The following is a 218946-nucleotide window of genomic DNA, read 5'->3' on the forward strand; positions in this document are numbered from 1 at the left end:
TTGAAATCTGTACCCTGAGCACTGTTCTCAGCGCAAACCAGCACCGAGGTAAGTCACCCAAGAGTTTGACCTCCTGCCCTTATTGGTCATAAGAAATGGACAGAAAATGTTTAAACATTAAAACTCTGACCTATCGATTAGGTGGCAAACTATTCAATCAACCACATAAAGAACCTCATTTGGGTTCTGTATAGTTTTAATAAAGAACTATATTCAATACTTTGTAATGGCCTATAATGAAAAAATATGAAAAGGAAATATATGTATAAATGAATCACCATGCTGTACACTAGAAATTAAGACAACATCATAAATCAACTATACTTCAATTTTAAAAAAATAATAAAAATAAAAAAGAACCTAATTTGAGAGGGCAGCAAGACGTGCAACCTTACACCTGCTCTGGAAGAAAAGCACTGTTACTGATCCTCCTAGTTTTTATCCCCAAAGTGATACAATGACACTTTCGACATAATTTTGTTTTGTTTAGTTTTGCAGGTGAGAGATGTTTCTGTTGTGTCAGGTGACAAATTTCAATAAACCCATTAATGTCGCGTAGGATGGCTAATGTTGTTTCCCAGTATGTTTTCCCTAAAGTTAGTAAAGGTAAAATTGAACTCCTTTGCACCAAATTGCCTCTGAGATTTACAGCACAGTTTGACGAAATTTTAGACCACGTATTAGTTAGATTTGGGGGGTTGTGAGGCTGCAAGTGTCTCCCTCAGGCTGTTTCAGGAGTGGACTTCATTTGTAAGGTGGCACGTGGCAGAAGGAAGCAAAAACACCCTCTGGGAACCCAGTACAGCCCCTCGGTCCGTTTCATGGAGCTGGAACGTTGTCAGCTATTGGGAGGACCCTGTCGTCTCCTGCCCTCGCCCCACAACCCCCCTCAGCCACGGGGATCCACGAGGAACCGCTTACAAGAATAGATAAAACCCTTTATGATTAGCATGTTGCACTCAATTACTTCAATTCAACAAGTACCATTTGAAGATCTAAACTCATTCACTTATACATAATGGGTTACATAATGTGAAATGTGTCTATTCTTTGGAGTAATTTAGATCATCCTCTTCTGATTTTATTTATGTGATTTTATTTATTTACCAAAAGAAAGGGTATCAGTGAAACACTTCATTGTAAAATACCTTCCTGGTGGAGCGTGGCTGGTTTGCTCAGTTAGAACATGGTGCTAATTAAATACCTGTCCAGGTAGAGCGAATATATCCTGCATCTTGATGTTTGGGTTTGTTTTTTTTGTTTTTTTTTTTTCCTGTTTCAAAGAGCATCAAAGGTTTGTTTCCCTCCACATTAAATTTCATGATCTGCCCATAAGCTTAAAGGGTCTTCTACTTAAGCCTTATTTCGACCTGTGGTCTGGTCAAGCTAAAGTTTCCTCATTGTCTCTACCCATTATTCCTTCTTTCTTCTTTTAAATAAAGGTTCCCTTTTCTGAGGATTATATTGACTTTATATTGGCCAGATTCATGCCTCCTTAGTCTTTTCCTCCTTCTATAACCAGTTCCAAATCTACCTTTTCCCAGAAACTTTCTCTGATGATGTGGTGACACAGGGTTGGCACACACCAAGTCTAACTTAACTTATGGCAGAATGAGTCTCTTCAAAATCAGATGGTAAACAAGATGCTTCTATAGCATCTTTCTCAGAATAAGCCAACTCATCTATCTTGAAAGCACATGATTCACGAGAAATAAACCAGAAAATCTTTTTTTGCTTCCGTGGTAAAAAAGCCTCTGTATTTCGCATTTGAAGGAAGTGCTTCTCAATCAACATGAAATGGGAGTGAAGACCTTGACTTCTGAGAAGTCAAGCTTGAGAGCTGAGTAAAGAAAAGACTTTTTCTTGGAGTTGTTTAAAATGTGTTAATGGCTTATCCAGTTTTAAACTGCTGGTCTCCTGTGGGAGATCATGTTTGCAACTCTCCAAAGATAAATTAGTTAAATAAAGTTTGCATTTTTTTTTTAGATTTTTAAAACATTTTTTATTGATTTATAATTATTTTACAATGTTGTGTCAAATTCCAGTGTAGAGCACAATTTTTCAGTTTACATGAACATATATATATATTCATTGTCACATTTTTTTCTCTGTGAGCATTTTAACATATATCAGAATTTATTTAATCAAAGGACTTCAAAGTGATTACCTCAGGAGGCATCAAAGATGCACTGTTGCTTAAAACATTATTAGAATGCCCTTCTCAGACTGCCTTCAGGAATGTCTCAGGGAAAAAAAAAAGAATGTCTCAGGAAAATCAAAGGGGTTGTATGACTAGGATGGTCAAACTGTCAGATCAGAGAGGTGAGTTCAGTAGTGACTCTGGTACTGAACTCATCCACCACTCAAAGAACTCCCAAGTGTGCTTTGATAATACCATTGGCTGTCTTTCTGGATTTTTACAAAGACAGTGGAACTATTAAAACTTGAATCATATTTAGGATGTGGTTAAATCAAGTCTGGGTTTGGGAAAGAATCCTCCAGGCAGACTTTTTTTTTTAATGTGAAAATTAAGAGGATTTTATTGACTTTTGTATGTTCTTGGAGAAACCCATTCACATCTAAATGTTTGACATTTGCTGTGAGATTTATTCACACTGTATTTTACACGGAATTCTTTCATTGGGGGTCAGACATAATTTTTCATTTCAACAGGAATTTCACATGATTATAGTCACAAGTTCTTGAGTCACAAATTCTGTATCATCATAAGGTTCAAGAAAAACTAAACTGGTAGGAATTTCAACTGCATCTATTATTATCCACTAACTGTTAATGAAATATATGCTTAAAGCAGATACAGAGGAAGCTATCCATTTAAAAAGATGTAAAACACAGATAAAGAAAATATACAAGTTATAATATTGCAAATGTATTTCAATTTATGGAACTGACTTTTTTTTTTTAACTCAGTAGCATGTTCTTTATATGGTATAGATGCACCAAAGGATCACACTGTGCTTTGAAAATTCCTTTTTCATGTGAAATTTACCTCTTATTCTTCTGTTTTTTAAGAGTTTAAGGATTTGCATATATTGGTGGGGGAAGGCAGGTGGGCTTTTTAAAATATATGCTACAAAGGGAGTGTTTTGTTGTAGTTTCCCCTGTACTTTATTTGTATGTAGAAGAAATTGTATAGACTTTGTCTGCAACTCATTTTTAAATTCCTCAACATCTGATTCAGTGGCGTCATACCCAGGGCAATTCGTTTCTGGAAAAACTGAGCTTTTCCATTTCTGTTTTGAATATAGAACTGATTCAGATTAAAAGAATTTCCGTGGTTCTGTTCCTATTAGAGGTTTGTTTTAAAAGCAAATGAAAATCTGCAGGAAAGAAATGAGAAGATACCAACAGCAGGAAAAGATCTTAGAACACAAAGACCTTTGGGATGACTGGTCCTTTGGGCTAGTAATAATTTATTTTTAAATAGAACTTACATGTTAGCATTTTACAATTTACAAATGGTTTTCACATCCACTGTCAATTTCATGTCATCTATTGGATGGATTAGGCAATTTATTTTATATATATATATATATATATGCAATTTTTTTTTCTATTTTTACTAAGATCCTAAGAATTTCATCTAAAACTGCACTGGGGCCACTATCATTCCACCGTTTTTTACAATATAATCTTAACTATGTCTATAAAATAAAAGACACATACCCCAAAAGAATCCTTATTTATGGGCAGAGATGTCACTGACAGATTTCCAGAAAAAGACTACGTTTGGGGGTTTTAGATACAGCTGTCATTGCCATGTTCTGCTGTTGATAACTCATCTTTCTGAACACCAAAACAACTGGTAGAAGGGGCTATTTAGGGAATAAGAAAAATCAGTCAATTTTATGGAAAGTGTCAACTCTGGTAGTCATAGATGCTATTTGCCAAATGTTTTCAAACCCTCCTGCCTTCTAGGCACATGGCAGGATTGCACTTTCTGTCCCTTTTGAGGTTGGGTGGGACCATGACACTAATTCTGGCCAATAATTTGGAGCAGAAATGATGTCACTTCCAAAGTCGGTTCCAGGCAGAAGCAATTAATTGTTGGTGCAAGCCTCTCAGGAGCTTTTTCCCTCCACCGTGGTGGCACGCAGTGCTTCAAGTGGTGGTTACCCAGCCATCTAGGTTCCATGCTGAATACGCTGTGTAAGCAAGAAGCAGAACTTTCCAGATTTGAGGTGGTTACCTCAGCTAGACCCGCCCAGCCCGACTGACATGGCCACTCAACTGTTTGGTACCCTGAAATAAAACAAGGAAGTAGCCATCTGAACGTTTAACCTTACCACTTGTTGCTCCTCAAAGGCACCCTTTGATTAAAGAACCACCCTGTTCCTGACTGATGGATGCCAGACTGCTCCGCCTGCACTGTGGCTCCGCAGTTGATCACATAATTATACTTCACTGAGTTAGCTGCCATCATAAAAGCAGGCAAAGGGTGAGCTGGTAACAGAGTCACTCTGTCTGGGAGACTAAGGGCAAGAAAGACTTCACAGCGGGGGTCAAAGCTTGAGCTCGGTCTTGTATGGGAGGCAGGAATTCATGGGGCAAGAGATGTTGGGAATGATACTCAGAACGGCCACTAACAGGGAGTCTTTGTCTAAGTTACAAAAACATGTCTCCTCTGGGCGGGTGAATTAGAAAATGTGCCGGCACCCCCACCCCCACCCCCACCCCGGGGATGCAGCATCACGCTGAGGGCTCGGGGCTTGGAAGTGGAGCAAGGCTGAATGCCAGCCCCACTCACCGTCTCAGCCTGGCGTCCTGGTGCAGTGCAACAACAACAACTACGCAGCTGACTGCAATGCCCCAGATTCGCAAGGCTGAAAACGTGCCCGTGTGAAGGCGTGGCTGCTGGGGAAACCAAGGCGCACTGAAGAAACGCAAGGCACGCATTATTGTCAGAGCATCAACGCACGGAAAGAGGAGACGAGGCCGGAGAGCTGGGATTCACACAGGGCCTACATCCCGAAAGGACTCTGGACGGGGGTGTGAAGGGCACGGAAGCAGCGGCGGGTCACCCGCGCTGCGCCAAGCCGCACTGGGCGCCGAGGCGGCGCCACGGTGTGGACCCCTGTTCATGCTCATCACACAGCCTCCCGTGCTTTGAACCCAATGGAAAAAGTTAACAAAAGCTCTCCCGTCAAAAAAAAAAAAAAAAAAAAAAAAAAAATCTACAGCCCTTCCTTGCGCAATCTGTTTACACGCCTCTGTCAACAGTATAAACCCACGGGAGGGACTTGACAGCCACACCAGCCCGGGAACCGCAGCCTGATTGAAACCAAGTGTCCCTCTTGCGAAACCACGCAGGCTCGTAAGACAAACCGCAACAGCCTGTTTTGATAAAATTTCAATGTGTTGTTTATCATGGACTTTTTACACTAATTTTGATTTTTTTTAATATTGTAATTTATCTTGACGGAGGGTTTTGGCCCTTCCTTGAATTTTGTGCCCAATGTGAGAGCCTCCCGCTCCTCACCCTGGCACCCCACCTCCGACTCCCTCAGATCAGATTTGCCTTGTGCGGAAGGGTGGAACAGGGGATGGGGAGGGGATGCTGGCTGCATGTTAGAATCAGTTGGGAAGTTTTTAAAGCCCTCCATAGCCTGACCTCACCACAGACCAATTAAATCAGAATTTCTGGGAGTGGCGCCCAGGCAGGGGTATGTTTTAAAATCTTTCCAGATGATTCTGTTTTGCAGCCAGGCTTGCAAACCACTGTTTTAAACAGCTATTTAGGCTTAGATGTAAGGAGTGAGGAAATGGAAGAAGTCAGGACCCTGGTCTGGGTAACTCAGAGGATGACACTGATACTTTGTAAAACAGATAAACCCAGATGGGGGGATCAGGAGGAGAAACAGATCTGGAGGTGGAGAGGACAGCAAATGAGTAGTTTTGAACCAGTTGAATTGGAAGTAGAAACACACAGATGAATTTATAAGGCTGTGAAGTTCCAGCAAAGACAGAGAGAGAGATTCGGGAATGAGCTTGGAGGTAGAGGGAGGAGCTGCAGGGGGAGATGTGAGGGTACCAGGGGTATGCGGAGAGGGACCCAAGGCTGCCTGGCGGTGGAGAAGGCTGCTGCATCCCTAAGGGTGTTCTCTCCTGCTGCCTTTGCCTCCATATCTAGTTGCACCTTTAATACTTGGACTTCTCCACCAAGATCCCTCCAGAGCGAGAGGACTGTTTGCAGAACCCTACCGGTAGGTCTGGATGAAAAACCCAAGAGGACAGACTGAGATGCCTCCTATGGACTTGAGCTCAAAGGTTGGGAAGGCAGCTGCTGCGGCTGGCCTGGAAGACAGGTGGATTTGAAAATGAGGAACAAATGTGGCCAATGCCTTTCCCAAACCTGCCCAGTCAGAAGAATCAGCTGGGCTACTTGTTCCAATACAGCTTTTCATACCTGGACCCACATCTACTAAAACAGAACCTCCAGGAGAGGGCCCTGGGACTCTGCATTTTTAACAAGTTCCCATGCAACTCCTAAAATAGTGTGAGTTTGGGAAGTGCTGCTCTGTTGATCAGAGAAGGCTTCCTGTTTGCTCTGGTTAATAGCAAAGACTGTCCAAGGTTTTCCAGTTTGGCCCAGGAAGGCAGAAAGCGATTGGCCTGATACGGCATACATACTCAATGGAAAGATTTAAAGAGTCAGCCCTGTCCCTGAGAGCACCTCAGCTGCCAATCTGCGCCTTCCCGCCCTTTGTCCACTGTAAAGCTCACCCGCCCCTACGCCATGTCTGCTGCACCCCAGTGGGCCCTCGCCAGCTCCCACCCAGTCCCAATCCAGGACACACACACCCAGTGTTCCTAAGAGAAAATGTTGCCACAGAAGCAGCTTGCTGCCTTGAAATTTAGGAAGATAAATCCTTCCCGGGCCTCTCTGCCAGCACTCTCATCTATTTCTAGTTTGGTTTAAACAGTCTGAAAGGTCCTTGCTCATCCATTTGGGTCAAGTCAGTTTAGAAAACTAATGTACTTGGAAAAAAAAAAAAAAAGACTGCCATTGATCTTTGGCAGGGGGTGGGGGTCAATCTAAAATGCTTCTGTGATTTTTGCCTTGGGGGATGCTTTTCTCTTTTTTCATATTTGAAGTTTGTTCTTGTGTAGCTCTCCTAGGAAACTGCGCTTTCCCAAGCTTGACAAAGAAAAGCCTCAGGGAGATGAAACTTGGACGTGATGACAGGCACTCAGCTCGAAAAGCAAAGAATTTCCTTTCTTTCCTCCAAGCCTCAGGCTTGGGAATAGCTTTTATCACGTTGGATTTAAGTGCTCTCATATGGACACACACACACACACACACCACACCACCACCCACCACCACACACACACACACACACACACACACACACACCCACACCACACCCACACACCACCCCCCCCCCCATGGTTGATCAGCTGAAATTCATCACAGTTATTTAAAGATACATGGCACTGAAGACGCCAGAGCCGCCCAGAGGGAATCTGACAGCGGTGCTCCGGTGCTCGAGATACCACAATCCTGATTAGCCTGGGCCAAACAAAACAATTACCTTTCTCCCCAAAAGTGCAACATGCGACAAATTCTCCTCTGTGTGCAGGCACTGTGCTAGGCCCTGGGGATACAGGAGGAAACAGAACAATCTTCTGTGTTCTTAAAATACTCAGAATAGTGGGAGGAAAAACAAATAAAACAAGAAATAAAGGTAATTTCAAGTAACTGCTCTAAAGCAAACAGACTGGTGCTCTGAAGACTAGCAACTAGGGGAAACCAGCATGAAACTGCCTGGTGGTGGGAGGCCTCACTAAGAAAGCATTGGAGGTGAGATGCAAATGCTGGGGGAAAGTTGGGGAGAGTTGGGGGAAGACTCCAGTGAGAGGTGTGTAGGGCTGGGCACCCGGAAGGAAGCCTTGATGGAGAACTCCTCTCAGAAGTGGGTGATTGGAAACATTAAGAACTCTAACTTGAAGGAGCAGAACCAGACAGGAGAGAGGCAGTAAGCGAGATGGATGATGAGGGTGGGGAGATGCTGGTTCCCCGAGCAGGCAGGGTGTGCAAAGACCAGAGCCCCAGACTGGTTATGTCTGACAGAACACAGCAGGGTTCGTTTACCCCCGTGTGCCTTGAGATACCTATATCACTTTCTAAGAATCCCAATAGGTGAAACCATTAGAAGCCCCTGTGTAAGGCTTCAGGGCCAAACCGAACTGTTTTGTGAAAACCTACTTGGGATTAACCTCAACTAGGTATCAGATTATATAGTACAATTTCTTCACTCCATGGAGGAAGGGTTTTCAGACTGGCATGCATTTCTGGTTGATGGGACACCTTGAGAAAAAGCTGACCATGGTCATTTTATTTGATTCTTTCCTCAAGCACTTGCTTTGGGAAAAATAAAGTGTCTGAAACTGACCACACAAGTTTTGACAGTAGAAAGAGGACAGAACCAGATATCCGAGCCCAGCTGTATTAAGTTGTTTAGGCCCGAATTCCCTGTGGACACCAAGGAAGGAAGCTCTGTGACCTTCTCAAACACGGACATTCTAGGCACTGGAGTGTCCCACTCTGAAGGGTCAAGGAAGTGGTAGCCATCAGGAGGGTGCAGAAATCGGGGTCAGGCACTGATCCACCACCCCGCACACTCCTCTACATACCCGGAAACCCTACAGCCAAGGGAGGCAAAGCATAGTCTGCCTCAATGGAAAGGCTTCCAGAAAATGACCAAAGGCGGACCATAGAATTTCCAAAGGCAGCAGGCTACCCACTGGAGGCCAAGTTCCCAGATCTGGGACCTCAGCAATCAACACCCGAGGAAGACTGTTCTGATGCTGCCACCTCCAATTCTGAAATAACCCCACGCTTCAGGTTGGGGTGGGACCGCGTAAAACCTGCAAATCCCGTAGCAACAGGAGGAAGTGGACAAGGAGGGAAAGATCAGCCGGGCGCTGTTCAGTTGTCAGCAGTGATGACAAGTCTAAGAAATGAAGGGAGAAAACCCAGAATGTGTGGGGCTGGGGTAGGGAATTTACTGCTGTATTTCCGGGTCCAGGCTGCAGTCTTTGTTTTGGCAAACATTTCCTGACAAAAAGCCAATGTTCTCAGCACATAAATACTCGTCGACATTAGTAACAACAGCATATGAGACTAATATCTGTAAAGACGCCAGATTGCAGGCAAAGGAGCTGGAAATACCTTAAGAGAGTCTCACAAAAATAAGATGCAAGGCAATGAAACTCCAGCAAAGGAGATGGAGAGTGAATTCTTTAAGGATGGTGGGAGGGAGGACACAAACAGTTCACCCCTTCAAGACTCTTAAGGTGGGACGCGTTTGCCTCAAGCTCGCCGAGTAAGTGCAGTCCTGCCTCCTGGGCTTGGAGGAGAGCAGCCGGAGATGTTTGCTGAGTCCCTGAGGGTCGATGCCTGAGGCTTCACCGCCACCCAGTGGAACCTGGGGGTATGGCAGCTAAAGTAAGAGGCAGAGACCAGACTAGGTCTATTCCTCATCTGACAGTGAAAGATGATGGTTGAGCTTCGTTTCACTATCACCCATTTGGTTCAAGGGGGGTGCCGTTTTGGTTCCCAGCCATCGATCCCAGCTTCACTCAAGGACCAGGTTGCGCTAAGTCTGCACATTCTTTTTCGGTGCAGGTGTAAGAGGGAGACTTACAGGAAGGGCTACAGGAAATCCTTTCTCCAGGAGCACAGTGATTCTCAGATGCCAAAACCTCCAGTCCCTGTTGAGATGTCCCTATTTTAATGAAAGAGTTTAATTACGTGCAGAAGTCAGTGACCTGAAGCCAGGTTAACAGTTGGGAGTGAAGGGGGTGGGGATGACAAGTGCTATTTGAATGGGGAACATCCTTTTAACACCTGGTAAGGAAAAGAACTCAGTGAGGTGCTGGTCAACTTGTACAAACTTTTTTTTTTTTTTTTTGGTAGGGATAGCACCATTTATTAAGGACAATCAAAACAAAGACCACAGGAGAGTCCCTTCTAGGACACAGCGAATTACTTCTTAGAAACCAGCTTCCAGCAATGGGGGTGCCACTTCCAAGTCCGCTCTTGTTTTTGAAGAAGTTGACTTGAGGATGGTTTTCATGGGGTTACAAGACCTGGGACATTCTTTGCTTAATCAGAAAGCAAACCCAGAGAATTCTGTGGCTTTCACTCAGCCCCTTTTGTTTGGTTGACAGGCCGGAGACCGAGAGGGAGAGAGAAGAGGGAAGGAAAAACATATTTCTTGAGCACCCGCGCTGCCTGTGATGGATGATATACAAGAAAGTGTATTGTTTTCTCCTCACAACAAACCTCATTGGGTTATGGCCTCTTTGGAAAGACTTGAATAGTCTAGAAGGATCTGAATCATTATGTTTAATTCCCCTTTTCAGTATAAAACTAGGCTAATGTTAGTGCAAAGCCATGTGGAAAACAATCTACCAAACCTTCGTGGAATGTAAGTGTCCCTGATTCAGCGTGTCATGGACTCACCTCCAACCTCAGCCCACCCCTCCCCACACCGGGTTTTCTTTTTGATGAGAAACAGAGCCCTGAGGCGGTAACTCCCTCACCACCTTGTAAGTGGCATTCAGTCTCCATGGTTTTTTTTTTCTTCTTCTACTTCTTCTTCTTCACCAAAAAAGCAATTTTCTATGGCCCCATCCCACAGAGCTGTTTCTGGGATTAAGTAAATGATAGTTGTTAGGTACCATGTCTTTTCTGAGAGAGATCATGAACCAATTCTGTCAAATTAGGGATCTGGATCTGTCCCCTCCTACAATTAAACCTCGGGTGAAATGTGAAACGGGCTTTAAGGTCTCCTCCCTGCCTGACCTGGGCTGCCAAACCCCATTCCAAGGTGGCCACGCCTCTGTTTTCCTGGAGCAAAACCTCAGGTCTGTGACCCTTCCTGGCTCCCCCCTCAGCCTTACCACTCACCTCAAAAACTGGGGAAGACACATGTCATCGACATAAGGAGGAGGAGAAACCCATGGAGAAAGGTCAGGTTCACACCCAGTGGCACTGAACCTTGAACTTCAGGTCCCACATGAAGACAAGAGCCTGAGGCTCCCCATGAGTCCAGTGCCCACCCCTCGTCCTGCCGCAGCCACAGTAAAAATAAAGTTGCCTTCACACCTTTATTGCATCTCCAGTGAAGAACAGTGAATAACTTATTTTACAAGGAACACACCCCGGTTTGTAGACAATACCCACTTCCAGGAAGCAGGAGATGAACCTGGGTAAATCTATTTACAGAGGCTGAGGATGGGAGAAGGATCAGTGGCGGGAACTTAGAGCAAGACAGGGCACGTGTCCTCCTGGCAGAGAGACACTGGGCGTGTCTGCGCTGGTGAGGTCTGGAGGGAGAATCCTGGGGGAGCAGTTTGGGGGCTGACACAAGTTTGGGGACAGTGCCAGAAGAGAGAGGTGATCTGCGAAGTTGGCACTGGGGACCCTATGTTAGGCTGCACCACAGAGATGAGCAAATTTAGGGTGACTTTTAGCCTCTCCTGTCCAGGCAAGGGAGAGGCCAGTAAGTCGGCTTCCAGTGTAGATGTGGGCAGGGTGGGCTGAGAGACAGGCTTCTGCTGTGTGTGCTCAGATGTGCAGCTCTGCCCTGAGCCAAGCGATCCTCGCAGAACCAGCCTTGAGTTGGACGAGTTGGCTTCTGAGGCTGAACGAGCCAGTGTGTGGTCAGATGACCAGAGCCTTGGTCACACACACAATGACAGGGACGGTAGGATAACCCCGAGTGGCCTGAGACTCCCCCTTGAGAGACGTAGCCTAAGTGTGGGGCGAAGGGAAAGACCCACGTGCTGCTGAGAACTGGAGACAGGCACCCTGCTTCAACTCCAAACAGAAGAATGGCGGCCGGGCCTCCTGTAAGGCTCTGGACAGCTTCCTGAGAAGGCTCGGGACTCAGCCCGCATCCCACAAACCCCCAGCGGGCTCCGCTGACTTGCTGCACTCGTCCGTCCCTTCAGGACGTGTCGTTAACTGACATCTTTCCTTCCTTCGTAGTCACTGTAAGGGCTGGCTCGAGTCTGGGCCCGCGGAATGGAGAAATCCTTCGGGGAGTTTCGATTCTGAAAAGGAAGCATTCAGACTGTGAAACCCGCTCCAATTCCTGGCCATTTCCACCACATTCCAACCTGGGCAGGAGTCGTTTACTTCCCCTTCTCCTAAACCCTCCCCTGCCCTGCACTCCCGTCTCCTGCACTAACCCCCACGAGGCAGATTGCAGGAGAGCAGACACGTAACTCCCAGGGGGCCTCTGGCGGCCATCGGGGTGGCATCGGCATCTGTTCCCAAAGGACAAATGCTTCTGGGGTGCTAACACTGCTGGCGACAAAGGAGAAGCTCATTTACCTGCAGCTGGAAGTGGGTGGAGTAAGGGGCGTAGAGCGTGTCGCCTGTCTCTTCAGTGCCTGAAACAGAGAGGAGCAAATGAGCTTGAGGGCCCCTCCTTCGTGCCCCGACCTGTGCTCACCTCCCGCCGACAAGTGGAGTCATTTATCAAAGTGTGACCCATTATCCATTTCATCCTCTGTCTCCCGAGTAGATGGTCAGTTTCACGCAGGAAGAGACTGTGTCCTCAGGCCCAGCAGCAGGCCCAGAGCAAGCTCCAAACTGGTTGAAAGCATGAATAACTATCCACGTAGCATCACTAGGGAAATGCTTTCCAGAACCTCTCCAGAGGCCTCCCCATCCTAGGACCACTCAAAAGCACGTTTGAAACCAGTCTTTTCAGACATAGATCTGGCCAGAGGAACACCTAGGGTGGGTCTCACTGGGGAGGTACTCACTTCCTTCACTGCCCAACAAGGAGGGGGAAATGTTACTGTTTTCTTTGTGAAGGGACGGAATTTGTTTTCTATGTATTTGGGGGAAATCAGAGGGATTAAAACTCGGGAACAAACAAGTCAACACATACACCCATTGTGAATACAAGTTAAAGCAATCCGTTTATTATTTCCCACCAAATTTACCTGTCCAATTGACTCCATAAATACCTAAAATGTTGTCTGAATGTAAGATATTGTGAAGAACACAAGGATGAGCCAGAATGACTCCTGCGCAGAGGATGCCCTTGGAGCACACGGCAGCTACACTTGAGTGTGCAGTGAGACAGACTCTGATCAAAGAGCATCGCAAAGTTCCACAGAAATGCAGGCGGAGCGCAAGGGAGACGGGAATATCTGACTCTGGACAAGAGCAAGAATGAGGAATGACATGTCAGGCAGAGGATGGACACGCCTTGAACCCAGACACACCGGCAGGGAAATGTGGGGACTTGGTTTGTTTGGACTGAGAACACGGCCGCAGTGGTGGTGGTGGGGTTCCGGCTGTGAAAACACTCACCGGGGATAGAGGATTCGGTAAAGGCAGTAGATACGGGGGAGCCAGTGAGATATGTGAGCAGGAAGGGGTGGTGGCCAGAGAAGTATTTTAGGGAGAGTAAGCTGACAGTGGCCCATAGAAGGATTAAGGGAAGGAGGATGAGTTAGGGAGTCTGGGCGTGAGGTGATGGAGTGAAGCCGTGGACAGGAGAGGTGGGGGTGAAATATCCCCTCCAGCCCCCCCCCCCCCCGCTCAAGTTTCCAAGTGCACAGCAGAGGGACCACGGTGGCAGAGACACCAGGAGGTTTCGCACAGCAGGCTTCAAGAGCAGAGGGACTTGCTAGCTGGAGCCAGGAGCCTGGCCTTGGAGGTCCCTCACTCCTGTCCCAAACCTATTCCCCTCCCCTAATTTGGCCCAGAGACCGATGTAAACCCTAGAGACCGATGAACAGATATGTTTCAGCAAAGGCAGCTTCTGGCTATCGGTTTAGCCCAGTGACCCACAACTCCAGGCAAGAGCAAAATTGCCCCTCCCCGCCCCGTGGGCCAGAGACGTGCAGTAAAATGTAGCTCTTCGGGCTAAATCCAAATCTTCAGTACCTTTACGAAGATTACCACTGATTAACGATAAAACAGACTTCTCCCTGCTCTGAGCTCTGTGGTCACTGCACGGCTGGGCTTTATGCCCTCAGATCTGCAAAGGATCCACACTCCTGGAAGGACTGCCTGGTTGTCTTTTACAGAGAATACCACCTCACCCGCTTGTCTCTAGGAACTTCTCTAACCATTCCTTTTCCTTCCCTTTGCTCCATCTTATTTTGATTCAGAGAAACCTGCATGGTTTTATGTAGAAGGTACTAGATAAAGATTCTCGAGGGCAGCTGCTAGTTCTGCCTGTCGCTGACCAGCTGGATGATCGTAAGAAGACCCGAGCCTCGGGGACGTTATCTGTTCTATGAGGAGTGTGCCCTGGATAATCGTGTGTGCTCCTTACAGTTATAATATCCTAGGATTCTCCCCCATCTTTCCACAGGGGATTCTCCCCCCAGCCAGGCTCTGTACCTTGAGTGATTGCCTCTTGAGAGTAAGCTCTGTTCTCCACACCGTAGCTCTTCTTCATGAACTGAGGTTGACACAAAGCATCCTCCATAGGATAGTCCATGGGGTCCCGTTGCTTTGTGAGCAGCCGGAACTCAGGTAAAATATAAGCCAACAGGAAAACCCAGCCACTGGCAACCAAGGCTGAACTGAGGATGGTGTCATCCCACTGGGGGCCAGGGGTAGGGACCAAGAGCAGGGTGATCCACGCCACCCAGATGGCCATGGAGAGCAGCGTGGTGAGGTAGATGTGGGCCCCGTGCCTCTTCCAGCCACTGAAGGAGCCACTGAAGATGCAAGAGGCCGTGAGGAAGGTCAGCGCCATCAGGAAGAGGACGTAGATGAGCAGCATGACAAAGTCTTCGTTGCGCCGCGGAGCGGGGAGCTCAGCGAAGATGTTGACGTTGGTCCGGTTCATGGTGAGGACCACATACTCGACAGCAATGACGTCCTGCACCAGGCTGAAGCCCACGGCCAGGCCCAGCATCACCAGCAGGGAGAGGGGCTTCCTCCCCCGGACCAGCTGCGTCAGGCTGAAGGCATGAACCAGGAGGCAGGAGAAGCAGAGGGAAAAGAAGACACCGAATAGGAAGAAGCGCGTGGGCCCAGTGCCGCCGTCGAGTCGGATGATGAAGGCGAAGGTGAGGCCGAAGATGCCCAGCACGCCCAGGAGGAAGAGGAGCTGGGTGGGGAGCACCTTGCGCCTGCTGGGGTCCTGCACCTTGCAGATGAGGACCAGGAGGGTGATCACGAAGGCCACCGAGGTCACAGCCCCGACCCCGGCCAGCGCCTCCAGGACGATGCCCCAGGCTGCATTTTTATCACAGAGCCTGTGGTACCTGGACTCCAGGCTCGAACGGCAACCATCAGGGGTTGTGGCCATTCTGGTCCTGCAAGAAAGCAAGGTTGGGGGTGCAGGTGAGTCTCCCAACGCAGGCACAGAGGACCAAGAACGATTCGGAACCAACTCTGTATATTTAGCCAGGGTTTTGCCCCTGAACTTACAACATGAGATCAAGATACGAACTTTTCCTCCAACTGTGATGGTAAATGCTAAAGGCTGATGAAGGAAAGGCGCATCTCAGACCTCCAGACCTCCCTCCCCACAACTGAACTACATTAACATTTACCCTGAAGCTGGAGAGCCTAGGGCTCTGATGAGGTGTTTCAGAGTCTCATCTCAAAAACTAGGTCACAAACAACTTGCCAGGGTTCCTGGTATTTGGGGCTGGTGTCTTCTTAGGAAGTGGTGACAATGGTAATATCTAACCTTGACATTAGCCCTTAAATCATCATTTATCGTCCCAAGTTCTTTCCCACATTTGGCCCTGTCTCAGACATTATTTGTAAGCTTCTCGTTCTTGTGGATGAGAGAAGTTATCTGATCTGTAGATTTCTCTGCAGATGCCAGCCTTCCCTTCTCAGCCACTGCGTCCTCTTCTTCAACTCTGTTGTAACATATTAGAAGGTTTCCCCTCCTTAATTAAGGTTTATAAGGATGGCTCTGCTAATCCCAAAAAGCAGTGGATGGAGTCTTCCCTGGCTTGGCGAGCTCTTAATTAGCTGCTTAGGGGGAGGATGTAGTTCAGCAACAGAGCGCGTGCTTATCATGCAGAAGGTCCTGGGTTCAATCCCCAGTACCTCCACTAAAAAATTAAATTAAATTAAAAATTAATTTAAAAATACGTAAAGAAACCTAATTACCTACCCCCACACACACACACACACAAAAACAAAAGATAAAAAAAGGAGGAGGGAGGATATAGCTCAAGTGGTAAAGTACATGCTTAGTATACACAAGGTCCTGGGTTCAATCCCCAGTACAACCTCTAAAAATAAATAAATAAACCTAATTACCTTCCAAGAAAGAAAAGAAGGAAGGAAGGAAGGAAGGAAGGAAGAAAGAAAGAAAGAACTCCCTATCTAGCTGTCCTTAAGCTCCCAGGTCTGCTGCCTTCTTTCTGCAACCTCCATGTCAATTTTAGACCCAGCTGATTTCCCAAACCCCATGAAATCGAATTCCTAGAGATGCAGGGCACACGTGGGAAGATAAGTTGAGAAACAGGAAGAGAAAGGACTTTGTACATTTCCTCAAAAGAGATGGTTCTCAAATTCCAAAGTCAACGTCAGATAAGATGTCGAAATTCAGGATGGCTGTGGTTTTAACAGCTTCTCAACAAAACCATAATTTTGTTTTCCGAATTTTTTTTTTTACTGTTTATAAGTTTCTATGACACTATTCTTTTTGTTTTATTGTGAGCTATTTGTGCATGGACTTTTTTATTTTTTTATTTTTTGCTTTAGTTTTTCTTTTCCTGATAGGATTGCTCACTCAACAGGGAAAAGTTCTGAATTGACAACAATACGGTGGGGTGGGGGTTAGAAGATGGGAAGTCTCACTGAGACCCCCTCCATAGAGAAGCATCAGTGAAAGCTTTCAGCTGCTTCTAGTGCCAAACTGGGAGGGAATGTGCAGAAAGAAGTCAGCAAGAAGAGCAGCTGGGACTGAGGAGCAGGAAAAAGCACAAAATATCTAGAGTCCTGCCTCTTCCCTTATAGCAGAAAAAACAGCTTCAAGATCAAACCACAAGGCAAGCACAGCACGGGGGGACACAGAATAAACCATCGCCAGCTGACTGTCCAGGGCAAGTGGACGAAATTTAAACACCTGCTTCCCTTAAAGATGCAAAATCATCATTCCAGTTCGATGAGATGGTCACGTCCCAGCAGTTTTATTCAATAGCAATCAGGAAAAAATTATACACACACACACACACACACACACACATATATATATATACACACACACACATATATATACACACAAACACGCACATGCATTATAACACATACATATACATACATGAATTTTTGATAGATGTTAGAATACTATATGTGTGGTGTATTCAGATAAAATAACTTAAATAATATAAGTAACTTAAATCACTGATAGCTTAAATCTATCTTCCTAATGTAATGAGATTTGCTTCTCCAAGCTTGACTCTGTATTACAGAGTCATTCATTCAACCAGTATTTACTGAGCACTTCTGCGTGTCAATCACTATTCTAGACGCTCAACGGTGAAGGAGGAAACAGATGTCAGACGTGTTCCCTGCTGTGGTAGAAGAGACAGACAGACGGACCTCCTCTGCCACCACTGCCACAGCCTTCCCGTGGCCTTCCCTCACCCAAGGGACTGACACCTGCACTCCAGCCCATGCAGGTGACACCCTGGACATCCTTACCGCATGCAGAGCACAGAGAAAAGAATGCTTAAGTCCCATCTCCGCAGGGCAGGACGAGACACAGGAGCAAAAAGAGAGGCAGATGCGACTCAAGTACAGGCAACGCCTGAAATCCAGGGACACAAAGTCTGATGGCCTTGCCCTCAGTAGTGTGGGACAGGGAGGGGGACCCCCTAGTGATGCGGAAGTTGCAGAAAGGCTAGAGCCCAGTCAGCGGAAGGACCAGGCTCCTGCACTCTCTTCACTCCCTACCTCACGCTCTCAGATTAACCACAAGGGCGGTGTCCTGCTGGAAAGGTATTTCTCTCACCGTCCCTGCCCCTCCCTGTGCCTTCCCCACCCCTCAAGTCAGTGCTGTTTATGACAAGTAGTTGTTGTAATTACCTGATTATCATAAAGGAACCTGATGACTCTAAATCTTGAGAGACTGACGAGATTTTCACCTAAAGGATGGTTCTCGCGCTGCCCAGAGGGACGGTAAGGCAGAGACCTCCTGCCCCCAACTGGGACCTCTGGGGCCCTCACTTCCATGCAGCAGTGCAGCCAGCGCTTGTGTCCTGGGGGCTCCTGGGACCTCTGGGCCCCTCACTTCCGTGCAGCAGTGCAGCCAGGGCTTGTGTCCTGGGGACTGCTGGCGCCCACTGACCAGGGTCTCACACTGTGAGCAGGTAAGGTAGGGGTCTCCAGAGAAAGAGAAGCAGGCGTGGCTTTCTTGGCATAAGAGAAGCCATTTTTGGCCTGAGCCATTTTGCTTTTTTGTTGTCTGTGTGTGAGTGCTTTTATTGAAGTGTAGTCGATTTACAATGCTGTGTTAGTTTCTGGTATACAGCATAGTGATCCAGCTATACATATATACATTCTTTTTCATTATAGGTTCTCACAAGCTATTGAATACAGTTCTCAGTGCTGTACAGTAGGACCCTGTTGTTTATCAATTCTACTCATACATGGTAGTTTGTATCTGCTAATCCCAAACTCCTAATTTATCCCTCCCCTCCTCCCAGGGCCTAAACCTTACTTGTCCTTGAACAGGTATCAGTAATTAATGTTCTTAAGGGAACAAAAGAATGCAGGAACAGTCTTGTCTGTTATCAGACAAGAGAAGTAACAATCACGAAGATAATACATCAATTATAAAGATTCCCAGGTCTGCTTCAGTGGGATGGGTTAGCCTGAAGCACTCAACCACCGGTTCAACTGGACCCTAAGGGAGGAAGATGACCTTTCCCAAAGCTCATGACCTCAATCAACTAAAGCCTGGACTCTGTCAACCGCCCAAGCCCCTTCATGAATATGCATGAACCTTCGCTTAAAAGGCCCCCAGTTTTGGGGGGAAGGTATAGCTCAGTGGTAGAGCAGATGCTTAGCATGCAGGAGGTCCTGGGTCCAATCCCCAGCACCCCGGTTAAATAAATGAATAAATAAATCTGTAAAAATAAAAAACAACAACAACAATAAAATAAAAGGAAAAAATAAAAAGGAACAAAAAAAAACTTCCCGTTTTGTCCTATGGGGAGATAATACTTGGGAAAGATGCCTGGTGTTCCCCTTTCTTGCTGCGCGAAATAAATCTTACTCCCGTTCTTTGGCCTGGTTGCGCCTTTTGGCTCGATACCCACCAAGAGGCGAACCCAGTTTTTCAGGTAAAAACACAAGCAACAAGCAGTGAGGATGGAGAGGAGAGAAAGCCCATTTCCCCCAGTTTCACTTCACCTGCCGCCCCTAACCATGCCGGGGAGATGGAGAAACAGCCCCTGAAGTATCTTTAAAACACTTTTTTTTAATGCTCAAGTTTTTATTACAGGAATTTTCAAGTATACTAAAAAATAAAGAGACGAGAATACTGGGGGCCCACGTACTCATCATTTGGTTTCAAAAATAACGTGGCCACTTTTGCTTCATCTATGTCCCCAACCTATTCACTGGACTTTTTTTTTTTTTTTACAGAGGTGCTGGGATTGAACCCAGGACCTTGTGCGTGCCAAGCACATGCTCTGCCACTGAGCTATATACCCTCCCACGACTAGGTATTTTTTAAGCAAATTCCAGACATCATATCATTCTATGCATAAATACTAAAAGATAAAATTTTCTTTTAACTTAATCCCACTTTAAAAATTAACAATAACCCTTTAATAGCAAATATCCAGTTAGGGTTCCTCTTTCTCAAATCTCTCACTAACATCTTTTTTTAAAACTGCTTAGTAAATATTTTTTTACCTGAGTGACTATAATTTTTTGGAATAATCCTTTTAAATTCACCCCTCTTAGCCCTCCCCCACCCCTTCCCCAGCACGACAGGGACTGCGCAACGGGTCTGCAAGGTCTAAAACCTTTGCATTTTGTTGGATGAAAAGATAACTCACCCAACTCCCTAACAAGCAGGTCTGCCCTGAGAAGCTGCGAGGTGACCCACCAGGAAGGTGGCCGGGTCCTGAGCAGCTGAGGACTTCTAGAAAGCAGAGTTGGAAGACGAAAAGGGAAGAAATCAACATTTGGGAATAGAAACTGCCAGGAACTAGAGCGACAGCCTCGGAGAAGAACGGAAGGGCTGGAGCAGGAGAAAACGGCACGAGGCCAGCGGTCACGTGGACGTCATTTGTAGCCAGAATCAAGAGTGGAGAGACCTGGGGCCCAGCCCAGAAGGAACTTGCTCCTACAAAGACTAAGCGGGGAGGAAAGCAACAATGGACGCTCAGACTTGCTCTGAAGGGGCGGGAACGTCTCATAACTCACTCTCACCAGGATCAGGCCTGGTTGTGCACACCTGGCTTGTCTAACCCTCACGACCACCTCAACCTGCAGCTCAGTTTATTACTCTCCCTGTCCTACAATTACAGCAAGGTAGCGGACGCCCCAGGGTCACACTGCTAGTAAGAGGAAGGGCCAGGATTCAAACCCAGATTCTAACTCTATCATAGGTCTTAACACAACACAGTACAACCCCTTTAAAGCTGTGGGGGGGACCTGCCAGTTAGAAATGGGGGTGAATACACAGGCACTTGGGCTGCTTTAGGTGTTGAGCTTGGGTTAAATCCGCTGAGAAGCACAGCCTGCCCTGTGAACTGCTCCCACTCCTCAGAGTTATGCATACCCTCAAATTCCTACCTGGTAAAGAAATGACTGTATTTACAGACTGGCTGTGTGTGCCCTTCTGCCATAGAACGGGCAGGAAAGGAGGGTGTGTGGAGAAGATGAGGAAGTGGGACAGGAGGCATCCCAGGGTCTCCCCGTTTGTGAACCCAAGGCAGTGGCATAAAAGCCAACTTAAGACCTAAGATCTACGGAAAGTGGCCCATCACCCAGGTCTATCAACTCCACATGTGCATTGTCTCCTGAGGACGTCCACTTCTCCCAGCCCTAAGTCAGCCCACCATCATCTCTGCCTGGACCAGTTCAGAAGCTCGAGCACTCCATCCCCAGGTTTGCCCTCTTCGAGTCACTCTATTTGCAGCCAGAGAAAGAGCCATCACCTGCACAAGGCGTAAGGCTCTACACCCCCAGCCCCTGCCTGCCTCTCCAGCATCATGCCTCCCCACGCCCTCCTCCTGGTCCAGTATGCGTGCTTCTTAGTATCCTCCAGACAACCCCACCATCTCACTTCAAACATGCTGTCCCATCTGCATGGACTTTCTCCCCCACGACCCCCAGGATCCATCCCCTTAGAGGTCCCTTCTTCCAGGATGCTTCCCGGGCTGCCCTAGTCTAGTGAGAGACGCATCCCATGAACTCCCTGAGAGCCTCCACGTTTCCTGCCATAGCACTGATCACGCAGCCCTGCAGTGCCTGTTGGTGAGTCTGTTCCCCGCTAGATTCAAAGGCTCAATGAAGGTGGACACTGAGCTGTTAAATGTCTCTCCCCAGCCTCTAGCTCAGCGCCTGATGCAAGAGTGAGCCTGCAGACAGAAGTGGAGTCTAGTCTGGTAGAATAGGGGCTGCTCCCAAGACACGTGGGGTGAGTGGCACCAGGCTTCCTCACGAGCCCCGTCTGCATCCTCAGTTCCAACCCCGTTGCTCCTGTCCTCTTCATGTGGGTCTGATGTAGGAGCTCTGGCCACGTCTGGACTCCTATCTGAGGAACTCCAGGTGTCTCCTGGCAGAGCATGGATCCTGAGGTGTTCCCAGTAAGCAGGGAGACTGCAACCCAGTCATTTGCTCCCACCCAATTCCCGGATGACTAAACCCTGCGCTCTGGAGGAAGATGATGAGGTTTTAGTGTATGTAGCCTCTGGCTTGGGACCTGAGAATGGACTTTGAGTCATAAGGGTGAGAACCCCTTCACTTATTACAGCTGCTGACCCACACACCCTGTCCGGTAATCCACTGACACCCACAACAGAGACCCCGAAATCCCTTGGCGATGTCTTAAACCCTTTTCGGATGAGTCAGGGCCTGACCAAAAGGTTAAAACAACGAAAGAGGGAGGAAAGGGAGAGGGAAGGAAAAAGAAGAGCCAGAAGTGGGGGGAAGAGGGAGAGGAGAGGGAGGCAGGGAGGGAGGGAGGGAGTCACTGGGCTCAGTTCCAAGCCATCTCTGACTCCACGCCTTTAGGAAAGAGGGGTTTCAGCGGCCTCTGTGTGCAGTACTGTCTCCTGGAGTCTCCATCCTCTCCTCTGTAAAAGGGGGCCAGGTGCTGAGCCAGGCAGTCTGAGCCCATTTCCAGCTCCGAGGTTCATCCCACTGGGGAGCTCCTTGTAGACAATTTCCAAATCTCTTTCTCCCTCTCCTTCATCCTCCTTCTCACCCCATCTCCTGTCATTAAAAGACTATGTGCCACAGACTCCTCACCAAACCCCAAACCAGGACTGGAGGTGAGGTGGAAGGGTCTGAGAGGGACACTCACCAGCAGGACAGAGCCGCAGGGGTCCGGGAGCAGGACTGGCCCTAGAGTGACCTTGACCCACTGATTGATGTGCAAGGACACATGCCAGTTTGGGAGGGGTCTCCCAGCTTCTCCTTTCCAGCCTTGGAGACCCCTCTTTTCCCAGAGAGGTGGGGAAGGTGTCGAGTTACCTATGCCCAGGCCTAGAAGGTTGCCCAGCTGGCTGTGTGCAGCCCTCCCTCCCCAGGTGATCTGAGCGTGAATTACCTGCCACCCTGGACCTGGCCCAACGATAACCTTACGTTCCTCCTTGCGAGATTTATCTTCTTCTGTCGTCTGAAAAGAAGAGGGCTTTACTGACCTCTCAGCATGACTGCCAGGGAACGACATCCAGAAACTCAAGTGCTAGTTGAAGCTAAGCCATCCCACCAGCCCAGCCAGGCAAATCTGTGAGTAGCATTTTAATTTTCTCTCTACTCTGGAATTGCCGCATTCAATCAGTAGTAATAACAATAGTCACAATATAAGCGTAACTAAAACTAATGGCGACTGTTACCACATACAGAGCCCTCTTGTGAGCCAGGCTTGATGCCGCATGTTTATGTTTTTATATGTATTCTCTTATTTACTTGTTTTGACATCTATTACCTCATTTAATATTCCTACAACCCATTTTGTAGGTGAGAAGGCTGACTCTCGGAGAGATAAAGTTACACAGCCAATATAACATAGTTAGAAAGCATACCCCTTTAAGAGTAGTCCTAGTTAGAATTTAATCTTTTGTTTCATCTCTAAATCACTCTTACAGGCACTGAAGCTTTTCTCCGACTCCAGCCTCTCTCTATTTAAACTATCTCTAAGAAATCTCCGAAGCAAGCAATCCTGCATGCGTGCAATCTTCCTGTCAATCAACAAACATTTGCCTACTTTGTGCCAGGTACTATATTAAGTGTACAAACCTCGCATACCAAAAGTGTGGCTTCTGCTCCTGGGAGGACCAGCAGAGTCACAGTGACACACAAGTAAGGTTACAGAGTGTGCAGGAGATGCTGACGGCATGCAGAAAACAGTGGCCCACTTTACCTAATGGGTTTTTTTTAAAAGGCTTCAGAAAGGAGACCAGGCAGATGAGGCTAGAAAAATAGGCAGGGAGAGGTGGGAGATTCTTAGGCAGGTAGCAGCAAATGGGGTTTAGAAATCCAGGCTTGTGAGAGATGCCCAGCTTGGCTTCGCTGAATCTAAGATGAATATGGGACATGCTCATGGAGGAACCCAGGATTGACAAGCGCTAAGTCTCCTGGGAGTTTACTCTGGACCACACACAGTATCATTTAATCCTCACAAAAGCCCTCTGGTTATGCCCCCTTTTCACAGTGGCGGAAACGGAGGCACAGACATTAAATAACTTACCAAGACCACATGGCTCTTAAAAGCCAGGTTCCATGACACCCGCTTGTGCTGACTCCTCTGCACGGGGACGTGGACGTGCTGAGCCTCAGGCTCAGAAGGGGTCTGGGCTGTGAGCACAGGCTGGGGGTCATGGGCCCATAGCAGGGACCCCAAGGCTTTGGAGGAGACCAGATCACACGGGCAGCTCATACGGGAGCAAGAAGGCCAAGGACAGAACCCTGGGAACACCGTCTCATCCCAGCAGGAGTCAGAAAAGGATGTTAAAAAGAAATTGCTGGGCTTAATCCAAGAAATAAGCCCAGGGCGGGGGAAGGGCATAGCTCAGTGGTAGGGTATGTGCTTAGCCTGCACGAGGTCCTGGGTTCAATCCCCAGGACCTCCATTAAAAATAAATAAATAAACCTAATCACTCCCCCCTAAAATAAGTAAATAAATAAAATAAAATAAAAACAAAACCAGAAATAAGCTTGGCTGGTTTCCCAGATGCCAAGGAGCAAACTCCTTCCCCCCCCCCAAAAAAAAGAGTGCTCAATAGAGTTAAATGCTATAAGGGGAGCAAAAAGAGAAGCCTGGGAAGGGGTCTTCAAGTTAAAAAGCGTATCAGCTCCTTTCTGTCTATCAAAACAGATTCGATCTCAGTTTGAGTTTCCAGGCTTTTCTCCAAATGGTCCTCCCACCCACCCACTTCTTCCTGCCTTCCTAACTCCCTTCCCCACATCTATGCGAGGCAAACAAATCTGCCAAGAGTATTTTCTATCCGGAAGGATACTGGAGCCTAAGACCAACCCTCACCAAGTCACTCCTGCTCACGCATTATTCTCTTTGCCAGGAAGACCCTCCTGCTCCTAGCCACAACCCATTTATCGTATTTCTTCAGAACCTTGGTCCAAAATTTACCTCTCTCTTGAGGGTTTTTTAAATTATTAGTCCCATCTCATTCTAAATTTGTAGTTCTCCTCATAGCTTTTACAATTAAGTATTCATCCACGCTCAAGTTATTCCATATGTATGTTACATGTTATAGATTGACACCAGTTCTGACTGATAACATCAGCGCCTATCAGATAACAAGTTTTCGAGGAAATAGAGCAAATCTTCTATTTGTTGGTGTCTTTTTCACTATGTGCTCTGCACAGAGGTTGCTGAGCAAACATTTTGGATGAAGACTGACTACTGAATATAACTCAAAACAATGTATTTATTAGCAAGTGTGAGTAATGGGGAGGAAGAATTTTTGGAGATGAATATGAGCTGATGCTAATCCTCATATTTTTATACAGGCCAAGTTAAAGACGAGGGTGGGGTCGCACAGAAGTGTCTCTGAGCTAAGTGAAGGATTAGTTATAGATGGAAAGTGTCTCCAGGGGAATCTCCAGGATCCCCTCTTCTGGGTAAGCCATCTGAATTCTGATGACCTAAACGTGATGCATCAAGGCAACCGCTTATGAATAGCATCTGAATAATATCACTGGGTTGAGTTTCTATCTAGTAACTGGGAGAAAATAAATCGTTCTCCCACCACGGGCAGATCTAAACAAGCATAACCACACTCTTCATCCCAATTTCTTCACTTTTGGGTAGCTCTGCTTTGAGGGATACTAGCATCTTCCTCTATTCTAAACAAAGCAAGTGAACTTTAAATTAATATAAAATAAATTACTGAAATAGAAAAATAAAATACTGGAAATCACTTTTCTTTTTTTAACTTAAAGAGTTTGAACAAAACTTCCAAATCTCTTAGGCCCAGAATTTTAAGAAATGAAATTTCCAGAAAATAGGTGGATAAAGTGAAGTCCTCTCCTGGTATACTATCTCAAAGCCTCAAAGGCACCTTTTAAGTATTTTATTTCAACATATAAAGGTACCATATTGACGTTCCCAGGCTAAACTTGTCATTTCTCCTTACAAGCCTGTATTTCCAAACCCTAAGAATTGTACTACCCTATGCTCAAGTGTACCTAAAAATACAACATAGACTATCTAATGTGGGAGATGATGGAGAGAGGAGACTGCATGGCCAAAAATTATATGACAACAGCAAGCAACTATTCTTACAATAAATGTAATGGAAACTTTTTTATTATGAAAAGACTGAATTTGAACCATACTATACCTATTAGAACCTCACCTAAAACAACAAAAGTCAAAAAGTTGAAAGTAAAACAAAGGAAAAGATGAAAATAAATGCAAAAAAAAAAAAAAAGCCATACTAACAGATGATGTTTATTTAGCAAGTATTAGGTTTCAGGTACAAGTGTAAATACTTGCTCAAGGTGAGAAACTTAAGTAAGAGTTGAAGTATTAAAATCACACAAAGTTTAGTCAAGGCAAAAAGCTATTATAGTGACCAAAAAGCTCTTTTTTAAAATAATAATTAAGAAAAAAAAAGAATACCCTACACTGAAGACATGACCATCATAAACTTCTATGCACTGAACAACATAGCACCAAAATACACAAAATAAAAACTACTAGAGATACAAGGAAAAATCAAAAGAAATATTATGGTTACAGCAGACTTTAATACTTCTTTATCAGTCCTCAACAGATGAAATAGGAAAAATAAATGGTAAATTTTTATAAGTGTTCTATGAATACTTTAATCAAAATATGATCTATTTCATATTTTATTAGATCTCTATTATTAATTATGTAATTCAGATCCTCTATATCAGTGATCAGCAAACATTTTCTGTAAAGGGCCAGATAGTAAATAGTTTAGGCTTTGTAGGCCATTTGTTTATATCTGAAAGCAGCCATAGATAATACATGGCAATAAGCCTGACTGAATTCCAATAAAACTTTATTTATTAAAATAGGCTGTGGGATGTTTCTGGCCGGGAATCTAGCTTACCAATCCTTTCTATATGATTTCTTCCATTGATGTGATCATGGAACATTTACAAAAAGCATATTTTAGACCACACACAAAAAACTCAAAGTCTAAAATAAAAAATGTACAGACTATATATTCTGACCACAAGGCAATCAAAGTAAGAATATAAGTCAAAACAAACACACCAAACTACTAAGAAAATTATAGACTCCTCAAGCAAAAACACTATTCAATTCATTGTTTTTAAAGCCAATACATCATTTCCTCAGCTCAATCTGTGGATTTTTAAATGGCAGTGGACCTGAAGACAAGCCCCCAGAAGGAGAATAAAATCAGTCAAAACTCTTCTTTACACCCTGTCGTCATCAATTCCCAATGAGGAGTGGAATACAAAGACGCAGATTCCAAAGAGGACTCCCAAAGAGACCCACGCAGATGGAGAGGGGCTAGAATCTCAGCCCTGGGAGGGGGCTGGGGGCCTTTCCAAGACCCACTAGGAGGGACTCAAGGCCTAGCTCTGGCCCGCACACAGCTACAGGGCCTGCAGAGCTGATGAGAACTTGGACTTCCTGACTCAAGGCTGAGAGCACTCCCCAAGAATGTTAGCCCTTCTGAGTTCCGCTCATTCCCGTCAGCCCTGGGAGCACCCACCTCTCCACTCCCCAGGTGGCGCCTATCTCCTGGAGATAACCTCTGCTGACCCTCTCCCGCCCTCCCCTCCACTCTGCATTCCTTCCCTCTTCCCTTTCCTAGCACACAGACCTAGGGGGCAGAGTTCTGACCCCCATCCTCGCCCCTCCCCAGGCCCAAGCCCATTGTATCTGAAGTGGCTCAAGTATTCCTTTTCTGGAATGAGCCCACAGCTGAGGCTGATTCAGCCAAACCCTTCAACAGGTGTGGCATTTACACCCTCTGAGGCAAAAATCAGCCTGGAAAGAAGCTGGGCATGGAAAGTCCTTCAAATTCCTTGATTCTGAGCTGTCTTCCCCTTCCTTCCTCCATGGATGTTTAAGGGACCATCTTGGACAGTTCGGGGCCATTCCCTGGGTCCTATCTAGTTGTTGCCTATCTGTTACTGGACATTCAACCCTGGGGTCCAGAGCAACTCAAGGGACATGAGAGGATGACATGCTGTGGAGCTGAGGGCCCACACTCACGTCAAGAGGTGGCTTCTAGAATCTACTTCCCAAAATTCAGAAGGGCACGCTTGTCATGGAAGAACAAAATAAATGGACACTTTGCAGTACCTCAGTGAAGTAGCAGTGGTCGCCACCTCCCTCCTCCTGCCAAGCACCCCACCTCCCGCACCCCACCTCAGTCCCTGCCATTCCTCTAGATCTTTCTCTTTTCTCTTCCCCTCCGCTGACCCCTCAACTCACCTGCCTGGCCAGGATTCCACCTACTCTGAGTTTGTTCAGTGCGTTTGAGCAGAAACTATCCAGATTGTCGTTCTGCTCTCTGCCTCTATCTTAGCTCGGGAAGCCCAGAGCGGGGGAAGTTTGAGTTGGGATAACCTAAAGGAATTCTTTTCTTGGGACTGTTTTTTCTCAGAGCCAGCTGCAGTCCACACCAGGATTTCTCTCCTCTTTATCCCCCCGCCCCTCGGGGGCCCGCTCTCCCCCCCCCCCCTCCCGAGGACTTCAGTGCGGAAGCCGGGCGCGCTCGGGGCTCGGCGCGCCTCACTTACCCTGGTGCCTTCGCTCTGGCGCGTGAACTTGGCGCTGCGTCCCACGCGACGGAGGCAGCGCGGGAGCCCCTCGGTGCTGCGGGAGCCCGCGGGCGGCGATCCCGCCCTCGCGGCGCCGAGCAGTTATAAAGGCTGCTGTCGCCGGAGGGAGGGAGCCTGGGAGCGAGGGGGTGAGCAGAGGGACAAGGGGCGGGAGAGGGTCAGGGGGAGAGGACACGCCTATTCCAGTTCCACGGCACTGCATGCTGTTATGAAAATAAAGTCCCCGTGCCAGGGAATGAGCCAAAAGTCGCCTGACGTCAGCAGCACAGTCACCCTCGGAATAGGTGGTGGTGGCGATGGTGGGAGGAGGGGACCCACCCGGCCTGCCCGGCCCATCAGGCTGCTTGGGAAGTCCCCGGACACCGGGTGAAAAAAGGAATCAGAGGGGACCGCTCAGTGTCCGCCTTGCAAGGTGTCACCTCGGGGAGGGAGCCACATCCGCCCTCCCCGCTGGGCACCCCGGTCGGCCAAGGGCGAGCGCCAGGCCGCTCGAAGCTCCTGTGTCGCTCCCTGGGTCCCAGGGGAAGCCGGGCGCGGGAAAGGAGGAACTGGCCACCGTCTAGGGTCCCCAGTCAAGGCAGAGGCCGAGGAGAACCTCGTCCCGGGGCCCAGGGTCAGCTCCGCTACTCCGCTCCTCGGAACTGTCCCCAGATGAGCGCCATTAGCGCTGCCCCGGGGCGGGGAGATCGTTATCGCTCTGCTTTCCCAACCACCTCTTTTAAAGCCTCGGCAATGCAAGTGGAGGAGAACGCGGACGCCAGATAAAATTATGAAATAAAGGAATTTGCCTTTGGTATCTGGTTCCCCCTCCCTGGGCTGCCCACACCTCTTCCACGATCAAGCCAATCCCCCTGAAACATGCCTTTATTGACTGGTCAAACAATCCGGGGGTGGCTGCCTCAGGCCAGACTCCACCCCGCTGCTTTGGGGGCGGGGCGCTGCGTGTCCTTGAGGTGCTGGTTAGGGCAGCTGGTCAACTAAGCTGGGGTACTCTATATGTAAATGGACCTGGGGGTGGGCAGGCCTAGGGCTCCCCAGCTTTCTCCTCAGGTCCCCTAACACCTGAAGTTTCCAGAGTCTAATAGGCTTTTTAAAGGTGACTTTTGAGAGACAATGCCTTTACCTTTGTTAGGTTTTTATTTCAGTCCCAGGAAACCACAGCCAATGTCTTGAGTCTTGGAACACATCCCTTGAGGCTTGCAGCCCAGGGGTTTAAGTCTGCCTGCTCCCCAGGAGTGTGTATGTGTGTGGGTGTGGGTGTGACTGTTGGGGACTGGAAGTGACAGTGCTTTTCAGTGTGCGCCATCTGCTGAATCGTGTCTCCCCTGTGGACCTCAGTTTCCAATCTGTTAAAGGAGCAAGCTGAACTCTTCAGCCTTGTCCCATAAATATGTCATTCAAGCCACGAAGGAGAGCCACATGTGTAATTTAAATTTTCTAGCAGCCACATTAAAAGACGTAAAAAGAAATGGGATTAATTTTAATAATATATTTTATTGAACCCAAGAGATCCCAGACATTATCCTTTCAACATGTAATCAACATTTCTGAAATATTAAGGAGCTAATTTACATTCTTTTGTTTCAGATTAGGTTCTCAAAAGTCCAGGGTGTGCTTTATACTTAGAGCACTGGCTGATTTGGACCAGCCACAGTTCAAGTGCTCAAAAGTCCTGTGTGACCAGTGGCTGCCACGCGGGAGAGGGCCATCTCTAAGGGCTTCCCAACTCCAGTATTTTAGGAGTCTGGATCACCAAGACTAGGGTGAGGTTTATGACATCAAGAAAAAGATGTCAGATTATACTGTATAGCACAGGGAAATATATACAAGATCTTGTGGTAGCTCACAGTGAAAGAAAATGTGACAATGAATATATGTATGTTCATGTATAACTGAAAAATTGTGCTCTACACTGGAATTTGACACAACATTGTAAAATGACTATAACTCAATAAAAATGTTTTTAAAAAATTCAAACACTACAAAAAAAAAAAAGAAAAAGATGTCAAGTCGGAGGAGGAAGTAAAAACAGAAGGGTCATGACTTTGGGGATTTTTCCCGCACCCCCCCCCATCCTCTCCCCAAGAGGCATCTTGTTTTTTCTGTTCCTTGTTCTGGACTGAGGTCTGTCTGGTGGGTCCAGAGCTGTGTGCAGGAGAGCTTTGTGGGAATGCTTGTTTTGAAGCGTTCTTTGGTCACCATGTCCATTATTCTCCACTTTTCTGTTAACTTGAGACTTCCCACCTTGTCCTCTCAGCACTCTCTCCTCTACCCTCCTCTGAACCTCCTTTTCTCCTCCCATCCCTTTGATACACCAGCCCAGCACCAAGCCAGCCATGCCTGGGGTGAATTACCCAGGGTACAATGTTTAAGGAGGCACAGGGGCATGGCGGACAGAGGAGGATGGGATAGCGGAGTAATTCTGAGATGCCCCTTCCCGTCCAGAAGCCAGGGAGGGACCCAGTAGACAAAATAATTCTTTTGCTGACGGTCCAGAGAACAAGGCTGAGGCCCTTGGAAATCAGTAGGAGAAGGACCACAGATGGAGTCTAGAGACCCAGGTATGACTCACCTCAAGTTCGCCTCCTGAGCGTGACCTGGCTCTGAGGGACAGGCAGCATTGCTGAGGGACACAGAAGGGATGCTCACGTGACTGGAAATGAGAGAAGAGAGTCTCACGGTAAGGGTTCTTTTTCCCCCTAAAGGAGAGGCTGGAGAGGACCTTCATTCAGCTGCAAGGCTGGAAGGGGGGGCCCTTTCCACGAGGACAGGCCTGGGTCTGCCTCAGTCTGGGGGTCCCAGGACCCAGTCCCTGCCGACACCTCCCTCACCACCCCCCACCAACCATAGCCACCAGGACACTCACCCTTGACTACAGGACAGAAGCAGGAATACGGCCGGCTGGGAGCAGGGCCTGGGTTCCGACCCTTTACCAAGGCCACCTCGGCATTCGGGGGCTCCCCCTTTCTCTGCTCGCACTTCTTCACCAGCAAGATGGAAGGTAGCCCCTCCCTGACCTCAGTTAAATCCCATTTAAGAAGCACCTGAGTTGGGGGATAAAAGGGGAGTTTTACTCCTCAGGTCATCACCCTAATGGAACTGCTGGTGTCTGGGAACCACAGCTCCGGCCAGGTTTCTGCTACTTGTGGCTTCTCTATCCAATCGCTAGACCCTATGGAAAGCATTTGAGAGCCAACTACACACCAAGCATTGCAGGGAATATAATACAAGTGCGAGAAAGATGCTGCTCAGTCCCCAGCCCCTGAAGGGAACTTCCACTTTTTTCCCTGCCATTTAGCAGCTGTGGATGATCTGTCTAACCTGCTGGGGACTCATAAGAAAACTGCCAGAGGGAGGGTGTAGCGCAGAAGTACAGCATGTGCCTAGCATGCACAAGGTCCTGGGTTCAATCCCCAGTACCTCCATTTAAAAATAAAAAAACACCCTGCCTCAGAGGAGCTCAGTTTGGAGGAGAGATGGGTGTAATGAAGCAAAAACATGCATTGTATTACACATTATGTCAAAGGAACACACAGGACCATGGCTGGGCACAAAACGCCAGGGTGTTCAGGGTAGCCCACCCTCCCTGAGGAGGAAAGGCTTAAAGGATAACACGTAACAGCTTTTCAGGTGGAGGAGGAGGAGTTACAGGGGTTGTAACAGCCCCGCCCATTAATACAGTGTGAGCACCAAAGTGTGGGCAGTGGCAGAGGACCCTTGACAAGCGGACAGTGGCCAGATGGAGTGTGGGGTCCCAGACTCATCCTGGAAGCAGAAAGGCAGTGAAGCACGAGGCAGGGCGCCAACCTGAGGGGAGGTGTGAGACGCGCAGCCCCACCCGAGGCCCTAAACCCAACAATGTGTCCTTCTAAGAAGAGGACATGGAGAGACACACGGGTCCAGAGGAGGTAGAGACCCAGAGCAGAGGGCCCGGGAAGACACAGGCAGAGGCTGGAGTTATGCTGTCTGTAGTCAAGGAGCACCAAGGATGGACAGCAGCCACCAGAAGCTTCTCCCTCAGAGCTCAGAAGGAACCAGCCCTGGACTTCAGACTTCTAGCCTCCAGAGAGAATAAAATTCTGTGGTTCTGGTCTGTGACACTTGGCTAGCAGCCCCAGGAAACTGACACACTGTGAAACAGAGATGATGTTGCGTGTGCCGCTGAGGTCTGTGAAATGCAAAAAAGAGGCCGCCCGGCACCACCAGAGTCCCAGGCCTTCCTCCTGAAATGGCCTCGGTTTTGTCCTCCCCCCTCCAGCAGGAGGAAGCCGAGAAGCGGAGGGTGCGAAGGGTAAACACGGGTGCACAGGACACACGACACGAGGCCACAGAATGCTACCTGTGGGGAACCAGCACTGGTGGTCCGCACAATGGGCCAACCACCAGCTACGGCTGTCCCCTGCCTGTCCTCTGTATCGTGATGTCAGGCCATGAAAAATGCCAGGGGCACAGCTCACACCTGCCCACCTTTTCTATGACTGACTTTAAGATTGGGCTCATACTCGGTCTTCATTTAAGGAAAGTTGTGAGCGGGAGCCGCCACGCTGAAACCAGAGAGCTGCCACCCGTGACCCCAGGGCTGGGTTAGAGAATCCCATTAAGTGCCCAGACTGGTTCAGTGATGAGAACCCAACGCAGCTGCCAGCCTCCTATTCCAGCTGCCTCTGCACCCGCCCAGTGGATCTGCCGTGACCTCTCTCTCTGTCTCTCTGGGACTATGCTCAGCCCAGCGCAGGGAGTCAGAGAGCAGTGGGGTTCATCTTGGAATGAGCTTGTATGAATTGACCCTTGGGGTGAGGAAGACCTGGCCTGAATCGTATAATCAGTTCCACGGTTTATTTCCTCATCTGAAGGAAGTTCATAACATTTTAGTTCACAGGGCTGTCATGAGCATCAGACAAAACTAGGTCTAGCGCCCGGGAGATACTTGGTAATATACATTCGCTCACTCGTGAATCTCCGGCACCGAAGGCAGGAAGGCAGCGTCCCGAGTCTGTACGTGAAACCCAAGGAAAACGGTGAAGCTGGCCAAGTTGTCCTCCAGCGTCTTACCCTCGTCAGGCCTCTCCCTCACTTCCAGCTCCCCAAATGCCCTTCTACTCTCCAGATGCTGCTCAACACAGAAAACCCATTTGGACTAAAGTGTCAAAGGACTGAAAGGACGGCCTATGGCCTCTCCGGAGAGGATTTTCTATTACAAGAAATGTTGGGGGGAAGGTATAGCTCAAGTGGTAGAGCACATGCTTAGCATGCATGAGGTCCTGGGTTCAATCCCCGCTAACTCCTCTAAGGATAAATAAATACTAAAGAAACCTAACTACCTCCCCCCACCAAAAAATTAATTAATTAATTAATTAAACTTCAAAAAAAAAAAAGAAAGAAATGTCTACCGATTCCACTTAGCAGTAAAAGGGACCTGGTACACACCGCAACATGGGTGAGTCTTAAAAACCTCATGCCCGAGCACACGGATAGAAGAGCGCAGGCTGTGTGCTTCCAGTTACAAAGTTCTAGAACAGGCAGAACTTATCTATGATGAGAGAAGACAGATCAGGGATTGTCCAGGGCCAAGGGCGGGGGCCGAGAGCTTCCTGCAGACTTCGGGGCTGAGGAAAACGTTCCAGACCTCCACTGTGGTGGTGGTTACACGGCTGTATCATTTGTCGAAACTCCACGAACCATACCCTTTAACATGGGTGCACTTCATTATATGTAAACTGGACATCTATGAAGGTGATTTTACAAGAAAAGAAGGAGCCTAGTGAAAAGGTTGATGCGTAACACTAAAAAATGAACCCCTTCAGAGTGGAATTCTAAGGAAACTGAAGGATGACAGAGCTGGGCTGAGGAGAGTATTTCAGGAGAACGTTCTGCTGGGACAGAATTATTTGTTGTCCTCTCCAGACAGAAGCAGCTGTTTCGGAAATGTGGTTTAGACCCTGAATCTGGAGGACTCTGTGATTCCCCACGCTCCTACCTGCTTGTTCCTCACCCCCTGGTTTGAGGCTAGGATACTTAATCGTTCACCAAATACGTGTTGAGTGTCTCTCCATGTCCCTTCCAGAAGGTGGGGACTCCACCGTGAGTAAGACAAAGCTTCTGTCCTCATGGATCTTACGTTTTGGCGAAGGGAGAAAACAACCACCAAGTGAATATATGACCTTCAGCAGAGTTGAGGGGAGGGGTTGGGGGAGCAGGTGCACACACAGGGTGGCCAGGGAAGCGCTCTCGGGGAAGGTGACATCAGTCAGAGAGCCTTGCACATACCTACGGTTTGGGATCATCCCAGTTTCAAGTATTCATGCCACAACTGATCCTGTAAGCCTTTAAAACATCCCAGACGTTTCCATATTTAAGTCTTTATATCTTTGGAGCCGCCTCTTGCGCTTGGTGTGTGGCATCAAAACCGTTTGGTAAGTTCTCGTTGTTTCATTTCTTATTTTGAAAAAAGTCTCATAATAACCTATAATGGGAAAGAATCTGAGAAAAAAACGCATATTATATAAAACTGAATCGCTCTGCCGACACTAATACAACATTGTAAATCAACTATAGTTCAGTTAAAACAAAGAAAGAACCACTTGAGGGACGAAAGAAGTAAGAGCCAAATACTGACTGAAGGCCTACTTTGTGCCAGCTCCCTTTTCAGTGCGAAAGGACTAAGGAGAAATACCCATGTATTCTCTCTGTAAACATGTGCAAAGCACCTACTATGTGCCGTGTATGTGTAGTGTTTCAGATGAAACGGAACCAATGACTAAAAGAGCTTCACCCAGGTCAATAAATCACGTCTGCAGCACAATGTCCTCCTTTCTTGAGTTGGAAAATCAGTGGGTTACCACCTGTGCTGCCTGTCCTTCGGTGGCTAAGTTTATTCAGTGTGTTGGAGTGGGACCCACAAGGAACATGGCCCAAAGGGCTAGTGTCCCACAGCGGGTGGAATGAGAAAGGTCCCCAGTCTGCTTTCCAGCCCCCAGGCCACGTCCAAGTCTGGTTCCAGCCTCATCCCAGAGATGCACCAATGGCCAATTACAAGGAAAACACAGACCCAAACCAGAGTGAAACTCCAGTGGAAAGACTCTGGGCTGGCACTGGGGCAACACCCTGGGGCCCCCACTGGCAGGGCCACGCTGTGGCAGGCGGAGCGAGAACAGGGTGCTGTCGGGCCGCACTTCCCTGCCAGCCATGTCCTCAGTCTCTGGTGCTGCCCCAAAACACGACTGCTTGAAACGCCCATTCAAGACACTGAGGGGTGTGGCTTTGGGAGGGAACAGTGTAAACAGGCACTGACAAAGGTGAGTATTGAGGAGACTATTTTAAGAGAAAGTGGGAGACGATCAAGCTGCCTTCATCTTGGTAAAGACGAAGGCCCCAGGTACTTCCGGGCATGACTGCTCAGCTTCCCAGAACCAAGGCTTGTCCTGGATGCCTTGAGAAAGAACTTCTGAATTGAGACCCATGGAAACGTTATTTTCCCACTGTAAAAAAGGATGGCTCTCTTCCCACAAAATAGTAACAATACTGCGTCTATGTGATACATATATATACATGTGCTTTGCAATGTTAAACTGTTCGTTAATAATATTTGGGGGTGAGGGGAACACTTAGCATAATGTATCTGGCCCATGATGCAGCATCAGTAAACAGCAGCTCCAGGTGGGAATGAGCTTGACCAATAAGAGGAGTGAAGTTCAGAGAGACCAAGGGATGTGTCGGTCCCAAATCTAGTTAGTCAGGGAATCAAACCTCGAACCCAGGCCTTCAGATTCCCGTTTCAGGCTCCCAGCCGTCGTGTCACCCCAATTCCCACTTCCTGACTGGTTTAAGGATAACAACTTAGATAGCAAACTCTTTCACAGCCTAAATTTTTTTTTTAATCTTGCATTTTTACTCCCACCCACCAAAACAATGGAAGAGACTCTTTGACGTCCTCCAGGATCACCAGCGGTCCCTATTTCGGTAGTTTATCTATTTTCTGTGTAGTAATGTGTGTCTGTTAATCCCAGTTTACTTCCTTTTTCACGATAATCACAGCTGGTGTCGTTTTTTAGTTTCCGCAGCACTTGTGTTTTCTGACTCATGTTCTATCTTTCCAGAAACTCTCCAATGCAGACATTATTATCCTTGTTTTACAGATGAGGAAACTGAGGCCCAGAGAGGCAAGCGGCCTGCATGCTGCCCAGCCTTCGAAAGGCGGCGCGGCCACCCACAGCCCTACTCCAGAGTCAGGCCGTCCTGGGGGCGTCCCTCGGCCCTGGGTGGGGCTAGCCGTGCAGGCACAGCAGGGGCTGCGCTCTCTGCCAGCTTTTCCCCAGCGGCCCAGGCGGCCTCCCTGCTGCCCCGCCCGGCTGAGCTCAGCTGCCGAGGGTGCTGCCCTGCGGCTCTAAGCTGCTTTTCAGCCATGTAGGTTTGGCAGGAGCTGCGGCTCCTCCCTTCATTTCTTTTTCCCAAGTGAAAAGAGCTGACAAGTTGACTCCACTGGGGCCAGGCTGGCATCTCTTAGCAAACGTCTCCATTCACCACTTGTCCTCCATGACTCAGACTCGGTGCCACCGCTGCACTCCTGCACATTCTGAGATACGAAACCGAGCTACGGCACAACTGGGTGCTGGTCAGGGACTTCACCTCGTTTCCCCGGCTGCAGCCCTCCTGTAACCTTAAGGGCTTCAGGCAGGCAAGGCCACTTGGTCTGGAGCAAGCTGGGAGGGGGGTGCTCGCAGTCCTGTCTCCGGCCCCCTGCCCACGCCACTCATCCCATAACCTTCCTGCTCTCCTCTGTCTTCTGAACACCTTCACCATCTGATCTGCTCTTCTGTTTTCTGTTTTAAGCTCACATCTGCAGAGAACCCTCTTACTCCAGACACTGCTTTACTAGCTATATATCCATGATCTCAATCCTTTCCCCCTCCCAGGAAGAAGCTGATAAACACATTCATGGCAAGGAACAGAGGACAGATAAGGTTTAATGGGTTAACCGTGGGGCACTTCAGTGGAAACTGAACTTCCGGTAATACTTCTATAAATACAAAAGTATTAGTAAGCCTGTTAAGGCAGGCCATGGGCGGTTTGGTTAATTTGGTAGACTTCCTTTAAGACCTTGAATCATGTTATCATGTTATCGTGATCAGGCTCCTGTCCCTCTTTTGCAAGACTGTTTCTTCGGCAAGTATCCTTCTTCACTTGGTTGATTCAACACAATGGGACATATTAAGCACCTACTGTGTGAGGGGGTTGCACTACTCTTGCGACACCAAGATCTCTACACAAAGGAAGCTCCTGAACGCCCGAGACTGCAGGAAGTGCATGAATGTGTCTTTGCATCTTTCAGGGGAGAAGTTACGTATCTTTCTGAGATTTTCAAGGTCTTTCAACTCACTAGTGGTTAAGAATGACTGCTTAACAGATTTAAGTTATAAGCCCTCTCTGTAAAAAGAATGAACATAGGAACAGAACTACTACATACACGTATACAAACATAAAGTCCCCTCTCCCTGTCACCATCTGTCATGGAGGCGTGCCACGACCTTGTGGAACAGAAGGACCCTCTCCCCACCTTCACTCTCTCTTCGACTCACGCAGCATCCATCTGGACTCAATCAAAAGAGCTGCTGTCCAAGGGACCCCATCTTCCACTGAGTTGGAAGGCTGAGGAACTGACCAGTCTCTTATTTAACCTGGACCATTTGGTGTTCACTTGCTGCTTTTCCATGTATATCTACTGTTTGGTTTGTTTCCTTGACTAGATCTGCCTTGAGTAAAAGCAATCATCAAGATAAGCAATTTTAAGTACACACACACACATACACACATATTCCTATTGTAATTAAAATCAACAGACATCTGGTTAGTCATCTGGTTCATTTATTCATGCGTTTAATCACCATTTACTGTCCTACCTGGAACCAGGCTAACCTGGAGTTAAGGACAAAAATAAATCAAGTTTTGCTTTATAAAATAAAGACCCTCACAATCTAATGAGAAACAGCCATAGAAGCACATGATTACAAAACAGTAATGCAAAGTTAAAGCAAAGAAGTAAATAATCTGGGAATTCAAAAGAAAGAGGGCCATTTCTCTTGGAGGGATAAAGAAGGCAGGAAATGTTTCACAGCAGAAGTTTCTCAAGAGCTGACGAGTAAGTTAAGACCAGACGTGACAACCCAGGACATGCTGTCCCTCCAGAGGGCTGCCTCTTATTCCCTCAAGCATCCACTCGACAAATGTGCGTGCTAAGCTCTCACTGCCCAGCCTTCGGCTCTGTGATGGCAGCATTGCACAGTCAAAGCATCCTTGGGTTCTGCCCCCTGCCCCTTTCTCCAGAGTAAGAAAGACAATTTGCATTGCAAACTTCTTGGCTGGGGTGGCGGGCACTTTATAGCAGGGGTTCATGAGCCCAGGCACTTTATAAGACCAATTAAAGTCTACCCCCATCTCTGGCTAAGTGAAAGGCAGCCTGGGACATGAGCTGTGTCAGCAAGGCCCACATAACCCCTAGACCTCCTGCCGCAAAGATCCCTGCCATCTGCCTGAAGGTGGACCACGAGCATTGGTGAGAGTCTTATTTTGAGATGCATGTACGTCGTGAAACGCTAGTAAACTAATCTGGTCGTTAGGCGGTTACTATTCATACCTTGTGTGTGAATTATAATGCAGTTCTCTCTTCCTTCTTTGGAGCCTGCTTTGCCTGCACCTGTCAAGAGCCAGCAGTCTCTGGGAATTGATGCTCTCCGGGGCCCTGAACCAAGGCCTGGCTGCCCACTGCCAAGTGTAGGTGGGAGCGGGCATCTGAAAGCTCAGGTCGGGTCCAGTCTCCTCACTGCTCTCCACCCCCATGCAGGCTTGGCATGCAGAGCTTCACCCTTATCTGGCTCCTTCCTTTGTCCTGCGCAGCTGTCCCGTGGTGTCCCCCAGGAGCACTTCCTTAGGGACCCTGACTTCAGGTGCAAAGGGAGGAGGAGCTGCACCGGAAGCTGGAGAGGGGAGATGGAAAGGCCTGGAGGATAAATCCCTTCTCTTTACAGTACGGCCTGGGGAGGCCTCTGAGGAGGGGACACAGAGATCCGAGACACTGTGAAAAGCGATGGGCAAAGCGCCCAGGGACCAATTTCACCTGCCTGCCTCAGGCCTTTAAATCGCCAACAACCATGGCTGCCGTTCACGGTGCTCAGTGATGCGAGCCACGCACACATTTTCTCACTTAATCCTCACCAAAACCCCAGGAGGCGGGCATTATCTGTCTCCCCCACTTTACAGGGAGGAAACTGAGGCTTCCTGAGGTTAAATAATCACAAACCTGGCCAGGAGGAGAGACAGGGCCAACCCCAGATCCCCCAGGCCAGAGACGGGGCTTTTTGTCACCACCGTTGAGGTTCGTGGTCACTCTCTGCAAGCGTGTCTGTGGATTGAACCTAGATTTCTAAGCGGGAGGAGAGGCCCAGCCCAGGACAGAAGGCTCCCTGAGCGCCTCAGGGGAGCTGCTTGCGCACCACGGCGCCAGCCTCCTCCCATAGGGCTTTCAAAGGAAACCAGGAAGCAGGAGGTAAGGTTTCCCTTCACACAGGTGTCTGCTGGTACCACTTTGAGGGAAGCAGAGGCTGCTATGAGATCCTACTCTGAAAGCAGGCAGACCAGCCTGGTCTTCACAGGAAGGCAGTGATGACTTGAACTGGGCGGAAGCTTTTAGTGAATAATCACTCACTGAACATCAATGAGGCATCAGGCCCCAGGGTCGCCAAGATTTAAATGAAAACAAAAGCTTAACCTCTGCCCTCAGAAAAGGTAAGAGTCTAATGTGCAGGGGACACAGGTGGTACCCACGTGTTACAAGGTGGGACGTGATGAAATGAGAAGCAGCCAGGAGCGAGACGGCCTGGGTGCTGGTTCTGAGTGGGTCTGGCACATGAGTGCTGTGGGGGTTATCAAAACACTGTCCATTCGTTCCCTCAGCAGTAAAATGCGGATAATAGGACCTACCTCTTAGGGGTGTTGAAAAGATTAAACAGCAAATGTAAGGGCAATGTTTAACTAGGGACCATTCCTGGTTAGCTCCAGAATAAACGCTGGTGTTCACAACCTTGGGCAGGGGACTTAACCCCTTCCTGTTCAGCTTCCCAATCTGCAAATTAGAGCTAACACACCCTCCAGACTTCTGAGTCTGGCCATCCACAGAGGCTGCCTGGAAACTCTAAGAGGTGTTGTGGGGACGAGGCGAGGAGAACCACTGACACCAAAAGGGCTTCCAGTAAAGCTGGGAGACGCTGAGCAGCATCAGCTGGGAGAGGAGCATAGCGCTGAGTCAGTGCTGAGTTACAGGACCCCTGCTCTCCCTCTGCGGGTCTTCAAAGTCTGGGAGGGGGTTAGGTGTGGGGAGGTGACCCAGGGGTTAAATAGTCAGGAGAGACTCCCCCAGATGTGGGACCTGAGCCGTGCCTTGAATGCTCCATATGGAGTCTGGAACAAGCACAGGGTGTTCTTGGACAAGAGATTAGAATGGGTCTTGTTAGGGGTCAATTAGAACATAATCTTAGACTTTCAGGGTCCTCTCATTCAGTGGATGAGACACCGCTGGGCTCATTCTTTGCCTAAGGTCCCAGCAACCACCTTTGCTGCCACTGGGGTCCCCTGTTCCCAGCTATTCCCAGACCTTCTGAGAACTGTGGGCTCCATAACCAACCTGTGTCCACAAACGATGTTTGAGAAACACAGCTTGAAAGGCCGAGGATGCCCCAGCAGAGTAGCTGATCAGAACTTCCTAGTGTTTTACACACCAAATAAACCAGAAAAAGCAAGTAAACACTCCCATTCTGATCCAAAGAAGAACAGAAGAGGTAGTTATAAAAGATAGGGTGTGACTCTTCAGGTACAGCTGGAAAAGAAACTCTCCTTCAAAGAGAATTGATTGCCTTGCTCAGTTCCTCTTCGGAGCAGTAATTCCTGGGGGCACATCTGTTCATTACTAGCAACTGCAGGCATAACTAATGGAAATGGGAGCCATACCTCGCAGCTAAGACATCTCTGCCCAGTTACTTGTAGCTACTTATCTGTCTCCATCAAATTGTACACATTAAACCGGTGCCTAAATAAACAAGTAAAAAAGGTTAATTTCCTGGCAGGAAATTCCTGTGTAATTAGCCAGTAGCGCCAGTCCCTGCTCTGCCACTAACCAGCACTACGACCTTCAGCAGGTCCTCCTCTCCGCATTTTGTTACCATAACCTTAGGCCAGGTCACTATGCCCCCATTCCTGGACCACACCAGCTTCTGACTGATCTCTGTCTCTAGTTTTTCTCTTCCCCCAAGACTTCCCTACTCCAAAGACCTTTAGTATAGAGATCTTCCTAAATCCCAAATCTGATCAAGTCTCCCCTCCTTAAAATGTGAACCATCTCTTCATTTACTCCAGCATAAAATTCAAACACCTTTGCACAACTTACAAAGTCACGCTCTGGCCCCTGCTTACCATTCCAGACCCTTATCTCACCCTTTCCCCTCTGGAGTCCTGTGTTCCAGCCGTATTCCACTACCCATGTTCCCCTGTATAATACGAACAATAACCGATTTATTGAGTCTTTTCTATATACCGGATATTCTAAACAGCTCTGCACGCATTAAATAACTTAATCTTTATAACACTACTAGATAATGCAATGATCATCTCCATTTCACAGATGAGGAAACCGGGATGCAGAAAGGTTAAATAATCATCCAGTCGCCCAGAAAGTAAGTGATAGAACCCGAATGCACCATACTTATCATCCGCTTGCCACTTTCTTATCTCTAAATCTTCATACAGGGGGTTCCTTCCACCTGGGAGGCTTCTCTTCCTACCATTTCCCTTCCCTACCCTTTCATCACCTGGCTACCTCCAAGTCTGCATCTGAGGTTCCCCATGTATACATATATCCCCTCCTCTGAGCTTTCCTCCCCAGGCTGCCCTCTCCCCTCAATGGCAGTGAGTCGCCAAAGATGGCCTCCCATGAACAATGGCTCCTAACACTCACGCCCTGATGTTGTTCCTTCACATGTTGACTCTCAGCGGGCCCTGTGACTCACAACCGAAGACAGCAGATGTGATACTGAGTAACTCCTTGGCCCAGGCCAAACAAAGCCCAGCAGCTTCCACCCAAGTCTCTTGGAACACTCATTCTGGGGCAAATCAGACACTATGCAAGAAGTACCTCACGCTGTGGGGAAGCCAAGGTAGCCACGCAGAAAACCACATGGAGCTAGAGAGATGCCCAGCCAATCCTAGCTGTTCCAGCCATCCAAGCCCGTAAACCGGATATGTGATAGAGAAATATCTTGGATGTCCAGCTCTGTTGAGCCTTCAGAAGACACCAACCTCAGCCACCACCTGTTGTAACTGTGTAAGAGACCCCAAGAGGGACCACGTAGCTAAGCCAGTCAACCCACTGAACTGTGATTTGTTACTTTAAGCCACCAATCTTTAGGGTGGTTTTGTTAAGCAGTAATAGATACCCAGAATGATGGGGATGCAGTGGTGAACAACAGATTGTGTCTTAGTCTAATGGCAAAGTCAAGCAAACAGGCAAGTACAACATGCTGTGATGAGTTGAGCGGTGGGGGAAGGGTGAGGGAATGACTGTCCATTTCTTAAGCACAACCAAGCTGAAAACCAACAAAAGAAAGCAGTATGGTGTGGTTGACAAAAGCATGGGCCGTTTAACTCAAAAGGAGTTCTTTGAATTCCAGCCCTGTACGTGCTTTTTGAGTGATTATGTAACATACATATCAGATGTGACCTATTTATAGAAATATATTATTAATTGCAGAAAAAGAATATGGTCCAATAATAACCCAGGCCTGTCAAAGTTCACCTAAAACTAACACAGTGGAAAATTCCCTCAAGACATGTGACCTTATCTCCAGGTTGTACATTTTATGACTAAATCATTAATTATATTCCATTTACTGGAAAACCCATTTCTTTGGGAGAGAATGAATATGGGGATTATTCCTTAGACTTTGGTGCATGCTGAACGGGAGACTGGATTGGCCACTCTTTGGGGCGGGGGGAGTCAGTCTTGTTCATTCCCGCATCTCCACACGGATAATAGCACCTGGTACATGGTAGCGCACCCAGCAACTACCAGGGACTGGCTAAGAAGTGGGAAAACTAGAGAACTAGCATATTCTGATTCCTAAAACCAGCCTCTATATTTTGGTTGGGGAGATGTCCATGCTTTTCAGAAGTAGCAGGGGGAGAAGGATGTGAGCAATTCTGAGCACTGATACAGCATGGTGAGTGGTTTTTTATATGCAGAGACACTTTTAGCAATGAATGTATCTCCAAAAGCACAGAAAAGGCTAACCAAACCCAGCGAGCATTGACTGCCACTTGGGGCTTTGTTCGTTTCAGCTCGCTGAGATTGCAAGATCACTTACGAGTCGCCTCACTAGGTCCTCCACCTTGAATGCTTCACTTCACCTCTCTGACTCGTTTCTATCTTTAGGCCCCTTCACATTCTAGAGCCTCTGTGGAGTCTTCCTTAATTTATCCTTCAACTCACTCCACAAATATTCACTGAGTGCCTATTAAGTGCTAGGCATGATGCTTAGTGCTGAAAACACAATGATGAGTAAAAACAGATTCAGTCTCACCTCCCACTGTGCTTATAATCTAGTGGGAGGAATAGATACCAATCAAATAACCAAACAGAATACTGTGATATGTGTTACCAAGTCTCTACTTGGAAGCATGCAATGATGGCCTCTAATAGTGTTTTCAGCCAAGGCTTTCCTGAAGAAGGGTTTGCTTGATTGAGCTGGGATCTGAAGGATGAGCAGAAGTCGTACAGGTGAAGATGGAAGAAGAGGAGAGTAGGTAGAGCTAACAGCATGTGCAAAGGCCCTGTGGCAAGCAGGAGCTTAGGGACTAGAAAAAGGCCAGTAGGGGAGGAAGGACAAGTGAAAGAGTTGCCGGGGAGGTTAGTGGGGCCATGCAGAGCCTTGTAGGCCACACTAAGTGGCTTTGTCTTTATACTTTCTCCAAAGAGCAATGGGAAGGCAATGAAGGGTGGATGGGTAGGTGGGTGGGTTAGTTGCTGGTTTGTCTTTTTGAAGGTTGACAACGGTTGCTTCACCTGGTGGAGATCTCTGGAAAAAGACCCAGAATTGTGACAAACATCTCTGACTTTATTACTCTGTGTTGTTTGTGTCCCCCCTTCCCTGTGCAACCTGGAGCAAGCTACTTATCTGAGCTTCCTCTTCTGAAAAGGAAGATACTGATAGTAGCCACCTTTGAGAACTCCTATGCAAATTAAGTTAAATTAAATCATGCCCACAAAGCACTTAGAAGAGCATCCAATACATAGCATGCGCTCGGAAATGTTAGCTGTTGTTATTTTACTATTACATCTTCAGCATTATATTATCCATTGATTTACTCTCTAATTGCTCATGCCATATAATCAGCACTCCATTGCCATTTTCTTGAATCATCCTTCGTGCATTTCTTGATTTTTAACTCTCCAATTAAGACTGAAAGCGCCTCAAGACAAAAACTGTTAGCTCTCTCATCATCTAACATGTTGCTGATCTAAGTATTTGTTGACTGATTAGTTCTTCAGAGCTCGATCTGCATCTACTCCCATTTTTTGTTTTTAATGGAGGTACTGGGGATTGAACCCAGGACCCTGTGCATGCTAAGCACATGCTCTACCACTGAGCTGTACCCTCCCCCAATACTCCCATTTATTTTGAATGATGGAGGCAGCATAGGAAGGTGGAAGAATGATATGGGTGCTTGAAAAGAGGTCAGAGAATGGAATTCAGTTCTGATTATGAGCATTGATCTTCAGGGATGAGTGCAGAGCAGATGCCAGGGTGCACTTAGAAACTGCTCAGGACTCAGAAACAGAAACCATCATCACCATCAGAACCAACATTTGCTGAGTGTCTACTACTAGTACATGAGTTAACTCTTTTAATCTTCACAAGAACTCTGTGACGGTGGTATTATTGTTACCCCCGTTTTACAAGAAGCAAAGGAACAGCAGTGCAGAGAGCTGAAACACCCAGTGTGACATGGCCCGCATGCAGCACAGCCGGGTCACCCAAGTAGCGAGGACTCGTGGTTCCTGCCACCACCCTGGGTCTGTGAGACCTCCCTCAGCCTTCCCTGACCCCTCAGTCTGTCCTGCATCGGGTCTGCTCCCCAGCCAGCCTGTGCTGCCCAGGTCAACTGAGGTTGTGTCTACTCCACCAGACAGGCATTTAAGGCAAATCACCTGAACTCTCCATTTGCTGTTTTCTAATTTGAAAAACAAGAGGTGAAAAGAAGGGACTCCCAGAAGTCCACACTTCCACAGTGCAGAAGTGAGCCACCGCTGATCTCCACGTTAACCTCCTCCCACCCACTGGGATGAAGTCAGACAGGCTTCTGTGCCAGACGTTTCCTGAGTTTTCCTGGTCTCCGTATTCCCACCACACCCCCTGTAGCTGGCGACTTGGTTTAATGCTGCACTTTCTACAGCACTTTGTGCATTTTGGCATCTGATAAAAGTTCATTAGAAAACCTTAATGAGGCATCACTGCATTTATCTTGGCTTCCAACTTGCAGAAAAGATCCTTGTATTATTTTTCCAAAATCATAGGATGAATAGGAAACTGAGCCAAGCCACTCCAAGTTGAATCAACAGAGAGCAGGAGGCAGAGATAAGCGCGTATTGTCAGTACCACTTGGGTAGCCCGTCCAAAGCAAAGCGGGAGGGTCACGCACCACTTAACGTGGCGGCAAGCCCAGGTTCAGGATCAACACCCACCGAACCTTGTCTCTGATTCACAAGCTGTGGTGAAAGAAGATGCCGCCTACAGGACAGATTGAGTTGGAAATAACAGTACGAATTCTTAATTTTTCCTCTTTAAAAAAACATACAAGAAAAGGCAAAACAAAAGGAAAAGAAAGCAAATGGGCCTGAGGAAATAGCAAGGTGAGGGAAGCATCCACAGGGGATGGAGGGAAGGAGAAGGGAGGGACGGGCCATCATGACAAGCTGGAGCCCAGGGAGATGAGAAGGCATCCGCACAGAGGGGTGGCACGGGGTGGTGTGTGTGAGCCACAGCAGGGTGAGGAGGGCATATGGGCGAGGGAGGACCAACATGAGATGCTGGGGGCCAAGCAGGTGAGGAGGATGTCTGTGCCATGGGACAGGCTGGCACGAGGTCTCAGAGTCTAAGCAGGGTGATACGGAGGTCTCCATAGAGAGTAGCCTGAAGTTGGATGCTGGAGCCTGAGCAAGATGAGGAGGGCATCCATACCTGAGGGCAGCCTGGGGTGAGAAGCCACAGGCCAAGCACGGTGCGTACAGTGTCCAAGCAGGGGGGCAACCTGGCACAGTGTGTGAGAGCCCAAGTGAAGTGACGGGGCATCTCTGTAGGAGCGGGGTTAGTAGTGGCTATGGGAGATTGGTGATGTACAGAGGGACTGAGCAAATAAGGAATTAATGTGAAGGATAATAAGAGCCATCACTGTTGGAAAAGGGAGTTAGAAAAATGGAAAGGGAGAAAACTAGAATAAACCCTGTGCTGTTAGACTGGAATTGGAAATACTGGTATGAACTCATGTTTCCCAATACAGAGAGAACAGACAGAGAAATAGAGATAAATGTAAATGTGTGTCTGCATGTATGTGTATATATGCATGTATATTTATATGTACATAAGCACATGCATATATTGCCTAATTCTGTCCCCTGAGAGGGCCTGGGGACAGTGATACTCCAAGAGCAATGACCACACATAGAGCCCAGATGTTGGCTTCTAAATGCCATTATGTACTAAAAGAAACCAGCGTCCCTTGAAAAAAAAAATGGCTAATTCCAAATTGGGGAGGGAAAACACAAGATCTGTCTGGAACATCTTGTGGTCCCAGAAATAAAGAAATGCTCAAAGAATCATGGGGACGTATCAAAAGGACATAGAAGCCAGTTTACAGAGGAGCCCTACTCCAGCCAAATCCGGGGTGATTTGAGCATCAGTGTAAATAATGAAACAGGAAGCTATGAATCCATACTGATATAAAGGATAAACTGAAAGTTTGATGAAGAGGGAGTAATTTATATGCTTACAAACTACCTCTTTGTAAAATAGTTATTAATTATAAACAGGACAAAAGATAACTTTATAGTGAAGAAGCCTCAGAGACATCACCTGAATCAAATGATCAAAGTGAACAGCAGCAGCAGTGAGAAAATCATAACCAGGAGCCACGAGAAACAGGCTGCCATGAGAAAAACACACGTCATCTCTCTGACATCCAGTGAAAATCATGAGAATCCATCAGGTTCCAAACTGAGGGATATTCTACAAAATAACTGGCCTATAATTTTGAATACGGTCTGAGGATTAGATTGTAGTAATATGTCAATGTTCACTTCCTGATTTTGATGGTTGCATTTAGATCATATAGGAGAATGTACTTGCTTCTAAGAAATATAAACTAAAATACTCAGAGATGATAAAGCATTGTACTGACAACGTTCTCTCAAGTGGTTCAGGAGAAAAAAAGTTCCTTGCTATACTTGCCTCTTTTCCATACATTTGAAACTGTTTCAAAATAAAAATTATTTTAAAAAACATGAATAGGGTCATATCAAAAGGACACAAGAGGGGTTTCTCCTTCCAATTAGGTATTAGAGAGTTACAAGAGACTCATTCGCACTCTAACAATGAGAATAAGGAAGTTAATCTATAAAATTATAGTTCTGTTTTATTTTATTTTTAATAGAGGTACTGGGGATTGAACCCAGGTGGTTTGGTGTCTGACATTAACTTTGGGGGAAATATTAATAAAAAACATAGAAAACCTAAAAAGAAACCAAACACAAACTCTAGAACTGAGAAGTTCAGTAACTCAAATGAAAAATTCACTCGAGGAATTCAAAGACAGATTTGATCAGGCAGAAGAATGAATCAGTGAATTTGAAGAGAGGACAATGGAAATTAGCTAGTCTGAGGAACAGAAAGAAAAAAGACTGAAGAAAAGTGAACAGAGCCTAAGGGACCTATGAGACACCACCAAGAAGACCTGCCTCCATGGGAGAAGTCCCAGGAGAAGAAAGAGAAAAGGGAGCAGAGAGAATATTTATAGAAATAATACCTGAACACTTCACAAAGTTGATGAAAGACAAGAGTATAAACATCCAAGAAGTTCAGTGAACTCCAAGTAAGATAAACTCAAAGAGATCCTTACCGAGATAAATTATAATCAAACTTTCAAAAAGCAAAGACAAAGAGAGAATATTGAAAGCAGCAAGAGAGAAGTGAACCATCACACACAATACAACTACCCTCAGTAAAATACGATCACCAGCATAGTTCTCATCAGAAACTTTAAAGGCCAGAAGACAGTGGGCTAATACATTCAAAATGCTAAAAAAAATCCACTATGAATCCTATATATAGCAAAACTGTCCTTCAAAAGCAAGGGAGAAACTAAGACACTCCCAGATAAACAAAAGCTAAGGGACTTTGTGACCACAAGACCAGCCCTGCAAGAAATGCGCAAGAGATTCCCGCAAGGTGAAATGAAAGGACACCAGATAATAGCTAGAAGACATATGGAGACACAAAGATCTCAATAAAGGTAATACATGGCAGCGGGGAGGGTGTAGCTTAGCACACACAAAGTCCTGGGTTCATTCCCCAGTACCTTCTCCAAAACTAAATATGGAAACTTAATTACCCCACCCCCAAAATAAATAAATAAAACAATTTTTAAAAAAGGGTAATACATGGGCAATTACAAAAGCCAGTATTATTGTAAAATGATTTGCACTTTTTGTTTTCCATGTGATTTAAGAGACTAATACATTTAAAGAAAAAAACATTGTATAAAAGCTAGTGTTACTATAACTCTGGTTTGTAACACCAAATCTTGTTTTCAACATAATTTAAGAGCCGAGTGCATTTAAAAGAATTGTTAGCTCATATTTTGGGCTGCACAATGTATAAAGGTCTTATTTTGTGACATCAACAACAGGAAGGACTGGGGACAGAACTATAAAGAAGCAGAGTTTTGTATGTTATTGAAATTAAGCTGACATAAATTCAAATTAAGAATGTTACAACTTTAGGATGTTAAATACAACCCCCATGGTAACCACAAACAGCTAAAAGGAAATGAGAAAGGACAGTGAACAGTTCACTATAAAAAAAGCAATTAAACACACACAAAAAAAGATAGCAATGCAGGAAATGAGAGACAAAAAAAAGCCATTAGGCATATAGAAAACAAATAGCACAATGACAGAAATCCCTCCTTATCACTAATTACTTTAAATGTAAATGGATTAAAACCTCCACTCCAAAAACAGAGACTGGTAGAATGGATAAAAACACATGATCCAACCATATGCTGTCTAAAGAGACATACTTTAGCTCCAAAGACACAAACAGGTTGAAAGTGGAAGGATGGAAAAGATATTCCAACCATATGCTGTCTACAAGAAATCCACCTTAAATATAAAGTCACAGATAGATTAAAGGTGATAACAAAAGGAAACATAAAGCCAACAAAGACCTCAAATCAACAACCTGACTTTACAACTTAAGGAACTAGAAAAAGAACAAACGAAACTCAAAGCTAGCAGAAGGAAGGAAATAATGAAGACTAAAGCAGAGATAAATGAAATATAGAATAGAAAACAATAGAGGAAATCAATGAAACTGAAAATTGTTTCTTCAAAAAGATCAGCAAAACTGACAAACTTTTGGCTAGATAGACCAAGGGAAAAAGAAGACTCAAATTACTAAAATCAGAAAATCATTACTATCGATTCTTCAGAAATAAAAAGGATTATTAAGCGGGCACTTTGTTGGCACTATGTTACATGCCAACAAAGTGGATAACCTCAATGAAATGAACAGATTCCTAGAAACACAAAACCTACCAAGACTAAATCATGAAGAAATAGAAAATCTAAACAGATCTATAACTAGTAAGGAAATTGAATCAGTAATAAAAATCCCCCAACAAAGAAAAGCCCTGGACCTGATGGTTTCACTTGTGAATTCCACTGTTCTTCAAATAGCTTTAAACTTCCTTAAAGAACCAGTATCAATCCTTATCAAAGTTTTCCAAAAATTTGAAAAAGGAATACTTTCTGATTCTACGAGGCCTGGATTACCCTGATACCAAAGCCAAACAAAAAAAGAGAAAATCTACAAGAAAAGAAAATCACAGACTGATACTCTCTATGAACAGTGATGTAAAAATCCTCAACAGAATAGTAGGAAACAGAAATCAGCAACATATTAAAAGGATTACAAATGACCAAGTAGGATTTATTCCTGGAATGCAAGAATGGCTCAACATTAGAAACTGATCAATGTAATATGCCACATCAGGAGAATGAAGGGGAAAAAACACACGATCATATTAATTAATGCAGAAAAATAATTTGACACCCTTTCACAATAAACACATTCAACAAACTAGGAGTAGATGAAACTAGGAGTAGATGAAATTACAACATAATAAAAGCCATATATTAAAAAGCCACAGCAAACCCCATACGCAATGATAAAAGACTAAAAGTTTTTCCTGTAAGATTGGGAACAAGGTAAGAAGGCATGAATTAGGCAAGAAAAAAGAAATAAAAGGTACCCAAATTGGAAAGGAAGATGTAAAATTATCTGGTTGTAAATGATATGATCTTATATGTAGAAAACCCTACAAGATTCCACAAAAAACTATTAAAATTAATAAATGAATTGAGCAAAGTAGCAGGATACAAAGTCACACACAAAACTTATTCGCATTTCTATATACTATCAATCAACAATCTGAAGAAGAAATTACAAAAATAATTCTATTTACAATAGCATCAAAAAGAATGAAAAATAAAATACCCTTGGAATTAACCAAGAAGGTAAAAGACTTGTACAATGAAAACTAGAAAACATCGTTGATAGAAATTAAACAAGACAAATGAAAACAATCCCATATTCATGCACTGAAAGACTTAATATTGTTAAAATGTAATTACTACCCAAAGCAATCTATAGATTCAATATAATCCCTGTGAAAATCCCTATGATATTTTTTGCAGAAATAGGGAAAAAAAATTCTAAAATTCATATGGAATCTCAAGGGAGCCCTCCCCCAAAAATCTTGAAAAAGAACATAATTAGAGGAACGCTTTCTGATTTCAAATCTTAGTACGAAGTACAGTAATCAAAACAATGGAGTATCGACATAAAGACAAACATATAGACCAATGGAACAGAATAAAGAGCCCAGAGATAAATTATCTCACATATGGTCAAATGCTTTTTGATGAGGGTGCTAAACCATTCAATGGGGAAAGAACAGTCTTTTCAACAAATGTTGCTGGGAAAACTGGAGATCCACACGCAAAAGAATGAAGTTGGATCCCCACCCAATACCATACACAAAATCAACTCAAAATAGATCAAGGACCTAAATGTAAATAAGACCTAAAGCAGTCAAACTCTAGAAGACAACAGGACAAAGGCTTCATGACATTAGATTTGGTAATCATTTCTTGGGTATGATACCAAAGGCACAAACAACAAAAGTGGACAAATTGGACTTCATGAAAAAATTTTAAATGTTGTGCATCAAAAGACATTATCAGTAGAGCAAAAGGGCAACTCACAGAATGGGGCACAATATATGCAAACCACGTATCTGATAAAGAATTAATATCCAGAATACATGAAGAACTCCTAAAACCCAAAAATACAATCTGACTCAAAAATGAGCAAAGGACTTGAATAGACTTTTCCCCGAAGAAGATATACAAATGGCCAGCAAGCACATGAAAAGACACTCAACATTACTTAGGGAAATGCAAATTAAAAGATGGCTACTATAAAAAACAAACAAAACCCTGAAAACAACAGGTTTTGGCAAGGATGTAGAGAAACTGAAACACTTGTGCACTGTTTGTGGAAATGTAAAATGGTACAGCTGCTATGGAAAATAGTTTGGTGTTTCCTAAAAAAATTTAAAACAGAATTACCTATGATTTAGCAATTTCACTTCTGGGTATATACTCAAAAGAATTACAAGCAGGGTCTCAAAGAATTATTTGTGCACTCGTGTTGATAGCAGCCTTATTCACAACAGCTAAAACAATCCAAGTGGAAGTGGAAGCAATCCAAGGGTGCACTTAATGGGTGAATGGATAAGCAAAATGTGGTCTATGAATACAATGGAATATTATACTGCCTTAAAAAGGAAATGCTGCCATATGCTATAACATGGATGAAACTTGAGGACATTACACTAAGTGAAATAAGCCAGTCACAAAAAGTCAAACACTGTATGATTTCACTTACATGAGGTACTTAAGAGTAGTCAAAATCATAAGACGGATGGCATAATGGAGGTTGCCAGGGGCTGAGACGAGGGGAGAATAGGTATGGTTTCAGTTCTACAAGATGAAAAGTTATGGATGGATGGTGGTAGTGGCTGCACAACAATGTGAATGTACTTAAAACCACTTAACTGTAATATACTTTAAAATGGTTAAGATGGTAAATTTTATGTTATGTGTATTTTACCACATGAAAAGAGAAGTGGGGGAAAAAAACCACACAGGAATGTTTATAGCAGCTTTATTCATAATTGCCGAAACTTGGAAGCAAACAAGAGGTCCTTCTGTAGGTGAGTGGATAAACTATGATACACCCAGTGGAATATTACTCAGCGCTTAAAAGAAGTGAGCCATCAAGCTATGAAAGCCAATCTGAACGGCTATATACCGTATGACTTCAACCACATGGCATTCTGGAAAAGGGCAAAACTGTGGAGACAGTAAAAATATCAGTGGTTGCCAGGGTTTCTGGGCACAGCAGGAGACAAACAGAGGGAGCACGGAGGACTTGTAGGGCAGTGAAAATGCTCTGTATGATACCACAATAGTAGATCCATGTCATTATACGTTTGTCCAAACCCCGTAGAATGTATGGGGGTCACACCAAGAGTGAACCCCCAGGTAAACTATGGACTTTGGGTGGTTATGATGTGTCAGTGTAGCTTCACTGATCATAGCAAATGCATCGCTCTCGGTGGGGGGGGGGGGGCAGATGTTGATCATGAGAGAGGCTGTGCGTGGGGCGGGAGGGCAGGGGGTGTATGGGAAATCTCTGGACCTTCCTCTCAATTCTGCTGTAAAACTAAAACTGCTCTCTAAAAACATTTTTTTAAACTATAAGGCTTTATCAGAGTTTTGTTTGAAAATTAATTTCAGAATGGAATGTAATTCTTCAAAAGGATTGCTGTCAGAATAAATTCCTAGTTTTTAGTTTCAAACTTTCCTGATACTGTATCTGTATTTAACATAACATTTAAAAAAATACTTCCATATTTGTGTATATTTATTATAAACTGTCATTAAAATACCTTATGTTTATTGTAAAACATATGCAAAAATACAAATTCAAAGAGAGTGAGTTAAAAATAAATATAAGTAGAGGGGAGGGTGTAGCTCAGTGGTAGAGTGTGTGCTTAGCATGTACGAGGTCCTGGGTTCAATCCCCAGCACCTCCGTTAAAAAATAAGTAAGTAAATAAAATCTAGTTACCTTCCCCCGACAAAAAAATTTTAAAAAACAATAAATATAAGTAAAAATTCTCTTATTTTCTTCCCATATCCTGACAAACATGTCATGTCACTCCCCCGGGTGCCTGGGCCCCACTGTGGCAACCACTCCTCGAGGCAAAGGGAAAAGAAATGAGCCCTGGCCGCAGGCCCCTGGCCAGTGAGTGACTCAGGGAGCCTTGGGAGTGGAGGAGAAGGGGCAGGAAATGACTGTACTGTGCTCAGGACCATAAATTCTGCAGTCGACGTCAGGCTATCAGTCTCACAAGACACACTCTCCCTCCCTGCACCCTACCCAGGTGATCAACACAGAGGCGGCCCCTCTCTCATTCCCGCTTAAACTGCTCAGCCTGAACCTTGTCCTTGTGGGGCGTTGGCCTCCTCCCAGGCCACCCTGGGTGATCACACATCAGGTGGAGTTCACCTGGGCAGAGATGCTGAAGAGGTGAGCTATGAAATATGATGTACCCATACTCCTCCCAAGACAGCACCTGGAACTTGGTTGGAAACAACACTGGCATTTGTTCAGAAAATTAGGCTAACCAGGGTCATCTGAACCCTGGTTTGTCCCTCAGCATCGTCCACCACTCCTCAAAAAGAAGACTTGCCTGAAGCTGCTGTCCTGAAAAGTCAGCATTTCTGCCCCCTGCCTTAGGTAGGTATTATGAACAAAATTCCAATAGAATTTTTTTGAAGAACAGTGTCTTTCTTTAAACTGCTATAACCTTGTGAGCACATTATAAAACATACACAAACACAAATTATAAAACATATACAAACCTACAAAGATACATATACTTCTTTTAAGAATCCTCAAGGGAAAAAATGAACAATCTGGTTGATCACCAAGGTCCTCTCAAACCTAAAATTCTGATTTTGGGTGAGGTTTCATGTGAATATTATGGCAGAGTCCAAACATCAATCTTACTCATTTTATAGAGACTTGGTGAAAATATAAAACTCTGGTGGAAAGGGGCCTCTCTCCCACTCCCCTTCTCAGCTCCAGCCCTTTGAATTCCACCCACATCAGTGAAATGGAAACAGAAAACACAGATTAACTATGATGTGACCAAATCTCTACTTCGTTCTGTCAGCATACGCTCACCCTACTAAGTTCCTGAACACCCTTGGATGAATTTAAGAAGTCATAGAAGACACAGAATGAGGAATGACCAGGTTGTGGTTTTAAAATATGCACAACTGAGCTCTTCTGTTTCCTCAAGGAACGATTCATCACCTCCAGTAAGTGCTGTAACACACGCCAAGCACCGAGCAAGTGCGTAAGCGCACAGCAGGCTCTCCACGCCCTCACGTAAGGAACCGCACACCAACAGAGATACACACAGAAATATGCCAAATAAGAAACCTTCCCATGGTCCCCACTCTCTGGACCCACCCAGAAAACACAACAAGGATGTTGGTTTGAAGTTGGCACTGGAAGTAATAGCTCAGGTTGGAGAGTTTCTAAGAGGTCAGGCATGGGGCAGGAGTCACAGTGGACTCTTCCCACAAGTGGAATGTGTAGGGAAAGAGCCAGCACAGAAATCAGTGACAGTGGGCTTAGCTCCGGACTTCCGACCACCACGCCTGACTGCTGCCATCACTCTTTTGGAACCAGAGGGACGATTCCCTGTCATGCGGGGCTGAAAGATGTGTCTTTAGGACAGAATGAACAAACAGGTAGCTGGACAGCTAACCAGAACCAGGCTTATCTGACGGAGGAGTGAGGGCGATGGATAAAGCTTACTAGATGGATGCGCAGTTTAAGAGAGTAGGGTCTGGGAAGGGCACTGATGGCTCCGCGAACTTACTTTCAGAAACACAAACAATAGGTACTGGAGTAGGTGGTGGGGGTGGGGGGTGGAAAATAACAGTGTTCTAAGGTTACAGGGTGGGGTCGGGTTGACAGGGAGGGGGAGCATAAACAGAGGGCTAGCGACTTAATCAAAACCCCAGGAGGGAAGGGCACACTTTTGAAAAGAACAGAGCTGCATGAAGGCTGGAAAAGAGGGAACGCAGACTAGGACAGTGAGGAAGAGGTAACAGTGGAATGCAACTTCTTCTTCTTTCTACATCTGACTTCAGTTTACTTTTGTCTCCCAGTCCTCATCTTCTGGGTCAATAGTGGAGCCTCTTGAAGGCTGACACCTTCAAATACCTGAAGGTAGTTCTCATATCCACCTTGACCCCCAGCCCTTAGTCACTGTGGGCCAAACATCAGACAAAGAGCCCTTTTAATCAGCCACTGTGTCCCAGTCACTCCTCACCACAAACCATCCCGGCTCAGGGCGAAACCTGCCCGTGCAGGGGTACGCTTCTCCCTTCTGCCACCTATTGGTTGGAATGAGAATGTCACATTCTTCCACCTGCTTTGCAAATAGATTGGAGTCTGAAAGCTCATTTGTCTTGTTATGCGGACCACATTCTTCGAAAGGAAAAATATATATATTATAAACGATGGTTCAATAATCACTCAATACACGCTTGCTAAATGAATAATATGAAATTATGCACACACACACTGTATTTAGCGTAATCAAATTTGGTCCCTTATGAGCTGTATGGACAAGCTACTTAGCGTTCCTCACCTGTAATAACAGTACTAATAATGGCAATCGCAGTGGCTAACACATTAATCTCTATGAGGATGAGCCACAGTACAGTTCATTTAAATCTCACGAGGTGGGTTTATTACTATCTGTGTTTCTTCAGATAAGGAGGCTGAAACAAGAAAAGGCTGAATAATTTGCCCAATGTCTCACAGCTGGTAAGGAGTAGATTTGACAGTCCGGCTCCTTAGAATACAAATGGGAACAGTAATATCCACCTGTTGTGATTTTTCAAGGAACTAGAGATACACGTGTCAAGCAGTCAACACACAGTATGTTTCAGAAAATAAGAGATATTGATCCTTCCCTGTGTGCTGGGCCCTGTGAGATGTTAGTCACATCCACGAAGAGGCCATGGGCCCTGCCCTCTGGGTAAGCAGGGTCACAGGACTACACTAAGTCTGAGTTCAGCCAAGACAGCACCTGACTTTCCTTCAGTACTGTCTTCCTAATGCCTGGCACTGTGACTAGAAGGGACTGGAAGGAAGAGAGAGAGGGAGGGAGCAGAATTAAAAATGCATAGATAAAACCAGGTTTAAGACTCGATGAGGCAGGTAGGAGAGATACTCTTATTTCCCTATTAACATGTGAGAGAAACTGAGGTTCAGGAACTCACGAGGTCCCACAGCAGCAAGGGAACAGCGCTCTGGACTCACTCTTCCCTCGCGCTCTGCTGTGTTCCTCACCCCTCCAGTGCCCTCCAGTCCCTAGATGGCAGCCATAGGTTAGCGAAAGGCGATCATTTGGGGAAGGTGTTAGGTGAACGGATGGTTATGAACAGATAAACAGGGCCTACCACCTAGGCTTTCCATGAGCCCACTTTTTTCCTGGTCTCTCTTCCACTTGGCACAAATAGCTTTCCTCTAGGTCAGAGCGTTCAGTGCTGTTTTCCAAGGTTCTGCAGTTATTTTTAGCTGGTGTTTCAGTGCATACCTGGGACAGGTGAGGCACGAGAAGGAATGTGGGTGTGGGTAACCCTTCAGCCGCTAGTGCCAGGGTCTGGGTCTCTTGTCATTCCAGCCAAAGAGGCGTGACTCACACCCTGATTTATTATCAGCCCTGAGTCTAGATTTCACCTTAAGAACTATGTGGATTAAAACTTCTTGTAGATTCTCTAATTCTGTGCTCAAGGCTTTGGGGCATACTTGCTTGACATTATTTTGTTACCTGCTTTTGATAACTTGGACGCCTTCATTTTCTGTAACCAATACCACAGCCCGTGGTTCTTTCTGGTCTCATTTCCCAGGGCTTCGAGGGACCTGCGATAGAGAGTCTCTGATTTAGATTTTTTGATCTACCTGCATATAGAAAGCTACCCACAAAACACTCTGGCTGTAAGCCAGGTGTCTTTATAGAGTCAGCCAAGTCCTAGGATATTCATCACATTTTTGAGGGACTGAGAAAGAATAATCATAATCTAGTTGAGTCTAGACCCTTCCTGACAACTCCTAGAATCCCCTCACAGTGCCCTTAAACTCCAGAGTGCCTGGGATTCTGGGCTGGCTCTAAGCCTGGAAGAGCCTATGCAGCTGAAACCCCATCACTGGGATCCTAGGACCCCTTCATAAGGTAGATATTTTCCTCATTTCACTTTACCTCTGTACAGAGGAAGTAACACCAGGATAGCTGGCATCATGAAGCCATGATGCAATGAACACTAGATAAAGTGTCTTCGTGATTCAGGTGAGAAGTAAGGGAGAATTTTTTCTGGGCCAGCACTACTATGACCATTGCAAGACACTCCCTTTATTAAGTCATAAAGTTAGGTGTGGGAATTATACCTGTGACGCTTGGGACACTGACGGCAGAGATGAACTTTACATTTCACTTAAGAGAATGTCATTTCTTTAAATGAAATCACATTTCACTTAAAATGTCACCTTAAATTTCTGTACCTTTACCCATCCTATCATTTCTGAAGACCCACCTCCTCTTTTCCACTTTCTTTGCAATTAGCTCTACCACTTGCATTCCACAACACCATCTTAAACCCCCAAAATGTAGCAGTCCAGAAAGACGGTTTGCACTGGGTTGAACTGAAAATTCAGGTCTACATGGAATCCCAGAATGTGACCTCAAAACCAATGACTGTATCCACCCCAGACACACTCTCTTCTTACAAAATTACTACACTCAACAAAAATGATTAGGCACTGGCGGAGAATATAGCTCAGTGGTAGAGTACATGCTTTGCATGTACAAGGGCCTGGGTTCAATCCCCAGTACCTCCATTAAAAATAAATAAATAAACCTAATTACCCTCCCCCCCCAAAAAAAAACTTAAAAAAAAATTAGGCATCTTCTAGGTGTAAAAGCCCTCAAAGCACAAGACTGTTCATGACAGCAAAGCTGAAAGTTGATTTCCATTAACTCTCCCTCACCCTACCCAGTCCCTACAGTGCCAGATGCCGACTTCTCCCCCGGGAGCTGACGGCCCAGCTTTATAGCTCCCGAATTACATCACCCAACAGATGGGGACAAAAGAAAGGACATACCGTCCAACAGGCACCAAAGACAAGTGGGTCTTGGAATTACCCCCTCTCTGACACTTCCTGATCTTCCTCTAGTTACCTGGGGATAAGAGTCCATATAAGAAACCAGTCTTTCCCTCTAACCACCTGATTGATCCAAGAAGTCAAGGAAGTGAATCTACTCAGGATCTAAGAGACTCTGCAGTCTACTTACAGATTTTACTCCATCCCCAAGAAAAACACAACTTCCTTTTAGGCAGGACTTCCTTTTCAAAGCCATCCACCTTCTAGTTCCTTTGCTCATTTTTTTAAAAATTATAACATTTACCTTAAATTAAGGACAATCAATGACTTTGCCATGAAACCAGCATTGTCAGTTTCACTTTTTTTTTTCTTTTTTTCCGCAGGGAGAGGCAATTAGGTTTATTTAGTTGTTTGTTTTTTCAGTGGCGTACTGGGGACTGAACGAGGACCTTGTGCATGCTGAGCACGCGCTCTACCGCTGAGCTACACCCTCCCCCCACCTGTCAGTTTCTTGCCGATTAGGAAGATCTCAGTTAAATCTATAAAGTCTTTCACCTAAAAAGGTCCTCAAGGAGTTTGAATCGTTTAAAAATAATAAATTTATTATTTCCCATTAGGTCTCATGAAACACAAGCTGAGGCTGCTTACGTATCACCATTTTACAGATGTAAAAGCTCCTTTTCTTTACAATTACAGGCCAAGTGCTTCATCAACCCCATCCTTGACTTGCAGCTGAAAAAAGCAAAGGTCTGTGTGACGTGACAGAGCAGCACACCTGACTCATGTCAGGAGCAAGGAACCAAAGTCGGTAACAGTCACGGTCTTGACGTCAGCGCTGCAGCAATGGTGCTCTCACACACAGAAAGGGGACGAGCCCTGGGTGAGCTGAGCAGATTCTGGATACAATTCTGTTGGATTTCAGCCTGAGGAACTCGGCTGGAAGGGGTCCCATTCTCTCCTCCAACTCTCTTCACAGGACAGAAAGCAGAAATCAAGTCTTTACAAAAGAAATTAACGGCCTTTCCGTTTCTTCATTTTCCCTCCAGCCACCTTGTTCCTGACACCGATGGCACCCTCCGTATCGTCATTGTCCCCGGCATCCTCCCGCGTGCGTTTCTTCTTTTCCCCATGCTCCCGTAACTCCTGCAAGAAAACAGGATGGGACTGAAAATGAATGACTGTCACATCCTGGCCTCCTCTCCTTAAAATCAAATGCTGAGTAACTCCTTACTACCTCATGTTAGCAAAGGAATATGACCAAAATCCCAATGTACAAAAACGTTAACCTTATTAGTAATCAGACATGAAAATTAAACAATAAGCTACTATTTTCAGACGGCAGACCAGCAAAGATTTGAGAGAACGGTAACATCCAGTACTCAAGCTGTGGGGACATTCACATATATGGTCACTCACAGTGTAAACTGCTATAGCTTTTCCAGGGGGCAGTCTGGCATCCTGTATGAATTTGAATTTTAACTGTAAGCTCCTCCACCTAATAATTCAATTCTGCTTCTAGGAGTTTATTCTAAGGAAACAAGACAAGTGTGCAAAGCTGTACATATGAGGATGCTCAACACAGGACTAGTTAAAATACAAAAAATTGGAAAAAGCATAAACACACATCAGTGTCAATCATGTTATGTGCTCGTAACAAAACTCTGTGTAGCCATTAAGCAGTGAGCGCATGAGGACTCTAAGACACCAGCGTCGAAGATAACAGGGCTTCCAAACCTGCAAGTGATGCTGTTCTTAAAAATCTGAACTCGCTCTCCTCAGACCAACAATTTTCAAAAAATTGGAAAGCAATAAAATATACCTAATGCAAAGTCTAGAAGTCATAATTTGATTTCCCTTGATTCAGAAGGAACTTTCAACGACTCTAAGAAATGACTCCTGCCTCGGGTGTTTAGGAAAGTAAGGTAATTAAATCGAATCTGTGCCAAGAGACAGCCTAGATGAAGCACTGTGAATAAGGTTAAAATGTGGAGGAAAAAAAAGTGATCACGTGAATCTATATTTGTTGAAAAAGAAAAACGATACACGTTTAAAGTCTAATTATGGCTAAAGAAAGAAAAATAATTAACTGTTATCAACTGTTTTCTATGGGGGGAGTGGTTTATGTGTTTCATTTACTATTTTAATCTTTTCTCTATTTTCTAAAAATGTTTCCCAATGCACATGTAGTATTTTTATAAACAAAAATACCAAACAAAGAATTCCACGTGGGCAGAAAAAAAAAAGACAAATCCACACTTGAGCTTCTCAGAAAGAGCCCCGTGGGCAGTGAAGCCTCTGGCAAGCACTGCAGGGAGCCGGCAGCAGTGCAGGGGCGCTCCTGCAGAACTTCTCACCTCCACTCCAACTGCGGCAGCTACTGCTGGCAACTGCGCCATTTATATCAGCTTATCCGTGCTCATAAAACCTTGCAACGCAAGTATTATCCCCAAGTTACAGGTGAGGAACCGATTCTGAGAGATCAGACACTCTGTCCAAGCTCACAGTTCATAGCCGCATCTTCTGATCTCAAGTCCAAAGGGCTTCTTGGCACACGTGAAACATGAACGGTGGCAGGGAACATGACCACTGTGGTCAGACTGAGTCCAAACCGTGATTCAAGCATTTAGTTATAGGGTCGAAAGCAAACTGCCTAGGATCTCTACGCTTTAGTACACTTACCTCAAATTTAGAATAATATAACAGTTTATTAGGAGGATTAACACGATAAAGTGTCTTGCACGTGGTTGGTATCATTTGCCTAGAAGCTAGTGAGAAAAGGCGATGCGTACCATTCGGGCAAATCTTTGGGCTTCAGTCACACGTTCTGTCAGCATCATAACCTCGTCATCCTGAGTTGGGAAAACAGGCAGTCTCTTCCCAATTAAGTGTTCTATGCGCTGGAAGAGCTCCACATCGTATCTGAGGAAGGAAAGCTGGCATGGCTCTGGCTGGCTGGCCACACACACCTATCTACTCCAAACCCGATGCGACAGGAGCCACAGCTCTAAACAGTACCCGTCTGTGATCCCTTTTCAGAGTGCTGGTAAAGAGCAACCTCCTGCGCACAGCCCAGCAGAAAAGCACCCCATGTATCCCTTACTCCCAGAAAAGCCCTGGGCACGTAACAATTTGTTCCTTTAGAAAACAAAATCATAATAGTTACTCTATTACTTTGAGTTGAGGGAAAGGTCACTGCTCTTTGGCTCGAGCAGGTGAAATAACAGGGTGTTCCTGTGTGCTTCCATAGGCCAACGACTTCACTCCACACCCACGGGACAGTACATGCTTCTGCGCATGTCTCTTCAGTCTTCACTAAAACCCTGCTAGGCAGGCACTATTATTTCTGTTTCACAAATGATGCAAACAGGATGAGGGGAGTTAAATGACTATTCTAGTAAGTGGTGAAGCCAGGTTCCAAGTCAGACTGCTCCAAAGTCCTGCTCTGTTCCCTACATTGCTTTGCCCTAACGTCCAGTCACTTACTGGGTGACAAAGGTGATGGCCTTTCCAGAGCGCCCAGCCCGAGCTGTTCGACCTACTCGATGGATGTAATCCTGAAACAAAAAGGGTAAGTAAACTTGAGGTAGATGGAATATAAATTAAAAACCATGCATGTGAAGTCTTACCACAAGTCTTGGAAAGAAAACAGATTTGTGCTGGAAAACGGAGAAACGGACGGGGTGATTTGTTGAGATAAATCTACTTCACTTTTTTTATTCTCCTCATGGCACAAAATTGATCGCCGTTTCTTTTCTTTTATAGAAAACAAATCTACAAAGCACATCTACGTGCTTACAGACAGATGGTGTAAAGGAAGGCAGCACTGGGCCTAAGGCAGGCCTGGGTCACCGCTCTGCGCCCACCGTCTCCTAGCCGCACAACTGTCTGCAGGTCACATGACCTCTCTCAACCTTGGTTTCTCTCTGTAAAATGGGGTACAAACACACGCCCAAACTCACAGAGTTAGTGTGAAAATCAGGAGAGACAGCACCTTGTCCACGGGAGTTTAACACACAGCCGAGAGACACCAGCTGCTCTCAGGGGCAGGGAAAAGGGGGGCTGTCCTTCCCAGGGGCATTTGGGAAGTCTGGAAACGTACTGGGTTGTCACTGTGTCACCTGTGCACAGAGGCCAGCAATGCTGCTAAGCATCCTACAATGCAAAGGACAGCCCCACAACAAAGGATTCCCGGCCCGAGGCATTAACGGTGCTGGGGCTGAGAAACCCTGTACTGCACTGAGGACTGCAAGCCGTCACTTCTCATCAACTAGACTGACAGAGGTCAGCACGTGGTGCGTCTGCTCCTCCGACTGCGAGCATCCGACACTTCTCCCCCGCTCCTTCATTCACATTCATTGACATCACGTCCTCAGGCACGTGCAAGATGATGAGAATGAACAAATCAAGATCTTTCCCAATTTTTGATACTTAACTAATCAAGGACTAACCCCCTCCCAAAAAACCCTAATGTTGTAACTAAGGAAACATAGAAAACATTCCATTAAGGAATACATTTTGGATACAATGAAATACTATTCAGCCATTAAAAAAAAAAGAATGAAATCTTCCCACTCATGATAGCATGAGTGGACCTTGAGGGTGTGAGGCTAAGTGAACTAAGTCAAAATACCAAGATCTCACCTATACGTGGAATCCACAACGACAACAACTGAGCTCAGACTCAGATATAGAGAACAGCTCTGGTGGTTGCCGGGCGCAGGGATGAGAGTATGAGAGTGTATGAGGGAGAGAGAGAGAGTATGTGTGTGTGCGTGCATATGTGTGAGAGAAATGGGTGGAGGAGGTCAAAAGGTACAAATTTCAGTTATAAAATTAGTAGGTCATGGAGGTGTAACATACAACATAGTGACTGTAGTTAATAATACTGTACTGCATATTTGAAAGTTGCTAAGAGAATAGATCTTAGAAGTTCTCATCACAAGAAAAAAAAATATTTCTAACTATATATGGTGATGGATGTTAACTAGACTTACTGCAACCATTTCACAATATACACAAATACTGAATTATTACATTTTAAACCTGAAACTAATATAATGTTACATGTCAATTATACTTCAATTGAAAAAAGAAAGGAAGGAAGGAAAAGAAAGGAAGAAGGAAAGAATGACCAGAAATACACTCTGGGGCTAGGAGGTCAGGTCAGCATTGGACTCACCTTGGAATGAGTGGGAATGTCAAAGTTCACAACCACATCCACATGAGGTATGTCCAAACCCCGGCTTGCCACATCAGTTGCTAGAAGAATGGAACGAGCCTTTGCCTTAAACTTATTAAGGGATCCTAGGCGCTTGCTCTGAGATGATGAAAAAGAAGAAACGAAAAGAATTTTAATCTTGAAAAACTAAGAAATCTTGGAATCCAAGACACACACACTAGGCACACTAAATACAAAAACCAAGACAGAAATTTTTAAAAGGATGTTTCTCCCTAAGTCTGAACTGGGCTTCACAGGTCAAAAGGAAACATGGAAGCAACAACAACAACAAAGATGTAAGACTAAAGCTAGAAAACAGCAACATGAAACAGAGATAGTTTAACACGACAGAAAATTAATTGAGAAATAATTCATTCAACGCCTTTAGAGACCAAGGAATCACTATTCCCTGAATAAACTAACTCAGCAGCTTCCATACCAGACAACTACCTGTGGACAGTTCTAATCTGTGCCTCCTGCTATCCTGAAAGGAGGAAGCAGCATAAAATCAGAACACCTATGGGAAGATGCATTAATGTCAGGTGATGCTACTGCAGAAATCTCCTGCTGTAAGGTTATCTTTCTCACGCCCCCAGTTTACCACCTGGCGATGCTGAAGAAGAGTTACCTGACTCATCTGTCCATGGAGGGGGATGGCAGTGAATCCAAGATTCCGGAGTAGCAATGCTGTCCTCTGAGTGTTGTTACAGGTGCTGCAGAATATCATAAAGGAGTTTCCAGCCAGTTCATTTAGAATATAAACCAGGTACGTATCCTATGTCAGAAAGCCAAGATAATACATGTAATCGAACGTGGGGGAAGGGTGGAGTCCTGGGCATACAAATTAGGTAAGAGACTAAGCCTACAGTTGCTTCTCACTTATCCAGACCCCCAGCTGCCAGCTTCGCCCTCCTTAACCAGCACTGTCATCCCTGCAAACCGTAGGTCTCACATATGGCCTGAAGCCAAATGTAAGATCTGTACTCAGCAGATACAAAAAACCTTACATCAAAGCACAAAACTAGGGTACCTTGCCCAGAAAAAAGCCACACAATAAGCAGACAAAAGAAAAACCGCCCCAAGGATGGGGTTAGGAAAGAATTATATCATAACTTCATTACTGTGGTTTAATATGTTGTGAATTCCCGGAATGTTTGACTTTATCAATGATAAATGTAAGAACAGTCCACATTCTAAAACAAACAGAACAGGCTCCAATCTGTAGCACAGCTCTTAATCAAGGGTTGACACATTTTCAGATACTTTGGTTAAGAAGGAGAGGGAGAGGCAGAGGCAGGAATGATCAGCGTGAACACTTCACCTTGAATTTAGAAGGAATAAAAAGGTAATACTGCTGTAGCTTCTCAACCGTCTGGTATTTAGAGGAAACGGCACATTTCACAGGATTCTTCAGTGCTGCTCGCTGGAGTTTCTGCACCTGAAGAGAGAAAACCTAGAATAGTACACTGATTCCTAAATGTTCTATTTTTATTATTGTTACTATTACTCTGTTTCTACTTACCAATTCTTATAAAGAAGAAAAGGGAAGCCCTAGAAAAATCTCACCTTCTTGGTCATGGTAGCAGAGAAGAGAAACGTTTTCCGATCGCGGGGAATCACTTTTAGGATCTTGTCAACCTAAGACACCAAGAGCAGAGGGTACCAATAAAACATTTAGACTGGACACCTGCAAAGGCTTTGTGCAGGAGACTGAGAGTAACAAACTAAATACATCTCTGTGGGGACTTGGGGACTCAAACTTTGATTCAGTTCAGCTAAAATATACTGGTATTTACTATTTGATACCATCTCAGGTGCTATCAAAAAGATAATGCCATCAGAGGAAAGAACAGTTTAAATCAGTAGAGTGAACTTAAGAGAAAGTCAAGAATAAGCATTAATCAACTATGATGAGTGGGTCATTGAAGAAAGTAAAGACATTTTAAGGGGAATGGAAGAGAAAATCTGGTTTTGATATTTCTCATCTCTGGAATCAGGGTCAGACTCTACTCTAAAGAGGATGCTGAGGACCTGACAGTGCGAAGGGTATCAAGCATGAAAAAAGTAGCAGAGACGTCACATTAACTGACAACAGTTAAGTGCTCCGCTCAGGCAGATGTGCCATGAACCTGGTTCTAAAACAGGACATTTGAGATGCTCCAAGAGGAGGAAAGACAGCGAGAGCTCACCTCTGTCTCAAAGTCCATATTCAGTATTCGGTCTGCTTCGTCCATGACCAAGTACTTGAGGGCTCTTAAATTGAAACCTTTTGTATTTTCCAAGTGGTCGATCAGGCGACCAGGAGTTGCTACCAGGAAACGTTTAGGAGACAGGGCAAAGTTTTAAAAAAAAGGACAGAAAGAAAGTTACCACCCTCTCCTAATTAGAATTTCAGAAATTAAAACAAATTAAACAGGGTTATAAAAATCCTTTCTGTGAACTCATTCCACACAAATAAGTCACATCCAACATCGGCAGGTGTTCTCCAATTCATCATCACCAGGGTCTTTTACCGTCATCAGTTACTCACCTATTACTATATGCGGTTTTTTCGCCAGGGCTAGAGATTGGGACATCGAATCAATTCCACCTACAATCACAGCTACAAAAATAAAAAGAATATTGAAAAGAGATCCTTAATTTTCCCCATAGTTCACTGAACATCTTTTAAAGCCAATGCCAGATTTCTACTTTAATTTTTCTTCCCTTACAGTTACGACTCTCCCCAAAGCTAAAATACCAAATCAGGTCTTAAGGTCAATGAACTCGTGTTAATAATACTCCCTTCACCCTCATTCTCAACCTGTGAAGAAACTCTGAAGATTCCTTTCCTCTCAGACACTTACCAGTCTGCACCCCAATGGAAGACCCCAGGGCTTCAAACTGCTCTGAGATCTGAAAGGCCAGCTCCCGAGTGGGGGTGAGAACCAAGGCAAACAAACGCTGGGGCGTCTCCAGCAGTGCGTTCAGAATGGGCAAAGCAAAGGCCCCTGTCTTCCCAGAGCCAGTTTCCGCCAGCCCAATGATATCACGACCTAGAAGACAAAGAAAACATCTAATAGCAAAAAAAATGCTCCCCGTATCATTTCCACATTATTCCACAATGACTCAATGGTGGGCACAAAGTAGACCATGAATAAATAAAATGAATTACTGAGGGAGAGGAAGATTAACTAGACAGAAAACATGGTCTCTGCCCTAAATAAGTTCAAAATCCAGTGGTGAAATACACAAGTATGTTGTAATACGACAAAAGTTTTAACACAGGTCCCCCGCAAGGTACAGTGAGAACACAAAGGAGGGAGTAACTTACTGCCCAGAGGAGTCAGGGTAGGGTAACAGAGGTGATGGGTGAATTAAATCTGGAACTAAGCAAAGAAGGCAAGGAAGAACAGTCCTCTATGAGGAAAGAGGATGGAGGCCTTGAAGAACGTAGCATGAGTAGGGAGACTGAGAAGTACAATGTGGCTGGAACACAGAAGTCAAAGGGGGAAAAAAGGAGAATGAGGAGACTCAGAGCCTCGCTAAGGAGTTTGGATGCCTTCCTACAAGAGAGAGGAACTGAAGGATTTCAAGCAGGGATTATCATGACCAATGTTACTCTTTAGGAAGATAAACTCCAGGCCTGACTGCATAAGGAGGAGCCAAGGAGCTTCAGAGCACACCGTTTACACTGCTCCTTCCGAGGGAAGATGCCAGAAGTAATTCCTTAACAGTGGGTCCCCACGCCAAGCAGGCCATTAACTGAGAAGATCTGGAAATTAATTCCCAATCCAAGACATGGTCTTCAGGCTGGCAGCTGCCCACAAGGTAGTCGAGCGCTAGGACAGCACCCGGCGGGAAGGCTTCCTGTTGACTAATGACCTCCACAGTGACGCTCACGTTATTGCCTGACTGCAGGACTGCCGAGGCTTCCTCACCCAGAGGCTAACCCTACAGTAAACCCCCTTTTCCCAGATGTAGCCTGATTTGTGTGAACCTACTCTCTCACCATTTTCAACCCTCTCCTGGGTCTCTGTTTCTCCTCCCTGTCATCCCTTGACCTCATCTGGCAACCTTACCCTTTTTCACAGTTTCAGCAACAAACTCTTTGGATTTGGTGTCTATATCCAGCTCTGGAGGCATCTTCATCAAGCTCGAATCCCTTTGTTCCAACTGTGTTGGTCTACTCTGATACTTGAAATCAATTATTTCCAGCTGAACTAATCTTTCCTAAAATTATTTTTTCCTCCTGAGTTTCCTTTTTACATCAGTGGTACACCAGTAACATGTCCTAAAAAGCTAGAAACCCTGCAGTCATCTTATGCTTCCCCACCCCTTGCCTTCCACTTAACAAACTGGGTGTAACTTTATGATTCTTTTTCTATCATTTTATCTTTTCATTCTCACTACCACTACCCTACCCATTATTTATTGCCAAAATTATTGCAATGATTTCCTAAATGATCTCCTAGCCCCCCATCTCTAAACTATCTTACACAGCTATGAGATTAATCATCCATGAATACAACTCTAAGAATTTCATTCTCCTGCTAAAACAATCTTCCATAAGCACTCCACTGTATGGAACAAAGGCCGAATTCCTTTACCCAGCATTCGAGTCCTGTATAATCTGGCCCCATTCGCGTTGCTAATCTTTTCTAGCCTCTCTTTTAAGAACTCCACAGGTCTCCACACACACCCAGGCTTTCCAGCCTCCTTGGCCTTTCTTCATGCTGTTCCCTATGCCTAGAAAGTCCTCCCCTCCCATCACATCTGAATGTCTAAATCCTATTCGGTCTCCAAGGTTCATTTTAAATATTCCTAGCCAAAAAGTAAAATGAAATAAATTTCTCCATCCCATTCCAATTAGAAGTACTCTATTCTGCTCTCTCAGAAGACTTCAAATGTAACTTTATGTCCCTGCCCACCTTCGAATAAATTTACTATAATAATGTTCTTACTAGACTGTAAGCTATTGGAGAGGGCAGAATCTTACCTCTCAGTGCCTTACAGTTATATCAAATACTCAGTACCTATTTATGGAAGCAGCAAATGGAATTTCACAGAATAAGCCTAATTCCTTTTTCACATGACAGCTCTTCAAATCACTAAAGCCAATGATCATATCCCACCCCCTAACCCTCCTCTTCTCCAAACCAAATGCACTCAGTTCCTAACCCGGGACTTGTGGAAGAAGAATTCAGGGTAAGGAGTTAAGCTGGGTTTTTTGTTTGTTTGCTTTGGGGTTTTTTTTTCCCCTAATGTTTTTAAAGGAGTTAAGTTTTATATATAGATATATTTACACATTTTATGGGAAGAAATAATTTTATTTGACTCTCAAAGGGATGAGGGACCCCCAAAATGTCACCCTCTTCTTATAGTAATATAGCTAAGATTATCTTCACTTTCTCTGAAGATCTTAATAAATTCCAGGTAACTAATACTGCTGGGTCTCTGTTACCACCCACTCTAATCCTAAAAAGTGGGCTTTGGGAATCTTTAGAACAAGGTTTTACCTCGACTCCTATGAAAGTCCATCCCACTAGTCATCAACCAACAGGCTAACCACTCTTCTGCAAATGTGATACATCTGTCCCACTGTGAAAATTCTCAACTCCTCTAGATACTAACATGCCTTCCAGACACCCTTACATAAATCTGCACTTACTGATCCATAATTTCTAACAAGTTTCCTATTAGTACACTTTAATCTAGTGCTTCCTTAAAGTTGGCATCTGCTGCAGACAACAAACCCCCTTACAGGAAGCTCAGGAAAACTGGAGGATTATTTTCCAAAAGCCAGTAAGCCACAAACTTTGATATCTTTCGCGAACATATTTTTATTTCGCTTGACCTATGTGAGCAATAGCTCTCAAAAGTAATAAGTACTTAATTGAGTATGTGCAACGTCATACTGAATCTGTACCAGGCCGCGTATTTAATTTCAACCTACCTTGTAAGGCCAAAGGAATAGCTTCAATCTGGATCTTGGTGGGCTTTGTCCATCCCAGCTGGTCACAGGCTTCACACAACACATCTGTCACACCCTTAGGATTTGGAAAAAATGCACTTTAACAAAGAACAATACACAAAAACCGCCTGCCTCATCAGTACACGACTGTCAGAGCCGCCTTGCAGGTGACATGCGCATCCCTCTTTGATTCACAAGGTATTTGGCGTGAGCCTACTCAGTCCTCTCCTTTACTGTAAGTACTGAGACATCAAGACTTACCGATCCCTTTTCCACTCACCAGGGAAAAGCCAAGTTCTTTCCCTGTGTTACTTCATTTAATCCTCACAGTTCTATGAGGTCCTTACAGTTATCCCCAATTTACAGATGTGGAAAGTAAGGGACAAAAACAACGCGCCTCTGGTCAGCGACTGTGTCGGAATTCAAACCCTATTCACCCGAACCCAAGTCCCAGATACACTAAAAGCCGATTCGCACCACATGCATCATTCTGGACAGACACAACGTTGCCTGCCACCTTGGTGGAGTTGAAAAGGGCAACCGGGGGCTCTCGCGGACCGGCAGCCCTTCCACGACCCAAACCCAGAGCTGAGGGTGCACGTCCGAAACCCGAGCTTCCGAAAGCCGGGGTGGCGGGGGAGGACCAGAGCTAGGCCCCGGCTGCCTCTGCACACCGGCAGCCGCGGTCGAAGGCAACCGGACTCTGCCCGCGCCTGGTCAATTCAGTACAAAGGCAGGCCAGCGTCATCCATTCTTACCAGGTCTTTAAATGTTTTCGTTTCCTCCTCCCCTACCGCCGTCTGGGCCGCTTCGGCCGGTGAACCGTGCTCCTCCAACGCCGCCATGCTGTCCGCGGGCTCCGGAAGTGGGTCGGCGGCGCGCGGAACACTGGGAAATGTAGTTTTTTTTAATTCTCCCCCAGGCTGCGTGTTGTGCGCGCCCCCTTGCGGGCTTGCCGAGATTTGCATCAGCCTGCATCGTGGAAAAGCAGTGAAAAGTTAGTGATGGATATAGGTGTTTGGATTTGTGGAACTGAGCCGAGTGCAAAAGGGCCCGATGACCAGGGCCTCCTGTCTGCCTTTTCGGTCTCTTTTAAAAAGCTTTCCCCACCTCTCACAACCGCTATGTTTCTCGCTCTTCTGACCATAGAATTTTGAACGTGTTCCTGTCACAGTACTATTTATTTATTATAATTATTTCATTCCTTTATTCAATAATATTTGTTGAGAGCCTATCATAGGGCTATGCTAAGTGCCTAATGAACAGGACAGGAACCCTTGTCCTCGTGAGAAGACAGATAGTAAGTGATCCCAGATCATTTCACTCTGTGGAAAGTGCAATTATGTAACAAAGGGAAATCAAAATGATGTCCAGCAACCTGGGAAGGTGGTTTGTGGGGATAACAGCAAGACCGGGGAAGGCATCTCTGAAGTCTTGATGTTTAAGCTGAGACCTCACTAGTAAGCAGAAAAAAAGTTCCTTCAAGAGCCCAGGGGATAATTATTTCAGACGGAGGGAACAGCAAGCACAAAGGCCCTGAGGCAGTGTAGCCAGTGAGGCTGTTCTGGATGGCAGTCTGCCACTACTGAGGCCAGTTCAGCATCTTGCATGCTCTGTGCCCAGCAAGCACATGCCTGTGGCCCAGGATGCAGGTTCTGCTGTGGTGCCAGGGTGTCCAGTGCAGTGTTATTCTGGAGGTGGGGAGATGGAGACAAGCTGGTGTCCACCACTGGGGGAGTGGCTAATTAAAATGTGTGCGTGGTGTGGACAAGCATGCCCATGACCATATGGCTAGGTCTCAAAAACCTGGTGCTGAATGAGAAAAGCATAAAATACATCATCACGTACCTTTGAAATATATGCCCACAATGTAAAATGATTATAAATCAATAAAAAATGTTAAAAAAAAAAAAAAAAGGAAACATATGCCCACAAGATACCACTTTCTGCTGGAACACATACAAACAGAAAGATCCACTTTAGACATTTTAGAATGGTTGCCTGCAGGGGAAGAAGAATTGGGGAAAAATTGGGAATTGGGGATCTGGGGATAAAAGATAATATATACATAGTGGGGGAAGGTATAGCTCATGCTTAGCATGCACGAGGTCTTGGGTTCAATCCCCAGTACCTCTGTTAAACACAAATAAATAGAAAAATCTATTTTTTTAAAGTTTTTTTTTTTTTAAGTGCTGGGAGAAAGTGAAGACTCGATGGGAAAGTTCAGGGAAGCAGAGCGAAGAGGCCTGGAAAGGAGACCCAGATGGAAACAATTGGGAGGACTTTAAAACTGTATATAATAGAGGGTTTAAAGTTAGCCCAGTTTTGTTAAAATGTGTTACAGGAAAGAAAAAAAAATCACACATAAGATTTCTGGGGCTTTGAGGCTGCTCTAAAGGGAAACTGATTTAAACCACCAACTACTATTGTAATATCAAACTGTCCGTTCTGGCCAAGCAAAAAGCTCTTCTGTGTATTCTGGGATAATTCCAACATGGGCTCTTTTTTCAAACTTCCCCTGGTGCCAGCACCCAGCTCAGTGACAGGATTCATGTCAAGCCGACAGGGTGAGCACAGGCAGGTTCCCACCGAGAGGACTGTCTGCCTTTGACTATCCCCTGCCAGGTCTGGAGTGGTTTGGATATTTACATTCTGGTGGTGGAAATAATAGAAGTCCATTCTAGTAACTGAACCATGTCATATCCTGTACTTTCAGAACAATGAGGGAGTTTAAAGAGGAAATCCAAATAAACACTCAAAATGATGAGGTGGGGAAAGCAGGCCTGAAACAATACACTGGCTCCAGGAGCAGAGGTCAAAGTGACTGACCCCACCTCCCTCCAAAAGGTTTTTGGTTTTTGGTATTTGGTTTTAATTTTTTAATTGAGGTATAGTTGATTTACAGTGTTGTGTTAGTTTCAGGTGTACAGCCGAGTGATTCAGTGATGCACTTATACATTCTTTTTCAGATTCTATTCCATTATAGGCTATTACAAGATATTGAATATAGTTCCCTGTGCTAGACAGTAGGTCCTTGTTGTTTATCTATGTTATATGTAGTAGTGTGCATCTGTTAGTCCCAGACTCCTAATTTATCCCTCTCCCTCTGAAAGGTTTTCACAGGAATTCATGGGCCCCTTACTCCAAATACACACAAAAATATATATTAAAAATTACAGTGTATGACTGCATCTGTATAAAGATAAATGTATTAGGCAGGGAGGGTCTAGCTCAGTGGTAGAGCACATGCTTAGCATGCACAAGGTACTGGGTTCAATCAATCCCCAGTACCTCCATTTAAGAAAGAAAGAAAGAGAGGAAGAAGGAGAGAAAGGAAGGAAGGAAGGAAGGAAGGAAGGAAGGAAGGAAGGAAGGAAGGAAGAAGAAGAAAGAAAGAAAGAAAGAAAGAAAGAAAGAAAGAAAGGAAACCTAATTACTCGCACCCTAAAAAAGGGGGGAACATTTATTAGTATTATCAATTAAAATATTTTCTTTGACTTAAAAGTTTATCTTTTTCTTTGGATTCTAAAAGAAATTAAACCTTTTTTGTGGGCCTCTAAAAGTAGGGTGGCATGGGTGAGGGAAGGCCTGAGGACCACAGTGAAGCCTTCAAGAGGCCAGGGACACGGGCTTCTGTTGGGTGACAGCATGTGAGGGTAGGGGTATCTCCTGGACCAAAAGTAAAATGAGCTCAACTTAGGGACAAGTGTTCCGTGGATCCGAGTCAAAGGAGAATCAGCTCTTAATCAGTGTCTGCTCACGATGTTCCCAGAAGCTGCATACATGGCAAGCTATTCTGAAGAAAGCTCACTCAACTAACTGCTCCATCTTCATCATGAAGGAAGCAATGCAAAATTTAATCCGTCAAAAAGTTATCTGTAACTTATGAATTCAGGTCTGTTATGAACGTGTATGTCCAAGTGGAGAAAGGACACGGATGATGTAATCATGGAGGTGGGGGGAGAGAGAGAGGTGGGTAGTCTGCATGGAATCCAGAGAAAGGGAGAGTGGATCTACAAAATACTTCATTATCTAACCAATTTGTGTGTAGGGAAAAAAAGATAACTAGTCCTGGTTATTTGTTGATTTCTCTCCTTTTGCCTTTAGTTTGGAAAGCTTTTTTAAAAATACAGAAAATTTGTGTGATTTTTTTTTTATTCAACAAACATTCTCAAACACTATGGCAGATCGCAGGACAGACATTTAGGAACCAGAAGTAAGCAAGAAATCTATGCTTCGGCCCGGGGCCAGGGGGTGGGGGGTGTAGACCCTGTTTATAAAATAACAATAAGTAAAGAAATCCTCACAATCAAATGAGACAGACCAACCCAAAAATTAATCACAAGTAGGATGCATGGTAAAAGGGACTAAAGCAAGATGCTGGAGCAGGTATAATAGGATGACCTCGCCTCTCTCTGTGAATCAAGGACGTTTTCCCCGTGGAAGGGACTTTTCAGCTGAGCCCTGGAAGATGAGCAGCACTTACTGGCCGTGTAGGGAGTAGGGAGAAAGAACCTTCCTGGTTAACCCTTACAGTGGAAAAAAAATCAAATGAAGCTTATAGAGATTATAAAACGGCACTTGAGGAGGAAGCCCGTGTTATAGGTGGGGACCTGAGTATTTAGGACCTTATAGGTCATGTAAAGGATCTGGAGATTTGGGACTTTACTCCAAGGTCAATGGGAAACCTTCAAGGGATTTCATCGGGATGCTTTTGAAAACAGCCCTCCGCTGGCTGCAGTGAAGAACAGACTGGGGGAGGGAGAGGGAAGCAGGAAGGTCGGTTAGCAGTTGTTCAAGCAAAAGACGATGGTATTTGGGACCAGATGGAGCACTGGGATTGGAGAGAACTGGATAAAGTTCAAGGGTATGTAGAGGTTAGAGAAATCCTCGTGAATGACTTAACACCAAGGCTGAAGGTCAAGGATGTGTCGATGATTCCTAGGTTTCTGGCTTGAGCAAGTAGAAACTTGGTGGAACCTTTACATAGCTGGAAAACAACGGGGAAGAGGCAATTATGTGGAAGGATAGAGGAGCAAGTGCGTGTTCAGAAGGTAATGGTTATCGTAGAAACAGAGACCTCACCCCAGCAGGCTGGCTTGAGCTCTGGCACTCTTACCCCAATGTTATTACTGCCGCTGTGTTTTCCCTAGGACAATAACAGGAGATGGAAATATAATACGCCCTTAAATTTTTCAGTTAGATTAAGCCAAACTGTTCTGTCTCCTGTGCAGTTACACACCCCAAAGGGTGCCCCTTCCGTGGATAATTAGTTTTGAGTCTCAACTTGGCCTTATCTTCCAAGGAACATTAAGACGTGAGTGTCTGTCCCCCACACTTGCTTGTTTCTCTCTCCATCTCTTCATCTCACCTCTTCCTTTCCTGCCGCCTCCACACCAGCAAGTCCTGTAGACGCGGCTCCTCACATTTACCTCGAGTCCCTCCACTTCTTCTGCCTCTCCATCACTGCCACCATGGTCCAGAATGAGCTTTCTTATTGTCTGATGTCCCAGGTGACTCTCAGCACTGCGAAAGGAGTTGCCACATCCGTGCTACTGCCTAGCCCAGGATACGCCTTCAGCAAATCCTTGTTCAATGAATAAATGAGGATGGTTTGCAGACTAGTCTCGTGAGAGTGGGATGGTATGAATAAATCCCCAGAACCTATTTGTTTGCTAATTATATGAATCACAGAGAATTCCTGAATCTGGGCTGGGGTAGGGGGATGGTGAAACTGACCTGGACTGGGGCCATTTAAGAAGGTGGGCTGCAGCCAGCCCCTCCTCCAATAGTGAGCACCACCCCACAGGCAGTGGCCAGGAGCAGCTCAGTCTGGCAGTAAAGCCACCTTCTCTACCAAACCTGCCATTTGGCCCCTGAAACATTAGTCTGAACCCCTTGGTTCACTATCATCCTTGGGTCTTATTTTCTGTTTGTTTAGGAGGAGGTAATTAGGTATATATATATATAAATAATTTTTTTAATGGTGGTACTGGAGATTGAACCCAGGACCTCATGCATGCTAAGCACACGCTCTACCACTGAGCTATACCCTCCTGCATCCTTGGATCTTTAGAATAAGAGATATTTTTGATGTCCAGTACCGAAAAAATCTGATGTCTCAGGTTGAGAATTACAGTGAAGAGGTCAAAGATGTTCTGAGATGTCAATAAAATATGTAAGAAATGGGTTTAACCTGAAGTGAACAACAAGCAGGAAATTCAGATGTTCTGTTACAATCCTTACAAACCACAGAGGCACGAGTTCCAAGCTCACTTCATACTGTGGGGTGGGTAATGAAGGAAAGGCAGCTTTGACTCATTTCCTGATTTCCTGGTTGTTTCATATTCCTTTCATACAATGTTGGTTTTTTTTTAATGCGTACACAATTTTTTAGAAAACCAATCATTAGAAATGGAGGTGTTATGAAATTCCTTGGCAATCCAGGCGCCATTGCCACAATGAAATAATAAGCATAAAACACAGCATCTTGCAGCCACACTTTCCAACAGAAGCACATGAATTGGCTCTGTCTTCCCTGAAAACTCCTTTCCACTTGGCTTCCAAGACACCACAGACACCTGGTGTTTCTCCTGTCTTGCCAGTGAGCCCCCCTCACCCCCACCAGCTCCTCACTCTAGATGTCAGAGGACCAGGGCTGAGGCCGGACTGCTCTATTCGCCACCCATTCCCTTAGTGGTCACATCCAGTCTCACGGCTTGAAACACCTCCTATTTGCTGAGGATCCTCAAGTTTCTAGCTCTCCCTAGCTCCTTCCTGGAGCTCAGACTTGCACATTCAACTGTCTAACCATCCATCACTCCCGGATTTGTCAGGCAGCTCAAACTTGACATCCTAAAACTGAACTCCTGGGGCGGTATAGTGCGTGCTTAGCATGCATGAGATCCTGGGTTCAATCCCCGGTACTCCATTAAAAAAACAAAAAAAAAATGAATTCCTGTTTATACTCCTCCAAAACTCGAGTCTCCCAGTCCTCCTCATGGGAGGAAATAGCAGGGTCATCCTTCTGAATTACTCAGGCCAAAACTCTCTCTCTCTCCCCTCCCACAGCCAATCCATCAACAAGTCCTGCTGGTCCACCTTCTTAGTCTATCTGGAGTCTGACTACTTTTCTCCAATCCGAGCTGCCAACAGCTGTCACCTGCATTACTGCAGTTGCCTCTTAACTGGTCTTCCTGCCTCCTAACTAGGCTTCTTGCCTCTACACACACCCCTTGACTGGGAATTCTCAATATAGCAGCAAAGGGGACCTTTTAAAATATCAGTCTGATCAGATCACTGCTCTGCTCAAAATCTTCCAATGACTTCCCGTCTCACTCGGAGTAAAATCAAAGTCCTTACAACCGTCTGTGAAGCCCTACACACTCTGGCCCCAACACCCCTCTAAACTCATCACCCATGGCACTCCCCCTCCCCTGCTCCACTCCAGCCACGCCCAGCTGCTTACTGTTCCTCAAGCATACTGGGCATGTGTCTGCCTCAGAGTCCTTGTCCTTTCTGTTGCCTGCTCCTGGCATGATACCCTCCTGACTCTCTCCCACACCAACTTCAGGTCTTCACTCAAATGTCACTTTGTCATCAAGGCCTTGCAACCCATGCCACTCCCTCCATCCCCCACAACTCTCCCCCCTCCTTGCTTTGTTTCCCTTCACGGCACTTACCACCATGTGGTAAGCAGAATGATGACCCCAAAGAGGTCCACATCCTAGTCCCCAGAATCTGTGAACACGTTATGTTACATGGCAGAGGGGAATCCCATTACAGGTGGCATTAAGGGTGCCAATTAGCTGACCTTAAAATAGGAAAAGTACCACGGGTCGTCCAGGTGGTCCCAATATAACCACAAGGGTCCTCAAAGTGGAAGGTCAGAGTGGTGCAAGGGGAAGGACTCAACCCATCACTGCAGGCTTTGAAGAGGGAATCGGAGGGTTGCAAGCTGAGGAATGCAGCCACCCCTAGTGGTGGGAAAGGCAAGATAACGCATCCTCCCTGAGATACTCCAGATAGGATTATAGCCCCGTCAACTGCTTTATGTTAGCCCAGCGAGACCCACATCAGACTTCTGGCTGTAAGAAAGTGTGTGTTCTTTTAAGCCACTTAATCTGCAATAATTTGTTACAGCAGCAATTGGAAACAAATACACACCACCTCACAAACCAGACATTTATTTCTTTATTTATGTCTGTGCTCCCTGTCAGCACTAGAGTATAAACTCCATGAGAGCCCAGATATTTGACTGTTTTTGTTCACTCCTCCAGCCTCAGTGCCTAGAAATATACCTCACAAATAGCAGGCACTAAATAAATGTTTTCTGGGGGGAGATAATAGCTCAGTGGTAGAGCACATGCTTAGCATGCACAAGGTCCTGGGTTCAGTCCCCAGGACCTCCATTTAAAAAAAAAGTCTGATTAAAAAATTAAATAAATATTGTGTTGCATGGATGAGTATCTGTGTGTCTGGAGGAGTGTAGTGCGTATGGGAGGGGATAAACACAGTGAGCTAAAGCAGCAGTTGTGATGGGGAAAGGTCACATGCTTGTGTGTAAAGGACGTCGTAAACTAAATTGAGCTTCTGGAAAAGATTATGACCCTGGGCCAAGATTGCTCCTCCCTGGTGAGGACAGAAGCAGCTCAGCAGCCTTCCACGTGTAAGGCCGCGGTGTGGGGATGGGTTCAATTTGACGGTAGTACACAAAGGAAAAACCTCTCTTAACAGCCCCTGCACATCGAGAGAAATGCTGTCCCCCAGTCCTGTTCTGAGAGGTAAATGTGCATTAGCAACTTCAAGACGAAGCTTAGAGAACTGGCCACCCTGGAGAGGTGGGACGGGTACCCCAGGGCCCTTGGAAGTCTTCTCCTCTTTGGATAACATACATTTAAAAGGAGGCCTCCCTGGGGAAGAAAGCTTTCAGAGGTTGAGAATTTCATCGTCAGCACCGTAGATTTACGATTCAGCTACAAAACAGTGCTGAGCTAGGGCTGGGCCTGCATTTTTCACACCAGCCGCACAGGTTTAAGAGCCTATGGAGGTGGGACGTCAAGTTCAACATAGAACTAACTTTCCTCTCTGCTCTTGGTTCTCACCATCGGAGGTCCTGCCAACAGTTTGTTTTGCTGGTGCGGGAGGGTCTGATCCTTTCCCACAGGTCACTCAGAACCACGTGGCCTGCGGCTTCACGGAGGATATTCACTAGTGATGGCCCGACCCTGCCTCTGCCAGCTGCTGGCCCTCTGCTTTCCACCTCCCCCGCTTCCCAAGGCTCTCCCCACCCTCATCCTTGGACCTGTTCTTCCAGATTTGGCTCTTTTTGTAAAGTCCATAAACTACTTCATTATTTTTTCAGGAAAACCACAGGATTAAGTTCATCTTAGCCCTTCATAATATCACCCATCACAATCCACTGTTAAAATATAACAAATGTCACAGGAACTCAGCCCTTCTCTGGGATGTGTACTCAAATTCAGATTCAAGTTTTACATCAGGTTATGTTCCGTCAGATTGGAATAGGAAGAAACCTGTGACTCATGTAAATGAATCAAGGATGTAATATAGCATGAATTTGAGCGGAAAGAACTTGGAATCGGGAAAACCAGTTTGAAGCTTGTTGCAAACGTCAGAGAGTAAAAGCCTCCATGGGTTATGGTAGCAGCGGAATGGATCAAAATGCACTGGAGAGACATTTAATAGGAAGGATAGACCTTGGCAAAGGTCTATCAGAGAAATATGGAAGGGGAAGATTTGGAGACGACAATGAGTTCCCAAGGTAGGCAACTAATGCAGCCTTGGACAGAGGGAGAAAGGTTGTGAAACTGGGCCAGTTTTGTAGAGGAGAAGCAGGATATGTTCAGCTTTAGATGTGCTGAGAAGCAATGCCCATATATCCTTGAGGATGAAGATGCCTGTTCATTGTCCATTCATTCCACAAATGTTACATCCCATCTCCTGGGGCAGGAGCTGGAGAGACACTGTAGAGAGGCTTAATGATATCTGAGATATTGTTTCTGTCCTTCAGAGCCTTGGAGGAGGCACAAATATCTCTAATTAAAGGTGTCATGTGATAAGTCTGTGTAAGAGACACAAAGATTGCTCTTGAACCTCTAGATAAGTGCAAGTCTACACTGGGCTGGAATCAAAGCATAGCACTTCAGTGAGAGGGATCAGGGTGGGAAGAAACAACTCGGATTTTCATTTTTTGAACATGCTCCCTGTACCTGCTTTACTCAGTGATCTTCACCTTTGTTTTCATCTCATCTAGTACTCAACAAGTCCAAACTGACTCAAGAGAATCCTTTAGCACTGGTTTCATTCACACCAACATCCAACCCAGGACTGGTGAAACACTGGGAATGGACTGAAGGATCAGAATATACGATGGAAGTGGGAGGGATGGCAGCCTGGTCAGAAGTTTAGGAATAGAGGAGGAAGAAGATGGTCAAGGAAGCTAAACAGAGAGACATATAAGAAAGGTGTCACAGAATCCAAGAAAGAAGAGTGTTTTAAGAACTGGGTAGTCAACAATGTCGAAACTGCAGAGAAGTTAAAAAGAATGAAAATCCAACAATTGACAGTGTTTCCTACACAAAAGCTCAGGGAACAACGTTCAAAACAAATCATCCACAAAGCGTTATCATTTTGAATAGTTTTCTGACACTTAGAGCCATTGCTGCCCAGACCTGTTTACTCAGCCACAAACATCCAACACTGTAGTGCATAGCTACCACGCTGAAATTGAGCACGCGCCCCTAACAGGAAGAAAACTGACCAGCAGTTTCAGCGGCAGTTTCGATGGAACGACCCCAAGAAGTTTCATTTTCAGAGGTTTTTATACAAGATCTGGAAAGGCCTGTTGAACCAGTAATTCCTTTATTCATGTCTGTGTGGTTACTGTCAATATCGTCTGTCCTGGCACATCAGCTCTTAGCAAAATGCTCTTATTAATCACATGCTTCCATTTCAGGTGTTTTGTTCACAAGAACCTCGCCATGTCTGTGACTTCTGGGGCAGCACTACAAAATATCTATGCATAAGCGTTTACAATCAAAGCTGAAGTTTGATCAGTTTTCAAATTGCACCCATGTTACTTTTTGCAAATACCAGCCATTTGCAAAAACTACATTTTAATTTCTTATTGATTGTGTGATAAAACTTGTCAAATTGTACTTGGAACAGTACCTAGTCAGTTTCCAATAAATGTTAACTATCATTATTATCTTTAAATACCCACATTTATTTTCTATACTTACTATCTAAATGGCATTTGATTTAAGCACTGAGAAAAGTATTGTTCTTCGATGACATTTTGACAGTGAAGTTTTAATAACACAATCAGTTTTAATAAACGTCTCCATGTCAACCAGGGAGTCTGGCAAAGGAAATTTGGGGCCTGAAAGAAAGATTTTGGACATCACTTCCCCTCCCCAATTCCATCCACAGAAAAAGCTTATCTCGGTTACAGTTGTTTGGGTTAATTTAACGACTGGATCCACACAAATGCTGGGACAAGCCATGCTATGGCTGCCCGGTGTGCTTGGGAGGCAGTGATCTTGGGCATGACTCATTGCAAAAGTTCTGGAGCAAATCAGGTTGCAGGCCTGCCGGCACTCCCAGCCCTGGAGTTATATTGGAAACGTACAATGGGATTAAACATCATTCTCTGCAGATGTAGCTTCCTATGGACAAGCTTCACCTGTGCAAGCAAGACCACATCAGAGGGTCTTCTCTCCACAAACCAGTGCTAATGCCGCTCAGAATTGGGGTTGGGGGGGCTGCTAAGGATGCCTAATATTCATTCCTGGCCCCTTAGGGGTCTCGCTTCATCAGCACAATTTCCCCTCTCCTAACAACGCTCTGGTTGCTAAGGGATTATTTCCAGATCTTAGGGCTCACTCTTTGTCCTAGTCCAAACCACAGCAGGGTTTACTTTCCCCCCTGTGAGTCTGCCAGGAGCAAAAAGTAACAACATCCCAACCTCCTGTCAACTCAACAAGGAGAGATTTATTGCAATTAACTAAAAGGATACTTGTTATGACAGGAATACCATATGCTTCAGCAAAGATAGGATCCCAGCTCATGGCTGGCCTTTGCAAACAGCCAGGATCCTGCCAACACAGCGGGGTTTTTTTGTTTGTTTTTTTGGTTTTTTTTGGTTGCACAGTCATTAACAGGGCAACACCCAGATTCAGGGATGTTTCCAGAGTGGAGACTCCAAGGCTGGCACTCTGACAGTGAGATCACCTCCAGGGCAATAGTTCTCAACCGACTGCAGCAACCACTATCGGGCCTTTGTTTGGATTGCTGGCCCCACTACCCAATGTCCACCCTCCTTTTGGTCTTTACAAAGAGAATCCTAGGTATATTGGGAACAGCTAGTTCCTAGCTAAAAGTTCTACATTTCTCAGCCTGCCTGGCATGGGCAAGATCACTGACTCGCAAGGTGAAGTCCCCTGGAGATTTCTGGAAAAGTTTTGCCTTTGTAATATAAATGCTGCCCCTCCCCATCCCTTTCTGCTTCTAGCATTTGGGTTTTATGAAGACTAATTTGGCTGATTCTAGGATTCCTTTCAGTTATTTCCCAGGTTGTTATGTTCAAAGATTTGAAACTGTTGGGTGTCTGATTTCTAGACAGTAACAGAATTCCCGAATATGAGTAGATTACTTTTTAAAAATGGTTTTATGCTGTTTGATGCTGAATATTCTAAGTAAAAATGATTAAATCTCTGCTCTTTTTCAAAGTCACTAATTTATACACAGGCTAACATGAGATTAGGGATTTAATTACAGGGAAGATCAAGAAGTGTGAGGAATGGGCAATTTAATTCAATAAAAGGAAAGGACTGATTTTGCTGCAGTGAGGGAAAAAAATGTGGAATTCAAAAATTGCTGCATTTAACTGTATCCCCATTTATCTCTGCACAATGCCTTTATCTCAATGTCTCAATTCCATCTACTTTCTTTTCACACCAAGGCATTGAGTGAGAACTATATCAAGTTGACAAATTGTTTGACGTATCTGATCTGGAGTGGCTCCTACACCACTCTTCTCTCTCTTTTTCTCTCCCGGTAAATACTTTTGACTTTGACATTTACCACATTGGAAATGACAGGTGCCTGAGCACAAATGCATCGAAGAGATTAGAATCAGAATGTTTGCTAAGGATTATTTTTTTTAAGAGTAGAATCTAGTTTCATTGAATCCCTGACATGCAGAACCAAATGAATCTCCTTTACTGTGAAAGGAAACAATCCAAATGATTGAAAACCCCAGAAGCCGACAGAAGCACTTAAACCTTTAGTATAAACATATTTATTTTTCAAACTCAGATATTTTTCTGAAGTACACTTGTCATCTAAATACTCCTTTCTCTTCTTCCCTTTACAACATAACATTTCAATCTCTTTGTTTATAGAATGAAGGCCTGAAGGAAAAGCCTTGTTCACATTCCCACAAAAGAAGTAAATAAAATACTTGCCTCTAGGATCCATTTAACTGAACTTGACTTAAATCTGGGGAGAGGCATCCATCTTTTTAACAGACACATAAGAAGATGGATGATCTGTCATTATTAACGAATTCCTATTAATATAGCTAAGCAATTCACTAAATTATTCAATTGCATTTACTGAGCTCCCATAATGTGCAAAGTACTGTTCCAAAGTAGACATCCTTCTTTAGATGTAAAGTGGGTCACTGAAATTATAGCTTCAGCAGTGTAAGATTTTGATACACTCAAAATACCCTACTGATAGGAAATGTTTACTGCTGCTGCTTCCAAAAGTGCCCGGTTTATTTCTAGGGCACAGCTCAGGCATTGGAAATTAATTCACACTTAAGCACTAATAAAAGATGGAGTTAGGGAGTGACTGTACCTTTTTACCATTATATAAACAACCATGTGAAGTACATTCTGGCGATCTAAAACGCTAGCACGTGTGCAAGGTAATCTAGGAAATGATACCATTTAAAAAAAAAAAGTACCAACTTTAAAATAAATCAGGATACAGATCAATTGCAGTTTATAGGAAAAAAAAATACAGAAACACCAATCCATCTCCCCAGCACTGAAATTCCACTTCCTCAGACACACTGCCATCATTGGGAAGCATGGGGGTCAACTGAGTAAATTTAAAGCATATTAAATAATTAAATAATAAAGCCAAGTTTTTGTGTGTATGGTCCCAAAGACTTTTCAACATATTTTTCAACAGTACAGTTGTAGGAATGGAAATTGAAGAAATTGGAAGTATTTTCTTAGAGACAGCTTACAGATTTCTTATAGCTCCCAGAGTGAAAATATAAGACATCACCACCATAACAAAAGCTAGTTTGTCTATTGTCCATAAGACCCAATTTCACCAGACATCAGGCTTCCAAAATCTAAGTACTTCCTTCATATGCCTCTAATTGGGTCCCCCTCCCCCAAACTAAATAGGGAAGGCTTTTCAGATCAAGTGATACCTGCTGGCAAAGTACCTTCAGGATAAATATGCTTGTATCATTTCAATATTCACTAAGTCACACCTCCATTTATAAGCTTAAATTCAGCTCCTGGTCTCTCTATCCAGAACTTCCCACATTTACTTAAAAGGATCATTTAAAACACTGTGGGGAAAAAAAAAACTCCCCTCTGAAGGAGAGAGTCTTGTTGAAGGAAAGCAATGCTGTTTTCAGCTAAGGCCCCATCTTAGAAAGGCAAACTCAACTTCATCTCCCGACAAGAACCTCAGTAGTCCCCCGTTCAGAAACTTGCTATTCCCTACTTTTTTTCCCCCTAATGTTGTGGTTAAATAAAATTAAACGCAAATAATAAAAAGAAATTAAATAAAGTTAAAATAAATTAAGAAGAAAAAAAAAAAAAAAACACGGTCTGGAGGTTTTTAGAGAAGATAATATAAAGGTCAGATTCCATTAAGTTCACATTCCTTTCTGTACCGGTGTCTACAACGAGTGGCTAACACTGCCCTCTAAAGGGTTGATTGTGTTACAGCCCTTAGTTCGCCTGGGAGGAAATTGCACCAGGATGCACTGACAAAGCCGGCTCCCACGCACATTCTTTTACTTCTGGGACACAGTCTGTCCCTGACCTTCTGTGAGTGACTCTGAAGACCGTGGAGCCCCTAAAGAGGCTACAGACTTCGTGAAAGCTCATTAGGGGCTCAGAAACTAACACCTATTGCAGTGGTTTTCAAATCTTAGCAGACATCAAATCACCCTGAGGGCTGTTTAAACACAGGTTGCCAGTCCCCACCTCCAGAGTTTCTGACTCCTCAAGTCTAGAGTTGAGTCTAAGAATCTGCCTTTCTAACAAGTTTCCAGGTAATGTTAATGTTGCCAGCCCAGGGGCCACACTTGGTGATCCAGACTTGGTGCTTGGCACTTTATCTCACTTAATAACTCCCAACAGGGTGAGATTTTAGCATCCATCTTACAGATCAGGAAGCCAAGTCTCAGGGAGAATAAACCCAGGACTAACTTAAAAGCCATTGCTGCCTCTCTGCACTATGATGTAAGTAAATGAAGCAGTCGCTTCCTCTTCCTTGGCCTCAGTTTCTTCCCACAAGGGGACAGGACTTAAATGACCGTTTAGTTCATCTCCCCTCTCAGAGTACCTGGAGGTCTGGAGTACGAAGCCATCCAGGAAGGTCCACTCCATCCCCAGGCTGGATCTGTGAGTGGGCACCCTGAGAGGAGAGGGGACAGGTGTCACGGGGAGGGTGCCCCTGCTGCATCCTGAACCCTCCTACACAGTTCAGAGAGGGTCTGATTTGCTCTAGACTCTGGAGTTCTCTGTACTCAGAAACTCTGGCAGAGAGGGTTTAAAGCTAGTGTCTCCTCTCACAGGCATTTTGATGACTTCAGAGGGTGGCCATGTCTGTACCCTCTCCAGCCTGGGCTCAAACCACTGGGGCGGTGGCAGGGGCAGGGACGCCACAACAATTTTTTTTTCAGGTCACATATTCCACCAAGATCAGGCAAGTAAAAAGTCCCCAGCGCTCAGCCCCAGGCAGGATGTTGCAGTGATGGGAAAGGACATGGAAGGACATGCCCCCACCAACCTCCCCCCCCCCCTTCAAGAACAGTTTTTCCCGTCCTTTGCGTTCAGGTCCTAACCCAACTTGGTGTTTTTGTGATGGAGTTACAAATCTGGAGCATCCCAGAGGGGTTGGTTTCTGGCCTCGGTCTTTAGGGAGAAAAGATGTTCTCAGAAAAACAGCCCCGCGGGCTAGTCAGCTGAGATCTTGAGGTCGTGGCCACGGCTGCTCTTCGTGCAGAGCTGGACTCTGGACTCCAGCTGCTCACTGAGCTCGTCCAGGGCCCCGGTGCAGGACTCCAGGCTCTCGGCCAGTTTCTGAATCTTGGCCTTCAGCACGGCCTGGCTAACTTTGGTGGCCCCCTCAGCCCGCCTGGGGATGAGGAAGCCGCGGGAACCGAAGAAGACGATGAAGTAGACAGAGTTGTACAGCGCAATGGAGGCGTTCCTCCCGCACTGCAGCAGCTGGCGGTCCCCGCGGCCCTGCCCGCGGCAGAAGAAGTCGAGGCAGCTCAGGATCTCCCGCATCTGGTCCTGGCAGGTGGCCGTGATCTCCTGCACCCGTCGCAGCTCCCGGGAGTTGCAGAAGATCAGGGAGAGATCAGACGTGATGGTGATGGCCCCTCCGGCGGTGGCCACCCCCAGCCCCACGGCCGACGCCAGCAGCGAGACCCCCAGGGTGACCGGGCTGAGCGAGAGTCCCACGATGGCGGCCACAGCGCCCGCCGCGCTCAGGGAGCTGCCGGCCACGTTGGCCACCAGGGAGCGCCGGCGGAGACGCTCCAGGCGCCGGGCCACCTCGCGCAGGCGCAGCAGCTGCCCATGCAGCCGGCCGCGGCGGTCCAGCAGCAACCCCTGGAAGCGGCGCAGCGCGTCCGCGCCCTGCAGCTCCCGGGCCGCCGACCCCTCCATGGCCTGCGGGGACACGACACGCGGTTAGCCCGGAGTCAAAACACAACAGCTACTGCCACGCAAGGGGAAACGGGTCATTTTCCAGTGAGTCATGTGTCAAGTTCTCAAAGACCCGTTCTGTAATCTGGGACAAGTCCCCCAAGTTCCCAGGACCTTAAATGTGCATAGGGCAATAGGAGTAATGCTGTTGTCCGCTTTTCTCCCAGGGAACGCCAAGGATGGACTGGCTTTCTTATCTTTTAAATAAGGGCGGGGTGGTATTAGAAGTCTACTTCAATACCGAGGCCCCTGCTCTGTTAGAAAGGTAGTACTTTGCAAGTGGTCGGTTGTACCTGTTTATACAGACCTTCCCCTATGTGAAGATTTGGATCCTAAGAGCCTTGCAGTAACAGTTTTTGTTTTTTTGTTTTTGTTTTTGTTTTGTTTTTGTCTCTGATGAATGAAAAACATTCAGTCACCCAAAACTCAAAAGTCAAACTGTCATTAGTAAGAAACATCTTTCTACGTTAGATGCTCACCTGAAGCAGCTCTTCTGCCTGTTTCTCTTCCCTGCTCTTATCTTAGAATCAAGCCTATGATGTGGTTTTCCTCATTTCTTCTAACTAGAGCTCATAATGTGTTCAGAAATCTCACTCTCTGATGACTGCTAATTAAAATGAATTATATTCAGTTAATACCATCATGTCCCTTTATCAGGAAAGCATCTTTTAAAAATGAGTCATGGTTGAATAAAGTTTAAGAAGTGGCCAAAATTTCTGTTTAACAACTCACTGAGGGCTACCTGTACCAAGTTGAATTGAAGCCAGTTGAAGATGACTAACAGAGAGAACTGTACATCCTGATAAAAATACATCCTTCCTAGTTGCCAGAAATCCCCCCCTTCATAGTCACCTTACTTTTCATTGTCAGTAACTTCTTGAAAGTGGCAAAGAAGCCATAGAAATAGGACATTTCACTACTGAGAGATATCAGGGCAGACATCATTATTCTCATCTGGAAGATGAGGAAATTGAAACATACACATGTTCTAGAGGCAGCTACTTTTTCATAGAGCCTAGTCTAGAATCTTGGTCTCCTGACTCCTAGGTCTTAATTTTATTTGCATGCCTCCATAATTCCACCCACCACTGACAATTTTCCAGATAAAGACACCTTTCAGCAAAATGAGACAAAGTCACTCAAAATATATAATAGACCAAGGATATAACCCCTGTATTACAAATCCAATGGCTATTTCTCAGATAGTCTCCCTCTGGCCTCCCCACTTACCATTCACTTCTGGCTATCTCCAGGAAAGAAAAAATCTGAGGCTGTTTCTGTATGAGCAGACTTTATAGTAACAGAGAGCCAATGACCGCCCTGGGAAAGCCTGGTCTCATTCTGAGAATTTGCCGTTTCCTGTCCTGGCCCCTGCTGCCTTCATCCAGAAGGATATGACATGGTGGAAAATGACCCGCCAGCCTCGCAGCACATCCCGTATTTAGGAAATGAACATTGTGTGCTCGCTTTCCCCCAAACGCAGGAAAAGAACCACAGGCTCTTCCCCAACTTGAAACAAGTGTTGTCATTGTCCCAGGGGGCATACCCTGCCTTTCCTCTCCTGAGAATAGCTGATGACGTTATCTGGGAGGACATCAAATGCACCCAGGCCGACGAATTAGAGTTTCTGGAGAGGCCACCGTTACAAAATCATTTTTTAAAAAGAAAAAGGAGGGAGGGGACCCTCTTATGTCTGAGAGAGCCCACTCCTGATCTACCCCTGCATTTTAAAAAGCCCTGTGAATCTGCGAGTGGTTGAAACACGTGATTCATTCAGCTTGCAGCCTGAAGAATGCGAGGCCACACCCACAGGAAGTGCTGCGTGCAGCTTGTGGCATCTCCAGCTGCGGGGAAGATATTGGAGGTCTCAGAAAGGGCACGCATTTTGAGCCAAATGCGTCAGAAAAACCAGTGGGGTCAGGCTGCACAAGGAGCTAATTATAAACTTTCAGTGGCAGCGGGGATTCGGCTTCCTGGGTTTTCATCTGAAGCAGCGGCTGTAGCCCAGGCAATAGTTACATGAGCGCATTCTGTCCCACGTTAGTGAAGCATGGGCTGAAGGGCAATTTTCTGGATCATTCAGGGGAGGAAAATCAAAGGAAAAGCATCCGTGGGTGCTTTCTTGGGGCATTCAGATTGGTGGCAACAGTTCAGCCTGGAAGCCTCGTCCTACAGGGTCCCAGATACATCATCCTTCTTCCAAGACTCTCACCTTCGAATCAGGAAGGCTGGAGCGGTTTTTCACGTCGGTAATTATTGCCTCAACTCTCTGATGCAGCTGAAAAGCCTCAACAGCTGTATCAATTAAACCCTCCACCTCTATAACTAGGCTTTGTACTGAGCAACACAATGCCATTTTCTGCTACTCAAAATCATGGTCCTTTTGAACTTAATTTTGAATTTGTTCCTTTTCCAAATATCCTGGTTACATCTCCTCAGAATATAAACATAACCCTTAGTCAGATGCCTTCAGTATCTACCTGTAGGAAAGTGGTTTCCTTTGACCCCATAGACATAATCATTCCAAAGGGGATGTAAGGTCAGGTAAATTGGGGCAGCATGGGGAGTGAGACAATGTACCCTGATTCTTTGGTTCTTATATGCTCCTCCAACTTCCCTGGACATTTTCTTATGTGTTTTCGGTTTAGATGAACACGAGTAAACCTTTATGTCATGGATGGTGCATTTTGCTGCGATGCAGAGAGACTCATCTCCAGAGCATCAGTAATCATGCTACAGAACTAGGATGAAGAGGAGAAGGTGCAGGAGAATGCACAGCATGTGTACTGACCTCAGCCCACATCCTGGAATTTGTTTTTCTCTGTGTGGTAGACTCATTTTCTTCAGATTTGTGTTTTCATGAGGGAAAAAGAATCCAATCATTTGATAGTTTGGGCTTGTTGAAGTTTTACTGCCTGTAAAAACCTGGTACTTCACATCATTTATAAGATTGACATGACCATCAACAGATGAATAGATAAAGAGGATATGGTATATATATACAATGGAACACCACTCAGTCATAAAAAAAGAATGAAATAATGTCATTTGCAGCAACATGAATGGAACTAGAGATTATCATACTAAGTGAAGTAAGTCAGAGAAAGACAAATATTATACAATATAACATATGTGGAATCTAAAAAATAATACAAATGAACTTGTTTACCAAACAGAAACAGACTCACAGACATAGAAAACAAACTTATGATTACCAAAGGGGAAAGAGGGTGGGGGAGGAATAAATTAAAAGTTTGGGATTAGCAGATTCAAATTACTATATAAAAATAGATAAACAACAAGGCCCTACTGTATAGCACAGGAAACTATATTCAATATATTGTAATGACCTATAATAGAAAAGAATCGGAACAAACTATGTGTATGTAACTGAATCACTATGCTGTACACCTGAAACTAACACAATGTTGTAAATCAACTATACTTCAATTTGTAAAAAATAGAGTTAAAAGGAAAAAAAAGGAACAGACACTTGAATGTAACATTTTTGATTCAGTGTTTATTTACTTTTATACATTTAAGCACAGTAAGAAATTTGAGGTCTAATTGGAGGTATTTTGATCCAAAGTGTTTCATAGGCAGTTCTCCCCAAAATCTGTGGACTGCATCCTCAGACTTCTTTTCTGAATTGTTTTTTGGGGGACTTGTAGCACATCACCTCAGAGAGGCTATATTAAAAATGTTGGTTGACCCTCAGGCTATCCTTCAGATCTGTTAAACCCATGATGCAACTAAACCACAGTGCTAACTTGAATTCGTAGTCCTGGAACCATAGGGAAATACAGTGCAGGAAAGAGAAGAAGAAGAAAGCTTTTTAAGTATAGGAATCTCTAGACTTCAGCCCTGGAGAGCCTAGGTCAGGAGGAGTGGAGTGCGGTCTGGAAAAACATAGGTTGACTCTGACCTGCAGAAAGGGCTGTGAACCACTGCTGTAGAAGCTGGGAATTTTCTGACCACTGGTTACAGGGCAACAGAAACAGTCCAGCTAGGAGATAGCAGTTTGTACGTTAGGTGTCTATATAATGAGATTATGAACAACCCATTAGCTTAGTTAAAATGATCACATTTTAAAGGTAAAGTGATAATTATGCTTAGGGTCTCCCAGAGGTCTAGAGAAGACAGGGTCACCTCCATTTTTTGAGGGTCTCAGTGAATTTTTAAAAATGAAGAAATTCTAAAAGAAGATATAAATAATTGTGGTTTATTTCTTTTAATGAGAGTGTAATATGTCTTACATTGTCAATAACTCTTATTCACAAGATAACCACTGGATTTATAAAAGAGTGCACTACATCGACAATGTGACACAAGTTTAAAGTGATGTGATGATGACTTTTTCTTTTTAATCCTTAGCAGTTTTTCCTCGGCGACTGTACATAGACCACCTTTCGGAGACAACATAGAAAGTATAAAACTGAGACAATTTGTGAACGTGAGGTTTAGGCCAAAGGTCTTTCAGACTTTCCTTTGTACTAGGTCCCAATATATACAGTCATCCAAATAAACAAAAGTAAGTTAAAATAATAACATACCCACCTGGGACGCTTTACCATATTTTTTGGTAAATTTCATAAGCATAGCAGATAGTTAAGTTCTCAAAATTGCTTGTTGAATTAAAGAAAAGTGTTTTGTTCTCTTGGAGAAATGTCATTATTTTTATAATAATTTGTTGAGAATTTAGCATGGAATTACAAGCTGGTAGGTAACTGAGAGCCCTTATTCTGTGAGGACTTTCAGGCTATCCATGTTGCCTGATGTTCAGCTTTTACTGTCATAAACTCATGGAACTTGCACAGGAAAGGAAAGACCCAGCAAACACTGAATTCCAGCCATTTTCATTTCTCCAAATTGGCCTCTGATCTTCAGTTAATGTACACCCACATCCTTAACCACTAGTGTTTAAACACTGGTCTGTGTTCTTTTTTCCACTTAACGGTCCTGCAGATACACACTTCTCTATGTTGACATAGTCCTCACCTCTGTCTTTTTTAATAGCTATGTAATAATCCCATTGTTTGCTTAGTCATTTCCCTATTAGACACTTGGATTGCTTCCAGTTTTTTTTTCTTCCCCTATTTTAACTGGAGTTGCCAAGAACATCTGTGTAAATTTTCCCCCTTTGGATTATTTCTTTGGGGAGCATTCACAAACAGGAAAACACCAAGTGAAGGAGAATGAACATGGTCATAGTTTTTGCTACATGTTATACTGCTTTCCAGAAGAACCAGTTTATGCCATCAGCTTTGTAAGGATCCCTGCTGCAGGCTATGAGGCAACTCAAAGTTTCCTTATATCCAGGGTTAATTTATTGGGTTTCTGTCAGCTCCACGATCATGGATCGAATAACTACTGTATGCCAGCCATCATGATGGATTCTGAGGATAAAAAAGCTGAGTAAGACACCATATCTGCCCTCCAGGATGGAGGCAGTCCACTGGAGAGAAACGCACAGAACAAATCATTTCAACTCTGTGTGGGAAGTACTGGAAGTGTGTGCACCAAGGGAGCCCAGGAAAAGTGCATGCCTACGAAGCCCTGGGGGTGACTTTCTGGAAGCACTGACATTGAGCTGAGCCTTGAGAGCCGAACAGAAGTGATTATCCAGACAAAAGTTAGGAGGGAGAGGAGGGCAGGCTAAGGGAACAGAGTGGACAAAGACATGGTGCGGTGTTCCAGGTGCCATCCAGGTGTGACGCTGAAGGGGTACATAGGAGGTAAATCGGGATGGCTCTCAGATGCCGTGCGGGGGAGGATGAACCATCAGAGGCTTTTAATCTGTGGTCTTGCAAGGTTAGATCTGACATCACTGACAGCTGTGTGAAGGGTGAGTTTCAGAGGCACCCAGCTAAAAGCCAGGAGATGCGTTAGAAGGCTTTGAAGTAGGTGAACGAGATTATCATGGGTTTGGACAGCACTGGTAGAAGAATGGAGTGGATGAAGTAAAATATATATTTTGGAAGCAAAACTGACAAATCATTCTCAAAGCTTCAGCTCAGACATGGTACCCATCACATCCTCTTACACTCTAGGGGTCAGTCAAGTCATGTGCAACATCACTGAGCTAGAGAAGTGTACTCCTTTAGGGGGAGGCAAGAGGGAGAAATGCAAACCATCGGACCATCTACCACAGTGTTTTCCTTGTAAAGGAGATATCTCAGGATGAACTGTGACACCACCAATGATCTCATATAGTCTTTTCCTCCATCAGTTATTTCTTTGAACTTGCAGTCTCCATATGGATAGAGAAAATCTCACTCTGGCTAGTATAAACAAACGACTGCTGAGAATCTAAGGGAACATGCTTGAGAGTAGGGCAGGACCAAGGAGCTCTGGAAAACCAGAGCTGGAAGTTCAGCAGCTGTTTTGTGGCTGGAATGGTCTGTCTGGGTGCCATTGACCAACCGCTGTTCTTCTCACTGCATCAGCTTAAGAACCAAAGTCCTAGGAGTGATCACTGGATTGTCTGAGCTTAAGTCAGATGCTCATCCCCTGGCTTTACTGGGTAGATAAAAGAAGGGTCAATCACCTTCAGCTTTCAAATAGAAGATGGTAACTGAACTTCACCCTCCTGCCAACACTACATATGGTCAGACAGAAGAAATTTCACACTAGGAAATGAGGATAGGGTTGGTGTATTAGGGAGGGGGAAACTGACGCTTGGGGGAATAAAAAAAGAAAGGAAGAAAGAAATCCACAAAATTTTAAATCTAATTTGACCCACCTGGGGTTTATTATACTGCATGGTGTGAGTTAAGCTATTTTATTTTTTTTAATGGAGGTACTGGGGATCGAACCCAGGACCTCATTCATGCTAAGCATGTGCTCTACCACAGAGCTATACCCAACCCCTCTGAAGCTAATTCTTGTCCAGACTGATCACTTTATAAAACAGTAACATGCTTTTCTATAGATTTGTTATTGCTGTCTTTGTCTTACACTGATTTGTTACTGTTGTTTACAGCTACTTCTGGAAACTCTGTTTTACTTATCAATTACCTGTTTTTAATTCAATATAATATAATCTTGAAAATCGCTGTTTCATCATAGGATTCTTATGTTTAAAGGAAGAATCTGTCTTAATTGCCTTTTTCCAGAAAAAAAAAACTGTAATCTTGTTTTCTTATTCTTCTGGACAGATCTGACACCGGGAGCTCTCAAATTGCCCCCGTCTCCCTAACGTGATCAACTAAAGCCAGTTTAAGTTTGTTGCACTTCCTCCTCCACAGGTGTGCACACCTGCACAGCACACCTGGGATCGTGTGGGTGAAACATACATTACCTCATTTATAGAGAAGCGTTTGCCCCATGGGCCCTATTACAGCATAACTTCTTTACCACATGCCTTTTCCTCTGGTGCCAGAAGGACTGCAGCTGAGTCCACATCCCTCCGGTAGCCATAAAGATTCTCTTATCTCCCAGGACACCGCGAAACTATTGCCTTTGTGTCTTCCTTTCCCAGGCTCAGTCATTATCTCTCAAGTTCTCAGACATATACAGCAATCATTGCCTCCTGATTATAACACCTGCTGGTTCTGTAGGTACAGAGGCATAATAAATCTTAAGAGTTCCTTCAGCTCTCAGATACTTGAATAGTTTCATTTTCAGCATGTCTCTTGTAGATCAGAGAATGTTAGATATTGTTTTTTAACTTTGCTTAATTCCTATTTTTCATAAAAGAATTTAGTCATTTCACATTAAACATTATAGTGAAGCAAGGGTGGATCGTATCTTCCAACACCCTGAAAATGGATTGTTCTTGTTCTAGTTACTTGCTTTATTAAAAAAAAAAAAAAAAGTTCCTTCAGTGGCCTTTCAAATCATTTGCTTTTGAATTAGATGAGAAAATAACTTTTTGTAATCCACTTTTTCCCCTACGAATTTATTACTATAAAAATTATTTCTGCTTTTACTTTCTATGCTAAAAAAAGTTTAAACCACCTTTGAAAAAGAGGGGAAGCATATCTTATAAGATAGACCTCTCTGTATACAGTGAAAATATGGGGCTTGAATCCTGAGTCTGCGGTTCCTGTGTAACTTTAGGGAAATCACTTAACTTCTCTGAACCTCAATTGCCATTACAGAGTTTTCTTGATTAAATTATAAATGAATGTGGAATCCTTTTGAGACCTAGAAATTTGGGTACAAATGTAAGTTACTGGTACCAAACCAGTGACTATTTGTAATTTCTGATGTCCTGTAGGCTTTTAAATAGTTCATTTGTACTTTATTATGCTGATAGTATATTATTCAGTTTACCAGCTGATTTTGTTTTTCATCATTGTGTTACTATTGCCTGTCTGTGGCTCTCTCCGAAATACCTTTTTTTTTCCCCAGCTATGGGGCAGTTCAAAAGTGATTTTTAGCTGATCAATTTTTTAACATTCTTGCCCCTTTTGTAACTGTAGTAGATAACTTGGGAACATACGCCTCACTCTTGATGTAAAAGTAGTTTTTTATCTCCATCCAGAGGATTCCAGGATCTGTGTCCGTATCGTGTTACATGACCCTGCTTTACTGACTGTAGCCTATTGGGCCAGAGGTGGATATCTGAATGAAACTTGGCCAGTCTTTCTCCTAGGATTTTGAAATTTGGACCTAGACAGAGTTAAGTTAGTCTTTTCAGTGGCTGGAACTGAAATATGGAACTCAAGATCTGTGTAGAAGCTACATTTTTCCCGTTATATGCCCAAAGAGCAGAGAAAGTTTGCTGAGAAAAATAAAGAGACAAGGACCTGAGAAGCAAACAGAAAGTCTTCATTTTTATTTCTTGCCATCTTTCTGTTCCTTGAGCCATCCCACATCCTTATTTTTTTTTAACTCCCCTTTTATTCTTTGAAGGATCTTGCTTTCTGATCTTTGCAACAGAGAACACTAACCAACACGACAGCATATAAGATTTACTCTTTTACTTTAACATGAAAAAAATAGATTTTTGGAGGTGTTTATGCAATGCCCTTAAGTGAATTAACTGTTTAATAACCATTTAAAGGCTTCTCCTACCATCTTCATCTTAGGCATAACAGTGCTTTCTTTTCATGGAAAATATAGCTTATCTTTATTTTTCTAACCACAGAAGTAATATTTCTTGTCATAGATTCGTATAATATAAAAACGTAGGAGTTAGAAAGTTTTCCCTCTCCAGCTGTTTTCATCCCTTAGAAGTAATATTAAAGTTCATAGGTTGGAGGGGGAGGGTATAGCTCAGAGGTAGAGTGTGTGCTTGGCATGCACGAGGTCCCAGGTTCGATCCCCAGTACCTCCATTAAAAACATGAATAAACCTAATTACCCCTACCCTGAAAAAAAACAAAAACAAAAAAATGAATTTTAAAAAAATGTGCAAAATCAGTGACAGCTCAAAAACAAAAGTTTATAGTTTGCTATGTGTTCTTCCATAATGTTTACAATATAAATATGTGGTTGTGATTTTCTTTTACAAAAATAGCATATTGTATATATGGCTATACTGCTTTTTTCGCACTTAAAAAATATAACACAAATGTTGTGCTAATCATTCAATATCCCCGTAGATTATTTTTGGCCCTTTTCCTCTGCCTGCTCTGTACCCCAGCAGGTTGACTCCTATGTACCTCCTCACTCAGGCGCCCTTACCAGATGCTTCTGAATGGGTCCAGCCAGTGGGAGATACCCACAGGAGATCAGAGCAGGAGGAATGAAGTCACAGTATTCCTTACCTGCTTTCCCTCACTTCAGCTCTGTCTTTTGCAGTACAGTCAGCCCTCCACATCTGCAGGTTCCACATCCCCATGGATACAGAGGGCCAACTATATGGGGTCAAGCATCCACAGATTTTGATATCCATAGGGGGTCCTGAAACCAGTCTCCCATGGATACCAAGGGATGACTACAGCTGAATCTCTCATTGGCTATAGTTTCACTGGTTGGCCCTGCCTCTATGGTTCCAAATCTCTCTGGAGTCCCATCGTTTATGTTCTCTCCCTTGTACCTTGTACCTTAAGCCCTAGGACTGGTAATAGCTTTCCACTACTGCTAGTCTGTGGGTACGCCCAGATGGCGTAATTTGTTTAACACTGCCCAACCTCTGTAAGTAAACCCTTCCTTAAAATCTCTTCATTTGAACCATCTGGGGTCAGTTCCATTTCCTGCCAGGACCCTCTCTTCTACAGACACTTTTCCAAGGTGATACACGTAGCTGTTGCTCATCGTATGGACAAGTCATGATTTGTTTAACTATTCCTTTATTGATGGACATTTATCATATTTTCAATTGAATTGTTTAGTACAAACAATGGTGCAGTGAACATCCTCGCGTGTGAGTATGTGTATGTGTGTTTACTTTTGGTGAGTATTTCTGTAGGAGAGATTCCTAAAATTGGAATTGCTGGAACAAAAGACACACTTATTTTGAATCTGATAAATATTTTCTCTCCCTCCCAGGTAGAGGGTCAGCAACTTCTTCTCCCTGGAACATAACTTACATTTATATGAGCAACAAACAAGCTATAGCTATGATGAATGAAAAAGTAAGGCTCTGGTGGAACATGCATGTTTAGACCTTTAATCCAAAAGAAATCACGGATATTTTTTAAAGCTAAAAATAAAGTAAGTCTTTGTAAAGGAGTTTCTGAATCCAACAGCTATTCAGACAGTGTAATCCTTCAATCAGCTTTATTTCAAGGAAAGAGAACAATTTCTGACTGTTTGAATTAATCTGACCAGAAAAGGTTCCAGTAGTCCCTAAGTGTATTAGATTAAGCACATGATTAAGAATAAAACACAAAGTACATTCTGCTGGTAAGTTTCAGAGTACATTCACATAATTTGCAACTTCTATTTGGGGCTCAGATACCAAGATGTTTGCTGTCATACTCAAGGTTTAAGTTTACAAGATTTAATATCTCAAAAGCATAGATGTAAGAAGCAAAGACAGAGATGTTCACTGAGCATTGTATGTAATAAGTTAAAAAAATCTAAATTTTCACCAGTCAGAAAATGGTTAAACTCTGTTATGTCCATACTATGAAATTTTATGCTGCCATTTTAAAATGCACTTCCTTGATTATAAGTAAATTTGAGCATTTTTCATATATTCACGGTGATTTTTGTTTTGTCATTTCCCCCTCATATCCTCCTATACAGATATCTTCTCATTATCTCCTTTGCCCATATTTTTATTGGGTTGCCTTTTTTTTCTTATCCATATACAGAAGGTTTACTATGATGTAGGAACTAATTCTTGCTATGTATGCAGCAAATATTTACTTCCATTAAATTGTTTGTCTTTTAATTTTACCCATGGTGTTTTGTAGTCCTGACATCATGTAATCAAATAATCTATCAATACGGCTTTTGCCTTTCTGTGTCTTCTGATAATAATAATAGACTCATCCAGGTTCTTAATGTGAACTTAATTAATATCTGTGAATGGTATGAGGAGTGATAGTCAAAATAAATTTTGGGAAATTGTTCCTAGTAGAAATATTACCATGACTATTAGCCTCCTACACTAACCCCCAGCTTCCTTGAGTGAACATAAGCTATGGGGAAGTGTTTTACAGGAAACCTTCAGAAGAGAAAAAAAAGGAGGCCACCAGAACTGGTTAGAACCAGCTAAATCTAAGAAGGCAGAAGACTTGACCTCCAGTAGACCTTGAGCCTCATTATATGCTCACCAGAGCCTAGCCAGAGCCTAGCCAGTTTGACACATAAAATTAATCATCACATGCCTCATTCTTTAAGTCATGGTCCTTTGTGTCAGTCAGTCCAACGGGGACTGCTTCCTCCTGCTTCTCCAGAAAGCATGTATGGACCACCCCAGATTCCTTCCAACCAAAGGTTTTCCCCTGGCCTATAAGAAATACCCATCCATCCAAATGTTTGCCTCCTCTGTCCTCCCACGTACTTTTTAACTCCACGATCCCTTTACCCTGACAGAGCAGGTGTGCTTCTGGGCCGACTCAGCTTTCAGTCAGACTTGCTATTGAACTAGAGATGATTTTTTTCAATCTCTTCTCAAAATTAATTTTTAATTATTGCTCATTTTTAGTTTAGGAAATACTATTACTTAAGTAATTATTTTCTTACCCAGATGGAAGAATTACAGAATAATGATTTGTACAACAGTGTTTTCATAAACAAAATGGATTTAAACAAAAAACAAAAAAAAGGCTGTTGGTTTACTGCTGTTTTGCCAGTTCCCAGAACTGTGCCTTGCATGTAATAGAGGCTCAGTAAGCATTTATTGAATGAATCTGTTAATGTAGTAAATTAGTCACATTTTCATTTAGATCATTCTCGCATTCTAAAATAAATTCTAATCACTCAGGATGCACTACTTTTTCAGAATACATCTACATTAAATCTACTTACTGAGTGACTGATTCTTCCCTGCTCCATTTGGGATTGGGCCTGTTCCTTTTCTTGTGCTGTCCTTGTCCTGGATGGTATCAGAGTTAAGTTGGGTTTATAAAATGAATCAGATAGATTTCCACTTCATTCTGTGCTCTGGAAAGGCTTGAATCGGATGGGACACATCTGCTCCTTGACTACTTGGGGGAACTGATTGTACAATATTTGGGCCATGTACCTTTTTTGTAGGTATTTCTTTTCTTTGTTTTTTTGTTGTTGTTGTTGTTGTTGTTGTTGTTGTTTTGTTCTTTTTTTTTTTTTCTTTTTTCAGTTTTTTATTTTTGCTAGGTATTTCTTTGACAACCAGTCCATTTCTTTTGCAGTTGTGGGTCTGGTCAGGTTTTCTGCTTCTTATGGATTCAATTTTTTTAATTTAGGTAGTCTTCAATGATTGTTTATTTTGTTAAATATATTGGTATACATTATATATTATAGTCTTCGAAATTTCCTCTTTGTGAGTATTATGTCTCTTTTTTATCCCAATGTTAATTTTATCTTTTCCTTTCTCTTGACTAAACTTCCCAAAAGTTTATCTAATTGCTTGTTCTTGTCAAGAACCTATTCTTCTTTTCTATTTTTCCTTAATTTTAGGCTTGCCATGTTTAGCTAATAAAAATATAGACTGAAAGCATGTACCCTCATTAGTTTCCCATTTTATCTTTATTATTTTTTCCTTGTACTTTCTTTGGCTTTGTTTTGTTTTGTTTTGTTTAGCTTCTTGGGTTAAAAGCCTAGGCATTTATTTTCAGTCTTTCTTGTTTTCTAAAAAGCACATTTAAAGCTACAGATTTTCTTCTTTCATCGCATTCCACGGGCTTTTGTTCAATTCTAAATAATTTGCAACTTATACTTTGACAAAATTATTTAAATGTCTCTTCTTATTTTTAATTGTTAAGTATGGGGGCGGTGGGGAAGGGTATAGCTCAGGGGTAGAAAGAGTGCTTAGAATGCAAGAGGTCCTGGCTTCAATCCCCACTACCTCCATTATAAGTAAATTAATTTAAAAAATAAATAAATATATATGTACGTAGAGAGCTTTGGGGATGGTTCTTTTTAGCCTCAGTTTCTAATTGTATTATTTTATAATCATTGCTGGTGGCCTGAAATCTGTTGAGCACTTTTTCACTCTCAGGTACCTGCTCCCCAAAATTTTTGGTGCTGTGGTACATACAGAAAACTATATTTGTGCCTCTAATTGGGGTAAACTAAAAGGAACTTAGATACCCAGATAAGGATGCCAGTGGGAGTCGGGCCACAGTCCCCAAAAGCCTCTGGCCTATCCTTGGTCCCACTCAGTCACCCACGGTATACAGTTTGAGAAACATGCTGTTTTCATGAATGTTTTATGTGTATTTGAAAAGAATGCTCTTTCTCTTCTTGCTGATACAAGCATATATGCATGTATGTTTGCATACATGTTCAAGATTTCAGTTATCTGATTCAAATTCTCTATAGTGACTTATCTTGGTCCGTTTTCTTAGCGATCACATACTCCTCTTTTCCAGCTAGTGGTAAACACCATGCTACATTTGGTGCTCATCATTCCATGCATTTGATTATGCTTTAAGTACTACGCATGTACCCTGAATCATATATAATACTCTTTTGCCTGTTTTATACTTTGTATAAACGATATCTTACTGAATATCTCTTTTCAGCAACTTGCTTTTTTCATTCAATACATTTGCAAAAGCCATTGCTATATGAAATGTGTAGCTCAAGTTAATCGTAATCGAATCAGATTCTTTTGTAGGGGTCTCTTTGTTAATAGAATCCAGTTTAACTGCTCATTTTCCTACTGACGTATGTTTGTAATTTTTGTGCTTTTATACTATGCTGCTCGGAACATTCTCATCCAAGACTTACTATGGCAGGAGTTTCTCTAAAGTATTGACCTCCAAGCGGAATCGTTGGCCCTAGATTATGTGCATTCATAACTTCTAAACATTACCAGACTGTTCTCCAAAGTGGACATACCAATATACATTCCTTCCAGGGGTACATAATAAGTCCTATGGCTCCACGTTCTCGCCAATGAATGGTATCTTCACATTTATTTATTTATTTATTTGCCAACTGGCTAAAACATTGAATCACTTTGTTTTTCTTTGGGTTTTTATATTCGTAGCAAGGTTCACCATACTGTTATTTCTCATTTGGTTTTTCTTTTCTGTGAATTTTTTATTTTTTGTATTTTTTTTCTAATGGGTTATTTGTATTTTATTGATTTTAGGAGTTCTTCATGTAATCTGGATACTAATCTTTGTGTAATATTTCATATGTTACAAGTATCTTCTTTCAGATTATAACTTCTTGTTACATTCCATTTTTATGATGTCTTTAAATAAGCAGACATTTGTATCTTTTTTTTTAATTTTAATGTTGAAATTATCAATTCTTTTCCTTTTTGGTTTGGGTTTTTGACTTCCTTTTGCCCTAAAAGGCAAGACCATAAAAAATATTTCCAATTTTTTCTTCTAAAAATTATTTTTCACATTGGGTCCTTATCTGGAATTCATTTTTGTTACATGATATGAGTTAGGAATCCTAAATATGTATAATGGGCATCATCTGCCAGCATCACTGATAGAATAGTTCATTCTTTCCCTATAGATCTCAAGTGTCAGTTTTATACAAATCATGTTTTCATAGATGGATGGGGCTGTTTCTGAGGTCTCTGTTCTGTTCCTAATTGTTCGTTTGTCCATCCATGCACTAATATCACACTGATTTAATGACTTCATATTAAAGGTGGAAGTCTGGTAGGAAAAGTTCCCCCATCTTTTTCTTCTGTTTGATTGGTCCTAAAAGACTCCTAGATTAAAAATTACTGTCTCTTAAAACTATGAAGATAACATTGCACTGATATTTTAAAACAGTGTTGCCAATGAGAAGTCTGATGTTAATCTGATGCTCCTTCCTTTGTAGGCATTCTATTTGTCTTCCCTGGAAAATTAAAACATTTTTCTCTTTATCTTTTCTATTCACAAACTCCACACTATTTGTGGAGATTTTGTAGGGACCTTTCGATCTGAGGACACAGCTTTCTCTGAATGATATATTTAAAACGTTCTGCCTTTCTTCTTTACTGTGTATTCTCTCTTTCTGGAACTCTTATTAAAGTTAGAATTCTGGACCTATCTTCCACACCTTTTGATTTTTCTTTCATACATCCCATCTCTCCCATTTAGGCTCTGCTCTGGGAGAATTTTTTAGCTCTGTCTCCCAGTTCATTAATTTGTTCTTCAACAAATTAATTTAGCATTTTAATTACTTCAACAATCAATTGAAATTCCACAATCTCTAGTTTATTCTTATTTATAATGTGTGTTAAGCTTTCACATTCCTTTGATGATACAAGTCATACTTATTTCAAAGCCCTAATCTTCTTGCGCTATTAACTCTGTTGTCTCAGATGGAAGTTTTATCATCTGTTGGATTTCTTATCTCTCTTTCACGGTGGCATTCTTTAAAGTTTGGCTGTCTCCTCTCTCCAGCAAGACATCTGAGCAAGACATTGTGTTCTTGCAAAGTTCAGAGACGTGCAGTGGCAACACACTCAGTTGTCAGATTTTATTTGAGGAGCTGTTCTTTCCCACGCAGATATACAAAACCTTTTCATTTTTACTTCCTTTTTGAACCTCAGGTGTCTGCACCGCAGCACTGCCATGAAGGTGACTTCTGTCTAGTGACAGAGCTCCCACAACAGCCAGGAAGCATTTTCCTTCCTGCACTGAGATGGCTCTGCCCACTACCTGTTCCTGTGGAATTCCTCAGACCTAAGAAAACCATCACTGGGGAGCATTTCTCCACCATATATAAATAACCAGTTTCCAGCAGCCTTGAGGACAAGGAGAGGGAGTAATTCTTGAGCCACACAAATTCAAACTTAGTCCATCTATCCCGCCCTCTTTTGCCCTTGAAGATGGTTCAAAACAACATAAAAGAGGAATTTAAAGTAGGATTGTTTGTTTATGTTACCCACCTAGGCCTCGCACTTGTGCACTGAAAACTAAACTCTCACTAACGCTCTGTGGTCCAGAGAGAGCCCAGGGCCCCACAGTTTTAAAAACAGCAAATATTTTCCCACTCCTTTAATATCTAAAAGGACAGTATATGAAAAGACTGTTTCTTTCTCCTTATAATTGAATCCTTGCCTCAGCTGTAACTGCTTATTAAGGCCTCTTCAGCTCCTGGCCCCTGTGCCCATGCCAAGGTCCTCTTACAGCCTCTGAGTGGCTTTTCCAAGGTCTTTTTCCCCAGCCACAGCTCTTAACAGCCAACTGCGCCACCATAAAAAGCTACCTGGTCCAATATAAGCCTATACAAACTGCCAAGATCAAAATGTCCTGCATATTCAAGAAAAAGAGCCCAGGGTCAAGGCCAATCCCTACCACGCTGCAAACCTTGATCACTCCGTGTGTCTCCATTTGCTCCTCTCTGCCTTTTCTCCTTATTTGTTACATGTCAGTTTTCCGGCCAATGCATCAAAAATGGGAACGTTGAAGGGGCACCCGATAAAAAGCAATGTTCCTTCTTTTATGAGTTCAAAACAAATTAAGAAATGAGATAGAGGAATAAGAGAAGAAAAGCAAATGATAACTTAATTCCTGAGAAAGCTGGGTTGCGGGGCTCAGTTTACTATGGGAGTCAGGAGAGTTTCCCAACAAGCAAGCCTCAGGATGAGATCCAGCAACTCGATCTGATCCAAAGTAGACTTGCCTCGCTGTGGGTAGGAGAGTCAGCCTGCTCCTGGCGCCGACCTCACGCTGGCTGGATTTCAAAGAGGAAAGTGGATGGGAATGAGCTGAGCGTGTCCATTTTATTTCCCCCCAAATCTGCCAATTAAATCATGCCCTCTTTCAGTTCAAGGCAGAGTTAAGAAAGGGCAGAAAAAAGCAAGGTGTTAACAGTAATGCAACTCCCTTCACCTGGAACTTAAATTTTTTTTAAACTAGTAAAATATATGTATGTATTACTTAGATAATTAAATAATTTGATTTTGTTTTTTTAAACCAAATGGTAGAAGCTGCTTCCTGGTGAGACGGGGGTGCTACGGTTACAATCTGGAAGTCTAAAGATAAGATTTCGCAGGCATTATCAATTAGCATTAGGAGACGACGCCCTACTCTTTCAAAGAGTTCTCCATATGTCTTTATGAAAACACTTAAGTTCACACATTTATTAACCATGCACTTAAAAACATGATTCATATCGCTTTGCAGCCTTTGGGCTAGGATCAAGTGTAGTATCTGTTCTTATCAGTTTAATATCTGCTATGTCCTCTTTCCAAAGACAATATATTAAATGGATTTTTGGAGCAGGGAGTTGGAATAGGAGCTTGCTCTGTCCACTGCACACACTGACCTGGTACTGCCGTACCTCCAGGAGCAGTTCCTCTCCTGGGGCGGAGGGGTAGGAGGGCATGAGTCACAATTTGGAGCAAGATTTAAATACGAGTTTTCCTCAGTTACAGAGACAAATGTTTTTTGCCTTCTCAGCTGTCCTTCTATTGCCCTTGTGTTCTTTCTTTTTGTCTCCACCACGTGAGTCACTCCCCACTTCCAGGCTTGAAGGAAATGGCCACACCACAAGGTGTGAAATTAATTTCCTGAATGGTCACAGAGTGGCCAGATGATGCCGCCTGGGAGTTCAGAAGCTTTAGCTTCATGTAGGGTGAACGTTGGCCAAGGGAAAGGGAACCAGGATGAAACAGGCAGACAGATGCTTTCCTTTCTCTTCATCTTGGAATTCTCTGAGATGTAGCTTTTTTGTGCAACCCTTCCTCAGAATCCCTGAGTACTGAACAAATACCCCTAATGAGAGACCTGCTATTCAAACACTACTTTGGAGGGAGGATATAGCTTAATGGTAGAGTGCACGCTAAGCATGGACAAGATCCTGGGTTCAATCCTCAGTACCAGCATTTTAAATAAATAAACCTAATTACTACCACCAACCCCCCCAAAAAAAGGTTAAAAAAAAAAAAAACGCAAAGCCTACTTTGCACCCTCCCTTCGCCTGTTCCTCACTCTCACCATCTGAAACTACTCGGGCTCTTTGGGGTCATCTTGCCCGTACTCGAAGGCCACCTGCGGAGTCCATGCATCCAGTCTCCCACAAATCCAGCACTTACCGAGTGTTTCTTAAGGAAGCAATGAGATTACATCACACATTACCTAGGAAACCCTTTTAAATATTCTTTAAGTTTTCCCTCAAAAGTTCTACAGCTTAGCACTCATCCATCTCTACATCCTCTCTTCTTCAATCTTCTAATAAAATTTTCTTCCTTATTCTGTGGTGGATGGAAAAGTTCAGTCTCCTCTCAGCACTTCAGTTCTCCTCACTGCCAATCGCCCTGCTTATTTCAACAGAGACCCTCTAGTGAGCTGAGCACACAAGGCACTCATTCTCTCTGGTGGGCAGGAAGGCAGGTATGGCCAGTACATCATTTTAATATGTGTTTCCTGTGTCACACAGGCATAAAACAAAATTCCAAGCAGGAAGGAAGTGGAGGGAAGAAGAAGCTACATCAAGGTGGCGCAAGCATGGGGTCCAGGTGGGCATGAGTTTGTAGTGATGTCTGGTGGAGGGATAGTTCCAGACCAGGAGTGTGGCCCTGGAGACAGGAGCAGACACAGCATAAAACTGGGTTCAAATGAGGCCACATCACCCATGCAAGAGGAAGCCAGGAGATAAGAAAGGCTTTTCAGAAATACTGGGCATAGGAGTTCAGTTTAATACTCATATCTTACACTCAATATGCATTCCATAAGTTTATTGCTGGGATCAGAACTGATCCTGGTGAACTCTAATTCAAAAGGACACATGCACCCCAATGTTCACAGCAGCACTATTTACAATAGCCAAACATGGAAACAACCCAAATGTCCATTGATAGACGACTGGATAAAGAAGTTGTGGTGTGTATATATGTATATGTGTGTGTGTGTGTGTATATATATATATAATAGAATACAACTCAGCCACAAAAAAGAATGAAATAATGCCATTTGCAGCAACATGTGTGGACCTAGAGATTGTCATTCTGAGTGGAGTAAGCCAGAAAGAGAAAAAAAATACCATATGATATCACTTACAGGTGGACTCTGAAAAAGAGACACAAATGAACTTATTTACAAAACAGAAACAGACTCACAGATATAGAAAGCAAACTTATGGTTACCAGCAGGGGAAGGGGGTGAGAAGGGATCAATTGGGAGTTCAAGATTTGCAGATACTAAGTACTATATATAAAATAAACAACAAGTTTCTACTTTATAGCACAGAGAGGTATATTCAATATCTTGTAGCAACTTATAATGAAAAAGAATATGAAAAGGAATCTATGTCTGTACATGTATGACTAAAACATTATGCTGTATACCAGAAATTGACACAACATTGTGAACTGACTATACTTCAGTCCAAAAAAAAAAAAAAAAGAAGAAGAAGAACAAGAAGAAGAAGTGACCCTGGTGGCAATGAGACCGATTCTGAAAATGGACAAACAGATCACCTGCCTAGAGCCGAGGGTTGAGGAACCAGGAAATCAAGCAGCTCCCTACTCTTAATATTGTCCCCTCATGCTTAAGAATAATACATTTTCCTTATGTATTAGTTTTCTATTGCTGCTGTAACAAATTACTACAAACTTGGTGGCCTGAAACAACACAAACTTGGTATCTTGCAATGCTGTGACCTGGACGTCTGATGTGAGTCTCACTGGCTGACACCAAGGTGTTGACAGGGTAAAATCTTTTTCCTTGCCTTTCTCAGCTTCCAGAGCCTGATTAATTTGATTAATTAAGACATATTGTGCTGTGTAGGGGAGGGTACAGCTCAGTGGTAGAGCACATGATTAGCATGCACGAGGTCTTGGGTTCAATCCCCAGTACCTCCATTAAAATAAATAAATAAATAAATAAATAAATAAATAAATAAATAAATAAATAAATAAATCTAATTACCACTCCCCTCCCCCACCCACCCCCACAAAAAAAGACATATTGTGCTTAGGAGAGAGGCCCTGGCCCTAGGAAGCAGGTCTAACACACCAGCCCTGAAGAAAACATGCATATTATCCCCAGCATGGACTGTGTTACATCAGATTATTAAGTAGTGTTACGACACGCCCTTGGCTTTGAATTGTTCTCAGTGCTCCTCAAGTAAAGAATAATGTGTAGTCAATATTCACTCCACTCAGAACAGAACAGCACAAGTACAATGCTCTAGTTGCTAAATCTGAATGGAAGAATGTACTTCTATGAATATACTATGCAAATTGGAGAGACAGCAAGAAGTATGGGAATAGGTGTGGAGGGAGATCAGTGAACAGGGCAGCAGAGGACATATTTTGAAAAGTTGCCACGTGTGTGTATAAATTGGCTTCCTCCCATTGGGCGTGTGATATGGTGATTGATAATAAGATGTATTTGGTCTTCATCTCCTTTTCTGGCACAGAACTCTTAAAACCCTTGAAATTTCCTAAATGGTAAGCAACGAAGGTGTCTTTTTTTTACGTTAATGAGATGACTTTTCGAAAGTACCTGAGGGGTGGGGGTTGGTTGCCAGAGGAGCCAACTGTGTGATTAGAGGGTTGGAACTTTAGTCCCACCCCGAGACTTGCTGGGAGACGAGAGGGTCCCACTAACCATCCCTACCAGGCTGAATCAGTCACCAGTGGCCAATGATTTAGTCAGTCATGCCTACGTGGCGAAGTTTCCATAAAAACCCAAAGGGATGGGATTTGGAGATCTTCTGCATTGGTGAACACATGGGGACTTGGGAAGAGTAAGTAACATACTGGGAGAGGGCAGACCTTTCCCCAGACCTTGCCCAAGGCACCGCTTCCATCTGGCTGTTTCCGAGTTACATCCTTTTACAATAAACAGGCAATGTAGCAAGTAAGTTGCTTCCCTGAGTTCGGTGAGCTGCTCGAGCAAATTAATGGAAGCCAGGGCAGGGTCATTGGAACCTCCAATCCACAGCCAATTGGTTCAAAACAGGTGATAACCTGGACTTGTGACTGGGTTCTGAAGTTAGGTTGGGGTAGGGGATGGGGAAGGGGGCAGTCTTGTGGACTGAGCCCTCAACCTACAGAATCTGATGCTATCTCTGGGTAGACAGTGTTAGAACTGAGTTGAAGTATAGGAACCCAACTGGTGTCAGAGCATGCTTGGTGGTGGGGAACCATTCCCGCCCCCAACACGTCAAAATTGACCCCAGAACCTTTTAGGCAAAATATTGCCTTGCACTCCTAGTGACATTAGCTGGCACCTCATAGCATGTCCATTAGCCACCATTTTCACACGTAATAATAATAAATTTTAAATGCACTTTCAGATACATTATTTCAGTTGATTATGAAGACAACCTCAGCCTTGTAAGGAGAGGTTGTTAGTTTCCCTCATAAGCTTAGAGAGGTTGGCTAGGCATCCTACAGAAGAATAATGACCCAGCCAAAAAGTTTGTCATGACCTTGCTGATGGAGACACTGGAGTCATCCCACTGAAGAATACTGTCAACTAACCAGACCCACACCTCCCACCCACCCCCACTCCCACCTCAGCTCTGGGTGTATCCCATCTGAAAAGCAATCGGCCTTTCCAAGACCAAAACCCTGGGACTAAAATGACAGGCTGAAATGAAGATACAGGACTTCATTGTTCTTTACAGAATTACCTTCAAAACAGGAACTCAAAAGCAGATAAATGAGAAAACTTCCCGAGCTGCTCCTTAATCACCCAAGGAAATGACTTTTTAATGAGACCCCTCACTAAATAAACAAATTAGCAAACATCACTCGGCTACTGTTACCTACCTACACTTCCCCCAAGGTAAGCTGGGCCCTCGTCCCAGGTAAATGATGTAGGGGGTTCTGGGTTCAATCCCCAGGAGGTAGGAAACCAACACAAACAAGCATAGCAAATACAAAGCTTTTGAGCAGCTCCTTCTTTCCTACTTTAAAATAAGGTGGCTTTTGAGAAACACCCAACTCTATTTGGAGTTAAAAAGCAAAAGGAGTTTCAGAGGCAAGATCGAATTAAAAGTCCTTCCTATCTCAAGTCAATCAAGCAAGCAAGCAAGCAAGCAGTCATCCAGTCTCTTTCCTTGGGCCTTCCATGGTTCTCCCACCATAAAATGGCCTTCATCCCTTAAGAAGGGGCTTCCTAACCTTAAAATACCTGGTGGTAGGTGTAGCCTGCCTCCCCAAAGTGTCTACTAATCATAACTAAGTAGCATCCCGTTTGTCTTCTTCTCAAAGCAACTTCAGAAAGTGATGCTGTTCTTTCCATCGTGACTGAGGAGAGGCTGAGGTGCAGAGATTTTCCTGTAGTCATTCCGGGCTTTGTTTTTGTGTCTAATGAAACAATTATGAAAGATTTAGGGATATCATTTTTCCATAAACGGCAAGATATCGCTGGCCAGAAATATTTAATCACTCTACCGTCTTTCAATTGGGCAGAAAGTGAAAGAGAAGGATTTGGGATCGCGTGTCACACTGAGCGAGCTGGCCTCGTTCTCACTGAGATGATTTACAAGAATAACAGGATGGCCTCTGAAGCCAGGCTGAGAGTCAGCAGGACCCAAATTTGAGCCCTTTTTTTTTTTTTTTTCAGCTGCTTAATGTAACCTTGAGCAATAGCTCCCAGGCTTCGTTTCCTCATCGATATAACTACTTCTCAGAATTTCCATCAGAGTTAAAAGAAATAATGTAGATAAGTGACTCAGCACACACTGGGTGCTCCGTAAATGTTGGCCACTGTTGTTATTTATTTAACTGCAGAGAGAAAACATCTGCTTATCAGACTAGTGGGGGGTTTTCCTGTGGGCAGACTGTAGCAAAATGCAGCCCAGGGCACTTCAGAGAGGTGTAAACCAAAACCTAGTATTTGGAATCATTTTTTATAGTTCTTCTCACTATAAACTGGGGATAATCATATGTGACTATTAAAACTAAGTTGGTAGAAAAAAGCATGGAAGTTTGCAACAGATGGTCCAGGCTACAACCTAATATTTATTCAGTTGCTTGAATTCTACTGTATTTTTTCCAAAAGAATGGAAAGAGTGGTAAGACATAATTAATGAGCTAGAGTTTCCAGGTAGTATATTTGACATAGATCAGTGGTAGAGTATATGCTTGGCAAACACAAGGTCCTGGGTTCAGTCCCCAGTGTCTCTGTTAAGGGATACATTAAAAAAAAAATTCCAGGTAATACTGGACACATCTGCCCTTCCACGTGCAGGGGGAGAAAGGCTGACGGCCACTGCCTTGAGGGACCTTGAAATTTGTAATTGCATTAAAACTTCTAATTCCTTGTTCAAGCCAGATTTAGAAGGAACTTTAGAATTGCCAACCCATATTTAAGGAAACAGATTGGAAATATTTGGTTAGCATATCTAGCTCAGAGGAAGGCTATGTCTTTTTTTTTTTTTTTTTTTGGCTATATTATCCTATTTTTATAACCCCTGTAAATAATAAACATCTTCTAATCCAAGAAGTGTAAAATTACCTGTGCAACCTCAAGATGAAAAGTTTACTACAAAGAGATGTCTGTTACTCAGTGTTATTACATGAAGCATAGAGGAAGTTAATAAAATAGATTTGTTTTCCTTTTTAGAAATGTTCAGCGCATCAATTATCTCGTAAGTTACTCCAAGTTATCTCTGCAAGTTACCCCTAGATATATTTTAAAAATATTATTTTCAGTTGCTATCCAGTAAAGGATACATTTCAAATGTATCTTGATTAGCCAGTCACATGTAACAAAAGTTCCTTTCCTTGAAAATATCTGCAGGAGTTCTGAAAACATAGTAACTTCACTTTACTGTAACACTGATACTCTTTTTCTGTTCCAGCTTTTGCCTGCTTCTTTTTAAGACACAAAGAGTACCCATCTTCTCAATCTCCACAGCTTTCAGGCCACTTGACAAGGGCAGAATGCAAATTACTCAGTAACTACATATTTAAATAACCACGGTATAATTGGAGTTGAGCAGAGGTGTCCTGGCGGAAAAAACAAAACCAACCACCCTGTGCAAGATGTGTACTCTCCTCATTCAAAGTCCCCCCCCCCCCCCACTATCTGTCCCCACCTGCCAAGCCAATTTTATCTCTTCGTAGGTCCCGGAACACCCCTCTCCCTGAACCTGTCTCTTGCACAGCTCCCAATCAGAATCAGTTCCTTGCTCAAAAATCCTCAAGGATTTCCGTATCAGTTAAGATTTGCATTTGGCAGCTAGTAACAGAGCCCAGAAATAATAGTGGCTTAAACAAGATAGAAGTTTATTTTTCTTTTCTTTAAAGGAATTCTGGAGATAAAGTGATGCAGAGCTCATACAGCATCGCCTCTAGTCCCTGTATCTTTCTGCTCCACAATGCACCTTCTATCCTCAGGAACAAAGGATGCCTCCTCAAATTGCATCCATCTTATCCACCTTCTAGGCAGCCAGAAGGGGACAGACAGGCAGCTGTCAAACTTCTTTTCAAACACCTTCAGGGCCTAACACAGCCCGGCATACATCATGAGCTCTCTTTCAATAACTGCCAGGTCCCTAAATTAATACAGCAGCAATACTGAAATAAGGTGATTTCTCATTTACAAAACTTTAGTCAATTTTAACAGTATACCCAGGGCACCAGATTAGAAACTATAAGGTATAATTTGAAACTCTTCTATGACCCCTGCTTTCAAATAGCTCTATAATTGACTGGCCACAGTACCTGAAACTCCAAGAGAGATTTATTCTGTTAAGAGGCTATTTTTCCAGTAAAAGGTACTGTATTACACTGAGGGGGTGGGGAGACTTCAACTAAGTACAAGGCAACTTATTACAAATGAAAACTTAAGGCGGCCACGAAAAATACTCAGCACTATCAAGCAGCATAGAAGAGCCAAGATCAGGAGACATTTCAAGAGGGATAGAAGTCTATGAACATCTTTTGGTAAATTTTGTGAGTTGAGCGATTTGTGAGTGCCACAGAATAAATAACTCGAGGAGAGGGAGAAAGGCTGCCCAGGGCTGGTCAGAGAAGTTGCCTGCTGGCTGCGCTGATGGGCCCGGGTTCCCTGTGTGCCACAGGGAGGAGTGGGGGCCTTAGAAAAGAGGACCAAAAAGTACAGGTGAAAACCATCTCCTGCACAATGCGGACCGAGGAGAGGGCGGGTGTCATACAGGAAGTGCTGAAGCTGGAGAACCTAGGAGCTCTGGGTTCCAGTCCTGCCTCAGCCACCTGCTGGCTGGGTAATCTTGGGCCATGGACAGCCTCTCTGGACCTCAGTCTTCTCGAAAGAGAGGTTTGAGCTAGATGGCTTTAGGTCCCCTATGGGCATTAAAATGATCATCACTGGATACTAACATTTCACGTTAGTATGACAATGATGTAATAAGTGTAGTCATTGCCTACAAACATTGATTGGTTTATCAGATCCTTATTCTTAAATGTGCCTCTAATTTGGGGTTTTTGTTCTCCATATCCTTCATTATTTCTCTTATTTTCACACTTTGCCCTTTTCCTCTGTGCACTTGAAGACCTCAAGTTTTTTCCTCACTGTTACTTTGAGTTCTCCACAAAGTAAATTTCTTAACAATAATAAAAAAAAAAAAGAAGAAGAAGAAGAAAATATGAGCATGAGTACCTCAGGAGTGAGAGCGGGTTAGACCTGGGAAGGCAGCAAAGGGGGGCCATTGTGTGGAAGCCATGTGCCAAACCAGAGGCATCTCTGCAGCTCTGCTCCCGGGGGCCAGAGACACTACCGTAGACGTGAGCGTAGGACTTACTCTAGCCAGTACGGGAAGGCACAGCAGAGGCTGTGGCATATTCCAGAGCAAAAATATAATAATAAGACAGCAAACACACACATAGCTATTATTCTTAGGGAGGTCTTGTTATAAGTTATTCACACACACATTAATTTTATTTTTTCCCCAGAGAAAGGTGTTCTTGAGATTCTTAAGAGAGAGGAAAAGCAAGAAACAGAATTAAGGTACATCACACACTTGGCCCAGGGCCCAGCAGGTAGTAGGCCCTCATCATTGTGGTTGTTACTGTAGACACACAAAAGGTCTCCTGTAGACTTTCCCCTTTCTCCTCCCATGTAAGCACCCTCCACAGTCTAGAGCATCTAGTCGGCCATTCACCAAATCTCACATTCCCACAGTTGCACAAATCCATCAGAAGACGCTAATGGGATTCCCATCTCTTCTCAGGTATATAACCCCAATGCGGGGCCCCAGGGCTTCACAGCCAGTAGAGGATATGCTAGAGATAAGGGTTTTGTTCCCTCCTTCTCACTTTCCATCAGCGGTTCTCTCTTTTGAGCCAAGATTTGTTTTATTTTATTTTACTGGCAGAGAGGAGGAAGGGAGGCGGAGGGCAGAAGAGAGAAAGGAAACAAAGAAGATAAGATGCAGGAGGTATGTCAGGTCTGGGTTTTGGCGGGGGCTGATATTTAGCGCTTTTGTGTTTGGGAAATATGAAAGACTGAGACTGAAGACTGAAACAGAAACAACTGGGATTGGGGCTGGGAATGACAGTCACTTAGATCAGCTCCAGAAGAATCTGAATTGATAGCTGAGATGAATAAACTGTGAGCAATCAATTTGCAACACATGTAAAAGCTTAAGGGATAGACCAACTCTAGGTCATTATACCAGTTTAGCCAGCAGAGGTCTCTCTTTTACTAACCTTCAATTGGGGGAAAAAAAAAAAAAAAAAGAACCAAAATCCCTGTGAGTTGTCCACTTTTACTATTCCTCTTTTGAAGTCTCTTTCCACAACCAAATATGTAAATAATGAATCGTTTGAACAAAGTATTTGTGAACACTTAATCCAGGTGCTCAGTAAAAATGAAAGGCTAAAATGCCGAGCTAAGCAGGGAGGGTGTATCTCAAGTGGTAGAGTGCTTAGCATGCATGAGGTTCTGGGTTCAGTTCCCAGTATCTGCTTCTAAAAATAAATAAATAAACAAACCTAATTACCTCCCTCTCCCCCACAAAAAGTAAAATAAGTAAGTTTTAAAAAAAAATTAAATGCCTAGCTTTTCAAAGAAAATGATTTCATATTCACCCCTAAGCTGTTTACTCGCTTAGAAGATTCACACCAACTATACTGGCAAAGGGCAAAACGCGAACTGGCCCCTGAAACAACCCAAGCAATCAGCTCAGGTTGACAATGAAGAGAACGCAAGCTGAACCAGTAGCAGGCGTAACAGAAGGACGTCAGCTGGCTGACTCTGCAGACCGACACCTGACCATGGCACTGGCCTGGGACCGCCTTTGAAATCTGCAATGAATCAGTTGTGACCAGCATCCATTCTGATGGTCCAAGGACTTCATGTCCCCTTCACTTATTGAGACAAGACGTTGGGTGTTTTTTTTTTTTTTTTTTTGAAGTGTAGTTGATTTACAATATTAGTTTCAGGTGCACAGCAGAGTGATTCAGTGACACATAAACGTACATATATTATTTTTTCTTTTCATATTTTTTTCCATTATATGTTATTACAAGAAACTGAACATAGTTCCCTGTGCTATACAGTAAGGCCTTGTTGTTTATCTATTTTATGAGTAGTAATGTCTGTCTGTTAATCGCCAACCCTAATTTACCCCCCTGCCCTTTCTCCTTTGGTAACCATAGTTTACTGAGGCCAGAGTTTTAAAACATTTTTTGACATTGTGTATGTTGAATAGCATCTCAAAGAGATACAAAGGTGTGAGCCTGGACTTTCTTTGCCACACCCTGTCGGAATGATCCCAATATGAGACTAAGGGTTTGGCCTGAATTAGACAAAAGGAGGAAATGAGAGAGTTTAATCGACGCTTAACTAAAGTCACTCTCTTCAGGTTGTCCAGTGGCTTCCCATCACTCCTGATGTAAAGTCCAAAAGCCTATCACCATCTGCACCTGCCCACAGCTCCAGTCCTAGCCCTCAGTCCTGCTGCCCCGTCTGCTGCCTCCCAGCCACAAGCCCCTTCCTTCACTTCCTCAAAGGCCTTCCTGGACATGGGGCCTGGGGCAGGGCTCTGCCTAGATCACTTCCTTCCCGCTCCAGCCTTCAACTGGTTAACTTCTGCCCAGTCTCTAGGTCTCAGCTGAGGTACTTTTTTGAGCAGAGACTTCCTAGCCCCCACCTAGGTGAGACCCTGTGGGCCAAACTCTTATAGCATCCTGCAGGACGGCCATTACAACACAGGGGACTGCAGAAGGCACCACACAGAGAGAGATGCATTTTTAAAGGCTTATTTCTTTTCGGTGAGCATAGGCTGGCCTGGGGATAGTGTTTGGACTTCAGCCCCAGCCTGATCTCTCAGCTGGACACGTTTGTATGGGGCCCAAACTGATGGAGCACAAAGCAAGGTCCCTCCACAGCACACATTAACAATTATAGCTGTGACTCCTTGTCCATCTCCTCCAACAGCCAGCAGTTTCATGAGGTCAGCGCTCCTGTCTGTCACGTGGAGACACAGAGCTTGGCCCTTAGAAGGGGTTCCATGAGTATTCAGGCAACAGCGAAACAGTGTTTGGCACCACTGAGCAAGCACTAGGTTATACCTTCACGTGCCTTTTTCTGTGAAGATAATAATCACTGTTCAGCCGACATTCTTGTACTATCATCTTCCTTTGACTCCCGTGACTATGTGGTTTATGGCCAAAAATCAGGAATCTAGCTTCCCTGGAAAATAACCTGATCCACAGGGGATGGAATTCGTGATCTTGACTAGGAAACAGGAATCCCAGAATTGTAAGCCAGAAGGAACCTATAAATCATCTTGTTTATATTCCCTACTTTACAGGAAATCATGGATTTGATTTTTTTCATCTGTAAAATGAATACTGGATGCAGTGATCTCCCATTCCAGGTATTCTGAGATTCTGAGTTTGGACCCAGGTCAGTCCCATGGAAAGTGACAGCTCAAGACTGGACCACTAACTTGAAATTTAAAACAATCTCCCCAGCACTAGGTCCTAAGTAACAAAACTACGGCAGGCAGTTCATCTGTTGAATTCCAGGCAGAATCCCTGGGTGTGCCAAATGCCAAAGATCAAGGAATGTGAGGTTTGGGATTATATTACCAACAGGATCCCCTGTGGCAAAAAGATGGAATAGGCTCAATTTTCCATGGTTTGTTAAGATATCCCTGAGTTAATGGGGATGATATTTACATACCTCACTTCTGTGCCCTGGAAGCAAAACCATATACCCAGACACACACACAGTCCTCATAACTCATATATGGATTTAATGGTATCTGAAACTAAATAGAAAAATGAAGAGGAAATGAAGTCTAGAAATGCTTTGTTCTCTGTTAATGTTTGAAAACAGACTGTATATGACACACAAAGAGAAACTTTCTCTGTGTTCAAGAACTATAAAGATACAGGAAAAGAGGAACATATTAAATGACAGTTTGAGTATACAATAAGAAAAATCCAGATTTCAGGAAACCCAAGAGGCAAAAAAACCAAAAAACAAACAAACAAAAAAACCCACCAGGTTCCTCAAAGAATTGCAAGGAAAAGAAAAAGATACAGAATGAATCAATAGAATTAAGAATCAATATCAAGAGGAGATGGTTGCACAACATTGTTAGTGTACTAAATGCCACTGAATTGTGCACTTTAAAATGGTCGATTTTATGTTATGTAAATTTCACCTAAATAAAAAGAATTTTTAGAATAGATAAACAAGATTATACTGTATAGCACAGGGAAATATACACAAGATCTTAAGGTAGCTCACAGAGAAAAAAATGTGACAATGAATATATATATGTTCATGTATAACTGAAAAATTGTATTCTACACTGGGATTTGACACAACATTGTAAAATGATTATAGATCAATAAAAAATGTTAAAAAAATTTTTAATCCAAAAAAAAGAACTGTAAAGATAATTTTTCTCAAATTTAAAATATCTGTATGGTTTTTTTTTCTTGTTAAAACCCATTATACAAAATGCACCCAATAATAAAATGTATAAAGTCTCTTCACAACCTCACTCTCAGAAACGGGAGCAGTAACCTTCCAGGTCAATCTAGGCATATATGTGAATTTTTAAATTTTTTTGTAAAAATGGGATCATACCATATTGTTCTGTGCCAGGTTTAATATTATGGAATTTTCCTATTAATACATACAAATTCCCTGGGGTGTTTTAATGGCTGCAATCTGTGTTATACTTGTACATACTATAGTTGGTTCAATTAAATAATCTATCTTGTAATCCTGTATCTAAGGGGATGTTGTTAGCTTACTTTTTCATTTCCTTTTAAAATCTAATATATAACTTAACAATGACCATTCTGGTAAATATGTATTTAGTCACACATGTGATTATTTCCCTAAGTTAATTTGTCTAACTGCTAAATCAAAGACTAAACTACAATCTATAAAATAAAATACAATATGTATGTGTGTGTAGGAATGTAACATTTTTCCCACATGGTAGCTATAACCTGACACCGTTTTTTCCATAATATTGTCCCTCTCCACTGATCGGACATTTCATATTTATCATATAATAAATTCTGCTTGAAGTTTTTAAAAGAATAGCAAATCTGAAGGGAAAGTGAGAATCAGGTAGTGATTCTGGACTCAGATTATCTGACAATATATAAGCATTAAAAGCAGGAAGGATGATATGTGTTGAGAAAGGTTGTTGTACCTGTTTTAAGAGGCTGATTCTGGGGATTTCTATGGGCAAGTAAGGTGATGCCACTAAACCAATGATTAAATGGCTTGGATGAGAGGGATTTCACACTGAAATTGAAAGGTGGTCATGGCTTCCACACATGCAAACTCTTTGTTTCTCTGGCCATCAATAAAGCTGGAAAAAAATCACTCAGTTTTGGATTCAAGGGAGGGAAGCAAGTGTTAAAACTATCAAGAAAGGATAATGGCCAACTTTGTATCTGAGTGATGCTAACTGTAAGTCTATTTGCCTAAACTTATGTATTCTGTATATAACTTACATCCCAATAGTCTTGAATTACAATTGAGCATGTTTTCGCATTTTAAGACCTTTTTGTATTTCCTTTTCTAAAACCTGTGTTCATATCCTTTGCTTACTTTTCTATTGGATTGTTTGCTTTTTCTCATTGATTTGAAGGAATTCTTTATTTATCAGGAAATTAGCCCTTTGATATATGGGTTGCCAGCATTTTTCCCAGTTTGCCATTGTCTTTGCATATGGGTGTGAGTGTTACTGATTTAGTACCACAAACAATTCCAGACCAGGTCCTTTCTAAGATAATTAGAGACGGCCGTAAACCCAATAAATGCCTTATTTTTCAAACTTTGTTTTAAATTGTGCCAAAATATACATAAAACTTACTATTTCAATCATTTTTTGCAGTATGTTTTCTGTTTATTAAATTACCCCCCCCCCATTATTTGTTCTTCTTAAGGGTAACAATAGCAGTAATTAAAAATGAGAAAATATATTTACAAGGTCAGTATAGTGCTGGTTGTGGTTACTTGAGAATCCAAAATAAGAACTGAATGTCTGTTAATTATACATACAATGGTTATTATTTATTATATACTGTGCTAAGTTCTATACACACAGTTTCCCACTGAATGGTGTTACTAACCCTATGAGAGAGCTATAAGCATCCTCATTATATAGCTAAAGAAACAGAAACTATAAAAGGTGAGGTAACTTGTAAAAGGGTCTCACAGGCAATAAGTTAGGTAACTCAAGCAGTCTCATTCCAGAGCCTCAATAAGGATGGGCTACAGAACACTGTGAGATTTTTTCTTTTTAACATTTTTTTGATTGAGTTATAGTCATTTTATAATTGTGAGATTCCTTTAGATGGAACATGGATGAACTTTAAAATTATCCCAGTACAGTAGTTCCCCCTTATCTGTTTTCACTTTCCTCAGTTTCAGTTACCCGCAGTTAACAGGGGTCCGGATATATTAAATGGAAAATTCCAGAAATAAACAATTCATAGGTTTTAAATTGCAGGCCCTTCTGAGTAGCATGATGAAATCTCTCGACAGTCTTGCTCCATCCTGCCCAGGACACAGATCATCCCTTTGTCCAGTGTATCCATCCTGTATATGCTACCCACCCCTTAGTTCAGGAAAAAACATAGCATATACAGGGTCTGGTGCTATGCTGTTTCAGGCATCCAGGGGGGGGGTGTCTTGGAACATATTACCCATGGATATGGGGGGACCACTGTACTTACATATTTATTTATTTAACTATTGTAGTTAATTACAATGTAACAAAATTTACCGTTTTAACCGTTTTTAAGTGGCATTAAGTACATTCACATTGTTGTGCAACCATCACCACTATGTCATCATCTTTTGACTTTCTGTGGCAGGTTTTGTCATGCAGAACATTTTAATTTTTATGTCATTGAATTTATGAATATAAAGGTAAATCCAAAAGGATCACGACAAGGTCATGATTCTGGAGAGATTTAGATTATGGATTTTATGTGCTGTGTCATGCTTAGACCTTTCTCACTCTGAGATTATATTTTTAAAAATCCTCTGAGATCGCTTCTAGTATGTCTATGGTTTCTTTCTTTTCTTTTTTTTTTCTTTTCTTTTTTTTAATTTCACTCTTTAATCCTTCAAGAATTTATCTGGTATGAAGTGTGAGATACGGATCCCACTTTATATTTTAATGCCAATAGGAATTACATTTGCAACTAGACAAAATTCATTTTAAATCCATATTGGAAGCGGGTGGGTATAGCTCAGTGGTAGAGTGTATGCTTAGCATGCACAAGGTCCTGGGTTCAACCCCCAGTACCTCCATTAAAAAAAATAATAATAATAAACAAATCCATATCGTGGGAAAAGACAAGCAGAAGCAGCCAGGAAAATTCTGAAAAGAAGAGTAAAGGTACTGGTTGGAGTATAGAGGATTAGTGCTATGAGTAATTAAAACTATTCTAAATCAAATCTATTCTGGGGGAGGGAATAGCTCAGTGGTAGAGCACATGCTTAACATGCACAAGGTCCTAGGTTCAATCCCCAGTACCTCCTCTAAATAAATAAACCTAATTACCTACTCTCCCTCCAAGAAAAAATCCATACAAATTTAAAACAACAACAACAACAACAACAAAAAACTATTCTAAACAGTAATTAAAATAATATGATCCTTAGTGTTTAAACTAATCAAACAATGGAACAAAATAGGATGATCAGAACTTACCAGAACTCAGTATAAAGGTTCAAATTTAACATAAAAGGTATAAATTTACTGCCATTTTTATCATGGTGACTATTCCTATCCCAAAACATGGCACACATTTTCACTTGTTCCCATCTTCTGTCAGAGATACAACCTGAGAAGGAGAACACTGCTCCACCTCCCCACAGCTTTCCTCTCTGCTGACAAGAGGTAGGTAGTGAAACGTTACCGGTGGAGACTCTGTCTGGGGTCTAAATTTTCCCCCAGAGTCACTCCTAACATATTGGACTTCACAGGTTTTCTATATATATACTGTTGAAAGCTGTGACCAAGTCTGATTTAATCAGACATATCTGTACCATATTAACATCATCTGGGCTAAAAACCAATACTAAGTGTCAAAGATTAAACAGTAGGTGTCAGGTTTTGGCAGAATTCTTTATAAAGGTTCCCAAGGCTGAATTTGGGCCTTAATTAAACTTGGAAAGTTAGGATGGCAGCCAGAAGTTACCACCTACTCCTCAGTATTATAGCCACCGATCTCAAAGATGGGGCTTTGAATTACCATAGGTGTTGGTCTAGAATAGCAACGTCCAAATGGAAGTGCAGTGTGAGTCATATCTATAAATTAAAACTGTCTAGTAACCACACTAAAAAAAAAAAAGATGAAACAAATGTAGCATTTTAACCCAATACACCAAAAATACAATTATTTCAACATATAATCAAAATAAAAATTATTAATGAGATATTTAACATACTTTTTCATACCAATTCTTGGAAACCTCGAGTATATTTCACATTTACAGCACATCTCAGTTTGGACTAGTCACATTCAAGTGCTCAGTAGGTGCAAATGGTTTCTGCCTACCATACTGGCCAGTACAACTCTAGAAAATGGTAATGAGCAAGGGAAATTGCTTAATTTAGTAGAAACCCAGAAACTCCAAGGTTGGAAAAACAGTATCTCAAGGGTCTGGAACAGAGTTTTATAATCACTAGCCCTAATGTTCACTTGATATTTGAATCTTTTCCAGATGTCCCTATCAAGGGTCATCCAGACTAGTGCTTGAGTGGCACTTCCAGGGGTGAGGAGATCACTGCTTCCAGAGGCTAGCCAGTCCATGGGGGGCGGGGGAGCAATCTTAACTCAAAAAATTCCACTCTAAGGGCACGAGCAGGTTGCTTTATGGTGGTCTGTGCAGTTTAGTTGGTTTGGAGTAAACTTAAGGTTGGGTTAAGAAGTACGGGGGGATTTTAGAACTAAAATATGGACTGTAGGTTGGACAGGATGGGAACTGTTACACTGAAGGCTGGGACTGGACATCTCATTAAAATTGTCAGCTACACTGCAAGAAAAGTAACAGACCCCCCAAAACTGTATATATGCTAACTTCATTAACCTGGAGATACAGTGATTTGGAGAATGATTTGAATTATTAAAAACTTTAAAATTTTTCACAGTACAGTAAAACATCACTGGGTAATAATTAATGAAGAATATCACTTGCATTAGACCTGTATTACAAGGAACATCCTAAATCGTACTTTATCAAAGAAATTAATTCCAGACCCAGAAATCAGAATCACTTCCAAAGTCTTAGTTCCTATCTCGATTTTAACATTTTCTTTACTCAAAAACACCCTGGAAACCACAGACAGGGAAAAAAAATTTTAATTCAGTAAAAATGACACTGCCTGAATTACGATAAATTCTGATTGGGTGGCGCTTGAAATAATACATTTTTGCTGTATTTGTGTTTCTTCTGTTAGTTTCTTCCCCTCCCCCTCCTTGGAAATGAGAAGGTGTTCTTTTCCGGGCCACCTTCACCCTCCCGCCCTCCCCAGTTCTACCTTTCCAGGGCAGGGGAAAGGTGCATCCTCGCCAGGGCTCCTGCCAGCGCCTCCTAGTACCTCTGGCCAGCAGCCGGTGAAACGACGCGCCCCGGACATCCATTAACGTTTTATACTACACTCTGCCCTCGCCGGAGCATCTCCAGTTTTGCTGACTGGGGCTCCACGCTGCGCGACCCGCCCGCACCCTATCAACCGCAATTCGGGGGGAAAATTTGGGACCAGAAGCTCCACCCACTCTCCTCCCTCCAGCCTCCACAAAACCGGCTACAACACCCCACCTCGGGCTGCCGAAGTAGGTTTCGTCACACAATCTGGGGCACAGTATTTTTTACAAGAAAACAGGCATCCAAAAAAAAAATTCAAACTGCCCTCGCGGGCCAATGGGGAAGAAGCGGGAGGTGGGCGGAGCCAGCGCGCGGCGGGCGGGGCGGGCGCGGGGGCTGGTACCGCAGGGGATTCGTAAAAACACGGCGGGCGCACGGTTTGGCTTTTTTTTTTTTTTTTTTTTTTTTCCTTTTTCTCCAAAACTAGCTAAAGCGCGAGACTCCGCCCGAAGCTGTAGCTTCTCGGATCCACCTTAAATCTTCAGTGGACTCGGCGCAGGGGTCAGTGGGCGCAGCCAATGCCAATCAAGTTTACAACCACCAGCACGGGAGGGAAAAAAGGAAAAAAAATCTTCAAGTTCCCTGGTCCGCACACACACTCACAGGGACGCACGCATACACGTCCGCAAGCACACAAAAGGAAGGCGGGGGTGGGGGACAGGCGCTCGAGAGAGAAAGGGGACATGTTTGCGAGACGCTCGCTCGAGGCTCAGCGCCCGTGGCCCGAGCGCTCGGGGAAGGCGCGCGGGAAGCGCGGCCTGGCCCTAGCGCCATGATGGTGGCCGCGGTTCGGAGCCCATTTTCGGGGGGGGGGGCGGGGGGAGCTGCAATGATGCAATCCCCCGTCCCCGCGTCCCGGCTGCGCGCCCTTGTCCCTGCCTTTTCTTCACGTTCCCTTTGAGGCGCGTCGACGTTTCGCGCCCATCACGCCTCGAATGTTTTTTGTGTTTTTCACTTGCTGATTCCTGCCTTCGCTATGTGTGACCCCACGCGAGACAGGCCCGGTACGCGGACAGCCGCACGGCGACTTGAGTTTACGTGTAAATGCTACACTTTCGGTTCTGCCGGGTCTGGCCGGAGCTGACCCCACCCCGCCCCACCCCCCACGCGAGCCGAGATCCAGGCGGTGCCCACCCCGAAGGGGGGATGTTTCTAGCGTGACCGTGGACTCTCTTCCCTTCCCCTCGCCCAGCTCTGCTCGCAGGATTTTTACCTTAATTTTGGCCGAGAGGGAGGGGAGCGGGCGTAGGGTGTGGCCCAGGTGAAAGAGATGGCAAACTTAAAAAAAAAGAAATTTATACTCTCAAAAACAGACCGGAGATTCTAGGCGAGTTTTAAATCACCTTTTTCAATTCAAAAAGGCTTCAGAAGAACAAGTGTCTATGTTCATGGGGATGAAGATGAAATGGCGAAGGCAGCCTTCCTCGGCCGCCGGGAAAGGTCGCTGCGCGCGGCCAGGACGGTGGGCGCACGGTGGCCTGAAAGGCCGCCCGCCCCGCTCCTCTCCTGTTGATTTCCACGGTCCCCTCCGTCCCTCAGTCATGCCCCTGGACCTACATTCTCCTAGTTCTTCTCTGCTCTGGTCCCCCGCACTGGGCAGCGGGGATGCGACGGGGGGACTTGGCAGAGCGGGTGTAAGGGAAGAAAGCGACCCCCGCGAGCGGCTGTAGCGCTCGACCTCTCGTGCGCGCGGCTGAGGCCCTCCTGGGCCGCTGGCGAGCGGAGAAGCCTTTCGAAATGCGCGGGGCTGCGGATCATTGGAGCCCGGGGTGGGGGTGGGAGCGGGCTGCTGCCCTGGAGGGTCCACGAATTCGGAAAGATTCTCCCCTCCGCTCAAATCCCCCAAGCGCCCCGGAGTTGGCGGAATACTGATGTGCCGGGTCTGACTGTAGAGAGGAATGAGAGCTTTCGCTTCTTTCTTAGCCCAAAGGAGAGATGATGGAGGGAGGCAAGTTTCGGAGAAACCGCCCAGCCCCGCTGCGCGGGCCGAGGCGCAGCCGCCCTCCGGGGCCTGCGGGCGCCCCGGGCGGGGGAACTGCGCGCAGCGACCCAGGCGGTGCGGGAGCTGCCAGTTGCAGACAAGGAGCAAGACTTAATAGTCTTTCCGTTCCAAGACCCCAGCCAGCCAGACCCCGCAACTGCCGCGGCGGACGGGCGTGGGACTGCGGGGCAGGGTGGGGAGACGACAGCGTAGTGGCCCGGGTAGCGGGGCAGGGGGTGGCTGGCGATGCGGCCGCATCTCCTCGGAGGGACGCCCGCGGCGGGCCCTGAAGTTCGGGGTCGGGAAGAGGACGCTCCGAATCCCGGGGAAGCATTTGGAGACTTGACACAGAACGGACGAAAGACGGACACGGTGACTTTGGGGGCTGCGTTCCTGTGAACGTGCCTGGCGCCGCAAGCATCCAACTTCTTCCTGACCCAGCTACTCCTAAAACAGTCTCAAAAAATTCACATTAAAGATGCCTATTTAGGAAAGAAACAGAGTATAAGCAGCAATTAGAAGAGGATTTTCTTTCCCGTCTATTAAAGATACTTTTTAAAGTACCCTTTTTGGCTCACAGAGACTTTATTTCATTATTTCCTGACTCTCCACTCCTTCCTCCCCATTTTGAATTGTTTTTCTTGCTTTCTCAGTCTCTTCCTGAAAAACACCCTGCCTTCGTGTTTTGAATAGAATCACAAAAACACCTTTAGTCTTTAATTAAAATAATACCTACTTGGAAGATGTGGCCCAGCCACAGAAGGACCTTCTTTTCCCTTCCCGGCAGAAGAGGAGAGTCAAACCTGCTTTTTTTTTTTTTTTTTTTAAGCAATTTCGGGTCAAAGTAAGCTGAAATTATCTTGTTTAGAGCCCCTTTTGGGGTGCAGTAAATTAAATGCAAGTTATTTTGAGCAAAGTAGCTTAACCCAAATCCAGATTTTTGCGATTTAACCATTTGCAGATTCCTAGAAAAAATAATTTACTTTTACACCTTAGCCACATTTCCTAAGAGAGTTTGAAATTACAGGAATCATCCTAATAAATCTGATTCTAAAATGCCTTAATTTTTTTTTCTTATTTAAATAAAAAAATACCTGTCTCTGCTATGTGGATATGGGGTCCTAGCCCCTCAGATTTGGTATTGATTAACCAGTTTTGGGTTGTGTAGATTACAACCAAGAAATTTAGAGATTGAGGAATTTCTGTGTGATGACCAGTTCAATTCGAAGAATTCCTGTTATATCTAAATCAGTGTGGAATGCACACTCATTTCTAAAAGACCTATATATCTGAATATTTTGGACAAGAGGTGTAGATTAGATGGTCTGAACAATTGCTCAAATTCCTCACAACACTGCATGTGTAAACACAGAATTTAGAGAAGTCACCATGTTAGTTTCATTTTCAATCCTGCAAATGTGTGATCAGCCTACACTTATGTAAGAATTTTTGGTTCTGACACATTCATATCCTAGAAGACCTAAATATCTGAACTCACAATAGAGACTTTGACCATCTCATTAATATGAAAATGTGGCTTTCCTATTCTCCACTTCTAAAGCTTTGTCCACCCATACAGAGTAAGTGGAAAAGAGTGACCACTACATTCGGACCTACATAAAACATATCTGAATGGTGGGCCTGAATTATCTAGCTATTTGCCACTTCATATTATATTTGGGTAAATGTGACTGGAATGCTGGATTAAATACCTTAAGCTTGGTAAAGCACATTACATACAGCTCAACTCAATGAATAGCTATGGAAGTTTTCTTTATTGATTGCTTGATGTGTAACAATAATTGGAATCTTTTTCACACATTACAAAAAAATTATACTTGGCTCAGTATGCAATCTTTTAAGCATAGCCATATTATTTAACAGAAGAAAGGGGGGAAAACTACTCTACCCAATACAGCATTTACAAATGCACAAAACAGGCCACTTTGGCTTGTATATTTGTCTAGATTAAAAAAAAAATCTCTTTTTAACATAAATAAGTTAGTATAATTTTCAGTGTCTTTACAGAGTTATGTACACAGGTACACTTCAAACGGCTTTGTTTTATACACATACACAGGAAATGTAAAAATACTGTTTAAAGATGTAGTATCCGTTTCACTTGACCCCATGGGTGCTTTTCTCCATATGCACTGTCCTTTAAAAACACCACTTTCCCTTGGGCAAATCAACAAATAGGATGGGAAGCTTCAAATTAAAAATTATTTCATTATTTTTTATGTCAACTTACAGATCTTTAAAAATATCCAAGGATTTAGAATTATTTTGACTGTCTACATACCCTGAAGTGAAAAGAAAATTAAGAAATTTTCTCAGAAAATCTGATAAAAATTAGATGGTCAATTCTGAGCATTCAGAACTGCCCCCTATACATGCCAGATTTTTGCCCAGAATTACCTGGAGTGATTACCAAACTACTGAATAATTTAACTGGTAAATTCCAATTTTAAGGGAAATTGGGGAGAGCACTGAGGATCATTTTTTGTTGTTGTTCAAAAAAAAAAAGAGAAAAGTCTACATAACGGAATCATCAGAGCTCCCAAATGAGAAAAAGCTTCATGTAAAAATAAATAGCAATTATTTCCAGCCAGTGTTCAAATCTGGATGATTTTTTTAAATGAAGTATCAGTTCTCACTGAAAGGGACATTACATCTTTAAAGAAAACAACTCAAACACTTCCCCCAAGCTGCTTCTCTTCATGCAAGTCAAATATTCTCCTTGCTGTAAATCGAAGCAAGCTCTTCAAACCACCCCCACCCATGCCAATTCCTCAGCCCCACCCGGCCCTCCCTTCCCCAGAGTTTATGTGCTACATAAAAGATAAAAACTATATACACAGGTAGTACAATGAAGCAAATAAGGAAAAACCTAATTGCACAATGCTACATCCAATGCTTTTAGAGGCAGATGATTTAAGAGTGCCTAAAATTTTAGTGTTGTGTTGTTGCTGTTCAGTGCTTATATGGGATGTCCAATCCATGGAGTCAGCAATATGTATTTAAACTTTTAAATTTATATCTTCCTTGCTTCATCAAGCAGTGAAGTATCTGATCAACAAGGAAACACTCAGTTCTGCAAAAGAAACAAGAAGAAACAATTAGGAGAAAAGCACTAAGATAACATTGCCAATATATTACAGGAATTATTTTGCTACTGTCTTGGTTGGCAAATATCTGAGAGATGGAAAACAAAGAATGTACTAAAAGTTGGTGACTGGAGTCATCTCCATCCAGTATTTCTTTCACTGGATTCGTACTGTCCTCTGTGCTGTGTACTGCTGTCTGGAGCAGTGGTTCTCAACAGTGGGTAATTTTGCCCCCCAGGGGCATCTGGCAATGTTTGGAGACATTTCTGGTTGTCACACTGGGTGTGGAGGAGGGGTTGCTACTGGCATCTACTGGGAGAGCTCACAGAAGCTGCCAGAACATTCTACAACACACAGGACAGCCTCCCACAACAAAGAAATATTCGGCCCAAAATGTCAGTAGTGCAGAGGTTGAGAAACCCTGGTCTAGAGAATCGGGGTCAAAGATAGTAAGAAAGAACATGGACAGGAAAATTAAGAAACTGTTAACATTTCAGTATCAAAATTTTCTAAACTGGAAAAACAACTGGAATTACAACTTATAAAGGCTCTCCAAAGAAAATTCTGTTTGTCTTTTTTCTCCCTGAAGTATTCTAGTTACTTAGCCATATGCAGAACATACACATGAATGCTTGTGAAAAGGTCCTTACTACTACTTCCTGTATTCTCTGAACTGGCAATATTTACTAACAAGTGCCTCTCTGTATGTCAGAATGGGGCCAGATCAGAATCCAGTAGGTCTGATTCACTGTGGCTCATCTGATGAGCTGGGCCACAAGTCACAAACCAAGAGCCGCAGGTGTTAAGGTTACTTCAGAAAACTTTTTCACCCAGTTTACCTACTTCATATATAAGGAGTAGTATAGAGGTTCAATAGTGCCATTTAGCATTTGCTCTGGAAAATATCAGATGTATGTAACAAAGCCCTAGATATGATATTGACTTAAAAATAAACAAATTTGAATCCAACCTTCATCCCTGTTCTTTATTTTTAAATTTTTATAAATGAGGATTTTAAAAGTTAACACCAACATTTACTAGGATATCTTCATATGCGGGGCTATGAGTGTGTTTTGGGAAAAAAAGAGGTCGTGGTCCTTGTCTGTAAATTTACAAACTATTAATATATGTAGTTTAATCATTATGTAGACAAATCTATGTAAAGTTGGGGGCTGAATTATTCAAATTAGCTTTCCATGCTGATCATATTTTAGTAGGTGGAAAAATCTCCACTTCCCTTGTTCGGGGTAGACCTACCTTTGCCAGCCCTAATATCTTCTCTCCATTTCCCCCTACAAGTATCCAAATTATCCTGTTATAGCACAATTAGCATACACATGCTGACGTGTTCCTGGACTGCTTACTCTGGCAGAGTTACTTTAACTTCTGCTTTGCAACTTCAGTGTTATCAGAAATTCTGTTGGAACCTTAGTATTTTTGAGCCTTCCATTTTGGTTTTTTTCAGTACACAGTTTCCTTCTCTGTCCCCCAAACTTATCAGAAAATGGGGAAAGTGACAGTTTATGGAAATGATAAAGATAAAAGAAAGGAACATACCTCTCTTTTCACATTTCTAACCATTTGATTAACCAAATATGAGCCATTTGTACCTCACTTTTACCTCAATGTTAAATCTTTTATTTGCCATTTTGCCACGTATGGCTCAAAATGTGCTACCGAGTCAACTTGATCCTCTGGGAGATGAATTCTCATGGAGTGGGATGGAGGCAGACCCCCGCTCTTGTTCAGATGGAAAAAGAACCTATTGTTCCCAACATGTTTTGATGGGACTCTCAGGAAACTGACCTTCCTACCTACCAGGCCTTGGTTACAAGTACTTGCCTGGGACACTTGTTCTAGTCATTGGGTGCTTCAAAGGAAAACGATCTCAGGAGGTAAGAACACTGAAGAGTTACAGTATCCTTACACTGATTTCCAGCCTTCCACATTCTTACTTTTTTGACCTCACAAAATATAAACAAAATGAAACCCCACAAACTCGAATCTGCCAGCCACCACTAAGATCGGGCATCTTGGGGTCTGAAAACCAAGGAATTCCTGTAGCCCCATTCGGTGTCACTTATTTGCTCCTGTTAATCAACCCACCGAGCAGTTTACGTTTGACGCCTTCTGAGGCCGGGCTTCTTGGGCGTCTGCTCCACTGAACCCGCGTTGGGGGAACCGTCTGAAACGTTTTCTTCTGATCTGTTGGCTCTTTTGTTTTGAGGAGAGGAATCTAAGGGAGAGGGGGAATTTTTAAAAGAACACAAACAATCTTTATTAGAAAAAACAATAGCTGACAGAAGTTGGCCCACTAGTCAGGGGATGAAAACCCACCACCTCCACCCACAACCCTGGCTCTGTCATTCCCTGTGGCCTTTAAGGGCACAAAATGAGTTTGTTTTCACATAACATGAAAGTGTATTCTACTCCCCAAAGCTCTCTCTCCAAAGCGAAGAGGGAGGCCGTTGATAAACATCCCAACGTTGTCACCTACCGCTGGCAAGCGGGGAGGAGCCGCGATGTTTTCAGTTAGAGAAATTATCAGATAACACAATCTCAGGCTTCTGACTTAAAAGTCATAAACAGACAAGGAATCAGCTAAACAGCGTTTAAAACTTAAGAGTAGGAAAGTGCGCTCCCCAAGAGCTGAATCAGAATACGCTGAAAAGAAAGTTTGAGGTTAAGGACCCTCAAGCAGGGAAAGCAGTGCCGCAGACAAACACAAACAGACAGACAGACATTTTATGCATCTGGAAGGGTCATTACCGTCTGTGGCAGGTCGCTTCCTTATCCCAGTGCACTGCTCCGCTAAGCCCGTCTGGCTGTCCGGTGCATCAGTCTTTTGGTCTACCAAATGCGTGTCCTCTGAGTTGGCCTGGGACCCAATTAAAGGCACCGCCTGGCGGGTCCCGCTGACATCCTGGCCCTCCTGCGCCGGCACCTTGCAGGCGCCTTTGGGTGGCCGCGGGGGTCTGTAGTAGAACTCGGGCAAGCTGCCCTTTTCCACCTCTTGCCACTCGTATTTGCCCTCCAGGGGCTTGTGATTCTGAAAATCAAAATTCCACTTGAGCTGGTTGGCTTCTTCCATGTCTCGGCAGTGCTTCTCCAAGTCCCGGGTTAACTCTTCGTGATTGACCGGGCCGAAGAGGTTTCTGCAGGCCGAGGGCTTGGGGTACTCCGCCTGTCTGGCGTCCATCCGCTCCAGGCTCGGGCTCCCGTTAGACACTCGCACGTTTGACATCCTCCTCCCGGGGCTTGGCGACCGCCTCTCTCGCGCTCTCGCAAAACAAAACCGAACAAAGCGAAACGCCCCGACCCAGCCCGAGCCCCTCTTATAAACCCTGCGACTGCCCTCGGAGCCAAGAGAAACAAACACGGACGAGTAAGTGCCCGAGCGTCAGGAGCGCGCCGGGCTGGGGGAGGGGGCGAGGGGCAGCCCCGGCCAGGCAGCCCCGAGTCTCCGCCGATCAAGTGTACGGGCGAGCAGGAGGGCGGGGAGGGGAGGGGAGAGGAGCGGAGAGGAGGGAGGAGGGGGCAGAGCCAGTCCGAGTCCCGGCCGCTGCGAGCCCGCGGGTCCCGCCGACCGAGCGGCTCTCCAAACCTTGCCGGCGTCGGAGTCGCGGAGCGGCGAGAGAGTGGGAACAGGGGAGGGGGAGAAAAACACCCCGAAAAGACGAGCCCCCTTTTTTAAGTTGCCCAATATGGCGGTGGAAGGGAGGCTGACGAAGAAGAAGATGATTGACACCGCAAGTCTATTTAAACAGAGGAGGAGATCATTGGTCGCGGCGCCGGGAGCCGCCCCGCCGAGGCTGGCGAGCGCGGCCTTAAGGTGGCCCCGGCGCGGCCGCGGCGCCTCCCCGCTCCCCGCCTCCCGAGCGCGCCGCCGGGAGACTGGCTGGTCGCGTGACTGCTGGAGGTGTACGGCTGCCAGCAAACCTGCTCCGGCTGGCCTCGGAGAAATTGAAAAATAAGACAAACAAACTCGCCAAACGGCTGGGAAGCCGGGGAGGGGCCTTTGTGGCGGGGCCGCCGGGGCGGCGGGTTCTGGTCCCGGCGCTGCGCGGGCCGGCGCGCGGCTGCTCTGGAGCCCAGACCTCCCGCTCCTCGCCCGGGAAACGGAGGGGCTGGACCAGAGGATCTCGAAGGTTGCCGGCAGCTCGTGCTGCGCCTCGCTGGCGATCTTGTTTTTCCCCACAGAATTTGCCGAGCGGGGGAGGTGGGTGGGGGTGGGAGGCTGGGGGGCGAGGCGGATGGTGGGATCTCTGCCCCCAGCTGGGCTCTCCCCCGGGGCCCCAACCGCTCGCGGTGCGGGGGAGGGATGCGGGGAGCCCCTCTGCCTGGGTCCAGTAGCTGGGGGTGCGCAGTGGTTAGCTCACTCTTAACCTAGAAGTATGTACTATTCTAGGGGAGGCACGGGGCTTAGGGGGAAAGCCAACGAGGACGTCTTTCTATAAATTAGCTTGGAATAGACGCAGCATTTGTAATGTATTCTGAACTCCAGCGCTCCCTCAATAAAAATAAGAAAGGATTTCAAGATCAAAAACTCCACTGTTCTCCCGAGTCTCTAATAAACTTTGTAGCCATCTCAGACACATTTAGTTTTAAAAAGCGAGGTTACACCCCTGGCCCTGGTTCTTGCTTCCCAAGCACAGTTAAGGCCACTAACAGGCTGCGTGTGGGAACTCGTCTCGTTTTTGTATTTTTCAATCCTTTCCCGGGTTGTAGCAGTTTCCTCTACCTGAGTCCCGCCGCCAAATACAACAGCTCCTTCCTTCCTCCACCTTTCTCCCACCAGATTCACTTCTCCAGTCCACCCAGAACAACATTCAGATGCGAGTGAACGCTTTTAGAGGGCTACAAGTCGTTGAAGAGTGAAAGTAATCGGAAAGTCCAGAATGTGAAGTGATTTAAGAAACCACCACAACCGCGTCCTCACGTCTGATAATTATTATTTGGGCATCTCTCTACTCCCCTTTGCAGCTTGAAATTTACCTATCAATATGATCTTGAGCAAGGTGATGTAAGTTAAAACAAGATGCTTAGGGCTTTTATCTGAGACAGAGCTCAAAGGGTCTTTAACTGTCTTCCCCTATTCCACCCCCTCCCCCCCATCTTGGCCTGGATCAAAGTTACACATTTTACTGGAAACTAATCTCCAGTTCTAATACTAAACAACAGCAATGTTTTCTTAGGCATCTGTGCTACAGATGAGTTGACTTCTAACTTGTTTTCTTAACCACGTATTGTGTGTCCACTTTGTGTGCCTGCCTCACTTCGTACACTACAGACTGAGAGCTGGGCGGGACCTTCGGAACCCTGTGGGTCAACCCTCTCTTTCCACCACTGAGGAAATTGAGACTCAGAGAGGTTTCCTGTCCAGGGACACATATCTAGTTGGTAGCAAAGCCAACACTCGAAGAAGCAGGTCTCCTGACTCTAAAGCTAGTTCATTTTCTGTTCCTTTCCTTGATGGTAGGGGGTTTTGTCTGGATTCTGGATTTGCCTGTATTATAACCTGCAGGTCCTCCTCTCTTACAAGGGATTCAAAATGGCTCCTTCTCATGCCCTGGGCTGCCTGCAGATGCTTCCTTGATGTGGTCTGTGGTCTCTGATATTTAAATACAGTTCTCACTGGCCTTTAGTATGACCTTGCACTAATCTGACTAAAATGCAGGCTCTAGAAGGGTAGGTGTGGTACCCAGAGAGCAGTGAGGGAGGCAGTGCCCAAGACTTGTTTCAAAGTCAGAACTTCTTATCTGACTGACAGAAAATATTTCACCTGGGATCAAGGTAAAAGGTCGCATCTTTATTTTTCTACATTTAAAGCCCCACTTAATTTACTGATTTAGAGAAGAGGGGAAGAGGGACAGGAAAATTAGGGTAGGTGTCAGTATCAAAATTTATACCCATTCTTGAAATTAGATAATTGTTGTTGAAATTTTTACATAATCACTAGACTACACCTAAATTCTGTATTATAAGTAAGCATAAATTCAGATGCACAAATACACAAGCTACCACATCCATGGAAATGGAGTGTTACACCTTGCCACTAATGTTTGATTTTATTCGTGGAATTAGTATCTTACATAAAAGTAAAAAAAAATTCTTCTATCCCGTATCTGAATACTTCAGCTAATATGTAGGACCACCATTTTGTCGCTTTGTTAATCTTGAAAAGTAAACGAGTCACAGTCACGCCACCTTAAGACGTCTGGCTGCCAGCAGAAAGGCTGTACTTACACAGACCTTGCTAAGATCTAAAGCGTTTTGTTTACAGTCAAGGCACCGGAGACCGGTACGGCAAATAATGTGAAGGCAGGCGTCCGCTGTAGTAGCGACGAAGCGTGAAAAAATACTATGGAGTCCCCGAGGGAAGAGGGAACTTGGAGCTCAGAGAGCCATCCTCCTGCGGAAAGTAGGCGGTGGCTTTAAAAGACGGAGCCGGGCAGAAGAATTTCCAATAAACAGCGTAAAGGCGGAGCCTGGGTAGAAGACAGAAAGTTCCATTCGCACTGCTCCAAAATGGGCTCTGCTGACCCAAGACCCAGAGTAGTCCCGGGTCATGTTTTTATTTTTGCTTTTGTCGTTTTCACTCCTGACAGTTCTCTCCTTAGAGCTGAGAAATGTCCCATAAGCCACTCATGATCTTTGTGTCCTTCACCAGCTGAGGAGAGAGGCAAAGACCAAAGTAACTTAAAAGAAAACACCTGTGTGGTTGACAAGTGTCCCAGCGGGCGGCAGGGCAAGGTCGTCTCCCAGGTGCGGTCCTCGCAGGGGGAAGTCTGGCAGCCCCCAGCGTTTCTGCGAAGGCGCACGTTTCCTTGCCTTGTAGCCCCTCCCACCACAGGCACACAATTTTAATCCTTCCTCGAGGACGTTCGTAGTGAGGCAGCCTTCAGTTGATTTCTCTATTCTCCTAAACGGACATATTTTTAGAGCTTGGAAATTTCGCGGTCGTCTGTTTCTGACACTTTGCGTTCAATCTAACAAATATTTATTGAGTGCCTTTGATATGTGAGGCTCTGGGGATACAGAAGTAAATAAACAGATTTAAACTCGGATGGAGCTCACACTGCCTGTCAGGGGGAGAAGAGCCAGACAATGAGCACAGCCCTCCGTAAGTGACATACGTACTGTGTCAGGAGGTGACGCATGGTCTGGAGAAACCACAGGCAGAGGAGAGGAAAAAGAGTGCTGCGAGGTCCCCGTGTGAACAGAGTGGTCCTGAAGGACCTCACTGAGAAAGTGGCCCTGGAGCGGCGCCCTGAGTACGTGGGAGAACCACCAGGCAGCTATCTGGGGAGGCTGTCCCTATAGAAGGATGAGCAAACTCAAATGCTGAAGAGAGGTCTTGTCTGATGTGTTCAAGGAACAGTGAGGAGCGAGGGGAGACTAGCAGCGGGAACAGCAGCTCCTACAAGACCGTGGAGCTCAGTGCAGGGTGTTTACCACTGACTGGGTGACCGGGAAGCCACTGGAGTCTGAGGAGGTTTTAAGCAGTGGAATGATGTGATCTCACCACGTGGAAGGTGTTCCCCAAGGCCATATTCTCAGCAGTGTGGGGAGTGAGAGGGTGACTAAGTCACAATCCTCGCCTCTAGGGAGCAGACATCCTAGATGGGGAGCCCACCGTGTGCACAAAAACTGCGGAGACAGACAGCAATACATGGAAGGACGTGGTACAAAGACGGAGTACAGAGGAGGGAGAAAGAGGATGCCTTCGAGGAGGTGGCATGAGCCGGACCTTGAAGAATGAGAAAGATGTCAAGATTATTTGGGTGTACAGGCAGGGGCGGGTAATTGGCTGGGGGGTATTAGACAGTGGCAGGCCATGGATGGCATGTGAAGAAAAAAAATCTTTGTTTTATTCAGTAAGCAAAGGAGCTTTTGGTGAAGATAAGAACATGGTCACTGTCCAAACTTGTCTCCCGACCAACAGCAAGCCTGGGCCCTGAGACATAGTGGGCAGGGACAGAGCTAAATGAAAGCTGGGCAGACAGTCCCATCATGGTATTAATCCAAAGGGAGCCGGTTGTTGCACAGAGCACAGGCTTGAGGCAAGAGGGTAGAAGACCAGGATAAGAGGGTTTGGAACAGAGAACAGGAGGCAGTCTGCTGGGAGCTGCTGAGCTTAAAAGGCAAAGCTGCAGGTGCTCTGTATGTGGTGTGTACAGCCTCAACGGGGGGTGGAGGTAACTGTCAAGGGCCCCCAAGCTGTCTGGGACAATCCCATCTTTGTGTTTGGAAGTGGCATCTGACAGCAGTGTAGAGAATGGGTGTGATGAGCCCAGAGAGGCTGACACAGGGAGGTAATTCTGGAGGCTGACTGCAGTAGCTCAAGCAAGAGATACAGTGGCCTTAAGATGTAGTGTGGAGGAGGGAATGGAAAGCAAGGAATGAATGTGGGATTGCTTCGGTAGTTAGAACAGATAAGGGGAGTGGATAAAGATGGAGAAATGGAGGATAATTTTATGGACTCATGCATGGGTATTTGAGAGAATAATGCCATTAACTAAGGGAGGTAACACAGAGGGAGGATGTAACAGAGACTGCTAGCTGTCTACCAGATTCCATCCTCACCTTCTTCCTCAGCATCAGAGTTATAACTGGGCATACAGCTGCCTGCTTTGCTAAATTCCCCAGCCTCCTCTGAGGTTAGATGTGGCCTTATGATAGGTATTTTCCAACAGAATGTAAGCAAAAATGATGTGTCTTCCAGGCCTAGTGCATAAACCCTATCATATGACCCACTCCCATCTACTTCCCCCCTATCATGGGCTGCAAAGGTGACTAGAACTTCGACCTTGGAAACCACGTGCTGAAGATGATAGAGCCACCATTAACCTGAGTCCCTGATTTGACTTGAGAGAAAAAATAAATTTCCATTTTGTTGAACCATTATATTTTGGGTCCATCTGTCATAATATTTTATAAAGAGGGGAAAACTTGGGAACAGGGAAGATGAAGAATTTGGTTTGATGTAGTTAAGTATGTGCACTGAAATTAATTGGATCCCCAAGAAAAGAAAGAATAAGAGGCAGTGGAGACAATATTGGAGACATGAATCTGACACATAACGTGAAGGGAGGCCATGGTTGGTGGGGTTCTCTGAGACCCGTCCATATTTACAAATGTGCCAATAATCACATGGCCAGGTCAGATCCTGAGTAGGTTAAAGACTTCAAAGATACAGGAATAAGGTTGCATGGAGGATATTCTCAGTATTTTTCATCACACTCGAGCTGTGTAACATTGTTTCTTCACTGTCCTGCACTCCCTTCCCAGAGCCTGCTCCCTTAGCTCTTCTGCTGAGGGACAGCAGTTTATGACATTGTTCCTGTTCCCTTCCTGAAGGTGACCATCAGAGGAGGGGAGATGAGGTATCTGTTTGACCTGAACTTGGCCAAATTCTCTCTCCTGAAAATTTGGAACCAGATCTCAGAAACTTCAGTTAGTAAATTGTAAGTTAGAGATTAATAAGGCAATGTAGATTTAGAATTGAAAAAGCAGTTTTAAGAAAGCTATCTTTGGCCCATGTATGATGGAGATGAAGATAAAGATTGTCTGCAGTGTCAGGAGAAAGAAAAGGACATGCAAAGAGGGGCAGGGAAGAGAGATCACAGGCTGTAGAAAGACAGATAATGCTTAGCATCCCCAAACTCCCCAGTTTCTGGATCCTGCAGCTCAGGAGGTCCACCCCCTTGGACTTCAGTTCTATGGGACAGCCCTGTGTTTGTAAAACAATTGCCCCATTTTGCTCCAAGCTATTTTGTTACCTGTTTCTATGAGTAGAACCCAAGATACTCTTGACTAACTCAATACTTTACATGTTTGAAAGCAGCTTCTCTGGTGTCATCACATTTGACCCTCCTAAGACCACAGTTGCGAGACAAATGCTATTATCCTCTCTTGCAGATGAAGCCCTGAAATAGAGAAGGCCGAGTGTTCCAGGGCCACAAAAGAGAGTAGACAAGGCACTGGGACTAGTGTGCCTGCTCATCTGATGCTGAGTCCAGATTCCACTCTTGTAGAAGGTGTGATGACTAGATAGGTTTGTAAATTATACCCTCAAGGTTTCACTGGCTTAATTTACCTACAAGGCACTGTTCATAAAGAGAAGTTTCTGGGGAAAACAAGATTCAAATTCCTGGACAGAAAAATAGCATCTCTGAAAGAAACTGAACTCAAAAAGGGTTTGAAGCTGATCTGGTTGGGTCAGACTTTAAAGAAAAAATGCATCAGGCATTTTTAAATAGAGAAAAAAAATTCAATTTCAAGTAAAATGTAGTAAGCAAATGCAGTATTACTGGCTTCCTAAGGATGGGAAATAAAGGGCAAAATCTGGATTCACGACCTTCATTTCCATGACTGAAACAAGTGGACAACTTCTGTGACTAGAATATGGAATTTGGAACAAAAAACACATTCACCACCAAGTCACCATTTTCAACTACATTCCATTGTTTACATTGAGAAAACACGAAGGAGAAAACCTCCCTCAATTATGATCTCAGTCTTCAGTTTATGCAAACTAATACCAAAAAAAAAAAAAAAACCCTCAAACTGTAAAGTGCTCATTTTCTGCTCCCAACCACTCTCTGAATAACTGTTCACATGAATATTTGTTCATTCCTTCATTCATTAACTTTGTAATGAGCCCTTACCAGATGCCAGAACCTCTGGGGACACAGCAGAAAACAAAGATAGCCAAAGTTCTGCTTTCATGGCATAGTGCTTACACTCAAGTGTGGAAGACAGACAATATACAAATAAATAAGCAAAGTACGTCGTGTTGTGATAGGTGCTTAAAAAAAATAAACCAGTGTAGTTGAGGGGGCAGAGAGGAGAGAAGGCAGATGCTGTGTTAACAGAGAAGGATTCTTTGATAAAGTGAAATCTGAATGGAGACCTGAATGAAATGAGAGCATGGACTGCGGAATTTCCTGGGTTCCAGGCAGAGGAAATAGCAAATCCAAGAGCCCTGAGGTAGGGATGTGCCAGGGATGAGCCAGAACTAGTGTGTAGGGTGGGGAGGAGGAGACGAAATCAGAGAGAAAGCAGGGGCCCAGGTCACGTGTGCTTTGTAAGCCATGATAAAGACTTTCGATTTTATTCCAACTGAGGTAAGCCATCTTTGAGCAGAAAGTTCTGATCTGACTTTGGCTAACTTTGATCACTTTGCTGAGTGGGAAGTACTTCACACAAGCAAGACAGAACTAGGGAGACCCACTAGCAGACCATTGCAGGAATCCAAAAAGAGGTCATCCTAGCTCAGACCAGGGTGGTAGCAATGTACACAGAAAAAGAGCAGAGTTATTGATAGATGTGTTTTTAGAGATATGGCCAATAGGATTTGCCATAGGACTGGAAATGGAGTGTGTGTATGGCAGAGAAGAGTCTGTAATGATCAAGGCTTTTTGGCCTCAGCATCTGAAGAACGTTTGGCCATTTACTGAAATGGGGTTGACTGAGGGAGGAACAAATTTTGCTTTGAATGTGTGAAGTTTGAGATATCCATGGACACTCAAGTGAAGACATTGATTAAGCAGTTGTATGTATGAGTCTGGAAATCAGAGGAGAGAGTTTTGCTGGAGATACAAATTTGGAAATTTTCAGCATTTAGATGATATTAAAGCCATAGGACTAGATAAGACCACACGTGAGTGAGTTTAGACAGAGAAGAGAAGGGGCCTGAGCAGTAAGCCTTAGAGTATTATGACTTTTGGAAAGCAAGAAGATGGGAAGGGTCTAGACAAAGGAGACTATAAGGAAGCTACTGATGGAGTGGAGGATAGCCAAGAGAGAGGTGATCCAGACACCAAGTAAAAGGAAGTGTTTCAAGGAGGAGAGAGAGAGAGCAAATGGTTCAAATGCTGCTGCTAAATCCAGTAAGATGAGGGCTGAAAACTGACCACTGGATTTGATGTAAAGGTCACTGGTGATCTTGGTAAGAGTAGTTTTGGTGGAGTGGAGGATAGGAAAGCCTGACTGGAGTGGACTAAAAAGAGAGAAAGTCACATATATGCATGCTGTATATCCACATGAACAAAATACACACATGCATACCTAGTCTAAGTGGAGGCTGGCTAGGTTGTAATATCGGGGAGCCAGTCTAGAAGCAGGCCTGGGGTGCAGTCAGGGCACGGACAGGTGCAGAAGTACGCGCTTAAAAAGATGCCTCTCACTGACCACCTTCTCTACTTGTTTCATTGCATGGTTCTTTCAATATCTTTCCTTAACTTTCCTAAGAATTGTCATGTTGACAAATTACCTTAAACCTCTCTGAAAGGAAACAATTTTGGAGACTGTGCTGAGACAATTAACCACAGAATGAGCTTTGTTTGTGAGTCTCCTTTTCACCTGGCTAATGTTCTGCTTAGAAAATCATTGCAGAACAGCATCTTCTCTTCCCACAATAATAGACTCTCTTATTTACCAAATAGTGTAATGCTTTATTGTAAATTCTTAGCATAATAAAAGGACATTGAGTTGCATTTCTATTTATTCTCAACAAAAAGCCTTTCCTGATGCTGTCATAATAGTTTTCTTCTCCGTACCTCAATAATCTGCTTAAGATCTTCCTGTATCAGTGTACCAGTTATAACTCCAGTGTCTAATGCAATTTGCAATTTGTTGCCTTTTTCCTTAGCTTGGGATTAGGTTTTTCTGATCTAGAATGTTTCAGAGTAGTTTTCCATCTCTTCTTTTACTAAAGAAACAGAAACATCCAGAAGAGTGAGGCCCTGTGTGGCCGCAGGACAGAAGAGGGTAAGTAATAAGACAGAATTCCCCCACAGAGCATTCATGAAGCAGGAATGTTACTAACCTGCTGCGCTGTTTGAACAGCACAGGAGGGCAGCATGAGGCCAGAACTGTCAGCCCTAATCCTGCAAATATTCCAAACCACAACCATACTTACAATCTACTTTTCTGAATGCATACACAATTGTTTTAATCCCCACCAAATTTAACCAAACTCTCAATCTGCAGATTCTACCTATTAAACATTTTCGGATCATTTTCATACATTACCCACATAATAATCTGAATTTAATATTTATGTATTTTATCATAGCAGAGTGTTTTAATAATTGTGCAGTCAAGGTAAGTATTATAACCCTTAACAAGTGAGGAAGTAGAAGTAAAGTTAAAAGGTGACTTGTCTTGGTCATACACAATTAGGTGCAAAGATAACAACCCAAACCTGATTCTTTTCCACTAAACCTAGCTCTTCAGGAAGACACTTTCCCGTTCCCCCAAACACATACACTGCCCCCATGACATATTCACCTCGACTTCAGATATAAATCTATAGTCTTTAATCTTTTCTATATCCTCCAATGAGGCCAAGTTCCATCCTCTAAACAAAATAAATGCAGAGTAGTTGCACACAATTGGTATTATTGGCAAGTACACACAGTTGCAATGAAGTTCAAAGATTCCTCCATTAGATTCCATTAGGTCCTAGATTCAGCAGTCAAGGAACCCATTAAGTCTACAGCCCCTTCCAAGAGCAAGTGCCCCACCCCCAGGCCATGACATGGGCTCCTGACCGCGAGCTGTGGTTTATGATGGGGCCTGGTGTGGACAGCTCTGCCCAAAAGGAAGATGGTTATTAGCCAATCCAATCTTAAACTCTCACTGGAGAATCAGAACTGGGAAGTACAGTACGAACCAGAAGGTCAGAGTGAAAAGATCACAGACAGATGCAGAGAGAAGACCTGCAGGGGCCTGCAGAGTCATGATGTGCTGGAATGAGAAGCCACGTGCTTCCACAGCAAAGGGGTCTACAACTCCCAATATTCCAAAGGAACTTTTGATTCCTGTTTACATGTGATTCTTTCAAGGCCCCATAGTTTGGCATTCCATGTTCTAAGGACTTGGCAGTGTGGCTGATTCCTGTCACACATGTGAACACACGTGCACATACATTCACGTTACTCAAGGTAATAAATGAGACTGTTCCTTACAACCAGAAGACCTTACCCAACCATCACCACAGATACTCTCCTTAACCAAAATAAGCAACATTTAATGCCAAGCCAGCTCATATGGAACATTTGATTGTTTGATCAAAACTGTACTTCATTCATTCATTATGTATCTATTGGTTACCTGCAATGTATCAGGCATTATGTGGGTGCTGGAGTTACAGAGACAAATAAGCAACAGAGACAAATAAGACAAGGTCTCTGTATTTGAGGGGCTCCCACCTCAGTGGGAAAGGAAGAGGAGCATCATACAAGAATTGAAACAAATTACAGAAAATTCAAGGAAACTGTACACTGATTGTCTAAATGGAAGACCCCTTTTTGCTTGTAAGTCGTTCTAAAACAGCTCTTTTGGCCAAGTCCAGTTCATCAGTCAACATGAGATTTATGTCCGTATACTGTATACCCAAGTGAAAAGACAAGAACAGAATTAAGTCATCATTCTTGAGTGCCCTGATCATCGGGATGAAGAATGGTGTGATTAGATGGACAGGATTAATAATTACCAAGTCCATCATGACCATTACTTATGCTGTTCTCTCTGGACTTTAAATGTGGTTATGATGTTTTAGCCTTAAAAGTTAGACATTCTTTACAGATTTCTTGATTTGAGCAATTATCAGAGACAGAGAATTAAAGAAAACATAAGGAGTTTAAAATAAAGGAGGAAAGGGAAAAGGCACTGAGAAAAAGGAGGAGGGAAATCTAGAAAACCAGTCTTAAAACATGAGTTATCACTATGTGGATCTAGATTTATCACAGGTCTATATTTACTGAGGATTTAGTCCTAATCACTTAAAATAAAAATTGAAAAAAAAATCCACCAGTACATACTCTAACATGTTTAGTTTGATTTTCTAATACTATTCTGTGCAGAGGGCTCTGCTGTACTTTTTTTAAGCACTAGAGGTGTAAGTTAAAAATCAACTCATACTTTACATTTATTCCATTACATAGTAGATCTATTAAATAAATCATTTTAGGATAGTTAGAGCACAATTAAATTTGACAGATACTTAAGTGTGTCTCCTTTGTATGAACCGTAAGGCCAATCACTAGAGAAATTTTGAAAAGTGAGTAGGATGCAATTACCATCTTCAAAGGCAGGAGCTTTATTCTATATATAAAAGTTAAACAAAAAGACAATAATATTAACACATGGCCAAATATATGTGCTTTAAAAAGATGGAACAAGGAAAGTGCTATGAGTATTCTAGAAGTGCGATCTGGGATGGTTTCAGAGGTTGCTTCTGAAATAGGTCCTGAGAATTCAATGGATTTAAACTGGGAGAGGCCGGTAATTGAGTTAATCAAATGGGACAATTTACTAAAAGTTAGCTTGGTAATTAGAAGAGTCATCTTATTCCCGTTATTTTCCCTGACACTGTCCGAGATAGCTCATAATCACGTACCAACCCTTTAAAAATGTAGGATTAGAACTCTCTCTCTCTTTTGCCTCCTGGCGTCCTATCTCCCACAATAAAAGCTCTATACTCCAGATATAGTCATTATTAGTTCATATGTAATTGACAAATGGGGAAAAAATGTCAACGTAAGTCAGAAATCACATTGGTTCATTATTTTTCCCAGAATACATTTTGAAGCGATCAGGGGCAAGCCTTCCTACAATTAAATAGAAAACCTTAGCAATATAAAGACTAAGAGAAAAGCAGGAAATTCTTCAGGAATGCCTTTCTTTAGTGCAAAGAGAGGCTTGTTTGGTGGCTTCAAGGACCTTTAAGATTTTTACAACATTGTTATGTGGTAAAGCTACACAGTGTAAATGAAGGTGTGAAACCATTTTCTCGTGTGTGTGTGTGTGTGTGTGTGTGTGTGTGTGTGCGCGCGCGCGCGTGCGTGCGTGCGTGTCAGGGTCAGGGTGGGGAGGACTGACTGATCAAGAAGGCTAAATCCTGTATCAGATTTTTAATTTTGATGAAACTGCTTTCAACTGGAAGCAAATGCCCTCAAGAACCCAAATGTCCAAGGAGAAAGCACGTCCCAGGATTAAAGGTTCTGAAGCAGGGCTGTCTAATATGAGAAACACATGCAATTTTAAGTTTCTAGTAGTCACATTTTTAAAAAGTAAAAAGAAACAGGTGAAACATTTCAACATATAATCAATATAAAAACTACTGAGATATTTTACAGTCTTTTTTCATAGTAAGTCTTTGAAATCTGGTGCATATTTTATATTTACATCTCAGTTTGGATTGGTACATTTAAATGCTCAACAGCCACACAACGGCTGGTGGCTACCATACTGGACAGCATAGCTCTAAAAGATGACTACGATACTGAGTACAAATGCTGGTGTAGATTTAATTGTGTTAGTAATTTTTCTATTAGCTTAGTAACTTTTATGGTCCTCAAGTAACATAACTGTATAGGATTTGAGTGGTCCACTCCTAAGCTTGTATTTCCCATAACTCCTGTTATTTTTAGTGCACCGTTTCAAAAACATACTTGCTTTTTCTGTACATACTTTCCTAGCCTTCCTCCCGGCTGGTGGTGGTCATTATGATATAGTTCTGAGCAATGAGATGTAAAGGGAAGTCTGTTAAGTCATATGGGGAAATTTTTCCATCCTGATAAGAAGGGAGACCACAAATAGAAAGCATTTTTCCTTCTCGCTTTTTTTTTTCTCCCTATATCCCTTCCTTTCTGCTTGGAACATTTCATATAAGAACATGATGTTTGGTGCTATGGCAGCCATCTTGTGTCTATGACATAAGACTCTTAACACGTTGAGGACAGAACATAAAGGCATTTTTCCTTACAGACAGGTAAATACAATAAAGAGGGCAGGCAAATACAGGGGTGGCAGGGAAGCCAGAGCCAAGTTCCCTAACAGAAGGAAGAGTGCTTCAGCAGCAGTGTCCTTAAAGGGCACTGCTTAATATTAACAACCAAAGTTCACCCTTTTTTCTCCCATTTGTCCCCACCTCCTTGCTAATGATTCCCTTCCACCTGACGGGAACATTCTTCAGGTGTGACAAGAGTGCTGGAACTACTCCCAACACTGAAAAGAGCACAGAGCTAGAAAAAGCAGCACAATTTCTTGAAGTCTCTTGTTTAATCATTAAGGATTCATGCAATTTGGCTATAATGTATGTTTAATACTTTTTGAATGATCTATCATGAAAAAAGTTCTATTACTCAGTTAAGATTATATTGTGTTGATTCAATCCATTTTGGGTAATTGGGAATGCATGTCATATTTGTTGTTCAGCAATTTCTTACTTGTCTTGGGGTCACAATAATTCAAGACTCAGATTCACATAAATATGTGGACACAGATGGCAGTTTTTTGCCTGCTTTACAATGTCTGGGTAATTACAGGAGAGGATGCCCAGAATCCTGTTAAAGAACCAGTATAGGGTGGGGAAGGTATAGCCCAGTGGTAGAGTGCATGGTCAGCGTGTTCAAGGTTCTGGGTTCAAACCTCAGCACCTCCAATTAAAATTTTAAAAAAGTAACTGGTTTGGATAACTTTTGAAGATACTGATTGTGAAAATTTTGGAAGTGTATTTCCTGAGTTGTATGACAGACTGAATTTGGTAGCCAATCCACTAGTGAGTTTCTTTTACTCACTAAAGGACTTTTCCCCCCAGCGAACAAAGAAGTTTTACTTGACCACTTAACAGTCTTACACTAACATTTTTGTCACATGTAAATGAACTAGTAGGCTCAAAGGATTCCTAGTTCTGTACCGACTTTTCATCCAATTCCTATTCTTAATTTTCATTAGACCCACCTCATCATGTGCAATAAAAAGTATGCAGTTTGTTTTACAGTTGTTGATTGCCTTGACAAAGTAAGCAGTGTTTATGAGTCCGTCTTAATCACTTTAATAGGTGAACAAAGAATCAATTCAGCTTACTTACGTTTCTTTTCCTTCACGAAGAAAATGTCAATTTAATCTTGGCTTATCTAGCTGGCTATCACCTTACCTCAACCAAATGAGTGTACCTCTAGAAAATGGAGCAAGATTTTAAAGTCCCTTCTGACTTTGGTACAAATTGTTGCCTTAAACAGTAAGCATCCAAATTGCTAGATTTACTAAATTTTACTGTCATATTGAACATAGTAAGAAAAATCCAGAGGCTAATTTTTTTTAAGGTGAAGCCTCTCTGTGAACCATGCTGGAAGTGTCCAGGCCTTCAAATTTTGGTTCCATCTGCATGTATGGCCATACTTTTCCTCTACTTAATCTCATGCTACCTAAAAATCTCACTTTTTTGTATAAATTTTCTTCAGTTACAAATTAAAGTTTTCAAATTAATTTAAAAGCAGAGTCCAACAAATTCACCAAATTGTTAACATCTGTGCTATTATCCAACTCTAAGATAAAGATCCAGGTTTAGCCGAATCTATCAGTCATTTAAAGATGTTTTTGAGCACATTAAAATGCATCATTAGAAATCTTCCATAAATACACTTTTTAAAAAATCAGCTTGCCTGCCTTTTTTGTTTTCAAACGGATCCAGTCCTATTTGCAACACAGTTTTACCAGATCTTCTCATTTTTTAAGTATCACAGCCTTCCAAGCCATCTGAAACTGATTTTGAAGGGAACTTAAAACCATTTTTAAAAATTTGCCTGTTGGTTTGTGCTTTTTCTGGCTATTGCTTCTACAGTCATCTCTGCTTTTAGTTTCGAAATTTGCATAGCTGCTTTTTTGACTCTGCTTCAAGAGTCATTCTTAACCATGCAAGTATTGCTCGAAATTTAAGCAAGGTAGGCTTAGGGTTGGGGTGATTTGCATCTCTTCCATAACAGAGTCCATATTTTAAATAGGGACCTAAGTACGACCTCCGCTTTTGGGTTTCCCGTTGTTAACCACTTCTTAGTTATGGTTAGAGTGGTGCTATCACCTTCATTACTTTCATTATAAAGATCTTCTGACAAGGCAACGATTTCTGAGTGTTCGAGTTTTTCATTACCACTTATATTTTCACTGGTTTCAGACTTACACTTAAACTGTCCTGTTATTAACCTCCAACCCGTGCTCCCGGCTGAAAAACGTGACTTTCACGACGATCTACACACCAGGACTGTAAACGCCGGGCTCAGAAATCAGGACCCAGGGGCCGCCGAAGTAGTAAACAAACCCCGCGCAGGCGCAGTGGCAGCAGGAGGGTAAAGCGGTTTGCGGGCAGCCAATGGGATTTTTCATACGGAGAAAAGTGAAAAAACCAACCAAACAAAAACCCCACACTGCGTCCTAAGGTGATAAACTGGTTGGCCTTTCCTATTTTTACGTACTTCTGGCTTTTGTTTCTGAAGAACTGTGAAGCCTTCGGTGCCTCGCTGAGAAGTCCGTAGAATTCTTCGGCCCCAGAGAACTGCCGCCGGCGTGTTGCCTACTCCTCCTAGCCTCATCTGTTCTCACCTCGGAGTCTTGATTTTTTTTTTAATTTGACTACCCTACTAATCCATCGGGCCTGGGGGATGGGGGAAAGAAAGCCCCAAAGCCACGCACATAAAAAAATTTCTACGCCCTGCGTTTCCCCAAACATCGCGAGATCTGCCTGCGCGAAAAGCGGAACCCTCCAATGTGCGTGTGCGCATGCGCTTGGCTCTATTTTAGCGCGAAAATATTTCGAAAGCTTTGGCCGGGGATTAGTCACCCAAACTTAACCCTCGAGAAAGGTCGGAGGATATCATAATTCATGTTGAACGATGGATTCAAATACTCAACACTCCATTCTTCGAGATTTTTCAGTCACAACTCCACATGGTTGTATGGTCGTCCCTCCTTCCCCGTTACCGTGTTTCGGCGGTGAACTCTGTGAGGAGAGGTTTCCGCGAACCTAGGAGTGAAGGAACGAGCGTGGAAGAGCCAGTCACGGTTTCAAAGCAAGAGTGATGCGCTGTCTGTGTTTGCAAAGATAACCCTGGGAGCGACATGAAGGAATAAATCTGAGGGGCCAAGGGGAAAAAAAGGTTTTTTGTTTTGTTTTTGTTTTTTACTGGAGACCCAGAGAGGTTGTGAGTGAGAATGAAGGTAATGCAGTGGGCAGAAGCGGGGAAATTTGAGAGGTAAATGAAGGCAGTAACTCTCCAGCACAGCGGAGAGGGGAAACGAGAAAAACAGAACTGTTGGCAGTAGAGAAAGTTTTCCTCCGAATAGCGTGAACTTGTGCAAGTCTGTAAACAGAAAGGCAGAAATGCCACACCTTTAGTCCATCGAACGGAAGGTGAAAATTGGGAAGTCCCTAAGTGAGTGGAACACGGAGGGATCTAAAAGCCATAGTCCTGAGCAAGGACTGGGGTTGGGATTAGGGAAAACAGTTAAGTTAACAGAAGTCAGGAATTTGGAAACTCTCTTGAGAGAACTGACTAATTTGACCTCTTTCTTTCTCAGGATGTGGGGGACACCTGTGCAAGCATTGGATTTTGTCCTGCAGCATCTGAAAGGTACCACCCAACACCTGAAGTGCTCTCGCCCAGTGAGTCCCCTTGTCCCTACCACCATACCTCAGCCAGAATGAAATGTGGATTTCATAGAGTGAAATGGTGGAACTGAGCCACCAAGTCACTTAGACGTACCACTGGTGCATTACAAAAGTACGTACTTCTAGTCTCTAGCCTCCCAGTTCACTAAATATGAGAATCCATCTTGATATCAGCAGCAATCTTATGGAGCTTAGCCATTATATTTCGATTCTTTGTGTACTGTCTGGAGTACATGGCAGAGGAAGGATAAAATACATACTTACAGTAGGCCAGCAAAGGAATGGCTTACAGGAAAGCAATGTAGCTTTATTTGTAGGAAAAGCTGAATATAGAAAGCCACAGGGATGGAGAAGGATCCAGGTATCAATAAATAGAATGGAAGTAACTTTGATAAAGTCCCCAACATGATCGTCCCCTATCAAGAAGTTTTCCCAGGAGCACTTCATTTTGTCAGCCTGAAGTATAGCCTAGTACCTGGGCTCTACGTGTGGAGTTCTTGGAAAAATGTTCCAGGAAAAATCCACAGATGTGATAGAATAGGATTTCTGTGTGGAAGCATGGGTGTTTCATTTTAGGGAGTGGGATCATCCAGCTGTAAGAGGCACGACCTCTCAGTGTGGTGTCACAGAAAGGGTGTAGACTTGAGACTCAGACCTGGGGTTTCACTCTTGGATATGCCAGTCACTCTGTGTGACCTCTCTTGGGCCTCAGTTTCCCTATATTGGAAATAAGGATAACAGTGCCTACCTCATAGGATGACTGTAAAGATGAAATGCGGGTCTGTTGAAAAGACTGCGTGAGTTACTATTACAGAACTTGATGCGTAATATATGATCAACAAATGAGAGTTTCCTAATATATGATCAACAAATGAGAGTTTCTTCCTTGAGCCTCCCACCACATTTACACATGCCATCTCCCCACCAAAATGTGGATGCTCAATATAGTATAGATTTGCCTGAATTTAGAGAGCCTTAAGACAAGTTCTTTACCTTGCCTGCACATTGGACTCAGCTCTAACAAGTCCTAATGCCCAGGCTTCACCCCAGAGCAATTCAGTCAGAATCTCTGGGAGTGGAACTCGGACTTCAGTGTTTTTTTTTTTTTAAAGATCTTCATTTTGCTAGTAAGGTTGAGAACCATTGCTTTAAGAAGGAGAAAAGAAATTAGACCTTGTGATTTAAGACCACCTCTCTGGATAGCTATATATTTGAAATTTTCTAAAGGAATAAGGGTTAGAACTTGAGATGGGCAGATGAGTAGGGCACAGTGAACTATATTCAGGAGAGAGGCCACTATGATAGAGGCCTCTCCTGATTTGAGAGGCCAGCATCCTGATTTGGGAAAGGTCAGTGATGAGGTCATTAGTATAGACCCGAGGAATATACAGGATTTACTGGAAAGATGGAGGACTGAGCCTCCTAAAGTGGGCCTTTGATCTATCACACATGACTCAGATGGTGATGTCTTTATTGCTTTACCACCTCATGAGTCTTGGGCTGTGAGCATGGCAGATGGCAGTAGAGGGGTGGGGGGGCTTTTACTACTGACTGCCCCACTGGTTGGGGAGGCGCATCAAAACATCGTTGATGTGTATGTATGTGAGTTTTCTCCAGTGAGAGGGTGCATGTGCGAAAGGCCATTGAAAGGAAGCCTCTTCCCATAGCCTCGCAGGGTTAATGTGGCTGCTCTGACTACAGAGTGGTTCTGTCAGTAGTAATGGATGAGAAGCAGGAGGATCAAGCCTGTTTTTATAGCCTTTCAGTAAATAGAGAATCACTTGGAGTAGGAGGAATGGCATGTCTAGGTCAGGAATTCAAGCTTCTAAGAGACAAGGTACTTTCTTGTTGGACAACTCTGGTTTCTAGGGATAGAAGTAGCTCAGAAGATGAAACCACCATACTACTTCAGTCACTGATCCCAAAAGCCAAATGTAGCATTGATGGCCAGGAATATCTTCTGTCACATAAGGGAAACTGTCTTTCATCAGGTCCCTTTTCTTGAGAAACACATTAGTTTGTCTAGTGCCTAGCAAGACTTGGTGAGATGGCTAAGCACTGTTGCCTAGGTAAAGAGACAAGGGATTCGGAGACTATGCAGGGGTCAGTAACTCGAGGTTATGAAGTGGGTGAATAGATTATGCATAAGGGGTGGAATTGGGTAGAAGGAAAGGAAACTTGGGGTGAGGAGAAAAGCATGCGGAAAGTTAGAAATAGAAGAATCCCAAATGGTGACAGTGTGGTTAAGCTATTAAAAAAGTAGGCCAAAATAGGAGTGCTCCCTGAGATCCTGTGACAAGAAATACCAGAGACACCATTCTACGGGACTTTAACAAAATGTATGAGGGTGAGAACTGATTACTTCTCTTAGGCCCTCACCCACATCAAGAGCATGAAAGAGTCAAGATGAAGACAGGCAATGGGTTTTGAAGAGGATGTTTGAAAGGAGTTGTTGGAGAGCCAAATGAATAGACAAATGAGTCGGGGAAAGAGGGAAGTGGCCCACTCTTTCCCTAAATGTATGCTTCCCTGTCTACAGCAGGTGCAAACTGGGGGCAGGGGGCACACCTACACTGTAGGTCAAGGGGCAGATTTCGACTATGATGCTGGATATTCTAATTACTAACTTTTCTTAACTGAAAGTGACCAGAAAATGGGACAGGACTGCTCAAGCTTCATTCAAGGATGGGAGGAGAACCAGCCCTGAGAGAGTGTATTTCATAGGGACAGTAGGAAGTAAAAATTAAGTTGCTTTAAGTTAGTCCCAAAAGTCATGCTTGTTCATTGTGCTGGAACAGTACTGTTGAGAACCTACTTTGTTTTTTAGATCCTAGAGGTCTAAAGACAAGTTGGATGATGTTCGTCCCTATAAGAGTCTATGAACACAATGCAGTGTAATGTATGCAGTAATAGAAGTAACGTGTGTGAAAATTAAAGGAGGACTATAGTGAAAAAGAAGGTGTGAGGAATTTATTTTGGGGGGTGGGGTGGGAATAAGAGAGACTTAGAACCTCAGAGAAGGTGAAAGCCAGCAGTGTTTGAGAGAGGAATGGGTGTTCCCCGGGTGGACAAAGCAGAGGAAACTGTCAGGTCTAAGCTGTGGAGGCGTGAAACAGCATGGTGTACATGGTGGAGAACTACAGGCTGGGTGAAGGGTGTGCATATTCAGGTGGGTGGTTAAAATGGAGGTGAGATGGAGGCCATAGGTATTGTGGCTGTTGGCAGGCTCACCAGTAGAGAATTTATGGAATTTTAAAAACATATACACACACACTCAGATGCCAGTCATTTCCTCCCTCTCCTCTCCCCCTTCCCCTTTATACAATTTGCCAGTTTGTCAGAGAGTCCTGGAGGGGTTGTACAGGAACTCTTCTGCATCCCAGTGCCTACAGCTGACTGGATCCGGCTCTGTATCTGACCTGAGACTCTGCCTCCTTAGAATTTTGATCAAAACGTTGAGAGACTGAGTTATATGTTTTCTCCCCCAGTTTTACTGAAGTGTGATTGATAAGTAAAAATTGTATATATTTAAGGTGTACAATGTGAAGTCTTATATGTATACATTGTGAGATGATTACCACAATCTAGCTAAGTAACAAACCCATCTCACATTTTTTTGGTGTGTGTGTGGTGAGAATGCTTGAAATCTCTCAACAAACTTCAAGTATACAAAACATCATTAACTATAGTCACCATGTGTATGTACATTTGGTCTCCAGAACTTATTTATTCTGTAATTGAAAGTTAGTGCCCTTTGATCAGTATCTCCCCATTTCCCCCAAATCCCCAGCCCCGGTAACCACCATTCTACTCATTGTTACTATGAATTCAACTTTTTCAGATTCCACATATAAGTGATATCATGCAATATTTGTCTTTCTCTGTCTGGCTTATTTCACTTAATATAATGTCCTCCAGGTTCTTCCATGTTGTCACAAATGGCAGGATTTCCTTTTTTTTAAGGCTGAATAATACTCGTGTGTGTGTGTGTCTGATTTTCATTATCCATTCATCTGACGATGGACATTTAGATTGTTTTCCTATCTTGGCTACTGTGAATGGTGCTTCAATGAACATGGGTGTGCAGCTAGATAGTGATTTCATTTCCTTTAGATATATACCCAGAAATGGGATTGCTGGATCATCTGGTAGTTCTATTTTTGGGACTGGGTCATTTAGATGAGAGCATTGAACTTGTAAGTTCATGTAACTTTCAGAGCCAAGGCCACCAATTTGGGTCAGTAATCAGATTGAGCTGATCTCAAAAGGGAAGCAGGTGAATACAGCTAATGAAGAGAGAGAATAGGAGACGATAGGTCATGCAGCCTCAGAGAGAAAGAGACGGAGTCAGTGGGTGCCTTGGCTCTGACCACTTTCTGGTTCCGTCTTAGATCTAACTGCCACTTCCTGTTCTTGAGTTCCCTGCAGTTCTTCTGAGTCTTTATACTAAATCTACCTCCATCTCAGTGGCTTTCTTTTTTCCCCTTAGACAATGCTGTAATGTGGCCCATTGTGTTCTCCCCTTCCTCGTGTTCTTGGCCTAATAAAACCACATACTTTCCACAACAGAAGCATACACATACGCAGTAGGGACACTTATTTAACTCACTACAGCCCGAGTATGCCAAGAAAAAGTATGTCTCATTGTTTTCTAGAGTTTTCACCTGCGTATAAGTTATTTATTACTACATAACAAAATTTCCCCAAACGCAAGAACTTAATAATAAACATTATTTCATAGCTTCTGTGGGTCAGGAATTTGGGAGCAGCTTAGCTGGGCATTTCTGGCCTGGGTTCTCACAAAGTGGCAGTCAAGATGTTGTCTGGACTGCAGTCACTTGACTAGGGATGAAGGATCTGCTGCCAGGGTGGCTCAGTCACCTGATTGATGGTTGGTGCTGTCTGGTGAGAGGCCTCTGTTTTCCATACATGGACCCTTTCATAAGACAGCTTGAGTGTCCTTATGACATGGTGGCTGGTTTCCCCCAGTATGAGTAATCCAAGAGGGAGGGAGCCAGGCAGAAACTGTCCTAATGATCTAGCCTCAGAAGTTACCAAGAATCTCTTCTGCCACATTCTCTTCATTGGAAACAAATTATAAGTCTGGCCCACATTCAGGGAAAGTAGTATTAGGTGTCACCATTTGAAGGGAGGCATATCAAAGAATTTGTAGACATTTAAAAACCACCACAACTATTAGGTAACAGGAAAAAAAAACCCAACTACGTTTTCAATTCAGTTTAAGATATAGTTCAATTTCGTTACTTAAATGTTTCCTTTAAATAGTATGAAAGTCTCCTTTGGATAAAGATGTTTCATCTTTCATAATGCCTTCCCAAGGAGATCCTGTCATTTTCTCTGAAAGTAGCATCCATTTGTATGGAGGTGGGGAGGGGTAACCTACACATCCTTGAGGAGTTGGTGAGAAGAGCCTCATTCTGGACCTAGAGTGTGTGCACTGGCAGGTTTCTGGCATGATAGCCCTTACTGGCCTGATCACTGGGGAACCTGCTGGCCTGTGATGCTGAAGCCTGCAGCTGGTGAATTCATGGCCCATTTTTAGCTTCAGGCAAATCTCCCAGGGAGTATCAGCCTGCCCTTGGGGACTCTGCTTCCCCGTGGCCCCTGCTATAGAGTCACCTCACCTGGCCACGCAGGCCCCCTGGCTGTTAGTTCAGCATCCATGCTTCAAGGAAACAGGAAACTCTTGGGATAGTTGACTGCTCTATATGTCTGAGTACACTGTAGGAAACTTGCCATTGGCCCAGACATCCGTGGAAAGCGCAGGGAATGAGGTGTGAGGGACCTAGGCTGTGGTCCCCAAAGGGGAGACCTCTTGCCCTGAGTGCTCCTGTCAACATGGAGGTTACTGTGGTATGCAGAGTAAGGGCCCCTAAAGATACCCTAATACCCAGAACTTGTGAATAGATTACCTTACTGGGCAAGAGGGACTTCATTGATGTGATTAAGTTAAGGACCTTGAGAGGAGAGATTATCTGGATTATTTGAGTGGGCTCAATTTAATGACTTTCCAGTATGTCATAGGTCAAAGTGAGATGAGACTATGGACAAATGGTTAGAGGGCTACAAAGCTGTTTTGAAGATGGAGTTAAGGGGGACTGCTAGTCAGGAAATGTGGGTGGTTGGAAAAGGCAAGGAAATAAGATTCTCTCTCTGAAGCCTCCAGAAAGAAACACAGCTCTGCCATCACTGTGATCTAAGCCCAGTAAGACCCAGGTTGGATCTCTAACCTACAGTATTGTAAGATAACATATTTGTGTTGTTTTAAGCCGCTAAGTTTGTGGTAATTTGAAAGAGCCACAAGAGGAAATGAATACACTCATATCTGACTTTGGTCTGGAAAGAGGTCAGGCCCAGGAACTGACTGCTTTTTCTCCATCTCTCTCCTTCTCACTGAACCTGAGCCTGAGAGGGAGATACACTTACTCTCCGTGTGGCATGACCTTGTTCAACCATACAGCAGAACTTAATACTTTTTCATTTTCATTCAAAGTTGAAAGTAAGTACGGTAAACACGCATACACTCTTCACTGAGATTCACCAGTTGTTAATGTTCTGCCGTATTTACTTTCCCTTTCTGATTACATGCATACATAGTTTTTTTTGTTGAACCATTTGAGAGTAACTGGCATGCGCCTCAACCCTTTATCCTTAATACTTCGACATCTCTGAAGAATAAGGAAATTCTCATATTAGCCACAATTCCTTTCTCACACCTAATGAAAATAGTAATTCCATTATACCATCTAATATCCAGTTCACAATACAGATTTCCCCAATTTTCCCCGAAATATTTTAGAGTTATTTTATACCAATTCCCTCTGCTTCCCCAGTCAGCATCTCATCAAATTACATGCTTTGCAATTGGTTGTCTTTAGTCTCTTTAATCTGTAACAGCTCACCCTCATTATTTCACAGTATCGGCTTTCTGGTAAATCCAGACTAGTTCTCTTGTAGAATATTCTGTATTCTCAATTTGGTTGATTATTTTGTCATGATTTTTTTTTAACATTTTTTTTCTCATGATGTCTTTAACTTGTTTCTCCAACCCCTGCCTTTTTTTTTTAAAGTATGTATAGTGGTTTGATTAGACTCAGGTTAAATACTTTTAGAAAGAATACTTTGTTAGTAATATTGTGTGGGTTACATTGCTTTATGTTAGGCACTAATTGTCCCACTGTTAGTGATGCTAAATTTGGTCACTTAGTTGAGATGTCTCCCAGTCTAACCATTGAAAAAGAACACATTTCCCTTTGCAGTTTGTAATTTAATCTACAAACAACCTGTTCCCAAACAACTTTTCATTAACAACTTGAATACCTGTTGAGGTTTTTGATCAATTATTTCATTGGGAGCAGCAAAAATGGTGTTCTGTTATATTCTGCATGTATTAGTTGGCATTCTCTTGTGAAAAGAGCTTTCTTTTAAGAGAACTACTTTAGGAAATCTCCCAGTGGACAGTTGGATAGTGGTTTGCTTTTAATTTTGTTTAAAGCAATTGGAAAGCCCCTGTTTTTTAAAAAGATGTGTTACTCAGTCATTGGAGCCCATTCACTAGTATTGCAGTAGCATTCCCTATATTTCCAGTTGTGTCTTTGCTTGGTTCCCAGGAGCTTTTTAAATCCAGACAATTCACTGTTGTAGGATTTGGAGTAGAGGTGGGTGAGAGGTTCACCAATCTATGATAGAAGGGAAGGAAAACTACCAGGTGAGAACTAAGAACCAGATGCCACCTTGACTTCACCAGTTCTCAGGAAGATTAGTTTGTGGAAGTTGAGGATCTAGAAATTAGTTCCCAGAGAACTGCCTGCATGCTCTGGGACCCCCTGGAAAGTTTTTGCTTGCCCCAGTCTGAAGACCTGCTCTCTGGTATCAGACAGCCTGAGCAGAGTCTTCCATATTTGGTTGATGACAAGTAAAGTCAGAAATAAATGAATTTCGAGAGTGGCTTTGAAAACAGTAGCTTGGATTTCAAGCCTGCTTTCTTGCTGCACACTCCTATTTTGAATTCAGAAGCTGAATATTAATTCCTTCTTTCTTTCCATTACTTTTGTAACTTCCAAACAGTGCCACACTGCCTATCCCCAAGGCAAACTGATTCCCCAGGCAGAGGAGAAGAAGATCACATAAATCATTTTCAAAATATTGCCCCAATTACATAAGTATTATGGGGTTTTATGGGTTTGGATGAAAGACAGCTGTCTCTTTTTTCTTCCAAGTGGCTAGGAATAAGTCTGTTGATTACAACTTAATATTTTTAACAGAATTCATTTATTATATAACCTATTTTATAGCCATCAATAATATTCTGGATTATGATTCCTTATACAATCATTTTTATTATTTTATCATTAAGCTATGATGTACACATGCAGTCTTCCTAAAAAGAATGAATAATTTGGTCTTTTTTTGGTTTTGTTTTAAATAATTTAAAGCAGTCTTTTTTATTTCTTCTGTCAAAGGCCCATAGTAGTGAATCACATCAATCACATTAAATCGACAAGTTATTTTAGTTGAGTCCACTATTCATGATGCAGAATAGTACAGTGCAGTGTGCCTGCACTGGAGTCGGATCACATAGTTCCAAACCCGAGCTCCCACACTGACGAGCGGCGCGGGTTGGGGGCGCATTACTTATCTTCACTAAGTTTCATCTGCAAAACAGAAATGTTAATAATAGTACCTGTCTTGTGGTTTGATAGGAAGGTTAAATGACATCATGTACTAAATACCTGGCACATGATAAAATATTAGCTGGTTTTGTTGTTTTTGTTGCCATTGTTATTGTTATTATTCACTAAGAGAAGAGAAGGTGATATCTAAGCTACCATCCAGCTGGCTCTTTAAGAATTTCTTCAGACACACATCCAGCTTTCCTGATACATGAATTTTCTGAAAGTGGCAAGTATTAGAATTAGCAGAGTTGACTTTCTCTATGAGGCTTATATAGAAAAACTAGAATTAACCTGATTCTTCTCCTAAAATAAAAGAAGTAAACATGTCTTAAGCTGTGGATGGTGAGCCAGGAAGGAGCTTCAGTTTGTTGAAATTATACTCCAGCTTCTCTGTGCTACCTCTTTTCTTACAGAGTTTGCATTCCTGCACACTGAAAGTCAGCATTTCTTCCCCCAAAAATAAATATTCAGAATTGACATGCTTAGGATTCTGAATTAGAAACAACCAGTAATATGTGCATTTAATGAGACAAATGTATCGCTAGCTTAAATTCCTAATTTAGGGTAGTCCAAATGCTGTCTAAGGGATTGACCTTGCTCATCAAATTTATTTTTATTTAAAATAATTCAGCAAGCCACATTTAAAATATTTGTCTTTTCTCCTATAAAATTGTAAAGCATTTACAGGTTGTTCCTAGTCAGGTACTATTCTAAAGTATCTCCCAATTAAGGCTGTTAGATGAATGGCCTCACAAAATTCAGAAGCCTCAACCTGAAAAGAAATATGTTTCCCGTGTTCTTCCCACTGCTCTGTAATGGCACACCACAGTCATCCTGTGAATCTGGCATTTTCATCCGGTTGCACCTAAATAGATTTTTTAGGAAAGAACCAATGGAGAGTGGAGGGAGTTACCACAGTGTCTGTACTAATTCCTAGAATCTTTTCAAAATTTAGGGTCAGCAACAATTCAGTAAGGAAAGGGCCCATCAGGTAAATTTGGCTCTGAAAATGCTAATTGAAAGTCGTCCTCGGTAATTCAATCCTGTTCTGTCTTCCTTTCTTTAGTCAGCAGGGTCCCATGGTGACTGGTTCTGAAAGAAATCATCCCCTTTGGCAGTTACCTAGCACCATGGCAACCGGGACGTCAGCGAAGCAGGGTAGACCCTGCACAAAACAGCTCCTGTCCTGCTCCCTCCTTGCCTCTAACTCAGCTCTTCCTGAGGTCTAGGGATGGGGCTAAGGACATCTGGACAGGCACACTCAAGAAATCCTACATGTTTCTGTGGTTGTGCCCGTGAGTGTAGATATGTGGGCATATAGTAAACTGTGTTCTAAGAATTCCTCCTCACCCCCAAAACATGGAGCATGTTTAAAGGGTGGATATGGATGGTGGGATGGGGATGGGGAGATAGGCATGGGGTTATCTTTATTTAGGCCTGACGATACGTAAAAATTATATTTGTATTTATAAGGTTACAGTAAGTTGATAGTAGAGGAAGTTGGAGCCTGTTGTGACACAAGACCTCAGGGAAATATTTTTAAAATATTTTTATTCACCTGAAAGTGAAATACACAGATGGCTTTAATGAGCACTGAAGGGGGTGTAATGCTGTCCGTGGTGCTGAACACTTGATTGTCTCAGATGTGCCAAGGGAGATGGGGGTTGGCAGAGGTTAGGGAACACCTTGCCACGTTAGGGTACTGACGTGAAAGAAAGAAAGAAAGAAAGAAAGAAAGAGAGGGCCTGGGGAGAAAGCATCCTTTCCTTCTCTTCCAAGTAATTCGGAATGCCCAGGATAAAATGTTCAGATGAAAAAAAATTTTAAAAGAAATTGGAGAAGGCTGGAGGTTTGGGTGTTTGAGTCTTCCCCTTTTCATATGGAGATTTTTGGTCGGAGCCAATCAGGAGATTTCTGCTGCTGTGCTCCTGAAAGGAAAAGTGGGGGAAGGGAGAGAGAAGCCGGCCACGCTCTCCCTTTGAGCCACATGATCCATTTCCCATGTGACACATTCCAGAGCCTTGGAAAGAAGGAGGGAGGGGTGCCAGGAGAGTAGGGCTGGGGGCGGGAAGATGGTTTAACAGTCAACTCTGCACAGCGTCATCTTGTCTTCCTACCAGGAAGCAGGCTCTGAGCCAAGGGGAAGGCAGAGGACAGAGATGAATGTGTTCCCAAGCTTCCCTGCTGGTTTATGGCATTCTCCAAACTCCTCTGCAAGGGCTGCTCCTGACCAAGAAGACCCAAGGAGACCATCTCTGAAATCAACTCCGGATGAAGGTATGTGCTTGAGATCCCGCGGTATCGTGACTGAAATTTGGCTCAGAGGACATAGTACCTTCTATTTTCCAGGCAATTTGGAGATTTTGTCCTGGCTCAGATGCTGCTGAGGGGCTTTAGATTTGTCACAGGTCCAGAAAAGATGCTTAGGTAGTTCTGTAAAATGAATAATTCACCACAGTAACTGCCTGTTGAAGAAAAATGAGACAGAAATTGTGTACAGTGATAGTTAATAAAATAAAGCACTCATTGATGAAAAGGATTTTTTCCTTTGAATCCTAAAAAGAGGAAAAAATAATAATATTACTGAAACCAACCAGATTTCATTGTCACTGCAATAAAATTCTGTTTCATCCTTTTTCAGCTGCTTACCCTGGCCCATGTTCCCAGAGGTTGCTGGCAGTGGCTTAGGGAGCCTGAGTGGGCAGGCATGCTGTTTCTTTGTGCTCTGTGATCGTCTTCCTTCTGATGTTCCTGATACCAGGAGTGCTTGTGATTGTTTGCAGCTCCCTTTGCAGCTCCCGTTTAGAGACAGTAGACTGCCACAAAATCCCATATCCACCGAATTTCATATCTTACAGAATAGATACCAAGAAGCCTGCCAGGAAGTTCTCATAAGAATCTTCCAAAGTTCCAGGCTTAAAGAATCTGTCATGCACGCAAATCTTGATATCTTTGACCATTTCTACCCAGCACAAAGAGAGGAGCTAGCAAATTTACATTTTATTTTGTTACTTAACAAATACTTATACAGCTCTTGTTATGTGCAAGGCATCATTCTAAGCACAATCAGTTACTTAATCCTCATAGTTACCCTCTGAAGGAGTTATTATTGGTGGCTACATTTTGGAGATGAAGAAACTAAGGCACAGGGAAGTTAGGGAACTTTCCAAGGTCACACAGCTAGCAAATAGTAGAAACAGGATTTGGACTCAAGAAACCTGACCCCAGAGTCCATGATCTTAACCACTGAACCACTGAGCTGCTTCCCTGATGATGTCAACGATTGATTTGGCTACAAATTTTGTTCAGCTGACGCTACTAGAACATTGAATCAGCTTGCCTGTCTCAGACAGATCCCCAGTGAAATCTATATTTAATCTTAAATTATCCCAATGGTCATATTCTGTACCCTCAAATAACCCAGTAATTGCTTGTTCTTCTCTTCTTCTTGTGCTGTATAGATACCTGGTAGTAAAACACTGTGTTGCTACGGTGACCAAAGGATGTCTAAAAGGAAAAAAGAAATCTAGAATTACACCATGGTTGATTTTTTTTTAATCAAAACTAGAAACATTCTTCATTCCTCAGGACCTAGTAACAAGACCAGCCTAAGCATATTATCTTTAATGGTACTTACCTGGCTTTCAAAATAAAATAAATAGGTTAAAAACTTCTAAAATTATAAACACAAATATGTCATCAAACTGACTAGATTTATTGCTTTAAAATAATATCATACTTTAAAATAGGGAATAGATCTCTCTTTGCAGATTATTTTAGGTTTTTAAGGGAAAAAGGAATTTTTTTTTTAACTTCAGGAAATTTGAGATACAAGGATTACCTCCTTTTGGTCTGTGTAATTTCTCTTCTGGCCCTTGGCAATAAAGGATGACTGATCTCATTCTTACATACTGTGGGAAAACTTAGAGAAGTTACTAGGTAACAGATAAAAGAGGAAGAAAAGGGTAGGAATCCAAAATTTGTGAAATTCCTCACTAAATGATGTGCTTCCCTTCAGAGTTTCACTGATGAACACTTTGAGAGGAAGGTGTCCCCTGCAGTATTGAATTTTAGTTCTTAGATTACGCCTTCAGTCCCTGCGGAAATGTGCATTTCCCTGGGACAGGCACACTTTACACTATGGAGGCTGTCAGAGGTCGGCTTCTGGAATTAGGAACCCTATTCTTCCATCCCTGGATGTCTAGCACTTAGCACCAGGCCTGTTCATGGTATGATCTCAGTATATACTTGCGAATGGAGAATGGGAAGACTCAAAATTCCGACAGCAGTCTGCTAGAGGCGATTCGGGGGCCCATGCCTGTTTTGTTCTGCATGCGGTTATGGGGAGGATGGTGAGGAGGTAAAAGTGTAGCAGGAGACAACTTGGCAGCAGTCACAATTGCATCTGAAATTTACACATGCTACTCAGACTGACCCTGGTGCAGGACCAAGCTAGCGTTCAAGAAGGATCCATAAATTCTTTCCTGGGGATCACCAATCCCCCTGACACTGTATTTATATTTAGAGTGACGTTCCCCTGATATTTTTATTTACATCTAGATGGAGGCACTCCTAACAGTCTCATTTTCTTCTGATGTTTTGCTGGGCACTATCTCCCAATGTTGAATTAGTTCACCTTGGGTTGGGAGTGAGTGTCTTTTGAGAGGGTCAATTCCTGCCCCAGGCAGTCCTCTTCTCATCAGCTTTGCCTCCTAGTCCCCAGAACACTGCACCGAGAGCTCAGAGGACTACAGGACTCTTCCCTGGAGAACCATGGGATCTTCAGAGTCAGAGTGGGGTGAGCCGGACGGCCTTTCCCATACCATGGCAGTTAGGACCTGAGTGCAAAAGATGTCTCAGGGCATCTGGAAAGGATTTGGATTTAAATTAGCAGGCTAACTAGACTTAAAATAGTCATCCCTTCTGATCATATACACAAATACAACTTTATTTTATTGAAGTATGGATGATTTACGATGTTGTGTTAGTTTCTGGTGTAGAGCTAAGTGATTCAGTTATACATATATATATTCTTTTTCAGATTCTTTTCCATTTTAGGTGATTACAAGGTATTGACTTTGGTTCCCTGTGCTAGACAGTAGGACCTTGTTTATTCTGTTCTTTTTCCATCTGATTAAGTCATTAAGGAGCAGAAGAGTGGGGTTTGTGTACAAGATGTGGGTCCTTGAATCCTATATAGTCATCCTCCTGACCTCCAGCGTGACCTGGAGTGAGTGAGTTGTGGAAAAGAAATAGCCCTGCTGGAAAAGTACAGCCCAGCCAGTGCTGCCTGCCCACCGCACGCATCCCGGCCTTCTCAGACAAGCAGGGCTAGTGCGCACAGGGGCTTGGGTCTGGAAGCCGCACTGGGTCTCCTCCTTTTCCCTCTGAAATCTCAGCACTGAAAGGGGGCAGTTCTCTCTACCAGCCAAACTGGACAAGATAGAGCAGAGAGAAAGTAGAGAGGTTCCTCTGAAAGAGAGGCCTTGCCAAGAATGCTTTCAGCTTGGAGGTTAGGAATGAAAGAGGGTAAAAGAAGAGGGACAATGAGCACAGGAAATATGTTTTTGGATATTAGATTAATACAAATAGAGTTCTAGAAAATTTGGAAAATATAAAGAAGTATAAAGATGTAATGAAAATAAAAATCAGTCATGATCTGGCCATCTAGAAACAATTTATGTTAAAATTTTGGTGTATTCTCAGTCTTTTCCAATGCATATCATGGTAATGAAAGTAAACATTTGTTAAGTACTTGCTTTGTTCTAGATATTGTTCTTAGCTCCTTTCTTGTGTCATTTTATTCTCAGAACAAATGAATAAGGGTGGGTACTGCTATTATCGTTATTTTGGCAAAGACACTCAGTGTGGACAAATATGTTAAGTAACTTGTACAGGTAGTAAGTGATTTGAAACCCAGGCAAGTTGGCTTGAGAGCAGGGTTTCAGCCTCAGCACTGTTGGTATCTTGGACCAGATAATTCTCTGTTGGGTGGGTGAGCAGGGAGCCCTGTCCTCTTTATTGCAGAATGTTTAGCAGCATCCCTGGCCTCTACCTGCCGGACATCAACACTCTCCTCCCCCAGTTTTGACAACCAGGAATGTCTCCCGACGTTGCCAAATGCCCCCTGGGAGGCAAAGTTACCTCTGAACCACTATTCTAAGAGCCCGTGCTCTCAACCATCTGTTATGTTTGAGATAATGTAGCCTCTTCATATTTAAAATGTGCTTAGAGTTGTTTTCTTCTACATCTTCCTGGGATGTCAGTGGCTTTAAAGAGCATAGATAGGAAATGAGTTACTTTCAGAGAAAATGCTCTTTAGTAGATGTTTTTGACAGGTTTCTTGTATCCCACCAGTGCCCTGTGTGGAGAATAGCCATGTTTCTCTCTATTACCTTTCCCCTAGTTCTATGTGTCAGGCACCCTTAGCCTTGAAGGATTCAGATTTCAGGTGTACACTTAACGGTATAGCAGGGCAGTGCTTATCAACCAGCGTATCAAAATGTGTCCCAAACAAAGGATGTCTGTTGCAGACAAGTTCTTGCTAATGAAGTACCAAAGTTTGCCAGTGGTTCATTTTTTTAAAACTAATTAGAATAAATTTAAGGACTTCTACATAATTATTTTCTTTTCAGCATGACTTCTTAGCTGAAGATTATAGGCTGAGCTCCTGGAGTTGCACATAACTCTGGATGTGTCTGTAGGAGTGTGTCACGTGGAGGAACATGTTTGTCACATCTGACTCTGAAAATGAGGTTGAAAATTGCTGATGTAGGTGATTTGGGTCAGTCATTGCTGAGAGGATTAAAATAAAAAGCACTGAGAAATGATAGCAGTAGCATTTTAACTTAGAAAACGTCTAAAAATATACAGCACTAAAATACATATTAACCATGCGAAACATATGCACAAACGTGTTCAACCGTATTTTCAATCACATCGGACCACGTACATAGTTGCATAATTTGTCCATAAAAATACATGTTAATGCAAATTCAAATCTAACTTCTGCTCCATGAACTTGAAGGTTGCTTTCTTGGAAAACCCTGACTGAAGACAGTAGTGCAGATCAAAATTTACCCAGAGTGTTGATGTGAACTTGATGTGAGACAGAATGTAAATGCTTCTGAAAAGCGGAAGTTTTTAGTAACTCCCTGTTTGGTGCTGATACTTGGTTCTTAGTGAGTCTTTCACGTTCTTTTCAAATAGCTATAAATTGCATCTAGTGCACAGCTCTTTGCTTTGAGTGTAGTGAGTCTGGTCTTTGCCTCCACACCTCTTTCCTCTTCCAGTTGCACGACTGAGATGTTGATACTGAAATCAGAGCTTGGAAATGAAACTGAGCATTTACCACCCCCCACCCCTTGACATCTGCCTCTGACTCAGTGAGCACACAGCAGCTATTCAAAAAGTGTTTGTTGTAATAAGTTAAATTGAGTTTGGTGAGATGCAGATTCCCTGGCCAAATCATTTTCTTCAAAATTTGAAAGATCCCATAGTGGGAAGAGAGGTGTGGGAAATTGATGGAGGACAGTCAGGGGTTCTAGCAAGTGTGTCTCCCCTCCAGGCAGTCTGGTGTTATGCAGGACGAAAGCCCTCACAGTGGCAGGTCTTCTTAGGCCAGACCACTTCTTGAAAGGAGTCTTCAGTCAGAGATGGCTGGCACACCCAGGGTGATTACTGAGGAAGGCTTGGCTGGCCCCTGGGCGCAGTTTTATCTCTCCTTCGGAGACTCAGACTACCGATCTTGGACAGCAAAGGCTAATAGGTCACTAAAAATCACCCTCAACTTGGAGAAATGTTTATTTATTTGGGCTCCAGTGATTTTTTCCCTTGAACACAATGTTGTGAATGATAATCAGGTACCCAGGCCTCTTTGCAAAAGCCATTCACCCTTAACAAAGGTAAATTACATGACTGATGTTAGTACTGTCACTAACATAACTAGTGTGCGATGTGGTTACTAAAACTTACTTGTCATATGGCTTATAAGACTTTTATGGGCCGACAGTAGTAAGAGTGCTAATTTTTTAAGCAGTTGCCATGTGCCAGACATCAAGCTAGGTGTTTTTTAGAACTACGGTAGGATAACACTTACTGAGTGTTTTTCTCTTACGAGGCAAATTGACTTGTAATAACTCATTTAACTACTGTGTGTATATTATCTCATTTAATCCTCATACTAATCAAATGAGATACAGACTAATTATCCTCATTAAACAGATGAGATCACTATTAGATAACTTGTCCTGAGTTACACAACTAGTTGGTGAGTGACAGATGTAGGATTCATGCTTCAGCTATCTGACTTCAAAGCCTGAACATATAACCACTTTGCAACATTCCTGTATTACGAGATGAAAAATAGATGTTTTTCAATAGAAGATGAGGTTCTGGGTGTAGGTTTGTCAGATTTAGCTAATAAAAATACAGGACACCAGTTAAATATTGTATGGGATATTGCATGGACATTATGCTAAAAAATTGTTATTTATCTGAAATTCATATTTCATCTGGCAACCCTGTCTGGGTGGCACTTAATGAGAACATGTCTTCTCTCTGGTTTTCCTGTTCCCCACCACAGTCTTGCCGGTGGCTACCTGTGCCTTACGTGGTTCTGTAAAGCACTTAGCTCAGTGTCCACATCAGAGCTGTAGCTCAAAGCCAGGAAGCAAGACAGCTGCTCAAGAAGCTTCTGGAGAACCTGTGTGTCTTCTTTAGCCACCTGTAACTTCGGGACTTGGGATGGGTTGCCCTGTAAACCCTGCCCTGAAGTGGTAGATGGGTAAACGCTCAACAACTGGTTCTGCAGGGAGGAAAAAACCTATCTGTGCTGTTTGTCAGTCTCTTGGTGTGAATATTCCTAGCGTGGCTGATTCATGATACCAACATGATGTCATTGAACTTGGAGTTGGGAAGGAGTGTGCACAGCTGGCTCTGAGGAGCCCTGGGCAGGCCAGCCTCAGCCCACCTCTGTTCCGGGCATCTCTTCTTTCATGTATCGGCAGATCAAGCCTACATAAAAGTGAAAGGTTTATGGAAACTATCTACAGTCATCATATTTTCTAAATTACAACAATTAAAATTTAAAAGAGGACGTTCTACCTGGGGTAATACTGTTGATTAAACTTTCTCCTCACTGCAATTCAAATTGAAGTCTAGAATTCTGCTTTCATTTCATTTCGTTTCTTTCATTTAAAAGGCAACTGTTAATCATCTGTCATAATGAATTTCCAATGCTCTCACATTCTTTATTCTGAAGAAAGGCTGTATTTCCAGACCAACATGTCTGCTGCACTTTTGATGCTAAGCCTCCATGCAGCATATAGTGGGAGTGATTTTTTTCCCCCAAATGTTCACTGTGTCACATATTTCTGAGCTAGCATATTGAACAGATGTATCTGTGGGTAGCAAGAAGCTGTGGGGGAATAACTTTATATTCCTATGTTTGATTGAGAAGTCCATGTACAACCAGTTTGACCTTCTGAATTCAGATCCAGGCCATTGTAGCTTCCCTGGGCATGAAGTGCCAGTGGTGGTTAAAAGCATGGACTTTGGAGTGAGGCCGTTCTGGGTGACCACTTCCAACTGTATGACCTTGGGGAGGAATTTTAGTTGTTGTTTTTTTCCACTTGTAAAACAGGGCTAATAATATTACCTACCTTAAAAGCCTACACATATGAATTACCTGACACGTAGTAAGCCCAGAATAAGTATTAACTCTTGGTAGTATTAATGTTAGAACTACTGTCATCATTGTAATTAATCTCACTGCTCATTAGTAAACAACCTATGTTTTCTACAGAAAATGTTTTCATTTTTTTTCCCAATCAAATCATAAAAATTAAGCATTATAAAAATTCTAGTTTGCCATTAAATTTTTGAACAAATGTCAGAAAAAAAAAAGACTTCCAATATTGTGAGAAAATCTGTGAATCTTTATAATTTCAGGAAGGTTAAAAGAAATCAGTTGTTGGGGGTTTTTGAGTCTAGAAGAAGCCTAACCAGCAATGAGTATGCTTTTCCAGAAATAGCCCCTGGCAAACTGTGAAGTAAACAAAGTTTGTCATCTGGGCCCCTCTGTTCCTCTTTGTGGTCCTCTGATTAGTTTCTCGTCATTCATACATTTATCCATCCATCAAAATATGATTTTCAAAAAGTTAAAATCATGATTCTCATTCAAATATAAAATGAGCCTAAAGTTAAAGATGTATTAACTTATTACCGAAGGAACCGATAAGGTTGCTTCCAAGAGCACTTGAATAAATGGATATCTAAAATGTTTTTGTTGTTTTTTGTTTCTTTAAAGAATGTGAACATAAGATTGCTGGGTAGACACAAAGCTCGCTAATGTCCTACAGGACAGTAAGTCCATAACCTCTGGGGTTATTTTTTCTACTAGACAGAAATTTGCATGCTAACATGTAATGTCTGGGCTCTAGTCATATAGTAAATAGCAAAATCAAGCACAGATACATTCTTCCAGAAAATTAAATAATCCTTGGGGAAGCCCATTTAACAATGTCCTAGTGTGACATTAAAAAGATATGCGATGTTCTCTGTACCTTTTGTTCAAGTATTAGATAATTTTTTATTAACACATCTATCCATTTATTTATTCACTAAACTTTAATATCTGTCTGCCCCAGGGATATAGAATAAAGACAGTCCCTGTCCTTAAGGAACTCATAACCTAACAGGAGACAACATTCAAAATAAAAATCACAACATAGGGAACAGACATATTCCCCCCAGGGTCTCATCATTAAGAGGTCCCCCGGCCCCTACACCATGTCAGCCCATCCAGCAGTTTCCTCACCCGTATATGAAAACACATCTCTTAGAGCCCAAAATATGAGTAATTCTTCTCTTAGATAATATATAAATAGAGATGTATTTTAATAAGGGCCCTCAGTGGTCAACCCAATGAAGTGTGTCACGTGGCAGCCTCAGAACTAGTTGGATGGAAAGAGATAGGTTGAGCAGGAAAAGAGAAGTCTTTCCTGTCACTGCTAAAATTACTGAATATGGATGACCCGGACATAATTACTAATTGTGCAGCCCTTGTATTTCCGATACACTCCCTTGAAGATTTATTTATTTCCAAATTAATGAAACAGGGGAGATCTTTCGGACTTTTACTTTGGGACCCTAGAATTTAGTTATAATATGGCAGACTGTGTTTTCTGGAAGAGGGTGCAGGAGGCTGTCTGAGGTCCCCTAAACCACCTTCACTGCCCCTTAAATGAGAGTTGATTTGGGTGACTTCAATTTCACCTGCCCTGCTCTTCTCAGGAGTGATGGTTCCCCTGTTGCCACGGTCACCAATGTTTCAGCTCCCTGAGAGTACACACGGTTCTCTCTGCATTTAATTCTCTTCACAGAGCCACCTAGAGTAGGAGACCTGTATTTCAGTTTTCTGTTCTATGGATTCAATTCAGAAAGCAGTTAATAAGCGATAATTAATGTAAAGAATTTCAGTAGAAGCTGTAGAGCATGGACAAAGGATAATGCCCTTTTCCCAGGACCCCACAGTTTATGGGAGAAGACAGAAGCATGGAGGCAATTCTAAAGCAGTGATTGTTAGTCTGGACTGCACATTGGGATCACCTGGGGAACTTTGAAACATCCTGATGCCCAGGCTGCACTCCAGAGCAATTAAATCAGAAATCCCTGGGGCTAGAACCCAAGCATCAGTATTTTTTTAAGCTTCCTCGGAGAGTCCAGTGTGTTGCTAGGCTAGAGAACCATGACTAAAGTGAACAAACTGGGAAAAGGAGTTACAAAGCACTGTATGAACATGGACTCCACGGCCATTCTGCAGATCTTAATTTTCGTTTCCACCGTATGACTGTAATTTAGCCCATGAATGTGGAAAATATAACCACTTATTGTAACCTTGGGAAGAATGTAGATCAGTCTGATTCTGAGGCATTTAGGGACTATATAGTCTGAGAGGCGTGGTCTGCAGAAAATTAGGTCTCTAAGGGGAAGAGGGCCAAAAAAAGATCAACCTAGAAGGATGTCCCCTAAATTCATTCCACATGCTCTCTCCCTCCCTTGGAGTGTTTTTTCTGTTTGTTTGTTATGTTTTTTGTTGTTTTGTTTTGTTTTCTTTTTTACGCCTTGTCTGTCTGAAGAAGTCCTCTTCATCCTCCAGGTCCCCAGCTTACACCTCACCTCCTTTGTGAAGCCTTCCCTTTCCTCCCCCCATCCCAAACAAAATTGGGTCCCTATTTTTCTCTGCCACTTAGCTCCCTGCCTGTTAGTTATAATTATAGAATTTAGTTACAATATGGCAGACAGCTTATTTATACACTTACCTGTCATGGGCCTTACTTGTCTTTGTTTCCTAGTACCTAGCACAGTTTACTGGTTTACTGAATGAATAGAGACGCAGCACTTTTAGGCGCAGTCAGAAAAGTCATGCCATCATCAGGGGAGACCTAGACTCAGGAAATCCCCAGACTTCCTCATCCCATTTCTAAGCGGCAGGATCCTCCGCTTCCAGGCAGGTGTGGGGTGAGGGTGGCTAGAGAAATCAGCAGACACACTCATTGGTGTAAAGCAGCTGGAGGAAAGGATGGAAGAAGGCCTCGCAGCGCTTTGGTGGTAGCGGTGATCTTGAGTTTCATCTGCAGAGTTTTGCTGTGAGAGGAAGAAGGAAAAGGAAGGAAGTTCACAAGTTTCAAAGCATGTGTGTGACCCACGGAAAAGTGCCCGTGCCACCAAATCCTGTTTTGTTTAGGCCACAGGCATCCCCCAGAAGTTTAGAACAGTTCTTTCCTTCTGGGAAAATTGCTGGTCTCTTATTTTTAAGCTGACTCTTTTTTTTTTTAATTGTGGAGTTTTTTAAAAAATGATTTTAAAGGTATTACACATATGAAGGTGAAAAGATTATTTCAGTTTTGTAAGTATGAGAGTCATACATTCCAGATTTTCCAGGACAGTGCTAATTTTAGATCTTCTGTCCTATTTTCAAACTGTGTACCCTAATTTTTTATACAGAAAGTATTGTTGCTCATCTTAAGATTCACTATCAACCAGCCAGCCATTCCGAAGGTCTTTCAGTAATGAAACTGTCTAATTACCTTACATTTCTCTTTGAGAAATTAAGGAGGGCTGCTTCATGGACAAAAACAGCCTTGAAGGGAACATGGAACTGGCATTTAATATATTGCCTTGAGCTCCAGACTTTGGTTGAATGTGGTTTCTTGGTGGGGACAATATATATTAACACCCTCTCCCCACCACAAATTATTACAAAAATCTTTCAAGGAAAAATGGGTCATTAAGAGGTGCTCTTTCATAAAGAACTGTTCTGTAATTCTACCTCTAAAATTCAGAAAAGTTTCCCTGTGAAGTATAGTCATAGGAGCCCACCTGGTGGAACTGCTCTGTTATTATGGATTCAATTGCTATGCTTTCTTTCTGCTTAACAGATTCAGACCAAATTAAACCCCGGTGATCTGACTGCAGCCAAAGTCACCTCAATTTTAATTGAATGGCCCATGATGATACAATCTTTTTACCTATTAAAAAGTATAACTATTTTTTCCTCACTGAATAGTAGGAAAAAAATTCAAGGCTGAGCAAAGTTCAAGTTGGTTGCTTTTAATCATCTGAATGCCATAAGGTTTCTAGTAACCTTGTTACATTTTTTAGGGGACATCTTGTATATTCTTAAATCAGTGTGATTTTATGAAACAATGACAACGGAATAGTATCAAAATATGTCATTGATAGGTAGCACATCATCTTTTGGAAAAAAAAACAGGCTATTTTTATGTGTCATTAAATTAGGAGCTACTTCTGGCTCATATAAAAGTGTTATGTTTGCCCCACGTGCTTCCATAATGCTTCTGTAATGGAAATTCTGCAGTAAGGACAGGGTCCTTCCCAGTGGCCAGCCATATTCCTGTTAGCTATTTCCAGAGCTGACCTCTGGGTGTTTCCACTTGCCCAAGGTTTCCTCCCTCGCAGCCACAGCCTTGCAGCCTCACAGCCTCGTTACTTTAGTGTTGACATTCAGGAACGTCTCACATCCTTGCCAGAATTCCAACAGCTCTTCAGTTGGGGGTAGTACCCTTACCATGAGCCAGATTTGAGCTCCCTAACCCTCTGTGATGTCAGTGCATGAGGAGAACAAGGATCTGTATAGGAGTGGGGCTTGCTGTGAGTTCTACCGCATTTGATTTAGGGTCAGGGGAGGTGGGGGCCAGGGAGAGCCCGACCTGGGATCAGCTGAACAGTCCTCAAATGAAAGAGAAATGGGGCCAGAGCTTTTTCTGGAGAGTAGTCATGTTTTCCTGCCGACGCACAAGTCCTACCCATTGACAAATGACAACCGATCTAAGCATCAAATAAAATCATTAGCCTTAGGAATCAGTGTGTGTAACACCATTTTAACAGGAGGCCTCATTCTTCTTTTCTTATCTAGAACTAAGAGGGAAAAAATGAACATGGTTTTTGCTCACAGAATGGATAACAGCAAGCTGCCTTTGGTTATTCCTACACTTCTGGTGCCCCTCCAAAACCACAGCGGCACGGAAACGGTCACCCCTCTGCTGAGCCATGACCTGACGGAACTTCCCGAGGAGCACGGCTGGATGAGCAACAGAACAGGCCTGCAGTATGGACCGAAACTCGGGGAAGTGGCCGCAGCCAGCATTTTCTTTGGAGCCTTGTGGTTGTTTTCTGTCTTTGGCAATTCCCTGGTTTGTTTGGTCATCCATCGGAGTAGGAGGACTCAGTCCACCACCAACTACTTTGTGGTCTCCCTGGCGTGTGCTGACCTCCTCGTCAGCGTGGCCAGCACGCCTTTTGTGCTGCTTCAGTTCACCACCGGCCGGTGGACGCTCGGCAGCGCCCTGTGCAAGGCTGTGCGGTATTTTCAGTATCTCACCCCGGGCGTCCAGATCTATGTCCTCCTCTCCATCTGCATAGACCGGTTCTACACCATCGTCTATCCTCTGAGCTTCAAGGTGTCCAGAGAAAAAGCCAAGAAGATGATTGCAGCATCATGGATCTTTGATGCGGCTTTTGTGACCCCCGTGTTCTTCTTCTACGGCTCCGACTGGGACAATCACTGTAACTACTTCCTCCCTTCCTCTTGGGAGGGAACTGCCTACACTGTCATCCACTTCTTGGCAAGCTTTGTGATTCCCTCTGTCCTCATAATCTTATTTTACCAGAAGGTCATAAAATACATTTGGAGAATAGGCACTGATGGCCGAACAGTGAGGAGGACAATGAACATTGTCCCAAGGACAAAAGTGAAAACTATCAAGATGTTCCTCATTTTAAATCTATTGTTTTTGCTCTCCTGGCTGCCTTTTCACGTAGCTCAGCTGTGGCACCCCCATGAACAGGACCAGAAGAAAAGTTCCCTTGTTTTCACAGCTATCACATGGATATCCTTTAGTTCCTCAGCCTCTAAGCCTGCTCTCTACTCAATTTATAATGCCAACTTTAGGAGAGGAATGAAAGAGACTTTTTGCATGTCCTCGATGAAATGTTACCGAAGCAATGCCTATACTATCACAACCAGTTCAAGGATGGCCAAAAAAAACTATGTTGGCATCTCAGAAATCCCTCCCATGGCCAAAACTATAACCAAAGACTCCATCTATGATTCATTTGACAGAGAAGCCAAGGAAAAAAAGCTTGCTTGGCCCATTAATTCGAATCCACCAAATACTTTTGTTTAATTTCTCAAAATTCTTTCAATCCTTGTTACGCACCAGAGATTAAAAAATTTAACTATAAAAACAGAAGCTATTTATATATTTTTTCAATCAACTTTCTGAGGGAAATGTTTTATTTTGTAAAAAAATCACTGACTATTGATTTTAGTTTCTGTGTTTTTTTATTTTAGTTGCTTTTTGTTTTAGGGAAAGCTTTCACCTTGAGCTTATAGTCAACAGTCCTTTTACTATATTAGTTATGCGCATTTAAAAAAATAATGCTTTCCTACTTTTTATTTACCAGTAGGTCCAAAAAGCATAAACCATATACACAGTGTTTGATGAATGATTCAACCTGGTTTTATTCTGTTTCCTTTTTCTCTTCCCTACTGAAATTTTGTAACTGTGGGCTTCTGTTCCAAATGAAATCTCCTGTGTGACACATTTCAGACAGAGACTTGTATTTCTTCTACCAAGCAACATTTAGGAAGTGTTAATATTGTATATATTTTTATATTACCTTCTTCCAAGTAATCACTGTCCAGACCTGCTACGGAGAGCACTCCATATATTGGAATATACTGGAACTTGCAGGGCAATCTTTTGTGATTGAATTTTAATCAGGATTCTTAGGGAAAGAAAGTTTATAGAGTTGCCTAATTTCTGTCTCTGTCTCTTTTTCTGTGTCTCTCTCATTTTCATCCTCCCTTAACCTAACCAGCTAATGATGCCGTAAAAAATCTGAAGTTGCCGGGATGTTTTCCTCACATCTGTGTCCCATCTAGGTTGTGTTAGGACGTTTATTTCCCTTCTGAGTTAAACTCAAGCAAATGAGCAGGCGCCTTTTCTGGGCAAGCCCAGAAAATTCCACAGGGAGAGATGTGGGTGGCATCTCTGTGCCCTGCAGTTCAGGCAGACGGCCTTTCTGCCCGGTGACACCCCTGCACACTGGGACAGCAAGTACAGGGAGCACCTTCCCTCTCCTGGACACTCAGACCGCTTCCTTCTCCTAGACACTGGAGGCCGCTTCTCCAGCCAGCGCCTTCTGCCCCTCATCTCTCTCCGGGATACATCATCCCACCCTCACCTAGCTCATACTCGTCTTTGCCTGTGGTAACTCGAGATTTTTCTTCTCTGGTTGCCAGGTCTCCATTACGTCAAACCTAGGACCAGCACATTTTTTAAAATGTACTTATTTAAACAACAGAGGGTTTACAGACAAGACCAGTGTGCATTTTCACACCCTTGCTAGCAAGAATTGCAAATCATAATTTCAGTTGTTTAGCAATTTTACCTGCATTATCTCATTTTATCCTCTCAAGAACTCTGTGATGTCCTTATTATTATCTCTGTCTTGTAGATGAGGAAACTGGGACTAAGAGTTGTGTGACTTGTCCAAGTCAGAGTGCAGCGGAGCTGGTATTCACACCCAGGTCCTCTAACTGCAAGTCTGTCGCTCCTTCTCTGACGTGACAGGTGTCTCTCTGGGGAATGCATGAGAGACAAACCCATCCAGGCCTCCGCAGGCCTCCTTGCTGCTGCCTGGGTGGAAATCTGAGGTCTAAGAGAGCGTGGCATTCTTAAAAGGAGTGTCTAGTTGAAATTTAACGAGCTGGCCCTCACTTTTTCCTTGGCTGCTGCTGGGTTTCTGGGCTTGTGGTGCTGAACATCAGAGATAGGAAAGAAGCCCGTACATCTCACCTCGCAGACACAGGAAACAAGACAAGACTGGGTTAGTGTTTGAGGCAAGGAACAGCGACAATAAAATATTCCATCCATAAAACCTCTACCGAGCTGATGTGTTTAAGTGGACATGTGGCCTTCGGTCAACAAAGCCAAAAAGAATATCTTGTGTTTTCTCTTCCTTTTCTTTCTCCTCCTCACATTGTTCCTTAGCCCATCAGCTAATGGCACTCAAATGACAGAGTGAGCCAGAAGTTTATGTCACTTGGCCTTTGAATTTTATGGTTCAGAGTTGTTAAAAAATAGAAAAGATCCCCCCCCCCCACAGCAGTACTTTCATTTTTTTATTTTTTAAAGTTAGATTGTAAAAACTAAATTCACTTTAATTTTATTATATATGTATTTTAGGTCTCAGTTTAAACCAAAAAAGGCTAGATGATCATTAAGTTCCATTCTGACTTAAATATTCTGTAAATTTTACCCCAGTGGATGGAAATTCAGTGAGACAGTCATACAAATTCTTGTTACTGAGATTAGTTGTCTTTTTAAACCCAAATAATGACAAGAGTGTTAATCAAATCACAATGAAGACAGCTCTAAAGTCTCATGACCTATAATAATTCAGCTCTCTTTTTAGCTTGGTGATAATTAACTGTATTTTTTTTTTAGTTTATAATATTTGGGATTCCTATTGTCTTGCCTGATTCTAAAATTGGAGGAAGCTAGATATAATGCACAGACTGATGAAGATTTGCCTAAGCCCCAGCAATACGAGAGCAAGATTCACCGTAACTCAGATATACCTACCTAGCACTGGAGTTAAGTCGCAGAATTAGAAAACAAGTCGGTCTCCTTACCAGGCACACAGTGAGGTGCATCGTGGGTGTGGGTTCACGTAGACTCCAAACAGGAGTTCAGGAAAGGTAATAGTGGGGAGCAGGGTTCAGAGTAGAACCATTCTCCTACCTGCCTTCAGGTTCCCATAGACTGGGATGCATCCTTTTGAGATGGAATTTCTCCTTTTCTTCTACTCTTTAGTGACAGTATTAGTTCAAGCAGCCTGCTACTGAAAGCACATAAGCACATCCTGCTCCCATGGGCTTCCCTGTGGACATCCCATCACAGCTTTACCCAGGAGCCGAGGCCCTGGGCCCGTGTTCTCACTCAGCAAGGACAGTTTTACCCAGGGGTGGCCTCCACCAAGCGTATGGGGAACAGTCATTTGTGAGATCAGGTTGGCAATTTTGCCTCTCTTGGTGGGCACGGTCCTTCCCCTTCCCCTCCAGCCTTGCTGCCAACCTCTCGAACTCCCTGTGAAGCAACAGAATCTGTTGGAGCTGCTTAACCAGAATCCGCTTTGCTTCAAGGTTATGCTCCTCTATGAGAACCACATGTAGAGGAGAGGGTATAGCTCAGAGGCAGAGTGCATGCTAAGCAGGCACAGGGTCCTGGGTTCAATCCCCAGCACCTCCATTAAAAATAAATACATAAACCTAATTTCCTCCTCCTCTCTAAAACCAACCAAACAAAAAAAGAACCACGTGTAAGAGAAGCAAAGAATTAGACTTTTAGAGTAGAAGGTCTGGGACATGGGGAGACCTAACCCAAGCCCTTCATTGTTTAGAAGAGGAAATTAAGCCCAAGAGGGGTCAAATTAGGGGTAAAGTAAAAAGCCTTCTGCCAAGCAGTCCAACATTCTTTTAACTTCACCATTCTGCTGGCCGTGGCATGATTCATTCATTGGAGGAAAAGAAATCCTCACTGTGTTCAGAAGAATATGAAGAGAATAAACAATTCCCCACTGTTCAGTGAACCTGCTAATTCATCTGGAACAGAGACAACCTTAAAGGGCTGTAATTAGAGAGCAGTGGAAACAAACCTCCTCGGTCCCACTGCTTTGGAGAATGACCACTTGGTGGCACTGTGGCCAGTGGGCAGAGCCCACCGGCTCTTCACGGTGCCTGTCACACTGGCGATTTCAGACAAGTCCTGGTCTCTTAGCAACAAGGCAGTGAAAATTGCAGTGCACACAGAGGCAGCTGCAGATTAACTAATCAATCAGTGTGTTCCAAACACAGAGCATCTAAACATTGGAGGAAATTCCAAAATAATTAATACCCTCTATAGACGTGAAATCACTAGTCAAAATATTATTTTAAGCCCATTTCACAAATGGTAGCATTTTCCAAAAACCCCATCAGACCACCAAACTCGCAGTTGTGCCGCCCACACTTACCAGGGCCTCTCTCTTTTCTGCTCCTTTCAGCATTTGACTCTGAGAATTCATGGATTTTTCCATAGCAGTGTAATCTAGACTTACCCTAAAAGTAAATGTTTCTGTGTTCCTGGTAAGTAGGTAGTTAAATTTATTTTAGGTTAAATTTATTTTCAGCCTGTCTCATTTCCCTTGGACCCCCTTTAATTTTTTGAGCCCCTAAAATCTGAGTCATTCTGAATTTTTTGCTCACTTGAACACTTCTGTTTTCTTTCTCAGAAGAAGCCTCTTTGTTATCATTATTACCATTTTTAATTGAAGTATAATGGTTAGTGTTGTGTTAGTTTCAGGTGTACAGCAAAGTGATTCAATTATATATATATATGTATATATTCATGTGTATATTCTTTTTCAGATTCTTTTCCATTATAGGTTAGTATAGTTCCCTGTGCTATACAGTAGGTCCTTGCTGTTTATCTATTTTATATATAGTAATGTGTATCTGTTAATCCCAAACTCCTAATTTATCCTTCCCCACTGCTTTCCCCTTTGGTAGCCATTAATTTGTCTTCTACATCTGTTTCTGTTTCGTAAATAAGTTCATTTGTATTATGTTTTAAGATTCCACATGTAAGTGATATCATAGGATATTTCCCTTTCTCTGACTTACTAGAATAAAAGTATTGCTTTAAAAACTCTCCATCAACCCTAAATGAGTTATACAATCAGGATTTACCGATAATTTAAAGAATGGGCGATTTTAGTTCAGGAAAATGACCCCCAGAAATGCTGGGCTCTGTGGTGACGAGTGCATGTGTATCGTATGTGTATCTGGTTTCAGGATTATGATGTAGGTTCCGAACTTGAGAACATAATCTGGTTTTCAGCAGTCAGTCAATAAAGCAGTTCCAGCTGTTTGCCCACAACAGCTAGATAAGGGAGATGAAAACTCCTTTAAGGGAATTTTGAATGAATTCTCTCTCTTCTGTTTTCTCACAATTGTATCTTCCAAAGAATGATCTCTTTAAGGAGACTAGATTCTGCTAGTAGGATCCTGAAGGTGCTAGGTAAGATCATGGCACAGATACCTGGGTAGCAGAAAAGGAGATGTGCAGAGTTGCACGGTGGAGAGGATGGGGAGCACAGTGGCTAGGGATGGATTTTTACCCTGTTCATCAGTCCAGATTCATTTAAATGTCTTGGCTATCTGATTCTCCAGGCAGATGCCCTGTACCTGAACGACCTTTTAAAAATTAGTAGCCATTGGGCACAAGACTCCAGTGACACCTCCAGCCAGCAGAGTTTTTCCTTAGTCACAATAGTATGATGGTTGTTTTGGGGGGCTCTGGAATCAACTTCTGTGTTGAAGCTCAGGTTCTGCTTACCACCCATTTAACCAGCAAATTGTTCTCAAGCCCCAGCTTCTCTGTTTTTAAAATGGGGAAAGTAACAGTGCCCACCTGTATTAGTGTTCTCTAGGAAAAGCAGAACTAATAGGACATAGATGACAGATAGATGGATAGATGACAGTATTTAAAGAAATCAGTTCATGCAATTGAGGGGACTGGCCAACTTGAAATTTGTAGGGCAGGTTGGCAGGCTGGAAACTCAGGTAGCTGATGTAGTCTTGAGTTTGAAATCTATCGGGCAGGCCAGCAGGCAGGATTTGATGCTGCGGTCTTGAGGCAGAATTTCTTCTTAGGGATACAGTCTGTAATCTTGTATCCTGCTACTTTCTGAATTCGTTTATCAGTTCTAGTAGTTTTTGTGTGGAGTCTTTAGGGTTTTCTATATATAGTATCATGTCATCTGCATATAGTGAAAAATTTACCTCTCCCCTTCCAATTTGGATCCCTTTTATTTCTATTTCTTGTCTGATCGCTGTGGCTCAGATCTCCAGTACTACTACGTTGAATAGAAATGGTAAGAGCGGGCATCCTCGTCTTGTTTCAGATTTTAGTCAGAAGGCTTTCAGCTTTTCACCACTGAGTATTATGTTGGTTGTGGGTTTGTCATACATAGCTTTTATTATGTGAAACAACAGGTTTTTCATACCACTATCGAACTGTAGCATTGTTTTCCTTCTTTAGCTTCTTTTTTTTTTTTTTTTTTTTTTTCCAGTTCTGCTAAGATTTTGCAGACTCAAGATGGAAGGAACAATTGGGAGCAGGAACTTGAATGGAAGGGAGGTAGGTGGCAGAGCTGCTTCTGTTCACTTACCCCAAAGGGAATTTTTTTTCCCATTTGAAATGTTCTGAAGGTCTGGGCTAAATTCAGGATATAAGAATGCGTGAGAATGTAGACTTTTATCATCATTCTTCTGTTGGGATTTCCACGTATACAATAGAAAGAACTGATGGAGGGAAATCAGTTTCAACAGTTAATTTAACTATTCATTCTTGCAGAATATGAAAAACCGGTGAAATAGGGCTTAAGTGGCTCTTGGCCGTAGTTAACAGCAGGCAACTGTGTAGCTAAACACATGTACCCGTTGCATATTTTTAGTTGAACCGTGAGTTCTACTGTAACTAGAAACAAATGTAAGTGAAATCAAGTGAAACTGGACTCAATTTGGTTTTTGTTGTTGTTGTTGTTGTTGCTTGTTTGTTTGTTTTAAAAGCTATTTGGTGATTGAAGTGGAAGGGGAGAGAAAAGCAATATAAAGCCAAAGGCGCACACTTATGAACACAAATATTGTAAGGAACTTTTAAGTTTATTTTGAAGAAAATTTTAAACCAGCAAAATGGTTTATGGCTTTTTTTTTTTTAAGAAAAGACATGTAAATATACTGTTTAGAGGACAAAGGGGGAAAATACTGCTTATATTTAAGATTATCGGCTTTGTGGTTTAAAGAAGCCCTCAACGATGAAAGGCCACATATTGAAACGCAATTTAATTTCATAGACGAAGTAGAGATCTGTAAAAGCACCTGTTTCTGAGCTGTCACACCTTGTGGAAGGTGATAGTGAGACCTTGCCCCATGGCAGCCAAGACTGCCCACAGGCTGGATAGAAGGCATTCATCACCCAGCCTCAAGGAAACTGCTAATGCCCACAGGCTGGGTAGAAGGCATCATCACCCAGCCTCAAGGGAACTGCTAATGCGCTTAGTGGGATTATCCCAACCCGGTCTCGTCTGCCCCAGAACTGATCCCATAGACAGGCTGGTTCTTCGCTCCCTAGTCATCCCCATAGGAGACTGAAATACATTAACCAGAGGGCCAGTGTATTGATTTACACGGGGGTATATTCCTTTCCAATGGCCAGAATGCTTCGATGACCTATATAGGGTACATTCTTACTAGTTTTGGAATAATTGGGAACTTGGAAATATAATCTGTGAGTTGTTTGGTGAATATGGAATCTGAAAAAAAGTGTGGGTCATTGTTGGGCTTTTTGTTGTTGTTGTTATTTGGGAAGATATTTTAAACTAGTTTATTTTTATAAATTGAATATGATATGTATTTTTAAGGAAAAAGTGAAACAATTGTATGTTATCTGTTATTGCATATTGCCCTAAAATCTGGCGGCTTAAAATAACACACATTGTTTAATCTCATAACTCTAGGGGTCAGGAACCTGCACACAGTTTAACTGTGTCCTCTGATTCACAAGGCTGCCGTCAAAGTGTCAGCCAGGGGTAGGGTCTTATCTGAAGGTTCAACACAGGTAGGGCCTGCTTCCAAGCTTACATGGTTGTTGTTGGAATTCGGTACATTAAGAGCCTGAGTTTTGAGGGGCATTATTATTTACTTTCTGTCATAAATCCTGTACTGCCTTGTCTTGTGGTATTGGCAAGCATCGTCTTTGTTCTATCAAAGCGGTAAAATCCAAAACTCAGTGTGGGCTTGGGATGGCCCTTTGGCCTGTTGGTTCTGGGTCAGCCAAGTCTCCCTGCATAGGCACAGGGGTCATCATTTCTAGACTACTGACTTGATTCCAGGTTGGGGTTGGGGCTGGAAAGTGCTGGTCAGGCTTTTTTTCCTCCTTTCTCAGGAAAAGGGGCACTGAGGCATGACAGGATTGAATTGGGTTCTGTTGGATCTCAGAAAGTTTTTCCTGCTCAAATATTCATCTTACTGCAGAGTCAGAATGGCCTGCCTGTAAGCCAGAACTTACTGTCCAACTCCAGCCCAGCCCCTGGCTCAGGAGTGTTTGGAAACGGTGTCACAACACAGTACGTAAATTAGCTGTATCCACGCTGACCCCAGGACTTGCTAAAAGAATTCAGCTGATTTACCTGCTAGTCATTTCTAGAGTTGAGCTGGGTATTTCTCTGCCACCCATAAGTTTCTGAGTCACAATGATCATCTCTCTTGTGAAGTAACCTGAATTAGATATGGACCCCTCCCAGCTGCCTACAGACTTACAAAATGACTTCCAGCTCCATGTGTCTTCCAATCATGTATTTTGGAGGCCTCAAATGTGTCTGCTCTGGTCAGGGCCATCCTAGCCTACACCAGGCCGATCTTACTGATGTGCTGGAAACCAACTCTGGCAGGAAATCCCCAATTTGTAGCCTTTACTGATTTTTGTGGTGTCTGTACTCCCATCATTACTGATTAAAAGCTACTGATGTGATGTCACTCACGTGGAGTTGGGAAGAGAGACATACCACTGGCTTTCCTCGGAGGCCAGCAGCACACCGCTGCAGCACCTGTTGTTTTGCACGTTTTAGAAAAGGCACCCTCTGGGTGGAGGAATTAAGAAAAGCTCCTGTCTGGGCAGACCTGCGCCACATGTACGGCCTGGGGAGCAATGGCAGGTGCCCTTCCCCCGCCACACGGCTGGTCGATTTTAGGTCCATTCACCTCCTCAGTGGGTGCCTTTGTGTGATGCACATTCGGCACAACCTGACAGGGCAGTCCTGGCTCTGATTCATGATACTCTCTAATTAAGTAAAATGGACGAATAAGGGAAAAAGAACCAAGTTACCTAGCAGCCTGAAAACCTGCTTTATGCAAATGATAGGATTATAGCCGGGTGGAGCATTAATTGTTCTTAAAATTAGTCTAATTAATAGAAGGCTATTATTGCTTAAAAAGAGCTCCCAACTACATCATCCCAGGGACATAATGATACAGCGAAAAAAACTTTGAAAACATGATACTTACAATGCTACATATTTAGATTCCAGCCCATAAAATAAATCTATTTCTCCTTAGTGATTTAAATCTTAACAACAGTCAAACCCAGACACGTGAATATTTTAAATTTAACGTAGTTCTTTACTATGTAAGAAGCAGTTTCTTATAACTCCTGTTTAGCCTACCAGTTACTCTGTGAGTTATCCTCCCTCTTCTCTACAGATAAGGAAACAGGCTGAGAGATTAAATAATTCAAGGTGATTCACAAAAATGGATCCAAACCAGTTCTTCTGCCTAAATCTCACACTCTTTTCACGATGTTTTATACAGACATATTTCAGTATTGCTGAAAACAGACAACTTGAGATGTCTCTGGTGAAGCCATTTTATTTTCCATAAAAATATAATTGTACAATGCTCTTCAGAGAAAGAAAAACTCCGTCAATGCCCCCAAATACCATGTGGTTTTGTAGTAATTTTCCTCTCTTTTAAAACTAAAAATATAATTGATAATACACAACTGATTTCTTGTGAAATACAGCAGTTATGTTTTTCAATTTTATTAGCTTTTATTTTAACCAAAGTTAAATCTGGTTTAAACCTATACTTTTTATAATGAGCCAAATCAAGCCTATTACAGTTCAAAGATGATATAATAAAATGCTAAATGGTGATGCTGATAAATACTGTCAGTTAGCTGGTAGACAGTGATGTAAATTTGCTGCAGCAAGACAGATTCTGATTTAGATACATTAGATTTTAGATAAAATAGAAAAAAAATATTTAAGAACTTCAACTATATCCTAAAACTTGACCTGGTCAAACTTATTCCATATTATACTCAGCTCTAATATACGGCAGGTCCATGCTAAATTAATGACAGAATATGACTGGTTTAAATACATAAATGTATTTCCCCCCCCTTACCTTCCTTTGGGAAAAAGAAAAAGGAAACATTACTCAGTCTACTCAGAGAGCAAGGAGAACAGCAGAACAGATCCAGAGGGAGTCAGCTCCCTGCCTCTCCCACCCGCTTCTCTTCTCTCTCAGCCTGAACACTGTTGTTACATAGGTGAGAGATGTGAGGATTTCAATATGCTGCTCTCTAACTGGAATGGGGGAAAGAAATGCTCTAGCTGTTTTAACCAGTGACATTTATTAGCATGCTTGAAGTGCCCAAAGCGTGCAGCCAGCACAATACCCCAAACAATCAGAACATTCCTTTTTAAAACCAAGGAACTTGCTCTTGGTTTGATCTCCAGAATACCAAATAGATGGGTTTAGGAATAAACTCAAATTGTAATTTACTTTCACCTCTAATTACATATCCTCTACCTGAGGACAAAGTCATTGCTCTTGCAAAGATACTAGGGAGAGGGGAGTAGCTCAAATGAGCCTGTAATTTAAGGTCACAACCAGAGAAGAAACACCTCAAGCACAATTGGGGACATTCCATTGAAGAGCCACATTCATTTGGAATGTTTGCTTTGAAAACAACTCTTCTGGGGAATCAAAAGGTACTGAACAAAGCAACATACAGTAAGTCTTGGGTTGTTTTGCAAAATAAAAATATACATTTGAATAGACCAGATGGCAAAAACATACCCATTATAATCTGAACACTATATTTAAAACACTTAAATTCTGAAGGCCTGAATATTAACAGTCTTTAATCTATCTATATTTGTGATCCTAAGAAGACATTAAATACTCATAAACCCCCCAGTCCTCCAAAACACAGAGACCCAGCAGATTGGGCTAGTGGTATACCAGCTGTCACACAGGACTAGACTAGCGATCTGAGTGCAACCAAAGCACAAGGATGTTTAGGACCTCAGGCTAAGGGGAGGCACTTAATTCAAATGCATGAATTTGAACTAGGAGAAGGGGGGAAGTACCTTGTCATCTGAAACTACGTGGTCCATCTCATGTTCCACCTCACAATCTAGACTACAATGCCTCCTCTTCAACTGCTATTTCATAACAAAACACATTTTGTTTGGAAGCTAAATGTTTGCTTCATTAGAGCAATGAACAAATATTAAGTTAGCAGCAACAAAGAACACAACTCCTGATTTAACATGGGAAAGAGAAGAGTGATAAAGTGTTTTCAATGGGGAAACTGAAAGATTCCCAGATCTGAGTGTAGCATATTATGAGCGTGATTCCTCAGCCATCACTCCATGTGGTGGCCAGGAAGAAAGTAAAGGTAGCCGTGATGGGAACCGGAAAGAACGCCTCCGCCCTGGGGACCTCCTCCAGGCCCACTGGCAGCTGTGCTGTGTACGACTCTGGCTCCCATTGCTTCACTCCAGAGTGGAGGCACAGCCAGGGCTGAACCGGACGCACACCCACGGTGTGTTTCTTTCTGGCTCAGAACACATTCATAAGGAAACTCTAGTCAGGGAAGAAACTAAGTATTCTGGTTATGGCTACTGCCTTAGATCTACCAACAATTTGTCCCTCATTTTGCTCTAGATCTTGAGGCAGAAACTCCAAATCAGCAGCTAATTTTACCCCGTTTTCTTTAGAAAAATTCTCCACGTTAGTTGACTACACAACAAAATGTGTGTGAACATTCACTCCTGCCCTTCCCATATACATATGAGAATACATAACAGAAACACATACACACATATATACTCTGGGTTGTTAAAATGATATATGCTGCTGAAATGCCTAGCAGGTTACCTCTTGTTTAAAAATAAAACTTGACTAATTATTCTCTAAGTATGGATTAGGCCCTAGCAAACTTTATCAATACAGTTTGAGAAAATAGCAACATAACTTTTAAACAGAAGCTGTCTTAAGGGCTTTCTTGATGGATTTTGTTAATGTGTATATCTTTTGAAACAGGCATATCACTATGGATTATAAAAATAGAAATGTTTCTATTTGTTAATACATATTCACAGCTTATGCTGGAATGGCTCACAGGAGAAATTATGGTTCGTGCAGAAAATAAACATGACTCAAGTAAATGTAAGGAAATAAGATTAGGTCCATAAAGGCTGAGAACTTACAGTCAGTAAGCCCATTTGGTTTCTCTCTGTAGGGCAATCAAAACCATGAAAGGAAGTGACATCTAAACACACGTACACATACAATTACGTGAATTACATGGAAAGAATATAAATTAACCAATTAAGCAATGTGGAGTTGAGGTGCAAAAATACAGTCTTCACCCTATTCTCTCTACTCCTGTGCTTTCAAGCATTGCAACATGTTAAATGCCATGGGTGGCAATACCAACCAGAACAGGTCTGAATGTTTGTAAATTTTCTATGTGTTGAAAATTAAAGCGAAATCCTTTGAGATCTATGATCACACACTTTGGTAGAAACTGCAGATTTACAGAGATGACTACTGAGCAGCAGGTAGTAAATGGAGCCAAGAAGTACAATCCTGCCCATTCACCCTCCATAGGAATCAGAATATTGGTTTCAATCACTGACTCATCATTTTATATGATCTTCACCCTGAAAAATAAATCAAAGTTACCAACGTAAGAATGTTTTTAAAGTCAATGAAGATGAAGTTTGGTTAATCTGTTTTAAAATGCATGATTTTTTTTTTAAATTTAGAATCAACATGAAGGCTATTTTAAAATACAGACTGAAAGAAAACTGAACTGATTTGGCTTTTTTTTTTTATTAATTCAGCTTAGATCAAGACAAATGTTATCTCACCTAATAAAAGTTATCAAAAACCCAATCCTTCAATTTTGTAAAAACTTTTTAAAAGTTTATAACATTTCCTTGTAACTATTTCAGGTGTTCCCAAAGCAATCATAATGATAATGAAATTGATACATGACATCTTCATTCTAAAATCTTTACAGTCTCTTCAACAAATGGTGCTAGAACAACTGTATATTCACATGTAAAAGAATTAAGTTGGACCCCTACCTCACACCATATAGAAAAAGTAACTCAGTGGATTAATAATCTAAATATAAGGGCTAAAACCATAAAACTCTTAGATGAAAGCATAGGGGCAAATCTTCACCTTGGATTTGGTTAGACAGATTGTTAGATATGACATGCAAAGCATGAACAGCAAAATTAAAGACAGATCAAATGGACTTCCTCAAAATTAAAAGTCTTTTGTGCATCAGAAGACACTATCAAGAAAGTGAAAAGACAACCTACAGAATGGGAGAAATACCTGTAAATCATACATCTGATAAAGATCTAGAATCCAGAACATGTAACGAACTCTTACAACTCTAACAAAATGAAAAATAACTCAATTAAAACATGGGCAAGGGACATAAAGAGATATTTCTTCAAAGAAGATATAAAAATGGCCAAGAAGCACATGAAAGGATGCTCAACATCATTAGTCATTAGGGAAATGCAAATCAAAACCACAATCAGATGCCACTTCATGAGGAAAGCTATAGTTTTCAAAAATGGAGAATACGGTGTTGGTAAGATGTAGAGAAATGGGAAACTTCGTATCCTATGGTGGTAATGTAAAATATTTCAGCCACTGTGGAAAACAGTTTGTGGTTCCTCTAAAAGTTAAATATAGAATTTCCATATGACCCAGCAATTCCACATCTAGGTAGATACCCAAAATCATTGAAAACAGGTACATGCATGTTTATAGCATCACTGTTCACAACAGGCAAAAGGTAGAAACAAGTATCCATCAATGCATGAATGGATAAACAAACTGTGGTATACATATACAATGAAATATGATGAAGTCATAAGACAGAATGAAGTACAGATACATGCTACGAAGTAGACGAACCTTGAAAACATTATGCTGCATCAAAGAAGCCACACACAAAAAAAGTCAACACTGTATGATTCCATTTATGCAAAATATCCAGAAGAAGCAAATCCATAGAGACAGAAAGCAGATTCATAGTTACCAGCGGCTAGAGGGAATGGGTAATAGAGAGTCACTGCTTAATGAGTTTGGAGTTTTCTTTTGGGGTGATGAAATGTTGTCTAACTAGACAGAGGTGGTAGTTGTATAACACTGTGAATGTGCTAAATGCCTCTGAATTGTTACTTTAAAAGATTTACTTTGTATTATGTGAATTTCTCCTTAGTTAAAAAAAAAAAACCTTTACAGTGATGGGCTACGAGATAGATGTACTAGACAGAGCCTGAACTAGGTGAGGACAGGTTCTGCCATCACAGCTGAGTGACCTTGGGTACCTTACCCAGCACCTCTGCTATTTCTTCGTCTATAAAAGTATAATTCTTTAACACAAAAAAGCATAATTCCTTATTGGAGGAAATAAGTAAGATAAATAAAAGTAAAAGTACTTTGTAAATACAAATACATGTAAAAAGTATTAGTAACAGTAACTAGAATGGTACATTCTCATTTATCAACTAAGTCTACTTAAAAAAATTTTCAGTTACTCTTTGCAGACCCCACTTAACACATTTCGGTATTTAGAATCTAACCATTTCACTTGCTTATCACTGTATTACATATGACATTAACATTTCATGTTATTTGAAGACATACCAAGGACAGTGGTCAAAAGAAACCCTACTTTCAAAGCCACTCCTCTAACTGCTCTCCCACGACTGCACTCACAGGAATTGCTGTCAGCGTCTGTCTTCCCAGCTTTCACGTGCCTGCCTGAGTTCTGCTGCGATTTGTTCTGCTCTTCTCCAGTGAGTAGGGCCTTTATTTCAGAAGGGATTTTTCCTTGGTCCATTGCCATGCACCACTGCTTGTACTGAAATACGTAAAATATATTCAAGTAAAATCTTACCAGTCAGAATTCAGCCACCACTGGTAGAAATCCTAGACGTAAGCACTCCCACAATGAGAGGTCAAACTGGCTGCTGGGAACCCCACCTTCTACTGTACTTCTGTTCATAACCCAGGGCAGGGATGAGGCCTGGAGTACTGCTCAGGTTAAAAAGGCCCCTCTGGCTAAAAGGATTCCCTCCCCTAGAGTGCCACTCACTAGAACTCAGCTCTTTTTGATTGTTTCCTGCTTTTCTTGGCAGACTTTCTTACCATTTCCAGTTCCTCTCTGAGGGCACAAATGGCTCTTTCCCGACTGGACACCAACTCTTCCAAATACTGATATCTCAGTTTTTTTCTGGCCCGGCACTCTCTTGCACTCTGCCGGCTCCTCTCAAGCTTTGCTTTCAAGTCGATTTTGGCTGGCTTCCGGCCACGTTTGCCCGGTTTCTTCACTTTGCCTCCAACCACCTTTAGCAGGAAAGAGAAGTAATTTTTTTCTCTTAGTTCTGGGTCTAGGAAAGTGACTGCGGCTGCATATTAGCAAAGAAAACATTTACAAATAATAAATTAGAGCCTATGGAACTAAGAAAGCATAATCCCATCAAATGCCTTATGATTCTTTCCTTCATAATTTTTCTTCTGATACTTTTGATACCATGAATGTGTGAGAAGAAATAATGTTAAGTTTTCATTTCTTCAATAATAAACTTTCTTAATAATAAACTTTACATAGCTTAACAGTAAACTTTATGAACCATATGCACCTGGATAATAAAAAATTAAAAGAGTGCCATTAAATATTTTCTTCACAAAGAATTTTTATTGACTTAAGAAAGTAAGTAAAAAAATCAATATTCAAAATTGTAAGTTCAGTATGATCTCAATATTATCAAACAACACATAGAAGGATATTAACAAAAGGTCAGTGAGGATTTTTCTGATGGGTGTGATTATAGTTTTTCTCATTTGATTTTTTTTATGATTTTTAAATAATTACAATTAGAAACATGTAAAATTTATATATAAAATTGTGTGTATATATAAATAAATAAATGTGAATCCTAAGCAATTTGGCTATAAATTCCCTCTTCAAATCTGTTGAGCCTAAAGGAATACACAGGAAGTCCCTGAAATCTCCGATAATTCTCTCCTGCCTTTAGAAGTCTATAATTATAACCCTAGACTGTCTCAGGAGATTTCTACCTGCTCCCACTGGTGTCACAAGACATTCTCTTGATATTCATTTATCTGCAAAGGCACAATTTTTTGGTGATTGGCGAAGTAATTCAGTCTTCTTTACTGTTTACCTTTGGAACCTCCCCAAGTTCTTATATAAGATGTAACTATGAGGTAAAGATGATGAATTTTTCAATGCATGAACCTGAACTTATACATAAGATGAATTTCCTTTAAAGCAGTCACTTGAAAGGGGTACTATTTATTCCAATGAACAAGCTTTCTTGGAAGCTGCCTTTGGAGTTAGTTTCTCACAAGCCACAACACAATATGCCGCATTATTTTAGAGTGATATCTTATTCTTTAAATTCCCAAACAATCTGATTGTCCACTCTGTTTATCTGATGAGGTTCTGAATGACGTCTAGTTCTTTCTGAAAATTACCCTCAGAGAATAAGAATGTCATAACTTCAGTATACTGAAAGGAATATCTCTGAGGCTTTAAAAGCAATTCTAAAAGAAAGGATGTAAAATCACTATCAATACTGTACACCAGCAATGCCCAGTACCCTATAAAGATCATATCATTACTCAGCATCATGGTTAGGTCGGTAAAACCAAACTTCAAATGTGAATCAGCTACACTTACCAGATCCTGTGTCATAACAGGATGGCTAACCATCGCCCCCAGCATTTTATAGGGTAGCTCTGAAATGAGACTGAATAATCTGAGGCTCCGGAAGAGATCTTTCCTTTCCACTACCACCTTAAAAGTTAGCTGCTTCGGTATTACTCCCAAACTGGTTTCAACTTTTCAAAAACTGGTCTTTTAAAGCTTTCCTATTTTGCATCATCATGTTTTTATTCCAGTATAATAATATACACCTCAGGAAACTTTTCCTCAGAGTCAAATATATGGTTAACAATTGCAGGATGACTAGTAGAGCAAACGTTACTGTGCGCTAAATTTTAAAGATGCTTATATCACATCAACTGCACAATTTTAATAAAATATTTTGAAATCACCCTATATTCAAGTGGGTATTTGCTATTGATGCAGTTTGTAAAAAGTAGTATATTTACAGCCTAAACTCATGTCTTCCAGCTGCTGGTGGCTGTGAACATTCCTTCACTTGGGCTGCATCAGTCCAGTCTCTGCCTCCATGGTCACACTGCCTCCACAGCTGTCTGCCTCACCCTTAGGAGGACACTTGTCATTGGATCCAGGGCTCACTCAAGAGAATCCAGGATAAATTCTTCCTCTCAAAGCCCTAACTTAATCACACTTTTGGCTACACGATATTCACTCTTTTACCATATAAGGTGATGTTCACAGGTTCCAGGGATTAGCACATGGACATATCTTTCTAGGGGCCACCATTCAGCCTGCTACATGCACTCTCCACACTCAGCAAGCCAGTCTTCTTGCATTCTTCCCAAGTCATGTCAGTTTCCTTAGGGACCTCACTCTATCCCCTGCATTCCTACATATACTCACCAATTCTCTAAATGTTTTCTCCCCACCCCCACCCTGCTCCCACCCTGCCCCATCCAAACTGGCAAACATTAAGCTTTCTTTGGTTAGGATCAGCTCTGGCTCTTTTTCTGTGAGGCTCTGGCTGACAGTCACCCTCTGTCCACACGTCATTTTTCTTCTCCAAATTTCTGGAACATATAGTCGATATCACACTGAATTTATATGTTATACTGTTTGTTTTTTCAGTGGCCTCAGATTTAAGTTCTGTCTCCTCTAAGTAATGTGAGCTTCACAGACAAAGAAGCTGTATTTTCAATTTCTTCTCCAATCCCTTCTGTATCCAGCCCAGAGCTAGGCATTTAAGAGGCAGTTATTAAAAAACTGATAATTGAATAAATAAATGCAAAGAAAAATGAGTAATGTTTTGCAGTTGATTTAAGTTGATATCACTACCACCACCACCACCACCAGCTTATAGAAGTTGTTAAAAAAAAAAGGAAAACCAAACCTCCCTTACAAGGATATAAAATCTGAAAAACTAATCAAGAATTCATTATTTTACCACCCTTTTTGCACTTATTTATATCCTAAAGCTCTAATTAAGGCAACTAATAAAAGTTTCCAGTTGTTAAGTCTAAGAGAGTTACTGCATTTGCATGAAGTGGAAGCACCGGCCTCAGCTAAAAAGGAAAATAGCAGGAGAGCTTGTTTCACTTTTCTTTTGAAAACACAGAGTGAAACGTTATCTCCCACTGATTAAAGAAAAATAAGACAGATATGAGTGTGCGCAGCCACTGCTCTTTACCACTTTAAAGAAAAAAATAAGCAGCTACACTTTCATTTGGTGTTAAGGCTCCATAACCTTCTTCACAGCTGTTGGTTAGGCTTTTTCTCTTATTTACCAGAACTTCAGAAAGAGAGAAAGTCTAATCACATCTTCCTGCTGCTAACCTTTCTGCCAGTTTTTCTAGCCAACAGAGGAGAAAGAAGATCAAGTCGGCATCTATGACTGAGAGTTAACTCCTGCCTCTCCTCTCCCAGCCTCTAACCCACCCCCAACCCCCCACCCCAGCTATTACTGTGTGAAACTAAATATCACACTACATATATTCTAGCGATGCCCCAAATTGGTACAAACTCAGTACAAGTGGTCTACAGGCATACTTCATTTTACTGCGCTTCACTTTACTGCATTTTTTTTTTTATAAATTGAAGGTTTATGGCAACCCTGCATTGTCAGATGACGGTTAGCCTTTTTTAGCAATAAAGTATTTTTAAATTAAGGTATGTACATTGTCTTTTTAGACATAATACTTTTGCACACTTAACAGACTACAGTATAGTGCAGACTTAACTTTTACATTCACTGGGAAACCAAAAAACTCGTGTGACTTGCTTCATTGTGGTATCTGCTTTACTGCAGTGGCCTGGGACTGAGCGCAGAGCGTCTTGGAGCTGCGCCTGCACGCTTAACTGTCTTTGCTGCTTTCCTACCCACCTCTTCCTCAATCACTACATTGCTGCCTCTGCGGATCACTGCACTGAAACTTCTAAGTTCATAAATAATCCCCTGTTTTCCAAGTCCAATGGATACTTTTTCTCTACTTATTTCACTTGACCTTTTTTTTTTTTTTTGTAGCATCTCATATTGTAGACTAAATCCACACTTAAAAAAATATCTCCTCCCTTAGATGGCATAACAACCCTTTCCCCCTGGTTTTCCTATTCAGTTCATTTTGCTGAGTCCCATTCCTTGGCTTCTTCAGATCATTTTAGAGTTTAGGGTTTTGTCTCTTCAGCTCTCTCTTCTATCCACATTCTTCATCCTTCAAGGATTATACACATGCTGCATCAACCACAATCTGTGCTGCAGTGGTCTCTAACACGGTCTTTAGCTCAGGCCTTTCTTCTGAGCAACCTAATCATGCTGATGAGGAGTCACAGAGGACTAGCACTTATTTTGAACCAATTATGTACTAAGTTCTTTTAATATGGGCTTCCATATATATTACATTTAATTCTCACACTAGCTCAATAAAGTTTTATTAACACATCCGATTTACAGGTAATGAAATACAGTCCTGAAGAGTTTTAACAATCTATCTAACATAAATCATAGCAATATTTTCTTAGATCAGTCTCCCAAGGCAAAAAAAATTAAAGCAAAAATAAATAAATGGGACCTACTCAAACTTAAAAACCTTTCGCACAGCAAAGGAAACCATCAACAAAATGAAAAACAACCTAAGGAATAGGAGAAAATATTTGTAAATGATGCAACCAACAAGGGTTTAATATCCAAAGCACAGAAACAGCTCTTACAACTCAATATCAAAAAAACCCAATTGAAAAATGGGCAGAAGACCTAAATAGACATTTCTCCGAAGAAGACACACAGATGGCCACCAGGCACATGAAAAGATGCTCCACATCACTAATCATTAGGGAAATGCAAATCAAAACCACAACGAGGTATCACCTTACACCAGTCAAAATGGCTGTCGTTAAAAGTCTACATATAATAAGTACTGGAGAGGGTGTGGAGAAAAGGGATTCTTCCTACACTGTTGGTAGGAATGTAAAATTGGTGCAGCCACTATGGAAAACAGTATGGAGGTTTCTTAAAAAAACAAAAATAGAGCTAACATATGGTCCAGAAATCCCACTCCTAGATATTTATCTGGAAAAAGTGAAAACTAATTCAAAAAGATACATGCATCCCAATGTTCATCACAACAGCATTATTTACAATACCCAAGACATGGAAACAACCCAAGTACCCATCAACATAACAACTGGCTTAGGAAGATGTGAAAACATTTATTTATTTATTTATTTATTTATTTATTTATTTATTTATTTATTTATTTATTTATTTATTTATTTATTTATAATGGAATATTACTCAGCCATAAAAAAGAATGAAATATTGCCATTTGCAGCAACATGGAAGGACCTAGAGAATATTACACTTAGTGAAGTAAGTCAAACAGAGAAAGACAAATATTCTATGATATCACATGTGGAGTCTAAAAAATAATACAAATGTACCTATATACAAAACAGAAACAGACTCACAGACATAGAAAACAAACTTATAGTTACCAAAGGGGAAAGGGAGGAGGGGAGGGATAAATTTCCAGGAGTATGAGATTAGCAGATACAAACTACTATACACAAAATAGATAAGCAACAAGGATTTACTGCACAGCACAGGAACCATATTCAATATTTTATAATAACCTATAATGGAAAATTATCTGAAAAAAACATATAACTGAATCACTTTGCTGTACACCTGAAACACAATATTGTAAATCAAATATACCCCATTTTTTTAAAAAATAATCTAATCAAAATCATAATAGCTTGAAAGTAGTAGAAATGAGATCTGACCTCTGGTTATGTGCCAAAATGCATGTTCTTTCCTAACTGGACTATCTGCCTCTAGTCTTGGCCTACTTCTACATCTTTACCCTAATCCAGTCTCCATATATCCCATTTAGCATCTTTTTTCTTTGAAAACACAAACCTGAGTCATCTTTGCTTTAAAATCCTCTAATAGCTCCCCAACATCTTTGGTTTTCCAACAAAATTCAAATTCTCAGGCCCCATTCCCAAAAATTTTGACTCAGCAGGTGTCTTCTTTATTCCACACTTTGAAAAATACTGACCCAAACTTCTATGCTTAACTTTCTGGGCAGATCTGGCCCCCGATTTTCTTTCCATCCCTATCTCTGCCCACACCTCGGCTTGTGCCTTATGCTCTAGCTCAGGGATCAGCAAACCACAGCCCAGCTGGCAAACCAGAGCCAGCCTGTTTTGGGAAATAAAGTTTTATCAGAACGTAGACACACCCATTCATTACCTTCTGTCTACAGTTGCTTTCCAGCTACATGTATACCACTGTGGCCAGTGGCTGACCCACTCTGACCAGTCTCTCAACTGGGACTTGATGCCCTAAACCATCAGCCTGGGCAATACAGTGTGGTGGTCTTTTACCAGCTTAGTCTGTGGCAGGAAACACACCTAGTCCAGGATATTTCAAGTTACTCATCCATCCAGTCAATAAACATGAAAGTCAAATATAAAATAAGACATAAGAGTCTTCTGTCTACGATCAAAGCCTCTGAAAATAAGACATTTCTATTTTCTTTGTAATTGAATGCAGCAGGTCAGGGAGAGGAGACTTTCATAAAAACAAGCACTTTTTCCTGGTAGTGGACATGCAGGTGGGCTCAGGAGACTACCTTTCTCACAATCTGTCAGCTAAGGGCACAGTTAAAGTTCATTTCACATCCAATCCCACTGTCCCTGCCCTATTTCAGGGCATAGTTAGGAGCAGAGGGTAGTATGGGAGAAATAAGGCTTCAAATGTGATGTTGTAGCGTATACTTAGAATTATTAAAATGGGCATCTCAGGTGCCTACTGCACTGTGCTAGAGAGCGAGGAAGTCACTGCCAGGTAAGACATTAATAACATTTTCTGAGAGCGTCATACGTGTTAGACTCTGGACTCAATGCTCTATATGCATTCTCTCTAATCCTCAACAAAGCCTTCGAAGAAGGTACTGACCATTTAACAGATAAAATGGAAGCTCAAAATGGTTAAATAACTTAGCCAAGATTTCTTTCTTCCCAAGTAGCCTAGTAGAGATCTACTCAATCAGTATTTGAGATCTGCTAAGCACTTTCCCAAGGCCCTACTTTTAGATGCCCAATCTATGTCTTGCTTTATTTTTCCCACTTGAAACAGTCCGTATACTCTAGCTGGTTGCTCAGTGGAGCACACTGATTAATAAAGCCAGGACATCTAGGGTAATCTCCTCGACACCACTCTGTTCCAGGTCAGTGCAATCACTATTACCTAGTACTCTACAACGTGCCAGGTACATTGCTAGACACTTGGGAGCTGCACCCCCATTCAAATCTGTCCTGCTCCTACACCAAGAAACGAGGTGGCAAAATGTGGAGAGCTCTTGGCAAACTCATTCATCACCACCGAGGAAAACAGCTCAGAATATAGAAGCTTTATAAAGGGAGGTCCTCACAACATCCTCACGTTTCCTGACCTACTCATTCAAATACTACCTCTCTGTAACTGCTGCTCCTGCCCACTCTGTCCTCTTCCTGTTGCCCTGGCCTTGCTGTCGGCCAGTTTGTCATCTTTTATGCTCTCACCAGCACAACCGCCACACTGTCCAAGCCCCAACCCTCACTTTCCCTTATACAGGGAAAAGTGGAACCTGAGACTCCACCACCCACACATAATGTGAGGGAAAAGCATGTTTTGTTTGCGCGTGTGTATGTATGTACTAAGAGGACAATACAATTTTGCAGGACTGTAACGACTAGAGCACAGAGAAAGGGAGGACTGGAGCCTTTTGTAAGGGCTGTTTCATGCTGCCCGAGCGCTGAGAGAGCAGTCCAGTCTTGCTGTACATGGCATTCCAGGGTTAGTCATCCACACCTGCGACATGTATTCAAAGCGAAAGCAGTGTATTCACAGAGGCACTATCCATCCAGAGACATCTGAAATGGATTTTCTTTTCGATCATCATGAAAGATTTAAGTAACTGCTAGTTTCTAAACATTGTCATAAAAACAATGAATTAATAAAGAATGAGAACTAAATTCATTTTGCTAACCTGTGAACCTAAGAAGACATGAGTTATGAATAGTCTACCCCTCAAGTTTAACTTGACTCTTTAGGCAAAACAACACTTTATATCCGCTACTACACTTTGCGTGTTTTAGAAATTAAGTCCTATGTGATTTTATAGGTAAGTAAAATAATGCAAAATTCTGTTGTATTTTTCTGAAGACTTTGAAAAAGTTATTAACTGTTTCAAAGGTTTGAAAAGGAAATAATTGAAAATTATGTGGAATATTCCAAAGTCTCAAAGTAAGGAAATTAAAGAACAATATGTTACATTGGATCCTTTCCCAGACATATCTGGGAAAGATAATGGTATTCAGATTTTATTTTAGAATTAACACTGAAAGATCAAGCTCACAAAGGCTGTTACAGAAAATTATCTGCTTATTTTTCTGGAAAACTTTCAGACTGTCCCCTTTCTGTCTTGGAAATAACCACTTCCTATTAGGAGGGGCTTGCTACTTCACAAGTAAACTGTTCCTCTACATGAGTCCCAATTCCAGAGCACTGCGTTGCATTTTCCCTGCTGTTGCTTTTTTTTTCAATCTCTCTGAGGACGGGTGAAACAAAAACTTGTTAGCAGCAAATGTTACTGGTTAGTTGGAGGGGAAAAGGCGACCCAAAGTAAAGAAAAGGCAATCACAAGCAGCATGCCAGAGATTGCGGACAGTAAGAGCTCTGGAAAGCATAGGGAAGGAGTGATGTCTGCCTCAAACACTGACAAATTCTAGAAGTCTAATTCCATTTTTTAAAAAAAGTCCAATTTCCTAAACATTCTAAAATGTCAATAAGCTGGTGATCAAAAAACTGACTGTCACTATCTGAAATATAACTAGACAACACTAATGTGGATAAACATAAAGACAAAAAGAACAGGTTATACCTAAACTATATGAATTAACCAGTAACAAATACTGTCTGTTATCATAGAGATAAGTGATTTGGATAGGAAAAGGGGGATGGTGATGGGATATTAAGATAGATTAACAAGAAGGAATTCACTCCTTTCCTTGGAGAAGGCTTTCTAGAGGAGGTTAGATTCCAGACTCTGGACGAATAGCAACAGGAGCTTAGCAGAGTGTTCCAACCAACCACAGGAAAATAGCTCAGAGGGGGAGTGAACCGATTATATGAATGGGGCATTGAGTAAGGGAGCCTGAGAGAAGAAAGGGGGACCACAAGGGGGACAGGGCTGGTTCAGGGTGCCCTAATTAAGGACTCCAAAGTGGAGAAAGGCTGGAAGGGGACAAGGGAAGTCAAAAAGAAAAAGTACATTAGTTTTGTCACTTATCTGGGGAGGCAAGTCAAGGACCAGGGTTTGCACTACCTAGAAAAGCTGACAAACAGGCTTGCTCTGGGAGTGAACATTTTCCAGAGGAGAGGGCCCTTGCTGTTAAAGCGTAGCACTCTGTTCCCTGGGTCACAGCTGGAGGCGTAGGGATGTCTAAGGCAGGTGTTTCTTGGGTGTTGGCACGGACTACGCAGCGGAGGCTCAGCGGCGGGACGAGCACTTAGCGACAAGCAGGCGGCGGCGGCGGCAGCGGCGCGTGCAAACCACAGGACTTACCTTACTGTCATCCATCTCGGCAGACAGGCCGGCCCGGCCGGGCGCTCCCTCCCCCGGCCCTCCCCCGGCTCAGCCGGCCTGGCCCGGCCCGGCCCCGCCCCAGGGGAAGAAGGGGATATGGTTCTGACTGCCTCCTCTCGCCTAACAGTTCGCTTCCTTGATGCCACAGTCACGGGGACGAGGGACCAGTTCAGGAATGGCAGAGTGGACCCTGGAGGCGGCCCAGAACGCCTCCCTTCGCCGCCGCCGCCGCCTCCTCCTCCCCCTCCATGACAGTCTCTCGCTGTGTTTACAGACGCCCTGGAGAGCGGCCCAGCCCGGAGGGTGGGCGGGAGCGCGGCGCGCGGATTGGCCGCTTCGGCTGCCGTAGCACCGCGGGATTCTGGGGGTTGTAGTTTTCCTTACCGCGAACTCCGCGCGGCGGACTGGAAAGGAAACTACAATGTCCACAGAGCCTCAGCCAGGCGTCTGTTTTCCTGCCGGCGAGCCCTGCGGAGGAGGGGCCGAAGCTACGTTTCCCACCCTGCGCGCCTCTGACTGTTTTGGAACCTGGGTTCCAGCGGCCTGGACTTGGGAAGGGGACGGTTGGAGCCCCGCAGAGGCAGCCCCGAAGGAGGGGCCCTGGGGCAGGCCCGACTTAGGGACACCAAAGAAACTGTGAAGATTCTTTATTTAAAAAAAAAAAACAACAAAAACCCAAACCAAAGAATGTAAAATAGTGCAGTTCCTCCCTGAAACCATTTCGCAGTTAATACCAATGTTAGACATAGAGTTTTATTTATAGATACATACATACATACATACATACATCTCCAACAATTCCCCCAGAAAGGACACCAAATGTCCCCACGAAGACTTGTAATGTTTCGTCCTAGAAGCATTGATATTGGTTAGTCAGAAAGTGGAAACAACCTAAATGTTCAAGGGTGGATGAATGGGTAGGACAATTGTGGTATTTATATACAAAGGGATATTATTAGTCCGTAAGAGGAATGAGGTACTGATACATGCTGCAGTGTAGATGAGACTTGAAAACATGCTGAGTGAAGAAGCCAGACACAAAAGGGCACATATGGTGGATTTCATTTATAATGACATGTCCAGAAGAGGTATATTTAAAGAAAAAGTTGATGAGTAGTTGTCAGGATCTGATGTTGGGGAACAGCAGGGAGGGATGGGGGCCAAGGAGGGGGAGAGATTTGATTGTTAATGGGTGCTGGGTTTATTTTGAGACGATGAAACTGTTCTAAGATTGATTTAGTGACGGCTGCACAACTCTGAATATGCTAAAAACCACTGAATTGTATACTTCAATGAGTGAATATCATGGTATGTGAGTTACATCTCAGCCATAAAAAAATAGAGAAGAACGTCTTGGAGTCCTGATTTAATAAAGTCAATGAGCTTGTTGTTTTGGCCTGTGTTAGCCATTGGGAACACAAAGATTTTGTTCATTAATGTTATTTGGGCAAGCCCTTTGGCTCACTTGTTTTCAAAAACTCCTACAGTGCTTTGCTAAACCCTTCCAAAATTCAACTTCAAAGTAGAGTTCTCAAATTTAGCAATAAATACACAAGACACTCACATTTGCATTTCAGATAAACAAATATCTTATTAGTATAAGTATGTCCCACACAATATTTAAGACACATTTTTAGTAAAAAAAAAAAAGTATTTGTTGCTTATCTGAAAGTCACATTTGACTAGGTGTCTTCTGTATTATTTGGCAACTCCAAACTGAGAAAGAGTAATGAGAGGAAAGCTAAATTATCTCTGTCCAATCTAAATAATGCGTCAGAGGAAATAAAGCAGGTCAGTTCCTTAAAAGTAAATGCCACCTAGCCAGGTCATGGGGTTGCGACTGTCCGGCCCAGGCAGGGGGCGTTGTCCGTAACCTCCAAAACTGCATTCTGGGCAGTCTCAGGGACACCTAGCCACATCCTTTCTGATGATCGGGGAGCAAAAGTCTGTGTTCGGCAGGCTCTCTCCCTCTTCCCTCATCTAAGATCCCTTGTGTTTGATGCCACCTCTACCAGCCACTTTCCACCTCCTTCTAGTCTCCTCTTCCCATGCCCGGTAAGGCTTCAGTCGGCCTCCCCAGCTATGCCCTTGCCGCTGCTAAGCCCTCTTCTTTGGGGTGGGACTGCCTCTCCCCTGTGTTTGTTCTCTGCCACAATCTCCTCCCACATCCCTGCTGACACAAGTGTGCCCAGCCCTCTGTAACCAGACCCAGTTGTTACAGGAAAATGTGGCACAAGAGGATGGCCATGTCCCAGGTCCCAAGTGAGTCCCTGGGATACGCCCCATTAAATGAGGGTCCTTGGCTTCACGCTGGAAAGAATTCAAGAGTGAATCATAGTAAAGCGAAAGCGAGTTTATTAAGGGAGATACACAGAGTGTATAGGCAGAATGCAGGCCGTCTCAGAAGGCAAGAGAGAGCAAGGTGTGGGGTTGTTAGTTTTTATGGGCTTGGTAACTTCATATTGCTAACAAGTGGGAGGATTATTCCAGCTACCTTGGGCAAGGGGTGGGGATTCCCTGGAATTGGGCCACCGCCCACTTTTTGACCTTTTATGATCAGCCTGAGAACTGTCATGGTGCCTGTAGGAGTGTCATTCACCATGCTATTATATTACCATGAGCGTATAATGATGCTCATGTTCTACTGGAGGTCAAATCCCCCACCATCTTGGGCCTTAAGGTCTACTGGGAGTTGATTCTAGTGTCATCTTGGGCCTAATTGGGTTTTAACCAGTTTACGTCCTCTCCTCAATGGCTGTGTCACTTCTTTTAATGGTTGTGTCCTGCCCCCTTCCCTCCTGTCTCACAATCACCAGTCCCTCAGGAAGGAAGACTAGGACCTTTTGAACCACATAGTGGAAATGTGAACACGTGCAGGGGAAGTGGTAGGTACACCAGCTTCAGAAGAGTGGTTTTCTCTAGGGAGGGAGAGAGGAATGGAATGGAGAGGGTCTTGGGTGATTAGCTGTTATTTAACTTTTAAAGAGAAGAAGCAAATATGTTAAATCTCATGGTGGAGTGTATGTTGTATCGTTTTCCTCGCATTTCTGTACATTTGAATTATTACACAATTAAAACAGGACTTAAAAAAACTATAAACATGCTTACTTTACAAAGTATGAAAATACTTTATTAAAAATTTAATTTATAAAAATAAACCTTAATCACATCATAGAATTAGACTTTGTAAAGGGAAGAAAATCTTATGAAGAAGTATTGTGCAGTCATATGTTAAACACTTGCTGAGAAGGACCCAGAATTGGTAACAAAGAGGTGAGGAAGAACAAAAGAAAGTATAAATCCCCAGGGAGTCTATAATCCAGGAAGGAGAAATTCACACATACAGGAGACCAGGAATAATCACTAAACAATACAGATTAAGTTGAATATCTATGTGCTAAATTGTTCAAAGTGGGTATGGAGAACCAAGCATCAGACTGATTCATGGGAAAGGAATAGTGAGCCCAGCATTTTTTTTTTTTTTAAGAGGAGTGGGAGGAAGCTTAGATGAAGAATATACTCTCAGGGTCCTGGACATATTTTTATATCCATGGTTTTCAATCTTTTCTTCTTATATTGCCTTCTCCAAAGGAACCTCCAAAGCATGCAGTTCCTTTTAAAAATGCATGTAATTTTCTCCTCCCTCCCTTCCTCACCTCTTTCTCCCCAACACACAAACACACTTCCTGTACTCTCAGACACCCCACGTAGAGGCACTGTTGGCCTGTGATGCATGAGTCGCTGCTCTTGCTGTGGAGTTTCTCGTAGTGAATTCCTAAGCAGCGTGGCACACCCACTCCCACTCTATCTGCATGCCTTCCATGCCCTCATCTCTCTTTCTCCTGTTCCCCTTACTGCTTGGCTAAAAGAGCACAGGTGTCTAAACAGAGCCAAGATGATCGTGTTACTCCCTGGGCCACATGGGTCTGCTTGGCACACAACCCCCTGGGGAACATCAGAGAGAAAGGAAGCTCATTAAAATAGCTTGTTAGGCTCCAGCTGGCTTTCCATTAAGTTTGACACATTAGAGTCTATTAATTTAAAAATGATCCAGCCCTTTCCAATCGTTCCATGGAGATGAAAATTGTTTGATTCAATTCTGGCAGACAAATTTTTGCTAGACCCATCTCTAATCTAGAAATAGAAAAAATTAAAAACAAAACCTGCCAAGAAAAAAAAGAAAGGTAGCCATGAAATCTACCATGGTAACTTCTGACCCACCTTAACATACACTAGACATCTGGGGAAGAGGGTATCCCAGAGTCACCCCAGAAGTGACCCATCATTACTTCTCTGTCCCTGGCCTGTCTTTTCAAAGAGTTGATCATCTGTGGCTGAGTGATAAAGATTTTTAAAACACAGCATGGTTGTACAGTGAATCTGTGAACAGTTCTGATTACAACAAAGAGACTGAAAAAGAAAAGGAGGAAAACTATTCAAAGGAAAAAACAAACCACTGATTGAAGAGAGACAGGGGGTGGCATGGGATTAAGTGAGGAGGGTAAGGGAACAAAAATTAACCTTATTTCAAAACCACAAACAAGGAGAACAGTACAATATTCTACATTCAGGAATGCCACGGCTACGTTGATATGTGAATCTGGCACTCAAACAACAGAGTATTATTGCTGCTGATATGGTGATCTTCAGAGGTACAGAGAAAAAGTGGGTGGGTCATGTGAAATTCATGAAATGCTTGAGGTGAACTCACTGTTGAAGTATTAGTCATGTTTTGTTTTGTGTGTGGTTTTTTTCCTAACGTATTTTACAGATAAGTATTCCTCTGTCCTTTCTGTTTCCAAAAAGTTTAGCTTATTGTCATGAGGCTAGAAAAAAAATTCATCTCAAAAGTTTGGTTCTGTTCAAAAGGCATTTTGCAAAGTGCCCCCTCCTCCCTTGGCCCACACGGACAAATATGCCTACATTTGCACACAGCACAGTACCTATTTACTCTCTGCACTGGCAAGAAAGTTCAGAGGCAAGAGCCCAAAGGAACATTTTTAGAGTGAGCGCATAATTCAGCCTTCAGCTTGTCAGAAGGAGCAAAATAAATAAATAATGCCAAGAGGGACCTACACAGTCTGTTGAGGAAGGAAAAAGAGACCCAATCAGCATAAAAATAAGGAAGAGAAAATGAAGCTCAAGGAACCAAAACCTCCCAAGTTCAAACTTTCCCTTACCTCTTCCCCTTCACAAGCATGCTGAAAGTGCCACCTCTAACTCAGCAATAGCTTTTCTCAATATCGTCCCAACTACTGTTTCTACTTAAAATACCAAACCGTAAATGGACCTCACCCAGCAGGAAAGAATAAAGTGTACCCTTGTCTGAGGAAATAATAGGAAATTTACTTATTTGGCCAATAAGCAACTGTTTGAAACTGAACTACCTTTTGTAAGAGATGGCTTGCTAGGTGTCACTGTTAGTCATTTACACTTTAGTATAAATGTACTTTTTTTTCCCCCTCGTACTTGCTGCCTAAAGATTAGGTTTAGGTTTGGGAGAAAAGAGGAATACACATATGGTTTTGGAGGATAGACGTTCTAACGGGGAAAGATCTGGGTAGATCTGATTGCTGTGCTGGGGCTTTGAGCATTTAAAGAGCAATTAAGTAGATGTTGGAAGCTTGTGAAGGTTAGGGCCGGGGGGGTGGGGTAGTGTAGATAGGAGAAAGATGAAGAACCAGCAAGTGACCAGGTACCTTCTTTCACAGTTCTCCTGAGGGCTTACCCAGCAGACACATATAAGACAGGCACATTTTATTTTACTGACTCAGACCTGAAAAAGTTTAAATTTACTGTGGCACTTTGTTACGAAGTAAGTAAAACAATTCAGCCTGCATTTGCTCTTGGAAACCCTATTTTAAAAGCAGCTTCCTTCCATTAATGTGCACTGTTGAGGTTATTGCTTCCATTGTAAGGTTTGGTAAACCCAGAGTTTGCTGAATAGAAATCTAACAGGACCCTTCTTCCGGATTTTGCATTTTTAAAGAACAAAAGACCGGAGTCCTGGGCAATCCAGGAGGAAGCATGGCTTTGGTACCTGTGACTTCAGGAGAGCCTCCGGGGACCCATTTCTTATTTTACGAATAGCTTTAACTGCTCTAATTTTTTTTCAGTCTTCTCTATTTCTAAGGGAAAAAAATGCAACCTAAAATTTACTACTGGGATCCTATCAAACTTACTTATGTCCCTCAAGCTATTTTCAAAAAGCCACAAACAATATTGTTGAGAAGTTGTGTTAATATTTCCGGCCTCTAAGTGCTATTTATTGCTAGACGGAAATACCTTTGACTCTTTCTTTCTGGCATTACTTTTAATATTATGAATATTCTGATTTTTCTATTCTGTATCCCATATCTTCATGTATTTTTCAACTCATTTACATATTTAAGTTAAGAATTTTATTAAAGCATATTTTCAATTCCTTTAAAGGCTTCCTTATCCACATAAGAAGGCTTCCATTCTGGGATATACCTTAAAACCTTTTTGCTTATACATAGAATTGTTTCTAAAGCATTTAAGCCTGATTATGGTTAATGTCAGTTTTCTTTGGTCAATACAATGTTACTTGAATAGTGTAACACCTCATATTTTGTGAGATAAAATATCATAGTAGTAGTAGTAATTCCACTTAGTTACCAAAAATGTTTGTGTTAAATTTGTCTCATAGGAGTGAAGGTATTGCCCCATGAAATCTGACTGGCTGTGCTAATGGTATTTCTGTCACCAATAGCGATCCTTTGGTAGAACAGCACGGTTGTCCTTAAAAGTTAGACAGCATCATTCTGCTGAGTAGCCGTTTCTGTCTCTGTCATTCATAAATGTGTCCAAGTCATTTGAAGATTTTTTTCTGCTTGTTTTGTGAAATAGTTCTTTCAAAATATGCATTCTACATGTATCTCAAACAAATTTCAAAGGACATCCTTTGACCCTTATCTGTAAGCAAGCCGTGTCGAATCTCCTCTTGCTGTTTGTGGTCTTTGGAGGGTCACACCATGCTATTTCTCAGCCTTCCCGTATCCCAGATGAAATGTACAGTTTTAAAAAGTCGCTCCTAAGCCTGAGCCGTAAAGCTGTGCAGTGGTCTCTTCTGCGTAGTTTCGACCCCATCACTTCTCTTTCCAGGGGCAGTCACCACACCACCTCGGGAACATCTCCCATGAGCGTGGGTGTGCGTGTCGGAACCACGGTTCTGCTTGTTTGTGTTTTAATCTCAGTGAAATAATTATTCTGTTTTCCTTTCCGTTCTGGACTTTTCGCTGCCGGACGTTTTCTGGGGACTGCTCCTGGAACTTCTGGGGGCTGTAGCCACAGCAGTCTGCGGGAACTCTGTATAGGCGTATACATATTTCCCATGCAAATACTAAGCTCTTTGTTCTTTTCATTTTTTTCCCTCTAAGTCAGATCTTCAGCAGCCACCTTATCTCCCCAACAAGACAGAACATATGATCAGAACTGAGAGTTTCCACGATAGCTGATTTTTCACAGGACTCATCTTTCAGTGCAGTGTAGACATGTAAGTGTCTTAGGAGTTTGGTGCTCCAGCCTCTCTGGACCCCCCTGCTGCTCTCACGGTTATGAGGTTCAAAACACTGGTAGCAATACCCTCCTTCCACGTTTTACCAGGAGTACATACAAGTCCTTCAAATTTCACAGATTTTCTTTACATTTCAGCTCTAGCCTCCTCTAGCCTCATTTTTTTTCTAAACGGGAAAAGCAAGTCATCTTGTCTTAGGTAACGCTGCCTTCCTCAAACAAGCCTCTCGAGCTGGGCTGTTGCCAGTTGAAGGTGGCCTTGTGCTGTGACGCACAGGCCCCTAAGGGTTGTGCAAGCAGCCGGGCTCATCTTTCGCTGCAGAGTTGGGCACCTCGGGCATCAGCCTGGACCCTCCTGCCCTCTCCCCTGTGCCTCATCCTTTCCCTTTTTTCCCACGGTTGCTGCCTTGTGTTCTGTGGTTCTTGTTTTGTGTTTTTCGGCAGCGAGTCCTGGGAGGGGGTGTCCTCTCCCTAAACCTGTAAGATTCTCTCCAGTTTGTTTTCTCTTGGAAAACGGCAGACCTTAGATGGGAATCTCACCCAGTTTCATGCCCTACAGTTGTGTTTCCTCCCCCCTTCCATCCTTTCTCTAGTTCACGCTTCTTGCCTCCCTAAATCAGGATCCACTTCTCTCCTTGCCGCTGATGCAGCACTTGACAGCCTTGCCAGGTCTGCCCCCCTTCAGGTCTGGGAAGAGCCACTGGTGCAGTTTCTCCAGGTGCCAGCCGGGCAGCTCAGGCTCCAGCCAACCCAAGCGCTAAGGTACCCGCCCGGCTGTTCTCGTTTCCACAGGTGCTATTGCCAAGCTTAGAAGAGGCAGCTTGTTGGGGGTGGGGGAGGCTGGGGATGGAATTCTTCAAGAGAGCGGCCTCCCCAGATTTCCCTCTTTAATGCTTCCAGCAAACAGGTGGCCACTCTACTGGTAGGAAATTCCTGAGTATTTTTACCCAACACCCCGTGAACAAAATGGCAATGTTACTGGACGTGTCATACAACCAGGCATACTGAGTAATGTCCCCATTAATCAATTTGCCAAAGAAAACACGTTGCTCTCTAAACTTGTTTGGAGAGATGCTAGCTATGTGAAGGACGAAAAACTCAGGCATCTGCTTAAAAGTACACTGTCACCATTAAAATGATACATACTTGGTGAGCTGGTGCATTTTTAAGCGAACCCTTCCCTACACAAGACTGGCGATCCAGTTGTTTCAAGAACCTCACTACAATGCCCTGGGGAGTGCCTGTTGCATGGGGATTGAGGTGGAGATAGGACGGAACCCAAGGGGGATGGAAGTTTTACCAGATTTATCACTGTATTAAGAAATGTCATCCTATAAAGAAATCTTCCGGCTGTAGTATGACTGATTCATTTTTTGATCCATCCATTCATTTATAAAACACGCTGAGCCTTGCCTTCTCATCAGGCATTTTGCTGCACTCTAGACATACAAAGATAATTGAGACATGGCCTCTGCTCTCAAGGAGCTAACATACGGATGGGAGATTCACAGGCACACCCCTCTGAGTACGTAAATGAGTAACTTTAGGGTAGTGTGCTAAGTGTGGTAACAAAGGTATATGTGACATAGAGAGAGGACCTAGGGGAAGTCCTTCCTGAAGGGCTGATTTCTGAGCCAGGTCTCAAAGAACGAGGACACGTTTTTCAAGCAGGCAAGAAAATAAATATTTGCAAAGGCATCCTGGTATGAAATTACAATGGGAAACCACAAATAATTTGGTTTGGGTGTAACATAGGCATCTCAGAGACGGAAAGAGCAGCGTCAAGAGCTGGGGCCAAAGGCATCCAGGAGATAGATGATGCAGCACATTGAATGTCAAGCTTAGGAGTGGGGACTTAATTCGAAGGTACTTGGGAGCCACTGAGAGCTGAAGCAGGAGAGTGACAATTAAATCTGGGGGAACGTGGCTCTTTCCCATGCAGTTGGCAGCTCCTCGATGCCTTTTATTTATTTAAATATTGTATTGTATTGTATTATGCCAGACTTGTAATATGTGTATGCTGTACAATGGGATGGGATATGAGATTTAATATTATAGTCTGAGGGCCTGGCATTTATTAAGCTCTTACTAATGTCTGCTGAGTGGTGAAGGCTGACATGGTCTCTCACCCTTGCTCAGATGTCGGTGGTACTGAGGACCACAGGCCACGCCTCCAGACTCCCTTCCCCTGCAGGCTCTATCACACACAAGCAAGAGGAACTGCTGGGATGTCTCCATGGGGGTGAATTGCAGCTATGTGACAATACCCCAGAGATGTTCCAGAGATTATCTTAACCCCTCCATCACCTAGAACTTTCATTCAACCTATTGCAATATCTCTGGGAAAGGACACTACGTTTCAAAATGTTAGTGAGACATAGAACTCACTCTAGAGAAACCTTTTATTTTCAACCCTGTTGAACCATGTCCCTTTTGCAAGGTGAGTGATACCTGTGACAGACATAAGCAGGACAGACTAAAAATTCCCCAGGCGCTTTCTTTCCCCAGGCCATGCCTGTAGAAAGTATCACCAAGAAGAGATGGTTAGGCAGACAGAGGGAATGCGAGACAGAGAGATCGAATTTAGACTCTTCCATTTATTCAATAGAGTTGAAACTATATTATTTGAGAGGTGACAAAATCAAAGAAAACTCTAGTGTTGTCTACAGAAACTTCCCTTAACCAGATGGAATTTCTCTTTTTCATGTGTAAATTTTTTTAAGTGGCTTTTTATTTCAAAAGCAATACGTGCCCATGGTAAAACATTCCAACAGTGAAGGAAGGTTTAAGGTAAAAAGTAAAACCTCTGGACTCGCTTCCAGAAATGGTGGACACGCCATAAGGAGCATAAGGCTCTCCGTCTCGTTTTGACACAGACAGAATTATGTTAGATAATCTGTGTGCATTTTTTTCAAGTAACAATATGTACTGGACATTATTCCATGTCACTGTCTATGGAACACGATCTCCTTCCTTCTGTGTTGTTTTTCTTTCCTTTTTTTCAGAACTTACTTTTTGTCTTATTTCTTATTTTTACTAGCTAAACAATGCAGAAATGTACAATGTTGATCATATATCCTTCTGTCCTTGTGTGACTTTATCTACAGGGCAGCTTCCTAGGAGAACCTCTAGATTAAGTACACACGCACTTGAAAGTTGGCCAACATTGTCCAGCTTTCCTCCCAAAGAGTCACAAAATATAGACGTCCACTTGTAGTGTGTGTTCCCCACTTGCCAGGCAATATAGTTTTGTTACCACACTTTTAAAGCTCCGCCAGTTTGATACATTAAAAATGATACCTTGTTTGTATTTTACTTTCCACTTAGTGAACTAGCAGTGAGACTGGGTATTCTTTGCCTGTGTGGTGGGGCATTCATGTTTCTTTTTCTTTCTTACCGGTCATTCTTGTATAGGGGGTTGGTCTTTTTCTTACGGATTTCTAAAAGCTGCATATACATGAAAGGAATTAGTGCTCATATCATATGTGTTAACCAGTTTTTTTTTTTGCCCAGATTGTTGTTTCTGACTGTTGATTGTATTTTTTTATTCTGATGATTCCATTTTTAAGTTGTCATATTTATTATTTTCATTACTTCTGGGTTTTATAATACTTAGAAAAAGCCTTCTCCATGACAAGATTATACAAAAATCCATTGTTTTATTCGAGTATTTTTATGATTTCATTTTTATATTTAAGTCTTCTGTCCATCTGGGATTTAAAAAAGTTATTTATGTATTTGTGATTCATTCTTAAATATATTTTTCTTTTTTTAATTAATTAATTATTTTTTAGGCAGGGAGAGGTAATTAGGTTTATTTATTTATTTATTTTTAGAGGAGGTACTGGGGATTGAACCCAGGACCTTGTGCACAGGATCTTGTGCATGCTAAGCATGTGCTCTACCGCTTGAACTATACCCTCCCCCCAACCTGGGATTTATTTTTGATGTGCAGAGAAGAATACAGCTCTACTTTATTTTTTTTCTAAAAGACTAACCATTTTCACAACACTGATTATTAAATATTTTTCCTACTGATTTGGAATGCTTCTTTTATCATAAAGTTATTTTGTTTGCACTTGGGTCCATAGCTGGACTGTCTACCTTTTTCCACTGATCTGCCTGTTCCAGCACTCTACTACTAGTTACTGTAGCTTTAGAATGCATGTAAAAAAATTAAAAATGTTACAGCTTTAAGGCAGTGAAAATGCTCTGCGTGATATAATGATGGATGTATCTCATTATACCTTTGTTCAGACTTTGTTCAGTGAACCTAGGGTTCACTCTTGGGGCTACACGAGAGTGAACCCTAGGGTAAAATGTGGATGTTGAGTGATTATGATGTGTTGATGTAGGTTCATCCCTGGTTAAAAAAAGGTACCGTTCCAGTGAGGTGAGTGATGATGGTAACGGGGGAGTCTATGCATGTGTGCGGCAGGGACATGGGAATTCTCTGTGCCTCCCTCTCAAGTTGTAAACCTAAAACTTCCCTAGAAAAATTAAGTCTTTTAAAAAATAAAATAAAGTAAAAGAACTTTAAAGCTAACAGAACTAATTTCCTTTTGTCACTCTGTTCTCATTGTTCTATTTCCACAGGACCTATACTCAAGTGCCAATTAAAAATGTAATTATATGCTCTGTTTGTATACAGTAACAATGGCTGTTAAAATAATTGAATGATTCTTAATAGCCAGTATGATTTTTTATTGTTGTTTTTACTTCTAACATTTGCAATGTAAACAGCATTGATTCATATCTGTTTTTCTGATTTGTTCATGTGCTACAATTCCTTCTTGTGCTTCCCCAAAATAAACTTTTGGCTGAAAACTACTTGACAATGTCCCAGTATCAATTCAGTCACTGTCCTGAAACTTTTAAAACACACAAAAACAGGCAGTGCCTATTGCAAACTGAGAACACTAGGCCTGTGCTGGAGTGTGGACAAAAAAGCCCAAGTTCATCTTGCCTCTCCTCCCATAACACCAGTAAGTGCAGGGTCCCAGAATCAGCCTTTACTATTTTTCCCTCTATACTGGGTATCTCTCATCTATGTATTTAATTAGAGATCTAACTTTTCAGTCCTGGAAAAGAGAGATTGACCAAAAGTATTAAGGAGATATTTGGAATCTTAGTAACTGTAGTCACAGTGACCGAATTATAACCCTGACATGGTTTACCATAGGCTGTATCCTCCCTCACCCATGCCTCTCCCTCCTTGAAGTCCATAGGCACTCTGAAGGTCTCTTGAAACATCTGTGAATCACAGGCAGAAGGTTCAGAAATGCAAAGCCAGAAAGTTCAGAAATTACAATCAGAAGGAAATGACCGATGACTTGTTGGCAAGTTCTATCCTTCCCCGTCATCATTTCCACCACCACCCCCTCTCCACGACAAGATCTGAAAGTTCAAAGCTAGACATCACCTCTATAGGACCTGCCAAGAGAATCTCTCATTTAGGCTCCTAACTTCTAATTCTCCATTCATCTTGAAGCTTCAGATGGGTACTCTTTTAACCACCATCCACAGAAAACCTGGGAAACAGGAACTGATAGACTCTCTCATGAAACAGAATAAGAAGTGGCTTTGACTGGTTTATGTAACCATAGGACAGCCCGGAGCTGGTTACCTGGTGAAGTCATGGGCACTTCCTTTGATGACCTTCTGCCTGAATGCTTTAGAAAGACTTCCTGAATTGGACTAGAGATGGGACTAAATGATCTTTGAGTTGGGCTGTGCATGAGTCATGGAAAGCCTCCCCAAGGAGCTGGCAGCTGAGCCAAATCTAGAATGAGATTCAAACAGGCACAAAAGGGAGAGGAGAAGAGAAAACAGCGTTCCAGGTAGAGGGGAGAGGATGACAAAGGCATGGGGTGTGATACAGTATAGTGGGAGCTACAAGTAACTCAGTACTGCGTTTTTGCAGTATTAAATGCCAAGTAAGGAGTGGCATGGATGATGCTGGAGAAGTAAGGGGTGGCCAAGTCCTGGGGGTCCTGGTGTACCATGACCAGAAGCTTGGGTTTTATCTTACAAATGTTTGAAGGGTTTTTAAGCAGATGAATGGAATATGGTAACTGGGATAGTCTCATATGTAAATATCATAGTGATGACCTTACCAAAAAGAATACAAGGCAATTTTTGTTAATTGGTTTGTTTGTGGGGGAGGTAATTAGGTTTATATATTTTTAGAGGAGGTACTGGGGATTGAACCCAGGACCTCATGCATGCTAGACATGCACTCTACCAGTGAGCTATACCCTCCCCGACAAGGCAATTATGAAATTAGCCTAATTAGTGAAGGCTGGTGAGACTGTTGTCATTCATATGCTAGGGGAGCATCATACCTATTCTAAAATTGACAAAAAGAAGATTCCACCTGGCTTCTCAAACTGGATTATGACATAGCTGGACTTACGGATTGGGAAGATCATCCTGGTAGTGTTGCAGGAAATTGTTTTAAGGGTATTGAAACTGCAAGTAGGGAAATAAGTTAAAGTGCTATTGGAATTGTCTAGATGAATGACGACAGAGGCTTGAATTAGAGCCATAGGTAGAGACAGCTGTTGAAGACAAAATCAGCAGATTTGCTAAAAGACAGCATTAGATATAACATGGCTGCGACAAAAATGTACCTCCCAGAAAGGATCACAGTTAACTAATAACCCCAGCTCCTGCCTGAAATCCAGCACTGCTTTGTGCTTAGGGCATGCTTCCCATGGGCTGCATTATGACTGGGTGTGGACAGGATACAAAGGCAGGACCATCCTGGGAAAGGTGGAACTTCTCCGATGGGCAGCTTAAGCTCCAAGATGTTCCATCTACTTTGCTGAACTTTCCTAGAACTGCACTGCAGTGTGAGATTCTTCCACTCAACCAGGCTTCCAACCTTCCTTCCATGATCCATAAGGGTCAGACCCACATCAAGTTCTGATGACTCTCCCAGAGAGCCTGGACTAAACTTATGGTGGGTAAGCTTTTGGGCTCTGGATTCACAACAACCTGGGTGTGAGTCTGGCCCCACCATTCCTGGATACGTGAGTTCCAGCAAATAATTGAATCTCTTGAAAGTGCCAGTCTTCTCATCTGTAAGATCATAAGTGTGGGGATTAAATTAGTCAGGCTGATGAAGTACTTAGCACAGTATCTGGCCCCTAGTAAGTACCCGATAAATGTTAGCCATTCTTATTAGATACAGGGGATGAAGGAGAGGAAGAAATCAGGGGTGATTCTTAGATTTCTGGCTACTTACAATACATAGAATAATCACAAGTACTTCCCTCAAATTAATTCTCCTTTTGTGTACAGCAGATATCCTTTTGAGTACAAAAGAGATGAGGAAATCCTTCCTTTCTTTCTTCCCACTTTCTTAACCCATCTAGCTTTCATGGGTAAAGGAAGACAAACTATAAGATGATCCATCAAAATGGACATTAAAAAAAGACTCCTTGACTGGGGTTTAAAGGGTGGTGATTTTGATAGAGTTTTATTTAGAAGAATTTAGCTATTAACTATGAGCTAGCAATCATAATGTGAAGTGTGTCTTCACACAGGATCCTCCGCGTTCCCAGACACACTTACAAACCTTAAGACAGAACCAAAATTCAAAGTGTAGACTGGAATACGGAGTTAAAACTGGCCAAGTGGAACAGAAAGGAAAATGTAAACGCTTGAACAAAATTTTAGGAAATTTGTCCTCTAAACCTGGGATAAGGAAAAAATCTAGCTGAATAGTGTTTTAGGTGAAAAATTCCGTGGTTTTTAGGTGACCCGGCAGCTCCCTGGAGCCCACAGTGCAATTTTGGCTTGTAAAGAAATGGGTGTGGTCAGTCTCAGGCTGTGTGGTTGAAAGTACAAATATCCTGATCATGGGAAACCTCAGTTTCCTCATCTACAAAGTTAGGGCCTGGGGGAGATATTTCCGAGTCCCATACAGCTCTACTATTTTTTGTGAGACTGTATTCTATGACTTTTAAATTCTAAACTTCCTGCATTTTCAGGAAATGACCATAGAAAAGATACACAGGCTTGGTGAAAACAGATACCCCATTTCCCTGGTTAACTTTACGGCTCGAATGCTCTGCAGTGGGGGAAAGTCTCTTGGTGTGCTGATGTGACCCACAGACACCGCCTGAATCGCACGTGACGATGGAAAAAACCTGTGTCCATCTGTTTTGTACCAGGTCAAGCTTTGCACAAAACTATTTCTCTTGAGGTGACAAACTTGAGCAACCCGTTTTTCCTGAAGTTTGCCTGATAAATATGTTTCTGATGAGCTGTGCTGTCATTCATCTGTCTTGCCATAGCCTTGGAGGGCCCCTCCCAAGCCGACTAGTTGCTTACTGACATTGGTAATCAAGGATTTCAGACATGAGATCAAGGTCAACATGGGAACGAGACAGAAGGGGCTAGAGAGCCCTGGTACACAAGCCCCTCACTAGGCTCCACTGCCTCTGGGCTGAGGGAGGGCATGGATCCCAGCATAGCGGGCAGCCTGTGATGGTTTTGTGGGCACGGGTGAGCTTACTCCCCCATCACTGCGGCTCCCAGTCTCTTCTGGAACCCCTCCTCAAGCATTTGCAAGCATTTTAAACGTATTTTTTTTTTAGAAAAGGGCAGTAAAAGAGAACAATCATGGGGAAAGCAAAGCTTTAATAAAAATAGAATTCCAAATATTTCAGCTAGGATCTCTTTGTCTAGCTAAAAGAGATTTAGAGAGTGGATCAAAAGACCTGCATCTCCTTCTTGTTCTGCAGTTAACCAGGTGTACGCCCTCAGGCGAGCCACTCGACAACCCTGGGCCCCTGTTTCCTCACTTGTAAAACGAGGAGGAACCCCACCTTGCTACTTTCAAGAGTGTGGGAGTCCTTGCAGGGTGCCCTGGTTCACACAGGACCCCTGACCGAGGACCAGGTCATATACTAAGCAGCGAAGGAGTTGTGTACAGGCCTGGAGCTGAGCTCCGTGAAGCCAGTCAGAAGGACCCTAGCACCGAAGTGTCTGAAGGGCAGTAAGCAAGAACTGAAGTCCCAGGGCTCCCCGGTTCCTGCCTCAGGTAAGTCCCTCCTAGGTATTGGTTGAGTTGCTCCATGTCTCACTGTCTTCATTCTGTTGGGCAGGAGAGGCCACAGAGAGTGAGGGGATGGCCAATGGATCATGTTCTCGATGTTCTACAAAAAGAGAAGTAGCAGAAAGGCCAGAAGAGGAGTCTCCCCTGCACGTGGACCACAGCTGACTACCCCATTCTCTTTCCAGATCCGAAGGGACCCGGGAACGGGTGGCTGCAGCACCCCTGGCTGCGCAGTTCTTTTCATCCCCTCAGCAGCATAGCTGCCAGCTTGGGCAAGGAAAGCAAAACCTTGGACAAAAAGGGGTAAGTCTGGGAGATGCTGAATTAGACGGGCTTTTGGAGATTTTTGTGGGATCCGCAGACATCTGTATTTTCAGGGGAGAGACCTGACTTTTTTATTCTGGTGCAATACACACAACCTAAAATTTACCATTGTAACCATTTAAAAATGTACATTTTAAAATGTCAATTCAATGGAGAGGCCTCTTTCAGTGACTTCAGTTCTCTCCCTATGCTGATGTAGACTGTGTCTTCTCTGCTACCAAAGCTCCTGACTGTTCTGCAGGGTCAGACTGCAGGGTGTCACTGGTTAAGGTGTGTTCGGCTCCGGCTGTGGGGAAGCACCCCAAACACCCTGTACCTGACAGGAAGCTATTCAGTGGTCATTTCTCCTTAATACAGGTGAGCTCTCATTTGCTGCCATGTTCCTTTAATTTTTGTCTTGGTCTTGGCCCTGAGAACTTGCCCAGACCTGTGGCTTGCCCTTGGGCCCGTTTCCTTTTGTTCTGCTGCATGTTTGTTCTCTGCGGACTCCAGGCTTATTCTGACTATGAAAAGCCTCTTCTCCCTGGGACGTGACGCGTCCGCCCCTTCGGGGTCCAGCGTAGCTCCTGTGTCAGCTGTGATGCTCCGCTTCTGCCCTCCCCCGGAGCTCCCGTCCCATGTCCCTGACTGCCCACTGGTCCTTTCCTCCGGAATTGACCCTCAGTGTTCTGCCAAGCGGATTGCAACATAGCCGGAAACAACCTTCATTTTTTTTTTTTTTTTTTTTTTTTGCCACAAACCAGCTGCTCCTATAACTTCTCAGTCCCTGTCAGTAGTCTAAGTCATTTAGACAAGAACCAAAATCCTCTTTGATCTAATCTCCTTTCATTGCCCTCAGCCAGTCAGTCCCCAAGAACAATCAAATTTTCTTCCAAATATTGATCGTTGTTTCGGTCCTTCCCTCCTCCCCCCTCCCATGCCCATTTCTAGGTCATTGCGACCTCTAGTATCATCTAGCCCTCCTGTCCAGTCTTGCCCTGTGCCAGGCCGAAGCCAAACTTACCTTCATTAGTTAAGTCACGCCTGTTCAAAACCCTGGAGCTCTCCCCTCTTCCTCTCTAGTGGGCTTCTTGCCCTTATCAGGCTGTTAAATTTCCCCTAACTTGCTCCTGTTCTAGACAGTCGTTCTGCCAGGCAGCTATACTGTAATGGAAAGTTTGATGGACCTGGGATTAGACCTGCTGGCAAATCCCAGCTCTGTCCTCAGCAGAACCACCTGGAGGAATTCATTGACTCCTGGAGCCTTGGATCCCCATTTGCAAAGTGGGGATAACAGTGCCTGTGTCATAGAGAATTTTACGAGAATTTAATGAGGTCACGTGGGTGGAGGCAGGTTAGCCTTGTGCTCAGAAACCACATTTGAGTGGACTCCCTTGGCTCAAATCCAGGCTTTTTTGCTCAGTCACTGTGTGACCTGGAGTAAGTTCCTCAACTTCTCTGGGCTTCAACTTTTTCATCTGTAAAATGGTGATATGAGCAGTGGGTACCTCATAGGTCTGTCGTGACAATAAAATGAGATAATTCACAGAAAGCGCTTACCACAGAGCCAGGCACAATGTCAGCTCTGGTGGGAACAAGCTATTATTATGTGCAGGAGACCCAGCAGAGTGCATGACACCAGTCAGCACTTACTACGTGTTTGTGTGTGTGGCTGAATCCATCTTATCCATATGACCTCACTTCCCACTAATTCTTGCTATGCACATTCTTGTGCCATTCTTCCTCCAGACAGGCTGACTACCTTGGCTTTCCACGAACATATCTTCTACTTTTCTTGCCTTTGGTGATGGTATATCTCTTTTCTAGATTGTCATCATCTGTCTCCCCGGCCCATCGAAATTCTTCTCATTCTTTAAGGTCCATCCTAAACCCGGCCTCCATGAAATTTTTCCCTTCTTACTTTGGTACTTACTGATTTCTCACTCTTCTGAACCGCGTTTAGCGTCTGATACGCTAAGATGCTTTTTCCTGTGTATTTGTGTTACGTCTTCAACTAGTTTGGAAAATCCTCCTCCGTCTAGCATTGTTTCAGAAAACACAGTAAATACAGTGAGTATTTAATTTACAAGACACCCTTATCAATTTAGAGTATTGCTTGAGATGAGATGCATTTCCAGATTATATTGAGGGTGAAATTTGGTGAAAGGGACACATACTTAGTTGTCTGAGGGTGAGGAAGGATCTGGAACTCTGAAACAGCTTTTCAGACCAGGAGTCTCTTATCAACAGAGTGGCGCACGAGGGTGGGCAGATGATGGGGGGTGGGGCAAAGGGGGTCCTACCGGGTGGGGCCAGGGCCTCTGGCCTCTGGGCCAAAGCCCTGGAGAAATGCTAAAGCCCAGGGCCTTCGCAGGTGAGGGGCTGGAGACAGAGCACGGCTGACACAGACGGGAAAATGTCCCCACTCACATCTGGCTCTTGCTGCGACAGGTTTTGCCTTTAACCAGTTTCTCAAGCCTCTTACATCTTTGCACAACATTTGCCCTATTGAGAAACTGGTTTTGCATGAAACCTCCCGTGGCTTGAAGCAAGGCTCTGTGACGGCGTTTGCATACCGTTGGGGTGTGACCCCTCCCAGATGTACCAATAAAGATGAATGAAACGGCATTCAGATGACGTGATATGAAGGACATCACTGTGGCCTCAGAATCTTTGAACTGTGTGAAAGGTTCATACCAGGATGTCACAATGAGAGAGAAGGCCAGGAAAGTCTAGTCTAGGAGGCAAGGTTAAGAACATTGTCTTTGCCCCAGTTCTCACGAAGCCTTCTCTGTGCTCTGCAGCCACACTGCCTCCCCCGTCTCCGGACTCGTGCAGGACGCACTGTCTAGACTACACAGCTCAGTCCCGGTGATACATATTGTCTTCTAGAAGTTGCTTTTTGTGTCCGTTGTGAGTTCCCTGAGAATACAGACTATCTCTTACACGTTTCTGCTGTCCTGGAGGGAGCCTCTCCATACAGTTGAACTCAGTGTTGGGCACAGTGAGATTCTCAACAGTAAGTGTTGATGGATTTGCTTTTGAAAACGCAAATTCATAAAAAGTGGCTCCACAGAGGAGAATTAAAGGACCTGTCTCTATTCTAACCTGGCAGGTGTTGGGAGTCCCCAACATCGTTTGTGTGGTGGTCAGCCGCCGCCTCCTTCCGTAGGTCAGGGAGTCCAGACAGAACAGGTGGGAAACATGGTCCCAGTGCTGCCCAACTTAGGAGAGAAAGATGCTCCACCCAGTCCTGAGACCCCTCCCCAGTTGCCCTTTCCCCTCCCCACCATGAAGACCATCCAGTGAGAGCTGTGAGGGGCCTCAGAGCTTGTCTGATTCAACTCCTTTCTTTTGTAGGTAAGGAAACTTGGGGCTCAGGGAAGAGCAGGCGTGGATGGTGGAGAGAGGACAGATAGGCTTTGGGGTCAGGGAGAATGGGACTCGAATCCCAACGCGGCCACTCTTCAGCTGTGTGATTGTGGGAGGGTCTCTTCACATCTTGGGGCCTCCATTTCCTACTACCTACCTACTGGGGTCAGGGTGAGAATTAAGTGAGATAATGTATGTAAATGCAGTGTGGCCATAAGAGATGCTCAGTACTGGTGGTCCCTCTCTCCTCTCCTTCTCCAGAATGTCCTGCCCAAAGTCAGAAAACAATTTAGTGCTCGCCTCTCCTGTTTTTCAAGCTAAATATTCTTTAAATTACATACTAAGGCTAGCCTCCCACCCACTAGAAAATTAAGATCAATGATTAAAATGTTTAAAAATTACTTTCACTGGGGATTTGGGCGTATTTATTTATTTGAGGGGCCAATTAATTTTGAGCTCATTTTGATGCTTCAGAGATAAAAATAACTTAAAAGACAGGCATACTGCATTTCAGAGTGAAATTTCAAAGGTACTGAGGTTTTACCCACTTCCAACCACAGTGTTTGAACTCCTGGGACTCCTGAAATAGTTCTGATGGCCTTATAGCCCTTTAAATGAAAAATTCCACTCTCTGATATATTTACAGGCTTTGCTTTGCAACTTGATATTTTTCACCTGTCTTTCTTAAGACACACTCTGCTGTCCATTAATCATCAATTAGAGCTAAAATGAAAACAGTGCTGTTGACATTCTTTTAAAGAAATTAAAAAATGTATTAGTAAATGGGAGGGGAGGGGAGGGGAGGGGAGGGGAGGGGACAGCTCAGTGGCAGAATGCGTGCTTAGCATGCAGGAGGTCCTGGGTTCAATCCCCGCACTGCCACTTAAAAAATAAATAAATAAATAAACCAAATTACCTCCCCCCACCCCCCGCCCAAAATTTTTTTCAATGTATTGGTAAAGATCATGGGGGACCTGTGGGGAGCTTTACTCTCAGAAATGAAATGGACATTTGTATCATTTGTACAAATTAATGGTTGGTTGATGATAAACCTTTCTTTCCCATGCTGGAGAAAATTCCCCAGGATCATGCTTTCTTTGAAAAATGTTAGGTAGCTAATACTCATTGTGTTGGGCTGCAAATATACCCTTAAGTACGTGCAGAATCAGGATTAGACCAGAAGAAAAAGTCTTCGTGTGAAACACTTCCTAATTGTGACTATGACGTTCTCAGACTGTG

The 218946-nt window shown here is 43.1% G+C and overlaps 7 protein-coding genes and 1 non-coding gene across 15 annotated transcripts; 2 read left to right on the forward strand and 6 right to left on the reverse strand.

Moving 5' to 3' along the window:
- Positions 1–11117: 11117 nt before the first annotated feature.
- GPRC5A (G protein-coupled receptor class C group 5 member A) lies at positions 11118–29272 on the reverse strand. The gene is made up of 4 exons (XM_032473052.1): positions 28439–29272; positions 14402–15327; positions 12368–12426; positions 11118–12084 (listed from the first exon to the last, which is right to left on the reverse strand). Exons 2-4 carry the CDS (start codon positions 15318–15320, stop codon positions 11992–11994), a joined length of 1071 nt encoding a protein of 356 aa, XP_032328943.1. The 5' UTR covers positions 15321–15327; positions 28439–29272; the 3' UTR covers positions 11118–11991.
- A 30477-nt stretch (positions 29273–59749) lies between these two features.
- On the reverse strand, positions 59750–71256 carry DDX47 (DEAD-box helicase 47). Its single transcript, XM_006192122.3, has 12 exons — positions 71104–71256; positions 70328–70421; positions 67239–67427; positions 66923–66994; positions 66582–66700; positions 65959–66030; positions 65714–65830; positions 65021–65167; positions 64354–64491; positions 62658–62728; positions 61964–62093; positions 59750–60317 (listed from the first exon to the last, which is right to left on the reverse strand). Exons 1-12 carry the CDS (start codon positions 71188–71190, stop codon positions 60186–60188), a joined length of 1368 nt encoding a protein of 455 aa, XP_006192184.1. The 5' UTR covers positions 71191–71256; the 3' UTR covers positions 59750–60185.
- Positions 71257–83653: 12397 nt separating this feature from the next.
- On the reverse strand, positions 83654–122959 carry APOLD1 (apolipoprotein L domain containing 1). The gene is made up of 2 exons (XM_032472975.1): positions 122781–122959; positions 83654–87309 (listed from the first exon to the last, which is right to left on the reverse strand). Exons 1-2 carry the CDS (start codon positions 122877–122879, stop codon positions 86587–86589), a joined length of 822 nt encoding a protein of 273 aa, XP_032328866.1. The 5' UTR covers positions 122880–122959; the 3' UTR covers positions 83654–86586.
- LOC116661381 lies at positions 104969–105159 on the forward strand. Its single transcript, XR_004317275.1, has one exon. It is a non-coding gene; the product is annotated as a U2 spliceosomal RNA (small nuclear RNA).
- A 1337-nt stretch (positions 122960–124296) lies between the features above and the next one.
- LOC116661259 lies at positions 124297–127000 on the reverse strand. The gene is made up of 3 exons (XM_032472899.1): positions 126964–127000; positions 125605–125671; positions 124297–125315 (listed from the first exon to the last, which is right to left on the reverse strand). The coding sequence occupies exons 1-3, from the start codon at positions 126998–127000 to the stop codon at positions 124721–124723; spliced, it is 699 nt and encodes a 232-aa protein (XP_032328790.1). The 3' UTR covers positions 124297–124720.
- CDKN1B (cyclin dependent kinase inhibitor 1B) lies at positions 126625–131683 on the reverse strand. Its single transcript, XM_032472976.1, has 3 exons — positions 130745–131683; positions 130082–130211; positions 126625–127962 (listed from the first exon to the last, which is right to left on the reverse strand). Exons 1-2 carry the CDS (start codon positions 131217–131219, stop codon positions 130090–130092), a joined length of 597 nt encoding a protein of 198 aa, XP_032328867.1. The 5' UTR covers positions 131220–131683; the 3' UTR covers positions 126625–127962; positions 130082–130089.
- A 15557-nt stretch (positions 131684–147240) lies between these two features.
- Positions 147241–214474, forward strand: GPR19 (G protein-coupled receptor 19). Of its 8 annotated transcripts, XR_004317106.1 has the most exons (5): positions 147241–147982; positions 148343–148545; positions 159250–159406; positions 178835–178902; positions 214218–214474. XR_004317106.1 is itself a non-coding variant. In XM_032472974.1 (4 exons), exon 4 carries the CDS (start codon positions 171586–171588, stop codon positions 172837–172839), a length of 1254 nt encoding a protein of 417 aa, XP_032328865.1. In that variant the 5' UTR covers positions 147241–147982; positions 148343–148545; positions 159250–159406; positions 171570–171585; the 3' UTR covers positions 172840–173083. The 8 variants fall into 8 exon arrangements, 7 of the variants coding, with proteins under 7 accessions (XP_032328865.1, XP_014421017.2, XP_032328863.1 ...); XM_032472974.1 differs by lacking the exons at positions 178835–178902; positions 214218–214474 and adding an exon at positions 171570–173083; XM_014565531.2 differs by lacking the exons at positions 178835–178902; positions 214218–214474 and adding an exon at positions 171570–172900 and having other exon boundaries at positions 148343–148427.
- Positions 182167–197742, reverse strand: CREBL2 (cAMP responsive element binding protein like 2). The gene is made up of 4 exons (XM_032472977.1): positions 197409–197742; positions 187800–187997; positions 187368–187512; positions 182167–185278 (listed from the first exon to the last, which is right to left on the reverse strand). Exons 1-4 carry the CDS (start codon positions 197421–197423, stop codon positions 185274–185276), a joined length of 363 nt encoding a protein of 120 aa, XP_032328868.1. The 5' UTR covers positions 197424–197742; the 3' UTR covers positions 182167–185273.
- Positions 214475–218946: the final 4472 nt, after the last annotated feature.

The sequence above is a fragment of the Camelus ferus genome, chromosome 34 (assembly GCF_009834535.1).
Source record: "Camelus ferus isolate YT-003-E chromosome 34, BCGSAC_Cfer_1.0, whole genome shotgun sequence".
Classification (NCBI taxonomy): Eukaryota; Metazoa; Chordata; class Mammalia; order Artiodactyla; family Camelidae; genus Camelus; species Camelus ferus.

Bases quoted from the DNA above. Each gene is read 5' to 3' on its own strand.
- DDX47 (XM_006192122.3), bottom strand. From the start codon at position 71,190: ATGGCGGCGTTGGAGGAGCACGGTTCACCGGCCGAAGCGGCCCAGACG. The intron at 67,428-70,327 runs GTAGGTTGAAAT...TTTGTCTTCTAG, and splicing joins TATTCCTTTGGCCTTACAAG to GTCGTGATATCATTGGGCTG. The intron at 66,701-66,922 runs GTGAGTAACTGA...GTTTCCTGGTAG, and splicing joins AAAACCGCATATAGTAATAG to CAACTCCTGGTCGCCTGATC.
- CREBL2 (XM_032472977.1), bottom strand. The intron at 187,513-187,799 runs GTAAGAAAGTCT...TACGTATTTCAG, and splicing joins TCAGAGAGGAACTGGAAATG to TACAAGCAGTGGTGCATGGC.
- APOLD1 (XM_032472975.1), bottom strand. From the start codon at position 122,879: ATGTCCGGGGCGCGTCGTTTCACCGGCTGCTGGCCAGAGGTACTAGGA. The intron at 87,310-122,780 runs GTAGAACTGGGG...GTGTCCCCGCAG, and splicing joins CTTTCCCCTGCCCTGGAAAG to GCCATGGAGGGGTCGGCGGC.
- LOC116661259 (XM_032472899.1), bottom strand. From the start codon at position 127,000: ATGGGGTCAAGTGAAACGGATACTACATCTTTAAACA. The intron at 125,672-126,963 runs GTATTTTTACAT...AAAAAAAAGCAG, and splicing joins GGATACTACATCTTTAAACA to GTTTGACTCTCCTCTTCTGC. The intron at 125,316-125,604 runs GTAGGTATTATT...AGACTGTTTTAG, and splicing joins GGCTGGGCCACATCTTCCAA to GAGTAGCTGGGTCAGGAAGA.
- CDKN1B (XM_032472976.1), bottom strand. From the start codon at position 131,219: ATGTCAAACGTGCGAGTGTCTAACGGGAGCCCGAGCCTGGAGCGGATG. The intron at 130,212-130,744 runs GTAATGACCCTT...CCTCTCCCTTAG, and splicing joins GAAGCGACCTGCCACAGACG to ATTCCTCTCCTCAAAACAAA.
- GPR19 (XM_032472971.1), top strand. The intron at 148,396-171,569 runs GTACCACCCAAC...TTTCTTATCTAG, and splicing joins TGTCCTGCAGCATCTGAAAG to AACTAAGAGGGAAAAAATGA.
- GPRC5A (XM_032473052.1), bottom strand. From the start codon at position 15,320: ATGGCCACAACCCCTGATGGTTGCCGTTCGAGCCTGGAGTCCAGGTAC. The intron at 12,427-14,401 runs GTACAGAGCCTG...TCTCTGTTTCAG, and splicing joins TCAAGAGGCAATCACTCAAG to GCACTGAAGAGACAGGCGAC. The intron at 12,085-12,367 runs GTAAATGAGCTT...CTTCCTTTTCAG, and splicing joins CCACCCACTTCCAGCTGCAG to AATCGAAACTCCCCGAAGGA.